General features: G+C 42.6%; 1 protein-coding gene across 2 annotated transcripts; it reads left to right on the forward strand.

The window, feature by feature from the left end:
- The first annotated feature begins 1,499 nt into the window (after nucleotides 1–1,499).
- LOC118101268 (chemokine-like protein TAFA-5) lies at nucleotides 1,500–139,758 on the forward strand. Of its 2 annotated transcripts, none has more exons than XM_035146866.2 (5): nucleotides 1,500–2,348; nucleotides 88,093–88,242; nucleotides 126,568–126,695; nucleotides 134,852–135,039; nucleotides 139,128–139,758. In XM_035146866.2, exons 1-4 carry the CDS (start codon nucleotides 2,237–2,239, stop codon nucleotides 134,858–134,860), a joined length of 399 nt encoding a protein of 132 aa, XP_035002757.1. In that variant the 5' UTR covers nucleotides 1,500–2,236; the 3' UTR covers nucleotides 134,861–135,039; nucleotides 139,128–139,758. The 2 variants fall into 2 exon arrangements, with proteins under 2 accessions (XP_035002757.1, XP_035002758.1); XM_035146867.2 differs by lacking the exon at nucleotides 1,500–2,348 and adding an exon at nucleotides 46,700–47,890.
- Nucleotides 139,759–288,358: the final 148,600 nt, after the last annotated feature.

The following is a 288,358-nucleotide window of genomic DNA, read 5'->3' on the forward strand; positions in this document are numbered from 1 at the left end:
ACGTATAGTGGTGAGTAGATAATGAGTGAATTTTAATTTTTCTGTGAACTATCCCTTTAAAGATTGAGCGACTGTGACTCTGGAGGTCAGGAGGTAAGGTGGATTATCCATTAACCAGAAGGTCAGGAGTTTGATCCCATGTGTCCCCCATTCTGTGTGTCCTTGGGCAAGATGCTGAACCCCAAATTGTCCCTGGCAGTGTGTTAGTAATGTATGATGGAGAAAGTGCTGCACAAAAAGTTAATTGACTGGACGTGTGGACTATTCAATTCAATTTTATTTGAATAAATAGATGGATATAGAGATAGATAAATGGATAGATAACTTTTATTATCTGTCCCAAGTGACAGAAATAGCGCCATATCACAACATACAATATCTCACTTAAGGTCGAAACCTTACAAAATGATGGAAAACCCAACACTTCCAACAACGGGCAAACACTTTGGCAACTGTGGAGAGAAAAATACTCCCTCATCGAAAAGAAGAAACCTCTGGCAGAACCAGACTCGATGTGGGCGGCCTGCTGCCTCGACAGGTTGGGGTGAGTGGAGAAAATGGGAGAGAGAGGAGAGAGGTGGGTGTAGAAAAAAGGGGGAAGTAAGAGAGAGAGAGGGGGAGAGAGAAGAGAGAGAGTTCAGAAACGGTTGTGTAATTGTCATATTGAAGCTCTGTCAGACTGGTTGTTTCAATAAAAATAACAGCAGCACCAGTTAGTATTATTATTAATATTAATAAGAAGAAGAAAAAATGAGAAAAGTGCAATATAAATACTGACCATTCATGACCATTTAGGCATATAACATAACAGTTAGGTATATACAGTACGTGTTTTCATACAATCTCAATCTACAAAGTGACAAAAGCTTTATCAGATAAAGGTATAGTGTTTTTTTATGTTTCCCTCTGGAGTAGAAACATAGAGTTAATGTGCTTTGTTACACCCGAACACTGTCCTGCAGTGTGATACAGCGTTTTTCCCCCCAGTAGCAACATCATTTACTCTAGTGTAAAACCTCTGTTGCACGAATGAATATATGAGAACATTACAGTGCTCAAAACGGAAATAAACACATCCAGTGACACGTGCAGGATATGTAGCTACATCTTTCCCTCTATATATGTTCACCACTGACATCCATACATCCCTCGATATAGCAGGGATAATATCCAAATTCATTGATCCCATAATTAGTCAAATATAATCAAAAATCACTGTTATTATTGTTAAATGATGTGTGTGTGTGAATCATGACTGTTTCCGAAGGAAGATATTTGGCTCGTGGGGAGATATCACTCAATATCTATTGATCCATAAATCAAACCAACATCAATATCAAGACGCTGTAAATCGTGATTCACAGCGACATTCCCCCTTTGCGAAATGATTCCTCCGCTGTAACAGCACCAAGCTGCTGTGGCATCGCTGAAAACTGCGACCTCGAGTGGCTTATTGCTGACGTAATATCGATTATCTGAACCTTTCACTTTGGACAAAATCACTTGTAGTCGCACGGTGCGCACTTTCCCACTCGCTCCTCTCTCCCACCGTCTCCACGCATCCATTCTCCATCCTCCCTTTTCCCCTCCTGCAGGCACACACTGATCTCCTCGTCTACTTCGTGCCCAAAAACCTAGAAGGGACTTTTCTCCTCCTCCTGCTTTCCTTTTACGACCCGAACCCTCATTCATCCATGCATCCATCCACCCAGGCGGATTTTAATAGGACCTCGTTTATTTTTCCTCCCCGGGTCTTTGGACTATGCCGTCGGGGCTGCTGAGGTTGGAGAGGATCGTGGAAACCTACCACAGGTGAAAGGGAGCTTTTACGACGCTGCGGTATAGATGATTGAACACTTTGAGCATTAACTCAACGCATCTCCAGGCGCCCGGTGCCCCGTGCGTCTTTCCCCCCTCTAAAATATCGGACGTGAATAGAGGTGAACACACTTTGGGACAACTAAAGGAACGTGAACCAACTTGGGTTTCTAAACAGAAAACCACTGGCTTGATTCCCATGCTGGGATTCTAAAGGAAGATGTGACCCTTTTCCTTTACGCACAGGCAAACCGAATGAGCACAGCGCTGCTTTCCTCATCAGTTGCTCGACTCGTCTTTTTGTTGGATTACACGCGGAGGTATGAGCACAGTGAGAGCCCGAGCTGGATTGTGAGATTACCGCCTTTGCTTTTTTATTTGTCGTCTCTTTAAAGAGGAAGCGCTCCGTGTATGTTCAATGGCTCCGGTGTCGAGGTTGGCAAGGCGCAAAGATGCCAGTCACTGGCCGAGGACGTCGTCAACTTTCTGGGCTGTGGTGCTTCTGACAGCGCTGCTCGTTCTCTACTGCGGTAAGTCCGGACGCTTTCTCTCTCGTTGTGTTGGTCACTCATATCAGCATTTGGACGCGTCGGACGCAGATTCCGCTGCGCAGTGGGTGGCCGTGTCATGTGGCGACGCGCAGAGCGCAACATTGTGCCATTGGATATTGGCAATCGCTCTGAGTCTATTGATCCCACTAGTTGTCTACGTGTCAATTTCTCCTTTTTATCAACAGTTATTGGAAAAGACACACACACACACACACACACACACACACACACACACACACACGGGGAGAGAGAAAGAGGCATGAGCAGATGAGCAGAACAAATGTATTTTTATTAGCTGGTGAAAAACACTTTCTTTGAATTGTGGGATCAACATTAGTGTGCCAGAGGCCTAATTAAGTCTCTCACGTGACTCTTTTTCTCTCAGGTACACACACACACACACACACACACACCTCCTGAGGGCTGTGTTACTGTCAGACTGACTTACTGAGGTCAGACAGTCATGCATCTGTCATATTGTCTCTGCACTTAACACTGGTTTAAGATGCTGGAATATATATATATATATATCGAAAGAATATACATGAAACACAAGTATAGCCTGAGGATAACCTTAACACACAAAATCTCTCTTTTCCTCTCTCTTAACTCTTCTTCTCTCCTGGCCGAGTGTGTCTTGCCATTCTTTGTATCAATCGCTCTCTCACACCTTCCCTCCCTCGCCCCCAATTCCCGTCTGAGTCACTTATAAGGAGAAATCCAGCTGGCACGCGGCGCTCCAGTCTGCTACGTGTGACAAAAAAGAAAGGTTATGTGGAATGGCAATGATAAACCCATTAAAAAAGAAAAAAAAAAGAAGACTGGGCTATGTCATTAGCTGCCGAGCTAATGATTAATGTAATAATCTTGTCTTCGAGCACATTAGCGATGCCGCTGTTGTAGGGAAAAAACGGACCGATTTCATTACACGATCATTTTCTGGGGTTTTTCCTCATGTAGCGTCCACACTGGACAGTAGCCTCATTCTCTCTCTTTCTTTTTCATTCTACAATGGACCGCAGATTGAGTTTTCTCTGTAATCACACAGGCCCCAGGTTAATCAATGGATGGGGTTTGGTTTATAAGGGTGAAAGCTTCTGGACAGGGTGGTCTTTTTCTCCTTTGACGGTGCCTTCGGCCATGTCGATTGATCTCCTGCTTGTGTCCAATCAATGGTGCTTGGATGTTTGTTTCAGTCAGCATTCTTTGAACAAGCCCCCCAGCCCCCAGCCCCCACCCCCCACTACCAAGTAGCTCGACCCCCTACCCAGCAACAACTCAGCCCCTCTGGTACTTAATAATGTGAGCGATACAGTGACTCTTTGATTTTCGTGTATTTCCTCCTCTGCCCATTTTGCTCAGAATTGTTTGGCGCCATGGCGTGTTTGTAAAAGATAACATGATTTATGCATGTCTTTCTCTAATGTTACCACTATTTGTCTTTTAAACCAAATCCCCCAAGGCCTCCTCTCTGCTATTTCCTCCCTTTCAGCTCTTTCTTCACTTGTAGCCGGTGGTCTCTCATGCTGATAAATCTCCGATCACCAGCGCTCTCTCTTCCTCTTTCAGCTTCTCGTTTCCTCTCATCCATTTCCATTTTGTCTGACCTTCCTCGTCCACGCCCGTCTCAGTTTTGTGCTCTATTCATATTTATCTCGCCCTCTACTTTGTTCTTGTGTTCTTTGATGTCGCGGTCAGCCTTTATCTCCATTTTATGGCCAGTTTCTTCTCATATTTTTTTCTTCTCTCTTTCTTTCTTCGTAGCATTTCTTCTTTAAATCTCCCCCCCAACCTTTCGGTTTTCTTTTGCTTTCAACTTGTCGACCTGTGCAATTTCTCTCCTCTCCTCTTTTCTTTTCTTTTCTTCACTTCTCTCAAAATGATTTTCACATATTTGGAGAACTTTCTCTGGTCCACCCATATTTTAAATAGCTAAACGCTGTAAAATCCTAATATGCTAAGGGCTCTATAATTTAGGGTTAGGCAACTAATGATTTTTTTCATTGATTATTGGTCCATTGATTAACCTCTTGGTCTAGAAACATCAGAAACCAGTCAATTAATACCGGCCACTTATTTGGAGCCCAAGTGCTCATCAAACATGTTTTCTGTTTCCATCAAACCGTCCAAAACACAAAGATTATGAATTTACTTTCATTTAAGCCAAAGAGAAGCAACACAATCTCCCATTTCAGAAAAAATAATCTGTATAATCTTTGTCACGTATTGCTTATACATTGAGTAATAGTGGGTAATTAATTTTCTGTTGATCAACTAATCAGTTAATGGGATTAGTTCCGACACATTTTCTTGTATATTCCTTCACACGACATAAATACATGTGGATTCATATCATTATCTGAACCATTAGTATTGTGAATACTGCACTGTATTCTTCCTTTGCTATCTGTGCATGTTTTTAAGAGACAACATCTACAGATTGTGTGCTAAACTGGCTCTATATAGCAGTACATACATATATGCACATACAGTATTTCCACATGCACGTAGCTTTAGAAAAAATGTTCAGCATTTTGGTGCTTTGACGCAAACCTGAATATCTTGCACGTTTCTTCTGGTCCATGAGGTGTTTATTGAAGTGCATTGGAGTAAAGTGCTTTTCACCTGAACGGCTGAATTGCAGAGGAGAAAAAGTCAAAACTGTACAAGCTGTAGAAAAGCACATGCATGCCGTGCACCCCTTGAACAATCGTTTGTAACCAAGGACAATTTTAACTTTGCACTGCCGCTCCGCTGTGTTGCAGCAGTCAAAGGTGGGGGTGAGGTTTGGGGGTTGAGGGGGGGCTCTGTGATTATGGCTATGACTCATATGGTGCCTGTCGCGTACAATCAAACTTCACACGATCTGCCGTCGTCACTCAGGCCCTTCAGAGGAGGGCAAGATTGAAGGGGAGAGAGACGGACAGGGAAATGTTGCGGAGAGAGGGAGGGAGAGAGGAGGAGGAGGAGGTGTAGAAAGGAGGTGGCTTGATATCGCTTACTAATGCGCTGAGAAGCAGAGGAAGAGGGGGGAATGGATGGAGGGGAGAGGAGGAGAAAGGCAAAGAGGGAGAGAGGAGGCGGAGTCGAGAGGGAGAAGGAGGTAAACGTGGAGAGAGAAACTGAAAAGAATCAGAACAGAGAAGAACATCGAGTAGAGAGAGAGAGAGAGAGAGAGAGAGAGAATAAGATAACTGACAACAGCTCAACAATGTAACTGCTCCGACCTCAAGCTGCTGCAGGAATCACAGCAGAATGTTCCAGTGTCCTCTGATTAGATCACAAACAAGACATAAATAAACTAATATAAAAAAAATCCATCTGTGCACCAGCTCCCTCCTCTGGAAGCTCTCGGCCGTGCATTTGTTTGCTCACAGTGCTTTTATGTATTCATGAGGCTGTGGCTCCGCATGTGAGCTCGAAAGAAGGCAAAGATGGATCCTACAAGGCTAGCTAATCAGTATGCTAATCTTAGCTTTGGATAGTGGAGGAGCGTGGCTCGGCTGTGGTCTGGGGTTGAACTGCAAACAGAGACCAAAAAGAAGGAGAGATGAGGGGAGAAAGACGAGTAAGGGGGAGAAAAAGCAAAAGGGGGAGTTAAAGAGGTGATGGAGGAAAAAGAAAAACAAGAGAAGGGATCACTTACGATTCCTTTTGTGTCGGAAATGTTGCTTTTGAAATGCTGCTTCAGTCCGGCCTTCAGACTGATATAAACGCTCAGGGGCAAACACGAGAGATATGAATGAACGTAACATCAAAGCAGGCACATAGGTTGCACTCGTGCACACACACGTGCACAGCCGCATCAAAGCCGTTATTCAGGGTCACACAGAAAAATGCAAACAGCCGTGACCTACTTGCACATACATGGATGCCACCCTGAGAGGACACAGATTTACAGAATGCAGAAAGGTCGGACACACACACATTCTCACACACGCGCATGCATGAACGCACACACATTCCTCTGCTGTTAGATGGCCAAGGCTTTCCACAGCTGCTTGAAACCGCCCCCATCAGATCACAATGTCCCTCAGCGTGGTCCCCTGTGTTTCCCTCCGCCTGGTTGTTTATGAGTCGCTGTTGTTCTGCGGCTGCAATCGATGGATTCTTGACTGTTACTGAGAACTGCGGCTCGGGGGCATCCGCGGAGAAAAAGGATGGTGCGACCCGCCCAGGCGTCTCACCTCATCGCCCTAAGAGCTCGGATCACTTAGTCTCGCATAGGAAGTGACACGAGGAGGCTTATACACACTCGCGTGCGTGCACACATACGTACATTTCTGCCGGGGATGTCTGAGAACCTTTGCGAGGCTGATCTGATTTACCAGCCAAGAGAAGAAGACAAAAAAGGGGGGGACTCGGCTGACCTCGAAAAATGCAAGAACTTGTAGGTGAACACATGCACATATTTGAATATCTTATCCTATTTTCAGCATAGCCCGGAGCGTCTTCCTCTGCAGGGAGGGAGACATAGAGAAGAGCCACTGTCAGGAAGCAACAGAAATGGCTGCCGATGGCCTGGGGACGCAAATTCATAAAGGGAGTCAACTTGTTGAGTTTTCCACTGAGGGAGCCAAGAGCCACATTATGGACCCCCGGAAATGGGGCCAGAGACTGCATGCATATTTGAACAGCTTTTTAGAAGGCGGCTTTGTAAAAATTAAACACCATGATGAGTACCATTCGAAGCGAAGGAGTGGGGAGTGGGGAGTGGGGGTGCACGCCACAGATGGAAATCGTCAACTTTGGTAAGGCAAGGGGGGAATATTAAGAATTTTGCGACGTACCGCATGAAATATTAAGCAGCGATGGGATCATTTTCAGTGAGCGCAGGCACCCATTGACATTAAATGGGAGATGGCGGTGTGGCCACAGGCGGTGTGTTTTTCCGTGCAGCCTGCGCTCCTGTGTCAACCCCCCCCCCACTGCTGCATGGTTTTGTCTGGCAAATAGAACATTTTACAATTAAGAGAACGTTTGTTGATTGGGATTTCCAGGCATGTGGTTCTCCGCGAGGCAATAGGCATCCATCATCCTATAAGTTTCAAAAAATGTGTTGATGTTTGCACACTCTGAGCTGTGGAAAGGCAATTACACCAAACCAGGGACCCTTTTCCCCAGGTGACATATAGTGCTACATTTGACAAGTAGATTGCTTAGTTTCCAAACAACATTTCCCCATTTTTTTCATAAAGGACATCTGTTATACTGCAGAAGGACTTTGCTGTTTCACCTTGAATTCTCCCAAACTTGTTACAAGTTAGCAGCATCAGTCTGTTAGTTCGTCCATTGCGCCATTTCAAATAACATAGACTGCTACCTTAGGCGACCCCTTCTTCATTTGCTCTATCACCACCAGTATCCTGGCACATTTAGATTTTTCAGATATTCTTTCCATTCTTTCCGTCTCATCTCATGCCCCCATCATCAAGTGAATGTATTCATTTGGTTTGTGCTTTGTTTCCTGATGCAATAGCTGCTAAACTAATGACATTTTCATCAGCCAGAGCTGCACTTTGTGTTTGGTGCTAATTAGTAAAGGTGGAAATCACAAGTCTCTTTGTCTCTGAGTCTTTTGCAGTGTTTTAATAAGCTGTTAAAGCGGGGAGCGGGGGGTGTGCTGTGATCATGGCTGGGCTGATGAAAGTTTAACATTTTAAGTTTAAAGATGTATTGGTACATATAGTTGCCAGTACGTGTGACTAACAGGCTAAACAGAAGATCATCGGTGTACCTGCTAAACGTCAGCATGTTAGCATTTAGCTCAAAGCACTGCTGCAGCTATCAAAACCATAGAAATCAAATCACAGACTGTAAATAAAGATGGACGAACATGACAGCTGAAGCCAAACTGTCTCAATCGCCACCTGGTGGCTGGCTACAGTGAAGGTCATACATTTTTTTTCCACTAAGTATGGTTTTATTTTGCTATTTGATGCTATAAGAATGGGGTGAAACGTCATGATTGACAGCTGAGACTGACTCATGATTGGCCGAACTCGCTTTCACGGCTTCATCCTCCGCAGACTCTTGCCTCTTATCACTTCATTAGTTAGGTAGGCTGGTTTCACAAGACTGTACACCCCCCTAGTAAATGGTCTGTGGCCTTTACTTATTATTTTTCTTAAGGCTCCGTGACTTTCCCGAGCACACTTCGGCAGACTGGAAGAGCTGGGGATCGAACTACTATCCCTCTGGATAGTGGAAGACCCATTCTACCTCCTGCCGCTCCAAAAAGTGTGTCTGCTTCTTGCTCAAGCTATTATTATAGAGAAACTCCTAAGGAAAAACTGCTGCAGGATGTGTAATGAGTTGTGGCAAAGAGCATGTCCACATAAAGTTTGTGCACACACGTACTGAGGAATCAAACACAATCTGTCCTGGCAAAGAGGCAGTCGAACTAGTTTTCCTTTTTCTTCCTTTTCTTTGTGTTTTCACTCTATCAGGTCAGCATTGTGTGTTTTCCTTCACAGCTGGATCTGCAGTGAACCAGCACACTGCCTGTTTCCCCACAGCTGCTTCATGCCCTCAACTGCTACGCCACAACAGTTGGTGCACTTGTTTATGCTAAGACGCAGTAACAGTTGCATTAAAAGCAGCTTCTCTGTCTCGGTGATTTCACTTTTTCCGTCATTCCATCCCGACATGTCGCCTCCTCTGTCTTCGTGTCTCCCTCTGATCCTCAGTCGTCTCCCGCTGCACCTTCTGTAGCCAGACCCTGCTGAGCGAGAAACACGGATGCTGTAATAGCATGCTAATATGCTGTGACATTTACTTAATGTGAAAACAAATTGTGAAGCGTTTGGAGTTTGCAGTTAGGCAAAGTATCTTTGTATCCGCCACCATGGCTAATTGCACCTTAAACGCTCCGTGTCTGGTCGTGAATTAATTTGGTGTCAATGGGACTTTAATTACCATTAAAAGTGCATCTATAATATTTACATATCATATTGTAAGTGGTGTTTGGCTGTGGCGCTCAACGGGTCACAGTCAAAGAAAAGGGCTGTTTGTGTATAATTGCCTGGCTGCCATTGGGGCATGCAAATATCTGTGTGTCCAGCTCTACACTGGCAACATAGTTTAGGTTTTTCTCATTAAAATAGAAGTAGTGGGACATAACTTGGGACTTTGACAAAGAAAAAGTGATTAATGGTACGTTTTTTTTTAAGACCAATCCTGTAAATTTGTGTGAGGCGGCCTAATTGGGTCAGAATCTGGACAGAGGCTCGCGGTGTGCTCCTGCCTCGAGAGGATTCACGGATGTACACTTGTGCTTATTTTGCCTAGGGCCAAGAAGCTCATTCACAGAGACATGCTAAAGCTACTCCCCCCTTTATTACTGCAAGAAAGCAATTGCTTGGAAGAAAATGCCAGAATGGTGCTTTGAATTCCTGGAGGGGCCCATCACTGAGACGCAGCCCACGGAGCTGAGACAGCTAGCATCTGGAGCAAAGACACGGCGGTAAAGTGGAGTGGGGGGGGGCGGCGGAGAGAGGGAAAGAAGGAGTGGGACGGCAGAGAGGGAACGAGAGAGTGGGAGAGGGAGGAGAGACAGACGGAGTGCACGAGGGAGGCAGAGAGATGGCGAGTGCGAGACAGACAGAGGAAAGGGCTGATGAGGGAGCAGTAGAAAGAACTTGGGAGAGGAAGACAAGAAGAAAAAAAAGGATGGCGCAGGCAATGAGACAAAAGACAGACAGACGAGAACACTCAGCCGGTCCACCAATTGACAGCCAGTTTGGGAATAAAGTCGGCTAACACAATGAAGCAGTCGGCAGACAGACTCGGCGCGGAGTAGCCGAGAGGCTCTCAGAAGTAGAAACAAATATTACATTAGAAGAGACAGAAGCCATTTGTCACAGTGGGAGGCCTGAGAGGTAGTTAAGCTGCAGAATATAGGGACCCGTGGCCTGGTTGATACATGTCGCCACAGGGAGGAAATTGTGCTGAAGTCAAGTCCGCTCAATCAATCGTCTGGTGTCCTTCAATGACTCCCGCACTTAACAAGATAATGGCGGCACAAAGTTTCACCGGCTCAACTCTCGAGAACTTGTTATGGGGCCTTGAGGGCCTCCCCTCATTCCCTCTCTCAGTCCTTTTCCTCCCTTCTCTCATCCTCCCATCCCCTCCCTCTCTGCCAGCTTGTCAGCCACACCACCTCCGCATCAAGGCCCGGTTGAAATGCATGCTGACAACCGCGATTCAATGTTAATGTTTCTGGAAGATGAATGGGCTGGGCATTTATGGCCAAAGTGACAGCTGCACTCTGTCTGCACCCACATGTTAGAGAGGGCTGGGATTCAGGCACCATTTCAAGTATTGTTAGAGAGAGACAGAAAGATTGACAGACAGAGGGTCCGTCTGCTTTTGGCTCTGTGCCACAAGGTGCATTACTCGCCCCTCAATTTGAATTGGCTTGGTTAAATAACATGTTCATACAAAAGCATATCTCCTTGTTTCTATTTCCTTTCCATCCCTCTCTCTCTCTCTCTCTTCGTCTTAACCTGCTGACACGAGCCATGATTGATATGGAAATTGCAAATTTGCAAGCCCTCATTTATCTTCGGCTGTTGCTTGCTGCTGCTCCAACAACCATTTTGGGATGAAGAAATGATGAGCTGCTGGTGTCGAGAGCAGGAGGGATCTACAGTAAAGATGTTATTTGAGACCGCGCGCAGCCCAGAGGACGACGGCAAAGTCCCGTTTTAACGGGAAAAAAACAACCAAGACGAACGAGCCAGTAAACTCAATACTTCCAGAAGAGCCTCCTCTACAGAGTCACTAATCGAATGACTCGAAATGTATCACTGAATACATACATACATAATATGGATCAGCTGAATAATTTAAATATATGTATGTATGATTTGAAACCGCCCCATTTACCTTCCATTCACCCGTGACAATGAATCGCTACATTGCGTCTCCTCATGTAATCTTAATCTCAATCTTGCAACCTGTCCACACTAATTACACTAATGATTTAAATGAGTCAAACTGAGATTTGAAGAAGTGAAGATTTTCAGAGTGGGTGTATCCGTGTCTACATTTGAAAATGATAACCTTGCAGTTTACTTTAAGCTCAATGCGGCTTTGTGTACCGAGCAATAATTGGATAAACTCACAACTTCTCTGGTATTTTATGGATCCTTGATGTAGATTTTATCGCCACCTACTGGCCCGGCACTCTTGTTTGAGTGTTAATAGTTGTGTTTGTGTTCTCGTCTGGACACGAGGGTGGACATCGCCACCATTTATCCACTACTTCTGCCTAATTAACAAAACAATTTAGGGACTAGCCACTTTAGCTAAGATCCATTAGGCTACTTGCTATTTATTCATGAATTTCTGTTGTCCTGGCCATTAGCTAACTATTTCATGAATTCATCGACTTCTCAGCTAACCACTCAAGCTATTTATCTACTAGTAAATCACTCTTCTTCACATAACATTGCCATTTCTAATTTTCTAATCTTTTCTACTGCACACAAACCTACAGAAACACCCCCTGCAGAATAAGAACCCCTATTTGGGAATCACTTACATGTATGTTAGCATTTTAGATTCATAGAATTATTTGTCCAAGTTTGTTTGTGCTCACAAACCACAGCTAAATAAATAAATTGAGCAGAAAGCTGTAGGCTGCAGCTAAGCTCATAACGCCTACCCTTATCACTCATAACACTCGACTTCATCCAAATTTATACAAACTATCCACAGTCCACATAATAACTATGGAAACACATGATTGCAAATTAGTTAAATATTCCAATATATAACACAAATGCAAAAAGCCAAACTCAATATCACAACAAAATAATCAAATCCTAATTCATCAAGTGTTTAATATTTGTCTATGACTCTATTTTTATTTTATTTTATGACTCCTCTGGAGAGGCCACACGTCAAAAAGTTTTTTTTACAGCCATTTGTACATAGTCATTCTCTGCTTTTGATAAATGTGGTTAAAGTTGTGAGAAATTTGCTCTGTAGACGGTAGATAGTATAATTAGCAACAAGTTCAGCGTGGCATCAAGGCTTAAAACCCCAGTTAAGGTCGCTCGTGGACGTTTCTCTTTGAAATGAGGGTGTTTCAGGGAGGAAGTTGAGATTAAAAATCCTTGAACTGGATAAGCCATGAGCTCACACTTCAGCAGCAGAGAAGCAGAGAGAGAGAGAACACTGGAGGAGGAAGAGATGAGGAAGTCAGATGAAGGAAGTAGCTGGAGCTGATCTGCTGCAGCTTTGGCTTTTTCTCACAGCTTTAACAAAGTCTCACCACAAGATTTGATCTAGATTTGATGGATGAAGTTTGTTTATTTTTCTTAAAGTCGAGTGCGTTGCATGTAAATGTAACAGTACCACTGTGTGTATTAGGAGTTTAAGTCCTCAGTTCATGGCAGTTTGCTGTAAACCAGGCCTACAGAGACAATAAGTGGACACCACCAGCACCAGGCGCCCCAAGAGTAACCAAACACCAGTTCTTAGTCTGACCTGGTCTGGAAACCTCCACTGCTTCAGCTTTGAGTTCTCACCATCTTCCACCTACTCTGCTTTTTATTGTAGCAAACTAACAACCAGTGATTGAGATGGAAGCATCACATCCTCTAAACTCTAAGCACAGTGTGAAAACGACCTCCTCAAACTAAAATGTTTATTTCTACACCTCTGACGCAGAGGCATGAAATAAAGATAATCGGAGACCTTAAATCTTTGGCTTCTATTGCGAAGAGTTGGCTCTGTATTGGAAACTGGATCTGACTCAACACACACAGTTATTTAACATTTTCAGTTTCAATTTTTGAATGTTGTAAAAATATAGTTTACAGTGAGGACTCACAGGTGTTTGTTATAATGAAATAAAAGCTTTAGTGACACGTTTCACCTCCTCTGTCTCTGCCTCTGGTTTGAAGTGACTCTGTAAGCCAAGATGTGTTATATTAATTTACTTTATATAGATGGCAAGATTATTCATATAGACCCTGTAGTTTCAGATATACTCTCTATTCATTTTGAGCTTTTTAGGGGTTTAAAAAACCTTATTGCATTGTAGAGCTGTGCACAGGCCATTGATTTGCTCAGCCCCTTCTTGTCACACACACACATTGACAAGGGATCTATCTGTCATAGTCAGATTGGCTAAATCAACCTCATTGGGTCTTTGTGAACAGAAATTACATGTATGTTTGTTTTCATATGGTGCAGAGACTTTAGATCCAATCGAGACACACGTGAAGACACATTCGTATGCACGGTGTGAACTGACGTACTTTGAGCTGTCCACCAGTGATCTGATCACTGGAGACGAATGTTAATACCAGGTCTGGAGAGGGGCCTTTGGGCGTTTTGTCAGCCGTCAACTCTCTAACACAGTCTGAGGGCGAGAAGAGCAGCATGCAGGCATAGAGGAGTAGATGCAGGAGAGAAATCCTGAAGAAGAATAGTGTGAGAAAGCAGAGGGGTGGGACTGAAGGTTAGCGCCGCTGCAGGGGACACAGTAAGAAATGTCGCCTGAAAGAGCTCAGCGAGCTGCAGCAGTGTAATTCCAGCTGATACTCCTCCACACAGTGAAACATGCCCCGGTTCTGCATGCGTGGCAGGCTGGAGGACATTTTCCTTATTTCTTTCATGCTCTCTTGCTATCTCAGTTTCTCTTTTGTACACAGTATTTTCTTCCCACCGCAATCTCCCCGGCGCTCTCCCCTTTCAATCTCTCTCCCTCCCCGAGCCCCTGGCGGTGATAAACCCCTCCACTGTCACTGTGACAGCACAACATGTGAGTTATGCCTGCCTCTTCAGGGTTGAAGTGCTCATTACTGCTCCTCAGCAGGGGCCCTATAGGCAACAATATGTGATGTGCATATGACACAATCAGGGAAATTCATGCAAATGCACTGTGTTGTGAATGAAACCGTTGGATAATACCCTCCGTGTGATGTAAACCACGATTCCAGGCAAACCCCCATATTTCGTGCGGAGACCTGCATTTACACATCACCGGGAGTCGTTTCCAGATTAAAAAAAGCAGATAATCACTTCTTTTGATTCCATCCTTTTCTACCCATGCAGGATATCGCCTTGTAATGTCTCCAAATTGTATAAGTGGCTGCTTACGGGAGCATGGTGTCATTTGTGAAAATGACACATTCTCCCTCTGATAATATGATCCGATATTGGAATGCAGATCTTTGAAGAGGATACTATCCCGCCTCAGGCAACAAGCCGGAGCACCATCTGTAATTATTGTCTGAAAAAGATACAAATCTACATAATTTCAGTAGCATCTCTTACAAAATCAACTGTGTGAATATGTCAGTGGAAATATATGCGGTAAGTCAATGATGCTCCGCCACTCATTTATCTTCAATAGCACTTTTTTTCTCAGCAGACACATAAATCTGCTTTGTCACATCACTTGAATTCTAAAAAAACAAATATGTTTTTTAACCTACCCTGTGGAATCAAGCCATGGAGATAGTTTGGTTGAAAGTTGAGATTTCTTCTAGTCCTGCATAAGAAACATTCCCTTTTGACAGCATGGTTTAGTTATTGTCTAGAGGAGAATCTCTGGCCTCTAAGCCATGTACGAGAGATGTGCACGAGTCCGATTGCCCGAGTGACAGGTTTCCATCACTGCTGATCGGAGTCGGCTGCAGCATCATGTGGCCCAGGAGTAAATGAGGATTTTATCTGTTCCCATTGCAGACAGATGTTAGTGAGTCCTCGAACCGGTGGTAAAGTGGCTAAACATGATCTTCAGGGTGGTTCCTGCTGACTGTACGTCTGTCAGATCATGGTCAGAGCGGAGGAAACGTCGCGTCACCCGATACTCGTCATTGCTAACGAGCAACATGGCCACTGTAAAGAAAACTAAAGTAAATATAAACTGTTGCACGCTCCAAGAGAAATTAACAATGTATTTAGTTTTTTAGAAGTCAAAGGAAATTCAGATTGAGTAGTTTGCAGGAATGTGGGCACGGTGATGAAAAGGCCCATCTCAAGTGCAGCTAAACTGAAGGACAAACTCATTTGGATAAAGATACAATTTTTGGACAGAATGTGGATGCCTAACAAGCAGCTCCCACAAGCCAGCTTTCTTGATGTAGGCAAGTTTTGTGCTAAGGGATCTAATAGCTAGGAAGCCGAGAAACCTCACAAGGAGTGTTGGGTTGCGATCGGACAAAGTGAAACTGTTCCAAACTGACAGTTTATGTGGAAGAAACGTCAGAGTGGATTATTTACATGGCACAGGACAGTGAAATAACACCTCGGGGACAAGAAATCACAAGAAAATGTTCCGTTTTTTTCTGACCTGCGATGGAACAGACATAACAAATATTGCCCGACCAGCCATTTTTGTGTGTGGCATCATTACCTAGTTTGATAGAAGGGCAGAATTACTGTCTTTGCAAGCCATGCATGGTATGAACAAAGGTGAGGATGTGGAACCCCTTCCTATCATTAGAGAGATTAGTGGTATACACTGTATGTAGTGTACAATTGGCGTATGGCCATTGAAGAATGTTACAAAAATTGAAATGGCTCTTAATAGGAAAAACGTTTCCCTTGCCTGGTCCAACCGCTGCTCGGTTACTGAAAGAGAAAAGTTTATTTTTGTAAAGCATCTTCTTTTTAATCCTTTGAGCGCAGCAAACAAAATTCCATTTGCCTCCATTCTGTCGGGGTGAAGGCAGAAATCTTCGAGGGAGACGTCTCAATACCCTGTGTGAATTAACTCCAAATTTCCTGCATGGCTACATATCGCCAGGCAACCCTGTCTCTTTGAAATTACATTTCTGCTGGGATGGTCGGCATGCAACACACTGTGAAACTGGGGATCGTGTCCCGCACACGTGCAAATTTACTTTCACAATGCTGAGTCCCAGACGTGATGAGGTTGAGTCCACGGAAAAAAAAAAATTCTGGTTACATTTCAGAGGGTGATGTCGTACTTTTCATTCTGCTATGTTTTTTTGTTTAGGTGCAAATAGTTTCTGTTTCCAGCAGATAAAACAAATGAAAGGCACTGGCATAGACTTGCAGACTTGTTCAATATGAACATTTAGTGAATTTCATTTGAATGTATTCTTAATTATGATCAGTTTAGTGCAGAACACCGAATGTGTTTGCTCTGGCGTATCAGCAGAAAAGGTTGCATTAGGGATTAATGAGCAAATTAGTTTTTTTTTTTATAATTTGGGTGAATTGATTTTTTGAAACAGTTGCACTGCGGAGCATTTCATCAACTTGTAATTATCTGCATGCACAGTTAAAATATCATCGATGAGGTGTTTTTTTACTTTATATCATGCTGCACACATGCTACTGAACAAACTACATTTCTCTTGTGTCTCTCAGATTAAAGACTTATTGTCAGAGATATAGTTCAACCTTGTACAATCAGCAGTTCTCGGCTGCACTGGCTCCGGCACATAATATTGAGGATGTGATTTCATTTTGTTATCAGGAGGATGACGCATGTGTCGCCAGCTCCCCAATTAAATCAGAAGCCCTCCGAAGCGAGTGTCGCTTGATGAATCAATCCTATACACTCACATAAATGTAATTACTTCATTTGTCAACGTCTGGCGAGACCGCATCCAGCCCCGTGCACCTACAGCTTCTAGCAGAGGAATGAATATAGAGAAACAACGCTTCTCTCTTCATCTCCTGCAGGGTTTGTCTCGTACGACTTAATCACGTCTGTAATCGTTCCGTAAGAGCAAAAGTTATCATTTCATCAATTCCCATTGGCTCTTGGAGGACCTAACGAGAGGGATATGAGTTTCACATCAAAGTGGATATAGGCCCCCTGTCACACCCACCTACACGCACATACACACAAATCATCGCCGTACAGTCCCCTCCCGGAGAAGGACATGAATTATTCAACAACATGCTAACATCAATTAAACAAGGATCGCATAAAGAAATTACTTCTTTTTTTCTTTTCTTCCTCTGAGCAATGTGGGTGGAGGTAGAGTTGACATCTGTTGTTACGGGTGCTGTTGCGGTGGTGATCAGACGATGGGCGTTATTTTTTTTGTGTGTATCCTAATCCCATCATGCATTGAGAGGACAGATGTCGGCGAGCTAATTAACAAATCCTCGGGCGACGTCGTACTTCATATTTGCATTCAGAGGCTCCGGGAGGGGAGGGAGACGTTTTGCGGGATCATACACAGTCAGCATCTCAATACACAGACACACACACACACACACACACACACACACACACACACACACACACACACACACACACACACACACACACACAATTACTTCCTTACCCCTCTGCTGTTGGAGTGCAGCACAGTCTCTCAAAGCGGTCCGTGTGATATCTTCCGAAAAAAGTTATGCACAATATTTTTCGTGTGAGTGACACATGATTCTGAGTGGAACCCAAGTGAGAGACACAAAGCGGAGGGGGGGGGGTGTAGGTGGGAGCGACTGGTTTTCCATTTCCTGTTGACACACTGTGGCATCAGCAGCCATCAGCTGTTGCTGTTTCGTATGCGACGAGACAGAGGCATCACATTGTTGCTTTGATACATCAGATAAAAGTAAATACTGAATATTTCAACGTTTTTGCATCAGAGGGGTGTGTCATAATTCTGAATTGGTTTTCTCAGCAGTTGTACTTCAATACCTTTTGATTGGAATATAATTACCAAGTAAGGATTTTTTGTTAATTGCTAGGCTGGTCTGCTCAAGTTTTACAGAGGGGACTGCAAATTGCTTTAAAATTTAGCACCTTGTTTATGTCTCTTAGGTTTTATTCATTCATATTTTTGTACGTGTTCAGATTTTATTAATTTTTTCGGTGAGAATATTTGTGACAGAACCAGGTAAATTCTCATCTTTTAGTTTGGTTCATGTCCCATCTGCAAACAATACGGAGGCTGGCTTCATGACCTACACTGCAGGCAGCCACTAGGGGGCAATCGAGATGATTTGGCTTCACTTTTTGGGGGGCTGTCAGGTCGTCCATCTTTATATGCAGTCTATGTTCAGAATTTATGAGCAGACCTACGTTTATGAGGCATTGATTTGTTTTTTTTCCCCCTTTTGAGCTTCCTATCTCGTTGCTGTTTGTTCCTTTAGTGGCTCTTTAACATTTCTTTTGCAGTTGTTTCATTGCATCTTTAAAAATTCATCCAGGGAATCCATTTTATTAGCACTGTCCAAAAGCTGATATTGAATATTACAGCATATGAGCTTTTATACAGTCAAACGTACAGATTAGAAGGTATTCATTTTCCTTTATAGTTAATGTTAACCCATGTTTATCAATCAGCATGAAGTTGTGCTACAGACTTTAATGTGCTGTATGTTCATGAATAGTTAACTTCCGACAACTATTTTAATAATAAATTATTTGTCTCTTAAAATGTTAAAATGTTTACGCTCCAACTTTCTCTCTCTCTGGAGTCTCTCTTGAACACCCACACGGTAAAAACAAACACACACACATACACACATATACAGTATATATACACAGGTTCATCAGACGCATTTTCCGACACCCACTTGTTTTTCCGTTTTCTCATTTTCTCCATCTCACATGTCAGCTTGCCTCTTCTTTTAAGGTCATTGTTTTATATCACATATACGTTTTCTGGAGATTTACCTTAACCTGAACCTGAACTCCACATTTAACCCCAGCTACAGGCTTAGTCTTAGTCCCCACAGGAATAGCTTAACCAGAGATTCACACACATACTCATCCATATATGCAGAGTTTGCAAATTCATAAGATAGTTGAGACAGGGTAGCAAATAATGAATCCTCTTCTTACTATTTCAGGGAGATGAATGGCCGGGAATGTGGAACTAGAATTTCTTGATTTCGTAACCCTGTTCTTTTGTTGTATTGTCGTCCGCCGTAACGAGGTCACCTCAGATGGCTCCTCGCGCGCTGGAAGTCAGGGAACAGGAGCACGTTAAAAAGGAAACGAGGGGAGAGACTGAGGCGGAGGGCCCTCGAGGGCCAATCTTTAAGTGTCTGGATTTAGTCGTGAATGTGTCGACGCCTTTGAAAAGATGAATTCTAACCTGTGGCATTGTGCGAGGGAGTGAATTGTGCTCCTCGCTGGTGAGCATGTGAATGAATTTTGTGACTGAATTGAATTATTAGAGGCTTACGAGTAGCTGCGCCTAAGAATACACACACTCTCCCTTCTTCAATCTTTTTCTCCGTCCCATTTACACACACACATCTCCTCCCCCCTGCACCTACAGCCATGGGAAGGGCCGCTAAGTTCTCGCCCCTCGGGAGCGACCACCACAGATTAACGTGGAGTATTTCTCTCTCCGCGGTGGTTCACTTCTGTAGTGTTGCTAATCTAATGCACACATTATTCAGCGGGGCCCCTGCATCTATTAATGGAGAGCACAGCCAGATTTATCGCCCAGCTTTAACTGTATGGTAAAATAGCACATTAAGCAGATGATATCATGGTGTATATGAAGTCATTATGCTGGCTCCTGGATAGAAGAAAAAAACAGGCTGAGGGGATCTGCTTAATTAAATGCAAGGTCCACCGGTATACATCACTGTTGGTGCACAGGCCACCTAATGTAAACTGTTTGGAAGGGAGCCTTTTTGTCCTCTTTTAATAGTAAAGAGCAGCTCTTCAGTGTTTTATCCCTCCTCCTCCTCCTCCTCCTCATTTTACTCCTCTTTCTCTTTTTTCCCTTTTTATTTGGGGAAAAGCAGCGTAACAGGCGAGACATGAGGAGACAGAATTAATATAAGAAGAAACACAGGATATAATATGTGTGTGTGTGTGTGTGTATCTGTGTGTTTAGAGTTAAGTCAAAAGAAACCCCAAATTAATTGTCAAATGGGGGAGGAAATGAAGACGTTTTCTCTCTTTTCTTCCTTTTCCCCGCTCCCCTTTCTTCTTTTTCCTTCCCCCTCTTCCCCGTTTTGCTTTCCCACCCTGTCCTCTATCCTGGCAGAGGGTCCTCGAAGTGTCCCAGTCTCTCTTGTTATATCTTTTTCGTTTATCTTGTTTGTTTGTGTGTTAGTTGTTTTTTAACTTTCTGCTGCATCCTCTTTAAAAGCCTAAATTACAACCAAAAATTGTCCTCCTGCTCGCCAGATTTCCACAAAGGAGATGCCAGTTGGCGTCACTCTGCGGCTCATGCCCACTGCGTCTGTAATCCCCTCCTTTCCGCCGCGCAACATTATTCCTTAATTCAATCAAACGTCCTGAAATCTGATCTGTTTGAAATCAACAGATTGTGCTCAGACTAAAACTTTGAATTGAACGCTCATCGGGAGTGAAGGGAGATCTCAGTGGGAAGATGTGACCTTTGCACAAGGACACTCACTCCTCCAGCCCCTGCTCCACTTCAGACGGTTACTGTCCCCACTGTAGCACCAGCGATATAGGCCTCGCAAATCAACCAGACATCCCAACAACACCGGATATTAAACTTAACAATGTAACCGTGCTCCCCTGTAAAGCGCAGCTCCCTCGTGGGCATGCAAAATTTAGGTCCTGTTTGTTGAAAGACGGATCTGAGCGTGATGCAGCGGCCTTTAAATAAGCCATAGATTCTCTTCTTTTATCAGGGTAAGCGCACAAACCCTGGCGTAATTCAGGCAGAATTGAATGCTCACTCTATTTTCTTCTCTCTCTCTCTCTCTCTACTGCTCCTCTGAGCTCCCCGAAGCTTCTTTATTGAATAGCCCTAGATGTTGTAAAGAGGAAAAGTGGGATGGGACCACCAGTGCTGCCAAAAATGCAACGCTGGCTCCAGGGTGAAGCAGTCAAAGAGCCACTGTCTGATAGTGCGTGCTAACTGTAAGTGCGAGAGTGTATATATTATATGTATTGTATGTGCGGCACATGTGCATTGTGCGTGTGTTTGTGAAGGCAGAGGCAGCTGGTAAACCTGGTGTACGTTCATCTGGTTGTTTGCACGAAAACCGGCCATGTTGTGTGTCCCTAGCATCAAATTATTATTAAACTCTACTACTTGCTGTCGTTATGACAATGACAGGTTGAGGGGAATTCACCGGCATGTAAATGCAAAGAGCTTCAGAAAGCCGTTGTCGGTGATACGACCGAAATACCTGTCACATTTTTTTAATGGTTGCATCATTTAAAAGAAGCAACAAAAAAAAAGAGAGGCCGATCTAAAGTCGACACCCAAGCTGTGAAGAGCCCTTTGAGGGAGCAGGAGACCTTGTGTTTACTCGCTGTGTTGGTGCCAGGCTGCCCCTTGTGAGTGCTTAGCTGGTCTTTAACTCTCACACACACACACACGTGTATCAGGTTACCTTGACTGACAGCGACTGGGCATACAGCCACGCGGCCAGGGAAGGCAGATCCATCCTCTACTGAGCTCTATACATGCGGCTGAGGAAAATGGAAGCACTTGCAGGGAAGATGCACGCACGGACAAGATGCAACCCCCTCAACGCAAACACTTCCTCTGTGCATACACACCCACGAGCTCCCACAGCAGTTTACGTGCGCTCTTTCTTCCCTTCAAGTAGACGCACACATGCACACGTACACTCACATGCAACACGCCTCATGGTATTAAATAAAAAAAAAAAGGAATATAAGTGGGTCCCTTGGGAGAGCGTAGGTGGAATGTATAGGGGTCTTTCCAGAGCCTGAGGCCCGCGAAGTCGCTGCTCTCGGAGACAACAGGCTGCCAACAGGCTTTACCCGAGCTCAGCAGGAGCGAGGTCAGGATGAAAAACCAATCACAGCACCCAAGATATTTTTGGCATGGGAATAAACTGGCGGACTTTGTGAAATAAACACTGTAGTTTCAGGTGCTTGGTTTACGTGGACGTAAATAACACGGTGTGACTGTTTTTGCTGCAGGCGATACCTTTTGATACGGGTGGTTACTTTTCATTCATTTTATCGGTGCCTGTGTTTTTCCATCCCTCCACCATCTCATCCCTCATACCGCAGGTTTCCTTTTTGCCATTTTCTCTCTCACGAAAGCTTCTGCCAATCTTCAATTTCCTGCTTTCCACTTCCTTTCCTTTCAGTATGTGTCATTTTCTCCCCCTGCTGCTTAACAGGCACCATCAGCAGCCGCAAAGCCACAAAGTGCTGCATTTTACGGTAGACACCTCTTTTTGTCCGGTCACGCACTTTCAAATCTTGTGTCTCAATTACTGTCCAAAACATCAGTTGCTGTCACAGGCAGTGATCTGGATGCAATTTAAATTGAGAGAAAATTAGTGCAAAGGCCAATTAAGGCTGTTTTTAGCTACCAACCTATGATTTCAATATTCATCCCTTCTTCCAGATCGGTGAAGAGGAGTGGAGGAGAAAGCCAACGTGAGGATGAGATAAGAAGAGCGTAGACTAGGATCTAGGGAGCATGTGCTAATAGGAGCATGGGTGAAAGTTGAAAAGGAATGAAAAGAAAGAAACAAAAAGATGATGGATTAAAGTAAAATATAGTACTGAGGAGGAAAGAACATGAGGAGAGTTCAGTCCAGGACTTTACAGCAAAGGGTGATTTGGGTGTTTTATTGTGTTTCCCAGTCGTAAGCTCTATATCAAAAAAGCTCTGCACTGTAAATATGCTTGGAAAGATCGGGCAGAGTGTTTTCAAGAACTGCACCTTATTCTGCACCTTATTATCTGATGCACTTCTGAGTTGGAAGCAACGTTCTTCCCATCTTGGCCAACAAGTTGCTTTATTTGGATTGGTCGTTTATGGCTCGCTGCATTTCTTTTCCATCGACTACTTATTTGAGCAAAGTTTCCAATATTGAATCTTGTGGTAAAAATAACACTGCGTTAGTCGAGTGTCATGAACCATCTGGTAAAAAGAAACAGTAAAGATATTTCGGATTAACCGCACTGAAGGTTTGGATATCGAACTTTATAGAACCTCCATGTTTTATACCGAAACATATCTAGTTACATCTTAGTGAATCTGACTTCTGTTTCCTTGGTGACTGCAGCTCCTGGTTGCACTGGACAAACACCGGTTATAAGCTAAGCTCTGGGGATGCAGGACATCGATATGTGTATTGACGTGTGTGACTTTTTGACTGTGAAGAAAACAAAAGTCAACAAAGCATCTGAAGTCTTCATCAGGAACACGCATTTCTCCCCGATCCATCACCGTCAAATGTCTGGTGCATGGCTGCATGGTCTCAAACAGCTGGATACACCCAGATCCTAAATAACCTTCCCTTTCGAAAGTCCGCCCCTCTGCACAGAATATATCTGTCCTCCAACCCTGACCTCACAGAGTGGGCCTTGATTCTGGCTTGAGATTCTTTATTTTCCACTATTTTCAGTATTTCCACATTTTGCAGGAATGAACAGCCAGTGAAAAAATGTGGAAACGTGCAAGGAGTGCAAAAGTTTCAGTCCATGTTGGATTTTCCTCAGTGCAGACACTGGTTCATCATATACTGTATATATATATATAGACAGGCTATATAGACTGGCTCCTCTCTTACAGATGCAGCTACTCCCACAGGTCACAGTCATTAAGATGCTGAACAAATGCTTAAAGATCACATTTAGAGCCATTCCAAATCAGTAATATGGACAAATGGGTTGTTTTTCAGATCTGCTCAGAATGTACTATTTGCTTATAATTCAAACTGATCTGTTAATATCCATATAAGGAAGTTATTGTTTCAAGTTTAGCTTTCTAGAAGTTATATTCAAAGCTGTTAAACCACTGACAATAAATGAATTAGGGCAGTCTTTTAATACTGCCGTCACCTGAGCCACTCACAGCCCCTCACTTTCCAGTGCCATTAAGTGATGGGAACCTTAATTCATTAACCCTGCTGCCGCAAAGGATATCCTCTACGTGAGGTACCCTGGCACAGACTCAAAACTCTAAGGCGATGCAAAATAAAACCTAGGCTTTAACATCCTGGTTGCCTTCAAGTGGTCCAGTCGAACAAAAGCCTGCCAAGAACGGAGCGGCTGGAGCGGCGGAGGACAAGGGAAAATAGAAAAGGCTTCATTTGATGGTTTTTGCCTTGAGAGTGTCCTTGTGCTCTTTGCATATTTATGACGGTGCCGGGACAGGTAGGAAGTCAGAGACAGGATTTAGAATAATTCCCAATTGACCCCCGTGGCAGCGAAATTGTAATAATCCAGAAGCCATCTGATATTGAAAGGTATATTAACTTAGTGGGCTCACCGTCTCTTTTCTCTACGACTTGATTATCTGGCTGAATAACTGAGCATGTGTGATTGCGGCGGTGCATAACTTTGGCTTGAAGTGGCGGGATTGAAATTTTTCATTTTTATTTCATATTATTTTGATTTTAGCCGGTTTCCGCTTCCCGATAACACGCTCGCTGCTCTCTCCACCACACCTCCAGCTCCGAGCCCTTACATGACATTACTGGGTCATACTATTAATAAACACTGTGTGGGGCTTCATTGCATCTGGCTACATTTTGAACACGAGTACAGTGCCCGTTCTAAACCTGCCTGTTTGGAACGGGCTGTTAGCTTGACCTGTGTTAAAGCTCTGGAGCCACTTCAGAATTGTCCCCTGTCATAAGTGAGTCCTCCTCAAACAGTTACTCTTCGTGTGTGGAACCTTTTATAAACAGTCTTTGTTGCAGAGTAAAGTGAGAAAACTGTGTGCTCATCGTACCTGGTTTATCTGCAGTAAAGATTTTATAGTAACTGTTTTTCAGAAAATTAAACCGACTTTATTACTGTTCACAAGTGGGGTTTATATGCCAGTTTGAATACTTGGCTCAGCTGCTTTTATCTTTAAGCAACCAACACAATCTTCAGACTCAAGTTCACAACTATCAAAATAAAAGCTTGATTTAAAGCAACAAAACGATCGTTGTGCTTTCACTTTGAAGACAACTTGATCAAGAGGAATTGATTCTATGAATATTGCTGCCATGATGGAGATCAGCCCCTGCGACACCTTTAAGCGTTTGTCACTTCGACATGGTGAAATAAAAAATGCGAGAACAGCAAAATGATCTGGCAGTGAGTTTGACCTATGGTTTGACCCAGTTGCCGAGCACGACTGTGTTTTACCCAAGGACGGAGAACAACCTTCTTAAATCGGCCCACAGGCTCTCTCCAAAGCCCCGCCCCCACTGACTGCAAGGGGATGTTAGCCTGTTTATTTAAATGTTCTAAATGTGGAACGTATCATGTGTCTAAATTACATCAAGCTCCACACTACGCTTCCTCGGGCCATTAACAATACACTTTCCAAGTGTAAAGCCAATAAGGCGAAGCGTGAGTGAGATATACGTTACACATGCAGACAGACATTTGTGGAATTAGGACGTAGATTACTGTTATACCATGAATGCTATTTTTGGTTAAAGTTGTTTTTCAGTGTCCAAAAATTTAAATAGACTCATTTATGTTTGACTGAGAATGTCAGGTTTTTACATACAGTCCTCAAGAGCTACAATCCTCGGATTCTGAAGTTTAAACATCAAAGAGATATTCAGTCATTATTAAAAAGCTGACACATTAACGCCACATCAACATCACATCATTCCCCGGCCTCATCAACCAGCCCTTCAAACTAAGTTCCTCAGCAGGAACCTGTCAGACAAACCACTGTGAAGTACAAAGTGCATTGAAAAACCTCTCCCCCAGTACGGATCAATTTTCTTTGTGATCAGCCGGGCTTGATGAGATAAAAGTGTTTCAAAGCGTTTTTGAAAAGGCAAAGCTGTTTCCCTCTCCGTCTCCCCCGTCAGCCACTTTGAATACTCGGGGCCTTTTTTTTCTTCTTTCCTGCCCTCTTTATTCCGTCTCTTTTGTTGATTACACTGAGGGTGTTGAAGTGGGCTCCTCATTTTGTGAGCACAGTGGGAAACAGCGAGAGGCCACCATGCAAAATATCACGGTGCACAGTCGCTGTGTCTCTGTATCAGGCTCAGAAATTGATGCAATATCTGATATTTGCATCGCAACAATGAAACCCGCTCTGTAATTTGTTTACAAGGTTCAGGTTTCAAATCAGAGCAATGCAAATTCACAGGAGGCTTGTTTGTGGCATCACAGTGTGGTTCAGAATTTTAACCTGCATGGGTGGCGGCGGGTCTGTGCAGGCGCCAGGCTGTGGTGTTAACCGCTGGCCCTGCCAAGCCGGGCCCCGCCACATAAACAGGATTTCCCCTTGCCAGCCAGGCTGGCATAACCCGGGCCCCGACGGCTCTTTGAAGTGACAGGCCCCCTGAGTCCCCTGGGGGGAGGCTTGGGATCTGATCCTTCTGCTCACATGCACATTGCCAGCAGATGAAAACACACATATTCAGGTATTCACATTTGTGCAGGCACATCCGCTCGCACACACACAAATAATCTGCTCTCGTTTAATCAAGCACCCAAAAATAAGAGAGGAAAAAAAATAAAGATTCACCCCGCGTCCAGCACACAAGCTGCAGCAGCAACACACACCACACTTACTACTCTGTCGCCAGGTGCTGATAAAGGGGGAAGCAGGAAGATCCCAGAGTGCACCTGGCTCTGTGTTGATAAAGGAGCAGGTCGCAGATCTCAGCGTGCGTCCACGGATGAGCCAAGAAAAGAAGGTTGAGGGTGACTGACGAAGGAGGGGGGGGATTAGAGGGAGAACAGATAAAAAACACACAGCTCTATCTTATTCATTATGTGTTCTTCTTACTATTTTAAAATCACTTCTATTATCTGGCTGTACTACATACTGTATCAATCACGACCGTGTTCTACATTTAGAGTTGCATTTAAGTTCTCAAAAAAGGTATTTCTCCCGTCATGGGGTTCTTACTTGTAAGGTGGGTTTAATTTGGTCTTGGAATAAACCCTGTAAATGGATAGAGGGGAAAATTACTTTACTAAGTATTGTTGCATGTCCTACAGCAGCCTTATGTTTGAAAAAAATGTAAAATAGCACCTGTGTCATGTTTTTACATCCTCATAAAATATTAGAATTGCTAAATGTTCATTGTCACTTTGTCTCTGTGATGAACATAGAAGTCTGAATCATCTAAAAACGTGATGATAATGCAGCTGCCTGTTTACAATGGGCTGTTTGCTTATCCTGCGTCCGGCTGCAGCTCTCTTTATGAAACTGTAACAGTGACCTGCAGTAATTGAGCCAGTTGACCACAGGATTCTGAAGCTGCTGCTGCTGCTGCACAAACAGCTGTTCATCTGTTTATTCAAAGTTTGGTGAAGCTGGACTGAGTTCCTGCTGCTGTTGGTAAAGAACACTGGTCGCCTGTTTATTCAAAGTTGATTAAATATTTAAATGTATTGCACTTCCCACTCGCACTGATTTGATACTGGGCCTTTACTGGTGGCTAGATGAATGGTTCTGGAGATATGCGAGCCACATACAGACATATAGAGATTTCTGGAATTAGAAGATTGTTATATTAATCCTACCTTGCATCACCTATTACCAAATACATTGTTTCATTATTAAATATACTGGGTAATGTGTGTGTTTAGGTGTCTTATTTACAATTCCAATGTTGTTTGTTTCTACCTCCCTGGTGTTTACGACGGGGGCAATTAAAAGGTGGTGTTGAACATGTGCGGTTTAAAATTGGTGACCCTGTAACCCACGTTCCCGTTTTCTGACTCGTACAACTTCCCTGTTTTGGTTGGCCCTCCATCAGCTTTGTCTCCAGCTGCAGCAGACAGATGTTCTGAGCTCGTATCAGTGACAGTGCGATACCTGCTCAAACACACAAATCTGGCAACTAGCTGATGGAGCAATTCGCAGCCGAAGAGCCAAACAACCACCTCCTCCCCGTGACCTCTGTTCATTTAACTGTTCCTGGCTGAGACAAAAAAAAAAGAAGAAAAAGACAGCAATGACTTTGATTCAAAAACGCTTTTGGTGAAACCATTGAGCAGCGTATGAATGGCCTGCGGAGGCTCACCCACATGTATCCTTCGCTCACAGGCTCCCGGCACCACACACAAACCGTCTTTCAACTAAACTGTGGCAAACAAGTTGTTGAAATACTTTAATTAATTTGCTCTCTCTCTCTCTCTCTCTCTTTCCGTCGAGTGTTTTCCTACACGAGTTAAATACTTCTCAGCGTCGGGAATTTGCAAATTGACAATTATAATTATTGGATTTTGCCTGGAGGGGGAGAAAGCTAATGATTTGAGCTCATTTTATTGGGATTAATTTCATTCATATTTTTGAAGATTGCATGTACTAATTGATTAGCTTTAATCTATCTAAATGTGGGAGTCACTTTGCCCATGGCACAGCGGATTATGTCGCGCCGCAGAGGCTTTGGTCGGGTTATTAGGTGACACACTTCATCCAAATGTGCGGCATTACTCACCCTGCCGGCAAACTGACAGGTGTTTGTTGTACACATCAATGGTGGACACTGAGATTTATTACACCGCGAATGGTTGAAAAGATTAAGAGAGCGGGGGGAAGACAGAGACATAAATAAAGACAGAGCTTGGTGGGGAACACAATTGAAAAGTGCAAGAGAATTAAAGGGAAAGATAAAGGGAAAGAGATGGAGAGAGAGAGGCCAGAAATCAAGAGAGAATCAATGCAGAGAAAGAGAGAGAGAGAGAGAGAGGCTATCAAAAGCTTTCAACTTAGCACCAAGCTTTGAAAGGGACTTCATCAAAATTGGTTTCCTCACCCCCTCCATCCTCCCATCACGCTCCCACCGCCGCTCCTCCTCCTCCTCCTGTTGGCCACGGCGCGCTCCATCAGCCAGCGGCTTGGCAGCCACGATGGTAATATTGCAGTGGTTGCCTATTATCGATTACCTCATGGCAGCGCTCCTTCATCCTATCTGTCAGTGTTATCCCAGTGAGTGGGGGGACACTGGGAGAGGGGGAGTGTGAGGGAGGATGCAGGGTTTGGAGACATCTGCAGAGAGAAGAGAAATGATGTGGAGAAGAAGGTGATGTAATCCTATTTTACAACAAACGTAGTAGCGGTTGTGCGCAGGTCTGCGAACTCATTTCCCATCGCCAGGAGAGGAGATTGCCTTTCTTTTGTTTTCCCCTAGTGCGTCATGTTCAACGTCATTAACGTGTCGGACACTGAGACGCTCTCTCTCCTCGCTGTCTTGCAAAAATTAGCATGTTCACGCAAGATTAGAGGCGGAGCCAGAGTCATTTGACCAGCGAGTGTCTGACGGTTGTATCCGTTCTCATTGCAGACAAAAGCCCGATGTTTTTTGATCGATGGAAAAGGGACTTTTGTCATTGTGATACAATTTTTCCCTTCCCGAGTCCGATATACCAGGACTTTGCATATCTGCCGAGAACAGATCTGATCCCAGCGCATTTAAAAAATATAACTTATAAAATGTATTTTAACAGCTGTTTGCTACTAGCTCTGTATGGAAGTGATGATTGCTATCATTGTTGAATGTCCTGGCCCCGGGTGAAACCCTTTGAAACACAAATACATGCAGAGAATAAATGTCATACAGAACTTCTTTCATTATCTAGTTTCACAGTGAAAAAAGAAACACAAAGAAATACATCTATCACATTTAACATTTAACTCGACAAGTTTGTTGGTTATCTCTCTTGCTCTGGAGCTGTCTTTGTTGAGTTTATCTTGTCGTTTGAATGCAGTTTTAAAAGTTTGCTGCTGCAGTTTGCCCTTTTTTCCCTTTTGGTTTGGTGGTGAACTGATTCTTCAACTGTTTTCTAAGAATGCTGCTGTTGCAATTGACAACACTAGTGCTTCCCGCTCACAACTGAATTCTTGCAGAGTACACGTCACCGTTTCACTTGTGGGACTTTCGCCACATTGCTGACATTTTAGCTAGCTCTGGCTAATGCTACGCTACCGGAAATCACTTATTCTTTGCCGCTCTAAAAAAACAGTACTAGCCAGTGGCAGTACAGCGCAACTGCTGTTTTGGACCAGCAAAGAAGTGATTACCGGGAAAAGAAAGTTTCAATTTTTACGTGGGTGAATAATATACTTAAAAGACGTGGTATTGGATCGGTACATAGATTTGCGTACTCGCATTTCCGATGCAGATATTTGAACATTTCTAGAACTTAAGCATGCAGGAGGATTAGAACGTTAAATCAGATGTATCCTATACGAGGGACTGGGTGTGGGGTCCCAAAGACAAACCAACACGTCTTCTCTTCCTCTAACTTCTCCAGGCACAGAAGGTGGGATGATATAGGGTTGACAGATCAGACGTAGCAAGAACTGCTGAGGACTCACAAATCCTTGCATTTTTGTTTTTATATCCCACCTCCACCATTAACCAGATGTAAAAAGTGGTGTCTTGTAAGCAGTCCAGGTGACAGGCAGCAGATGTTTACCCCAGGGCTCAGTAAATCACAGGTTAGTTACTCTGATTATGGACCCTCGCCGATCCCTGGGAGGAAACGGCTTCGACAGGCTTTAAGGTGAACTCCCGGCGTGAATTATAAATAGCAGTCAAGACACGGTGGCTGATCTTCAACGGCCTTTGGCGTTTGTTTTAAGAAATTGACTTTACGTTGAAGTTGTGGCGGATATATTTGTTTTCTCAGTCATTTACTAACTCGCGGCCTCCACAGTTGGGACGGATGGGTGGAGGTGAAAAGCAGAAGACTTTGACATGGAAAATGTGTTTTTTGGTCTCAAAGGACGTTTTAATTATGCTGCTAAATTAATTCTGAAGGATTTGTCAATTAGCCAATATGAATCAGCTGACCTTTAAGAGACATATTGGTATCAGCTATGTTTGCTAATATGAAAACTTTTATTTTACCGGAGAGATATTTTAGAAAAAGATGTGCATCTGTGTGTGCACTTCTTTTCAGCCCAGAAATAAATATAGTTGCTTATATAACTTTATAATATAATTTAAATAAATATAATATCTGATAGCGATATCGGCCGATATATTTGTATTAGAATTTATTTTCTCCCCAATATCCATGTCAACATCAGTTGGGCTCAACTACTGAAGATTCTTAGGTTGAAGAATTATTGTCTTTGGTCAAATATTGAAAAAGTCACTTCATCCCGTCTTTTGCTTTTCATGAGCACTGACTTTTTCAGTTGTTTGTTTGGCCACCAGGAGGCCACAACTTCTCCAATATTAAATCAAACCACTATGTAGTGCCTGAGGTTGCTTAAACCAAATATACAACACTACTGAGGTGAACGCTTTGTGTTGACATCATTATGGGCCTTGAATTAAATAAAGAATGCGTGCTTTTGTTGTCACTGTCACAGCATCTGCTCCACAAAGTGTTTGTGCACTTTTGTTGCATATAAATGTAATTTTTAAGAAACAAACATGGTGAAATGCAGCATATACATAGTTATTTTTTTTCCTGTATATTTTTCAAACCTTTTATCACAAATAACCTTTCTGCATTTAACATGACACACTTAAAGCAGGGAGTGTCCCCCCTCACAGGAGCTTTCCACTCAATAGGGGATATCACAGGAAAGCCAGAAGCTGCCCGTTGTGTGTGATGTGTGTGTATGTGTGTGTTTGTGTGTGTGCCTCAGTGTGCTCATGTGCGTGGCAGCCAAGCAGGCAGTCAGGCATCATGCGGCCACAACAACAGGCAGGGGATGCCAGGCACACTTCCGCCCCTCACATGAAAGCAGGCGGCATGGAACATGGTTGTGGTTTGAGGGGAGAAAGAGGAGGCGGGGGGCAGAAAATCAGGGAGCAAAGGTGGTGGTGGGGGTTGGTCGGGTTGGACGGCTGAGCGGCCCGACGCAGGCTGCCAGGCGCCCAACTTCCCTGCACAGATGGAGCCTCCTCCTCCTTTTCCACCTTCTTTTCCCACCACAGCGCAGAAATATGTGTGAAAGATGTATGTGGGAATTGTTTAAGGTGCGTGCTCGTTTAAAAGCGCTTATGTGAATATTGGATTTTTAGCTCTGAGCATCCCACTGTGTTTCTGTGTGTGTGTGTGTGTGTGTGTGTGTGTGTGTGTCACTGAGATTCAGGGAGGGATATTTGCACAGTACAGTGGGACATAGCGGGTAGAGAGTGGCGGGGGCGCTTGAATGAGAAAAGCCCATCCAAAATAGAAAACTCAGGCCTCAGCTCATTTTTATGCTTTTTGTTTTTTACGCTTACCGAGTGCGCTCAAATCAATCAATAAATAAGGCAAACGTGGGAGAGAGGGGCGAAAAAACGAAGAAAAAAACGTGCATTTGTGGGCTGAAATTTGTCGGCGGATAAATATGTAAATGCTCAGTGCTACTGTGAAACATTGCCATCGCCCTCCGAGCGTTTTGGGGCCTGCTTTAGATGCAAACACATGAGTGATCAGAGTCGCCGCCTTTGCTTGATAGCGCTCCTCTCGAGGAAGCTTTTATGCCACAAACTCTTTCTTCTTCCTCTCCCTCTCTCTTCTTAATCAGTTCGCCCCTCTCACTTTCAATTAATCAATCTTCTTTCTCTTTCCCTCCTCTTCTCTCTCTCTCTCTCTCTCTCTCTCTCTCTCTCTCCATCAATCTGTTTATGTCTTTAATACGTTCAATTAGCAAACCACTTTTTGTTTTTGGGGCCTGCAGATTCCACTCACATTAATAGCATGTTGCTGTCGTCACTCCAGGTTCAAGTAAAAGCTCCAGAGTGTGTGTGTGTGTGTGTGTGTGTGTGTGTGTGTGTGTGTGTGTGTGTGTGTGTGTGTGTGTGTGTGTGTGTGTGTGTGTGTGTGTGTGTGTGTGTGTGTGTGTGTGTGTGTGTGTGTGTGTGTGTGTGTGTGCACGTATCAGCATATCAAAGGAAGCATTTGACTCCGTTTTGACTTCACCTCGACTCCTTCATGGATCAGCCCCTGCAGAGAAAGCAAGAACAGACATTTGTGTCCTTGGCGGCTACAAAGGTAGATGATTATCAGGGATTGGGCTGACGTGTTCTGTGTGTGTGTGTGTGTCTACGTTTGTGTGTGTGTTTCATACATATGCATGTGTGTGTGTGTGTGTGTGTGTGTGTGGGAGAGATGTGATGATGAATATGTTACAGGCTGCCTTTGACTCGTGCAGGATGCAACCTTGTGTGCCGCTGCGCCTCTACATCTGGGCGAGAGCACTGATCTATAAATTCTCGCGTGTGATAATTCCTCCTTTTTTCTACACACACACACACAGAGAGAGAGAGAGGGAGAGATACAGGTTGCAGTGGCGGCAGGGTGGGCGAGCAAACATGTGGCTCTCACCAACACCCCACAAAACTAATCTCATATCTACTTTTGCTGCCACGAGATTGTTTGCGCGACGGCCCTGAGGAGAGCCGAGACGACAGAGAGGGGTTAAAATCAAATCTAGCTCTTGTCACCGACTCCATCTTCGGAGTGATCTGTGTCCGCGTGTGTGCAAAGGCGACATAAAGTGCACGTGGGAGCGAACACGCAGTGGTGTGTAATCCCATCACATTACTCCTGAGAAAATGGAGTTCAAGGTTTTCATTGGTATGCCAAAGTTGCAGAAGCTTGTGAGTTCGGCGGCAGCCCGGAGTGAATGGCATCCGTCCGCCATTCTTCTTCTATTTGCCCCTCAACTAAAGAGCCTCTCGAGCCTATGAGAAAAGGTGGGAGCTTTTTTACAAGGCTGTAGCTTGGATATACAGTTCAGGTGGCGGCGTACCTTGTGAGCTGTGGAATAAGAGATGAAGATGGAGTCCTCACATCTCTACAGCCGACAATAATGGGATTCCAGGCCATATTTTCTCGGTGTAAAGAGACAAAGCCTGGTTGGAATCAGGATTGATCCCCTGGATTGATTCTAGTGCTGTCAGCGGGAGTCTGAGCTCTCGAGAGGCCGGTGGATGGTGCTCGATCTGCACAGTGTTTGTCCTTATTCTCATATATTTCTCACTTTTTCGGTTATTTCTTTCATTCTCGCTCTCTCAGTCCACTTATATCTGTCTCTCTGTTTCTCCCCTCCTCTCACCACACGCTGTCACAGACCTTTTCTCCTCGTTAGACAATGTTTTAAGCTCGACTGCTCAATGAATTGAGCAAAAAGTCTTGGTCCACAAGTGGAAAATGGAATCTATCAAGAGTAAAGGAACAAATTGGTGTGTTTGGCAATTTCTGCTCCTTACACTAAATCAAAAATCATGTATAATTTAAATGTTCGCTGTTCATTTTGCTATTCATGCAGATTTGCGTCAACAGGCAGCAGCAGACACTTGCTGTTGGAGGGATAAATAAAGCAGTATCAAATTGAATTTAATTATATTGGATGGTTTAAAATACCCATTTCAATTTTTAAAACACAACAGCACTGTTTTCAAAATAGCTAAATGCGATGTAAAGTGTGTGTGATTTGTGGAAAACAGGCTGAAACAACAGTTAGTGTGCGCTCTATTATTATATTTGGCTCAAAGCTGCAGTAATGATTATAATAATGGATCAAATGACGTTGTGTTAGAAAATACTTTATCTGTAAAAGATACACAAATAACTTGATCACAGAACAAGTCACTTAAACAGAAACAAAAACCAAACAAGGGAAGACAACGACAAACTAGAAAACAATAGCACATACAAAACTGATCTCATTAGATTCAGCCGTACAGTCTATGAAACATGCAGTTACAGTTTCTAAAACAATGTCTGATGTTTCATTTTCCAAGAAAAGAAATGACTGTGTAATATGAAAGGTCTCACTTCCACCTTAATGGAGCATTGTTGCGTCTTTCAGCTAATTGTTTTGGTTTTATTGCTCATAGCTTAAATGCTCTGGATCAGCTCTTGATTCCAGATGCAGTCGTCGGCTCTGATAAAGCCTCTGTACACGACCTGCCCAGCAACAAGCAGCAGAGAGTCAGTGAGTACAGCTGCTGAACAGCGACAGAGCAAGATGTATCCCTCAAGTGCAGGTGGAGACCAAACCAGAGCTCACAGGGGAATGGAAACTACACTTAGAACAACAGGTTGACAACAAGATGATGACTCTGCAGTTCCAACTGTGCCGGATGTTCAAGTATGTGAATAAGTTATGTTCACCATATGGACTGTATAATGTATCAATGTGTGCATGTGAAGGTGTGTGAAATGTACATAGTTCCATTCTTGTTGACCATTTTCAAAACCTGATGTTCTCTGTGAACCAATACACGACTCAGGCATGTTTCCAGAGTCGGCTAAATAGTCCGGAAATGAGTGAAAAGGTCGGGGGGGGAAAAATCAATTCCAATCAGTAGGAGATTATTTCCCTTTCAAATGAAAGGAGATGAAATGTGCTAAAACGTTGTATTTGGCTGTAATTGTTCGCGCTCCGTTGAAAATGCACAAACTACACATTTAAATGATCGCTGCTCTGCGGAGGCTCATTTTTTAAAGTGTCGTTCCATCAGGAAACCGTGTGTGACGTGCACAAAGGAAAGCATAAACACAAGCTTATTAGTTTTCTTGTCACAACGAGCTTCCGCCGTGTGTTTGCTTTCATCCCGGAACAATCCCTCTGACTGTTAACACTGAAGGCCATGTGTCTGTGGCGAGGACCCGCAGCTGAGCACAGAGGTGACACAGGGATTGGATAATGTGTGTCCGTCCAGCAGCCTGTGGTGACGGACAGACTGTGTGAGCGTCTGAAGCCCCTGCCCAAGTGTTGCTGCAGGAATTGTGAATCATTTCGCCGTCCGTGTCACTCGGAGCGCTTTATTCGCCGTGTCCCTTCTGCCCCCGAAAAACAAAAATGAGTTTTTCTATGTCCGACCCCCCCCCCTTGTCATCCCCCACCCTTCGTCTTTTTCTCCTCCTCATGTTCCACTCTGCCTCCTTTTCTTCTCCGTTTCTCTCTACATGCCCTCATCTAATAATCACATTTCTTTTCAATTGCCTTTTCTCTTTTTTTCTCTCCCAGATGAATGCAGGCATGGCCGGGTGATTCAAGGTTACAGCAATCTAGAGCGGAGACTGCTGTTTTTTTTATTTATTTCATTTTCCCCATTTTTTTCTACCTCGTGCCAGACAATGCTGCGACCAAATATTATCATCATCTACTCGATTTTCACAATTGAATTTGGTTTTGGCCATGGAGGCCACAGACGCCGATGCTTTAAAGCTATTGCTGCTTTCCAATTTCCTCTATGCTGCTTTTTATGCCGTTGCAGGTACATTACGCAGAACACGCCGTGCATTATTTATTTAAGGGGGCTCAACAGATACGGCGAAATATACAGAGTGTGCAGCAAGCGACTCACAAGGCACGAAAAACACAACACATGTTCGACATATGTGCTGGAAGGTGCTGATTTCACCTGTGAAAATATAAACTAAGTGTCATTTAAACTTGAACATGATTAATATGCATTTACTATTGAATACATGCAGTTGTTATATATTGCAACTTACAAAATAACTTACCTTGTCAATTCATCATATGTAGTAAAATCATGAGGGAGGCACTGATTGCAAGGGGACAATTTTTTTTGTTGTTTTACATTTTCTGGACAAATGGGTGGATCCAGGTTTTAACATTAATATTTAAATAAATAGATATTTAGAAATGCTGTTCTCGTATACATATTATATTAACTATTGTTTTAATGTAGTTAATATCAGAATACTGGGGTTGATGTACACATAGAGTTTGGGACATAGGGTGTTTTCTAATATTTTCACTGGCTTCCACGGGAATAATTCATGGACACTGGTGAAAGAATCCGACATATTTAGGGTAATGATATCTATGTGTGTGTGTGCAACTTGATTGAATTAAAGGAGACTGTCGGCCCTTTTGGGGAAACACTCACGAGCCTTCTTGTCGAGAATGTGTTAAGAATATTCATACCACTCTGTTCACTAAATATGAAGGGAGAGCCAGCAGCCAGTTAGCTTAGCTTAGCACAATGACTGGAAACGAGGGGACACAGCTAGCCTTGCTCTCAACAAAGGTAACAAAACCTGCTGACTGTAGCCTCCAAGGCGTATTAACAAGTCAACGCAGCAAGAGAAAGTGTCGGGGTAACACAGAGACTCCAAGAGGCACCAGACTGTCATGTCATGTGACACTGAGCTGAACGGTTCACCACTGTGTTGTGTCCTGACCTATTTTTGTGCCTTTCATTAGACATGTATCAGTGCTTCACCTCTTTTTTCCCCCCCTCTTTTCTCTCCATCTCCTCTCGTTTCTCTTCCCAACACATGCGTATCGCTGCGGGCTGTGTGCGCAGGTGGTCACCTGTATGTTTGGAGACAGCACAGAAGGCCACACGTTCCTCCTCAGAGCTTTTCTCCTCTGTGTCTCTCGCTCACAGTCGTTCCACTCCTCTGTCAGACTCACTGATCTGTTCCTGAATGTGCCCGGCCGCAGACTTCGACCACATCTACCGGCAGCAGGGCGGACTGTGATGAAAAGTGAGACCCCGAGTCAATTAACGCACTTTCAGCCAATCGGGAGCCAAACAGAAAGTGTGCCTCGTTTCGTGTTGATTGGATATAGATTTTCAATTACTCCTTAACAGATTGAATATGACATCCTCGTTAAAAAAAAGTTGATCAATATTTAAATAATGGAGTCAGCCATCCTCCCCAATTGCCTGTATGGAAAGTGATGGGAGAGACGTCCATGTTGACACTGATGTGACATGTTTTTTTCTGGACTCTATAATCGAGCGCGGCTCATCACTGACGACAGTTTGTTGGCAGGTCAGACTGGTCTTTAAAAGGGAAACAAGAGAAAAAGCCCTAATAGCAATGTGGCTCGACGCTGATTAGATAAACACTGTGATTTCATTGATATTTAAGGCATCATTAACAAATGCTGTACCACATTTTAATATAGTTCCTTTTATTATAAAGATATTTATGCGACGTTGTCAGTCAAGGGAAATGACATCCTATACTCCCCATACACAGTATCAGTAGGTTGACACTATTTGAGGTTTACAGGCTTTACAGCTGATTTCCCAACCAGTACAGGTGAAGGAGCCGATGCTAGATATATGTAAATATGTACAATTAGAGGGAACAGCAAGAATAAATAACTAGTGATTAAATAATTATTAATCCAATAAATAATCAATAATTCAGTTGCTTACTGCCTGTTTCATTGTACGTTCTCTGACAGATTTAAGTGTTTTTCATTTTGTTTTCTTCGTACATCTTTCTTGTCGTGTGTTATAACTTATTTTACCACGTTTAAATGATACCGAGTCCTCTGGGTATCTTTGCCAATAACTGTCCCAGGAGACAACGGAGACACTTGGTAGACAGACTGGTGTTTGCTGTTGTTGAGACCCTCTTGTTAAATATTTAACTGTCAGCGCCGTTGCTTTTGTTTGTCTTTCGTCCGCCGAGATTGAGGAGATAAACACGCAGCAAAGAGGAAGCTGCACAGCAAGAGATGATTTATTTTATTAGTCGTTCATTTATGTCCCTGGTTTTATATGTTTCTGCTTTTTGTTTTGTCTCCTATATGAAGCGTGATTCTTCACAAAGCTGTGATGCAAGGTGCACACTGTAGAAATAGAGCTGACGTGTCGAGTCTAGTCTGCTCTCTAATGTGCTGCAGCACCTGATCTCCGCAGCTTGTGTTGTGTAAGCAACAGTCACATCTGGACTGGGCCTGGTGCTGGCAAGTGGGACATCAAAGTCTCCAGAACCTGGTACTGGAAATGTTTCGGGAGGAATTGATGTGTTATAATTGTTTTAATTTTGAGACATCTGTGACGTAGCATAACGATGTGTAGCTGTCAAATTGGAAAGCAGAGCCCTTTCTGGAGTATTTTCTGGAATTGAATTATATATATTATGCCTTGTTACAAGTCTCATAATCCTCATTCATGCAGGTTAAAACTGAAGAATTCAAATTTAACTAATCTCAAACTCACCATTGAGTTAATGATAAAAGATGAGTTTGAACAATTCAATGTTTGCGGTGCACTGCTGCACTTCCTCAGGGTGCCATAGGTGAGAGAGTTAAAAGTGAAGGAGAACTTTTTAGAGCATGGTTATTCCCTGACAACAACAACCTGTTTTGTTGAATCATTAAAAATTGTAAGTTGTAAGAGGCTGGTTACTCTGAGGGAAGATTCGAGCTTGGTTCGTTGGCAACGCCTTAATTTTTCTTTTATTGCTGTGAATAATCTGTTGTCTCCAGCATCGGGGGAATCGCCTCCTCAACAAAGCAGTTGTATCCGTTCTCTATGTGATACTTGCCTGGTGAAAGCGGATGAAAAGAATATGAATAATTAATCGAGTACATCACCGATCATTTGTCATCGCACTGTAGCGTTTAAGGGATCGGGCCAGGTGAGGCATCAGCGCCGAGGGATGATGGATGAACCAAGATCGGGAATGTGGACACTAAACAGAGAGGAAGCTCCCGCGTGTTTGTTTGTTTGTGCTGCGACTACAGGAAATGTAAGAAGCTTAGTGGGCGCCTCGGGAGGATGAGTCTATCTGTGGTGTTTGCCAGTTCAGTATATTGCATTTCCTATAATAAGACTTGATTAAATGTGCGTCGTGCATGTGTACAGTTAATAATGAGCAGCACAATAACTTTGCAGCTTAAGTCAGTGTGAGTGACACTGCTTCAATTAAAAAGAGCAGCAATGTATAAACATTTAACATGTTTAGATTAGAAATAACAATACAGCGTTTGTGGGGCCATATATCTCCTCAGTGAATTGTGGTGAAGAGACGGAGGGAAATCTTATTATGCTGGAATGGATTTCAGTAGAGTGCCTCCACCAAGGCCCACCAGTCGCCTCATGAAACCACATTTAAATTTACTGGATCCAGATTTTGATTTGGATCTGCACCAAATCACACACACTCATAAACATCAGTCCCCTAAACGTCACTCATTTCTCATCATGATCAATACTCACCAAAAATGATTTAGATCTGGATCCACAACAACATTTTATGGGTTCTTGCTTGGTTCATGACTCACCCCCCCAAAACATTTCAAGGAAATCAGATGAGTCAATTTTGTGTAATCCTGCTAATTTACAAATAAACGCAGACGAAAGCAGAGTGTCACTTAGTAAAGTGTTTTCCTCTGCCGAAGCCCAACAGTTCCCCTTTAATTTCATCAAGCTGCACCAAATTACACTCAGTCATAGATATCAGTCCTCTGAGAATGTTAGATTTTTTTCTAGAAAAGTTCCTTCCTATCTCGCGATGTTAAAGGAAGGGAAAAAAGATTTCTGGATCCTCCCCATTAGTCGGATCCACTCCAAAAGTTTATGTTTATCTTGGTTCACACCCCGACCCCTCCGCCAAGTTTCAATAAAATCGGTTCTCTAGTTTTTGCGTAATCCTGCTAACAAACACCACTGAGAACATAATCCCCTTAGTGGAGGTAACTGCTGTGTAACATTTACCCCCTGAATTTTTCCACACAGATTCTGGACAAAGTGTCTTTGTCAAGGCTGCTGATGAAATGAAATTCTTGGAGATGCAACATAAAGGCCGCAAATATGCAGCTGAATACCAAAAATCCCTGACCTGTCACTCATTTGTTCACCGGAATGGAAAACTAGGCTGAAGACCTAAAACGTAACCTTCAAAAATGTGCACACTCTGGAAACTTTTGAGCCATTTTTTATAAAGGCTGTTATGTTAATGGTTGTCTTTTCTCTTGGGCTAATAATAAGCCCCTCATATGAAATAAATGGGCTATAAAGGACACTGGTGTGTTCTTTATAGCTCATGTATTTCTATCTTTAGATTTCTTCGTGTAATTTTGCATTTTGTGTTAAGTCAGACATTTTCTCTGACAGCACACAAATGGACGGTTGTCCCAACTTAAAAACATGTTCCCTAAGTACAAAGATATCACTGAAATGGATGTTGAATTCAGATTTTTGATATATTATTTACAGGCAGATACTTTATTTATTCCATGTGGCTGTCGGGTTTAATTTGCAAATAAGGGGGTCATGATTAAATACAAAAATTTTAGAATACCTAAATAGAGCTTTGTATTGATGGACTCGTAACGTCTATGGTGAAGTTGTGTATGAGGCTGAGGAGCGACAGTGGCAGCAAAAGGCCTTTTCTGACTAAGATGGATCCATTGTGTCTCCAAGCATGGGAGCTTTGTGCAGATAGTGCTGGAGATGATGTAAAGCAGAAGAAAATTTGATTTTTGTCATGTCTTTTCATCTCAGCCACAGAGATGAATCAGCCTGTGGCAATTTTTCTTGGACAGTTGCATTAAACTAAATGCATCTTTCCCTTATTTTGGATGTTTTCACATTTCCACCTGTAACGCCACATGGACACAAGTGGCACAATTCAAAAGCCTCCTGTCTCCTCACTGCTTCATGAATCTATTGTAGATTTCTCAAAGCTGAAAACACATGCCCAAAGTTTTGAGGAAGCCACACTGTGTATTATGACACCACCACACCCACAGCAGATATCAGCCTACAAATCCAATTTACTTCCGATAGCTTTCTTTGGTGTTGCAGCAGAAGCTTGATGTGTCAATTATGAAACATTTAAGGAGAGCACTAATGTTTGAGCAGCTAGGCCACCATCAATATTTTAAATAAAAACAACAGCTCAAATGACATAAGTGTTACATCAGTGGGATCGCTCCTGGTGAACCTGGATTATGAGGAACTCCTCGGCGTGAAACAGCCGAGAGACAAAGTCAACAACTAACTAGTGAACATGGCAACAAAATTAAGATCTAAAGACCTTAGATATCTCCCTCAGGGGTTGTTGGATACCAAAAATGGAGCTAGAAGAGAGTTGGGCATTTCAAGTGGCCAGAAACAGAAACTCCAAACAATTACTACCTTTGCTTCATAAAAGCACATTTTGGCACCGCAATAATCCACCTATTATACATTTTCTTCACGGTTCCCATATGTATTGGTTATTTCTTAACTAGGGCTTGGTTTGATATCATGTGATTTCGATTCAGCTCAGGATATTTTCCGTGTACGATACAAATTTTCGCTTGATGCAGCTGCTCGAGGGTGCGACCAAGGAATATGTTTAGTCGCACTTCACAGATTTTAATGGATGCACTCTAGAGCCCTGCAAATGAAGAGTTATGATAGGCTTAATAAAGTTAAATACGTGCTCGGGGAAATCTTACTTTCTGTAATTGTGTATATTAACAACCAAATGGGTTTCCAACAAAAATACTGATTAAAACATTACTAGCTTATTCCACCGCAAATGTTGTTCATCAATGTTCCAATGTGTGTTCATGGAAAAATAGACATATTCTACCTGATACATGAATAAATGCTTGATTGTTCAATTGCCTAAACGTTGGTGCGATGTGTCTTCACGTTGTGACACATGAGTGAGGTGGATACGAGTTGTGGTGATGCTCCCAGACGCAGTTCGATAGTTGTATGAAACTCAGGCAAAAATGTTGGACCATCCAGTTGTGCTGTGAAACAAACTTTGGATTTTTCACTGGTGAAATAATGGATTGTGAAGCATTTGTTCAATTATCTGTCTCTTAGTGTTTTTTTAAGTACTTTATTTAGAGTCAACCTTGTCTCAAGGGGTCTAAGGCGGCCATTGTTTCACGACAGCCAGCACCAAACTGTCCAAACAATAATAGCTCCAACTGTCAGAAGACAAAGTGGGTCACAAGGAAAAGCCGTATCGGTGGCGGCTACCTCAACTTTTATCTCTGATTAAACTGTAAGAATCTTTGTGTTGGACACCCTACTGGACATAGGCCATATGTTCTAGCTTTTCCCTCTGATTAAGCCCTTCTCCAGATTTATTGACCATGGGAAATAATGGGAAACACAGCGAATGTAGAAGTTTTAGCCCATTACTCATGGCTTTTATTGGCATGGGCTCTGTCTGGCTCACAGCCAGTGACCTGCACAGAGGACAAAGCAAGTAACGCCTCTCCTGGCTCCTGGCAAGGAAAAGCATAGCGGAGAGTGGGTGGCGGCATAGAGGAGGAGATGGCAAGAGAGGAGACGTGGCAGCAGCAGTGAAGGTGGGTGGTGTTAGAATAGAGGGGAAGGAAATATTTCAATAATTCATTAAAAAAAAGAGGAAGAAAAGAAACCAAATTCCACAGTGCTCCAAAACACATCTCAAAACATTTTTGATGTCCCCTTTCGATACAAGGCAAGAAAATCTCTAAGGAGGATTCATAATGGTGTCTAGACAGAGTTGTTGGTCCCAAAGGAAACAGGTTTGATATCAAATACTAAAAATACATATATTTATGCCTGGTAAATATAAATATCGCTAAAATAACATGTTCATTTCAATTGATTAGTTAAAGTAAAACCCGCAGATTGATCACGCTCTTTGATGCCACTTGGCTGCTGACAGTTCTGGATGGGATCTACTTGTGTCTGTGAGAACACCCCTTTGCTCCTTTGGGGACACTTAATACATTTTTCAAAACAAAACATCCTTGTCGCCTTCCTGCGCCACAACGGTCCCAAAAGTCAGCTGCCCAATGGGTTCATTAGAGCTTTATGGCTGAAGACGTGTACCTGTTGTGAACCACAACAGTCGAGTTGTGGGCCGTTAGAACCGACTCAGTGAGCTGAGAAATGCTTAAATGCTCTACAAAGCTGAGTGGAACTGCAGAGACTGCTGATAATTCCCTGCAGGTTCAAATGCTTTCACATCACACAGTCATTTCATCCTTTGAAAGGCTGAAATTGTGGCAAAAATATTGATTACAGCCGCTCCAAATTGACTAATTAAATTAAAAAGCGGGACAGAGCTTAGAATGTCCTCCATGTTGCTTCACACACAACAACAGAAATCCATGCTTGTCTGTTTGTTGAGTTCTATTTTTGATAATTTTTACACTTTACCTAAAAAAAAGCATAGATTCTAAAGATCCAGAGTGTGAAAGGGGCTGAAATCCAACAACATTCACCGTCTTACTGGAAGAAAGGTGCCAATTGTTATCCACACCTTCTTCTTTATAAATAACTCAACATAAAAGCATAATTATAGAATAAATATTGTGCCATTTTCCAAAAGTGAAAACCTGACATGTACTGACATGGACTGTACAGTGGTTTAGGAGCAAATGCCCTTCCCTCCAGGAACCTGACTTTTTCTCAGACGATCGATTTCGGAGTTTCACATCAGAGCAACGCTGCCAAAAAATCATGTAATTCGCAAACTCATCAATGTGTGGGCGCGTCTCTGAAAAGTACGTGTTGTTAACTCAACTCTGACTCCAACAGAAGTCTGCAAACTTTCAAAATAAAGATTCACCCTTCAAAACGCAATTTTCAAGGGTTCAGATGTTTTTTTTTTTAATAACCATTTACAAGGTTTCAAAACTGGAAAGCAAACCAGACCGGGGGCTAAATCAGAAACTCCGAAAATGGGTGGAATTTTGTTTTCAGCCAATGAAAACATTATGCAAGGCTCCAAAACTTAGCTTCAATCATGCAAAACCTATTAAATAAAAATGTAAGCTTTCAGAGTTTCAACTTTTCAACACCTTTTTTCTTTTTGGAATGTGGAACGATATTTATCTCATAGCTAATTACTTATAAGTTTAGTGGTAACAACATATTTTTCATGTGCTAAATATTTCCTCACAGTTGCACAAATTGCTGTTGCCACCTTAAATTGGTGATTCAAAATGGTTTGGGTGCTTTGGGACTATTTTATTTTACAGATAAGATGCAGCCTTGTGAATAGTTGTAACTGCTTCCTCTAGAAACACAAAGTGTGCCGTTCCTTCTCTGCGATTCCGAGTGTTTATTACATTAGGATGCATGCACATGCACAAGGTTATATTTAGTTTGCCACTCTTCCGCTGAGTATAGAGCGGTATAGGCACGGCAGATGATATTGTTAGACAAGCGCACACACCCACACGGTCACAGGCACACATAGAGTCTTCCACCCTAAATCCTTGTCAAGGTCAAGTCTTTGTTAATTGCTTTCTTTGCAGTGGATGGATGGATCACAGCATTAGAGAGGAGGCGGGGAGGTGTCAGTAGAAAAGGCCTCTAATACACACACAAACAGTAACATGCAAACAGAGGAATAAACATTCAAAGCAGACACACATGCGCACACACATTCTGGCTCACATGCCAACCAACAGAGACTGTTATCAGCTAATTAGTGCGAGTAGCTGCAGGGGCCAACCTTATTGACACCGCAATGACAGTTTTCTGGTTTGAGTGGCACTGCCAGTCGTCCGACAGTGTCATTCTGATTCAATTATAAACACACAGACGCGGGGATAAAACTCACAAGCACCCCCAAGGAGGAAATCCATCCGCTCGAGCGGACCATATGTGTTATTGTGTGCAAACTGACCATCCGCTTCCAAATGACTGATGGACGAACCGAGCGAACAATCGCGCGTCATGTGAGATTTAAGCAGCATGCAAATATACATAAAACTGGAACAAAGGCGGTGTTGGCACTCATGGAGGCAGGGTACGTGTGTGTGTGGGGGGGGATTACACGAGCTATTGTTTTTCCATTTCTGTGTTGGGCCTCCTCCAGCCGGATTGTTTTCGCTCCTGACGTCCTTTTTAAAGATCACTCTGTACTCAGAGCCAGGCTATATGTAGTGTAATCACTTTCAGGGGTGTTGAATATTCTTGGTAAATGAGCCTCGGGCTGGGCTACCCGAAGCCTATTGCTTTTCTTAGTAAATGGGAGGCTTGGTTAATGTATGCACAATTTCTTCGTTACAGTTTTCTTGTTTAGGGAGATGATGATTATGTGTCAATTCAGGGGCTGCATCCTTCAGAGGACACAATCTACACGGCACACGAAGGAGGCAGTCTTTATGGGCCAGGTAGACCGCGAGGGCCAAACCGAAATGAGCTGGTCTGGTCAGGAGAGGCTTTCCATGATTGGTGTCCCCAGCTTGTCCCGCCATTATTGCTGTCGCCCCTGCAGCTACTCGCACTAATTAGCTGAACGAAGAAGTTTTAACGCCCCTTGGTTGGACATCTCCTCGCTTGCCGGTGGCGTTTGCTTTTTGAAAACTGGTTCGTCACCGAAGGAAAAGGTTGAGCTGGGAGGGATCCACCCATTGGAGCCTTTGTTTGATGAAGGACGCATTTGCCGGCTGCATCTAAAGAAACTTTCCAAATGGGACAGTCGTCTTCAAATGCAGGCCCTGAACTGAGACACAGCTACAGAAATCCCCCCCCCCCCCCCAAAAAATGCATTGTTTTCACTTTCTTTAGCCAGAAACAGTCAACAGTCAACATAATCTTAATTAACTCCTGAAATACTCTTTCTAAGTTTGGCTTAATTCGTTTTTGCCATCTGATCATCACTGTCCGCCCACGGTTGGCTCACTTTTATTTATCAGTGGAAACATCCTATTATAGCAGCACTGTCTGCAGGCTCTGTAGCTGGAGGAGATTATTTGGGGGAGTTGTGACGTAACCTGGAGCTACGCAGAGGGGGCAGTCGAGTTGGTATGAGGCGCGCACACACTCACACACACAGGGATGGTGAGTTGTGCCGTGCAACTGTTTTGATCTACAAGGATTATCTAATGGGAGGACCGACTAAACAGAATAACCTGCTACTGCAGCCAAGTCTTTTCTCCATGATTTTGTTTTATTCGCCTTCAGAGAAAATCCAGGGCGAATTTGTCAACCGCTGAGCCTCTGATTTTTTTTTGTGGGGGGGAAATGTTTCCGAGATGTGCGGCGCGCAGTTGATGCATAGTTTATGAAACTGCCTGTTCTCGTGCGTAAATGGCAAGAGTTGCATTGGAGTGAATCAGGGGAGAAAGAGGGAAGCAGACAGAGGGAGGGAGAGAGGGTGGAGAAGTAGAGAGAGGGAAAGCAGCCCCAGAGAGAGAGAGAGAGTGCAAGTGACGGAGCAATATAGTGGAGAACTGGGGTGGAGAGAGAGAGAGAGAGAGAGAGAGAGAGATGGGGGGGAGAGAGAGAGAGTGAGAGAGGGAGGGAAAACGAGAGCTGCGAGGCGACTTGCTTGGCAGTGTTTGCCTCTGCCTCTCCGGCAATGGGAGCGATGTGCGTAACATGCAGCGGGGAGCGGTGATCATCTTCTGCGCGCCGCATCGCCGTGGAACCGCGCCGTGCGCACTCGAAGACGGAGCCGCACCGAGGAGGCGCAGCGCCGCTCCCGCCGAACCTGCCGCGAGTGGCCGTGTGCTGAGAGACTCCTGACGGGGAGGAGAAGAAGGAGGAGAAGAAGAGGGGAGAAGTGGTTGCGAGGGAAGGATGGCAGCCCTTCAGTCGGTGATCGGGGGTTAATCGCCTCCCCCTGTGTTTGGAGCCACTCTGACGCACCGGCAGGCGAAGCAGGAGCGCATACATTTGTGTTGTTGTTTCACAGATCCCAGCCCTCTTCTTCTTTTCTTTTTTTTTTTTTATTTGAACCACATCAGAACCGGACTATCAAAGTGAGGATTTGCGCACGAATAACGGGGACGAATGCGTGACTCCACAGTGGACAGAATATGAGCCAGTGCGTGTCTGTGAGCTGAGGTGGAGCGGTCTCTCTCCCTCTCCCGCCTGCACGGCTCCCTCGGTCCGCCGCGAAGCCTCCCACGCCAGGATGCAGCTTCTCCGAGTTGCGTGGGCACTGACCGGAGCGGCGATCTGCTGCTTTCTCCTCCTCCTCCTCCACTCCCGCCTGCTCAAAGAAGGTAACTCCGCCGATCTGACGCTTCACTTTTATGCTGCTCCAATGCGCCACCACATTTCCTTTAAGTTTTGCGCACCAATAATACGCACACGCGGAGCTCGTCCAGCTGCTCTCGGCGCAACCGCAGTCAAATAATCGACTTCCCTCCTTTTGGTAGCTGTTAAATAAAAAAATCCGTTCTAAAACCACACGGAAGCAGAGTCATTTGTATGAAGCACACGTTGTCTTGCTCTGCTCTGATTATCCAAACCATGCGTCTTTTTCTCTCCCCCCCTCACCAACAAGTCCTCCAGCTGTGGATAATCGACCGATCAATTTTGGATAATCAAAGATATAAGTTGAAGCAGTGCAGTGGGGGGGAGAAAGCAGCGTTCAAATAATCAGCTCCCTGTTTGTGTGGAGAGCTGATTCGTTGTAAACGTTCTCAATAGATGGCACTAGAGTCTAGCTTAAGGGTAATGTTGAGGTCAAGCGGTTCTAATGTCGCTCCGTTTACCTTCTATTGTGTTCTCTGCCCCCTTTTCATGCTCAATCCGGATAAATCATCATCCGATCCTCAGTCACACACCTCCAGGGGAGGCTCAATCATCCAGCACACTGTCCACAATGTGGCTGTCAGCACCGCCATGCTGTGTGGGGTGCTCAGCCTCATGTGGACACGGCTGCACTGTAGTGGTGGGTTTTTGGTAAAGGTGGAGTTTCACTTGCTCACATGCAGCTGGATACATGTCTGTCACATCCATCAGGAGTCAACTGACATGTTTCATCCCTCGTCATTAATTCCACCTACAGTCTAACATGATAAAGACAAATTGTACCTGTGCTGCTGGGAGATCTTCATGCAGGGGGTGAGCACACTTACTGCTTAAACTCCTTATGAAAGTCAAATGGTGCCACCCAGGGAATTACTGTACTGCATGAACCTGCCACAGAAAACAGCACTTAATATCCCTTTTAATACATGTATGCCCCGGGGCGGGCAGAGCCGGTTTTGGCCCTTAGGAATGGACGTGGGTTCTCCATTGTGCTGGTTTTCAAGAAGTGTGGCTTGGAATGACCAGCCACCCCCTCTCTCCCTGCCTCCGGCCCTGGGCAAATATTCAGGTCAAGCAGTGGCATACACTCTCTTCGCTGAGGCAAGTCCATGGCCACTTTGTGGTAGGAGAATGTCCAGGCTTAGTGAAAGGCGGGGAGAGAGGGAAAGGGAAAAAAAGTTGTCCGTCAGCCAAAATGGGAGACAAAGGGGAGTTCAGGATTCTGTACTGGCACATGTCCCGAAGCCTTCCTTTTGGATTTTTAATTTGCTGTGGCATGCTAGCCTTTTCCGCAGAGGTCACAAAGAGGATTGTGTGGCCACCTAACGGTACGCTAAAATGCTGCTCATGGCTGTGTTAATGCGAGGGACTCTCTTTAGATTCAGGCTGTCAGCACAGTCGAGCCTGTTGACTGGCAAGGCAATATTTTTGACCTTCACCGCCGCGTTGTTTGTCTGTATCATGTTGTGCTTTTACACCGAGGTATTTTTTCCCCTAAGCCTGCATTTTCTTTGCTTTCGGACCTGACACCCTATAGCCTTTAACTTTGGGGGGGAAACTGCTCTGTGGCGAGAAGACACACTTTTGAGTTCAAAGGGGTTTATATGGTCGTTATTGGAATCCAGTAGAGAGAGCTGCAGGGGAGAGAGGCACCCAAAGGAGGGGCAGTGAGAATGTGCTCACTTTAGTCTACGAGAATGACCAAGGTCAAAGCCAGCGGTAGGGGCTAATAGCACAAACTGATGAAATGAATTCAAAGGACTGCGTTAGTGACTGTCTTTTGGGGTGAGGATAATGAAAGGCATGCACAAGAGGCCTGACAAAGAATAGACCCCTTTTAACCCAATTAATCTTCCCTCACATGTTCCTTAATAAGAATCAGTGTTGTGCAACACAACCCGCTCCAATATGAATCAGAACAAAGGAAAAGGAAGACAAGTAAATGTATTTTCACAGACTGATCACCGTTTCTGTCCTTACCTTCTCGTGGGTTTGTGCTGTTGGTGCAGATGTGTATGCAGGTGGTACGTTATATGAAGATAGCCTGTCAGCACAAATCCTGAGTAATGATCATACTGGTAAAGGTGGGAAGGCTAGCTATAGCTAGAGATCTAGGATTGGGATTTTTTTGTCAGCGCTCATGAAGAAAACTAAATGTCACCCCTGTGCCAGCCCGTTCGTTAGCCGAATAACGCCAAGCGAGTGTATTTTAGGGGGGTTGTACACCTGATTGCGTCAGCTCGACTTACATACTGTGACATGGGATCTCGTGCGCTGAGAAATGAGGATGCGTTGAGGGGGCATTGGGAATGAAAACGTATTAAAACATAATGCATAGGGAATCTGGATGAATTTTGCGCCATAAATTTCTCACACTGTCCACTTCAATAATTCAGGCAATGGAGCAAATCCCATTTTGCTCTTCATTGGCCGAGATATTTGTCACATGGCAATTGAGAGCCTGACAGGTTCATGGAATAGTTTTTTTTGGGGGGGGTGCATGAATCCGCTGATGGAACCTAGGGCAATCTAGGTAAAAAATAATGAAGAGATAACCACATATTACTCACTGTTATAAAATTAATTTGTCACATGAAATCGAGGCACCCCGTGGGTTGCAATTAAAGTAATGAAGAGCAGCTACTTGCCTGTAGTCCTTTCGTACTATAGCAATAAAGTTGGAGAGTTGTGTGAAGATTAGCACCAGGGAAGACATTGGAGACTTATTGTTAAAGATTTTGAAATGTTTAAACATTTGCCCCTTGGTAAAGTAGCTTATTTATGGAAAATTATATCATTAAGTTATGTTTATCATGAGAAAGAAAGGCCCACAGCTCTGGAAGAGATTAATCAAATAGTCTTGAATGATTGATCAGCATATACAGCATATGAGCATTTTGTTGGAAATCTGTTAGTGCTTTGGTATAAATGCTTTGACGTCAAGTCGATTTCAAATCTACCAGCTCTTAGAGGCATGTGGTGTCCTAAAGAGAATCCCTGGTAAATCCCTTCACTAAATTCATCTTTTACTTGTACCCGTTTTGCTAGAAGACAATGTTCCTCTTCCACACTTCAGAGAGGCGAATCCCCTAAAAGGCCTCTGTGACAATGACAAGTTGAACTGGAGTAGCGTTGCACATTCTCTTTTTTTATTCATTCATATACCTAACATCTGCAGGCCCCAGTGGCCTCTCATCACCCTCGACCACCAGTCTGCCCGACGACTGCAGTTATTGATCCTCAGGTGAAACCACAGGGTGAGCCGCAGCGGGCCAAAGTGACAGAGATGCGTGTTTTCATTTACCAGAGACAGACACCCAGTCAAAGTGATCCTCTTAGAAGAAGAAAAAGAAATGGATTAGAATGACAGTTTGTGGCGTGGCAGCCCTTCTCCGAGGAGCCTCAGGCAGATTTGGGTCAAGCTGTGGCAAATGCTTGGTGCCATGGACGTAGGTTGCTCACGGATAAAGGGAAGCCCTGCCATGTCTTAAGACCTGACTTTCAAAAGAGAGGCTCCTCATGTCTGTGCTCCCAATTAGTTCCTGTTTAGCTCCAGAAGAACAGGTGGAGAAAAGCAACGAGTTATAATTCTGTAGTCATAGTTTTTCGTCATTTCACAGAGCAGCTTGTTTATGAACAGCAATGCAGCTCGTGGGTAGTCAGACACCGGAGAGGTCATCAGGTGCATGCTTATTTTAAGAGGTCCTTGTGGAACAATGTCTAATCAGGTCACCTTTACAAGCTTGTGACCCTGCGAGACAAAGGCCACTGCACTGCAATGTCTCAGATGCGACATGGCCTTTGTTTGCAGCCTTCAAGACGTGATCCCGTTGCCTGCAAGTGACCAGTAGCCGCATCACGTCTTTTACAGGACTGGGAACAGATCTATCACTGTGGATTTGTTGGATGCACCAGATATAGCAAACAATGGATGGTTATGTAAGGAGGGCTGCTGAGCTGCTGTTTATATTGACAGCCCTCTGTGTTGTCCTCTTGATGCTGTATCATTTTGTCTTCCTGTTTTTTTTTGCTGCAGAGATTTCTGTCCCGCTATATCATGTCGCTGGGCCATCTGTGACTGCCGCGTTTTCATTTTTTTTCCATCAGAACATTAATTCAGTTTGTGCTTGAGAAGCAGAATGCTGAATGCACTCACGGCACAGTCGTTAAGAGGCGTAGCTGTCTGCCAGCCATCACCTGCATCTAAAAGATGTAGATTGTTTAATTACAGCGAAGGCCAGAGTGAACTGCGGCAGGAGCTCGGGCTTGAATATGACTCAGAGATACAGCGGCAGGAGTGTAGTCATTAAGTATTTCTTCCTTCTTAAGCATCTATTATTAATCTGGAGAAAGGAAGGATTTTAGGGAACTCAGCCCCGAAGCACAGCTTTAGGCTCAAGTGACATAAAGATAATATGCGTGTATTTAATGCCGCAGTAATACTCCTTTAGCATACACAAGCAATGTCACGATCACCGTGTTTTACTTGGCAAATCCTCAGCGATGTCAAATCCCTCACAGCAGTGGTACACACAGGTAAGCCGAGCATTCCTCTGCATGTAATCTGCTGTGAAGCGATTTAAATTGAGCACAGGTTATCTTTAATGGTCAGTATAACCCAGAGGGGTAATGCACATAAATCAATTGCCTAATTGATTCATTAGTTAAAGGGTTTGTTAATTAATTCACTTCAATGAATCAATCACAGTTGGAGCAGGAACCTGTGGTGGTTTTTCAAGGTAATCTAAGTCGGCTCCAAACGACCCCCTTGTGTCCTGTGTCCAGAGGCACTTTTAATCTGGTTGTGTGTGTGTGTGGGTGAGAATCTTCAATATTTACTCATGGCACTGTTTTTCACAGTTCTTATCGATTGTGGGTCAGTAAAAAAGTGTGCACTATTGCACCCAGTTTTCTTAAAGTCCTATTGATTGCATTTTGGCAGTGCTTTGGGACAATAAAAAAAAAGGCAGTGTGTTGGAGTTGGACTCTAATGAAAATCTGGCTGTGAGGATCCTCTCTGGGCTCCAGTTTTTACTGAAGAGACCCACTGGCCTTTGGAAATAGTGATGTCAGAAAGACATCAACCTAACACACTTCATTCCTGCCCTTCCACCCGTGAAGTGCCATCTAAAACTCCCTGAGGCCCCACCAATCCGAGCCTGAAGACATAGAAATGAGCTACTCTGTAAAACCTTGAATCACCAAGGACATGCAACGCTACGTCTTACAAAGTCGGACCCATTAACGTAATACAGATGCTGGTGATAAAGTGTGTTACACGTGCAGTAAATGGTGGCACAGACCAGCAAGTAAACCCAGATTGCTAGATTGTGCTCATCCCGGATGAAAGATGTGGGACTGAGTGATTTTAATAACTGCAGCTGTATCTTTAATTAAAACCTCATGCAGAAGTCGGGGAACGTGTTCTGGTCACTGCGATCTGCTGTATGAATTAGTCATGTCAGTGCTTGTGCACACACACACACAATATGGGATGAAGGAAGAGGAGTGTTTGGGGGAAGACACACACACACACACACACACACACACACACACACACACATGAAAGGAGGAGTAGTACAAGAAGGAGGGGCCAGTAGTTTGAGAGGTTAGAGAGTAGCAGGGCCATTTGTCTATCAACTTGTCAGCTGGCGGGAGAGAGATCCTCTCAGATCAGCGTTTTCCTCCAAGGAAGGGCGGATTCCTCTGGGCCCATTCTTGCAAGACTGGCAAGATGTCCATCATGACCATCTCTCAAAGAGAAGATGGTCCCTCCCCTCGGCCGAGCCAACCCAGGCCTTTAGTGTATTCATTTAGATGTACCAGTTCAAAGAGTTGCTGATACAAGGAGAACTGAGCCGGAACCTCTGTCCATCTTATTCATAAACAAACTCGCCAGACTATTGATCCCATGACCACTGGGGTGCTTGAGTGTGATACATCCACACGTTCTCAAGGAAATGACGGGTGAGAAGTGTGCTTACCCTTCTGCGGTTTCAATTTGTGCCTTCCTGCCGTGTCAAAGGCAGAGATGAGGTCATTCCTCCGTTCGATCAAGCGCCGCGTCTCTGTTCATCTAGCTGATCAATAGCTACTTAAGAAGTTTGATCCTCCTCGTGCATGGGATCACAGTCATCTGAATGGATTTGGATACAAGCTTTTTTTCTGTCTTCAGAAAGGTTTGGCCCCTGAGGCTATTGTGACACAAATGTGGTGTCTGTGATAACAGGCTTGGTCATGCTTTATGGATCTGCTGCGTTCGAAGCGTCTTTCCATTTCCATCTGACAGAAATGTAGGTTTAATCCGACATTAGGTTGGCTATAGTGCATTAGCTTTTCGTGTCAGAGGGGCAGAATATTACCGATGCTATGCTGCTCCACCGAAAACAAATTGCATGTTACTCTTTAGAAAAATAATGGAGGCTTCATCGATTCGAACACGGCAAGCCACTTGCTTTGTCTCGCCTGTCAGATTGTGTCTAAAGTAATTTCATAAAGATCATTATTTTCGTTCTCGGGATGTCTTGCGGCCAAACGAGATCCTCATTCGCTCGTTCCTGCCTTTTGTACCGCTTACGGCACCGGCTCTTATGGTCCAATTGAAAATGAATTAGAATAGAATGACACATAATGAAAATCACTAAAAAACATTGGCATGTCACATCCCCTTAGCTCGTTGCACCCTTGAATAGATTGCTTTTGGGGTTTTAGTTCCTGTTCTCGATCCAGCGCCGCGAGAGAAAATGGGCTTAGCTCACTGTAAAGGGCAAGCCATAACATTATGGGTCATAACAAGCATCATTTATCTCATAATGCCATTACAGTGTGCGGAGGCCAAGGTGCTGACATGGATGTTAGTCATGCAACAAGGCGAGATAGCTCAACACGTGTTGTGCACTTGGGGTGATCGTCGCTGACATTGATAGCCGGCAGATCTCACAAATTGGGATTCAACAGGTTGCCGGAATGATTGCGTGTATTTTCTTTGATCGATGAGTCTTGTGATGGACGAACTAACTTTTTTAAAGCTTTGAAAGTTTGTGGATACACAAACCGGGCAAAAAGTTTCAATTATGCTCAGTTGAGACAAACTGGAGACGCGGATTTGTACATCTTAATTTTTCTTTCTTTGAAATTCAATGCCATTGTTCTTGCATCCGCCCCAGTTGCTGAACAACTCGAGTAGAGTCCCCTCTGTTGCGGCACCAGGATTACCTTCTCTGCCTGTGCAACTGTTAATAGCTCGTTTTTTTTACAGTTACATGGCTGCTACATATAATTTTATGCGTATGTTTACAGCTCTGTCGATACAACAGCAGGGCGGGGGTGAAAAAAGAAAGGAAGAAAAACAGCCGGCAATTCTGCTTCATCATAATCATCACGGTCCATTCCACATGGGGGAGAGAAACTTCATTATTGTACCTGCAGGGACTGTTAAAACCAAACTCATGAATACAGAAAGCTTTCTTCCGTGGTGTGTTGCTTCTTTACAGTGCTGCTGTGAGGTTGTTTTTTTTTTAAAAGCCACATTTTTCACTTAAAAGTAATACACATGTACAGGAAATGCACTGAGCGCACAATCATTTACAAGTCATGCTGTGCATTTACAGCCATGGGTGCTAAAGCAGTCAGCTGTCTGAGCACAAATAGATTCATATATCAATGGGGCAGGTGGGTCACTGCTTTTTCCAACCTTGTGTCTCAACATCTGAGGATTAAATGCACGTCTTTCTGTTTGGTATGCATTGATGTCTGGCGCACATCTTTCCCCCCCCTGTCACAGCACTGACTCGACTGGCCTCTTCTTTTCACACACCGAGCAGCCAATATTCCATATTTCAGAGGTTATTATCACCAAGAAATTCACTGTAAAGGCCTGAATCAGACGTAGCCTAGATAGCATTTTACCGCACAGTGTGAAACACATACAAAAAAAAACAAAAATCACATTTTTTATAATGATATGTATTCAGCAAATGAAATGTGCCAGGCTTGCATATTTGCCTTGCTGAACAGACAATAAATTATACCTTGCGCACCGGCACCTAAGCTCAAGGATAATACCACTTCCAATGAGTTGAAGGTAAATGGGGCTTACGGGATGAAGGAAACAGAAGGCCCTGGCTCAAATCAAATGGCAGGGAGAGGAAACATTGACATGAAGGTCTTGTTTGGTGCGATTCACCTCCTGCATGTTTGTGCCTTGGAACACATATGTACAATGAGGTTGGCATGTAAACACGCGGCCTAGCTTTTTATGCTGATAACCCCATGACTGCAAACGTCTCGGCACGTGGAGTTAACGTGTAGGGGTGCAGAGACAATTTGTATGTGCACACACACACACACATGCATGCACACATTCTTGCAAATATACATGGGAGCTTGATGGAATGTACGCGCTATCTCGTGTTTGCTTTGGTACATTGTAAAGCAAATTCCTGTAGCTCCAAGTCTAATTTATCAACTGTGAGTGTGTTAGTGTGTCTCTGTGTGTGTATTTGTGTGTGTGTGTGTGTGTTTTTGTGTGTGTCATGCATTCTGAACACACATTCACCTTCAAGATGTTGAATAAATGCCACAAGCCAGTGTAGGCGTGCACACTGGCACAGAAGGAGCGATGTATACATACACATCCGATGTAGGGTCACTTGCCCACACACACACACACACACAAACACACATAAACACAATGTGCGGCAGGTTCTTATGGGACTCTGGAGAGGATGAAATATTACTGCAGAGGCCACACACATGCACACAGTCTACATTGAAACACACACACACACACACACACACACACACACGCATTAGGGGATCACATCTTGTCAAAGATGGAGATGTGTGTGGACAGAAGAAGCATCTGCTATGTCTTCTACATGTCAGCAGCTTGATAACCTGACACATAACATGCACACACACACACACACACACACACCCACAGTACATCCAGAAAATGTTAGCGTCATCTGTCATTTGGTAGCTACACATTGACAGATACAGTACATTCCAGTTATCGTCTGAAGACCTGACATAAACTCTCTCCGTCTCTCACACACACACACACACGCACACACACACACACACACACACACACACACACACACACACACACACACACACACACACACACACACAGTACCACAATACACAACCCATGTGACGTGTAGGCAGACGCAAAGGCAGAGCTGACACTCAGGAGGCACAGCAGACGTAAAACCAGTGACATCTCAGCCTTAATAGTGTCTGAAAGGTAAACAGAGCATAGCCACCCACCTGCCTTTGGTCCAGGTGGACCCACTTGAGCAAATTGCCTATTTAATTGATGGACTTGAACTGGTAACTGTGTGTGTGTGCGTTTGTGTGTGTGCACGTGTGTGTTACTGCTGGGGTTTCTGCCGGTGCCTGTGGCTAGGGGAGCAGTAATAGCGGAAAGAGAAATCTGTCAGCCGGTAATGAAATAATTGGCACAAACGGTTACACATGCGGGCGCCGGAGTACACACGCACGCAAACATACACACACACACACACATGCACACACAGTTGCACTTTCCTGAATCACGTAAACACACAAACACACACACACGTACACAGACTTCCCATAGGTTTGCACTTTGTTGTATGTGCACTTGTACACAAACACACACACACACACACAGCTCCAGCCATGAGTACAGATAACAGCCCAGTGAAGGAGCCTGATGCACCATTTGCTCCGGTTGTAGCTACAAATGAACTAAACCCAGTGGGTGAATATGGACAGACTGTGACAGCAAATGAGGCGGAAAGAAACAGACGGATCAAATTCGGCAATGGAGAAAGATGAGGGAAATAAGGAAAGGACATATGTATGTATTTTTATACATAGTGCATGGAGATATATACCTCACACCCATGCAGGGGTGGAAAGTGCACGAAAGAACAGGATGTGTAAAAGAGTGGTACGGAGGAGAAAGAGTTGAGAAAGAACGAGACAGACAGAGAGGGAAAAAGAGAGAGAGAGAGAGAGTCACAGGTTGTTGCCGATGGGTTGCTTCCTGAAATAAATTCTTTTTGGGGAGGGTTACCATGGCAACTCAGGTAACGGCAGACAGGGATTGGTTGTGCTAGTAACCTGCACCAGCACATGCATAGAGAAAGAGAGAGAAAGAGAGATAGAGAAAGAGTTTCTATCCTTGTCAGGTTTAGTCCAGCCGCGCTCTTCGGGATTATCCAGTCGGATCTACAAGGACTAAGATCATTTGTCAGATTTCTGTCATTTTCTTCTCAGATAACGGCGAAGCTAACAGCTAATCACGTGTTTAAGACGCTCGTGGCTGTCAGACGTCGTGGAGTGACACGGCAGAGGTCAGAGGTCGCGTCTATTTATGACGCTAATGACGCTAATGTCCCCTCGTGACGTTTGAGAGAGTCAAACTCTGTCACCCAGAATAAACTTCAGCTGGAGCCTTTGACTGAAAATAGAAATTTTCCCTTTTTTTTTTCCCATTAAACTGTGTTTATATAATTATTCTGATAGTAGAGGAATGCTGCAATATAAATCTACTCCATTATAAGAAGGAGTTTTGCATTGAAACTTTCATTTTAATTTAAGAATGGATACCACTTTCTATAACCATTAACCATTTATAAAGTAAATAATATCTTTTTAAATGTAGAAATCATGAGTCGTCCTGCAGTGGCCGTGTTTTAGTTTCTGATCCGGCCCCTTTTGCTGCATGTCTCCCACTCGCTCTCTTTCCATTTGGTGCTGTCAGCAAAAGAAAGCCTGAAATATATCTCTTGAGAAAATAAATCATTTTAATAATCAGAGATTTATAGTTTGGTTGTAAGCCATTAATAAAAACAACTGTGGGGTTTTGTAAATCATCCACATTGGAAACGTCTGGACCAAAATCCATAATCAAAATGCTTATTAACACAATGAGATTTACTAACTCATACATGGAGTTTGACTAGTAATTGATACACATAGAACTCCACGTTTTAATGAAGACTCAGTGTGCGCTAATGAAATCTAATGATTTGGTAATAACATGGCTTATTAAATAAAAGAAATTTATTCGGTCACAATTCAGCTTTGAATGTGGTTCTTCATTAATAAGCACCATCAGGGCTGCAGTTCTAAATGCTAGTGTTGCTTTAGCAAAGGGTCTTCTCCAGATCTAATTAGCCACTGACAAAGGCAGGAAAGACAAGTGGGCAGCTGTGGCTCAGGAGGGCGAGCGGGTCGTCCACTACCCAGGATGCTGGTGCTCCTCCATCCTGCATTATATGGATGTGTGTGTGTGTGGATGGCTGTAAAGCGCTTTGAGTCGTCATCAAGACTAGAAAACACACTAACAATAACTATGTCTAAAACAGTGACTTTATGCATATTAATTACATATTCATCTTTGTGTAACTGTATAAGGAAAGTTCTATGTAGAGGGACAATTTAATGTGTTTTCTTTCATGTTGAGTTTCTTTGAATACATGAAATAAAAGAGTGATTTAGTTAAATAGAGACACAGGGAAATACATTAAATATAATTTATTTAATCAAATCCCTCTCAAGTTATTTAATGTATTCACACTTACTCAACATGATAGAAAACCCTTCATTAAACATGGCCCTGTTATTTATTGAACTAATATAATAAAGTTACATGGACATTTTATTCAATTGCTATTCTTTTTCATTTCATGAATACAGACCATTTACCATTCACTTAAACCATTAATAAATGATGCATTAATCATGAAACACATTTTAAAACATTGATACGGGTTTTCTTTCTGTTAGGAATACATTTGTATTTCTACCTCTGCATCATTTTTTCAATTACAAACCCTTGGAAATCAGCCTAATGTAGTTACCCAGACAAAAACACAATATTGCCTTATTACGACATTTAGTTTCAAAATATAATATCTAATCCTGAAGTTCCTAAATTTATCAGCATGAATCTGGACTGGTTTCTTGCATTTATCTCTGTTGAGCACAGAAATCCCAGTCAGACGTAACATCAGTTGTTTATTTGCATTGGACTGTTGCACCGTCCTCAGCTCCCACTAATCCTGTCCCACTGGGGTCAAAGGTGAAGTGTGGTAATGATGCATCGCTCCGGGGGCCTGTCTGCATTTCCAGAGTCTGCCTCGTTATCTGAAAACTTAATCAAAGAAAAGTTCGATTTAATTTGAACAATAGCACTGAGTTGAAAGCCCCTGTGATGTTTTTGTGTTTTTATGATTATTAGTATAAAACTGTATTCTTTTTTCTATAAACCCTCCTCTCTCCTCGCTGTGTTCCTGGTCACTGACAAAGCCTCTCGTCCTTGTTCTGTTTGAAAAGCTAAAATATAAATCATTGCCTATTTTCGGTCTCGTCCAAGCTCCCTGTCACATTTTATGTTGCGTGAGGACGCTGCGGTTTTAGTCGAAAGCCAGTCCCGTTCGCTGGGCGTCCTGGAAATAGTCCCCAGAATGGTGCAGCGCGAGTACATGTGTCTTGTAGTGTAGCCCTCTGCAACGGAGAGGAGCCAGAAGAGAGGACACAGTGTGTTTTTAATAAGTGTGGTGGATGCAGATGTGGGGAAGCTGCAACAGTACAAGTCTCCGCAGGGGGCTGTGGAAGGTTGTGTAATGTGTGTGTGTGTGTGTGTGCAGGCAGGTGTTCCTGTACGCTTCACTTTGTATACATGTGCACCTGCCTATATGCAGTTGTCAGTATAGACTGCAGTCCTAATGTGTGTGTGAGTGAGTGTGTGTGTGCGCACGCTGCAACACACAACACAGCCAGTCAATAATTAGCACAGACAGCAGGGGGAATACGATGAGAGAAAACAAGCGGGAAAACAAGACCAAAAAAAAAGAAGAAAGAAAAATAGAAAATAATAAGAGCAGCGAGCGCAGCTGAGTCCCCCCTCCCCCACCCACCCAACCCACCCATCCTCTGGTTCACGTTGAAATCCAGATAAGGATGTTTCCTCTCTTATTCTGCTAACAAGCCTCTGCATTGGCTCTGACAGAGCTTGAATACCAATTACGCTGCCCTGGCACCTCCTCCGCCGAAAGATAGAGACAGAAATAGGGGTTGTGGGAGCGAGAAAGAGCAACGGTGTTAGGGGGGATAAGGGGGTGGCGTGGCGGGACAGAGAGGGACACACAGAGAGGGACGAGCGGGGAGAGATGAATGCAGGGACGGGGAGGGACGCGGAGCGGATACAGCTGACCACATAAAATGACGACGAGTGGGAGTGGATGGAGGCGGGAGGAGGAAACAGCATGTGTCTGGGAACGAGCGGGGAGAGAGGGATAAAAATCGGGGTAAACAGGGTGAATGTGAGAGCTCGGGGAGCTGTAAACAAGTGGCTCCCTTTGTCCACAACTTTTCATCCTCCGAGGTGATCGGAGGAGCGTAACAAGGTGTCCTTTACTGTCAGAGGCCATTTCCCACCAAGTCAAAGCTTCTTTTCCTTTTTTTTCCTTCCTCCCTTTGCGTCTTCAAGTGACGGCTGCCCATCGGCTGGTAATAATAGCGGAGGCCCGATGATAGCTCTAGTGTTGAAGTCGCTGAATAATTTATCATTTATGCTGCGCCGCAGTGAGCACATAGTCTCCATTAAAGCACATTGACTGTCTGGGCTCCAGCTCTTGCCCCTGGCTTTAGTAGTAATGCACAAACACACACACACACACACACACACACACACACACACGCACCCACACACACATGGACATACTGTACATACATGCAGACACATTTGAATGCATTAACAAATGGAGAACTGCCTCCCCGTACTTGACATGCTCCCGTCGCCCCTTGTTTTTTCCCGCTTCCCCCATTCCCTCCTCTTTTGTTATGCAAAATGCTGTCGCTACAGTAGGCAGTGCTGTTTCCTGTGTAGGAGCAGGCCGAGGTGCCAAAAGCCGAGTGTGGGATAAGAATTCAGGTTTTAAATAATGAAAAAACTGGACGTGAACATGCTGAGAGGAGCCACAAAGAAGGAGGCAGGTCACTCTAACTCCCAAGGCATTAACATCGTGTCACCACTCGCTGTGATATACAAAACTATCTTTTACTCATTCTCCTGTCTTCTATTTCTCTCCCCGTCTCTCGCTTCCTTCTTTCAGTGCTCGCGGCGGTTTATTTATATATTTATTTGTTTTATTGCAGGAGTCAATTGCCAGGCGCTACCTTTGTGACGGGCACAAAGACGAGTGTTTGCTTTGAGCAGCAGCGGCCGTGTTGCTCCATCACCTCCTGCTCATCCGGTTATTGTGTGTACAGGGCGCGTAACGTTGTATTCGACGTCTACACATTGTTGCTGTGGTGAATGAAATGATGTGTGTTTCTGCAGCGGGCAGGTCGACGTGGGGGATTAGGTTGAGCAGTGTGTTTCTGTTGAGCCAAACGATTTCACCATCACTCTGGACTATTTAAACTTTCATACGGAGTTTCAAAATCTACTTATCTGCGGCTGTAGAAACTACTGCGGTCATTAATTTGTTATGGAATGTTCATCGCGCACACTTAAGCCAATCATACTAATTTCCTTTTGACAGTCAGTAACATATGTCCACTTCCCAGGCATTATCCTCGTTGAAAACATATTAAAAAGTTTATATCTGGTTGGGATTTAGTTGAGACTTAAGATCAAGTCAGGACAGAAGCTGCGGGGAGCTGAAGCTGAGTTGAGACCAGGGCTGGGCCTTAAGTCTCCATCATACTATACACTGACACACAAAATGAACATTATGGGCTTTTCAAAAATATGATTCATTAATAGTATGCATTAATAACAATAATGATAGAATGTATTCACGAAACAAAGATGTGCTTAAAGCTACTTGACAATACATGTGCTCTCCATATTAATGGTAGTTTACAGAAATAGAAGAAATACTATGTTAACCTCTTAAATACAATAATAATACACATTGAGTTGTACTGTCTTGTCTTTAACTGATGTTTAATTCAATCATCTGCTCGGACAATGCTGACTGTCAATATATATATATATTTATTACATCATAAACCATCTTATTTAGCCTTGAGTAGGTGTCTGCAGGTACTCTACTGAGACTGCACACTACCAAACTATGTTCACTTGTAAGATCGAGCCCGGAAACCTTCCCTGCACCACTTGCTGCTGCTCGTGAAGCTCAGTGATTTGTGCTCACACTAATAAATGAAGGCAACTCGGATGATGACCAGATTGACAGAACAGATAGGCTTTCAGCACAGGCTTGCTTTTACTTTTGCTATACGTGCATAAACGTACTGTAGCTCGAAGTGTATGATCCTGAAGGTGCCTACAATGATTGTGTATTTGGTCCAGAGCACTGCCAAAATATGGGTGAGCTACTTTTCAGGATGTTTGGCCAGTGTGGATGGAAGTAGTGTCACATATTCCTGATTAAAGAGCCGTGAATTTGAGGTGCCTCCGAATTATTCCACAATATCAATGCAAATTCTAATGTGGTGTAGCTCAGACAATCGGACATGTAGACTGTAAACAAAGATGAACGACACGTCTATGCTTCCTCTCACTATCCAGAAATGAAGCCCAAATATCCTGAATACGAACCAATGACATCATTTGGAACCAGATCCCGCCCATACACCAGCTCGACTAATCATAAGTCAGTCTCGGGTGTCAATCATGATGTTTCACCCTGTTCTTATAGCATCAAATAACCAAAAAAGCACTTGAACATAATCAGTGTGATAAGAATGACTTGACAGAAATGACAGAAACCAACTTTGAGCCATGTCCCACCTTTTAACGTGGAGGAGGCTTATGGGTTCATGACCTACAAGAATCCACCAGCTCTTGGGTGAGGGGTGAGTTTCAAACAGGCACAGGAGCGGACACAGTTATTCCTAGATGTACTTCCACGAGCAGTTATTTTACACTGCTGCCACGTTTGATCGGCACTCTTTAAAACCGATTGGGGGTTTTTGAAAGTCACCCTTTAATTCCCCTGACATTTTTAGACGGGCGAGGGCTCACGTCAGCTGCCTCTAACAAGGTTGCATAAGCTAAGTAAAATAATTTCACAGTGACTCACATGCATGAGAAATGAAGTAGCAGCGTTTTTTTCTTTTCTTTTTTCCTAGTGGGAGTTTAATTAGCTCTGTCACATATTTTGCAGTGTTTTATTGCAGCCCTATGGAGTATATCCAAATGTATAACCTTAATATGTAGCATGCTGGAAATTTAATATTAAGGTTAATATTAAGCATATATATCACAGTTTATTATCGCCAAGGAATCCGTGCACAAATACTTTTTAATTAGCATTTTGTTTATTTCAGAGTGACCTCCTCCATTCAGTTAATGCATTGACTATATTGTATTTGCCAGAGACTGCAGCACTTTGGCTATTCCAAGGGAAATTTGAATCGAACACAACAAAACTGAAATTGTGTCCTGGAGGCTGCAGCATGCCGTCCATGCCAATCGCCCCCTCCCGCAGGGAATATTCCAAACCATTTCACAGTTTTTTTTTCCTCTATATGTTTTTCCATCTTCTTCTTCTTTCCCGGCTTTCCTTCACCCGAGGCACGAGTTTGTGATATCTCTGCAACCACGGGACGGGTAGTAAGGTGTGTTATCACTGCTGGCACACTTTAAGAGGCACCACACATGCACAAATGACAAATGACACACACACACACACACATACAGGTGCTGCAATGCACAGATAAAAAAAATTGATTGTGACAGTGTCCTTCTCGGTGGACCTCAGGAGAAGAGGAGAAACAAACCAGACAGTCACGTACAGTGGGCGATCTTCCCAATAAAATCATTTCAAGATCAGTTGCTGTGAGCGGCCGCAAATCCTGAACAAGTCCTCAGTCCCCTGTTTCCATCGTTTCCCGATTTTATCGTATTTTCTCGATTGTTCTAATGCATTGGTCGATGATGAAGTGTGACTGTTTCAGGATCTAGTGAAATACAGATGAGTTGGGTTGTATTGAGCGGCGTGTTCCCTCAGATAATTCCTTTTAAGGCGGTTGAATATATTTCTCCAGAGGTGCTGATCATTGTCCGACAAAGTTTGTGACAAATATCTAACACTTCTGACTCCCAGCACTTTGAACACAATGCTGCGAAAGAGGGTATACATTACATTGGGGTCAGGACTTTCACCAGAGTTTGCCTAGGGTCATACTAAATATTAATAATTAGTGTCAACACTGATGCACAAAATTGAAAAAAATTGAAAAGGTTTTATGCCTATAAAAAATGAAACAGACTGTTATATAATCGGTTTGTGCCTGAACGCCACGTAACATTGGTGGTACAGCAGCAACCCTGGACGCAAAACAACCATCTAGTCGGCATTCATTCTGTTGGTATGTCAATGTTGCATGGATCTACATTATCGGTGAACACCAATTATACATGTCATTAAATCTCAATTTTTTGGAGTAGTCGATTATGGACGTAATCTCCCTCTACAGTCAGACCCGGGAAATAGTGTGAATTTAACATTAAACCCGGACAAATACCTTCAGTATTAGTAGTTAGTTGTGTTGACGTCCTTTCTTATGCACGTTGTCCCTTCTGTTTCCTTATGTGCGTTCTCTTCATCATAGCGGTGGCCAGGTTATCTCCTCCTTTATCATTATCTCGCGCACTAGCTCATAAATCTGTGCGCTGATAGCCCTGCTCCAGCGTCTTAATGCATATTCATAATGCCTCCACCTAAATATTCATGAGCAAATGTCTGGCCAAACAGCTTCCCCCGCCAGAACAGTGAAATATAAGACACAGTTTGCCTTTTTATGTGCTTGTTTTCACTGCTGTTTGTGGCGATGGGTGGGGCGTTTTGGGGGGCGGGTGATAGAGTTGCATGTCTAAAGGAGAATTATGGGCACCCAAGTTTCCCTCCGACTATGCAGATGACTTCTACGAGGTAGTTCCCATTTGAGTGTTTTTTTTTCAAAAATTGTCCACGGCCGGCAGTTGAAGGTGAAAAATGAGACGGGTAACAACGTTGGAGAGGTTTATTTGCCGGGGATGGGGCACATACATCACGGCCACAACAGTAAATGACATATTACAATGCAAATTAGAGATGCATCACTTGCACTTTTTTACAATCAAAACAAAACAGTAAACTTAATGTATTTTATCAGGCAAAGGAGCTTTTATTGGACAGTGTTGTGTTGCTGTAAGTTTATTCCACCTTCCTCACTGTAGATCCAACCAGCCTCTAAAGCCGCTCTTGTGTATTTGCATTGCAACGGCAAACATCTCTACACTACATCTAGTTTTTACATGTATATACTTTGGCAATCAGAAATACTTTCCTCTGATTCTTATGTCATTTTACCTTATGTCTTCGTTTAGTTTGTCAGTCTGTTAGTTAGCAGGGTTACACAACTTCTCATGTGGGAGAGAAAACTGCATTGTAAGCAGCTTCAACTGGGATCTGACTGTCTGCATGGACGCTAACAACTTTATGGATGATGGTGCAAGCCAGCGCGTGGCAAATAGCGTTTCATCCAGCTTCACAAAGCAGCAATCGATCAACACACCAAGTTAGAGACAGGTGAGAAAAGTTAAAAAACTTTTGGTCGTTAGGGTTATTAAACTGTGATAGGACAAATTAGAAGATAGCAGGCAGCCGGAGTCGAGATCATTAATGGGAAATGCTGCTTTGATATGGTGAGATAGGGCATTAGCCTGAGTGGAGGTTCTAGCTCTCAGAGCACCCTTCTAGTTTCTTTGAAATTCACTTCAGGGCTCCACGGCATTAATAGCTTGATAGAAGCTTGTTTGCAGACATGGAGAATGGGAGGTGGAGTGCAATGCGGTCGTGTACAGTGAGTGGTCGTCAGAATCTACCAAGTAGGGCATACTACTTATGTCACACAGCGAGGACGTATAACACATAATTGATCTACCTCAGAATTTTGAAATGTTTTTTCTGTTTATTCACATTATTTAAAAGTAAAAGAAAAAGTAATTTAATTGTGATAATTATCAAGAATCTTTTGGCCATCTCCTCCAGCCCTGGGGTTACAAGTGCTTGCCACAGTGTAGCTAAATATCACAAAGTCAGTCATAGCACACAGACATTATAATGACATTTAAATATGAAACCCACTATGACATTTAAAATCTTACTTTGAGCAACCCTCCTCTTTTTCAACTTTATCTCCATCCTGACTTTAGCGTAACGAGTACTGATCAGTACAATGTGTCATGTTTGGTCGGCATAAGAACACAATAATGACCGACTGGCCAAAGAGACTTTGTATTAACATGCGATCACAAGTCTGCTCTGAGGATACGTCTGAACACACCCACGTCTGAGCAGGGCCTCGGTCAAAGAGGCTGAGACGTTTATATCCTAAAACATTGATAAATAAGCATCTTTTATAAAACCAGATGATTCAAGCTTAACTGAACAAAATGGCTTGGCTTATTAAAATTGGGGTAACTGCAAAGCAACCCTATCATACACACCGTCATGCAAAAGAGGCCTCAGGGGAATTCCTCCAATAATGTCCTCTTTTATACTCATGTTTCACGTGCTGTGAGCTTTCTATTGCTCACACTTTCATTTACACTCTGTATAATATACTGGATACATTTACATTTCTTCATGGTCATTTCCCATGTTAATGATTTGTATTGTTACATTAGGATGTAGCTCATTTTAAGAGAAACAACTTACTTGAGGCTTTTACAGAGGGGATGTGACGTCCAGCTTGAGAAACTGCGTCACAGCCACGTGTGTGTGTGTGTGTGTGTGTGTGTGTGTGTGTGTGTGTGAGGCTTGCAGGCTGTTGATTCCATAGTAAGCACTTTGCAGCAGCGTTGGTCGGTGACATGTCACACATTAAAACTCCTGGCTGCGAGCGTCCGGTCCTCCAAGTTTCTGTTTGAGCATCACAATAACCCCGGAGCCCCTGGACCCTGTCACAAGTGCTCATCATCTGAGTTGAGTTAATGTAAGCATATGCCCAGTTTAAAGACCCCCCTCCACTCAAAACTGTGTGTTTTTTTGTGTAACTTCACTTGGATGTTGCAGTGTAGCATAACGTGTGTGTGACACGACAGGTGTTTTATCTGCAGAGGCTTCCAATACTTGTGTGTACGAGCAGGACTTTTTGGGGGCCAGTCAGTTCCAGTCTTGTACCCAGCAATTAAAGAGTTGACATTAATGTTTGCAGTAATGGCCAAGGACGTGCCTGTAGGGGATCTGTACAACCTTATCTGTATGGAGAACATATGTACAAACAGTGGATCTACATCTGGTTGAGTGCAATGGAAATTTGCGCGGTTGACTGATGTCCCCTGACTGTGCTCCTGCTTCCCCCGACGGCGTAATGGAAGAGTGCGAAAGTGATTAAACAATTTATTGTTCTTGAGGAGTTATACATGCAGTAATTATTTGGGTTATTCGGTTTTTATATTTTAAGCAAAAACTCGCTCAGCTCCATTTAGCATGGCTTATAAAAACATGCACGTCCCTTTACATTTTGAGCTTTCCACTGCAGTATATTTCATTTAAAAACACTTAATAAGCACATGTTAAGCAACACTGCTTTTGATTATGGATTGTTCTGCTGCACCAGTTTTGACTGCGCTTGGCCTTGTTTGGTATTAATGATGTTTATTCTTATTTTAGCTGAAGCTCAAATCGAGAGAATCCTCCAGATTATAATCAGCGCTCAGATGTGAGATGCGAACCCAGTGAAGGAGGAAGAACTCAGACATTTATCTTACAAGTACAAATGGATAGACAAAAAATGTACTCAAGTAAAAGTACCACATTAACGTTTCTACTTGACTAAATCTAACAAAGTACTTGCTTTTAGATATATCCAAAGTATTAAAAGTAAAAGTACTTGCTAATTCCTTAAGGCGATGCTGTAATAAATCATTAACTGTGCCTGCCGTACATTCTATTTAATACAACAATAATACAGAAATATACTGAACACACTTGCATTTACATATTAATCAATGGCCTAATGTTGCCTGCTCCTTCTGATTGGATCAATGGTTGAATTTCTTAATCTCTTTATTGAGTATAAAGAACATATATTTGCTGATAAACGTAGTGGAGTAAAAGTGAAAAGTACCCAAATTTAAATCTACTTAAGTCAAGTACATACAATACATGAAAAACACACTTAGTAATAAAGTAAATGTACTTTGTTACATCCCACCACATAGTGCAATTTAGGTCAGAATAGATGCAGGTCCTCTTCTGATGTTCGGATACAAGACTGCTGTGGGACTCTGACAAAATGACAGTGGCTGACAGCATGTCCCTGCATCTGACAGCCGAACGTTCCTCGAGTCCCGTTCCTCCGCAGCAGGACACCACATGTTCGTCTGTGAAACATTTCAATCGAAGAGCAAAAAAAAAAAAAAAGAAAGCAGAGGAACAAGCTTCTTTCTTTCCTCCCTTTCACATATTTTCAAACAGGTTGCACTCCTGAGCGCGGGTATTTCCGTTTCCAACGAGCCGAAAACCTGTCGCAGGCAGTGACACGCGGCGGCTCTGAGCGAGCGCTAGTGTGTGTGTGTGTGTGTGTGTGTCTGCGCACATGAATGAAAAGCCACCGTTAACAATGGTCCGACATGAGATGAGCTGGGTGCTTTTTGCTCTGCGTAGTTGTCTCATTGTCAGTCAGTCAGCTGTCAGCAGCATTATTGTGATGATTAGGGGAAGGCCTTTTGTTTCCGACCAGAGAGTCATGTCTTTTCAGCTCATTCAGAGGAGAGGAGAGGAAGAGGAGTGGAAGAAGAGAAGAAAGGAGATGAGGAGGGAGATGAAGAGGAGAGAGGAGGAAAAGGAGGAGGAGGAAGATGATGGAAGAGGGAGAGGAGGTGAGGAGAGAGAAAGTGAGAAGAGGACAGAAGGAGGGAGAGGAGAGGAAATAGAAGATGGAGAGGGGAGGAGGAGGAAGGAAAGGGGGAAAGGAGAGGAATGAGAGGAGGAAGAGGAGAAGGAAAATGAGAGGGAGAGGAAGAGGAAGCACAGAGGTGAGAGAAGGGAAACATGGAGGAAGAGCAGAGGAAAAATGGAGAAAACATAAATCCTACTGAATATCTTAGGTCACGGCACAGACCACTCTGTTATTTTTACTGGTTTTCTCTCTTTTGTCTTTTTTGCTCAATTTCTCCCTCATTTCTGCCACATCTCCCCCTCTCTCTCTCTCTCTCTCTCTCTCTCTCTCTCTCTCTCTCTCTCTCTGTCCATCATCTCTCCGTCTCTCCGCCTCTCGCTCCCAGACGCTGTGACATCCACACACAGAAAAAAATAAATTGCAAACTTTGAAGTCTCAATGAACTGTCAGCCGCACGCTTCCTCACTTGTCTGCTCTGCTTTTTATTGGCGCCCCCAGAACGTTGTGCGATGGTAATTGAGTGAGCTGCTAATCAGGCACAGCGTAGAGGGTTTTTTTCTTCTTTTCTTCTGGTGCTATGACAGTTCTCCAGCACGAAAAAGCTGAAGGCATATGGTAAATGGCCGTGTGCTAAACCCCACTCCCCTTAGTTTCTGTTTCTCATGCAGAACATGTGCAGTTTACAATGATAACGGTGGCAGATGAATCCTGAAACGGCCGGTCCTCGATTTCCGAGGTGAACAAAAGCAGGCGTCTCGTTTCCGACAGGAACCGTCAGTTTTGAGATGATGCTGTGGTCGGCAGCTTTTTGCCTTTGTTAGCCAGTTGATTGAGGTAAACTCAATAGAGCTGCTATCAGACATGCACTGAACCCCGGATAATATCCTGAGATTATCCAGACAGGCTGTATGTGAGAATGCAAATGTTCGAGTGAAAGGCTATACGGAGTTTCGCCTGCTACCCCCTCGTACAAACTCCAGATAATGTCCGAGTGAGTCAATGAGAGAATGCAGCGGGAGATTTGCAAGGATTCACCATGAGCGAGTGGGTTGATGATGTTTTTGACCCGCGAAAGACGTGAAATATAAAAACAACAACAAATATCTAAGGATAAAATAGCGGTGACATAAATTTAGAAAACACGGAAGAAGGTGTTGTGGTAGCTTCGGGTGATACAGGGCCAACGCTGGTGTTGATGTCCTGTAAACAAAAATACCTCTTGATCGCTGAGCCACCTCTTGCCTGAACATTCTGGAGATGTCTGTGTTGTTGTGAAGGCGTCTCAGCGGAGAATCTCCTGCTGCGTCGCTCATATGTGAAAGGCAAACTCCAGAGAAAGTCCAGACTCCATTGCGCCAGACATCCTCCGGAGTTTAAAAACAGCTTAGGTTGAACGCACAGTCTCTGGCTGATGTTTTACTGTTTCTAGCTAAGTTGCTTTAAAAGGACGATTTATACGTTTTTCTACACACAAGAGTCTGTGCTAAAAGACTAAGGCTAAAGCTATAGGCGCAACTTCAACATCTAAAATAGCTGAATATCTGAATTATTATTATTATTATTATTATTATTATTATTATTATCATCACTTTTGAGATTGCTTCCCTAAACTGGCTCCCTGTTAAAGTCTATTGCTCACTTTCTAAGCCTTTACTGGCCAAAAAGACCTTTCATGTTTATTGACCTGGTTTGTGGAGCCCTGTTAGTTATTCCCAGTCTCAACTCATGAATTTTGATTCAGCTTCTTTTAAATCGCTTCTAAAAACTTTTTCTTTTTTCTCATTGAAGCTTTGACAAAATGATTGACACTGGCTCTTATATACACAGCCTATTTATTCAGTATCTATTTTCTATTTCTATTTTATCTGGTAGTGTTCCATCATTTTATTGTCATTGTCTCTTCCTTGTCCAGCCCTTTCTATTTGTATTATTGTACTTGCACTACAGTGTAGAGCTATAGTCTGTCCTAAAAGTGTGATCAGAAACGACGACTTTGTTTACACGATACGCTGCTTATTTTTACAGCATTTTTCAGTTTTAACAAAACAAGAGAGTGTGTGTTTTGGATGAGAATCACAAAGCTTAGTGCTACATCAGGTTGTTAACATGGTGTGTCTCAGATTGGGACAGAGCTGCTAACATGTTAGCCTAAACCCTGGTAGCATTAATGACGATGTCCCACAGAGTTACTTCAGAGTGGACGTGAATTTTTGATGCATCCCAAAAACTAATGTGCAGTGATGTGCCCCTTTTGATTTAATGCAAAGTTACTACTGTAAGTAGTAAGACAGACATGCTAATGGTTACAACTGATGTTAGGAGAGATGAATACTTAAGATCACCTATACAACAGCCTCAGGCCTGGTCTGATATGCTGTGCTTCATACACAATCTGCAGACTGGCGACACAGTTTATGCAAAGCACTTCAAATCATCTTCTTGGCTTATGGACACAGGCCGAGTCCTGGAACGGTCCTCTTGATAAGCTCCCAAAAGTCGAGACCTATCAGCGAGAGTGGCGGCCCTGATGGGTTGCATCCCTCTAGATTTATCTCCTGTGTCCCAAGTTGGGCTCGCAGACTTTTTATTTTCCTGCGGGATACAGAAATATTAACTTTGAGCGCGGTGCGGCTGCCAACGTCCTGTGCCAAACAGTCCATTCTGTCCATCAGAGGGGCTGCTTCAGATTGGCGTCTCTGGGCTTCTGGCAGCATTAGCCAAAGCAAGGAGCTGATCCAACAGTGTTTTTTGGAGGTCAGTCACCTAATAGACTATTTAAAATGTGCTACACTGATCCTGTAGAGTGTTCCAGTTTTTTTTTTGTCACAATGCAGCAGGGGCGTGGCTGAAGCGCTATAGCGGGGCTAAAACTGTAGAGCTAACAGTAAACAAGGAATGACGTAAATGTGCGACTTATGAAAACAGGAATTTTGCATTGGTGTTGGACCTATAATTGTTGCCCCCTTCATTGCCTCCGATGTAGACAAAATCCTAGATCCGCCACTGCAACACTTGTTTTTTCGAGGGGAAGGGCAGGATCCGCTCTTGCATTCAATATGTTATTGCTCTCTAATGTCGTCATCTATTCTTCCTCTCACTCTGAGCCTGCAGTTCTGGAACATTAAAGAGGTCCGTGCATTCACTGTGCCTACCGGATCAATTTTGTTGGCTACAAGTACAGGGTGCCTCTTCCTATATTGACTGTCCACTTTTAAATAATTAAACGCTCAAGGACCATTATCCTTTCCTTCTGCTTGCTTGGGCCACCATCTTCAGCAAAGTCTATTTTCACAAGCATCGTCATGCTGGGACCTGTTGAACCATTTTTCTTCACTTTGACAATGGCCTTATCCTTTCCTACAAAAGCTGAGAATGTGACTATTGTGCATGAAAAGAGCCTCCTCGTATACATTTTTCCATTTTTGAGCTGCACTTTGTTAGCTGTGTCACCTCAAGCAGAAATATACAAACACAACAGAATAAGGCTCCAGCATTTTCTTTTTCGCTGTTATAATCTCACTGCAGTGAATTGGGTTCAAAAGTTAATGGGATTTGCCAACTTGCATGTACAAAACAGCAAAACAAATAAAGGGTTACCAACAGATCAGCAGAAATTAAATGGTGGAGAGAGAAGCTGCAGATACAGAAAAAAAAAACATTTTACTTCCTCTGCCCCTTCGAAAAATACAAGGACAGAAGCGATAAAAACACACAAAAAAATGTTTTTTATTGCTGCAGGTGTTTTCTGTTGATTTCAATTCCTTTTCTTGTATTTAAAAGTGATTGTGAACACTCTTATCTTACCTTGCTCATGTCATCCCAAGAAAGTTATGCTGCCTTCATGTACAAAAAGAGATATGTCCTCCTCAAACAATTTAACCGTCACTGCCCACATACGTCCATGCGTCCTTTACGTTGGCTTGTTTGTTAAGCAATACAACCACTAGAGGGCAGCGCAGTATCGAGAGTTTCTGACAACAACAAACATGCAGACGATGGAGGACGTGAGAAAGAGGCAAAAGCAGGTGTTTGTCCATGTAACTAGATGAAGTAACATCGTAGTAGTTTCTTACCACTTTGCAAAGTCGCTCCTTAAAAAAGTGTCGCTTGAACTATTGGCTACACTGCCCCCTAAGATTTCTCGTGGAACTGCTCTTTTTCATCAGTTTCGTCCGTCGAAATTAACGCAGTGTAGTGTTATTATGAATTTGTACTGAAATGAAAGAGGGGCACTTGGAATTAACCAGACAAATCTCTCTACCAATTAAGAACGGCCATCTGTAATATGGTCAGCCCTTCAGTCAACTTCATATCTGACTCCCACCCTGCTTCAATCCCTAAATTGAACCCCTGTTACCTCTGTCCAGCCATGCGATCCGCCAAGGACATGTCAGTCAATCTGAGTAATCCGCCGTGCCAGTCATATAACTGTTTTATCAGGTCAGAAGCAGTTCGTTTAGAAGAGCTGCATCCCTTGTTTCGTGTCCTGTCCTAAATGGAGGTTTTATGGTATGGAGATTGGGTAGAGGTCAACCTGCAGGTCATAGAGCTTGCTTTCCCCATCCTGGCTCAGTGAGTATGTCTGCTACAGCACAGTACAGACAGAAGGCTCTGTCCCTTTTCCGTATTTAACATTGAGCATAAATGAGCCTTAAAGCAGAACCTGCTACTGAACCATAGACACTGTTCAGGATGAGGAGTTCATTTTAAAAGTGATGAGATTTCAGGAGCGTGGATGCAGCAGTAACATGATCACAAAATCCTATAAAAGACTGCTTTATTGCTAAAGATAACTGTAACTACAACCCAGCCCCCAACACCACCACTGATCTTATTATATGCCGTCTGCAATACTCCCCTTTGGCTATTAGAAATAAAATGAATCATACGCTCAAATTGGCATTGACATGCAGTAAAGCTACATATCTTGAAGGTAAACTCCATCATTGCACTAAGGACACCTGCCCGTGCAGCTCACATTATCTGTAGATAGGCAAACTGTCTATTTTCTCGTATATTTGGGTTTATTTCTAAAGCTTTTTAAGACAGACAGGAGACAGAGGACAAACAAGGTTGAAAAGAAGGAACAGCCAGTTGGAGATGGAGCAATGGGGACACACCCCGACTGAAAGACGGACAGATCAGAAGACAGATAGGACTGGGGGAGAGGCTGGCAGACGAAGCTGTGTGTGTGTGTGTGTGTGTGTGTGTGTGTGTGTGTGTGTGTGTGTGTGTGTGTGTGTGTGTGTGTGTGTGTGTGTGTGTGTGTGTGTGTGTGTGTGTGTGTGTGTGTGTGTGTGTGTGTGTGTGTGTGTGTGTGTGTGTGTGTGTGTGTGTGTGTGTGTGTGTCCCAGCTGAGGTTCGGCAGAGCACCAGCACAGAGGCCAAGTTAAATGGGAAGGGGGAGATTAAAGGCAGTGCCGGGGCCTGCAGCCTCTGTATTCAATCACCACTCTCCCCCTCACACCTCAGCCTGCATGCTGATGGAGCCGCGGTGAAAGGAGCCATGCACCCTGCCACTCCCAGACACAAGTTCAAAGACCATGCACTTATCACATTTTTATCATATCATTGTCCAAAAAAAACCCGGGTTATGATAAGATCGTAAAATCCTGTTGATATAAAAGCCGCTGTCATTAAAATAAGATGATTCATCTTTAACAGCCACCGTGAAAAGCAGATCTCTGGTGTGAAGGCAACGGAATCTGAACGCAGCATTCAATTACGCACAGTTACGCTTCTCTTCAGAGTCCTCGTGAAACATCCTTTTGAAAAAGATGTTTTAAATCTCCTCAATACTCAACCTTTTTCTCAGCTTCGAATGAGAGAGATCATTAAGTCCAATACAGTAGGTGGAGGGGTGAGTGGAGCCGCGCTGGACGGGGGGGGGGCATCTGCACCGGTGCGTTGAGTGCGTATGTGACCAGCCTGGTTAATGTCACAGTTACTTACAGGAGACTTACAACTTCAGCCGGATTTATGCATCTCTGCGGAGGTGTCCTTGCGGTGGAGGCGGCGGCAGATGCTCGCCGCGTAGGAGCAGATTCATAGTTCAGTGTAAAATTTCACCTGTTGATTGTCGCAGTAGTGCGACGGCAACACGAGATGGATTATTCATGCGGGAATGAAGGTTTCGCCTGATTGAAGTGGCAACTTCCTGGGAATATATCTTGACATTTTGTCCTGGGATTTTCACCTCAAATATAAGGTTTGATTTAAAAAACAGAATCGCAGTTAATTAATATTTCAGAATTCTCATGTTTGCATTCGTATTTTTGCAGTGTTTTTTAAAGAACAGTTCTAGTTTAAAGTTACACTACCTGTGCTGGAAGGAAACATTTCTAACCTTCCAGTATCATTAGATCCGTCTTGTATTTGCATTGTTATGCGGGAGAGTCTGACTCGTTGTTGTGCTGCAGCAATTTACAGGAATTTGGTTCTGTAGAAGTGTTAACAAGGTGTAAAGAAGGTATATTTTAGTGGATACAATCGTTTACAATATATGTAGACAGAGGCTCATAGACGCATCTGGCCACAATTCTCTCTCCGAACCAGACACAGTCAGAGTGAAGTTTCTCCCGGCGCCCGATCCAGACCTGACAGGAATTCAGTTTTTTGTGTCCAAACCCGATGTTTTCCCTGATAACAGACACGTACCTTCACCACCAACCATCTCTCCCAGCATGAGAACTATATAAGAGCAAATACAAGTAGCTCCAGATGACCAGTCTCCGTGTTGTACCTACGCAGCCCCGAGCTGCAGTTATATTTTTGAAGAGTTGCACTTCAGCTCTGACAGCACCTTCCGCGGAGCCACGGAGCTTCTGTGACACCCCGATGCAGAAAACATAAATCCATTACTCTTCCATGTTGGCGACTGCGACTTTGACTTAAGAGGTTAGCTGTGGTTTCCTCCCGGGCCATTGGCGCGGCTTCGCATTTTCCTTCCCCGTCACGTTCGAAAACATGTCTTTACAGGAGCCGAAATACCCCCCCCCCCTCGCAACAATGAGTGGATCTTTTTTGAGGTGGGGATAAAGAATTTCCTTTTTAAAAAAGCCTTTGTGTAAGTGATATTTTGTTGTCAAAGAGCTGGAGAAGGTTGTAAATTTGTGAATGTCCCACCCCCTGCTGAGTGCCGGGTGTCAGCGAGAGAATAAATGGAGGAAAGAGAGGAAGGGAAAATAAAGCGCAACAATACAAAGAAAAGGCAAGATTTAAAAGAAAAACACAACTGCAGCTCAGGTAGCAATATGAAAGAATCCATGCATACACTCAACACGAGTAACGTCGCACACACTTGCAGATGCTTTGTTATTGATTTTTTCACACACAGGAGCCCATCGGGCCCTGATCAGGAGCCTCACACCGTCCGACATCCCTTGCTTCTGTCCCCCAAGGGGGCAGGAAGAGAGGAATGATTGGACTTCCGCACATCCACCCAGGGGTCTTTAGTGTGCGAAATCATAGCAACATTTAAGGGACTTCACCTTATCATCATTGCCCTGCAGTGATGTATCCTCCGGGGGTGGAGAATGTGCTTAATTGCGGTGGTGAAGTGGCGCCGGTATGTGTGTACGCACATACGCTTTTCCTGTGTTACCAAGGGTTACAGGGGTCATTTGTTTTCCCTTTTCTCCCACCGTTTTAATTGATGATCAGTCATTGTTTCATGCCAGAACCCTGTTATTAAGCAGGGTTCATTATTCTAAAACACTAACGCTGGGGAAATGAGGGCGTCTCCTGGGAAAACACCATTCTTCACGTGCTTTACACAAGGTCACAGCAGGAAGAAGGAGGCCCAGGCTTCATTATGAAAACCCTGTTGAGCCACAAAGGGACCCGCTTGAATGTATTTAATCGCAAGTCAATACAACATAGAAAAAAATACATGCATTACGTTGATAATGTGTCTCAAAGCCTCTGTAGTCTGGAGGGAGGTATTAGCATCCGTGCATCCACAAGTCCTTCATCTCAGGCTGCTGTTATCAGTTATCCTCTTAATTATATTTGTTATGAAGTGATTGATTATTTAGTCTGTATAATGTTTCAAAAAATGTTTATTTATGAGATGGAGTCCTCAAATTGCTTGTTTTGTCCAAATAGCAGTCAAAACCCTGCCAGAGTGATATAAGCATTTATCACTAAGCCTGCAACCATCAAAGACTTTATTTATTAAATTATTAAATAACCTGGTAATTTTTTTATTTTTTCAATTAATTGATTTATCTTTTGGTCGGTACAAGTTCATTAAATGTCTTGTTTTTGCCAACCAACAGTACAAAACCCCAAATTAATTTTATTATGACATTTTTGTCATTTTTCTATTAAGAATTATTGATTATCTCTGCTAATTGAAAAATGCTTATTGATGTACAGTCGACTAATCAATTCATCAACTAACCATCGCAGCTCTCATCCACACGGTGCAGACGCCCGAACCACCAAACTCACATTTTTGCTTAATAAAGTATTCAAATGATTAATCTAATTAAACTGTTCATAATAATTGGGGGAAAAATCTCCCAAATGTCCTCCCTTATATTAAATGATAACTCTCTCCATGCAAACACGTACACCAGCTACATCTGTTGAATTGGGATTTAATTTTTTAAATCACAGTAATTAGATTTCAACTATGCAAAGCTAAGGGTGGCCTCATTGGGCCAATTTCAAGTCTTATTCAGCCCTACAGACAATTACAAGGACTTTGCCCATTTGAGGTTGATCTGAACAGATTATTTGGCCAAATTATCCAGTAGTTCGAGGGGTGTAAAGACCTGAATGAACTGGGGAGGCTCCAACCCAGTGGTGAAGTCACGAGTTTCTGTTAATTCCCAAATCTCTGGGATCGCCACACAAAAACCATTTGTTGAAATGCATCTCTAGTGGAATGTCTGGCGTTGTGTTCTCACGATTAATATTAATGTTTATAAAGTCAGTAAAGATTTAAAAATCCTTTAGTGTGCAGTAGGCACACGACTCCTGCCTTGTTACCTCTGTACTAAGCAGAAGGAAGTGTCCTTCATAAGTTTACCTGTAGGTGCATTACAACATTCACATTTGAGTGTGTTTGTGCTGTCTTGCGGTTATATATTTTTTGCTATATTTTTGCTTGCATGTGTTTGTGTTCTACTGTGTATCAGTGTTTCTGTGCGCCTGCTGCTTGCCCAAGCATTTCTCTAAAGAAAGGGCAGAAAAGGAAAATCAAATCACTGTTCAGAGTGGCTCCACAGCAAGCGAGGGGCTCAGACAAGCTTGTTTCACCCAAAATAGATCAGCCAGACCACAGTTCTCTCTCCCTGGTTGTGATGAGAGAGTGCTCCCAATGAGAATTGTCTCCAGAACTTTCTCTTCTGACTCATGGAGGCATACGGGGGTATTAATAATTTCAAGGCCAGCTGTATGATGAGTTTTCGGTCACTCTATCAGTGTTAAGGCAAGAAAATGGATGTCTACTGCGAGTCGAGGCGAACTGAGGGAGGTCAGTTCGTTCTACTGCTTTTTACGAGATCGTGGAAACAAAATTTGGTTTAATTTTGGGTGTTCTTGTACTCAAAATTAGGGTCATTGGTAGCAGGCAATTAGCTTAGCTTAGCTTAAAGAATTTAACAAAATCCAACCTCTACCACCTCTAAGTCGCAATAACTAACAACTTATATGTATTTCTTAAATGTTTTTTTCCCACAGACTGAGACTAGATATTTAGTGGCGGCTAAGCTAAGCAGCTACTATTTTCTCATCAAACCAGTCTTAGCTTATCTTAATGACGGGAAACTGGGAAAACTCCAAGCTCGACTCTGTTGGAAGATTACAAAAGCTACTTTCTACCTTTCTTTCCCTTTTACAAATCACCGAGCTACCTTCTAAACAATACAACAGGATGTTGCAAGAAACATTTGACCCCACTGCCGTCCATTTGGATCATGAAACCACTGCGCTCACTGATTTCTAGTCATGCGAATACATGGCACTGAAATGGAACATGAAAGGTCCAGACACCATATGAATTAAAGTCCGAGTAAATGGCCACCTCCATTGTTTCTGTACCTCGTTCTCCTCCTGCTCTAGTGCATGTCGTTTCAGAGATTTCATTTCGGGCCCTACATCATCTGACTGCTCTTTTCCCTAAAGCTGTAATTTTGTCCACTCCGCTCTCCTTCCCTTTACACCACATGGTGTTCAGTTGGCTTGTCCAGCTTCTGATTAGGCTTGTTAAAAGGATTCATTTAAAAACTAGCCCACCGGGCCTCAGGGTAGAGGGATGACATCAAGGTTCGACTAATGCAACGTTTGGATCCGAAATGGGATTTCAGACTTGTAGTCTTGGCGCCAGACTCCTCTCTCGTTTCGAGCAGCTGTAGCGTGCTGGAGTGATATAGCATTTTAGTCTGGCGATGTCTAACATGTAGGTACACACATACACACTCTGTCCTCTCCAGCAGAGCAGATGTGATGCTGCTCTCCAGCTACATCAAGCTGCTCTGTAGTGTTTCTGGGTTAAGTGGAGAATATAGAGTAGAAAATGTCCTTTTGTTAGAAAGGCTTTAGCCATTGCACACATTGTTTTAATGTGAACAAGAGTGCATGTTTGTGTGTTGTAGATCACATTGCCTCACTGACTCAGAGGACATTACATTGACTTACATTAATTTCCTGCAGACTCTAGCCTTAAACATACTGTAACTACTATGAGCCTAACCCTAACCTTTCCCTAACCTTAAAACACGTCTTCACCTTCAAATTTAACGACTAAAATAATGAGGACTTGCTTTTTGTACACCATAAGGAATCAAAATCGGCATAATCCGACTTTGCTAACAGATTTAGGTCCCCACAACATAAGTAAAACCTACACAAACTCACACACAGGCACACAAAAGTCACCCGGGTCCTCCGAGACGCCATGACAACAGTGTTTGCTTAATACACAAATCAATATGTTATATTTCAGCACTTAAGGCTTCTAACCTTACACAGCATATTTTTAGCCCCGCTAGCGAGATCGCAGTGCTCTGAGGATTCCAAAGTCAGTCCCTCGAATAGCTCAAACCACAACGGTCCAGCTGAGTGCAAGAAGCAGTGTGTGGACTCGGGGCTGCTTTTTTAGACTGTTCTTTTGCCACTAGCCACACATTTGTCCACAGTGAGACCAATTAAGCCTTTCCAATTACACGCTCACCTCCATTTCTACACTTTCATCAGTACCTTATCATTAGAGGTATTAATAAATACAGATAGGAACCAATGATGTTCCCTGATATGAAAAGCATCCACATTTTTGCAGTTATATCCATCAACCCTCACTCAACTGATCAACCACAATTTGCCACATCACTACTTCTCAGTGTCAGCGTTGCCACACTGGATGGGTTTCTCCTCAACAGGGCAACTTTTTCTTTAATAGGGCCGGTTAAGCTTTAATTCTGGCAGGTTGTCATGAAATGTGCAACTTTTTGTGCCATTAGTGTGATTTATCTCTACCAAAAGTTAGGCTATAATCATTGCTACCCCATTGCTGCAATTTGTGTCAAAATGTGCAGTCACAACTCAGTCATCTAGATAAGATCCACATATGTTAGATTAAATGTGACTCATTCTTTCTGAGGATACCATTGTCTCCACTGTTCACTGCAAATGAACGCCCATACACCTACATGGAAAACATAGAAACACGTGCTCCTTGTCACTCGTTTTCTATCGTATCAAAGTAAATAATAGATTAAGTAAATACCTGCTGATAAATTAGCTTTACCTCATTTTCCAAAATGCTAATGAATACAGACTAAAAATATGGAGCTCAACTTGTAGCCTATGAAACCGTAGTTCCTGTTCTGTCAGTAATCATATAAAATAGGAAATCCTTATAATTTATGCTCAAAAGGATAATCCTCCTAGATTCATAGCTTTGGCTCTGTATCAAACTAATCCAGGTGATAGCTGTCGATATGCTGCTGACAGGAAATGTTTGCATTATGCCTTCGTTTTGCTGAAACGTGACGGATACAATAAGCTAAAGTTAGGGAACATCTAAAAAGTGATTTTAATCAACAGTGTTATAAATCTCATTATGTGTAGGAAATATCAGAGGAAACCAATTTAATATGAAATGAAGCTGCATAGTTGAGTCTGATAAGAATCTGAATACAAATATTTAGGTGAAATTAACTGATTCAGATGAAGATAGTAGTTTTGTGTTACACCCCTGTTCATTATATAATGTAATGGCATGGTAATTGCATCGCAGTATCAACTGAAAGCGAGTACATCGCACTTCACATTTAATGTACTGCTGAGGGTCTTCGAGATGTGGTCTTGAATTACCATTAGCAAACATTTCTCTGCATTTTATTTTGGATGGGAGCCCTCATCCTTCACCAGCACACTGCTACACGTTTTACTGTAAATTCAGAACTAATTAAAAAGTCATTCTGTCGAATTGCGCGTCTGTATCTTGAGTAAATTTCATGGAAGACTGAAGTTTTGTGTCAGATTTAGGACACTTAGGCGAAAAAAGGCGATTTCCTGTGAAGCACAGTGTGCAATCCCAGCTTGACACCAGCAAGCTGCAGCTTTTCAAAGGACAAGAAAAAACTACTATACCTACTCCTCTCACCAAGCATACACCACACATTTCATACATATCTAAGCATGCAAATCTGCAGATTGAGTCTCTAAGAAGCAAGTTAAGTTGTTTTTTCATCTCTTGAGCAGCAAAAACAAGAACCCTTTTTAAAAAATAATGAAAAGAGCCTCTTGAAATGCTCTCAGACATCTGGGCAAGATACGAGGAGAAGAAGTGGGTAAAATGTCATGTTTCCCTTCGTTGTAGCCGCGCTGGACATTTGTCAAATGGTCGTGTATGCCAGAGCAGCTGTAATGTGCTAAGGAGCGGGAGGAGAAATAATAAAGAAAAGGAGCACGTCAATAACATTACATTGTATTAAGCCACACACTCGGCCACATAAATCCATCTTCTGCCACAGTCAGAGCTTTCATTTCACTCTAGGGTGCCCACACATACATTTTAATCAGCCATTTGGCCGACCAAGCTGACAACTGCTCGACAACAGAAGCTGATAAGGGGGATGATAAATCATAGCACGACTGCTACAATCTTTGGGTTAGTTTCTGAGAGCACCTGCCAGTTTTAGATTTTTTCCCACTATTCATGAGTCGATTCCAGGAAACAAGATTAGTGTTTCCTCTCTTCGCCGTCCAATTTCTTCACGGGATGACTATGATGAGGCCCGGGCTGCGTCTTGCATCTTTGCATGTGCACAAATTGTTAATGAAAAACACTAGGCACAAGTGCAGAGGTGGTTTTCTGGCCCCTGAAAAAGTGCCCTGTTGGAGCTGTGTAATCCTGATACTCTCTAACCTTTTCTGCAGATCGCTCCAGGGCAGTAAAAGAGGAATATGTTTTGTATTAGAGCAGAAGGAATGAAATCAACTCACTTTATTGGAGGACTGACACCAGCTTGTCCTCAAGTTCTTTCACACAATATCTGGCAAGACTGCAGACAGCTCGAAACGCTCGCAGCTGAAACCAAGTTGTTCAAAACGAATTCTCTTTTGCAATTCTCTACAGACTGATGTCTACATCATCTCATATAATTGATATTCACCTCAAATACTAGGCATAGGTAGTTAGCAGAATATGCTGTGAACTTGAATATAAAGACAAGACAGATGAATTCCTCTGTGTTATGATACCTATGCATAGTCTGTTTAGTGCTAGCTTTTGATCTCAGGATGATGTCGCTTTGGGAATGGTAATGTCAGGCGGTTGGTCAGTCCACCACTTTGCTCCAGATTGAAACAGAAAAGTCTATCGCGTTAAAAGCTTGTCCAGACATTCATAGGTTGAACCTTAATGACATTGATGATGAGCATTTTCCGTCTACTACTCCGTCAACCACGAGGATGTAATTCTGCTTTTAGAAACATCTTTACAACTGTTGGATGGATTGCCATGAAATCGGGCGCATTGGGTCCATCTTCAGGAGACATTCATGGTCCCCTGATGATGCCCTGACACCGTTTTCCCTTCTCCATTGAAATAGCTAAATGTTTACTGGATATTTGTCCCCCAACTTCCAATATTCCTGGTATCTAGAGGGAGAACGCTGATTACTTTGATGATCCTATGACTTTTCCTCTATAAATGAAACTATTTCAGGGATTAGCATTAGCATGGGATTAGCATTTGTTCTTGTATATTCGTGTTCCCCTCAGGATACATTTTAATAACTCTCACAGTCTCTCAACATTTCTTTCACTTTCAAAAATGACTCATTCAATATATGTGTTATACGCCTCGGCTGTGCACTCTGTTTCGTGCTACTCAGCTAACATTAGTATGCTAACACACTTAATTAAGATGCTGTACATGGTAAACATTATGCCCCAGAAACATCAGCATTTTAGCATTGTTATTATAAACACGTTAGCATGCTCAAATTAGCATTTAGCTCCGAGCACATCGATCCTTAAGCCGCACAGGGCTGCAGACGTTGAGTGTTGTGGAATATTCATGACTTGGACCAAAAACCGTATTTTTGCTCAAGCACAAACTTCACTTAATATGTTTGTAGCTTAAAACTGAAACTGGGATGATTTCAACCTTCCACTGCAAGTACATGTATATGAATTAAACACCATTTAAATATTGTTAAACTTGAATCTGGCAAAATGGATTTACTCCACCAGACCATACCACTTTGAAGATAGAGTCATTAATAGCAAAGATAGAATCCATAATAAGCGACTTGGTCCTTAATGACATGGATACTCTCTGCTGTAACATAAGAAGAATTGGGACACAATTTTTCTATACGATTCTTAATATTGACCTATATACACTATGCCAGGAAATCCTGTGCAACTGAGCGCAACTGTTTTATTTATACACCGGGTTTAAAATTAGAGGATTCTTTATCACCTTCATGAAGTCAGTGTAGCTGTATAGAAGACAATATACAATGCAAGAAAACAACATGAAAACAATTCTGTTTTCCCAGCAGCTACAGCTGTGACAGTAAAAACAAGGCGGCTGTTTGATGAAATGCCGGCAATTAATGAGCTCCATCGACTCGCGAATCGCGCCGTCAAATCAGCCACCGTCTTTGAGCTCGTCGACTTCACACATGCTACCTCGGCGCCACAACCATCCGCGCGATTACCTCAGACATCCAAACAGTCGTTTCTGCTTCCCGCGGTGGAGGAGCTCCAAAGGAGAAGGAACTGACAGAGAGAGGAGGCAGGCGCGAAGAGTGGAAGATCTGCAGAGATGGTGGGTGGGTGGGTGGGCGGGTGGGGTAGGAGGCAGGAAGTAAACACGCACACATGCACAGATTCAGAAAACACACACACACACACAGGGGCTTACATGACAAGTCATTATCCAGCATCACCTGCAGAAGACAGAGGAGATGGAGGGAGTAAAGTGGGAAGGCATGGAGGAGAGAAAAGAGGAAATAAAGGAAAAGTGGTGGTGATTGTGTCTCGATCTCTCAAAAATACACAGATGGGATTTCACTGGGATGCAGTTTTGAAGATAGTCTCCCAGTGATGAAGGACAAGTTGGATTTAGTTGGATCTATTAGCAGAAATTGAATATGATATTCACAATTATGTTTTCATTAGGGTGTAATAACCTGAAACTAAGAATCATTGTCTTTTCATTATGTTAGAATGAGCCCTTCATTATATAGGGAGTGAGTCCTCCTCCACAGAATCCGCCATGTTTCGATAGTAAACCTCGATGGACAAACCGAACCCTGACTCTAGAGAAGGTCTTTCATGCGTCTTTCAGATCCCAGATTGACCTTCAGGTCATCTTGAGGCAAACATCTTCATTATAGATTTGTATTTATTGATACATACAAACTGTGTATTGTTTATGTGAAGCAATAGATTACGGTAGAGGCAGATAATTCACAAACTATTTTTACGACCACGCACCTTTGCGCAATACAATGTCGTCACACGAGGCAGGCAATTACAGGACAGCTGCAAGGAGATATTATAAGAAAAAAATTATCTCATATTCTATTAATCTTTTTTTGTAGATAAACTGAAGAGGTACGTGATTCTTTTTGGGATTAAAAAATTATCCTACATCTAAAGCTTAATAAACCATTTAAAAACCAATTTGATAATCTGAAAATTGATAATGAGCTCATTTTCTTGGCTCATTAATAGTTGACATTTTAGAGCTGCATGGTTTTCACAGGCCAGCTGTTTTGTGGTTGGTGTTCTAATGATATGCGTGCATCTTTTGCTTAAGTGTGTGTGTGTGTGTGCGTGTGGCGATAAGTCAGTGTGTGGGACAGCAGAATAAAGAAGAATAATGTTATTGTTCTTCAAGCCAAAGTCTACTTGTTTACTTACTGACAATATTCCAGCTGCAGAATGAGTCAGTACTGGCAAATAACAGGAAGTCTAAGATATGTGAATATATATGGTGCATCATTTGAAACATGGGTGTTTTTAATAAGGTTGCAGAGATTTTTGTCTGCCAAGAAGGTAATGTTATTGAATGAAAATATGAATATGTCTGTACATGGCAGCATTTTGACATGAAAGACCTGCACCTGCGTAAAACATTAACAACATTGTGATGTCATTGGTCCATTGGTAGCCTATAGATGAGACCATTAATATTCTTTCAATGTTAAGAACCGTTTATGGGTACAAATACATAGACGTGGCATTAAAATAGTGACATTACTGTATAGGAGTATTTTCTCCGTGTATTGCCACGGCCACCACAGGTCCCAGTGTGTGGATGAATCCTGATAGATCCCCATTACCCCAGGTGTGACCCCTCGCTGCTCAGTTCATTAAGCCAGCCACCCGAGTGCCCGGGACTCGAGTCCAGATTGAATCACAACTTCCATCCTCTTGCCAATCACAATTAGATCCTGATAAGCCTCTCAACGATGGCACCCGAGGGCCCCCGCACGGAGACAAAGGTTAATTTGCAAGCAGCAAGGGCCCCGGCTACAGGGCCAGAGGTCACCCTATTGAATACATGGAGGATGTGTGTGTAAGACGGGGAGGCTTGGCAGCAATTACAAAGTTCATCAGTATTCATGCGTTTCATTCGTGGCTAATGGGAACATTACCTTCAAAGAGGTGGGCTGATAGGATGTGGCCCTTAATGGGAATTAGCTCGTGGGCAGTCTTTAGGTAGCTGAAATGTAAAGTTATTTTGTCACCGTTGTCTTTTAAAGTCCCTCCACACCTGCAGTCCCGTCTGTGAGCCGCCGCTCCTGAGTGTCGGCTCCTGAGCAGCTGCACTGGAGATGTTCAGGGTTCAAGTCCAAGTCATTAAAGTCACACTATCTAACTTTTTAGACAAGAAATAAAACATATGCCACTTAGATAATAACAGCTCATTGTTCATTTTGTAAAGCAGCTTCAGTTTGTCTGTTGACCAACTTTACTAAGTCGTTAAGAGCCAATATGAGCTTACTACAGATATATTGGTGTTGGTCGCCTGATAATTACTAAGAAATTGCTGTCCTGAAATGCTCTGAAAAGCAAAGTTGAGAACTGGGAATTCTCTTTTTTACATAGTGAAAAATCCAGTGTCTTGATCAGAACAGTTTGAAAATCCTTGTGGATCCATATCGAGATAGTTTCTTTTCATCACGCCCACTAAGGAGGTGATGTTTTCACCCCTGTCCATTTGTTTGGAAGCAAAATAAGACAAGAAACAACTTAATGGATTTCCACGTTGCACAAAATGCTGTGGATCTGGATCGGGGGGGGCAGATCCAGGATTTTTGGTTTTGAACATACCGAGATAGATCATTTTCACAATTATCCATGGGAAATATCTGTTAATATCTTGATGATAAATCAGGCACATTTAAGAAACAGATATTGTATTGATGTGTGAGATTTGGTTTACCTTGACTATATTTAAGGGTATTCGCTCCATCGAGTGTCATTCTAGTACGATTATACTCATCCCTGAAATATCAAATCGGGCTGTAACACTGAGAACATGCATTTTCCTTTTCATAGAAAGTCTGACTGTGGATAATCACATGCACAAACACCATATGCATTTGTGTCAGGCTCTGCAGTGAGACAAGGCTTTCAACATGGAGATTTGACTGCTGTGTTCTGCCAACTGACCTACAAAGCATTTTAAAAAGAAAAAAAACCGAACCACCCTGCTTACACACTACACATGTAACAGAAGAGACAGACTAGTTTATTCTGCCCTGTTTATGATTTCATCTCTCTGACCTCGCTTCCTGTGGTGCAATGTCATTTCCAGGCCAGCTGGCAGCCGGGACATGTGAGATTGTGACGCTGGACAGGGACAGCAGCCAACCACGGCGGACCATCGCCAGGCAGACGGCCCGCTGCGCCTGTAAGAAGGGCCAGATCGCTGGAACTACAAGAGCCCGGCCCGCCTGTGTGGACGGTAAGGGACATCCTGGCTTATGGCTTATGGCCTTTACTCCAACATGAGCATGTTTTTCTGAAGGCTTTTCACATTGAACCATGTTGCTATTGAGGTGATGTGAGGAAAATTAAGTGAATTCTGCCATTGTCCAATGCCAGATCACGTCATTCCTCTGAGGGCGGTTAGGGTTTGGCTGTTTTTAGGTGGACAGCCCTGCAAAGTGCCACACAGGGCAGTTTTTGAAACGCTCATAAAACCAAACCAATTTACAGTTTTATTCATTTTAAAAAGTGGCTGCAGGTCGAGATTTAAGTCAGCTACTAACAGATGGGCTAATATTTCATGGAAAAGTGACACTATTTGGCAATTTTAATGGCAGAAAATTGTCTAGAACTAGACTGACCATTGATTAAGTATTTTTTATACCCGAAACCCAGGAAAACCAGTTGCAAAGTTAGAAATAAGTCTCGTATTCTCTAATGTAAAATGTAAATAGGATAAATAAGCCCCCGCACACTGTCAGTAGTTAATTATAATACATTTAAATAACTGAAATGAAATTTGGATTCAGTAGGAGGTAATAGCTGAAATGTAGCTACTATGCAAATTTACTGTAAGTGTATTTTTGTTACCCACTTCCCTAAATACTCACAAAGATCAGTTTTCCTGTATACAATCTAAATACTGTCATTGTCCTGTGAAAACCTGTTTATTTGCTAAATGTCCGGTTGCTTATCACTTCTAAGTTATGGGCTTTTAAATTATTTTATGGTGTCAAACCCATAAAGGAAAATTATTATCTGAGAGACAGTGGGGAATTAGTTGTTGCCATGACATTTTTACCTACATCCACTGTATGTAATGGGAAGGAGTTTTTTATCTTGAGCCTTTGGAATTTTTCCCTGGTCATCATCCAACCTTGTGACGGCTCTGAGGATGTATAGAAATCTAAACCTTCAGATGCGACTGAATGGTCGTGTGACTCTGGGATTCCCCACATCTTTTTTTCCTGACATCTTCATCGCGAGCCCACTGCCTCACGGGGAGGTCGTGTTCACATGACTCGTCAATGAACAACTCTGTTTGTAATGTCAGACGTGGATGTCCTGTGTGGCTGGTTGTACCTGCTGAACATCTGGCAGGGAAAGTATTACGTGTGAGTGGACAGAGGGTTTACGCCATTCGGTTCAACATGAGACTCTCTGTATTCATTGTCCTCCTTTAACCAAACTGCGTCACACTGAGACTTGTGTGCTCTGTCTACGTCCTGCAGAGAAAGATCCGATCTTGTAGACGCACCAGTCAGGTTGCTGTCCCCACTCATGCCTCTTTTTCCTGGTGAATAAGTCGCACAGATATTGCATAAAACCCCAGTATTCAGATATTATCGGGAGGCATTTGTCACCACAGGGGTTTGCGGAGCACTGTGGCATTTTGTTCAGGCTAGATACTCCTCGTTTTTCTGAAGAGAGCTTATAGGCTTATCAGCTGGATTGTACAGACCTGCACAGGTGGATGGCAGTCGCAGAGGTTCGCGCTAACAATCGTCTACTGAGAGAAAAAAAAGAATCCCTGAAAATTACATTCATTCACATACTGTTGATATGTCACCGGGGACATTGTGATACAGCAGAATAGAGACTATGAAAAGTGATGCTGTCACGAGCTGACGGCGAGGAAAGGCTCTTTTTGCGTGGAGCACATTTCAAATGCATAAGCAATTTAAAGTGGTTGACACATTGTATTAAAATATGCGAGTGCAAGTTGGATACTGATGGACAACGTAAAAGCTTCTTACGTTCACAGGTTGTCAGAGTTGTACATGTTGGTCCTGTAGGGGGTTGAGTAATCTATTGACAAACAATAGATTACATGCATTTTAATTTAATGGCTTTTTGTTTTTACCTTTCAAATTTGATTTGACACAATTTTTATTTTCATTTAAAATACTTTAAAGGAATTAGTGCAAGCAACTATCTTGATGAGTTTGCATGCTTGCAATCATTATCAGTCCCAATAATAACACTTAAGAAAATGGATGCGTGTGTGTGTGTGTGTGTGTGTGCGTGTGTGTGTGTGTGTGTGTGTGTGTGTGTGTGTGTGTGTGTGTGTGTGTGTTTAAAAAAAAACTCAAGGCCAAATAATGTTATAAACAGGGTGTTTATTTCGCAATGTGTGTGTGGGTGGAGATTGTTTTAATTTTGTGTTTAATATATTCACATATTTTACATGCATGTGAACAGAGGCACATCTGTGTGTGCATATTTTCTATGTCATATTGCAATTTACTGTTTCCTTTCCATATGGTCTCACACACATACACACACACACACACACACACACACACACACACAAACACACACACTCCTTTTATTGCAGTTTATATTACAAAATCCCACAGCTTGATATTATTGCAATGCAAATCTGAATATGAGATACTTGTCTTCACAAATGCAATGTGTTTTTCTTGTTTATTCAGAGAGAGAGAGAGAGAGAGAGAGAGAGAGAGAGAGCTGACATAAAAGACCCCAAACGCCACAAATGGGTTTTCAATCAATTTTAATCTACTTGAGTCCTTGAGGTCTGCTCTCTGTTGTAATATGCCTTTTGCCTTGGCTGACACGATCCGTGTCCTTCATGCCTCAGTCTCTGTTCACATCGGTCATCCCGTGCATGCAGGATAATCCATCGCTCCATCAACGCTCTCACCCGGCATCCAGGGCGGCGTGCGGTAATGAAAACAGAGCGGGCCGCTGTGGCGCCGCTGATCCCGCCGAGCCGCCCTTTGTTTTCCCGTCTTCCGGTGTCTTCTCTGTGCATTTTGCTGTTTTGAGGAGGTGAAAAATGGAAGATAAGCCGGCGACATGATAAGCCTGCCGCGGCCGCACTGTTTGACGCGCGGGTCCATGAAGAGACTGGCTCGGAAGAGAGGAAACTACATTTTTAAAAGGATGACATCCTGGCAGCGTGAAATGATCTCTGACCCTTTCATTTTCTCCATCACTTATTTTTTCTTCTCTACTGCTGCTCTTTGCCTTTCCTCCCTTCACTCTCTCTCTCTCTCTCTCTCACATGCACACTGTCTCTCACTCTCTCTTTCCCTCATGTCTTTGATGGCTCAAACCCATTTGAGGCCCATATCGCAGCCGAGTATCGCATAAGTACACCCTCTCCCATCTGCAATTTCATGCTCTCGAGCCTTTTTACCTCTGTGCTTGATGACTTTTAAGAGCGCTGATATTGATTCTTATTAGGAGGGTGAGAGAGCGAGAGATTAGAGAGAAGGAGAGAGTGGCCTCCTCTCGCCCCGGCAGCAGGAAGGAGTGACGGAGCCGCAGACAGAGCTGGGCCGAGCTCCAGAGACTTAGAGGAGCTTGTTGAGGGCGACTGTGGTTGCGGTGGCAGCTCAGTGGGGGTTGTCGCCGCCTGAGGTGAATGTGTTTGTGTTTGGTCTTTTTCTTTTTTTCCCCGCTCGGAGGCTGGTATTGATGAAAGCCCCGCAGGTGACCAGTTTGCCGAGGCCGAGGCCCGCAGGCGATACTTTGATGGTGGGGAAATCCGTGTGGATTCTTGTTTGTGTGTGGAAAAGGGAAGGAATGGTGCTGGAACACACGGTGGTGGAATGCACACTGACTTAGATCAAATAAATATAATTACATTTTCTAGTCAACTTCTACTTCACTACATTTGAAAGTTAAACTCTACTTTTTGCTCCATTACCTTTATTTGGTAACGTTAGGGACTCATGACTCTGTAGTGTAAGATTTGTTTTCATGCAAAATAGATGAACTGCTTTTAAATTATTATCCTAGGCTCAGTACACATAATCTCCGTATTAAACCCTGAGATCCCCTGAGAGCTAGGGGAACTAAAACTGTGAAGTTTTGTCCTGTAAAACCGAATCAATAACCTGAATGCTGCAAGTGATGATTCTCTGTAGGTTCTTTACTAGGAGCCATCAATATATCAATACAATATAAATTAGTCTATTTAAAATGTTATTGTCTTTATTTGATCAATATTCCCTATTTAATTTACGATGCAGTTTGATGTATTTTCTGAAACAGCAACTCGTCCCATTCTTTTCTTTGTTTCAAGCTACAGATACAACAACTGCACGATTTCAAGATTTTTCCAAACAATTCATTTAAAAGTAAAAACTGATTTATGTCTTAATTTAACAATTTAGTACATTTAATGTAAAAGTTATTAACACACTGCATCACTATCAAATAAACGTATATTCTACTTCTAATTAGTAGAAACTACTTTCATTTGATCAGTAATGCTATCAAGTGTAAATAATATAAATACATTCTGCAGGTTATTCCATAAACTAATAATAAATATCCTTTTTAGAGCAAATACAACAACTACTTATCAGCTACAACAGCAAAATGCTCTTCTTCACATTTCTGCATTAGTAATAATAAGCAATAAATAAATATAACAGTCTTGTAGTATGTGTAAAACTACACTACAGAAGGATGACTTTTACTTTTACAACTTTTACTGTCAGTACTTTTACGCTTTTGAATACAGGACATTTATTTGTAATGTCAAATTTTTTGTCATATCTATAAAGCGGTTTTGCAAGCGACAACAAATGACTCCCATCCCACCGGATTGCACATCCCATGGGTAGATTGCATATGAGGAATAGTTCCAGTGAATCAGGCAGTGATGAGACAACAGTCAGCATCAGATTCAGTCTCTGGGTGATTAAACTGTACCAGAGCTCCCATCATACAGCATCAGCCCACTGGTTTGATTTGATCCATGGAGGGAAGGAAGAAAGGAGGGGGCCGTGGTCCGTCGGGGGAAACAAGTCATGTCAGCTCCAGCAGCCAGTTAGCAAGTTAGCCGCTACCGCAGCAGCGTCCAGGGGGAGCGGGACTGGAAAAGCTGGCACGGTGGTGAATCTGTAATGCGGCTCCTTCTCTCTATTCTCTTGTTTCACATACACACACACACATGTAGACCGAACACTGATGACCGGGGGCTGTGGCCTTGTCAAAACGAGCGGAGGAGGAGAGGGCAGGCGGATGGGGGACGCAGCCTGAGGTGGGGGACGCAGCCTGAGGTGGGGGACGCAGCCTGAGGTGGGATGCTTCTCCTCGGGGGTGCTGGTTTGGAGGATGCAGCCTCTAAACTGGAGCGAGGCACAAATCACGCTGCACTTTTTTTCTATGCCACAGAGGACGTGCGACTCTCCCTGTCAATTTTTGCATCCCGTCTTTTTCTTATTCACATTGGTGATGGTGACAAAATACCCTTTTTTTCCCCCATCCTAGTAATCTCCAATTTCTAATTCAGTATTGTTTTTATAATGATTGATTTCTCAGCTGCGGTGTGATTGCTTTCCCTTGCTTTAAAATGCACGATCCCGTTCCTTATAATCTCAGTTTCACATGGATGACGGCTTTGCTGTGAAATCATTGTTCTGTTTGTTTCCTCTCCCACATCAGAAGTCATTATGTAAAATACAACTGTGTCCAGATTGTGGAGTTTTTCAGTTTTGCATTTCAGTGTTTGTCTGAGCTTCCTGTGTTTTTGGGGGGGAAATGCTTTTGCCAAGAGACCTCTTTTGAAATGACTGCTGCTATTTGGTAGAGGAGACAATGGAAACAACAGGAGAACATAGGATGTATCCCCAAAAATAAAATCACATAATTTCAGGGGACTACTCCAGGAACTACACAGTGCCAGACCCGGCCTGTTTGATGGCCATGTCTGGCCCATGTACTTTAAAAACACTAGAACATCATGGAGACAACAGAATTCAAACGTCTTCCTGAATTTCAAACGTTATAGTTTGTGCGCTGATGATGGAACACAGCGATGGGAAAGGTTATAAATAAAAAGAGGCTCTGGAAGGAAGAAGTCTATTTTATATTCCCTTGGCGAGTTAGCCCTGATAACACAGAGCTGCAGTGAGATGGAGAAAGGTCCGTTCTAGCTTCCAGGCAGTGATAAAGATTTAATTGTTACTTTGAGGTTTTTAGTTTAGGAGCATCGTTGGAAACCCTCAATTTGTTTAACTTTTACAATCATCAGCTACTTTCGTAAGGACCAGTTTTCTGGCCATTTGCAGTGGCAGACACTTTATTTTGAAAAGGTAAAAAGGTAGAATTGGGATTACGCAATTTTCAGACAGTTTTTGGTGGAAAGCAGCATGGATATTTCTTTTGACATTAGTGTACATGTAAATAATTTGTCTACCTTCACAATTCAGAGCTAAAAATGTCGAGCGTGAGTTAGAAAGAGCAGCTTTCCCCGTCGTCGTGTGTCAGAACTTGAACATTATTGAGGCAGCTTGCTCCAACTGTCAAGCCATTGCTTTCAAAGGGTGCGATAGAGAATGAGAACCCAAACTCCCAAATGAGGAGTGTCTGTGTCTTTTCTTTCATTATTTCTCCTCTCATCCTCTCTCCCCCTCCTTTCTCTCTTTTGCTTTTCTTGGGCACTGTGAATTTTTTGGGAAAATATGAATGCGGTGCTCACCCTCCAAAGCGGCTGGTATCAAAACAGTTTCTTTGTGGGTTTACACGCTCAGGAAAACAGAGAGCGGGTTTGTGTTTTGCAGTGTGACAAGCGGAAACACAATACAAAGAATGCTTGTATTTTCCCTGCAGGGGAAAACGAAACTGACGAGCGACGCGCATTAGCATAAAAATAATGCAAAGTGTCATGCTCTGGCTATGGCAGAGTTACAGGAGGTTTTCTATCCATTAACCTTGCATTATGTTGCTTTTTTGGCCTCCTCCCTGCTGGATTCCTCAATAAGCAAAATCCATTTCCACGGACACAGAGGTTGCGTTGAATTTGAAATTCCCTTTACACATATATACAGTATCAACACAGACTAAGGTTATGTAATCTTTAATATCAATTTCCCTGCTAAATGCTTGATAACTGAGCTCAAGAGTGAGATTGCTGTTTGGGGAAAAAGCATCCATTTCTTTTTTCCCCAAATGATGGATGTTAACGTAGCCAGAGATGACTTAGTTCTTAGTGTGTGTGTGTGTGTGTGTGTGTGTGTGTGTGTGTGTGTGTGTGTTGCAGGAGTAATCCCATATGCATACATTGACTGTAAATATTTAATATCCCGGATCATATAGCTCATACAGATGCCATAATGCATTCAGGCAAGCCGTGATGCTCTCCCTTAATGAAGCTGCATTATCCACACGTCCCTCCTGCCCAGAATCCATTGCACACCAGCGTTCATAAATCCACAGGCTCGAGGTGATGAAGTGGACCCAGGTGTTCCAGGGTTCTGAGATGTTGATAACGTCAGAGGTTATTGATGCGCCATTGTTGTGCAACTTGCTCACTGTGTTTTATGATAATTAATCCGGGGTTGAGTGAGAAAGAGGCCACTGAAGTTCTCCGGAGAAGTGCTCGATAAGCACACATATGCGGACGCAATGAAAAGCAGACGCGTTTAAAACGCTACCTGCGTTCGCCTGAAGTGTTCGGCTGTTTCGAGTCATTCTGCAGCAGGAAGTTAATTTTGTTCAGGAGGGCTGAATAGAAATCATTTTTTTGGTGTAATTCTGTGCTGGTTCAATGCCAAATCGTTCAGCTGGAGATCAACTCCGCGCTAAGTGTTCGAGAAGAGGGGCGCTCGCTCGGGAGAGTAACTCCAATGCGCCGCATCTGGCTTTCAAATGAGCCATCAGACCCTCGTGTTGAAGTATCGCAGAGGCTCTTGGCGGAGCGGGATTGTTAGCAAGGCCAGCGCACCAATCACTTGGTATAAGCCCCACCAGTCATCCCTACCATCTCGCCCCCTTATAAATCTTCAAGAGCTCATACTGTATGTGTCAGCTCAGCCGTCACTCACTCCCCATCTTTTACATCCTCTGGGAGTCTGGACACAGGGTGCGGGGGGGGGAAGAAAAGTAAGTGCTCATGTAGATTGAGACATTACATAATACAGTATGCACTTACACATAAAAGCACACAGTTGAATTAAATCATAAACACAGAAGCTTCTTCCCCCTTTTCCTCTCATTTTCCTAAGTCTTTTATAAATCTTCATGTCTTTCAACACCCTGGTTGGTGGATGTGGACGCGCGTCCTTTGCGTTTCCCATGAGCCTCTCCATGGACGACGGTCCCCTCTCTCCACCTCCCTGGTCTGACCGTAAGATAGAACTGGCTCCTGCTGGGAACGTACATCCGAGGGGCTGTGTCTGTTTGCGAGGCTACAAGCTCCAAACAATTAATGAATAATTACTGCTCACTGCTAATTACTGCCTCAGGGCCGGTGCTGCAAATCACAGCAGGACGAGGGCACCGCGTCAGTCTGTGATTGGTTACGTCCTTTTTCTGTTTCTTCCTGGTGACCAGGCTTCGTGTCTGTTGACCCAACACTGTGACGTGTGTTTTCTTCGACTTTCAAATTAGTCTGGGTTTGTTTAGGTGTGACTCATCTCATGTGTCGTGGTGGCTGTTGTTGCTAACGACATAGTACATCATGGTTTTCTAACAGCAATGGATTTATGAATAAAAAATAAACATAGCCAGCTGGAGAAAAAAAAATACATAAATGAATATTAATAACAAGTATTGACTTTGAAATGTATAACGACGTATAGAAATAAAAATGAAAATACATTCATGTGTACAACAAAAAAGGATGAAATTATAAAAATGTTATATTATACGACTTAATATTTCTATCAAGTATTGACTATCAAATATATAAAGAAATACAGCTATAAAATACATTGATTTTTAAAAACTGTACTGATGAATGTATGAGGGTTTTACCACTCTATCATTTATGACTATGCCTTAAACCAATTTGAATAGTTTTCCCAGTCAAATATCTTGATTTTCACATTTACAATAAATTTCATGAATACCAACAAAAAGATTGCAATGTACCACCAGATACATGAAGTAAAAATATTTATATTCTTCTTTTCCCAGCTTTTGAGACATAATTAACCAACAGAAACTCGGCCGCCTCTGCTCTTTATACACAGCTTCTACAGTGACGTCTTTACATTGTGCACTGGACAGTATGAATCTCTATTGTGTCACATCAACCGACAACAAACACACATCACATTATATTGGGGGGGGGGAGAGCAGATTACTTCAACAGCGTAAGAAATCCAATCATTCACAGCGGTTCGATACTGCAATATAACAGTGAAAACAATTAATATGCAAGAATCTCTTAACACTTAGCAGTGATACATGTTGGCTGACGAGCCTGTTTACCTGATTATTAAGTGGCTGTAAATATTCAGTCCAATCTGTGGCCTGTCATCAATTATGTTCACTGCCGTTTATATATGACTTGTTATTTTCACTGTGACAACCAGGTCTGATTAAAGCTGCAGCACATTGAGTGATCAAAGTTATTTTCTGTAAAAACTTATTTTAACGTAAAAGTAAAGTATCGTCTTGTGAGACTGCTGAATAAAATATGTTGTGATATGCTTTTATATGTAGTAATACTAGTAAGACTACGACGACTACCAACTCTACTACCACTACTACTACTAATAATAATAATAATAATAATTATATTAAATCAATGGTTAAATTACAGCACAAACATAAAAGATACACAAAAACAATACAAATTCTTTCCATTTGATGTGTTTTCATACTTTCAAGTGTCTAAAATACTGTGTTTATTCAGTACGCTGCCTTTTTCTGATCACGTCCTTGAAATCACCTCCGCAAAAAAAATGAAATCCTGTGTTTGAGACGTCCTCGAAAAAATCCACAATCATTCACCCCCCCCCCTCCTGACAAACACCAAGACGTGATATGTAAAACAACTGCTTGTTCTGCAGTGATTCCCCGTATTTGTCTAAATGTCAGCCTGTGCGGTGAACTTGGCGAAACGTGTCGGGTGGCGAAGCGGCCTTTTCATTGCCGGTGCTTGATGGGAGCTCGGATGAGAGGTGGGCCAATCATCTCTGGAGTGCCCGTGCCATTTGATTTCGGCTGTCATCGGGAGGGGAGTGGGGGTTGCAGGGAAGAGTAGAAAGTGTGCACTCGCTCACTACTCACTCACTCTCTCCGCTGCGACCCAACACACACGAGTCCATCTGGCACTGGGAGAGGAGGCGCTTTCCTTCTTAACCCCCATTACTCACAAGGTGCTGATTCCATATGATGGGTGTCAGGGCCCTGCAGTGTACATCTCCTCCACTGCCCGGCACCCACTTATCTTCCTTTCATCGCTTCCTTGTGATTAAACTTCTCTCCTTTTTTTTTGGTAAGAGCCCAAGGGAATGGTTAGGGCCCCAGTTTTTTGTTGGATGGATGGATGGATGGAAGGAGGGAGAGATGGGTGGATGGATGTATAGATGGAAATAGGGAGAGATGGGTGGATGGATGGATGATGAAGGGAGGGATGAATGAAGGAAGGAAGGAAGGAGGGGATGGATGGACGGAGGGATGGATAGTGTTAGGGTTAGGGATGGATGAAAGGATGGGCGTATGGATGAATGGATGATGAAGGAAGGGATGGATGGACAGATGAAGGAAAGGATGATTACATGTATGGACAGACAGTTGAGGAGATGGAGGGAGGAATGGATGGATGATGGATAGGTTTAGGGATGATGAGTGGATGGTTGGATGATTGGATGGAGGGATGGTTGGATGTGAAGAGGGAACGGAGGTGGAGATCTGCAACATTTTTGGCTTTTGCAATGTACGGCTGAGCAATAAAACAAGATTAATAATTAATGCAACATCATTTGAATCAATAACAATATTTCAAAAGTCAAATATATGTTAGTACAATGCTTAATACATTGTGTGAGCGCAGTGAGGAAGTATAACAAATAATTAATTGACCTCAAATTTGTAAAATGTTTTGCTGTTTATCAAGTGTTTGTCATTCTCTGATTCTAAAGTTTAAAGTTTAAACCACAACCTTCTCTTTGTAGCAAAAAACAGTCTTTACACTTTGAAACAATGATCTGACATTTCTCATTAGAATTGTTAATATTGACTCAATTTGAGAATATCGTGATATTATTTTTGTGACCACATCTCCCAGCCCTACTCTAGCATCAAAACACAAAGCAACACAACAGCACAGTGAAACCAAATACCCGTCGCTTTCCAAACTGTTGAGCTCTCGCCGACAGACAAAGGCAAAGCAACAACATTATTGTTTTTGCCATCTCTTGAAAACGAGGGGACAGTGAGTACGTGGCCCCTCGCGCGATCGGGACGTGCCGTGCGTACGCTGCCGCGCTACGAAGTAATTTGGTGGTCGGTGGATGTAAATGTAACACGGCCGTGATCATCTTCCTCATTAAAGCGGCGGAGGAACAGCTGCACGAGCACACAGGGCAACTAAAGAAGGGAGGCACTCTATTGTGACTGAAATGATAAAATGCATAATTAGGTAGTCAATGTTGTGTTCCGTCTCTCTCTCTCTCTCTCTCTCCTCTCCTTCTCTACCCCTCGCTCTGTCTTGTGCTGATAGGTGCAACTCCGTGTTTCCTCTCCATTTTCAGAAATGATGTTGTTCATTAATGCAACGCAATTTCGGGCAGGGCCGTCGCTCTTCCCCCGCCGCCGCGTTTTGTCTTTGGTAATTTACCTTTATTGGCTGGCTTAGCAATTTCATCGGAACACGGCTTCATTTAATAATGTATGCGTCTCGTTGCTGTGCGCGGCTCCAAACCCCACCTGTAATTGCCGTGCAGCTGGGTGAACTTGGCTGGATGGATGCAACAGCTGAGCGTGGGGACCGTGGGTGGAGGCGGCAGGGGAATGATGAAGAGAAAATGAAACCAGGAGAAGGAATGGTTCTTGAAAAGAAATCGTGCTTGGTTGTTGATCTGAAGGTGTCGGCATTATATCAGAATTAAATGGATATATTTGAGTTATTGTTGTCATAGAGTGTGTATTTAGTCAAAAAGTGATGTCGATTATTGCTGGATATTTCACTTGAATTGTGAATGCTTGAATACAGGATGTATATCGGATGCAGTTTTGGTACCAAGCTATTTGCTCACTCTTAGCATTTGTATTGCAGTTGAATTTAGCAGTTGTATGAACCAGAGGGACAGACTGAAAAAAGACTCCATTGTGTTTGTTAATCAGTGCTGGTACTCACATCAGTATAATCACAGCGTTAGCCTGGCTGTGTCAAAAGCCTAAAAAACATCTCTACTGGCAACTTGAAACCTGATTCTTGATCTTGTTTGTTCAATTCTTAGAATGAAACCAAAGTATGACCATTTTATTTTATTGTAAGATAGAAACAATTCCTTGCTCAGGAACAGTAACTTCCTCGAGTCTGACTTTGTTTTTGTGTTGGAACGTAGATATTAGAAGTATAAGATATAAGAATATAATAATAATATATAAGGAGGGAGCCTTTGAATCGGGACAGTCTAGCTCCATCGCTTTGACGTAATCAGTCTTCGAATGCAGCCCCTGAATTGAGCAGCCCCTGAATTGAGACACAGCCTTTGTTGCGTTTGGACAAAGCAATGCTAGCTGTTTTTGTTCTTTATGCTAAACTAACCTAGAATTAAGTCAATAAACACTTTTCCCAAAATGCCGAACTATTTCTGAAATACAGGTTTTTGCATCGTGTCTCTAATTCTATGCTGACGACACACTCCTGTGTCCTTATTTGTGCTGTGTTTGTCTGCATGTGTGTGTGTGTGTGTGTGCTGTCCTGAAACACAACTGCAGTCACCCTCCGCTCTCATCTAATTGTTCTGCAGAGCCCCGCGAGGAGGATTGTGGTCACAGTTGTCTTTGTCCTTGGGTTGGAGCACCACTGGCTCACCTTGCCAGTAATAAAAGAAAAAAAAAGGCTAGGCCTTCTGTTAAGTGCGCACAGACAAAAAACTGTGTGTGTGTGTGTGTGTGTGTGAGAGAGTGTGTCCCTCAGAAGGAGGACAGACATCATTATCCCCACCCTTCACACCATCCTGTCCAGGGGAACCTTTTAATCTCCCTGTGAGAAAAAATAGAACAAAATCAGATGAAGTGAAATAGAGCCCCCCCCCCCCGCTCGCCGTGCATCATCCTCTGCTGTCGCGTGGGGGCAATTTTATAAGAGCCAGTTAGGGGACATCACATGGCCAAAATAATATTAGTATGGTGGTGACAGGCATGTGAAGGCAAGATGAATCTAGGATAAAAATAAAGGCAAATGAATACAAATAGTGTCTCCTTCACCTAGAGGGGGGAATAAATCATATGTGGACTAATGTGGTGTGTTCCTTCTCCCTCTCTCTCTCCTTCTCTCTCTCTCTCTCTCTCTCTCTCTCTCTCTCTCTCTCTCTCTCTCTCTCTCGCTTTTTTCGCCATCACACAGACACTCTCCCGTTCTCTCTCTCTTTCCCTTTTCCGTTGCTTTTCCTTCTCCGACTCACTTCATCTGATTAGGTTAGCTACAGGGTCCTTCTGTATTCATAATCCGCTCAGAGAGGTGAGGTGGAAAGCAGAGGAATTTGCTCCATGTAGGTGTCAGAGCGACGGTGTGCGGAAATGCAGCAGACTTTTTGAAATCTCCGTTACATAAGATGTCTGTGCCCAATGTGAACTCTCTGCTCGTTTTTGTGTGTGTGTGTGTGTGTGTGTGTACCTTTGTGTTTACTCGTGTGGTTCACTTGGCCATGAACACACCGTACAGACAAACCTCTCAGATCAACAGTGTCCACTGCTCGGTAGCTGCGGTAGTACACATGGTCCGTTTAAACTCAAGTTAATGAAAAAGGACGACCATCTTGACTGACTGCATGTTGTCCTTTGGCTCTCGCAGCTTGTACCTTTGGGGCTGTTGTGATAATACAATTTGCTGCGCTTGTGTAATTACCGTTCTCCGCCCCTTGTAGAATAGTATTTACAACCCAACTTTGCTCCACAGGTTAGCATGCTGGCATATGGAGGCTGGCTTGACGGTCCCCTTTAGGCACTACTAATCCACGCAGTAATCCACAGGATTCCCCATGTCCATCTGCATGCGTTTGATTAATTCCATTAATTCCATAAACTCCACTCCGTTGTCCATCTTGCTGTTAGTGTGAATTAAAACTCTCCCGACACCTCTTCCAACATGCAAACATGGAGCTGAGCCCAACCCGTGCAAACTGCAGAGCAAACAGACTGGACATTGACAGGTAGTGGAGAGGCGACTATTACTATGAAGAAGAGGTGGAGGGATGTGATATGGGTCAGGGAAGGAGGCTTTGTATTTTGGGTTTAGATCCGGGAGTGGATCCAGGATTTTTTATCAATTTCTTCAACTATTTTTCTTCTTTGTTTCCTCAAGAAATAATTCAAGGATCTTGATTTAAAAAATCTGACACAAGTGGAATGTTGAGCCTTGGTGAAGATATGCGCTCTACTAAGTGCTTCTCTACTTTCTTTCTTTTATTGTAAAAGATTATATCCAACTTTCTGCAGCAGTGAGAGAATAGTTCTGTCATGTTGTAACGTCTATTGGCATTTTAAAGCTTTCAACATTTCAAAAAACGTTAAGCCGTCTGCTCGCAGTCTGAGCATCTAACTATTCCTCCATCGTCTGTGTCGCTGGAGCCAATCCCAGCTGACATTGTTCGAGAAGTGGGGTACACCCTTGACGGGTCGCCAGCGTTTTGCACGGCCAACATACACAGACAAACAACCATTCACACTCACATTCACACCAATGGACAATTTAGAGTCTCCAATTAACCTGACCCCAATCTGCATGTCTTTGGACTGTGGGAGAAAGCCAGAGTACCCAGAGAAAACCCACATAGACACGTGGAGTATATGCAAAGAAAGGCCCCAGGCCAAACTGGGATTAGAACCTTCTTACCATGAGGCGACAGTGCTAACCATTGCACCACCGAGCTGCCGACAGTCAGAGCAAAAGTCTGAATCTTAAATGCACATTTAGGCCTTTTGTGATGCACGAAATTAACCATTTCAGGCCCTATGTTAAAATCTGCTACAGCTGCAATCGTCCCATATGTTCCTTACATGGGTCGACGCTCCAAAGTCCTGGAAATATAATTGTATACAACCCTCATAGAGAGAAGAGGTGACCATGATGGATAAACCATTGCTCGTGCAATTATACTGTGAAAGTATTTATCATATCCGGGGTTTCAGATTGTGAAGACAAAGTTTGGCAACATTTCTTCACCGAACACATACAACTGCTACAACTGCTACCTTTTCCCCCTTCCCTGAAAAATGGACAAACTGTGAGGTAATGGGACCGGGCAAGACTGATTTGACGGTGCACAGGGCACGTCCCGATTGAGGGATGGAGGAGAGGGAGGTAAAGCCTCACGTCGGGTGATTGTGTGTTGCATGTACGCACCGCGGGCAAAGCAAACCTTGCTCTCCGCAAATATCTGAGTCTAAAGTGAGGCCAGAGGTTTGGTCCCGAGGGGAACAACACTTTGTATGAACACTTACTGTGGATGAAGCACTTTGAAAGGCCACAACTGTTGAAATGTGTTGTGCACAAACATTTTCTTTTGTGAAATACTTAGATTTGACGTATCACTGTTGAGAAAATAAACTTTATGTTCCCACTGAAAGCCGAATCTATGTCTATGGATTTGTCATATTTCAGTTTAATTCATGGACAAAGACCAGAGTTTCAGGTGATCAATGCATTGATTGTGTGGCCTCAGTCCTCTAATGCCAATGCAATGCGTTTTTTAAATTTGATTCACCCAAGAGAACTGATATATCATCTTTTTCTCTTTAATTGCAGCCATTCTGAAATATCTTTTTTTAAAATCCTTTGTGGGTGTTTAGAAAAAAAAACAAGACAATCTGCAGAAGAGCAGTCATCCAAAATTGCAGGCCCCAGGACACAGCCACGTCCTGCTGCTTTTAATTCTAGCCCTTCTATCAGGGATTGTTTTACACCTGGGATGTCAGGTGAATGCAATTAGCCATTACACGCTCGAAAATCAGCAGCGCTCCGAGTCCTCGAGGCCACGACTGAAAGCCATAATTGCCACAAAGTGATAAGATTCCCCTTGAAACGTCAGCTCGTGTCACTAAATGTAAAAAAAAAAATACGGCATAAAGAGAGGCTGACAGTTTTCTTGGAAGCGGTCTTTGTAATTATTGTAGTTGGTAACATTTTTGATGTGGTAAATGATTTATGGATTTGGGCCACTAAAACTAAGGGTTAACATAACCAATCATTGCAGAAAATGAATTCCAAGACACATTCTGATCAAGGCATGAGGTGTTTTGTTGCTGCTGTGAGTTGGGGAAATATGCCAAGGTGACAATTAACTTTCTGGTCGTTGAAAAAATGCTTTTGTGTGGTTTTACTTCGCATGACGGAAGAGCAACAGCAGCATTCCAATAGGAGGGTGGGGTGCAGTCTCAATAGGTCTCCAGTGTGTTAATTGGTGGGAAAGTGAGTCTTGCTCTGCAAATCAGTTTTCAACTTCAACAGCTCCGAGACAAAGTGTTAACTGAGAGCTGTGCAATTAGGGGATGGATCAATAAGGCTGGCATCCCCAAAATGGCCTCCCACTCCACCACTACAAGTAGAATACAGAGAATGATATATCCACACACAAACCATCGCCTGCTGACCCTGCTGTATTTTCTTGTGCCTCTATTCCTTAAAGCAGTGGTTTCCAAACTAGGGCTTGGGGGGGTCGCAAGATGATTTCCAGAAATCAAATACAGTTTAATTTAGCAATTTGAAATTTCGAGTGATAGAGCTTAATTTAGAATTATTTAAGGATTTTAAACGTTATGGCTAACGTTGTAGCTTTTTGTCATTTCTATACCAAAATTCGATTGAAACTGCTGCTAATCGTCATTCAATTTAGTAATAACTGTTTAATTCACAGCAGCAAACGTAACAGCGAAGTTGTCCATCACCTCAAGAGGAAACATTACTCACAAGGATATAAGTTGCACCCAAACACAAACGGTGTGCATCAGTAAACACGTCTTCTGCTATTATACGTTGTCCAACTGTGCAGGATGGAGCTAATGAGTGTGCACAGTGGCCCCGCCCCCTCATCATCGACACTAATTACCTGCATTGATATTAACGAGCTAATCTGCATGACAACAGAATGTCTGCTCTTTATGTGCATGTGTCCCTGAAGAGGAGAGGAGAAGCTGTGTTCATTCACAATGCATTCACACACAAGACCCACCCCTGTGGTTTTGTTTCATGAAATAATCTAATTGTGTTCGTTATACATTGTGTTTTCCTCTTTAATATATTGTTATTGACTAATTCTAGTGTAAGTTAAGTTGTGACACTTGTATATAAAAAGTAGAAAACACATATACAGAGCAGTGTAGTGGATTACTGAGGGCAGGAAAAACACAATTACTTTAAAAAAGAAAAGGTAGTAATACATTTTTTGTCTGTAATTGTTGTAGTACAATATTAATTAGTAACCGTATTATCTACATTGTACCATTTACTTTCCACTGCTGAAGTAAAAACTGTTAGAGGTAAACTGCATTCACGACTGAATCCTGGATTGGTCACTGACTCAGAGAGAAGAACTGAACACTTCCCAGCATCCAGTGCACAAACACACGTTTACCTTTAATTACATTTTCCCTGTTTTATGTCAGGGCGACTGTGACGTACAAACACTGGGTCTTTTACAGCACACTGGGAGCTGGTAGGGTCTTGAATCTACCAGGAGTTTACTGCGCCCTTAGTGCACATATGAGTGTGTGTGTGTGTGTGTGGCTGTGTGTGTGTTTTATGTGGTATGTGCATTGAAAAGTGGTATTCCTGTGGGAGACAAGATCATCTCCTGAGACAGGAAAAAGTCAATATGGGGAGTTACACAGAGCCCACAGGGAGCAAGCCACCAGAGGCTGGACTTATACCGACGGATAAAGACAGAGAGGGATAGAGAAGACATTTTACCACGTGTGTGTGCGGGTGTGGGTGGGTGTGTGCGTGCGTGCGTGTTAGAGAGCAAGGGCAAGTGAGAGAGGAGAAATTGTTTTCGTGACTATATATCCGGTGCAGCAGTTGCTTTGCATAAAACCAACACACACACACACACACACACAGCACACACACACACACACACACACACACACACATAGGTAAGGAAGTGATAAATTCTACTTTGGTGTGGACTTGTCATGTATTTAATCAAACGTTTGAATCATCGTTCTTTTTTTTCTTTTTTTTACAAAAACCTCTGCCACCCGTTGGGAACTGACTTATTGGAAAGATATCATTACATTATGTGTGTCTGTGTGTGTTTGTGTGTGTGTGTGTGTGTGTGTGTGTGTGTGTGTGTGTGTGTGTGTGTGTGTGTGTGTGTGTGTGTGTGTGTGTGTGTGTGTGCGGTCTGATAAAGAAGAGAAGCAGGAGGGGAAATGCTAACCTCTTTTTAATGGACTTTAGGAAATACTGACAACAGAAACGCCAGTTGTCTGTAATTTTCACCCTTAGAACTACAAGTTTAATAAACCGCAGATTTGGTTCTACAAAAATAACATTCAGAAAGAAAAAACTAAACTACAAACTATTTAAAAATCCGGCTTTTATATAAAAAGTTTTATTTTAATCATTCATCTCATGATTCACATTAAATCAACCTCTGCAGCTTATTAAGGACAGAGTAGAAGTAGAAGAGCAGCACTAACCCAGTTATGTGACTATTAAATAGTGCTAATAGAAATAATAGTCATAATTTTGAATACCGGATCCTTTATTTTTAACTGCATCATCTTTTTGGAACACCAGATGCATTGTAATTGTACTAAAATTAACAGTGCAATTTCAATATGTGCTTAAAATGCAGTTCATAAATGTTATGTTAAAATGTTATAGTTTGACAACATTAAATAACATAGGTCGGTAATAAGTGATTCTAACTCTTCTGATGTGTGTGACTGTCAGTGAGTTGTGCGATTTTCATAAAGACTCTGAAAGCCTCTTGTTTAGGTGACTCTCCCTGAGTGGCTCATTATCTGTAATTAATCTACAGTGTTTAAATAAACTTTATTTGCTCTCCTACAATTTACATTTTTATTGAGAGTTTGCATATTTCAGAAACGGAGGTCACATTAATCAACACGCAGAGCAGGCAGTCAAGTTTCCTTAAGTCGGATAGTTTGTAATTCATAGCGGACATTTGGTTGGTTACGGGCTGAATATATATCTGTGACTGTTAGAGCTGTAATATGCTTCTTCCGGGTAAATCAAGCTGCTACATATATGAGACTCAAACAGCAAACCACTCCGTACCTCACACCTACAGCCTTGTGTTCGCTGTCTCGGCTGAAGCAGGAGCCTGACCTGTGAGTCAGTCGTAGCGACGCCTTCCTGCAGCTATGCTCTGACTCAGCGGATGTACCGACGTTAGCGCTGATTTCAGGTAGAATTCTCCTCCTGTTCTGCTTCCGACCCGTGACCTTTTAAAATCCTGTTTGTTAAAGGAAAAAACAACCTCGGAGATAGAGCCATACATGCTGAAAATGACAGGGTTGTGATGAAGATCTGGATCCAATATGTCTTTTACTGTTTATCTTTTAGTGGCGTTACCTTTTGCCGAGCAGTACCGGTGCTCACCTCCCCCCGGGCGGTTGCTCTCCCCTCCGACGCTACTTTGCAGGGGCACCGTTGCTGCATCCTTGGCTTGGTGTCACCTTAGAAGACGATTGTGACTGATTTAAACGAATACAAACAAGCCCCTACAGCTGAGTGAGAACGGGTACAGCCAGTCCTGATACAGCACAGTCACATATTGATTGACAGCTGTGTGCTCCCACGTCTGACTTTGGCCTTCTCTGATTGGTTAAAAGGGCAAAGCTCGCTGTGAAACCCTGCCAGGGAACGTCTCTCTACTGCTGCTCGGCTGTAGCTAAAATGTGTGTTCGGATATTATCAGAAATTCCTTGTTAAAAAGCTAAAACACTGTTTGTATTCATTGACTGAGCCAAATCAGTGTTGCAGCATTAACAGGTTTTTTAAAGTTGTTATCCTCCAGAGTTCAGTCCCGGTTGATTTGATGTAACGCTGCAGCCAGCGCTCCGTGAACAGGTGCTTTGTTTGGAATACCACACCAAGAGCAACTGGTGGGTCTGTTTACAGTGCGACACTCGTTTTAATAAAGAAATCAATCAATAATAATTGCAACAGTAAATAGTGAGGCCGATATTGGCAGTTTGAATCCCAGGTGGGGACGCGCGGGGGCTCCCGACGCTAATTGCTGGAGGTAATTCCAGAGCGTAAACACATTTAATGGCTATTGCAGAGAAAATGTCAACCATATACAAGACGAGCAATACGGGTTTGAGGGTTTGAAGAAAACAGAAGTGATAAAGCTTTAACAGCAAAGCCCTTTTGTTAAATATTCTAAAATATTCTCAAGTTAAAGATTCACAGAAACACTTATAATAAAAAAAATAATAACAGTCATCTCACTATACAGTGCATATTCTGAGTTTCTGAGTGTCTGCGCTTGTTCAACAATTGACGCGCAGCACTCGTTGAGTCTGAAGAGCACTGAAAGTGTTCCGGCTCATCTTTGCTCGTCGCTATCGCGTTCATCCGCTGCTACTTGATCTCGGCCCCCACACGCTCTCATGTCGACAGCCGAGCCGAAGCTTGTTTAGTTTTACAAGCTAAGCAGAGGTGAATGTTTTTGTACGGAGAAATTCGTGGAATGTTTAGCTTAGTTTGTGTGTGAACGTGTGGGGGTGCGAGGAAAAACGTAGAAAGAGAATGAGAGAGGAAGTGCACCCACGGCAGCAGAACCTGTGGTAAAACGTGCAGGGCCTCAGGAAGAAAAAAGAAAAGAAAGAGGGAGGAGAAAGAGCTGGTGAGCTTCCCTTGTACCCACATGCTCCCAGGGTGCCTGGATGTTGGGCTGCCTTTAAATTTGTCCAGGGACAAAGCGGCACAAGGTATAATCCACCTGCCAGTCCCGTTCAGCATCAGCAGCACTCTGGCAGGAACATTCTGCTCCCCACTTAAACACAAAATACCATCAGTGCGAAACAGTAGAACCTATTCTCCTCTCCGCTCCTCCTCCTCCTCCTCCTTCGCCTCCTCTTCTCGGGATTACTGTGCGCCACAGGAAAGTGACGCGGGAGCTGTGGTAGAAATACGGGAGAGAGAGACAAACTCGGAGAGGGAGAAGGGACAGGAGGATGTTTTAGAGGCAGAGCAGGTATTAGCGAGAGTGGGAAAGAGATGAGCAAATAAAGCAGATAAGACGCAGGGAAAAGAAATGAGCGAGAGAAGGGAGACGGGAGCGCCTCTTCCGCTCCCTCCCCGCCCCGCTCGCCGGCGAGGAGGCCCCAGGAGAGGGCAGAGATTGATCGGTTCATTTGGATTGGAAAAGTGGATCTCTTCCCCCCAAAAAACTTGTTTCCTTCCAAACCAAATGACAAATGAGCTATCGATTTGTTGTTTACAATCCGGGGCACACAATGCCCCCACAGTGCGCATGATGGACCTCATAATGGTCGGGTCTCCCAAGGTTTGCCACCGCCACTCGCCGCTAACTGACAGCACTCAGGGCCGCGGAACGCCCACAGCAGCACAGCATGTGCAGCAGCCCCCCCCCCCATTGTTAAATCAAGAGCTCGTATGTTTTTCTCTGCTCCACGTCAAAACGATTCGGGCCTTTCTGATAGGAACGCCACTCGTGCTCGGATAAAAAGAAAAACACTTGAGTTAACTGAACAAAAAAATGCCCTTTTCCTCTTTCTCCAGTTTACATTGACATGAATATGAAGGCTTTTCTCAGTGTCAGTCTATGGCGGCCAAACATCACAACGTCCTCGATCGACAAACGTGGAGACTAAACTGCGAAGGGTTCAGACGGTCGACAGCTCAGCCACGGACACACTTTTTGTTTCCGAGCGCCACAACAAGCTGGTGGTTACTGTTTCCCTGACCTTTGCTTTTGATCCTCGCTGGTCCTTGGGAAATGTAACGTTTAAAAACCCCACCAGCCTCAAACACGCTTAGAACACACTGTACCCACAAACACGTGCAACGAACACACACACACACACATGCAGCTGAAACAAGAGGGAGATTTTTTTTGACCTAATTTCATTGTGAAATATAATTATAAGACGACATTACTGTGTGCCAAGTATGTCTAATTATAGTCACTGGTGTTTTTTGTGATGTCTGCGGATGGGAAATAATGCAGGAGCCTTGTAATCATCAGTCTATTCTTCTGTCTCGATAACGCTGTTCATTACCATCAATGGGCTTTTTGCAAAGGGGATTACATCATAGACCAGTTTGCACAAGAAGAGTTAAACAGTCTTGTTTTATTCCTTCTATAAACACAGACACACACACACACACACACACACATCTGTGGTGTTCTGTGCTATTTAGCATTGCTAAAAGGCACTGAGTCAATAGTGGAGAAAAGAAGTCAAGGTTACTTTCGGAGTTAGTGTACATTTTAAACGAATCTACACTAAATCTGCAAAGGTAAATGTGTGTTTTTATCTGATATTCTCACATGAGCACGAGGAACTTCCGTGGTTTGAATGTGCAAATTGAAAGTGTGAATACAAGCAGGGGATTGTGTGTTTAAGGGTCATGGCTTAAAAATGTAGGGAACAAATGGTGTAGTGTTTAACAATACACTGTATTTTATAAATGTATTGCATTGACTTTTAATGACAAATCTCAATGAGAAAAGTAACCAGAAATTCTAACTGTCGGAAAAATTTACTGGGAAAAAATAATAATAAACACTTTTTTTCTCCTTATGAAATGTCGTAAGTAGCCGGAAATGTAAAGTGCAAATCCATCTCAATCATACGTAAGTACAGTACTTCTGTATTTCCATTACTGCAATTATGTCACTTTCCACTGTGGCCATGTGAGTTGAAAATGCATTAAATATTGGACTTGGAAGGATTGTGGAATTAATCTTATCTTGGCAGCTTGATATAGAAAAGAGGGAAAAAAAAGGGAAAGAAGAAAAGATAGAATCAAGAGTAGAGGCAGATTGGCCAGATTTTGATCTGTAACTCAGCACTTTTCTGGCAAGGAGTGAGGGTGAGTTGCGGGGGCGGAGGAATTGTCTAGGAGCGAGAATTAGATTGCTTCCTGATTCAGCCGCCACGCCGGCTTGGGAGGAAATGACATCAGGCAAAAAAAAGAAAGGGGGAAGGAAGAGAGGAGCGAGAGGGGGCACGAGGGGACGGAGGTGGAGGGTGGATACGCAGCTCAGCCGTGCACTACTCTAAATACATAACTAATGTTCCTCGCAGTGAAACTCGAGTCCCGGCTCATTTATTGTCTCAATAAAGCTCGTCTGACGGCCTCTGCATCGGTTATCAGTCACAGAACCGTCTTAACTGGGTCAAGACCGCTGGGGTGGGGGTGGAGGTGGGGGGGGAGGAATCAGTTCAGCCACGCTCGCTCTCCTCCTCCTCCTGCTCGCTCTGTCTTTGGAGCAGCGGTGGTGGCAGAAAGCACAGCTGGGCCCCTGTTATCACTCACACTTAATGGAGAGAGGTCTTGGAAATTCCGAGTTCCAGGACAGATATATTTGGAGCGTTTATCCTTTGAAAGGCACACACACACACACACACACACGCACACACACACACACACACACACACACACACACACGCACGCACGCGGCCGAGTGAAGGACACCTGGTGCACACTGGACGCGCTCCAGTCGATACCTTGCGTTCGAGGTCATTGCATTTAATGGACCTCCAAAAGTTCTACCTGGGTTTAGTATGAATTCAAAGCGACCGGTTAAAAGTGGGTTTAATTGTATTGCAACGTGATGACGCCCCTGACAAGTCCTGAGCGGCTGCTGTTTCTCAGATCCCCCTTTTTCTGTGTGCTCTTCAAAGACAAACTCGCTTTCTTTTTCTCCAGGCTTTTTTTTTCCCTGCTAACATCTGTCAAAGGAAATTATTAATGCAGACTGATACTTGGAGTGAACAGCTCCTCTAAGAAGAGGGAAAAGAGGTGCAATTTAGAAATTAGGCTGGATAATCAAGCTTGATTAATGTTATTACAAGGAAGAAAAGTGCCTTGAAAAATAAAAACACATGAATCATCAGGGGGAAAAAAAGGAAATATGTTGCTGAAGTGGAGGCGGCATTAAGCGCAATGAGAAAAAGAAAAAAGAAAAGTTATTCGTCTTATGCACGGGGAGTTTGGGAAAATAGAAGTTTTCTTTTTTGAAAATACAAAAGCGACTTTGTGATGTGGCACTGAACCAGTGGCTATAAATCAGAAAGGTATTGTTTCATTGCAGGCCCGTCACTAGCATAGAAAGAGTCGCCTCGCTCGTGTCTGTTGGATTGTGTTTTGGTGGACTGTGCAAAAACTACTAAACCAATTTCCACCTAATTTATAAAAAATAGGACCTTGGAAGAACCGATAAAATGTTGGTGCGGAGGCAGATTAAAGGGGCAATCCAGACTTTTTTTTTAAAGAAAATAAATAATTCAGGTGATCAGACTATACCTCCTTTTTTTCTTGTATATTTCTACAATAAGAAGTAGACATTTATGTGTAGGATGGTTCATCCTTGGTGGAGATTTGTGCTCAACTGTGTGTGCCACGATTCTGCCCCAGTTAAAAGACTTTGTTTGGACTTCTTCAAAGGACGTTGGATTTGTCCGGTCAAAGAATCCCCTTGTGTTTGCAATTGTTTGCACTTTACGTTCGTTGTTTCCTGTGTTATTTTGAAACCTCTTTCCGAGTGTGTCTCTCTTGCTTAACTTCCTGTCTTAGCCGTTGTGTCTATATCGTTTCTGTAATTTATTTGTATGGGGAATGTTGGGTATTTTATAATTAGGCTACTTCAATATTCTTCTTAAGCGATTTCCTGTTTTGCAATGAAAGCTTTCACATACATATTTAAGCAGTGCCACTGCTCCGTGCATTCAAAACAATATATTTCAGCAGAAGAAATTGAATTTTCCAAACACTGGCTTGTGATGTAAAAATCACTTCAACTTAATAAAAAAAGTTTAAGATTGGAAAAACTAATATTGGTACAGCAGCAGAAAACGTTTTGTTCCCAAACTTTTGTATAACTCACTTTATTACTTGTTGCATGATGAGCTTCTGTTCACTCATCCTCATATTTCCCAGATAACATTCAGATTCAATCCTGTTTCTGTTATTTCCCTAATTCAAAGCTAAAGATTATTATGTTCCCGACGCTTCATAAGCTTCTTCTTCTTTGTTTGTGTGAAGGTAATTATCTGAAGTGAGTTTGGACTAAAAAACATCAAATATTCCATTATTATTTCATTTTGTTTTCTTGCTCTAATTATTTAATTATCAGACACTGTAGCATCCGAATACTCGATGAGATCCTAGCTGCTGGCAAAAAAAAAACAACAACCTGAAGGCGGAGAACTTAACTGTGCAGCACTTCCCTTCTCTCAGCCTGCAGCCAGAATGACAACGACACCACAGGCGGCAGTGAAGGTTTATAATTTTGTTTAAATACCATGTGCTATAAATATTTTATACGTCATTTTGGGGCGTTCAGCTAAAACTTTAAATCAGGACAATCTGCAGTGAGTGAACATTTCTGGTCAAAGATGGATTTTCTGCAGATTGACGTAGTGGCGGAGGAATGATTCAGAAGTTGTATCCCTCAAGGGACAGGAGAGAAGAGGTGGATCCATGGGAGAATCATGGACAGTGTTTTTTCTTCTAGCTGAAGGGAGAGTCATCTGACGACTTTCAGAGAGCAAAGGAAAGTCCATTTTGATTTAAAATGAATGTTTCAGCCTCCCCCTGTGTGATTGATGGATAATATGATTAAGTAGAAGCAATGACATGAACAGTAGGTCATTAGGATGAGCGTTATCACATGCAGAAGAAACAGAACACTTCTGACTCAGATTTTCACACATTGTCAGCAATACCAATATTTCAATCATATTAATACATTCAGATCTTTATCCTGTATTAGTGCTGCATCAAGAGTGGCTCCCTCCTTCACTTAAAGGAGACATATTAGAGTTTTTCTTTCCTCTATGTGTTTTTTTGTTAGTGAAAGATCTGCAAAGTTAAAAAGCCCAAAGTCCATCTGATACTTCTGCATTACATTTGCATAACACATGCCTAGCAGCTAGTGTGGCACGCCCCCTCACCTATTCACGTGAAGCCAGAGCGGAGGCAAACATTTCCTAAATGTGGTAGAAGTGGTTGACCAATCACAACAGTCTGGGCCAACTGGCCAATCAGAGCAGACTGGGCTTTATCAGGAAGGGGGGGGCTTAAAGAGACACAAGCAATAACCAAGAGTTTCACACAGAGGCTGAAAAGAGGAGCTGCAGCAGTGTGAAGTGTTTTTAGAGCATGTAAACCTTTTCGACCAACCCAAATTAAAATTATGAACCTGAATATGAGCATAATATGTCTCCTTCAAGTGAGCTTCTACAAAGAAATGTAATCAAAGACAAAACTTTTTGAATTTGAATTTTGTCATATTTTAAATTTAACTCTGTAGTTCCCACTCTATCTCCTGAATAGCATCAAGTGTTTCTGCTAGAAACAAAGATAAGCTCTATGTTTTAGTTTTTACATATTTTCGATTAAATTTAGGTATTGAACTATTTTTAACCCATGACCCACTGTTTAATTACACACACTGAAAATGTATTATATTCTATGAACAGCTCTGACATGTAAAATCTCAATCTACAAAGTGAATAGTAACTGTGGCAGTGAGATTAACGTAGTAAAGTAAAAAGCTCCCGACCAAACAGAACAGTAAAATGTTCCAATATGTTCCAATATGTCCACTTGCACAAAATACATTCACACATGCACATGTAGGCATGAACAGGGAGAACACACACACGCACACTGCTAAGTACACAGAAAGACCAAATGACCTGAAAATAATGAGCACTAACCAGATTCAAGGGAAACCAAAGAGTCTTTTATAAGCTGCCTTACACATAACAGCAATGATTATGCTCTTATCTGCTTTGGGGACTGTACAGAGCTGAATTATCATTCATGCTGTATTGCTGTTTTGCTTAATTGGAATTTGTTTAGCGGGCTTTGTAAGGGAGCAAACAGGGAATAAACAGATTTATGGGGAGCTCTGCCAAGTAAAAGGTTATGCATAATTTAAGGCGGATTAGTTTGGATGTAGAGGTCAATAAGGCTAAAAAGACAAGAATCATCAACATCCAGGAAGGAGAAGGGTCTGGCCCTGCACCGGCTCCCCAGACTCTTTATTAACACACGCTCACAGACGTGCTCACATGCATCCAGGAGCGTGCGCTTGGGCACGTTAACACACTCCGTGCACACACCTCGCTCATACGTCGGCACCCATATGCGCAGCGGACAGAAGGAATAGCGTAAGTGCGCAAACTAATTATATCTTAGTTTATTTCCGTTAGCAGCCTCAAGGCATTGTTCTACTTTAGTTTAAGTGTGTCACTGTGTCATTTATCATCAAACTCAACGTAGGTACCTTCATTAGTGTCGTCCACATCATGATCACGGCTGTCATCATGACCCATCATCCCGGCGCTGCCGTGCGTGTCCATTCGTCACATTCCCTTGCTCTTTGCATTGCTTACGTCTTGTTCACTCAAGCTGCTGATAATGGCAGTGTAGGCAAACAGCTTCCCCCCCCCCCCACACTTATTATTAGTTGCCTCTGCCGAACAGCAGTTCAGTCTGGGCACATCACGCAAAGTGAGCGAGGACAGTGCCTACAGCTTTCTGGAGGCTGACATAAATTTCGCGAGTTTATTTTGCATTTAGTGCAGTGTGTTAAAATGTAATGTCACAACATTGAAATTGCAATTTAACATTCCATTGTAGCTTGAACGCACTTCCAACATAAATTAAAAAATGCATTCAAACTAAGATTCATGTCACACGTTTCCCCAGCTTTTTCTGGCAGCAAGATTCATAGAACTGTAGTTACACACGTAACTGATGAACAGAATTGCTAGATTTTTTCTAAGAAAAATGAAAACACTGGCAGTGGCAGTATCAGAGCCTATTAGGTTTATCTGAGCTGTGATAATGGCAAGTTACATTTTTTATTTTTATTAATTAAATAAATTATTGGGGTTACCCAGGGTGCTCCGGTTCTTCCATTTTTTGTCTTAAAAAACGTTATAAAATAGGACTTAAAAAATAGGACTGGGATCAGTTGACCCACATATAATTTCAGTGACCTATTGTGGGTTTCTGATCTTTAATATAGCCACACATAATAAATTCTGACATTTTATTATTTTTCTGTTTAAGCTATTAATCACTAAACCAGAATTACATGTAAAACATACGTTTTTACATAGCAGCTGCCTCCAGGTGTATATGTCAGGCGTTACCGTTCACAGTTGATTTACTGGTGTCTCTGTAGACACTGGTGTTAAATGATCTCTTTCCCACAGACTCCTGGTCGCACTGACATTTCCTCCTCTGGCTCACGGTGCCTTTGGGCTCTCCTTCGTTGTACATGTGTGTCTGGTGGACGCACGTGCGTGTGGTGTGCGTGTGTGTGTGTGTGTGTGTGTGTGTGTGTGTGTGTGTGTGTGTGTGTGTGTGTGTGTGTGTACATCCACAAACGTGGGATTGCTGTTGGCGTTGAGCTGTGAGGAAATGTCAGAGCACATCTGCGAAAGAACGATATCAGCAGTACCTGGTGGCCAATACGCACGCACACACACACACATGCACATACACACACATTCATACATAATAAAGACAAAAAAACAAGCTCAGAGCAATGGTACACCATACAACCTGCCAGTTATGCACCACAATAGCGCCGAGCATAAATAGCATGCAGGGAGAGGAGGGTGTAGCTGGAAGCAGTAGCGTGGCAACTGGACTTCAGAGGAAACAGGATGAAAGGTAGTTTAACTCCATCTGCCGTGGTTCTCAGGTTCCTCACAAACAAATGATGACATGAATATATATATATATATAGCATACTGGAAGATAACCAAACCATTTCAAGAAAACATAAAGTCCAAAAATAGTATCATATGATAAACTTGCCAAAGTGACGGAGAGCAGAAAGCAAGGAAACTGCAACAGATAGACAGAAACGGATAAAAAGCAATAAAGGCAAAAAAAAGGTATGTCGTACCCTGAAAGGCAGGATGACAGGGGACTCATCAGACGTTTGAGTCACAGTAAAATGGTTGCCACCCACTGTAGACTCCACTTTCAAATATTTTGGATACAGGCGCCGCCATCTTGTACTTTTTATGAAATTTGGACCCGGAGTCTGTGCTGTAGTGATCGTGTTGTGGAGCCGTGGTATCGAGGTCTCAACGATACACGCGCTCAACCAATCACGATTGAGTTTCAATTATCGATAAGGACATTTCGCCCTGTTTTTATAGCATCAACTCGCCAGCCACCAGGGGGCAAACAAGATGAATCGACTCCATGTTTGCAGAGATCCAGTCCATGCTAGAAACACAGCTACTGGCTCATTGATATATTCTGACATGAGGACTAGACACACTAAAATCACTACCGACCCACCAGTTTATTCACCTCCTATCATTTTATACACATCTAAGTCTTTTATACATTTATAATCCTCCGGCTCCTCCACATCTTTCAGGCCCAGTCATTAGACACATTCTGCAACTGTTTAAAATAGGAGATGAAAGATCATACAGTTATATGTTATATGCGTAGGTGACACTCTCTTATGCACGCACGACTCGAGACACCCACATAAGCATGCACATACACACACTTACACACACACACAGCACTGAGGTCTGGAAATGTCAGTCAGCATGCTATCTCATTATTTCTGCCTCTTGAAGTTTCATGAGTGTAGAGGAGCTATTTGGGACACAAATTCACTTCACCAAAAAACCTTAAGCTTTTTAAAAAAGGGGGGCTTGACAGCTTTTAGTGCACAGATACTCATCAGGGCCGCCAAACGGGTGGAATAATCTTATGAAAATCAGGCGAGGCAATAGACTGGAAAGGAACAAGCATGGGAAGGAAAAAAGGAGGGGAAGAGAGGCAGAAAAGACAGAAGAGGGGAGATGAGATGAAGAGAGAGCCGAAATAGAGGGCAGACATAAAAGCACAGTGGGAGAAAACAGTGTGTGTGTGAGGGAGGGAGGGAGAGACGAGGGGAAAACAAGACAAGAGAAAATTAGCCGAGAGGAGATGAGCTGCGAGCGGAGAAGAAGGGATGGGGAGCTGGTGGCTAATTACAAAGCGCAGGGTTTTATTTCTTTGCATTGGGTTTTTCTCCCACATTCCACTGAGCTTCCTCTTAATTCCTGCAAGGCTGGAGTCAGGTTTAGGGAGCGTCTGCCTACCGCGGCAGGTCAGATAATGCAGTTAATTATCCGGATAGTAGATCCACTGTAAAAGGAGACATGGGAGGGGATTTCCAGGATGAAAGCAAATCTCGGAGTCTTAATGGCACTCGTTTGGGCTTTCTCAAGCCGTCTTTTGTTTGATTTTGTGGCCGTACATGTTAGTTCAGAGATTATGCACAAATGCTGATTTCACATTCGTGTGCATGTATGTGTGTTGTAGCTTTTGCAGTGCTTAGCTGACATCCGTACTCCCACTAACACAACTTAACTACAATGCAGAGTGATCTTTCAATAGCACATAAGTTTATGCTTTCATGTGCTGCAGGGAAACGTGACGACTGTTACAGGCAGATTCAAAGCACTCCTTTTCAAAATTAGGGGAGTTTATACACCTTCCTTGTTTGGTCAGGACCAAGTGTGAATGGTGCCTCTGACCATGGTCCAGACCCACAGTCTAAAAGTTAGTCTGACCCAGAGAGGTGGTCTTGGTTCGGATCAAACTAACGTGGATCAGCTCGGGTTTTTCCTGAATCATTTGGACATTTGGACCAAATTCAGGAAAGTTGAGACAGAATTAAACAATAGAAGAGAAAAAGATGGCTCAATCTTCGCCTCTGAAGATATAACGATTGAAAGAAGTGAGCTGGTGGATTCATTTTCTCCCTTCGAACTGAAAGACTGCTCTTTTTCTATGCACTTTATTCAAAAAAGTCAGCGAATACAATTGTTGAACTGACAACACGCCAAAGTCAGAGGTACGCCCGTCTACAAACCAATCAATACCAAGTATAAGCAGGGATCTATAAGGTCTATTTGACTCACCATTCTGGTCGTGGGGGAGCCTGAGCATGCATAAGAGAGCCGAGGCAGTGGATTGACCAGAAAAGCAGGGAATATATGTGAATGCTTGTGTTTGAGGTTGTTGTGTGTCTGTGGGGGAGCTCAGTAAAAAGCTCACTGTTGTGAATCAGCGGTGATGCCGATGTACTCGTGTCACGCACCACAACGCTAACTAACGTGAAAGTGTGACAGAAACCCTGAAATAAACAAGCATGAGAACAACAGGATTTGTTCTTTTCGCTAAATGCACTTAGCGCCAAATTAGCTGTGCAATTGCTCAGTAGTTTTTATATGTTTGTAGTGGTGCGGATACTGGAACTAAGTACACGGGGAGAAAACTTGGATTTAAAAAGTTTGCTTTTATCTGCAATTTCCAAATGTTATTGGCATACTAAGTGGTTACTGCTGTTAGATGAATAAAATGCTAATGCTGGGGACCTGTGGTGAACTTTGAAGCAGTCGACGTTCCAGAAAAAGTAAAGTCGGGAAACCAAAAGATAAAAGAAAGTTTTGGGAAAGAGGCTGTTGACAAATTTCTGGAGAACATATAACTTCGCACCACTGATTTAAAATAGTTTGATGTGTCTAGTTCGTTAGGATTTTAGCTTAAAATGAAGCAGCATTTCCTTCATTTTCAGAAATGGCTGCTAGTGGCCCTATCTTAGCACAAAGCAGTGCGGCGATGCTTGTGTCTTTGCTAGTTCCAGACCAATACAGTTGTCCTTTTCCCATCCATTGAACACCTTGTTGAAATAGCTCATGCACTTGTGCCCATATGAGCACCCATGGGTGAGTTGGTCTTAAATGAGGTGTGGTCTTGCACACAGTGGGTGCATTGCTATCTTGAGGCAGTGCCGTGTTTGCGCATTCGACCAAATCAACTTAGTCTGAAGTCAATGGCGCAGTAATTCACTGTTATCGTGTGGATGCATTATCAAGGTAGTAATATGTGTGTACCTGGGTGGGTGCACAATGTGTTTATACTGGCAGAACCATTATATCTGTGTTCTCTCTTACTACCTGGAAAGTCTGTCCTTATAGTAGCAATCGGCTAAGGTGCACTTGGCGTTTAAAGGGAACTGGAGATGGCACTCTAATTGCTTTTTATTGAACTGTATAACAAAAAGGCACCCATGATAAATTCAGGGACCAAGTCCAACTCTTTTTAACCGTGCACCTGGTGCAGTGACTTTTTTTTTCAGCCGTTAAACTAACAAAATTGGATTTGCACGCGTCCTAAATACACTTGCCCCTTGTGCTTCAGACCATGCACTCAGATCATTAAAATGGAGTCTTGAGAGTGGATCAGCTGCAGGTCTATCATTACCCCTTGTACTGTTAGAAGGTCATAAGGTAACATTCCTCTGGTAACAGCTTTTAAAATAACATCACTGTGTTGTGTTTTGATCAGTTTTTACTGGAAACTAATTAACTAAACTCCTTAAAACACATTCAAAGAATTGTGTTCAGTTACCTTTTATCATGAAATACAGTAATAACTGTGTCAGTGTAGGGACTAGAGGAAGATCTAATAAATGAAAAAACTGTGATAGTCTTTATCGAATGTTCTTTGAAACACATTCAATACAGACTTTGATTTAATTATCTTCATAACCACAGATACATGACTTCACTCGGTGAACCAGATATTTGAGTCGACATTATAATGATGCATTAAAAGTGGAAATGGGTCCACGGAGGCTGCACATTTCTGTGCTTCGCCAGTGGGTACGAGAAATGTACGTGAATCGTTTTATTCGTGCCTTGAAATTTTTTGAAAATGTTGCTTTTGTTTTAAATAAATGCAGTTCCTATTTATATCTGGTGTCCGGCAGCAGCAGCAGCTGATTCTGCCACCTGCTCAGGCCATATCTGATGTGTACAGTTTGCAATTATCTTTGCACATCGTCTTATCTTAGCAACATCTCCTGGAGAGTGCTGCGCTGCATTTATTACACCAGATCTGATCTGGGGTTGGAGATACTTTCTTTCTTTCCTGTCGGTTTTCTTTCTATCTTTCTTGCTTTCTTTCTCCCCTGGGCACTCTCTCTCTCTCTCTCAAACACACACACACACAAGCCTATAAGCCCATCTTTCTCCTGCCATGTCAGGCTTGGCGTGGCATTAGACAGAATTTATTAGGCCAAGATGCTGGTTGTTGACATGAGTGTGATCTACCATTTGGTGGGGAGATAAGTGTCCCATGGAGGGTGTAATAATCTTCTCCCCCTCTCTCCACCTTATCTCCTGCTGATGAAAGCATGGCTGATACCTTCCCTTACACATAGCATCAAACCCTGTGTGTGTGTGTGTGTGTGTGTGCGCGTGCGCGTGCGTGAGTGTGAGTGTGAGTGATTTTTAAAGGATATTTCTATTTTATATCACCCTTGAGTCGTACAAGTTTCAACACGAGCCACAACCATCCCACCAGCACAGCCGTGCTACAGTCAGGTGGTAATAGAACCTGTCACTATGTTTGACACCTGCCAAGATGTTTAGTTTACTTGGTGACGTGGATCCGAACTTGACAGATAAGGCTCTTATCTTACAGTTTTGGGATCACATGTTGGCAAAGTCCACATTTCTTTTCCGTCCGTATAATTTCTTTTTAAAACTTTAGATTTAACATTCACGCAGCTTCATTTTCAATCACACTATCCTGCCACAGCACCAACGTAATATAAAGAAGCCATATCATTAGAAAATAGGTTGAGAATCAAGCATTATTTTTACTGTAGAAATGCAACAAACTGTGACTTTATCATCTATTTACACTTCTTCTGAAAGGGTCCCAACTCCTACTTTTTTTTGTATAGTATTGTATTTCAGTGTGATTCAAGGTTTGTTATGGCAGAATGTTAAGGCCACAAACTAAACAATAGCACGACAAGTTGAGGAAATAAGCTAATTAAATCTTTGCTGAGGGTCAAATGTGATCAGGAACGTTCTCATTTCTGTTCATTGGAAGTGGAGCTGGAGCCAGGAGGTGATTAGCCAAGCTGAGCATAAAGACTGTGAGCTGAAAGGACCAATCTGTCATCCAGCACTAGACAAGGCAGTAACAAATTGCATATTTCTAAAATTATTTCAAACGCTGTGAAATTGGGTGAAAGCTTGTAATTATTAAGTCAAACTAACTGCAGTCGAGCTGATAATATCCACAAAGGAGCGAGCTTCAAACACGGAGAGCATCTTGTAAAACCTACATTTGATGAGTCGTTGAGAGTAAAAATATTGGTTTAAGATGGAAACTCCCTTTAAAATCAGTGTTGTGTTTTACAGCGACAAGATCATATGACTAGAATTAGAATACTTAATTTGAACCAACATTTTTTTAATAAGCAAACATTCACATTTTATCCGCCAGTAAAGTTGTATTATTAAATCATGTTTCATCACTGGTTTATCTGTACATCTGTAACCCTCACACAGAGAAGACCAGTTCTTTACATGCATTCATTCTCTCATTACTGTTATCTACCAGATGGTGCTATACATCTTCATCAGCTGAGGGTCATCCCACAGGGTGCTAATTCAGAAGTAAAAGAAAGCCTCTCAGTGAATTATATAAGTGACCTTACTCACAGTTTTAATTAGAGAAAATCATAGTAGTGGACTAAATAAATAAATATATAAATCTTTAACCCTGTCAGCCTTTGGGTTATTGCATCTGACAAGGTTTTACTTTTCTCCTCAGTGAATGGTGTGTTTTCATTATGTCAGTACGTTTCTCTTCAGCTCTCTTGCTTCCCTTTTCCATTTACAAACACTGGTTCAAATCCTTGTCCACACACTCCACTGAATGCTGCCAAGGTAGTGCTGGTAGAGAAAGTTTCGGGAACTCTTTCTTACTTGATGGAATAAGAGAAACACTGGGTATTATGGAGCTTAGAGCAGCCAATTAAGGACAGACAAGTGCTTGGCCTTTCTGTATGTCCAGGAATGGCCACCCAGCAATTGGCATAACGGGTAAACTGTATGGAGTCAATAACAAATATGATCCGTCAGGAACTGGCAGGTGGATGGAGTTACGTACACTTAGTGCTGTGCCCCAACTTGTGTAGCACAACTGCTCTATGAGAAGAAGCCATTGCTGACAAGATACGATTTTTGAGCTATTTGAATTGACATTGTTCCCCATTTGTCCCTGAAGGGGAAATATCTCAGTCACACGTACAGTATTTTAGATCATGTGTGTGCAGCCTTGAGGCAAACTACAGCAGTGCAAGGTTATTCAACCTCACGTAGCATGTCAGCAAAATGCTCTCAACAATAACAATTCATAACAATGATGTCAATTCCCAGTTCACGCTTGACTGTGCTGACACAGTGTTCATGGAACTTTCATTATTCTGTCATTCAGTGCTTGGAAAGGGGCACACACAGTATTTAATGGATTGATTTGATATATAGATGTTGTTTATGTTGAACATATTTTTTGCATTTGCTACAGCTTGCTGCTAATTGACATGCACTTTGAGGCAGCTACTGAAGGTGCCTGTAAAGCAAATTTATAGATAAATATAAAGAGACTTTTCACACATTTTACAAGAGAGCCTGTACGCTGTCGCTGCCATTTGAAAGTATAAAAGCTATATATGCCTAATAACTCATTCTTAATTTCATTTTTATCCAATAAAGAATTATATTTTCCGTCCACAAAAGCATGAGCCCAAAATTAATATATCCCTCTTCATTTATCTTGTACTCATCTTGCACTGGTCAATGTTATCTAGATACACTTATTCTCTACTTTGTCTTCATCCCCTGTCCTTCCATCTGAATGAATCTCTTCGTCTTTTCTGTCACTGATTAACAGATTAATGAGGTTTTTGGTTTTTATTCAGAATCTTTGCTTTATTCGGTGTCAGACATATTACGGTTTGAGCCGACCTGACACACAAAGGCACTGAAAAGCAGAACATTACACCAAGTAGATAATGATCCTTAAATCCACCTTATTTATGCCCCCAAACTGGCAAGAGCCAGAGCCCGAGGCCTTATGTTTTCAGGTTGTCCATCTGTCTGTCCCACTCTTGTCATTGTGATACCTCAGGAAAGGACGTTTCTTTAAAGTTGCTACAAAGGTTCACTTGGACTCGAGATGAACTGATCAGATTTTCTCGGTCAAAGGGGAAAGATCAAGGATGCTGTGATTTAACCAAACATGAAGGTGATATCTCTGTAATGCCTTGAGGACATTTTTTTTAAGATTTGGCAGAAACGTTCACTCGGATTAAAGGATGTGCTGCTTAGAGTCTGGTCATAGGTCACTGTGACCTCAGATCACACGTTTTTGGCCATAACTCAACATCTATCATGACAAAATACACTTCATGCCTTTCCTATTATATTCTATCCCTATGGCCGTTCTTTTCATAAACCCCCGTTGAGCTTTCTTAGAGCAAAATAATATTTGTTCACAAAAAAAATGTCTTTTTACGGTCAAACTTTCTCAGGATATCGACCATCTTGGAAGTGGCAACAGAAATGTAGAAAGTTTGGGACTTGCTCCTTTCCTCTGGCTGTTATCATATATTCTTGGTGCTGCGTTATTGTTGCAGAACTGTTTCAAAAGCCCAGGTATAATGTAAATTTCTGATCCTTTGACGTCTTTGTTCAAGCGCTCATTGATGATTCATTCTGCCTCACTTCCTTTCCCAGAAATAGCTAACTGCTTATATCACGCCTGACCCTCTATCACCAGCTGACTGCTGTTCCATTGGAGGCGGCTGAAACTACTGTTGATATTTTACTCGGGCTGTAGGAAGGTGGCAATGGTCTATTGGAGTGGATTCAAATATTACTTTCTTCTCTGTTTAACTTACCCCACAACCCTGTCAGATGAGCTATGAATACAGAGTACAGCCAAAGTCCTTATAGGCAAGTCTCACCAGTTGGCAGCCATCTTGGCAGTTATTCTGGGCTAACAAGACCAGGCCCCAGTCCAACGAGAGAGCCCCGGAGAGAGCTGCACTTTCAAGAAACTGCATGCACAGAGCCTGTCACATCTGATTTAAATATACATTTGTGTGTTTGGAAAAACTGAAGTTGATCTTCTGTGCCTATTTGAAGTCCTGCTACCACATAAGTTGAAACTGTTTGACTTGATGTGTTTTCCAGTTTGGGCCTCATGCAAGAACTGTTCCTACGGACAGATGTGTTCAGTTGTGCGTACGAGTGATTTGGGAGAACCAATTTTTCTCCTACTTTGAGGTTTTCGTACTTGTACAAACAGAATGTACGAGTGGTCCAGAGTTGTTGCAGATGTCCTGTGTAATTCTTCTACTGTTTTCCAAATCTCTTAAGTCCACTGCTGATGCTGCTCAAAAGTCTAGACTTTCCTCCCTGCGTTAATTATGCACATCTGCTCGTCCTCATTTGTTGAATCTGATGTAACAAGTTAATGACACTTACAAAAAGAGGTGCAGGAAAGATTGCATTGCAGCATCACTCTCTCCATGCCCCGATTTCATTGTCACTATATGTATCGTTGGTATCATTGTGGCTCGGTGTTTAAGTAAAGCCTACAGTGCAAATGAATGTAATAGGCTGTAGCCTGAGGCTTTTCTGGGAAATGTAGAATCTCTGAAACTGAAATGTGGAACTTAAATGGAGCGCAGCAGGCTGAGAGGAAGTGCGTGCTCGCGAACAGCACAAATTACAGAATGTTGTTATGGCGACGTCTTGTATGTGAAGTGCATTAAATGTCACAGATTGTTAAAAAGTCCGTACGACATTTTTTCCCGTTGCTGGTGGTAGCTCATGCATGGGGCTCAAAAAAGTGTTCCATCATTTTTTGAAATCTTGCCGAATGCAGGAGCGGCTGTAAACCCGCTAAATATCGTTTGCGATGTTTTTTTATTTCTTCTACCTGACTGGTCACATCTCTCTCCATCTGTCTGATTCTCTCCATCTTCCCCTCATCTCTCACTGTCATCCCCTGCTCACTTGTCTCTTTACTTCATTGCTCTTCATCTACTTGCATTTCACAATCTTTTCCTGTATGTGTATCCCTCCATATTTTGTCACACCTGCCCTTTTTCCATCATTTTCCCAATGTGTTATATCTTTGCCCATATCTGTCTTTCTCCATCTCTCACCCCCTAACCCACTCACTCTATTTGAATCTTTCTCTCTCTATCATTTCTCTTCACCTGCTGTTTTCTCACCTTTTCTAATGATTCCGTCTTTCTGTCTCTTGCAGCTGGCATTGTTCGGAAAAAGCAGTGGTGTGAGATGGTGCCATGTTTGGAGGACGAAGGCTGTGACCTGTTAGTCAATAAATCTGGCTGGACTTGTACACAGCCCGGAGGCCGAGTCAAAACCACCACGGTGAGTTCAGGATCTCTTTTAGCCCCGCAGGTAACACAATCCACTCACAGTAAACCAGTAGATGTGAGGAAACTGTGTACCCACTGTCCCCGTGGCACTGAGCGCAACATGAGTGTCAGAGCGGAGCATGAAGCATCTGCACAGAAAATATTTTTTGCGGTGAAATCTAGTCTAATGTTACTTTAAATTCAATTTTTGATCATAAAACTTATGACTAAACAGTATTAAATAACATTGTTGTGTGTTGGCTCCATAAACTATATAAAGATGGACGGCATGACAGCTCCCCAAAAGTGAAGCCGAAGCATCTCCTTCGCCACCTGGTGGCTGGCAGGAGCACAGGTCATAAACCCCGCCCTCTCCATGTTAGCAGATGGGACATGGAGCAAAATAAAAAGTCAAATCAAACTGATTGTATTATTTGATGCTATATGGGGGTGAAACGTCATGATTGACAGCAAAGACTAGCTCACGATTTGTCGAGTGCGGACAGGGCTTCGCTACTTTGGCTCCATCCCTCTATAGCTACACTATGTAGTAATTATATCCAACGTATTCTGGCTTCATTTCTGGATAGTGGGAGGATTTTGAGACGCGTCGTCCATCTTTATTTACAGTCTATGATTGTTTCCTATTAACAGGCATTAACAGCATGGACGCCAGATTTAAAACAGTTTGGTTCATTTCAGTCCAATACATATAAACTCCACAATGCAGGCTCATGCTCCTTCTGAAACACAAATAAATTGGTAAAATGAAATGCACTTTTTTTTATATTCCACACACATGGTGATTAACAAGAGTTTTAAACGTAATGTGCAAATGAATTGCTCACATAAAGAGCCCCAGTGTGTAAAGACCTCCAGTCATTTGATTCAATAATAATATGAAGTGCGAAAATAGCGCAGGTTTTAAACGGCTTAATCAGGAAAATCTTGGGTCCTGCACGAAAATTGAACGCACCCAAATTGCTACTTGTAGCTCCTGTGGTTGCTGTTCAACAAAAGTTATGGAATCTTGTTTTATTGAATTACACTGTGCTGAAATACATCAAATCTACTCGGCCATTCAGGCTCATCATTGCTCCTTTAAGCACTCCAACTGCTGCCGTATCAGCGTACTGTGGGCCAGCGTGCACACCGTCGGCCACAAGCAGCTCCCGGTTTAACATTCGCTTCACAATCGGCTGAAAATGTTTCCCTCCTTGTCTCCAGCTCGTCTCTACAAACTGTAGACAAACTGTTTGTCGACTTCCTCGTCGCCGGCAATTACCTTGAATTAGGGACGCTCTTAATGTTAATGATGGCAGCAGATGGGGAGCCGCTGCCGCTTGCATTTGCAGAAGACGACGCCCATTCATTCGCCCGCTTGTCCTTTCCAGCCCTCCTCCTCTCCACTTCACCCCCAACTCCAAAACACACACACACACACACCTTCCTACCTCCTTACACCCACCCATAATCCCCCGCAGGCTGTTAGAAAACACGTAAACACTGTTGCCCTCCTGCCCGTATGCACAGTCTATACTGTAGCAATTAGAGTGGTCGGAGTCGATAAACATGTTACACAACTCGCGCACACACACAACACGGCTGCCCTATCTTTGAATGTCAATGGGTGAGCACTGAGGACCGGTGGGGCATCATTAATGCATCTGTCATGGTTTAGTCATCAGCTGACTAACTTGTTTATGCCTGCCCGCTGAAAGACAAACACACATATGTAGTGCGATACACACACACACTGATGATACGGCCGCGGCCCCTGTGCTCTTCTGACGTGTTGCGAGTCGCGTGTGTCTGTCACGCCACCCCGACGCCACCCTAAATATACCTGGAGAGGGAGGTGACAGCTTTTACATGTTCCACCTACAGTGTAATTTGTTATCTGGGCAGGCAGACATGGCTCCATTTATTATATTTGACAGATATAAAAGCAAGTGTGTGTCGGAGGGGGTTGAGAATGCAAATGTCGCTGTGTGTGTTCGTAGGCTAATAGACGTAACGCGGGTTCATTCTGGGCTGCATGTTAACACACGCTCTCACCGGTGTCTCTCGCCGTGTGTTTTCAGCCGCTTGCATATTCATAAATCCGTGTCCGCGCTTGGCCTACATGTGCTCTTCATATCCTTCTCTGGTTGTCAGTCAGGGAGCCTCTCATCAGCTTATGCCGACAATATGCAGGATGTGACAGGTATTCCTCGCTTGCTTCATTGGCTACTTTAAGCTCGGTGACAGCAAGTCAAATGGCTGGACAGCTATGTGCACTCATCTGTGCCAGTGTGTGTGTGTGTGTGTGTGTGTGTGTGTGTGTGTGTGTGTGTGTGTGTGTAAGCAGCTTTCACTGTCAAGAATTCTAATAACTGGCAACAAGCAGACTCGGGTCATTGTTTAAAAGTCTTCTAAAAATATTCTCCTGTGTGTGTGTGTGTGTGTGTGTGTGATGGATGGACCGGCCTGACCTGACCGCTCCCGTTAATATCAACATGAGGCAAGTCGGGATGATTTGGGACATTACTTCACGAGCGTGCACGTAACCTAAAAATTGCCTAAAATGCATTAAAGGTTAAGGATGATTCTCCCAAAACAGAAATTGCGTAAGCATCTTGTTATCTGCAGACCCGAGGGAGAATCGGGGTGGGGGGGGGAACAAACAAACGATTTACTCCTCATCCTCCCTCTGGTTAATTCTGAACAAATGGCCTCTTCCCTAAGGCGTTTCAAGGTTAAAGCCAGAACTGCAGCCGCCCCGATATTGCTCAGGGATGACTGTCGGCCGTGCACAGTCCAGTGAGCATGTCTGACCTGTCTGTCAGGTGTTTGTGCGAAACACATCAATGCAGACAAACAGACATTTCCCTCGGGGGCATTTGACTAAGCCAAGTCAATCTGACTCAGCCCCATAGCCCCCATAAAGGGCTATTTTGGACAAATGTCAAGAGGTGGTTTGCGTGTGTTGGTCAAATGCTTGGGAGTTTGTGTTTCCTCTGTCAAACAGAAAGGAGGTTGTTGTTCAGGGGCGACACCGCTGACCTCTCCTCCACCTGTAGTCAGCAGCCCGGCTCAGTTTGAGTTTCTAGGCGGATTAGATGTGCGCTGCGTGTCCTCCCTCAACCCACAGGATGTCACTCAGCTCAGCAGTTTGATGTGCTTCTATTTTTTTTAAATAACATGCTTGTTTTTCCTCTTTTCACTTTCCTCTTTTTTTCCTCTCTGTCTCTCTCTCTCTCTCTCCATACATTCATCTTTGTGTGACCCTGCTTTGAAGAGATTGCATGTTCCAGTCAATAAGAAAATAACAGAATATAGATTTTTCTAAGGCCGGCGCCAGAAGAAACATATGAAGATTGATATGTACATTGCTCATTGTTGACAGTGACATTTTGAGTGAGGCTGCTTTTATCACCAGCGCACAGAAAGGACACATATCAAACAGAGGTGCACTTGTAAATATTTGTGTCAGTATCAAGAGCCTTGGCGATACACTGACACATTTCTCCTCTAAAGAACTGACCCAACAGAAAGTAAAATGAATCATATCAACGTTTTACACTGTAAATGCTCTCGTTGGGTTCATTTAAGTGTATTATACAGTATATTGGGTTTACATTGTATATTTTATTTTCCATTTCCTTGTCTTTAATTGTTGTAAAAATGTTCTTATTACCGCCGCCACCCCCAAAAACAATCTCATCTTGCACTCTGTACATGTATGTGTATGTTCACTGTGTATTTATCTGCTCTAACATAGTTACCAGTGTTAGCACGCCCACCCAACTGGCTTACCAACAGCCTATAGTGTTATCGTATTCAGTTATCGGCCACACAGGACGTTCTATAGCCAGCGCTGCAGGAGGACGGCACAGCGGCTCCTCTCTGACCCCGTCAGACCTTTTACACTCCGGCCATCTGGCAGGCGGTTCAGGAGCATCCGCACCAGCAGGTTCAGAGACAGATTTACCCACGAGCCATCAGGCTACTGAACTGCTGACATTTACACTTCAACACACACACACACACACACACCATATACACGTATGGTAACACCATGGCAAACGTGGACCCTGAGGAGAAACTACTGTTTACATTGCTTACACTAGTAGCTTCAACTCCCATCATTATTATATACTATTATACTACACCCACTCTTTTCACTTACTGTGCTGTTTTTTACTTTTATGTGAAGTATAGTTTAATTACTGTAAATATTTGCAGTTTTATCAAGTACATGGTAATAAACTATAATTATTTCCAAATGCGAAGGTTTTCTTTTAGCAAACTGTCATTTATTGTTACAAGTTATGTTAACCAAAAATAGTAATAGAGCAACAATACCAATACCAGTCCTCCTCCAAAATACAATTTCTCAAGTAAAATTAAGTATATATGTGTATATGCTGTGTTGCTTGCCCATGTTTTTCGAGAGTAAACTTTCAAACATATAATAACAACAAATTTCAATTACATTTTATGTCTAATACTACACTGTAATACAGCTGTGGCCTCAGTGATATGATTATATATCACTGTATGTCATCATTGTATTCATATTGAAGGATCTTTTACAAGAGTGTCATAAAAAAAAAAAACTACGCCATTGGAAATATGAGGGACACACGCTAAAAACAGACTCTGCAAGTGCAATGCATGATGATACATTGTTTGTAAAGTAACCATCGGCTGTACACTATAGTGCACATCGTATGGAATATACTTTTACTGTGCACTGTGGGTACTCGGTTGTAGCATTAACCTATTCTAGCTTATTACATCTGACAAAATCTGACACTAACAGAATTATCAACCCAAAGATTTAGGGCCATCATACACAATTAAGGTGGCCTTTGATTTACATGATTGGTAAACTAATGCATGCTGTAGTCAGATGCTACGTTACTATAGAAACACTATTATCAGGGTTAATTTCTTACTCCAAAAATACTTTCCTCTCTCCATGATGCTAATTGATATGAATATACATTTAATCACACAGTGGCTGCCTCAAGTGCTGCCTTTCCAAAGCGCTCCCTTTCGGAGAGCGATACGTAGTCTCAGCAGTCATCTCCCATATACCTCCTTCTCTCAGTGAAAGGCTCACTGCTGTCTCTCTCCAGAGGGGAGGATGCTCCGCGTCGTGCCCTCCACCATTTTAGACTGGCAGATGAAACGGAGCTATTTCTCCCTGCATGCGCCGACGCGGGGAGCTTGGTTAGACAGAGGCAGAGTGAGCACGCCATTAGAGGAGGGAAGCGAAATCACCTCGGGTTATCTCGCAGCTTTTGTGACAGCCCGATAAGACGAACAATTCAAAACATGGACAGAGAAGCGGGTGCGAGGGAAGAAAAGAGCGATGTGAGTGAAAGACAGGGAAGGGGATTTGAGCCAGTCAGAAATGTGAAACATTAAGTCACTTTCAGTTGGTGGCCGTGAGGCTGTGGCTGATGTTGTGAGCCCTTCAGTATCTGTTTTTGCCCTTTTTCTGACGGCTGCCATACTGTTTGCATAGCACCCTAAAGAGCACACATGCTTTAGCCAGTTTTCAAGAGATTATAACTCAGCAAGTCTCCATCAGAGAGCGTTCATCATCCTGATATCCAGCCAAATGCATCTTCTCGTCATTGTTGAGCACTGCAGTTGTCGTTTGTAATGACACAACACAGCGTCAGTTTCAGACTTTGCAGGGAACGGAAGCGGTGCACTCACGACACAACTGAATTGACAACAAAAATTAGAAAAAAGGGACTTAATCACACGGTAGGCCGGTCCTCATTGGTGTATTTAGGCCGTGAAAAGAGTACTATGAGCAGAAGTGTCACCTACTGAGAGAAAGAGTGTGATTACCCTAATCAAGACTTTTTCACTGAGGAGAGGAGATTAGATTAGATTGAGGGAAAAAAGACGATACAGCAAGATGGTTGAAAAAGGAGACTTTAAGTTGAGGATAGAAGAAGAACGGTCCATGGGCCTACTGGAGTCTCTGCAAGTGTAGAACGACATGTTGGAGTAGAGCCTTTGGTTACATGAGCTCGGACATATTTTATTGGCTTTATAGGTAGTCTACATCTGCCTGAGGGTATGAGTCTTTAGCCTGTATGTCTGTTCGCATGTACACATGGAGCTAAAGGCTGTTTTCATCCTCACACCAACAGCCTTTTTGTCTTCCAAGGGTGTAGTTTACACAAGACGATCCCCAGGCCGGCCCGTGTCTTCCTGTAAGCTTCCGGAGTATTTACGCATTCATACAACTGCCAGTGACAGCATGTGTTCGGCCGAGTATGAAAAAGCTCTTTCGACTGGGGTTTGTTAGCAAGTGCTGAGGGCCGCCCCCCCACCCCTCCCCTACCATGCATCCATCCGTCCTCACCCCCCTCCATCCCGTCCTCTCCGTATCTCTGTGGAGCCAGCTCAGCCTGGGCCTGATGGGACCCGTTCCCACTTCCCCACCACCACCACCACCACCAACCTCATCCCCGATCCCACCCCCTCTGTGGTTGTGGGTCGGTACCGGCCCTGGTAATTGATCCCTCTGGGCCCTCCAGGCACATCCAACAGTAGGTTGAACAGAATCACCACTAAGGAGACAGCTGCTTGGCCACACCAGACAGGCCGAGAGAATGGGAGAAAAGAGAAAGAGACCCTGTTTCTGCTAACCATTAGCTCTGTCTGCCAGCCTTCCTTAGTGGAAGCCAAGTCAGCACATCTCGTCGGCTTGGGAGATACCAAGTCCTCCATTTTGGGAAGCTGGGGATTCTTTTGAGACAAGGAAGAGGGGGAATGAGAGAGCCTGTCCTTTTAGATTCAACAGTGGATGAGACTGTGGGATTCATTTGTGAAGTGAACAGTGTTGCTTAAACACAAGTGTCGTCACTGCCCAATTCTTAATTTAAGGCCATTTTCATGTGAACAAAACGGGTAATTTGTTCCATAAAGTGGGAAGTCGTTGCTAGCTGGCCTGTGCACACTCATTACGTATCTGACATTTAGACGAGTTGAACGTTTATTCCTAGAAGGAAGCAACATATATCAATACTTAAGTATAACACACCCTGTCAAAAATGTATCTCCAAAATTGGTTTACTGTATATTTTCCGTGTACTCCAAAGGGATATATGGAAACTAGTTTATTGACCTCAGTGAATAAATACATTCATTTAATTTATGTAAGCCTTAAGTATTAACTGGAAAACGTCAAATCACCAAATTTGCAGATATGACTGTAGAGATATTCTTGATTGATTGCATTGCCTGATACAATCTATTAGCAGATACCCAAGGACCTGGATCGGTAATGGGGCCAAAATAAAGCTTGATTTGCACATTCCAAGGAGACAGCAGTGCTAATTAACTAAGAACTGAGCGTCTTGCAGCTCTGTGAGGTTTTATTGGGTGTTGTTCAGCACAGTTGTTAGCATCATAAAACGTTTGCAACAACAATGCTAAAAATGTCTAACAGGTATAATGTTTACCTCCTTAGTTTAGTTGCTTGGCATGCTTACATTTGCTAATAAGCATTAACACAAAGCACAGTTCTCACACTCACATTACTCTTGAAGGCATTTGGTCATAAACCAAGGTATTAGACAGATTACATTTTTGACCTGATGATGAGACGAGAGAAAAAAGTGAATGGGTCACCCTCTGGGGATTATGGATTTCAAGTAAACCCATCCGAGTCCTTGGACCAGGTCCCTCACATGGCCTCAAACCATTATAAGGCGTGAAACCTGTATGAGACATACTTTGAGTTATTATGGTTGAGTATAAGTGACATTGAAATAATGATTTAATTAATGCTGTCTTTTATAGCCATTTCATTGCTTGACAATTCAATGTTGGTGGAAAAACACAAGGCCTCTTTGTATTTTGCTTTCATGTGCACTATTGTTATGCAGAATAAGTCCCAGTTTCTCTCTCACACTTCTATATTTAACACAAGAGCACATTTTACACAGAGCACGTCTTTTACACGGGCACGTTTTCGAGACACTTCATGCAGACAAATCGATAACGGTGGTGGTGTTGATGTTGTTGGTGTGACTGTGTCTAAATATGGAAGAGCAAAAAAGCTCAAAATACAGGACTGCATCCTGGTGTTGAGCTTGATAACCATTCCGCCTCCCCTCCCTCTCCTCTTCCCCGCTGCCTCTCTCCCCTCAGGCTCTATGACGCGACAAGAGTCCCCCACGACACTCTTGCACTATGGAGAGCATTGATGACCCCTTGACAGACAGCCAAATGCCATCTACCACCAACACCACCGACAACACAACAACTCAACCCAAACCCTGGTCCCGCAAAGGCAGGAAGCGACACAAGACCACCGGGGGCCTCATGGAGGCAGCAAGGTACCGAGGAGCCCCAGACACTCAATACGTTGTTTGATTTGTGACTGTGACACTTATTGTGATTCTATTTTTCTGCATAGGGCAAAATATATTATTTCTGTTCTGGAGCTATCTGTCTGAGAATTATGATTTTGGACTTTTTTTTAAAACAGCATTTGCATGGTCATCTTGATGAGGTGTAGATACCGTAATACTCCTAATATGTGTGTATTTTTACCTCAACCAATGAGGTTGTTTGTGTGTTTCTCTGTGATTTAGCAGCTTTACATAAAAACCACTGAACGTATTACCACAAAACTAAGAATGTGTTATGGGTCAGAGAAGAACCGATGTTGGTGTGGATCTGGATCAGGTGACGGATCCAGGATTATTTTCTTTCTGCTTTCTTTTCATTGAAAGGGCTTTTTTTTTACATTTTCGCCGATTTTTTCCCCTCAAAATTCCTGAATGTTGATGAAGAACAATCTGGCATATTTGGGAGATTCATATCTTTGAGTGTGTTTAATTTGGTGCGGCTTAATATAATTTAAGGGGACTGCTGGGCCTTGGCAGAGGTGTCGGCTCTCTGAGTGCCATTCCAGTTTATTAGTCTTTTTTCAGAATCTGATTAAAATCATTACAACCAATAGTATGTCTTTTATGAGTCCACAAAAAAACATCGGAGCATGATATGCAAACAACGTCAAGCAGGGACACGAATACGAGCGCACACACATAAATCCAGATACAATTTAAACAACCGTCTGCTTGTTTGATATCTTTATTTGACTTACACATTTTTCCATGAGCTCACAAATTCCCTGGCGTGTGTTTAACCACAGAAAATCCATGTGTTCAGTAATACTAGTAAAACCCGTCGGGTTTATTTGCAGCTTGTTTTTTTGCTCCGTTGTATTGGCATGCCTTAATATTGTCTTTAAAGTATCGTGTCGGATGGAGTCTGTCCGCTCCCATAAAAACGAGGCGCCAGACCGTGCCTGATATTAATGCATGTGATTGGGAAGTAGAGAGTGGCCATGCTGTAAATTTACCGTACAGCGCAATAAAAGGGATGAGGCCAAAGTCGTAAAAATGCCCAGTCTCATAGTCCCATAGAGTTTATGAAAACCAGGCTTTTCTGCTGGTCAATATTGTTAGCATTCATGGCCCATTTTATGATTCGGTTTTCAGATAAATATCTGATCCTGGTGCTTCTCAGTCCAGACAGCAAGTCTTCAGTGGACATAAAAACTAGAAGACAGGGTGGAATGCATGCAGTGGACTCTTGACAGTGCATCGCACAGAAGATTATTGTCCATTCACTCGCAGAGGAAGCTATAAGATAAGATGACAGTTCCATATCACCTGCAGCACGGTAGCTCACGATGCATGAGGGGATGTAATCTATACATTACAGTCTATTAGGGCCGACACTTCAGGCGTCTTCATGTTTGTATCTTAACAAATAAGTGACATTTTGTTATTTGTCCCCGATCTCGCTGTGGTTGAATGTGTTCTAATGTTTCCTCTCAGGCATTCAACTTCTGATCATATTGAAGAACGCAGATGGTAAAGAGTGTTTGCTTTGATGTTCAGAAGAAACGTGGTATGAGAGGATTGATAATGACATAACACTGCGGGTAGCTTTGAACTTTCTCTTAATGTGGAATGGGGCCTAGTGTCTGGAGGCCTGCGCATACACGTTTGTGTATTTTGATCTCAGTATCTGCTTCAGGCATTATCCAACTTCACAGCGTGTAATGAGCGATTTCCCTTCCCTTATTAACCTGTGGATCATTCCTAACCGATGAGCATGAATATTCATGGCGCAGGCTTTTGTGTAGCCGGCGTGCTCCGATCCGAAAAGGGAAGCGTGCTCGACTGCACAAGACTCAACGTTAAACAGCGACGCCATTAATACAAGTTTAGTCACTTGATGCGAAAAGCAGGAGCACTTTAGAATGACAGATTAGCAGAAAGGGCTTTCGTCCATTAGCTGATGTTTTGGCACCAACTTTGCTTCTCCGGAGAAAAGCTTCCAGACCAACTAGATAGAAGTAATGATTCAATCGCACGTTAATTAATCAACCGCAAACCCCTGAGAATTACGCATTTGTTACATCTGTCTGTGTCTGGATAAAGAGATCGGAGGGGCAAAGTAGATCAATTTTCCTCCGTGCGTGCTCGTTCACACGTTCGCCATGCACGCTGTCCACACTGTGACATTTTGATGGGAGTCAGCAAGAGTTCACTCACAGAGGAAATGTCAAGCCGGGGCCATATGCTTGGGTGCGTTCGCTTTCAATCGGCTAACTCCCCAGCTGGAGAGTGAGTCCATATGTATTGTGAACGCAGTTTTCTTTAGCTCCGGCAGATGTGGCTCCATGCACCTTCACTTGAATGCACAATGCAAAATGCATACGTGAAGCAAGCACAAGTGCACGCTCATTTATACATGGGAGTGTTCCAGCTTTGCCCGGAGACAGGAAGCTTCAGATCTCATCAACATCCATGAAATCAAATGTTTTCCCTTGTACTCGATCGAAAGCTGCCGGGCACATATTGATATGTATTGACTGGATTGCTTGCACCATAAAAAGAGAAGGCTGCACAGAATAGACAGTCACTCTGTGTTCCTCAGACACCTCCTGCAGGTATCAGCCTCACTCCAAAGTCCAATTCTCTCTTTCTGGTCTTGTTCAAACAGCCAGAGCCGCTGCACTCAAAGTTCATGCATGTGTTCAATTGCTGGACCACCGCCGCATCACATCTGCCTCAGCTCTGCACTCCCCCAGCTCGGGAATGTAAAAATATTCCGGCGCCGTTATAAGATATGAAATCGAGTAATATGGTCGTTTTCCTGATAAAACCCGAAGTAATAATCACCTAGGGCCTGTGAATTTTATTCATAGGGTAAATTCAGCTAATATTCACCCAACATTCCTTCCTTTAATAGAAGGCCTTCCATTTACATGAGAGGAGATTTGTGTGTGAGATTTATGGTGGGGCCATTTGCCACAGTGCGGGTGTGAGAAGAAGATAGAGGAATATGGAGAAAGCATTTGGGAATTGTCACGGTGGACCCGGACTGTGTGCTGGATTTCACATATTACAACGCCTGGCATCTATTTAAATCCATTTCCAATCAATTTCTCTCGAGATTTCTACAACAGTGTTTGTCCTCCTTCGTTTATCAGTGGCAGCCCGAGCGTTCAGTGGCGCTGTAATGTCAGCGTGTCCACTAGGAGGCATTGAGGGGGGGAAGCTGTGCTCACAGCGGGATTAAACACCTGTTTGGCCAGCAGTCACAGTCAGGCAGTTCGCACAGTCATGCCCCTGCTTTTACGCTGTTATACCTCTGGGTCATTTCATGCCCGGCTCCAACAAAACCATGACATTATCTCTATTAAACCCCGAGCTCGTGGCGATGTTTATTATTCCCACTGCGTCAGACACTGTCACAGTGTGAAGCATGCTAGTACTCCATCCAACACCTGCCCCTTTCATGGCAATTTGCACCCTGTGAAATCATCAAGAGTTCATTACTATGAATTAATGCAGCAGTCTTGGAAAGCTTCGACGCCTCTGTCAAGTTGGCTGTGTGACTGGCGGGGGCCAGATGGCGAAGAGGCTTCCAGATACGTCTTTCCGCGGTGGATTAATTGTTTCTCGGTCTCTGCACTGTGAGACTGGCTTTGTTATTGCGTGGCACCCGATGAATAATTCTAAATATTTGTGTCGCAAAACACTTGATTTGACAGAGGAAGCTGTTGAATGTTTTTATTTGACACTGCTACAATAGTCATGCAATTAACACCTCCTGAGTAGCAATGGGACTACAGAGCTCTTACAACAATGTTTTCATTGATTCTCCTTGTGTTTTGTTTTCAAAGGAGACAAATAATGGTTATGTTTGGGTTCAGAATATGAATTTATGTTGTTACTTGAAAAGGTTTACATGCTCTAATATTCAGATATTAGAGCATTCAATCTTAGAATGATGTCAATCTTACAATTCACAAACACCACACAGACTACAGCTAGTAGCCAGTTTCTTTTCATTGCTGAAACAATCCTCTCATATTTGCTCTGTTCTTGTTGATCCACAGGTGTCTTAACACAGCCAGAGACTGGGAAACCAGGGAGTGACTGTTTGAGGGAACAGCCTCTCCCCCTGGACAAAGTACTCACTGTAAAACAGTTCCTATTTCCTGTGACTGGCTCCTCCGGGTTTGTGACTGCTCCCTTCTGCTATCTGTCGTTGGGTCAACATGTTGCAACCACCTCCTCTCCGCTCTATCTGCCGGCTCTGTTGAAATTGGCAGCGCCTGCTCGTGCCACGGAGGATCGGGACACCACAAATAAATCCCACGAATGGTTTTTTTGCCTCATTGGAACTCCTCCTATTTGGAGCAACTGCTTTGAATCAAAGGATTTCCCACATCTGTCTCCTCGCTTCTCTAGAACAGGAGTTCCAGAGCATAGACGGGATCATCACAGACTAGACCCTGTTGCTTCTTACGAGGCTGTGAAAAAAAACAAACCCAAACTGAGCGCTCTCTGCTGTGAATAGGCCTTCTGCTGGAGTAAACCTCTCATATTTTTATAGACCAAAGAGTAAAAACAACAAGTATGATCATATTAACAGAGCGGACCCTCCGGCAAAGACACACAGAGACTTTGTGAACTCGCTGCTTGTGTCCCTGCCGACCAATGACTGCCCCCTCCCCTCACAGAGACACGGTGCACAAGAGGACAAGCCCTGCATCCAGCGGCCCGTGCAAAAACAAAGGAGTACTTTAAAAACTCCAAGACTTTTTTTTTTTTTTTTTTCTCAGACTAAGCCCACCACTGTATTTTGGAACTGGAGATATAGGTACTACATACGTATAACTGTGTATCAAAAAAGAAAAAAAAAAACGAAAAATCTGAGTTGCATTTTTCAGTAGCTACGGTTGGGACAGCTTGCGGGAAGGATTGTCGGGTTGGTTGCGGACAAGGCGCGAAAAATCATATCAGAGAAATGATGAATATCTACAGAGAGTATAAACGCTGTTGAGTCTGAAAAGGAGTGAAGAAATGTCATTATATGTATTTTGAAAGGCCCTAAAAAGTTATATATTTAACAGTTTTATATGTTGTACCTTTGTAGAGAAGCTTATTGGACTTAAAATGTGGTCACAATGGCAGTTTAGTAGGATGTGAACAAATGCTGTTGTTCTCATTACTGCTGGCTCGTAGTCCCAGGTTTTCTGTTCACACCTCAGTAGCCGCTTTCTTTTCATGGTCATCAACAAGTCTCTGTCTATCAGAACCACTCATGGAGAAAAAAAAAAAAAGCGACACAATTTATTGAGGACTGATCTGCAGCCAACAGAACGTTGTAAATCTATGGTAGTCAGTGGAAGCCATTGAAATCTGCTAATTTGCTATGATATTGTATTGTACACGGTGTGGAATACTGACTCATTTCCTCTCTATGGGTTTTGATCTCTTAATTTATTTTTGTGCTTGTGTTTGTTCGCACAAATCCGGCCTCTCTCTCCAACGCCGAGGAACACAACCAGGAGAGAGAGGGAGAGAGAGCGAGAGAGACAGAGGAAGCAGAGGAAGCGTTGCAGAAGTGTTAGAGTCATTTACATACATTTTTTATCATGAAATATTTTAAGAATAAATTAAATACATGAAAAGAAAATGTCCCCTGCAAATGTAGATGCTGCCTGGTGTTCAAGGTCATCAGAGGGAATTGCCGTTTACCTCATTCTGGAGTGTGTGTGTGTGTGTGTGTGTGTGTGTGTGTGTGTTCTGTCCCGTCCCGAAAGCAGTGACGATAAAATGGAAGTTTCCTTTTTCTCTCCCAGGTGATCTGCTGGGTTTACGACCAGTGGGGAAAATATATGAGGGGGCAGGCGACGAGGCCCTTCAATCATTCCTGAGACCCATTTAATCAAGGTTATCCTTTAGCCGTTCCACTGTCAAACAGGTGATTGTCCTGGGAGGATGCCAGGTGTCAGTAAGTGCGTAACTTGCTGGAGAAGAATAACACATCGATCCATTTTTTTAAAAAAAACTTTACTTTTTATTTCTTGCATTTTTGTTGTTGTTCTTTAAGCCTCAACAGCTGATTTTGGTGCATTTAGTTAAAATCGGGAACCTGCACCGAATGGTTGAGATGCCAATGTAAAGTAAAACTGCAGTTTTGCACTTACCTGCAGACACCAGTCCAGAGAAATGATATGCACTTTTTTTTTTGATCATCCATTTGAAAGTCTAAAGAGAATGTCTAAACCCCAAATATTCTATTTGCAAACAACAAAAAGTTTTTTGTGCAGTGCAATCATCTTCGTGATATTCTGCGAAGTTACAAACACATCGTAACTATTACCTGTTTACTTAAATCTGGACTCATTCTTGGGGCTAAGGTTGAAGCAGCCCCAGTGGTTCCACAACTGTCACTGTGCTTAATGTTTAGATTTTGCCTCTATTCTTTTTTGGATCAACATCACCATCATCAGCAATATCCCTCTCTACTGTCATTAAAGACAACCTACATTTTTTTATTTTACGGACTTAAACATAGGACATTTCTGGTTGTAAGATGACTTTCAAATGTCGTTTTTTTTAAAAAAAGACTGGTTGAAGACAGGAGTTACTTGACACTCGAGGTCTTCACTCAAGTCTTCTCTCGTGTGTAAGTGAAACATGAAATGCGTTAATACGTAAAACCTCACATTTATGCATCTTGTCTGCCAGTCGCACACCACACAATCTCCCCTCAGACCTTTACAGGCTGTCGAAATCGCTTTCACCTTCAGTTGCATTTTTCTTCATTTCTTTTTTTTTATTTCATCATCATTGACGGATGTAAGTTTTGGCTGTTTGGCTGTTTTACTCTCTGGTTCAGCAGCGAAACACGCTACACCAAAAACTACTGCGAGTTCAACTGGGCTAACTGAACACTAAGTGCTGGATCTGAAAGATACACTTCAAACTAACTGGAAATCACTTGCTAACCGTGCAACATTATAGCTACAAACAGCCCATAATTTAGAACACTCTCCATAATCTTCATCTTCAAAATATATTGTGGTATATTCCGAACAATACAGCAACAATGTCAACATGTGTACAGCGCAATAAGATTGTATCTACAGTATTTACAACTGAAAATGTTAAATATTACGGTAATAATCCCTGCTGCTAATAATTACCAGTATCATCTTAATATTAACTGACATCTCAACCAGTTGGTAAATCATTTTTAATAAAATTGTTATACATTAATCAGTTTTTTATTTTTTTCTTTATCTGGAATTAAACGTCATCAAAAATATGATTAGCTGTTAATAATGTCATCATAAACATTTTTAAGTAACTCTGGGAGTCATCTGATAAGATCTCGTTCTGAGAACAGCAGTCCACCCTGCAAATGTTCCCCAGGCATTACATGCATTCAGCTGGAGTTGGCTCTCAATTAGATTAAATACATAACAATATCACAACTCAATATCCTCATGCTCAACAAAATGGAAAAGGACATTATAGGGTTTAACCACCTCTGCTGTTGTGCGTCATTTGTGGGCGTTTGGGCCAATCGCAGCACACGTTTCACACAAAACAACAAAAAGTTCCTTGCAAGGGGTCAAGAAAATAAAACATGCAACGTCAAATCAAGTAAAATGTCGAAATGACTCATCGTGATTAACGAAAAACAGAGGTTTCAGAAGCAGTGCAAGAAAAATGGCAATTTAAAGAAACAGCTGTGAGGAAAAATTGGAAAAGCCACATGGAGAGGAAATTCAAAAAGGGATCAAGCTGCAACAGATATTGTAATATACACATTCAAGCAGCTGCATTCAGGGCTTAAACAATGAGCTCTCACTCCCTCTGATGGGGTTGAGATGTGTTCTGGGCAATAACATAATATGAGAGGAAAATGTCCGTCGGAGGCATTAATCCGTAAAAGTGTGCAATTATGCTTTCCACGAGGATCCTTTGTACAATGATGAATGCTGTCATGTGGTTTTCCAATACTGTTCTCAAGGGCTATTGAGTTCAATTCACTGGGTGCCACTCGAAATCCTAATTAGTGTATAACTGTAGGCTCCATGGCCAAGTATGGTTGAACGTTGCTTTGTATAGTGTAGCATTAAAACAGCAATTTCACATGATACACATCCAGTGAACAATACACGTGTTTACTTGATCGAACCTAACAAGATTTAATGGTCAAACGTGGTTGAGGTTAAAATGGTATTTGTCAGTGTATCTATATTTATGATGATGCATAGTTTTCACTCGACTGTCACAAATACAAATCTGATCGTATATAAGAAAAAGTAAAGGTATGAAACATGAGCAAATGCAGATAACTCAACATCTGGTGCAGCAAATAGGAAAAGAGGTTCAACATTTACACAGAGCACATTTTACAGTACTGGTAAAATATTCACTCAGCCCTATTCAAAAATACGTTTTGCCACTTTACTTGTGTTGAAGCTTCACTGTGTGTGAGAAAGACTGTTTTTACTTTCTTTTCTGTGGCATCACGGGTAGCGTGTAATCAAAGCTGTGGCTACACTTGTGGACGACAGGCTATCACAAACAAATCAACATCCAGAGAAGAAGGAAAGTGGGATGATATGATAATATGACGATCTCCAGGCCCGTTTCAGAATGACACATAGTTTACATTTACAGTAAATTGAACCCTCTAAAAACACTGAAAATACAATTAACTTGATAAAAAAAGCTTCTATTTTTGTCAAGTCACTTGGAAAGCAGTAGATAATAGATTAATTAATTTGCCAGTTCACAAAGTGTGTGTTCTCTGCATTTAAATTATACTGAAATCAACTTATAAATCTAAAAGTCATTTATTACTGAAACGCTTTTTAAGAGATTTAGTTTAAAACAATTAGATTTAATTGAATTGAACCAACAATTATGATCTTAATTAAGTTAACAGTGTAGTTGTATGCTTTCTGACCGAGTGTAATGTCGATACAGTCATTGCATTTTGCCTGTTACCTGTTCTAAGAGTGCCAAGGTACGTGTATGCACAATATCTTATAATTGAATACAATACAATACAACTTTTTTTTATCTCAGTGACAATTTGGTTTATCGGGCAATTCAAAGGTACGGACATGTTGAGCTAAACGTGCAATTTCTCTACATTATATAAATACTACATTTCTTAAAAAATATAACATTAACATCAACAATATAACAATACTTCACATGGCAGAGAAAGTGTGTTTTTCATGTGCCAATCTCTTGTTGAACAGACACTGGGTATCTGTGGTTGTTTAGACATACACACACGGCACACTGTCAACAATTTTTTGACTTTAGGCACTTCCAGGTATGAGCCAAGTATTTGGTGAAAGCATTTGTTATATTTTACATCGCACCTTGGGGAATATGCGTGAACCTCCTCAAACAAGTCGCAGAAATCCACCGAAATCCCCTCTGACATCGAGCAGGGAACTCGGCCGTTTGATCCCGAGATAAACACAGAGAAGCAGAGGTCTGAACCCTGGTTTCTGCTTCTCTCACGGAATCCTGGTTTGAACCATTATGCTCACCCATACTTCTACTCCAAGCGCTGACACACCCGGTGCACCCCCCCAATGACTCTGTGTACTGAGGTATATCTGGAGCTGGAAATGAGACCTGAAAATAGACCTCACTTCTTCTTCTTTTTCTCCCCTCTCTCCATGAAAGAATGGTTGTCGGGCGGAGGGGATGGAGTTAATTACATCATCGGAATTGAATTCCAATAAACTGCTCCATATCCTTAAGGTTTCTCTGACACTGTTTGGAGTCGCACACGTTTTTAATTTGATTAGCACAATGTGGGGTTTTCCTGGAGCGACGACTCTAAGCAGGTACAGTCAGAAAAGGAGCCCCGCAGAGAACCACGACACAATTGGGGCAACGTGTTGTTAGAGCGAGTACACTGGTGCCTTCGGTGGATAAGCTTCAAAGATCCACGCATCTGCAATTTTTCCCTCTCTTTTCAAGGGAGGGATGGGAGCGCACGCCTGCCTGTTTGCATTCCTGCGTGTTCCTGTGTGTTTGTCGGCCACTGTTTCTGTCACTGAGCGATGCCTGCAGAGCGGAGACAAGGAGGGGGAGAGCACACAGGCCGCATGTGTCGCTCCGCAGCCCGCAGGACGACCCCGGGGGGGGGTGAAGATTCTCCCTCCACTTGCAGCCCGGATAAATCTCTCCAAATACCAATACCGCATCAGGCTGCACAAAATATTATTATTTGCTTTGATGGATAACACTTACCTGCTAATTCAGATTTCATACTGCGAGTCTTTGTTTACAATATAAATCTAATTAAGTGCTGCCATCGGGGGGGTCGATATGCAATATGACCGGCTCAGCTTCTTACCTCACAAGGAGGCCGCTCCCTGCCAATATTCTCAACCTATAAAAATGGAGCGGGGTTTTCTCACTGTGGCCAATAATCTGTCAAGGTTAGGCAACGAGAGACAAAACATTACCTCAGCGGGTGACACGCCGGCGAGACCGTGCGTGGTATCCATCATCGCTCCTGCTTTAATAGCAGCTAATGGAGGTTTCATCTTTTTTTTCTTATTTTCAGTATTGAGAATTAATATAACTAACCATAACATTAAGAATATGACATATTTTACAGCTGCTAAAATCAATACCGTTATACTATTACTACTATTAGTCTCTTGTTGTGATGATGTCACCCCTCTCTGCAACTCCTGACAGCTATATGATGTGTTTTAGCTTCTTTCAGCTCATTGTTTTGGTTTCCTGACCCACAACCTGAATAACCACTGTTGCGGCTCACGCTCACAGCTCATATATCATCATTTGTGGCCCCATCAGATGAGTGTTTTTTAGAAGAAATAAAAAAGCACTGATGCTACCGGCCCAGTAATAAACTGCGAGCTGAAAACCATAATATGTCTCAAGTGGAGGGTGGAGACCAAGAACAGAGCTAAAATGAGAGTGGATATCAGAATTGTATTGTGTTAGTGTAAACACAATAGTCTGGTTTGATCAGAGATGTTTGTGTTAACAGTAAAAAAAAAAGATGCAATAGTGCAAGATTGCAGAATACAAATAGTGCTGTAAAACTGCTCAATAGCTTATGTAGGTTTTATAAACAGGAGTCTGGTGCTTGTGTACAGTATAAATAGGTTTACAGTCATAAACACAACTGCAAATCGATGCAAATGCTTTTCTGTATCTGCAGGATGCAGCTGCCGTATCAACTCAAAATGAGATATGTCAGTGTTGTGATGAGCTTTGCCCCCAAGTTGCCAAGGAAAATCTATTTTTGCATCTTTAACTAATTAATCTGTATTTTTTAACATCCAATTATAAGACGTGTGTGTGTGTTTCTATATGTGCATGCTCACACTCGTGATTTCATGACCTTGGTATTATACAGTTTAATCTGTGATCTGGTGGTTCTGATATGTGGAGATTCAAAGTTTTCACTTCATAAATAGCAAATAAGAGGCACCCTGAAGGTTACTCTAAAGACGTGATCGAATTTACAATGGACTTCTAAAGAGGACAAAGTATATATGAATACATTTAGATAGACTCTTTCCATATTAACTGGTTATTAATGCATAAAACTAAATAAACCTGCAACAAAATGTTATGAATAATAAGTACAAAGTTCGATAAAGTCTTAGTTTAGGTCACAATTTCTTTGGATGTCCTTCTACTGCAGGATCATCACTATGGTGCAAATGCAGAATATATCATAAAATCTTTTATTAAAAACAGAATAAATGTAGGCTGTTTTCAGTTTACTAACAAGAACACACAAAACTGAGCCTGACACACATCAGAACACTAATTAGTGTGTATATCAGCGGCAGTGCTGACCTCACCTCCTGCTCCATCGAGCGCCTTGCCGCTGCGAGGAGTTTGACGCATGAAGTCTCAGGTTAAACTCCTGAGCTGCAGGCCTGAGCTCCGTCTCCACTCCCCACGATCAACCTCACCGCGGTAGACGGTTCATTGTCAGCTGGGTGTTCAAGCTCCATTTAACTCCAACTAACCGCCTTTAGTCATTATCGCTGCTCATTAATGCTGCACTGGTGCTGCTGAGCTGAGCCGACCCGAGAGCATCTGGGTGGGGGGGACTGCACCGCGTACAACCGCTAAGACCGCGTGCAGGAGTGGATTTGCTTCTCATAGTTTTATTGTAACACAGTTAATGGCGTAAACATAATCCTAATAGCGTGTTATACGGAGGTTATTTGCTAACATAAACCTTCATTTAAAATCCGACACCTGTAATCGTCTTAAGAGCTGATGTTTATTTCCCTCTGAATAGGAGAGGAACAAATCTCTGCAGCTTCACAACAAATACACTGCATTGATAAAAGTCCTGTTTGCCAGTGCATCCTAACAAGGGTCCCTTGTTCCCGAGGGCTTCCCAGTGTATACATGCAAAGGCCAGTTAGTTAATTTATCCAGCAACCCTAACTGAAAGTGGAAGTTATAGTTAAAATATACTGTATATACACACACATCTGTGTTAAGATGGAGAGTATACACACAATGAAGATCCCTTATAAACACATTACTACTGGCAAATGGGCAGATGAGTAAATTGTAAAACATATAATTAAACGTAATAGATGAACAGTCAAAATATATAAGGTAATAATTACAAATTTAAATATAATTACAAATGTAGCATTGTTCGCAGCTAAAATAACTAGAAAGTTGAAATGGTTAAGATAGTAGCTTTAAAATGAACGGATAAATAGATGACATATTAAGTAAAGAGAGTAGCAGATAAACAGTTGAAGCTGTTAAACTAAAGTTAAAAATATGTTAATGAAATAGTGAAAAGAAAGTAATATAATATAACTTATAAGTTAATATAACTATAACATGTATTTTTATATAGTTCACAGTGTTAAACAGCCTCTAGTTAATAATCAATTCTAAGGATTGGTGTGTATTTTGAGACATTATATAAAAGAGGTTGGAAACCAATAAGCTGCTTTCTGCTCAACGGAGAAGAAGGAGACAGACGCTAAATCATGAACGGCTGCAGAAAAAGACATAACGAATGTGGAATGCATCCTCCAGCCTGGACGACATTTGTAATCAGGGTCTGCTACTGTACGCTGAGCGCCTCTCCGTACCTGCGGAAAGGCGGGGATGTAGTGTGACAGCTGGGGACCTCGCAAATACACCGGTCCACTAAATGAGAAAAATGACCAGCTTTCACCAGCTCTTTTAAAAGCTAATTTACATGCTGTCAGATTCCATTATGGCCGGGGACCAGCACCGGAGCTGCAGGACAGGGCCGAGCCTGAGTGCACTGACCGTGCCGGCCAACTCCTATCGGCCTGACCCGGCTCACCGGTCCAGTAGACAGCTGATTCTCCTGTGTCAAGGTTTTTTTGGCTTCTCTCCTTCTCTTTTTCTCCGCACCTCCATTTCCCACACTACTGTCGGTGTGCTCTTGGCAAAGAGCAGGTGATTATCAAAGTGCCTGAAACCCTACTTTTACTCTTTTATACAATTACTGTACTGTACGAGCGCCTAAAAGCATCAGCAGAGAGGATTAGGCCTGCTAAACGCTGAGCCTTGAATAAATTATATGCTGGGGGGTTGGCATTAAAAGAAAGTAGGAGAAGAGGAAGGGTGGGAAGGAGGGAAAGTGAAAAGCAAGTGGATTCATCTTCTCGGGAATAAAATGACTGTACATTAAAATTACACTTCGATCAAACCTTTGTGCTTTATTAATATCATTCATATTCATCTCTGCTTTCATCATCAAGGTGTGTGTCTTTATATATACAGTATGTATGTGGGGGTGTGTATAATAAGATTTTCTTATATATATATATATATTCACTACAGTCATCATCCCTGAGTGCTGGTATATGTGCTTCAGAGGCTGAATTGTCAGGGACCAGAAGTCATTTCTGTTTTGTTTGGATTGCAGCATGAGTGTGAAGAGAGAGAGAGAATAACACAACCTGCAACTCACATGGGACAGTTTTTCACATCCGTCATGTGTCAACTTGAATCAGCGCCTCACTGCCAGAGGAAGAAAATGTTTGTGATGAAATATAAATCAAGATCCTCCAAACTGGGGCCGTATATGAACAATTAATAAGTTGACTTGTTGTGTCACACAGCATATCCGGAGGAAATTGTGTAAATTTTGTATGAAAATCAAACATTTAGATCCGTTGTTTTTAGATATTGACACTCAGCTTTATTCGTGACCTTTTAAAAACTGCTCAAAGCTGCTGCGGAGCTTTGAGTGGCTTCACATATTCATATCGCCTCTCAAATTCAATATTAGATTCAGTTCAATCTCAATATTTAAGCCAGTGTGAACAAAAATTCATTTGAGGCCTTCAAAAAAAATCTTTGTAAACCTTCACTTTAATGAGAGCAGAGAGAATTTTGCCAATATTATAATATAGATTTAGAAAATAATAAAAATAAGGTGCTTGAGCAAATTCACACAGTAATTGACACGAGGGCCGTGTTGAATCAGCAGTTATGATAAATTAGAACTGGTTGCTGGTTTGAAACCACTCTGCCATAACCCTTAAATGAAGGCAGAATTAAATAAAATGCGATCATTAATATTTTAAAATGATATTGACAATATAGTACATAGTATAGTATACTATATATACTACATGGTATATATATACTATATATTATATGTACTATATATTATAGTATATATACTGTATAGTACATAGTTTCATGTTAATGAGCCGAGGTGCATGCTGCTGCTCTTTTGAAAAAAGCTGATTTACTTACACCACATACACCATGTTCATTATTCGTCACAATGCCCGTTCATAATATAATTGTTTGGGCCATTTGCTTGACCTGTATTATTGCTTGGCACAGTTTTCTTGAACAACAAAAGTGACCTGGAGTAATTGAGTAAATGAAGACTGGCTGAGGACTTTGTGAGGACATGCCAGGCTGAGGGCTCCGTCGTAAATGTGAAGCGTATAATCGAGGTCAGAGTTCCCCAAAGTTGAAATCCATGCAAAGCTGTGCTGCCATTTGCTTTACCACAGGAAGCAAATGTTTTATTTTCCCCGTCGCTCGCACAATTTGGAAGTGAAGTGACGACAAAGGGTCGCCACTAATTCATTTGCATATAGTGTGACTGAGCCCTCAGTCCGCAGAAGCCCTCCACTTCCACATCCCTGTCCACATTGCACCAGGTTAGCCACTCTTCTTCCTTCGGACCCCAGCAACACACATGCCAAGTTTGAAGTCGAGGGGACGAACTGTTTTTGAGAAAGGGGACCTTCATACATTCCTCGCTGTACAGAGATGTGTGTATATTCAAAATGCATACAAGGCAGCTTGTCAGTTTGAAGTAAGTAATTCAAAAGAATACAGCTACTCTAACATTGCAAAAGAACAAGAGCCCTAACAGCGGTTAAACACACACACTGTGGTCACGCACCTTCCACTTACGTGACTCGTTCAAACTCGGATCCTGTGATCTGATGCACATACATCAAAGGCACGAAGAGGACCTCAGCACACACCAGGAGCTCCATCAATCCCCTCCGGCCCACAGAAGCTGCCTTCTCCTACACAGTCGGCCATCAAGGGTGACATCCTTGAGGAGGCGAATCAAACAGCGTCTAATGAATTTTTAACGACGAGCGTTGTGAGTGGCAAAGAGTAGGAGAGTGGGAAACAAGAGACGGCGACAGACCCCCGCTGAATGCATTACAGTGATTTGTGGGCTCACCTTTGAGCAGGAGTGAGCGGCCTCCCGCCTCAGATCATCAGGGTGTTATGTGCGCGCGGCGGGGGAGCCTCTCGGCGCCACATCACGGGCCAAATGATGTTTGAAATGTTTTAATCAAATCCTGTCTGTTCATTAGACTAACAATAGGCTTCATGGGGCGAGCTCACAGCGGTTCAGCTTCTAACTGCCCCCAGGGGAAGCCTCCTGATAGAGTAAGTTCCCTAACCTTCCAACGTCAACTTTCAACATGATGCCCCTCCATACATTTAAATGGGCCTTTATCAGTGGTAGCAGCTTATCATGCAGTGTGATTTATACAAAGAAAATCCGTCTCGGCTTCCATTCTCAATCTTTCTCACCGAGTGGCACTTACATCTATGTGAAATTACGCGTCAAACTAATGTCATCTGGAATATATATGTAGAATTGATCGTGGAACGACAGACAGCCTGTTACTAATGGCAGCAGATGGGGAAATCTCTGGTTTTCTGTCACAGAGGAAAAGCCTTTGTTGGCTGTGACACTTAGAGATACTGTTGGTGGGATTGTGTGGGATTAAGCCAGAATATCAGTTTAAATTTTAAACCTCAAAGCCTTTTGACTTTCATCCAGTGTCGCTGCTCAAATCCAATGTGCTTCAAGGAGGTTTAAATAACAAGGTTGCAAGTAGATTTAAAGCTGCAACACGTAGCGCCTTTGTGTAACCTAAATGTCATGGGTTGAATTAATGTTGTTGCATTGAGTTGGCTTTAAATAAAAAGGTTGAGGGTGAATAGACCAAACACTTTTAATTAATAATTTTTCTTTAAACACTTAACGTAAAATGTAAAGGCAATCAGTTTCCTGATATTTCCCTCATAATGCGAAGGCTTAGACTTTTAAGATTGCCATTATCACCCCTTTAATTGCTAATTTAGGTGAGGTGTTTAATGCTCGTTACCTGACAGATTCCTGCACATAAGTTTCCCCAAGGCAACTTGTACGAAATGAAAACACGGTGGCATTAATCAACACGAATACAAAATAATAAATTACAATGGAGAAAATAAAAGTCTCACACAGATTAATGCATTAGCATTGTCCCTTTAAAAATGACCCTCCGAGTCACATTTGTAATGTAAATGTACCATGTAGCGAGACATGATGGAACACCTGCTCTGTAAATGTGTTTACAGTCAACTGCTCACGACAAATGAGGAAACATTACTGCAAAAATGAAATAGTGCTGGATCCCATTATCCCTCCATCTTCACTGTGTCATGTTTTTTCTTTGCAGGACTTCAAATGTGGTTAATTACTTGGCAAATTTTGTAGCTTTAACTAAAACTCCTACTGATTTACATTTACTTCAAAAAAAAATACATGTTCTCAACTTAATATAATGGCAGTAAAATCAAAGTGTTGGGGTATAAAAATAAATTAGTTCAACAATAACGTTTTATTCATAACACACTGCATTTTTCAAGGGATGACTATCAGGAAAATGTGGTTTTATCCAGGATGCCTTGGATAGCACAGTGTGTTGTACTCCTCCTCTCAGGAGCACAAAACACCTTCAGTCTTTAATCTGAAGTATGAAATGTCCCCGCAGCGCTAGACCACTAAATCTACTTTATTGTGTTATTTCAACCTGTCAGCCCTATCGATCAGTGGATTAAGACAAAGATGATGTTTTAAAGCTTTGACTGAGGGTTTCATAGCTGTCCTGGAATCCAATACCAATAGGGGTTCATAGATCCCGGCCAGGATTTAGTGCCGTGGGCAGGATTGATGACACGCGGCCCAGACATAATAGTGCAGGTGCATGAGCCCCATCCTTTAACATAACTCAAGATAACAGTCTGCTTTTTATTTGGTTATTAGTGTCATTCAGTGGTCCGGTTATTTAAAAACATCCAGCAGGGCACAGCGCAGGGTGTCTCTGTCAGGAATTACACTGTAAAATGTCACAAGTGGACTTTAGTTGCTAGAAAGACAACAAAAATTCTGGAAAACAATATCCTCCAAATTCTTCAAATAACGTTGTAATTTTAGGTTACCAAAGCTTAAATTATATTTCAGTAAGCTTGCGGCTCGATATCTCTTTATTTTGTTAACTGTTAAATTGCAATTCTTTGGGCTCCTGAAGCCAGTCCGACTCTTACTTCCATGCCACATCCTTCCACCAAATTTCGTGGCATTCGGGATTTGATTGGTTGGAGGACTACCACTCTACCATTTGTTTTGTTGTTAACAGGATAACATAAAAACTAAAGTGAACTGATTTCCATGGAAAGATGGAACGTGGGCCAAGGAGGAATCTGTTGTATCTGAGCAGATGTAGGTTTTTTTTTCCAGTAACATTGCAAGAAAACAGGGATAACTATTTATGAATGTGTGCAATTTGGTGGATTTAAATGTAGTTTCATAGGGGGAAGGATTTTTGTTCAGATACTGTATAGTGACACATTTCGGTGTGGATCCAGACAAAGCAGTGGATCCAGGAGCTTTTTATCTGGTGGCATTCTTATCTTACCAGAAAGTTGTCTTGTTTAATTGGAACACAGTGAAGTCAGCAAAGTAAGTGGACATTAGTAGAGGTCACTTTTTATTTTATGCAAGTTGATCAATCACATTTTATAGTGTACATTGTGGTGTCGGCTCATCTTGTGCTGAGAATGGATTTGTCCTAAAACTTCCAATATTCGGTTGCATTACTGATCGCTGCAAAACTGCAGCCGCGACTGTGCGAGCTCTATTACTCAAAACCAATGACATAATCAAATTTGGATTGTTTTATAGGCTCTAGACAACATTTGTCAGTGGCACCAGCTCAGGATTTATCACCAATTTATACCCAGCAAAGCCAGCTACAGCTTTTCAATAAACACAATATTACATTTCAGGACGAGCGCGGCTTCATGCGTTGGGTCTTTCAACTGTAATTATTTGTCAGTGTAACATATACTGATGCAGATTAGAAATGCAACGTTCTCTTTCGGCGAAAGTCAGCACACAAACTACTGCAGGGCCTCATCCAGTAAATACAGACAACGCAAAGGAATGCCGGGAGAAGAAAATAGAAAAATAAATAATAGGCCTGATGAGTCGTCTGTATAAAGAGCAATGACATTTTGAGGGCTGCGCTCCAATGTGGATGACCATAAAAACGCACCGGTCACGCTCCACGCAGGTCACACAGCCAGATTGACCCTGGGACAGTTGAACTGTGAAGCACTTTGAACGGATAATAGAGCAGAAACCGGCTGTGAGCGTTTATTTGAACCCAAAGCAGCACTGCTGACTACACACGCTGTTAGTGTAGATAACATCTAAATGGTCTGAGTTGTGACTTTAGCCACTATTATACACAATTTCAATTTCCTTTATTTGCCAAATATGGACATTTATTACGCATCAGTCACGACAGTAAAGAGCCTGACTCAGCCGTAGCCAAGGTGACCACTGAGCTGTAGTTGGCCACTAAATCACAACCATTGGCTCCCAGGGTTAAAAAGCAATACAGGTGAAGTACGGGTTAATTCCCCAGAGCTATGAGTGTCTATAATAACAATAAATTATAAAGTAATGCAGTAGCAACACTATAGGGTACGTCTCTTTAAAGGGATCGTTCACCGAAAAAAGACTGATCAACATGCTGACGCTGCTGTCAGGAGGAAGAGGAGGAGGAACCTTTGGCGCGGCCTCCAGGAGCGAGGACTCCATTCTTACTGTAAGTGAACGCAGCTCCAGCTCCATTCAGGCCTCCAACAGGGTTTTTTTATTTGTGTTTTCATTTTCTATGTGAGCCCACGATAGTACAATCGGTGTCTGTGGTTACTGTTTCATTCTGACTGTGTTTTGAAATAACTGTTGTTGCTTAATTCCACTTTGTACCTGAGTACATTTATTATCTGTCAGGGTAAAGACTGATCTCTGACATCAGTGGCTTTCAGTTGTCTCGATTTAACAACCTACTGCAGTTTAATTTAGTTTTGCCTCAGAGATGTTATCCTGTATTTATTATCATTGTGTTTGGGTAAGAAACTGACTCACAATGCAACAGAAGGTGAATTAATTCATTGCATTTTTGTTTAATTTATAATTCATTTTCATATAAATGTCCTTTGTCAGTGCAGTTAATAACTAGGATTTAAAGCTGAGTTATTTCTTCACAGCATCACAAGCTTTAACACAACTATTTATTCAGTTACAAGTTAATTTCATGCCATCGTAAACGAGTAATGGTTGTTGTATTACAGGGAATGGTTGGGAAATACGAACCCAGTGCTTAGGATCTCATGGTGATTGAGCTCTACACAGGATATATAAGATGTTGAGATCAGTATGTCATAATATCCGATATTCAAGGTTTGGTGGTGGTTACAATCGTGTTTTTTTTGTCCGTAAGTAGGATCACAAGAGGTTTGTCCGCAATACAACATTCTATTCAGTTATAACCTTCAGGGTCCTTCTCTCTCATTTTGTACATTAAATCTGTTTACTAGTGTTTGGTAGTAATACCACATGTGAAAAGAGTTGCATCGGGTACTTTGTGGTACTTTCGGTTATTTGTTTATACAATATATCGAGGGGTGTGTTGTTAAAGAAGTGAGTTAACAACCGAGCTACTCTTCTCTGATGGAGGCCGGGAGTTCAAGGCCACTTAGCTATTACTACCAGAACACACACAAGCATTTTATAAACTGTTGTTGTTGCTTTGTGGGTAAAAGCAGGCCCCAGATTCTGACAAGGAAGACAGACACATGGAATTAAAACAGCTTCTATTTTCTCTCTGTAAATGAACCAGAGTGATCAAGACTAACACATTTGTCACTGAGACTCTCAATCAAATCACTGCTTAACAATCCTGCCGCCAAATGATAACACACAGTTACTTTCATAGTGACCTGATTAGGTTTTGTTCTCACCAGATCTCATTAGGTGACAACCTCTCATGAATTGCATTAGCTCGCTGATGCACAACCTCATTGAGAACACAACAACACTCTCGCATTTATTTCGCTTTAGTTTCTGTGTAAAGTGGAATTCTGGTGAAGGTGAGATGTTCAGATGTGAAGACACACGGAGGATCACACACACGGCAGCGACACGTCTGTGCTCGTACACAAATGCGGAACCACACTCATTTTTATGACCTAATCGAACTGAATCACGTGTCACTTTACACAAGAAGGCAACATGAGTGTGAAAATGGAAAGAGCCGCTCGATGAAAGCGGACCTGGAGCTATGACGTGAGCTCTTTGCTTCAATTGAAGTGTGTAAATTTCAGCTTACGCTGCTGTCGATAGTCGCCGTGAGCAAGGGCAACGCATTTTAAATCACACTGTCAACCCTCGGTGTTTCAAAAGGGATTAAAGTTTGTTAAGAAACGTGAAGCCATAATGGGGTCAGGAGCCTGACAGCTCTATTTCAGAATTGTCAAGCCACCATAATTACTTCAAAAGCGCATCCTCGCATCACCTCGTCGTTTCCGAGCCATCGTGGAAGTCTCGTGTCAGCAAAGTGAATCTGTATTTCGTCTGGCAAGGCTTTTTGTCGTCTGACAGGCAGCCCGTGCCCCTCTTTGCCCCCAGTAATCTTAGTAATTCCATATACGTTCCTCCGCCCTCTTGTTTCCATGCAGGAAATTTTATATCAGAATTTAATGAACTCAGTTGTCACGACTGTCTGTCTGCGAGAGGCCACAAGCTCTCCACCGCCTTCCGGACATTTGATAGTTAACATCTCATTCAGTGAGATGCATTTTTTCCAGCTTGATTTGATAGCAGCGTCTAGACATTGTCCTATAAACAGACGACAAATATTGTAAATCTATCTCCTTTAACATCATGTAGAAAGCCAACCGCTGCCACACTCTCCATCCCAATGAGACCGAGCAAAAAAAACGATTCTTCTTATCAAAATTAAATCTTGTTTATATTCACAGCGTGGACGATTCAGCGGCTTGGCATATTTGTGTTGTGGCAGTGGCGACCCCTGCGTGCCTTCCCGCTGCCCCTCATCAACTTCTTCAAACTGTTCCCAGAAGACCAGGTGAGAAGTGCGGAGCTGCACTCACTGCAGGCCCGCTGCACTTTGATAATGGAGCAGGGCCGAAGCTATTAGCACACTAACAGCTTCACACAAGTTGGAGGGGGGGGGGTGCTCTCCAAGGGAGGACGACGGGAGACAGAGAGGCCGAGAGACTGAAAAGCGGAGGGCGTGACCCCCCACTAAACTGACACAATTCGCAGCATGACTGCCGGTGGTGCCAGGGCCCCCCCGCTGCTCTTGAAGGACTCCCTGCCCTCGAACTGGAGGTGAAGGTGCAACGTACATCTGAACCTTTTCTGTGACAACAGTGGGGTCCGCTTTAATCAGCTGCATCCAAGAAGCTGCTATTTGCATTTGCCGGACCAATGCCCGCTACGCTTTGAAAGGGCCGGAGAGATGAAATAAAAACACAGGGGTGTTGTGTTTAATCATTATCTCCGTAGTGTGTCACATTAGTCATTTCATACCTTTTTTAATGGCCATGTCAATCACAGCGAGGCGCGGGGACAGTGTCTCTGCAAATGAGGAGAAAATAACATCGCTAACCAGGAGTTGTAAAGTGGCATGGCAGTTATTTATAGCACCATAAATTCAGCTAATGTGGCTTTTTAATTCCACTCATGTTTTCAATGTAGTTTATAAAACAAGCACAAGGGAAATGAAAAGTCAATTTCACAGTCCTATTATTTTCTTTGTTGTCTTTTTATTCTCTAAAAAACGAATAAAGTTTTCGAATAAACTAAATTCTAAATTCTTTATCCTTGGCTCTTACTCGCCTCCTCCGTCCCTTCCTCATGCATGTTGCTCCGCAGGCAGGTCTCCGTGTGAATCTTCTAAATCCTCATTGTTGTTTTCATCCAAGTAACTGCTGCTTCAGTTTCGCTTACCTTGCTCCGTTCGTCAGCCATCGTCTGAACAACAACTTTTAAAAACTCTTCTGGGGGATAAAACTGCCAAAAAGCAAACATTTCCCACAGTGCAGTTCAAAGTCCAGATGAAGATTTAAGGGAATCCCAATGCATTTGATTGGTCACATGAGGACGAGTACACAGACATCACACGGGGAGATTGACACATGTGTGTTGCATGTGTTCTTAATGGGTTAGGTTTGATTATTTACCCTCGTATTCAATTAGACAACTCTTTTTGCAACCGTCATGCATTTGCTGCCAAAAATGAAACTGGAAAAAGTGCTGCATAACTTCAAATCTCCAAGTCGGACAAGATGATAGCAGCTTCTCAGTGGTGACAATCTATTTGGAGACAGGAATACAAAGGCTGGATGATGATTCAGGATGTTTATTCGTCCAACCGCTTATACATTATAAATGAGTGAAATACTTTTGCAGGGAAGCTCTATTGTCAAAAAAAAAGGTGGTGAAACATGTTATATTTTGTTGACTTGTGTTCTCACTTTATCCAAAATGTTTTCAACAATGTTCCAATCCAGAAAAATCCCCAATTTTATTTATGGTAATGTGACATACTGGTGCAAACAAAGTATAAGGAAAGTTGGGTGTTTTTTCATTCCACTGTTTGTATTGGTCAATGATAATTACTCAAAATGAATCATTGCGGTTTGCAACATACAACACAAACATGAATCAAATTTAATTACATTATCACCTAGATTTTCATCTGCAATGGTTGTGAAGACCATGGTTCCATGTTGTTCCACTCCTGATTACCTGCAATTCAAAATTTGAAGACATGAGGACGTTTGATATATAAATATACATACTTTAAAACCTCAATTTAAAAATGCACATGCACCCATGAAACCTTCAGACAATGATGGTGATGATTAAAATGAAACTGCCTTCGTACAGCCAACACATTTGTGGATAAAAGCATTAGTAATATTTATACAGTACCTATATCTGTTTTATAATCAAATATTACTTTCTACAATACGGGACCGATATGCAAAGCCATGACAGTGAAGCCCACTAACTGTATTTGAACAGCTTCAGGCAGAAAGGAAACTTTTCAATGAAAATCTGTTAACTTTACTTTTGCTCTGCTTCTGATGACCTCCAAGGGTAGATACAAAAATGTATGCGCAGCATCTCCTCCTGTAGACACTCACTTTCCTCTGTGTATTTACCTTTTTATATATATATATATATATATATATATATGACCCTGGTAAAATATTATACTGAAAAAATATAAAGTTCTCTCCAGAGTGTGAGAAAATGCAAAAGTTAACAGAAATGTTGAGTGTGGTCCAGCAGTGGTATCGGTGTTAGGAAGTGTGCCACAGCTCATAACCTCATTCTTTGACTGAAACAGCTGGATGTAGCCTTTGATTAGCCACATGTCTTTGATCCCGCGAGACCCTGCTGACAGAAATCACCATAGCCGAGCTCAAAGGTGGCTAACCTCTGAGACGGCAACACTGTTAGCTAGCTCTTAATGTACCAGGCTAACGTCCAGTCACGTCTCATGTCTGATGTTTGATGACAGAATGAAAACAAATTAGACTCAGCTTTGACTACACCTTTTTCTTTTTTTGTGTAACTTCATGTAAGGTGGTAAAGAAATGTCTATGTGGAGGTTATACTGTACAAATGATAAATGTACCTTGATGGATGGAATCAAGGTAGAGCACATTTGTATTGTGTACTGATGTGCTGATAATATTAATATATTAATATATATTAAAAATAGGTGGATGCTAAGCCTACTGCTATGCTTCTTGAAAAATGTATCGATGTATTGCCTTGGTGTTCCAGTCTCAACGTTACCGAACCCAACTCAAACCCGAATATTGTTTCAAAATATTTGTCAGAACCCGGCCCGAATTATGTGGGTTGGGTTTGGTGCCAACACTCTATCTCACATAAAGACTAATGATTTGTTACATTGCTAAAAAAAACATTTTTACGTTTTATTTTTTTTTTTCAAACCTTCCTCGAAATCTTCCTCACCTCATTCGACAATTTGGACTCATGGTGGCACAACTAACTGGTAAAAGCATGCAAACCCTTTACAAGGTTTTTTTTTTTTTTATAACTCAGCATGTTGATCAGATTAAAAGCTTAAAATGATGACACACGCTGGGCGCTAATACCAGCAGACTAAGAGCCCCATACATGAGTCATTCATACATTTTACACGGGACATTTCTGGACACTCACTACGTTTCCTTCAGAGACCTTATTTCCAATCGTTGCCACATTCCCATACTCTCTCCCTCTTCTTCATACTGACTCTGCTCCGGTTAGCCATGAATAATTAATAATCCAACGAGATCTCGGGCCTTAAGAGTTTGAGTGCTGTGTATCTGTCTCATAATGATTAGTGAGCGGGTCACACTGCTCAAGCCCTTTGGTCACCAGCATCCGCCCTTAATCCTCCTTAATCCCCAAAACAATGGGCTCCTCCATGCAGGGGACTGTGACAGATTTTTATCATCCGGCTCAGAGGGATCAGTGTGCGCCTTCACACTGCCAACACAACAATGATAGCACTTTCAAACCGCCTGCCGTCACAAGTGCCAAGTTCAGCCTCACACATGACACAAACCATATAAAGGGTGTAGGTAATGAGGTGTGTTATAGGGATATTGCTCTCCCTCGTCATTGTTGAGTTTCAGGGTTAACATGTTTACCCCATCCAACCTCTATATTGGCAGCTACCTTACATCCTGTTTCATATGGAAGGATCAAGGCTGGCTTGTTGTCTATACAGCCAGAAGGGCTGGCTTTGGTCTTGGCTTTGGATTACGACAAAGGAGCCCCGGTGATTCAGACACAGGCAGGAAACCAGAAATGCAACACAGCAGGTATATCAGCAAAATACAGCCACTGATATACAGAATAAAAAGAAGTGCAGCATGAGGGTACCGACAGAAAATAGCACTTGTCAGGGTGATGAGGTGCAATCAGCCAAATATGGTACTTCAAGATAAAGTCATGTTTGATGCCAAGAACAAAACTGGTTTAGTTAGTGCTAGCTAATCCCAAAATGCAACCCGCAAAACACTTCTGTCACTTAGAATATAGATTAGTCTGTGCACACTAGAAGCAATTTTTGTGTGATTAATGTCATAATTTTAAGCACTCTACCCACAGTCAAACAATCTGAATCTGAATGATATAAAAAGTCTCTTTGTAGTTCTTATTTAGGTTTTATTCAAAACGAATTAGGCTCCACAATGAAGACAACGCCTCTGCTGCATGGTCATCTGTGTCACAGTTAAAATGAATGACCACACACACAAAATTAAACATCAGTGGTAACTTAAATTATTACACAAGTTTGTTTCTTCTTAACTCTAACCCACAGGAGTGTTTCCTGAATTACTGCCCAAACTATGGCAGGAGATGCGACACTATTAAAAATACCGTTTTTATGATGTGACAATGCTTTAGTAAAGTTTTTGTTTGGTTGAGGCCAAAAAGGTTTAAAGGAATAAAAGTGTGTGATCTCTTCTGCATAATTAATGTCATGGGACAATGATGGTCATGGTTGAAAGAAACAAAACAGACTGTCTCCTGTGTTAAAGTCCTGTGTTATTGTTATGGCAACCAATTCATCCACTGCGTGGAGTCTTAGTCTGTGTGAAGCACAAACAGACAGAAAAAGTTGTGTTTTCAAAGTTGAACTGGCTTAATGGAGACATCGTTGAAGCACACTGTGTTATACATGGGGACATTGGACATGGTGCAGTGTTTTGGCATCAGATGAGTCTTCAAATAAACAGGTATTTTACTAAAAGTGATCTTTCTGGACTTTATTTCAATGTCTCACACTTTGTGTTCATTCTGAACGCCCACTAATGTTGCAACTGGCCCACAACTAAAAGATCAGATCAACTAGATAAATATTAAACCTGTGCACAAAACATTGATGTCCAGCATTCACAGTTATTATGCTTCATGACTTGATTCCCTAAAGCTGGAGGTCCTCAGACGTGCTAGCGGATGCATTCATGCAGAGTTTGGAAAGTCATTACGATTGCTTCCCACATGCCTAAATTATACAGCACCTTTTGCCAGGCCTTTGACCCACCTGAAGACATCCTGTGAATACACTAACACACTATTTCACATTCAGCGCAGCTTCCGGCCTTGAGCGTTATAATAATCTCTCCAACCAGCCATATCACTGAAAATGGTCCATCACACACGCACCCCAAAAATAAAAGATCACCCATTATACGTCTGTATCCGAAGGTGCACATGCATGCACACGCACACACCGAGCTGTGAATGCATCCGAGAGGAAACTGCAGCATCGAGTTGTAAAATAGCGACCGTTATTACTTGGCATTTGGCAGTGACATCAATCAGAGCCAGCCATTCTAAGCTTTGTGATGGTACATAAGTGCTCAGCCTGAGAGCTGATTTAATAGAGCATGGTCTGATAAAGTCCCAGCAGAGATCACTTCATGGCCAATAGGTTGCGCAGGCGGCTAATTGGTCAAAAAATAAAACCTCTCCCAGGAGTTGGATCCAATGTTATCACGGTGAGTCTGGCACACTATTAATGAGTTGCATCGGCTCCCTCCAGCCCCCTAACTACATTTCTGCTCGGGGTGTGCATGGGGACTTGTACTTGGGCATAATTATGGTGATGATGACCAAATGTTTACCTTATAAGCAGCGCACGTACACAGGAGGATTGCAGCCGACGCGGTACAGTTGTAATAACGGCAAGGGTAACAAGGCAGCCACACAGTCGCAGCGGCTCGATTATTTCACCAGCACCTTCATCGATCCACGTGCACCTATACCCACAGAGATGATACAAAAATATAGAGGAGGGGTGTTTCTCATCCTGCAGGTTTTTGGTCCATAGAGTAGCCTGATGTTTAGTGTTCGCTTGACATCATGTTGCTAAAGGGATTCAAAGCCCCTAATGTGCCTTCATATTAAGTTTTATTACTTTGATATGTAGGTACGGTTGTTTTTTTTTGTACGAATGTATATATACATGTATATTTGTTAGTGTTTTCATGAAATATTTTTAAGTTTGGGATGTTTTTTCTTATTTTTACTATACTCAACTTGACATACCCCTGTGACAAACGTTTGCGAAGATAATGTCTATTGTAGGAAAATTAAAAAAATGCACATCGTGGCAACGACGCAGGGATAACGCTAAAAATACTACCACTGAGAGGCTGATGCCAGTAACCAATTTAGACACTGATAGAACAGCGGTGGTAAACAAGAGGCAGGCAGGTTCTCCTCTTTATCACCCTCCGAGGCCAGGTACCCGCTCTCAAAACTAGGCTATTAATTTGCACAGCCATGCAGCTCACATGCACACTGGATGTTAACCAGGAATCCTCGGAGGGTAACTTACAGTCCTACCTCAGCAAGCCACTGAATCGGTAACTGACTGCCTTGGATTGTCAGTAGTGGCCCAGACTTGTCGCTCACGTTCCTTGGCTACTGTCACTCACATGCATGGTCTATTTAAAGTGCATTTATATTTAGGGTAAAGTACGCTGCTTAAATGTTCCGGGGTTCGTCATCACAAGTTGAAATGAAGCTAAGCACAAGTTCAGTCACTTTCTCTAAGTCTCATATCTTCACATTTCTCCTTCACCTCCTAATCATCTGATGTTTACTGGGATCCGATCCGTTTTTGCCTTCGTCTTAATCATCACGTCGTTGCTGTCAAACTTTAAAACCGCTCTCCTCTCTGTCGCTGTCGTTTCAGTGATTCACTGCGACCCTCCTCCTCCTCCTCCCGTCACCATATGCAGGGTCCTGGTCGGGTCCACTCATCTCATCTGATCCTCAACGTTCTCTAGATCCGGTGGGTTTCCTACACAATGCAGCCACGCGCTTTTTCACATCACTAGGGGTCTTAGTGGCAAATTATTATTGGATTTATTATTGTGAACGTTGTTGTTCTTTCTCAAACTAGTCTCTCCTGATTGAAATTCACTAATTAACAGTCACTAAACCCAGTTACATTCCATTAACTCCGCGTTGTGCTGGTCGATTTGATGTCTTCCTGGTAGTTTGACGGATGGTATTTTAACCATGATTTGTGTTATGGAACGAAAATGTTATAGTCCTCCTGTGAGTGGAGTGAGATCAGATCAGGCACTGCACAAACCACTTATTTTAACTGATTAGTTTAAAAGATTTATTTAAAAATTTATAAATACACATTGTCTGTCCTTTGTCTGTACTGGTATATTCTGTCTGTATGAGGACAGTATGGATTGCAATCAATATTTTTTTCATCAAATATTGTCACTAAGAACCATGTGGGGAAAATTGTGATCTCACCTTTGAGTGGGAAAAAAACTCATTTCGACTGGATTCACGCTGCCCTGCTGCTGGAACAATAAATCTGAGGATATTACTTTTGGCCTGGAGGATACTGTATTTGAAAATAACCGAGGTGGACTGAGAAATGTTGTGTATTCATCTCTATATATCCTCCCATTCAACCAGCCGCAGAACATAATACAATATATTCCTTTTTAATAATTTTTGGGATATGATTGAGAATCCGTCAATGCCCCGTCCGCTGATCAGCGGCAGCAGTGAATGTCTGACATTTCACCAGAAGTATCAAATCCTTATCTGGCTCTCCCCTCTCCCTCCTCTCTCCTTCACGTCTCCGTCCTCAGCTCCTCCTCCTCTGTCGGCTCGTCCCGTCTTCCCTCTCCCCGTGCCCACCGCGGCGTGACAGGTGACTGACGACGCTAACAATAGTGGGTGCGGCCGCCCCTGCTCAGCGGAGCATGGGCTGCATGATAAATTACCCTCATCAGATTGTTTTGCCAGCAGCCCACACAGGTCACCACCAAGGCCGGTCGTGACATTTCGTTGCGTACTGTATATGCAAATACCTGCCAATCAATTAGCACGCTGCTCCCCCTCCGCTTTCCATTGTGATTAAAATAAATTGATTGTGGGCTAAAATCAACACCGCCAGTCTGCCAGGAGACCAGGGGTCAATGGGACGCAGCAGAGGAAACGGGACTTGAAGAAATATTGTTTCTCCACTCCTCCTTCATTTCCCTCCACACGGTTCTTTATCGCCACCTCATAACTGCAGGAATAAAACAGTGAAATTTGCTGAAAATGAGAAAACTGCAGTGTAAACAGACTGAGTAATAAATTTGCGGCGCTGCTGTCAGGGCTCTCTGATGATCGAGTTGATATGTGATGAAAAAGCAATGGTGGCAGTAATATTTCCGGGCAGCCCGAAGCCCGTGGGTTATCTAAGCAGACTCATGCAAGTGTGTGTGTGTGTGTGTGTGTGTGTGTGTTCTGACAACGTGTATTGCAGCTAGAGAGGAGGGCTCACATGCTCAGGGTTGTTAGTAAGCAAAGGCATGACTATTGGACAAAGAGCAAGCGCTTGCAAGAGTCACAAGGAAGAAAAAAAAATAAAAATACAACCAGCGTTTGATTTAGTATCAAGGGCTTAACAGGCGGGGTAAACAACTCGCTGATGGTTTACGGAGAGACTGATTAAAGGAAGCACTTATCATTCAAAACCATGCCCGCTTATATAAACAATGTTTGCACAGGAAAAATCGAGAGCGGGGTAATGGAGGGTGCAATCCTAAAATGACAGCTCTCTTTAAAGCCGCTATTTTATGGGTATTTAGAGCGAATTTCAACATTTTCTCTCATTTTCATACAGCTCTGTTACAGCTGTATCAAAAAAAAGAAAAAAAGAAAGAAGGAAATTCAAGAAACGATGTGCTCGGCTCTTTTTTATGCTTTTATAGATACTGGGCTTTATACTCACATTTGTACCATCTCTGTCAAAGTGTACCCATCAAATCTAAACTTGTACTAGTGACCTGGTCAGCTGTCACCATCTTTCAAGCAATACTTTGTAACAGTAAAGGCTGCAGGCTTCAAAACCAAAACAAGGAGCTGAAAGAGGCTACAATGATCTGGGAATACAGTCAATCTCTGTAGGTAAAACCCTTTGAGTGACTATTTAAATATACACATACTTTATAATAAAAACACCATATTTTAGTTTCATGACCTGCTTGTACTTTAAATGCAGAAAGTTTCCATGTGTACCACACAGCTCCACTTGTAACTACACCAGACCACAGGGGTTTTTTTTTTTGTAACATAGTAGCCAGAGCATCACCAGAGCACACATTTGGCTCGGAGCTCTGCTGAAAACCGTCTTTTCTCCAGCCTCCCCTGCACATCTTGGCTTCCCTGTGATCTCCATTGACAACTCCAGCAGCAGTGCATTATGCAGGTCAGGCACAGCAACCTTCTGTATCACTGCAACTTCTAAGGGGCAACTATACCACCAGGAGGGCTGAGTGCAACAAAAAAAAATCAGCACTTGTTTTTGCTTCTTGTCATTTTCACTTTTTATCTTCATATAGCTGCAACGCGATCATGAGGCTCATTAGTTTTGCGCGATTAATTTAGCAGAAGCTTAGGTGCAGCCATTAGCGATTGGGCCAGTGTGCACAGTGACTGCAGTTTTCTGTATTCTCTTGATTTGACTGCAGATAATCCTCATCCCCAATTTATTCCCTCATTTACTGAAAAGCATAAGTATAAACACTGCTCATCGTGGTTTTTGGGATGTGCCCGCGCTGGGTTAGGATTTGGGTATACCCACGACATTTGAGGTCACCACAGTTTCCATACATGCCATATTTGACGTCTGATAATCCCCTACTCCTATTAACCTGAGAGGTTTATATGTTAATCCAGGTATTTATGTACCGTTTTTAGGATTTATTAAGCTTAGTTGCTCAAGTGGGGATTATGGTTTATTGGGGAATGTTTAATGAAAGAGGTCACTCATTTAAATGATCAGTCCGATCTCCTTAAGGGACAAACACGTCTTTTTATTGTTGTTCTCAACCACTTTCTCCCTCATTTATTATTTTAATTGTATAACTCCATCACAGTTATGGCTGTTGTTGCCTTTGCTTTGGATTTTACTAATAGTATTTATTGCTGCCTCTGTCATGTCGACCATCTGCTGTGGAGATTTAAATGCCATTAACATTAACAGATCTCCAGCCACAGCAAATCTCCGAACATTCGCTCGCGGCGCTGCACTCGGTCGGCCCTGCCTTTTGAGATTCTCTTAAAAAACTTAACTGTAGCACTTAAAAGTTCAGGCAGGGCTTTAGTTGCAGTTAAACAAAACAAAAGTTGTAATGGGTATTAAATGAAAAGCAAATAGGAATCATTTACGATCCTGCTCTTTTTAATCCAACCTACACATTAATCCTTTCTTTGTTGAAATTATGCTTTTACAAACTTTTTTTTAACACATTCTCTGATGTGTAATGAGATTCTCAAGCAGCCAAGTACAAGGTATAATTCTCTGCTGATACCTGAACTAGGAAACAAATCTCTGTTATCAATGATTTGATTTCTTACCTGTTAAGGTTAATAGTCTAGTCACACTATCTAACTTCTATATGTATATTTTACTGTCTTTATTGTAATTTAATATCTATCTACTAATTACAGAAATCTCTGTCTGTATGTGGAACGCATATCAAGAACCGTTCATCTTATCGACTTCATACTTGGCGTGTTTATTGTTCAGGGTTAGGGTTAGAGTTGAATTTGGATGCGATTAGGACATGCGTTACGTTTAATATTACTAATGCTACTACTACAGTGCCTTGCATGCTAACAGTCAAGTTAAACATGTCTTCTTCTATGTGCTCAGACAACCTCTAGCAGTGGTTGGCAACTGGCGACCAGGTCAAAATTACAGCCAGATCATTTTGAAGATTTGATAAATCTGATAAAAAAGCTGAATCTGATTATGGAAGCACAACAGCTTCATTGCAGATCAACCATTTAGGATCAATTAAATTTGATCTGTGAAAGATTGGGTTTGAAACTATAGAGTAAACTTGCACCAGTGAGGATGGTGCAGTCTGTGCTCCTGGTGACACCACGTCTGTGGATTCTACCTGACTCAATGAAGGATGAGGGTTTACATCAGTGCAGGAAGTGAAGGAAGAGCAGGAGCTCCCGGTATGACAGAGCAGCTCGTGCCCCACACATGAAGAGCCAGAGAGAGTGAGCCAGCTACCGCTTTTCATTTCAGGGCTGAAACTCGCCTCCATGTGTGTGTTTGTGCACCAATGTGTTTTGCTAATTTGAATGTTTATGCATTCAATGCTCCGTGGGTGTGAGGATGAACAGGGTATATTGGGGAGGGGGGGCTGCACGCCGTACCACGGTGCATAGCCCATGCATAATTCATGGCTCTGCATCGAGCCATAATCTTTGCTTCGTGCACTAATGAAACTTGCAGCGCTGCATTTTTACTGCATGTAAGTCGGGCTGACTTGATAATGTGGCAGAGGAAGAGAACATCGCATCATGACTGGGTACACTGACTTCCCACTCCTGCTGCTGCTGCTGCTGCTGCTATTTCCTCCCTCCAGACTTCTGCAGCCACTTTCATCCAACAGTCCATCAAATGTCACTGGAGGCTGACGATACCACACCAGCCTTTTACGCTTTTCAAAGCCAGAGGAGGCAGCAGACAATTCAGGATTGTGTGGCCCAGGAGGGGAGTGTAGTAATGCAGTGGTCGGGGGTGCTGTTTTAATGAAGGAGCTCCGGCAGGGAGAAGGAGCTCCACATGACAGCCAGCCGACAGCAACACTTTTCACATTTCTCAGCCGCGCCTGTGAATTGGCCGTCAAAGCAAACCCCCCCCCCCTTTTTCTATTTCAAAGAATCTTGATGTTTATGTGATGGAATAATGTGCATTAGAGAGAGCGGCACATCATTCGCTCTCCTCTCCTCTCACCTCCTCTCTCCTATTTCCCTCCCATTGCCCATCAATTCCATCAATTCCATGGCTTTGGCTCATTGAGCGCAGTGGAGCGAGACGGATGCGCATGGTCGCGCTCAATAGCACCACGCTGCTCAGCATGGAAATATTAGTGTACTCTGCCAGACGGTTTGGATACAGTCCTCTGACCTCACTTGTAAAGAATCAGTTTTCTATCTGTCAGCCCCCTGCGCACGTTTTTCCTGTCCCGTGTCCAGAGGTGTCCAGGCGGGGTGCAGCTAGCGGCTGCGAGCGGCTGATAAACGCTGACCGCGGCAAAGACGGCGAAATCATTTGAGTTGAGAGAAAAAAAATGACAATGATTTAACATTTCCATAGGATGACTGATGTTGTAAACATAAGATAGAGGAAATGAGCTCGGGCCGTGGCAGCTTCTTCTGTGAAACACATTCTCTGAACTGTCTGTTCTGGCATCACTTCATGATTTCAATTTTCTATTGACAGGGAAAGCAATGGGGCATTGTTGTCTTTAAGAATTTCTGGGATGATTGTCAGTAAAAGCGATCAGCAGTTCCTTCCCTCAGGAGACTGGATTTGAATCTGTGGGAACGGCTGAAGGCAGACATGACAACTGTGAGTCTCAGAGACAAACCGGTGCTTCCACACTCCAGGCTTGAAAACTAGAAAGGTAGCCATGTGTTATGCGGCATCGAAAATACCAGCGTTATTGATTTCTTGCAGAGCAACCCAGCAACAATTTCGGCCTTCATTTCAAATCCAAAAGAAATTATTTTCTGCGTCTGAATTTTGGTCCAAGCTTCTTTGTCTGTGGGAGATGGCCTCATTATTACAGGCGATGACTTTAAAGTCTCGACTAACACCTCTCCACCTGAGGTTCCCTCTTGGGTGGTGCATGTCAATCTCCTCGCCGTCTATAAGGCAGGCAGACTTCTGAGGCTGGAGCCTCCTGTCCGTCGCCCACGATGAGCTCATGCATTATTCTGAGGCAAATTCCCTTTCCATTTGAAGAGGCGGGAGGAGGCCTCGAAACATGAAGAAGACAGCTCGTGGACGGAGTCTGCTGGACTTGAAATGCAGCGAGAGACGGCCGACTCTTTCCACTTCTCTCCAACACTGTATTTCGCTTTGTTTCCTGTATTCCTCCCAGTGAATGTTGTTTTTTTTTGTGTTTCTGTCTCAGCTTGACTTATGCCATCCTGTTTGAAAAGCTGGAACACACAACGCTCCCTTTTCAGCTAATCATGTGTTCATCTGAACTTATGTCGCGCCACGCTGCATTGACATCGGGACTTGCAAATAAAAAGGGAGCTTAAAATCTACGAAAAAGCTTTAAGAAGCTGTCAAAATGCTGGAGCTTGGCTTGTGATTCAGTAACAACCTCCCTTCCAAGAATATCTCAGAGGAGAATAAAGACTGGAGTACATGCTGCGGAGTCTTAACCTAAAAGCAGAGCAGAGCTTTCTTTTCTTGTTTTACTTTGTAAATATTTTGAAAGTCGATGAAGGTTTTTAGAAGCACATCTGTCTGTGTTGCCACATCCCCACGAGCCAAATTACTTCTAACTTGCAGCAATATCCCATAAATCATTGCTAATTACCATCATTTTAAAGCTGAATCACTGTATAGTGAAAAAACACAACATTTGGCTTCAAGGAGGAGTAAGACATATGTGGAAATATAGTTATTACTTAGCTTGTGCTTTGTTAAGAGTTAGGTCCTAGTCCTAGCCGTAAAGCAGTAAATAGTTAGCTTAGTCTAAGACTGGATGAGGGGGAAATGGTTAGCCTGACTTGATCCAAAAACAGCTCACTAAAGCTAAATCTGATAAATAACATTTTTTTATATTTTGAACCCACTGTTAAAAAATTATCATTTGTAAATAATTTGCTTTGCTGAGAAAACATACCTGTCAGTTCAATATGAAGCTCACCAGGACATGTTAAAATCTGCATAGAGGGGGAAACTAGCTTTGTTTAAAAATTAATAATATAAACTTAAACTCAACAAAACACAATTTTGAATTCTTACACTTTGGTTTTTATTGGTCGAGTGTGTTTTTTTCAGCAGGACCTGGACATCATCAGCATTAGTATCTGTGATGTCTGGTCTGTCGCTGCATCTCGAACGGACAGATACGAATTCTTAGCGACAAAGCCAACAAAAACACTATAGCTATTCTTCAGTTGTCAGTTTCAAATGTAGAAAATAGTCACTAATCGTTATATGGATTTATTTAAGATGAAGATGCAGAAGCCGAGCACTGACTATAAGTTCTTTTGCTCCGATTCTCCCTTCCTCCGGCTTCCACCGGCCATTTTGAGACGGGTATTTTGAGCTGCACACAGAGAGAGAACCTGACCTGATCACACTGACCCACCGGCTCCTCTGCTCCTGCAGCGCTTCATGGGATACTCAGTCCCTGCAGCAGCTGTGTTCCAATTAGAGAGCCCTGACTTATGTGGCCTGTATTAGCATTTCATTTAGGCTCCCCTGCTCCTCACCTGGCCCCCGCGGTGTGGCGGCCCACCACAAACTGTCACTGGCTCGGACCGCTTGGCCGAGACTGCCCACCAATCCCACTAATTGACTTCTGATCTTCCCATAGCGCACAGGTGAGACCATACCGCATTAGCTGCAAATTAATGCACAATATGGAGCGGAATATCATCTTAACTTCTCACGTCCTCCCCCTCTGTTAGTGGGATATTAAAGGAGCAGACGCCTGGTAAATTAAAGTGACACCAAAGAGAGCGTAGCTGTTTGTGAAGTTAACCTGCAGAGATTTTGATTATCATTCTTTGTTCTTTTGACTCCGCAGACGTGGGGTATTAATGGCAATATGCTTCTCATAATACTTTTAAAACAGCAGAGGAATGGCTCAAAATGTTATTTTAACGTAAGATAGGCAAGATACAATCACCCACCACTGGTCTTTTGTGCCTTGGTATGAAGTTTACGGGTGTCGTGCTGCCTGGCTGTGACTGCAAAGGGGTGCCCTGCAGAGAATAAGAGATTCCTCTGATCAGCGTTTGGCTCGGGTGAAGGCTGCAGAGGGCCAGCAGCCGCAGCCTTATCTCTAGGAAACATGCCACAGTGTGTGACATACACGCATGAGCACACACACACAAGTACAAACATGCACATGTGAATCCTGTAGGATGCACACATACATGGAGAACAGTGAGTGTAGTCCCTCAGCAGCTGAGATATTCAAAGAGCGGCAGATATATACAGGCAACGGATTTATCTCAAGTATTCATATAATATCATATGCTGCCCTTTTTTTTTTATAAAAAGTGAATCCCTGGGATTTGGTTGTAGAGAGGGGTTTGAAAGAAGTGATTCGTAAGTTTATTTCCCAGGCTGCTGCAGGATATCAAAAAGATTCAAAAAAAGATCTTACGGAAATAATATATACTTCAATAATAAGGCAGGACTTGCGCTTCATTCCAGTTTACATAAGATATTGAAAATTACAAATAAATAACAAAGGGTTCACAGCATCAAGCCACTGGGTATCAAGGCAGGGACTGTTTTCTTCTCTCATTTAATTAGTGCGGTTTCAATGGACGGAACAATCAACTGTCATTTGACAAAGCAGTTGATTTATTTTTCATAATTACATAACACCTGGTGGAATTGGTGATGCTCTGTCAATATCAGATGCAGGATGAAAAAATAAACCGCCTCATGAATTGTGGGGGAAAAAAGAAGCCAACTAGTGGTTTTGTGTATTCGAACCCACCCACTGCACTGTAGTTATTTTCCTGCTGGTATATTGGGTAGATTTCAACCTCTTCCCCACATGAACTGACTTTTAAAATTATTATTTCCACACAAGAAATAATAAGGCAGGTTTCTGTAATACAATGGAGGAAATAAATTAAATTTGATATTGGAAGAAGCTCATTTGGGTGTATTTCATGGAAATAGGACCTGACAACAACAGGCAAGACTGACTTAATAAGAAGGTTTTTTAAGGTTACAAATCCCATCCATGTTAAATCCCTTTTACAATTTTGCAAAACGTGTAGCTGTGTTTCAGATACATGTGCATATTTATCATTCGTCCGTGAAGCAACGATTTAACATTTTGTTTTGTACGATGTTGAAGTCAACTGCCGGCTGGTTCTTGAGTTGTTAGTCCATTGCAGTAATTTCCAAGGCTGTATTCATATTTGTCTTATTTGTTTTATTATCTGCATGGAAATCCAGCAAGTTTTGAGTCTGCTAATACATTTTATGAACAATATTATTGTCAACTCCATGTGTTTTCAATCTGATGTCTGTCGTGAGTTAGGGGTTAGTCATAATAGGTAATATTAGTTTGTACATTTGTGCCTCTATATAAATGAAATTTACAGTAGACCAATGCGAAGTAATCATTCCTGAGACTCCTGACTTTAATAGCCAATTAGCAAGTTGAGAAATCAAAGATATGAAAACGAATGAACTAAAAATGACAATACTTTTCGATTTAATGAGGCTAAAACTCACAAAAACAGTCCAAATATCCTTTCATAATAATAATTTAATGATACATTTTATTTGTATATGGCAGATAAAGACAAACACACATCATAATCACACGTTGAAAAATATGTAACCCCTAATCAAACATTGAAAGTTTTAGCTGCCATATTTTGCACAGTAACATAATGTTAATCAAGTTCGATTAAATGTCAAAATCCGATCTAGAACATTCATTGAATGACATCAGATGTTGACTAGAGTCATCAGACCGTAATCCAAAGTGTCGAAAGCAGTGATGCTGCAAAATTGTGTGTGGCTCAGGTTCCTCAGCTCCCAAAACAACACTGCATATTTTATCTGTCTTACAACGCTCCCCCAAAGCCGTGGCTGTCCAAGTTTTTGTTCCATCCGCGAGAAACCCCTGACAAGAAATGGATTGTGGTGCTTTCCCGCCTCAGTAAACAGGCTTCCTGCTTGTGAAGGTATAGATGGGTTTTGATATAGGATGCTGTTTAACCCAGAAACGACGCCATGGCCCCCGGGACGGCCCATTCCTCACACTGCACATCCATCATGCGGGGCAATCGAATGAATGGGATACAGGGCTTTCCCCCGAGGGACGGTGGAGGGGGAAAACGAGAGAGGAGATGTAGAGGAGTGAGAAGCGAACCGGGTGTCAGATTTCACCCATGCATGTGGGTGGAGGTAACAATAGGTCCGCCTACCACATTTTCCCACTTAGGGTGTTCAATTTTTAACGGGCCTCTTTTGTCAGGCTCCATCATGTTCTGACTGTTAAACAGGAGAGAGACGATCCGTGGGGAAGCCAGGTGGAACGCTGGGGAAATCTTCTGTTTAGGCTTGAAACACAGGATCTAGATTGGTGTAGTCGTGCCGGATTGGCAGTGGCTGCGAGGAATCTTCTGTGTTTACCCGCTCATTTTGATGTGCCAGACCTTGTAACGGCTTTTAGGTGCCTCAAACCCCACCGGAACTCTATCAGAAAAAGACACACAACAGCGCTTTCCCCATCACAGCGTGACAGCCGTATACTTATCAAGCCAGAGCCTGAGAATAATTAAGAAGTCACCACTATGTTCATTCAATGTTTTTTAATAATGACACCAGTGTCACAGTTCTAACACGTGCACGTAGGGGGTCGACTTAGCTGCTACTTTTTGCTTTTAGTCCCATTATTAATCTGAGCATCACTTACATCACTCTATGACGGATTCATATCACAGAATAACGTACAGAGTGCTGACGTTACAGAACGAGACCTCTCAGTCGGGTGATTTGTCTTCACCCAAGTGGACCCATGAAGGAGAGAGACAGCTAATGCTGCTAGGACCCCTCTTATCAGGAGAGGAGGATGACCACTGAGAGAGAAAGGGCTGACGCTGACTCAGCAGGTGTTGGAATAGCATCAGCCGAAAGTACATCTAGAGGTGATCAGTGCTAACATTGGCAAGCGAGGCTAACCAGTCTCCACTTTCCATAGAAAACATGGTGAAGGCAAACTCTTGCTTTTCCAATAGCCTAACTGCTTTCCGAGTGGAGGCTATTCATCCTGCTTTTAGACTGGAGAGAAATGAATTCTCATATTCAGCCTCAGTATTTAATTTGTGTTATAACTTTCCATAATGTTCAGTAAACACATCACTTTCCTCATCCTGCCCATTGCGGCAGCTCCTCTTTTCAGCCTCTGTCTCAAACACTTGGTTTTTGCGCCTGTCTCTGATTGGTCTATTGGACCACTCTGTTCTGATTGGTCAAACATTCATCTGCGCTTGCTTTACTTGGATTTGATGCAAATGTGAAATCACATCACAAGGGTGCGTAATATCATCTGGAACACGGACAAGGTCACGAGACGAGCTCCCTTTTCTTTGGACTTTGTGGATCCTTTACATTCACACTAGAGGAAAGAAAAACTGAAATAGTTCAATATGTCTCATCTGATGTAACTTCCTAGCATTTCTGAGGAAAATCAACATACATCATAGCACTGTTTGTCCTCCCAAATGTGTGAGTTTCAAAATGAAACAGGTTTTGGCTGCGGATTCATACAAACATACATAACCAGCGGGATGTGACTGTGGAAAACATTCTTAGCTTATGCAGGACTGTGATGTGCTCCAGTTCGGGAATACACCAGGGAAAGGGACTGCGTGTTTTTCCCACTGCCATGGAGAATGCCAATACAGACGCCGGCAGCTGAGACAGTTTCCACAAATATGTCCAGACATTGACACATTTATGAAAATGGAAAACCTGCACAATAGTTGTTGTGTTATTTCAGTCAGAGTTTCATGACTCAGAAAAGTGAGGAGAATTCTTTTGTTTTTTGGGGATTTTCCTTCCTAACTACTTTACAGGAATTATATTACAGTTCAATCATTCCAGTGACTCAAACACATCATCTCCTAATTTCATATTTTTCACCCATCAGAAAGAATATTAAACACTTATTTTATTGGACGGGTGACATCTCACTCCACGAGGGCGAGGGGAAGGGGGGGTGAATGTTATAGCACATCTGATTGGCTGAGACATTAATTATGCACTTGACCGTCTCTGTGTCCCCCTCGGTCCCGACTCTCCGCTGAGTGCTCATTAGTGGAATGGATTACTAATGGATTATTAATCTAAGAGGAGGGAGTCCACGGCGACCCAGCTCTGAACACCTGGAAAGCAAACAGTAAAGAGCAGTTTACACAAACAAGCACACACACAGGAACAAAGATACAGTACACACACACTCATCAGCATATTCACACACACACATGCTTGCACACTTGCTGGGCATTAGTTACAAGTCTTTTATCGGACAAAAATAGCTTGATTTATTGTTGGCCCAGTAAATATAACGCATACATCTAATTAGCCGTAATTAATTGTTGCACCATCTTGTTGTTCTCCAGGTTTTGGCCTCCAAATGTACGGCCTCTGCTATGTCCTTTCCTCCCATCCTTACCACCGGCAAACAAATGGCGCCGCTCGCTGAACCACACACACACGACATAACATATATCTTTTTTCTGTAGCCGAGGCACCACTACGTTTGCTTTTTGTCACCTAATTATTCCTCAGGAGAGGCAATTAGCCACCACGCAGCAGCTCGGGGTGCATGATTTGAAAGATGCTACACACGTGCGCACATGCACACACATGCATGCATGCATACACAGGTACACACAGACACAGTGTGAGTGCACACAAGATATGATAACGCACACATTCTGTACATGAGGTTCACACATGTTACAGAGCAACGCACACATGCACACACCAGGCGTAATCACTCAGGAGCTTAGGTCCAGGGAGAGCACGCAGCACTTCACAGATAAAAGAATATCCCAAACAAACCGACGAGTACATATTTAGAAAGTTAATTTAATCAGATAAATGTATTTTTTATATGCAGAGCAAACCATAAATATAAATCTATGTACATGTTCTCCATATCAAAGACAGACTTCAAAGGAAAAGAAGCCTTAGCATGTCCATTTGGGGTTTGTTCTTTTTAAAAATATCACTGCCCTAAGCAGATAGTATCACAAAGAAGAGAGAAAGTGCCTCATTGTGTAAAAGATGCCGAGTTCACATTACGGGAAGTTTGCGGTGCGCTTTACGAGACAATGGACCAAACGATCAACGGCACCCTGTTTGTATTTTGCCCCGAATGTGTCGTGTAGTTGTCACAGTTGAATCACAACTGGCCTACGTCACACAAACCCTCGGAGACGATTAAATCTCTCAGCTACTTGGTGCTAGTCACTTTAAATGTCACGTTACAAACGGGACAGGAACTGATTCGTCTAAGAGTTGAAGTTTGACTGTGTTCTTCATTAAAAATAAAGTAAACTCTGACAAGCTCGTTAGCAATAACCGTTAAAAACACCTCTGAGGACTCTGCTCTCCGAGACTGGGTTAGTCCCAAATGACATTGCTTGTCCCACTTAAGCAATTCCTTAATTATTTAATCAGAAATTGTGCTCACATGACACACATGACATTTATTTTCTAAGTGGTCTTATTACGGAGAAATGGCTCAATCTTCCGCTTCTTCTTCTCTGATTGTTGCTGTCTTGGGAGCTGATTAATTCAGTTTGCGTTCTCCGTGTCTCTAAAACTTTAGACAGAAATGCGGGCGGCCTACAGCTCTCCATTTTCCCTGATTGTTTATAAATGTCTTACCTCTCGCTGCCGATATCCTGGCCAAGATACGAAGCCAAGATAATTTGGCACTCGCAACACTGCCGCTTACGAGCACGTAGCCGTACACGCTGATACAGAATGATGGTACATGCCGGCAGCCTCCTGGTGCACTTAATTTGGCTTAACCCACACGCAAGAGCATACAACCCCCCCACACACACACACACACACACACACTCCACACACCACGCTGATTATTAGGACTCAGTGTTTTACGGATGCAGGGGAGAGCAGATAAAGAATTTGAATTCCTGGCAGGGCTATCAGTAAAGGTTATTAAGCCGTTGTTGATGCATCCATTTGTTGTGGCTGAATCCAGCAGTGTGACATTTATCAAGTATGTCCAGCTAAATGTCACAGAGAGAGGTAGCTCGCTGTCCTGTACCTAATTAGGACCCTGAAAGTCACACTGAAAGTCCCTCTCATCCACTCCTCCACTTCCTCGGGACAACATTGATCTCTCTCTTTCTCGTTTCCCTTTCTCGCTCCCGCCTGAATTTCCTGCTCCTACACCTCCACCCCCCCATCTTTTCTCTTATTTTTTCTTCCTTTCCTCCGGTATAACAGGGAGTGCATGTTAAGCAAACTTTGGGGTTTTAACAATTGATTCCGAGATGGGGATAAAGCGCAGACAAATGGGGAGGGATGTAGGCCATCCGTCACGGACACAGGACTCATTGTTTGCAGATTTTAACCTATGGGAGAGCTAGCTTCTTCCCCAGTGGGCTCCACAAATCATAAGCAGGCAGGGGAGTGCAGCGCAGTAGGCAGGCCCGGCCTGGGAATAGCCCGAAAGCAGGACGGAGACTCAGCTGTAGTGAACAAAATGCCGAGCTCGGACTACTCGCTCTCGCTCCCTCTCCTCTCCAGGCTCACTAGCCCCAGTTTTACCAGCCAGACGCAGAAATTGATTTAAGGGTGAGGGTTGCGAAAACAATAAAGAATAGTAGGAGGAAGACAGAAGGGGAATTCAGCAGCTTTCATTTGCAACATCACAGGTTTTAATACAACAATGATGAAGCAACACATTCTGATTCTAATGTGTGTAGTCGTATACTTCTGTTGGTGTTAAGTTTACTCTAGGTACTGAATTTAATTTAGTTCGTAAAGATGTATAAATTCAACCATACATAATGTAACAAAAGTTGCAGTTAATGAATGTCACTGACTGCAAGCATCATAATAGTTGCATAAACAGTTAATGCATAATCTATAAGACAGTATACAATAGCTGCAGTCAGATTTAATAATACATGTGAACCACACACATGAACAAATCCCTGCAGTGTGCTATTATTTATTAACTGTTTATATAGAGTACACGTATTAAATCAACCGTAAGATGTTAAGGTTCAAAGTTATAATCTTTTTTCTTTCCAGAGCTTTAAGCTGTGTGTCATGTACAGTACGTCCTCTAACAGCAGAAAAGGATAAAGAAAAACACATCTAGTACATTCATTATCAACCATTTATTATTTTCCATTGGTTAAACAATCCTGAGAAAGTCCAGTTCCAATAATGCGGACAAACTCTGGTGTGCATGTCTGAAAACAGCTTTAATAAGGAGAAATCTCTATCAACGTGTAGAAAATAACTATTTAGTGCGTAAATAACTCAAAAAAGACAAAAGACTTACTTGCTTTTATTAGAAAGTGAAGTGGTGTGATGTAATATCCTGGCTTGACTTTCCCTCCAGGCCACCATAGCTCGCCTCTGACATTGTGTGGCTCAGAGCAGATTGCGATTGCTCCTGCAATGACAATGAAAATGAAATCTGTGATGAAACAGTAAATCAACTTTCTTCGGTGCACACAGGCTGAAATTAAGTTTCTGTCAACCAACAATAGCCTTTATAGAGAAACAGCACAAAGTAATTCTGTGGTTAAGAAACTGTGAAAATCAATTTTGCTGTAGAAAAAGAATGTAAACTAGTTAATGATGTAGTTTGCTGTAAAATCACAACTTAGTCTCTGAAGATTTGTGCTGAGATAAATCCTCCATTCGGCTCCTACTGTCAATCTTTGGCTACATTATTCTACATTGGAAGATAAAAACTATATTTATGATACGCTTCAGGCTAATAACATGACAAATACTGTAAGATAAGATAAGATAAGATAAAACACTATTGATCCACACACAGGGGAAATCCAGTTGTTACAGCAGCAGGCAGGTCAGACTGAGGCAGGCAAGAGAATACAAATATTAAAAAAGGCAATAGAATAAAACAAAACAAATATTCATAAAAAATGCTGAGTATGTATATTATACACCTTTCACTCTAGTGGTTTGTATAGATATGTTATAAAGTGCAGTGGCACAGGATGTTTCCACGAGAGTAGAAAACAGTTTGTACAGAAACACAAATGTGCAAAAAGTAATTTTCTGTTACAAATAGATAGATAAATAGAAAAGACAGATAGAATAAATAACTACGTAACAATTCTCTTGCAGCTCAGGTATAATGCCACTTAAGTGAGTCAGAAGTTGTCGGAACAGAAAAGTTTCTCATTGTTCTTCAGTATTCGAGGGAAAGTGCAGCGGGCCTGGTCTGGGAATAGTCTCCTGAAAGCAGGACGAAGCCTCAGCTGTGGAGAACAAAGTGCCAGGCTTGTACTACACCCTTTACTAGTCAGCGGCCCCATTTCCTCTGGACCCTGTTTTACTCTCAAGGTGATGAAGAGGGGGGGGAGGGGGGATCACAGTTGTGCAGTGAACAGGAGAGCAGCCTTTGAATTGAGTGTTCTGGGGGTTCAGGTGTTCCGCCTGGGGAAAGCACCTGGCCGGCTGGAGCCTTCACCTGTTCTGTGACCTTCCTGCGGCGGCCGGGCGGTAAAGACACAGTCTCCCAGCGTTAATTAAGCTGTGTGCGTTTAAACATTTCTTTAGTTTAATTTAGAAACATTAAAGAAAGCTCCGTTCCCTTTTGACGTGTCTTCTCATTACTGAACAGCAGCTCTATAAAAAGTCAATTTCCCCCTTATGACAAGTCAGAGGGGGAAATGAATATATATATGAATTTAAATCACTGGTTATATTTTCGCTCGTATCACTCATTAGAGGAAGTAAAAGTTACTTTGATTTCCGTCTCGCTCTTGGCTCAGTAGAGAATGACAGCAGAACACAGAGGGAACGTCCTGAGATGAAACACAGGCAGAGTGATAAGGTGCTGCTGAAACGGCTCTGTGTTTATAACAGGTAATAAGATCATTTAAGATGTTGCGTTTAATGTTTAAAAATAGAAATAGTGGGGCTTTAGCATTAAAGACCAACTTATTAACAAAACAAACGAGGCCACAGAACTGTGGCAAGTTTAAAGCTGTATTAGTCACACAAGTCATGTTGAACAATCTGCTTAAAATTTGTTACATATCTGTAGTTTGTGTGCAATCAAATTAGATTTCACTCAATGCTTTGTACTTCATTTTGTAAATTATACATGTAAATGTTAATAAGAAATGTAAAACTAAAACGACAGTATTAAATGTGTCTGGAATAACTCAGTTGTGGAATTGTTATTGATTAAGTAGAAATATCAATATTCAAAAGTACATTGTAAAAATTCAAAATTGTAGTAGTTTTATTTGTAAAGTACAATTTTGATAAGATAAATACATTCACTAAAACTTCACTATGTTTCAAATACACCTTGTGTATCTGACATGCTATTAAATGATATCTTAACAGATTCCAACAGGAATTAAAAACAATAAGGATTTAAGATTAAAACAATAAAATACAATAAAATTACTTGATCAATATTATTGATGCAATGAAATGTAAGATAATTTGAATGGTGCTGGTTGAGGTGGAACTAATTTAAAATATCTACAAGATATATAGATATAGTGTATGTAGAATATAGTAATATTCTGGTTTGGTGAACATGTACTAACAGATATGGGTACTAATATATCTGACTACAACTACAACTTGAGAAGAACTAGTGGAAAACAACTCTGGGGTCTTTTATTCTGGAGTATCAGATTTTAAAGTTCATCATATGTTCTGTGTATTAAATAATGGTATCGCAATAAGTAACAATAACTTAAGTAATTTAGTCAAAAGTTCATTATTTCTGAAATGCAATAGAAGTATAAAGTAGCTTAGTCACCTTGAAATTGTACTTATAAGTACTTTTCACCGTAGCTTTCACTCATACAGTTTGTTGTTAATTCCCAAGTCTCATTAGCATGAATGTTTTTAATATCAGTCTGTGTTCATATTACTTTGTGTTGTGGACAGACTTGTGCGTAATGAATCTGCGGATGTGACAAGTCGCTCATTTGCCGCTTGATGAACTTGGCAAGGAGTCAATTTTTAAATTGTTTTTTTTTTTTCTCCCCTTTTCTTTTGCTACATTTAATTACTCAAAATTAATTTGGCAAGATATAGACTTCAATGTGTGTCTCATTCGAATGTCATTTCATGCCCTGATTTCATTCGTAACAACGTTGAACACCTTGTTTTTGAGTTTTGTTTTTTTCTTTTTGAGAGAGGGGCTTTTAAAATCACGTTTATTTTAATTTTTCTTTGGTAGTAGGGCCCCACGACACACACGCGCACACGCACACACACACACACACACACACACACATACACACGCACACAACAACAACATCAATTTAAATTCTTGTTGTTTGTTTTGGTGTGAGAGCCTTGAAGAGAGGCCAGCGGTGTAAAACCCCTGCACAGAGAGGAAAAGAAACCCCTCGATAAAATCCCACAGGGATATCGAGTGTGGTCCTAGAACATGGAATTTGCTTGTACGGGCTTCTGAGTCGGTCCACATTTAGATGAAAACACATCACAGTCACAAACAATACATCTGATGTCCTATTAAAAAAAAAAAGAGAAGGAAATGGCCAGAACTCTGATTCACCGCCAGTCTTGTATTTGCACCTCTACGAGCACAGATTGGATTTTATAGAAGGACTCTGTGGTGCTGTAGAGAAGGAACAGAGGCGCGTATAGTATGGGGGTGTTGCATTAATATGTAGTGAACTAACCCAGTGGTGAGTATCTGGAGACCTCCTACCTGCATAGAGACAGAGCCAAAAACAGAGCCACGGACCCGAGGGGGGAATGGCTCTGAAGTCTGAGATTGATGATAGCTGGGGTGTGGGTGTGCATGTGCGCGTGCATGAGTGTGTGTGTGTGGATTACAACTTATTATATGTATTCTTAGATATGCACTTATGTGTATAAGGTGTGTATGTTTACAACAAATGTGCGTGAATCGGTGATGAGGGTCTTGTAAATGTGTATTGCTTTGTGAATTTGTGTGTGTGTGTGTGGGTGATATCGGTGGAAAATGCAGGAACATACACACATACGACTTATCCAAGTTTGAAGTTGTGCACAATCCCCCTGATGTTACACCTCCTCTCAGTTTTTTGTCATTTAATTTCCCCTCCCTCGTTACCTCGGGACTCCCCCCCCACACACACCATCTCCCAGGTTCCTCGACTGGCCCCTGGCCCCCGAGTTCCCTAACTGAATCCCGTGTTGTTGGGTCTAGGAGCCGTCTGGGGGCCTCGCCGGCTGTAACGTAAATAATTCATTGAATTCCTGTGCTGTGGCAGAAAGGTGATAATGCCTTTCTGGGTCTGTCTCATCCCTCAGGAGCGACGCAGCCCAGCGCAGAGAGTATCAAGCAATGGCAGCGTGTGAGGGAAGTACGCATAACCTCGAGATAAGCACATGCACGCAGTTAACACACATGCACAGATGCACGGTGTGTGTGCGCTCTACCTGCGCGTCTCCGCAGCACACACACACACACACACACACTATTAACATGTCATGAATCTGGTGTCAGAAATGTGAGTGTCACTGTAGAGGCACTATATTGATGGCAAAGAAAAACACAGGGGTAGAATTGCCTATTCCAGTCACAAAAAATACATTAATTACTCACATACGACAAAGAATATAGATGCTGAGACAATGGTTTGTTAAAAGTAAAAATATATATATCTTTAAAAGCCATTGTATGCCTGATGATTTCAGAAGTTATTAGAAGTAATTTTGTAGATGTCAAGTCAAAATTCTGACCAGCTGGTGGCGCTAAATAAAGTTAGGGCAACTATCAAAGATGTTAGGATTCCTCCTCTGGTCACCTTGGATATTTGTACTGCATTTCACTGCAGTCCAATATTAAGATATTTGACACTTCCTTCACTAAAGCCCGGCCACTCAGGCTACATCCAAATGACTATGTTTTAGTTTTGAAATCAACTCTGCTACCGATATGCCTGGCGTCCACACTTCTCTAGAGTTTTCGTACTGTTGCCCTTGTTTTAGTTTTAAATCTCCCGCGCTGCATTTTAGTCTGGACGGGTAGAAACGGAGATGTTTGAAAACAATGACACTCTCACAACCACTTGCTGATTGGGGCTTTTCGGTCATGACGTAGCCGTCGCTGATTCGTCAGGCTCCTATCACATGACCCCCCCTAACTGGAAGAAAACAACAGGCTCTAACCCCGGCTACTAGTGTAGAACACAACATGGATAATTAATTACAAGCGTCACTGACCCTGTTGTCTTTTCTAACAGCTCTTGTGCAGTTAAATTCCACATTTTACAATGATACACCTGTTAACATGCGTAGGAGACCAGCTGCTATCAAGCAATCTGGGAGAATTCTGCGATAACAATCAAATGCTTTCTGTGTGGGACGAGCAAGCCCAGTGTATGTGTATGTTTTCAGTCATGTTAGTATGGACAGAGATTAAAACTGATACTGAGTCAAAACACTTGTCTGGAAAGAGAGTTGCTGTTATTATTTCTAACTGATTTATTAGGTAGTCTATATTCAAGATTGCTGTGGCCTTGGTTTATGTTTGCCAACGCTTAATATAATATATAATCGTGCATTTTCACATCAATTTTTTGTGAGATTGTTCTTTTGGGATCCCAGTTATAATAGGAAGTCAGAGGTTCAGGAGAAAATGCTCCTGTTACTGCAGAGGGAACCAATTCAGTGGATTTCTCTGCACCTGAAAGATGCAGATGTATGTGTAACAATGACACCAAAAAAAAATGTAGCGTCTGCAGATTTGTGCCCGTTTAAAGGCCATGTAAATTCTACAAAGTATTCACCTAAACCTACTGCTGACTTCACATCCTATTTTGATGATGTGGCAACAAACTTCACACTGAGGCCTTATAACAATCTAAACGAGCATTCAATTTAAAGGAGACTTTTTTTTTTAACTGTTTGCTCTGGGCTGTGGTTAATGTGATACTCTGCATTCTGAGAGTTTGGAGCCTTTCAAAAACAAGGAACACACGAGCAGCAGAGGAGAGAGAAGTCCTAGTATCTCTACTAATCCTTATTATGTCTGGCTAACATGCGTATTACCCCCATTACTGGAAGTTACTTCCAAGGCTAGGGAAAACAAAAACAGTGAGCTTACATTGGTTTGTATTAAATATTTCAAAAGCCCCATTCCCAGTTAGCACATCCACTAGCCAGTATTTCATTAATGTGGATGCTATTTGAGTTTAGGCTAACATTAGTGACTGACCTGCTCCGTACTGGATTTGGGGAAGTTTCTTTTTGAGCTACCCTTAGACGAAAAAAGTCTGCTTTCTGCAATTCCACTAAAAAGCTGTATCTTTATTTTTATGTCTTTATGGATTGGCATCTGAAAATGCTTCCATTGCGACATCATGCATGTAGACTTCATATTTATTTAATATTTAACCATCCTTTTAGATGGTACCCCTCTATTTGTTTTATTACTGAATCAATATCTTTGTTACTTTCCAGAGTAATATTGATACATTGTTAGTATAGTAAAATAGCAGCATATTGTTATAGTTCTCTTTTACTGGAAAGTCTTGTCTTATTTGTTTTTATTTTTATCATCCATATTTTTTCAACTTTATTTCGGCCTTTTTTGTTGAAGGTCTTTGGATTTATAATAATACCCTATTATTTTATATTTGTCATGTATCTTTGCTTATTATCTCGTAGCACATTCAGTCAATGCGTGTCATTTGAAATGCACTGTATAAATAAACTTGACTTGACCAAATGGTCGGCTAGGTTCTGCAGTTAATGGTTATGTTTTAAAGACAATGTTTCTTTAGGTATTTATATCGAGACACAAGACAGTGGAAAGAGCAACAGGTCCAAGATCAAACAAACTTTTTTTTTCGGTCTGCCGTAGAGTTGATGATCACTTCTACAAAGCAGAACAAATGTCCTCTATTCTCGTCCCTGCTCACATTAAAAGCTTTTCTGCATGTAAGCCAAGACTGTACCTCCTTTGTGGTACATGCAGGGAATAAATATGCACAGGCCTACATGGATGTGCACACACACACACACACACACACACACACACACACACTGTCTTCATCAGTATGCTCAGATGAATAAGGCATGGTATCAAAGATGGAAGAAGGTATCGCCCTACAAAGGAATTTTTTTTTCGTATTTTAACCTAATCAATGGTTTCAGAGTGTTTGATCCTGAAAGCTTGTGTGTGTGTGTGTGTGTGTGTGTGTGTGTGTGTTTGTGTGTGTGTGTGTGTGTGTGTGTGTTTTTTCCATTCAGACATGAGGCTCCACAGGGAGCCAGTGTTAACAGAGCAAGAGAAAGAGACAGCAAGGGAGAAGGGGAGATGGAGACAAAGACTGGTGTAGATATGAGGGAACAAGATGGAATTCAACCCAAATAGCACTGATCAATCAGCTCCTAGAGTGATGCATGCTGGGAACATGGCGGTGAGCTTGCCTGAGCCACAGCCATCCTTTACCAAGGTACAATGGGCGCCTATCACTTCATCTTACTTTTCCTTCTCTCGATTACTTTAGTCTTTTCCTCTTTGTCTCTCTTTCCTCCTCCTCCCGTACACTAGAGGCTCCCTAATACTCTCTTTGTAAATTTGCCCGGCAGTATTTTCATTAGTTATTAAAAGCTGTCAGGCCAAGGTTGGTCTTCACTCCGTTATCCCCAGGAGTTTGGTGCAATCCTGATGAGAGCAAGCATTACACACACCATCCATTAAGCACCAAGTATGTGGGGGAATTCTGCCGAACATTCACTTGGATCCTTTTCTTTTATAAATTATCATATTACTAAAGAGGCACATTTGCTATGTATGGTTTGTTGCCTGGGAGCTCATTCTAATGTCCTCTATAAAGCAGGAGGGGGGCTTTAGACTGTGATGTATGCCGGCCAGAGCCCACTGTCAGCGGTGGGCCTGGCCATCATTTATCAGATTTTTTTTAAGAGATCTCCAGATGGGGTGTATTAACAAGCATATTTGGCAGAGCTAAAGTCCATAAGAATCTTAGCGCCGTACTTTGCTGACACTACGCGGAGAGGAGGGGCGGCCGGGCCGTGAGTCGGAGGCTGTGAGTCGGGGATTGGTATTCAAGAAGTTGAGTGGATGAATGGAGAGAATATCCACACAATATGCCTCAGTCAATTAGCGTGTGCCATGTAGCCGCGCTGCATTCATACATCATCTGAGAGGGCTTAAATCGAAAAACTGACGTTGCCAAAGTGATGACATTTTCAAGCAGCTGAAAATGCATTCCCATTTACAATGTTCCTCCGAATAAATCCTCCGCATTGTCAAGATATAAAGCAACTCCATTAATGCATTACCCCGAGAAATGCTTATTTGTTGTTGTTTTGCTTTTCACGATGGTTATTTATGGTGAGTGCTACAGTGTATTAAGCCACATACACATTAACAGCAATCTTGTACCATAATTTTATGGCTAACTGCTGCGTGCGCTGTGTAACACACCCTCAGGCCTGTTATACCACAAACTCACAGCATTGTGTCGATTTTTAGTGGAAAAAAACTGTCACAGAATACAAATTACATCGAAGGCATCGTTAGACCATAAAGTACGATTTTAGATATTATAGCTCTTTCAAACAGTTTCTGAGGCAAAGGTACACTATACTTTAACAAACCCGTATTTTGCTGTAGAAAGAGCTTGACGTTATGTGACAGGCACTTTAAACATCTCGTCAACATTACACTTGGCTCTGGGGACAACACGCTCTGTTTGAAAACCTTGAAAAGGGAGGAACGCAACAAACTTCATGAGGCATCTGGCGACACATGGGACACATTTGAAAGCAGAGGGATGTTCCGTGTTTGACTGCCTGCGTGACCCCATGCTGAGCACGTCAGCCCTGCTGATGGGGACACATTTGATGACCAGTATTTGGAGTATTGTACTGTAGGAAGCACTGGAACTGTTGGTGTCAGTGTTACATTATTGTAGCTGGCTTTGGATTTATTTATTATGTGATTGTTATGTAGAAGAGTTTTGTAGTTGTTTATATTAAGTATACTTTAAGTAAACTGTCCAGATTTAGTATGTTAAATATCAACTTCCAATTTGCCTTATAGCAAAGCTTTTTAAAAAGAAAAATGTTCGGTTCTTGTACCGTTTTAAAAGTATCCATTTATCTCTGGTATCAGAAAAACTCAAATAATAATGGGGATATTCAACACTATTGGAATATTATAAGAATATTACTGGCAAAATACACACTTGAATAGGAAAAAGTGCTGTATGACAGTAATGTTTCACAGCTGGAATAAAACAATCACAATAGTATATTTTACCTTTTTTTTTCTTTTCATGACTACATTTTAGGCAAGCACCACTTTGAACCATGCAACAAAATGGTCGCCTCAACTCCTGTACATCAACATGCAGCCTGGAAATGCAATACTAGCAACAATAGGCGGGAGCTATTTGAAAGTTTATGAATTGCTTTGCTCCAGCTTCTTTTCATTTCATTCACACAAGGTCATTTTCAAAATGCCGTGTCCGGTCCTGTTCAGGTGTGGGGCCCAGTGCCATTGAACACAAATGTTTGGCGAGCCGGAGTCTGCTCAGACAACAATGGGCTCAGCTCACATTAAAGAGCGAACGCTAGTGAGGCTACGTGTCACGGTCGCTGCGGCTCCCACAACTGCAGGAATCTGTTCTGGATTTATTGGTTTCAATTTCACACCTCTTCTCTTTTAATGCCCGCTGTTTCGCTCCGCTCCTCCTCTCCTCGGCGCGTTCCTCTCAGCTTCTCCTCCCGCAACCTGCTGCTGAGCTCCACTCCTTCCAAACTCCTCTCCAATTCCTGCTGGTTTTTGCCTGATTTGCTTCTTCTCAAGTCCTCCGCTCGCAGTTACCTCTTTCAGCTGACTGCTGCTTCTTCTATATTTTCTCCTCTTTAACTAACAGCCATGGTTTTCTTTCTTCTCGTCTGTCTCCAGCTCTTTTCCTTTTTGTTATTCTCATCAGTGACCAAGGCTTTCATGTCGTATATAACAAAATCTTGCAGCCTTGATTTGTGTTGTTAGAATAAACAAGCGGCACCACAACAACTTTGGTGATGGTTAGGGGGTGTGCGAAAATAGGCCCGTATCAAGGGTTTTTGGGGGCCCCAGGCAATAGGGACCTGGGGGGCCCCCAACGTGGTACCAAAAACCCTCCCCCCAATACTGATCATACACATATATATAAGTTAAGTAGAAAAGTTTAAGTTGCCCACCTTGTTTCAACGCCCCTGTATGAAAATTAAGGAGGGAGGATAATGGAGGAAAAGGGGGAGGGTTACATATGATCTTGTTTAGATGATTGCAGGTTAATGTGATTTTTGTGTTTATGCAGGGGAGGATCCTTTGATAATTTTTCCCATCTCAACTTGCCTTGTGAGATTTATTTTGTAAAAAATCATAGCAGTTACAGCCCCGTCTCTGCATCAGGGCTTTTCCTTTCTCATCACAACCAGCAATTAGAACCAAAATGTCAGAGTAGTGGTGGGTCTTTGGTAATAAGAGCTTTCATATTTATGGTGCAATGTTTTTTCAACAGCTCTTCATCCATAATTAGTGAGTAGCTGAGGTGTTTTACCAGTTTGTTTGCTATAAATATATTATTTAAAGGTAATTAGTTCGGTATCTTAGTCCAATGAAAATATTCATGCTGGGGAAGGATTAAAAAAAAAACAAAAGCAAGTTAAGCCCCAACTTTGTTCTTATAGTCCCATTAGTGAAGACTATTAATTCAAGGTAAGTGTGAGGTTTTATTTTTTCAATGTCAAGGGGAAAGTAACAAAAGCAGTAACAATGCTGGGGCCAAACTTGCTTTTATATTAGATAAATGTACGATTCAGCCCCGACACCCACACAAATCATTCTTATTAGGTCCCACAGACATCAACAATTAATTTAAGGTTAGAATAAGCTTTTTATCAAGGTTAAACAAAAAGTGAAACTATTTCCTTCAAATGCACGTTTCTCTCACAATTCCAATCGTTCTCATATGATGCAAACTGAATCTGGGTCGTCCAAATTAATACAAATGCACCCACTCCCATTTACTCTCCACTTCATTATTTCAATGTCAAACTACCACCTGTTTCAGCCATGTGACTCACCTTCTGTTTCACTTAACATGCAGAGTTTGTGCGCGTTCTTTCTTTCTTTTCTTTTTTTTTTTTCAACCCTAATTAAGAATTTCAGGCTGCACATTTTCTTTTTTCCGTGTTGCCGTTTGCGTTCGCTCTTCCTCCTCCTCCATCCCCTCTCATCACTGGGGCATTTAGCCGCCCTTCCTCCTCGGCGGTGTCTGTCGTTCCCACCGCAGAGGCAGAAGGACCCGCAGGCTGTGAATTTAAACAAGTCTGAGAACTGGGCAGGCCTGGGCTGCACCCGGCCATATGGCTCCGTCTGTGATAGAGGGATGAGGGGGTTGTTGGAGGGAAGATGAAGGGGTACGGGACAGAACATGGGAGAGGACGAGGAAAGCTTACATGGCAGAACGGGAAAAGAACAAAAGGTGGGGAGTAAACGCGGCTCTCTCACCTGGAAGACTGAGGAGGAGGGACACAAAGGTGCATCGCAAATTACCTGGCATTAATCTGGAGCTAACGGCCAGAGGGAGGACAGAGGGGAGGGGAGGGGAGGGGAGGGTGGTCACAGGTGCGGACAAGGCACCGGCTCACCTGGCAGGAAGGCCGGGCTCAAACCAAAAGAGCAGAGCGAGAGAGAGCGATCGATGCCAGCACTCCGAGTTAGAAAATGAACAGAGTGACAGAGGAAAGAGAAAGTTCTTGATCGACATCTGGCAACAATATGGACACGAAGCTAGTTTCACCTTGACTCAGACTTTCAAGTTGAAAAGAAGTTGAATCGATGCAATAAAATGGGCTTTTTCACAGCTGAAGGTTTGAACCAGGCTTCATGTGTTTGTTACATAGTTTAAATCTGATCCTGTTAGTTTGGGTTTTGTAATTTATGGAGCACAATAAAGACTTTTGTACGACGTCCTGCCGTCCCTCATGTCTGCATCTTGGAGGCTGAGAGCAATTTCTGCACTTCGGCTTCTTTTTCTTCTTTGAGTTTTTGCTAATAGAGCCACACTACCTCTCTCGCTTCTTTTAAATCTCGTCTAAAGCTTTTGGGAATGTTTGATTTGCATTTATTTATACAGTTTTATTTTTGTTTTAGTCATTTTTACTGCTTTATCTCATATGTGGCCAAATGTCCTTTTAGTCAACTGCCTCATCTAGTTTCTATTTTGTTTGTGTAACATTGTTAAGAAAAGAGCAATATAAATAAAGTTCATTATTATTATCACTATTATTATTACTGTTTAATGCCGTCTCAACTTCCTGTAATTGGTCAGAAAATCCCCCAAAAATAAGTTTTCATGTTACCAACAGAACTATATTTCAGTTTGATGCGGACAAAGACCTCTTTTGGACGGACTTAATTTAAAGTCAGAAGGTCTGAACCAAACAAATGGATGTGAAAGCAACATAAGAAAAACTCAACCTTATGGATTAAACTGACTCCCACATGTATTTATACCACTGATACTAAGGGAGATATTAAGTACTAAGTACCATAGAAGAGCCATATTTTGCGTCGCAGTCATTTTCCATCTTCTCCCGGTATTTACAGACACTAACGACGTGGCTTGATTTACAGAAAGTGCAGCTAAGTGCGATCTGATGACAAACTGTTTTGACACATGTCTGGAGAGAAATGGAACGTGAAAGAAAAGTGTCTCCAGCAGCTGAATTTAAATGCAACACTTTCTGGGAAATCCACTTGTGCATTCACTCCCACAAGAGGAGGCCTCTGAGGAAGCATTAGGTAAATAGCCTGATGTTGCAGCCTAAATAACAAGATCAGTGATTGAGTGAGTCATTAAATGTGATTTAGTTTTAGTTCAAACTTTCAAACTCCTTTCATGAGATTGTTCCTGTAAAAATAGGTTAAAAAACTGCGGACTTAATAACCACCTCTCGCTGAAATCCTAATGTGGTGCTGTGAAGCTGCTGAGCCATTCAAATAGTTCCAACCTATCATTCTGTTTTAAGCCTTGGACACATAGTCAACACCTAACAACAATAGAACAGTGATAAATGGTAAATAGCCTGTATGTATATAGAGTTTTTCTATTCTTGACAACTCAAAGCATTTTACAGCACAGTTTTATTTTTAAATCACACACACACACACACACACACACACAGATGCGATTTGGGGTTTGGGTAATTCAGAGTTGTGCATCTTGCCCAAGGACACTTCGGTGGATGGAAAGGGGAAAAGAAGGATTGAACCACCAACCTTCTGGTTAGTGGACGACCCTCTCTCCTGAGCCTCAACCAGAAAAAACATAAACCACAAAAATACCATTAACAATTCAAGCATGCAGTACAATATGTATTGATACAAGGTAATCATTTTAGGCTGACTAATATTTTTTTATTATTTGTCCTCCACCATGGACATAATTGTATATAAATAAGTAATAACCCTTTGATGGTCAAAGTAAATTTGAAGTTAAATATGTAAGACTGCCAAATATATGGTTTTTAGTATTAAATGACCAAAAAATACACTAAAGGAATAAGAAGTTTGCTTTACTCATTGGACAGAGGGGAAAAGAGAGGAACAGTGAAAAGACAGAAGACTTGATGGAGGTTCAAATCACAGAGGTAAAGAGGGAAGAATGGACAAAGAGGAGAAAAAAAGAGAAAACACAGTTAATGGAAGAATAAGCAAAAAGAAAGTGAAAGATGAAATGGCAGGTGTTAGATTAGAGAGGACAAGATGGAGGCAGGATGGGAAGATGTAAGACTCAGCGGCCCGGTGCAGGGCCGGCTGTGGAGCCCGGCCGTCGGGATGGACGGTCTCTTGCGGGGCTGAGGGTGCAGACGGACAAAAGGAAGGAGAAACGAGGAGATCTACTCTGTCAGAACTGGGTTCATACCCCCGGGGCCGCAGAACTGGGCTGGCCCGGGGAGAGGAGAGAGTGGGGCGGGTGAGAGAGAGCAGTGCTGCTATTTATATCGCTTTATTCTGGACTTAAATGTTACACAGAGAGAGATAAGGGGGGGAAGATACACTGAACGCAAGCAGGGGATGCAGATATGTGAACATCTGTGCATATGGAAGGACCGCATGTGCATATTTACACTCATAAATCAGTCAATAAAGGCCTGTCGCCTCTGGAAGGACACACGCGGAGGAGAGTTGGGCATCCTTTTGTCATTGAGGGGGGGTGAGCGGAGGCGAGACGGGGACAAAAGACGCAGAGAAAGAGAAAGAGTGGGGTACAGCCCTGCGTTGTCCCCCAGCACCGGGGGAAATCTCCCAACTCCAAGGTTAATTAAGCACTGGAAATGAGATCAAGAAGCTTTTCCTTTCCGACTCATTAACCAATTACAACGCTTCTTCAAAACAGTTCAGCACTCATCTCGGAGCGCGGAGTAATCGGCAGTCGAAGCAGATCAAACATCGCACCACGTGACGTACAGCTGAAGTAGCCACAGCCACAGGCGCGTGGTGGTGTCCGGACAACAAGCACAAAACACTGCAGAGGACGCAACATTTTCATTTGTACAGTGTTATTTAGGATGTGGGTTTATTTCACAATAGAGGTAATTTTAGTTGCAGATAAGATCAGTGAGTTTTTTTTCTTTTTCAGCTTCTTCAGGTCAAATTAAATATCTGAACTGGAAATTGCACAAACTCCTCCGAGAAGAAGGGACACAGAAAATAATTAGGAGAGAAACTTTTTGTACATCTCCTCTGAAAGTTCTTTAATCTGTTTTCCTTTCTTTCACAAATGACTACAGAGTCACAAGGGCCATTATTTAACGTTCAATTTCATATAATAAATAGAATGAATGAGGCCCCCAGTTTGAATCTGTGGAGTCCAGGGACACGCTGGATGTCCCCACGGTAATTTAAGGCCCGTTGTCGGCAGCTTTTATGCCCAGATCGGTGGTTCTATCGCAGCCACCGGGTTTCTGAAGGTCAGGACAAGGTCACTGAATGAGATTCTTCCCACAGATCAAGGCCTCAAAGTCTTGAACATCACTGCCCCGTACCTGCATGTTACACATGCTGAACACAGCACACCGTGGAAGGGATTAAAAAGATGAGAGGATTGGTTAGACATGAAATTGGCACTTAATCATGATTAGTGTTACGCGGTAAAAAGACTTGCTGCAGGATATTTCTGGGCAAATGAATCGCTCTGATCTATTCCTACTACTTTTAACCACTTCAATCATTTCTGCACAACTACTTCTTGCTATTTATTTCAAAATCTGAATCCACAGTTTATCCCATCTGTTCTGGCTTTTAAGCTTTTCCGTTTAAAGAAAAGACAGCTGACAGGACAGGGGCCAATCAGATTTTAGCCGGGGCCAGTGCCCCCCGGGCTCTGCCCCTGGATCCGACCCTGCTGCCAAGGAGATTATGATTTCGTCTGCATCTGTTTGTTTTTAGCAGCATTTCACTGAAACTGCTGGACAGATTACCACAAAACTTGGTGAAAGGATGCGGAATAGGTCCATTTTATTTTGTTGCTGATCTGGATCACCGTGCGGATCCAGGATACATTTTTTTCCATTTTCTTCCGCATTACAAGTTGAGGGCATTTTTCCAACATTTCAGTTGATTTCTCAGAGAATGATTCATGGATCTTGATGAAAAAATACAAAGCATGTTTGGGGGCTGATATTTATGAGTGTGTGCAATCCAAATGAAAATCCAGATGTAAGTGAATTTCAATGTGTTTATTTATCATGTGTTTCATAAGGCGACTATTGGGCCTTGGCGGAGGTACTTCTCATTCTAGTTAGATAACTGTCTAGACACCTCTGCTCTCTCTCTGTTTGTTATGCACTCTCGATCACAAAATGTCACAGAGCTCGCCTGTGACGACTGACTCGCTTAATCAAATAATCCTTTTAATTCTATCGTATTAGTTGAGCTACACGACAATATTTCCATGTCAACTCAACGGAAAAGTACCGAAACGTGACTTCTGGTTGAAAGACTCATAACACGTCCTAATTAATGACAATTACTAATATGATTCTCTTGATATTCAGGGCAACATCAGCTTCTCTTCTGTTGCAGTGGGTGGATTCCTCATTTCTAACCAAACTGCTGAGCTACTGCACCAATTTAGCTCCATCCACATGAGTCAGTGTTAGGGGAAGAAGCAAAAATCAATGTCTGCACTTTATCACACTGTCAGAAATCACAAGGAACGGCATCGTAACCACTTGAGTAACAGACACTGAATTTTTTTGTGCTCGAACAAACTATTTTTGTTTGCATTGGATAATAGTTAAGAAAGAATCCCCAGTGGCATAAAGTGTGTGACACGCAGAACAAATGGAAGAAGCCGGAAATTCACAAGGACTTCTATTGTGTAACCTCTTTTAACAATGAGCTTTGCCGTACATGATTTATAGATTGTAAATGTATGAGGAGGGAGACGGGACGTGAGCTGCTCCATATTGTTATCCGGACCCCAAAAAAGCAATGAACGAGTGAAACAGGATGTGGATTTGAATAAAAAGAAGAGAGGAGAGAAAAATGTGTGAAGTTAAAGGGCAAAAGATGGACTAGATAAATTCACTGTCATCTCTCCTACACTTCTCCATGCTATTGTTCATTTGTCTTAATTAGCGAGCGACCATTCAGGTTGTACAGTCTGTAAATTGATCCCACGCAGCCATTTATTTGCTTTACCTTGTCTTTTTTTCCCTCTCTCTACCTCTTTATTTATTTATCTATCCATATTGGACTTGTTTGTAGTTTTTATTACAGTGTGCTGATGTCGGTATCGTTTGAGAAAGAACTACAACACATGGAAACATTACAAACTATCCAGAAATCCTGTTTCACTGTATATATCATGTCTATTCTATTTATATCGCATGTTTACTTACTTATTATTTTAACTGATGTATAGTCTTTGACTGTCCTCTTTGCTGCTGCAACAAATTCCAGCATCGTGGAACAAATCATTTTAAGTTTAAGAACATTTTTTAAAGTCTGATAGAAGGAGTGATAAATGAACGTTAACCTAATTGAGACTTGCATACATGTTTATAGCTAGTACATAATATGTTACCTTATTTATGTCTTTTCAAGTCCCACAATTCAGATTATTGAATTTTAGATTTTGGTCTGGACTTTTTAAGACCCTGCAGAAACCCTAAATTCTGTTTTACATCTTTAAAGTTGTGTCTTACATTGCCTGACAACAATCACTGCGATAATCACAATAATGACACTGAGCCAAATACTAGAAAGGTCAGAAAGTCCCCTCACATTCAATCAAGCCTTACCGCTTAGTTGTTTTTTGGGTAAACCTTCTGACAAACAAACAAACAGACAAACCAACGGTTGAAAACACAACGTCCTTGGTGGAGTTGTATCAGAATGAAAGTCAAAACCTCCACTTAAAACGGGGCAGACTTGTGGAGGGTAGACTCTCAGATATCAACAGTGTTTCAGTGATGGTACCGTGGGAGCTGGCACTCTGCCACATCCAGCTGCTAAAATAAGAATCACCTTAATCTCCAGGTACAATAACTGCAGGAATCTGACCTGGTGACATTGATGCAGGAACATATTGACACGTTCCCCCACGAATGGACTCGCAGGGAAGCCGCGCGCCGAGCCCCCGCATAAAGGGCAGAGGGGACACAGCGTTTAATGTTCCGCTGATATTTGCGTTTCATTGTGAATTGTAATTGTAAAAAGTAATGTTGGTATCTGAGTGGCGCCGCACACGGAACGACTGCAGCTGTGGCGCCGGGAGCGGCCATTAAACCAATAAACGAGTGACTCTGCTGAATAGGAGGCAGATCTCTGTTGATTTTATATTTCATAGGATCTGTCATGGGTCTGTCGGTGATGGTTTAAAATCGCGTGTCCGGGCAAACGTAGAAAAATGTCCGGCTGCTCGTCCGCCTCCCTCTTTCCCTTTTTCTCTGTAATGAAAAACAGAAGCAGCAGCAGCTGGGTGGTCAACTATTGACCTTCACGTCCCAGTGACCAGCTCACACTGATCACTGTCATTACTTTATCAGGGCTAGTGCACACACACACACACACAGACACACACAGACACACACACGGGCTAACAATCAGTAAACTGGCATATACAGGGAGTGGACACAGCTGAAACAAAAGCAATATCTACAATATAACAGCACTAACAGGCTATGGTGGGAAATACAATAACACCTATAACACTACATGAGTATTTACTGCCTTATATAAAACGCATGACATTTTACATCCTCTGTGCATAACCCATACAATGTCATCACATTTCTGGTGTCCGAGCCTTGCCCTCACATCAACATCCCTGTTACAAGAGAGGAACATTGAATATTGGATTATTGTGTATCGGTTTAATGATGATATTATTTTTGGATGCCGCATTTTCTCATTATAACAAGGTTAGATTTTTTTTTAAGTGGAGCATTTTAATGTCATATTTGTTAATGTCAAGCTCCGGTGTTTTTAAAATTCTGCTACAGTCGCTGAAGAGGGTTTTTGAATTAGGAGGAAAATGTCTAGATGTTTAACTTTGCCCAATAAACATAAAGTTGAGAGTTTTACACTGACAATGGATTAAATGATGTAATGTCGATGAGTTGCTTGTTGTGACAGACCTTTGAAACTGAAGTCTTGTATACAGTTCATGCCACCGTTGCACTTGTGGGACTTTACAGTGTAAAATGTTGCCAAATTGCTGATATTTTAGCCAGAAATCACTTCTCCTTTGTCTTTGTAAAAACAGAACTTGTCATTGGTGGAACAGCGCAACTGCTTTTCTGTATCTGGGTGAATCTAATAGTATCAGAACAGATTTGTGGTGTTGCTGATGCCCGATCCGGCATTTTTGGCAGAATCAGAGGCATTTCTGATGCTGGCGTCGTAACATGTCTAGTTTCAGAGTGTTGATGATGTGGTGTTATCCCTAGCTTTCAGTTGTTGTCACCACCAAAGCTCTTTTTTTGGAAAAAGAAAGAAGATGCTACTCTACTATGGTGGACTGAATCAGAGAAGAGTTAAAAACAGAAATGGTTATTAAAAACAGGGTGAAGCTGGTGGGGTTCAGGTTCCGGTCGTACTTTAAAGCATATTTTGGCAGGTTGGCTCTCACAACGGGTCGGGTGGGTGCAGATGATAGAAAGAACTTCATTTTAAGTGGTTTCCACAGGTGTCACCACATTTCATTTTTCCATGATATAACTGTAAATGAGGCAAACAGAACTGTCCCAGCAGGCCCACAGTGAAGTTGAATGTCTCCATTAGTGTCCTATGGGGAAGGGAGTTTGTTTATGTATACCGGGGATGCTCCCCCCCGCAGATTGTTCACATTTGTCTTACCCCACCCCTCCCCTCTACACACCGTACCACTGTCGTCCCTCCAGCAAAGACCAATTCATTGTTTGTGTGTGTAAAGTGCGTTATTGGTCATTAATATTTCATGCTCTCTGTCTGGGTGGTCCTCCACGGGGAAGGGTTCAGCGTTTGTTGTGTGTAAGCGATGACTTGGTCGGTTCTAACACCGTTTGAGGTTCAACCTGACCTTTCATGTCCCCCATTGGATGAAGCCCTCTGGGGATTCACCAATCAGAGAGACCACCCGCTAAACAGGGATTAAATCAGCCTCCATGAGCTGCCAAGTGATCAGAGGAAACATACATACACTCGCACCCACACAACCTATCATATGTATTTTTGTACGTGTGTGTGTGTGTGTGTGTTGCACTTGCATGCTGTGGCCTTTTCCTGAATTCATTTATACTGTTTATATCTTCTCTCTCTTCTCATGTTTGCTCTTCACTCTCGCTCGACAGAAATTGCTGAGTCGTACTTATCCCAGAAAACACTTGGGCTCTGCATAACGTCTTAACACACGAGCACTGACCACAATGTGACCGGAGCATTCAGCATTCTTTGATCATTTAGTTCCTTATCTACATGCACATTGAGTCTATGAACATAACATTTGCTATTTCAATCACTAATCAAAAGCTAGAAAGCATTTAGTACTCACTACTGTAAGAAACATGAAATACATTAAAACATTTTAAAGCCCCAACAAGGAGTTTTTAAGTGGTTATGAAATGGTCTTATTTTGATATTGCTTCCTCTTTACGACCTACAACAGCAAATGAGAAAATCAGGGAGAAATTAGGTTTTTTCTATCAACTATTCTCAACTATACCCCAGGAGGTCGGAGCACAGTTTACTGCAGTCAGGTTGGAAACATTCTTAGTGTGTGTCCTGAACTAGCTACAAGTGTAAAGTGTGACACGATACCCGGCCCCACAGGAAACCACAACAGATGACTTTTCTTAGAATGTGTTCAAAATAAACTAAACGGAGAAGCAGCACTTGTTTTATGCCCACTGGTTTGTGTTGATGAAATTAATCGACACACTGTTCCAGGAAATTTCAAAGTCTGCGACAGATAAACAAAAAATAATATTTGTAACTGTACTTTTTGCATTTGCTGTTAAACTGTAGACACGATAAAACTGAGCCCCAGGCAGCCTCCTCTTCTCTGGCTCGTTGCTTTCCCTCTTCCTCTTCCTCTCCCGTCCTCCCTGTTCTAATCCCTGTTATCCGTTTGATTGACCAAACCCTTTAATCACATAGCTATCTCGAGGATGGAAATGGCAGTGCCTAGATAATTAGCTGCTAGATAATGGATGCCTTTTTTTCCCCCAACAGCCACCCTCTCCTCCCTCGTTCACTGGTCATTCCTGGAACAAGTTTATAGTTAATTGACTATTCATCAGGAGCCATCTGATGCTTGGCGAGAGTTGCCTTCGCCAACATCCTGCACTTTTACCTCACTGCATACAGATCCGCAATCACACAAAGGTGGGAATGAGCTCTGCACACACAAATACATGACTGGGAGCGAGCACGAGCACAGAGAGCGACGTGCACGTGCGCTCACATATGCAGTCCACTATGGTTCCAGCTCATCTACATTCACACTGAAGGTAGCTTCTCATTTAGTCGCTTCGGAGTTTGATTATGTGGTAAACAAAGTGAAATGAATCCAAAACAAGGCAATCGCCACAGAGCACGCGTAAAGGTGTGGGACCTTTGACAAATATACAAAGCACTGATTGGGTGACCTTTAACAAAGGCACAGAGTAAACTCGGGAAACATACAGATGCAGAGGTGTGGGTTTGTCTACATGCCTTTTGTATGCGAGCTAATTGGTAAAGAGCATTCTGTTGATTTGTAATCCTCACTACGTTTATGATAAATACGTCTTCCAGGTATGCTGCCCTGCTATCATTTACCATTCTGAATTTGTTCTTGTTATTCAGGTGTATTCAGTGTATTCATATATTTCCCATTAAAGGGTATTTTAGAGTTGGATTGTGTTGCTACAACTGGTTTTGTGTTAGCTGTGAAGTAGCTTAGGGTTAATTTGTGTTGATATAATTTGTTTACTGTTTGCATAGTTGATTTTGGGGTAGTTGATGATACTTGTTATTTTTTACTTGGATGCAGATAAAACTACCAAGAATAATAACACAATACAAACTTTCCCTTTTTGGTCCTCATGGAGAAGGAAGAGGGTGACATGGCAGATTTTAAAATCATGTACTTAGGTTTTTAGTTTAAAAAAGCGTGAGTTTTTATCAGGCCACAGTGACGCAGAGTTGCTGTTTCTCCATATAAGGAAAAACTTGGTGCAGAACTCCTCCTACAATCCTGGAGGGGAAAGGTCACATTTTTGCAGCATAGCAGTATCCGTTGGGTGATAGCACATGCATTTATCACATTTGTGGAGTGATTCTAGGGTCTATATTATGTTCTTGCATTATAAATTAGTCCGATAAGGGGAAATCAATTATTTAGGAACGTACTATGCATTTCTCTCTGGTAAAGCCACTTAAAGTATTTCTGGCGCTGCCACTGGGTTGCTTGGGAGGGTTTTCTTCCCTCATCATGGGGCCAAAGTTTTTCCCAGGTATCCATCATTGAGAACCTGTGCTTTCTGCAGTCAGGTAAAACTGAATGATATTCACATTTTTCTCCCAATTAAAGTGTGGGACCCTGAGGAAAGCTACAGGATAAATTGCCTCCTAATCGGGCAGGTGGGCTGCGAGAACTCCAGATGATCTAGAAGACTTTATATCACTCCATTTATTACCAAATTGATTTAATCAGCACTGCCCACTGATTTGATGAATTGCTCTAATAAGCCTCTTGGTGAATTGTTAACCTTTGGGGCAAGACGGTGTTAAAAAGAAGTCTTTTAACTCTGCCAACGCAGATAAATAAGCGTGGTTATCAAATGTGAAATCAGCATAATAAAATGCAGCGAAACAAGTTTCATTATGCAAGACAGGAAAGATATGAATATGTAAAGAAATGAAATGGGAGGGGGTAGAATTAGGAAGTTGACCTTCTGGTAAAAAAATTCTTCAGAGTGAAGAAGCCTCTTGAATGAGAAGTGTAACGTCTTCAAGTATCTACAACCAAGTGAACCCTCCCTCGATCCATCTTTTCTCAGACAACCATGACCTGGATGACAGACTTTCACTCTGAAATTTAAGTTGCACAACATGTGGAAACAGGAGTTAAAGTAGTTATTCCGCACCATTTGAACGTGGAAGTGATGAATACGCTGCTCCATCATCATATCTCAAAAGCTCTTTGTATGTGGTCGGATCGTGTCGGTTTCAAAAGTGGTTGCGACAACCAAAACTGGTAAAAGCTGGTAAAAAATGGTGGTTCAGATCAAATGGGAAACGCAGACACAACATGTGCGCACTGATGGGATTTAAACACGAGTGAGGCTGGTGTGACCAAAAATCAGGAGAGCAGCTCGTTAACTTCACTTCATCATCCAATTTATTCCCACAGAACACAGCAGAGGACGGGATGTCCAAGGTTTTATGCTCCAGATCCTCTTTTTTCATGCCTAATTTACACATACTGATGATTAATGAAACAGTGGTTGTAGTCACATGAGCTCCTGTGTGTGTGTGTGTGTGTGTGTGTGTGTGTGTGTGTGTGTGTGTGTGTGTGTGTGTGTGTGTGTGTGTGTGTGAGTGTGTGAGTGTGATGCTCTGGCACTAATACAACCTACAGACTGTGGTGAGAAGTCATGCAGAGAGAAAATAATGTGGGGTGGTGGAGGTCTGTCCCATCTGTCTCCCTCTGGAGTGCGAGCACACACATACACACACACACACACACACACACACACACACACACACACAGAGTCCCCTCCAACACAGTAATACAGCAGACACTGTTGTGGTTTGACCACATTTGAGTTTCAGATTTCCGATATTTGTACTTATTTTTCTTGTTGTTTGATACAAAACCTCAGAAGTCTCCAAGCATCTCCTACTGTATGTGAACACAGCCATTCTGTATTAAGAAATGGGAACATGCAACTATGATCTGTGTTTTAATGTGTTTAAATGTCAAATAGGTCTCAGAGTGTGGATACCCAATGCAAACCGGGCTGGTTTCAGAGCAAAGAATAATATTCGGGTTGAGGTCGGATCGGTAACATTAGCGTTGTGTAACATTGTGTACCATCAGCGAAAATAAGCCATAACCATGGGTGTCAAGGACAGGGTGACACAAAATGTTAACTGTATCTGGCTCGGGTCGGGTTACCTTCATGCAGGTGCAATCTTGCATCAAAATGCTTGACGTCTGTCTCCAAGTTTCGCTTTAAATTAGACAGTTAGACACAACGGTTTTAGAGTATGTTCATTTTTTGCAGCCTGTAAAGGAAACAGGATTTACTCATTGTGTGAAAATATTAGTTTAATGATGGTGATTACGATAAATTGAACACGTATTAGATCCTCAGAGAGAGAGAGAAAACATGTTGTATTATCTAAAGTTTAATTTAGAGTGGGATTACCAAGTCAATTTGATTGTTATCGCCCGTATATGAACTGCAGAAACAGTCACCTGCAGTCTTGTATAACTTGCATTCAAGGACAATCCATTCCTTATTTTAATTGGGCTTCTACATCAACAGCGGCTGCTTGTAAATGCTGGAAAATAAACTGCCGACTCACCCAGTATTTCACAGTGCACTGCACATGCTCCTGTTTTTTAATCACTCCAGCGGCTGCTGCCTGGTTCGTTTGCATCTATACACCGTACAGTTGTGTCACTGTGGAAATGAATGTGTCTTTGCTTCAGTTGTGCGTGAAGGTGACTTTGCTGTAAAATGCCATATAAAGATAACTGGCGTAAACAGCATGGTATATCTATATTATTTAAGTGACAGCATGGGAAACGAGAGGGAGCTGAACAGCCCCAAATGACTGCGATGACTGCTATGACTGCGTGAATGCAAATGCTCCGCCGCCGCCGCTGCAGATAATACGTTATGTGTAACTGATTCTGTCTTTGTTCTTCAACGGCGGCGGCACAATCGAGAAAAAAAAGAAATTACATTCATTATCCGGCCTCATTAATAATGAACGTCACACGGATTTACACTGAGAAATGGGTTTGATTCCCTCTCATGTTGACGTCCTCGTCACACGACTGAAAAAGTCTTCGTCCAAGGGGGACAATGAACAATATGTGAAAACCAATAAATACTACAGTTTAATATCAAAATACTACGAAGGCTAATATTAGACATTTTGTATTAAACTGCAAGTTATTGGACTTATTTGTCAAAAATATACAAGAATTATAAAATCAAATGGATATGGATTTTGTGTTGCTAATCATATCATTACATAGAAAAGTGGCCCTGATGGTAAACGTCATTGTAACTGCTTCTGAATTGATTCTGTTGACGGCTGTCTCCCTTCTGAAAGCTAAGCTATGATAGATGGTAAATGCTATAACATTTCTAATGTGATCTTAAAGAACCCTTAGTGATAACCTTAGTGTTACTATTATTTGCTAAGAGCTGGCATTAGCTTTTGGTCATAAACTGTATATAAAGGTCGACAAGAGGGCGACACAAGTGAAGCCAAATCGTCTGGTTGCCCCCTGGTGGCTGGCTTCAGTATAGATCATAAAGCTAAAATACTAAAATATCAAAGTATGTTATTAAACTTTTGCCAAAGATGGTTTCTGTCATTTTAGGTAGCTCTTATAACAGTTGTATATGTTCAACTGTTCATGTTTCTAGTAGGTTTGGACTTATTTGATGCTGTAAGAAAACAGAATGAATCCACACATTTTTATTTCGAATTTAAACAGTACAGATTGTTTTTTTAATTCGAAACAGATCAATGGCAGAGTGAAAAAATATCTAAAGGCATAAAATCTAAAATCTAAACACCAGAAGCCTGCGGAAAAATGTGATTGCGTCCTTGATTTTACGGGGGTCAGCTAGGTTGCAGTTACGGGACATTTTATGTTTAAACGGGGGCACTGGCACCGCTCCGGAGCGAACCATGTGTGAGATGAACAATGTAGTCATAAGTCTATAAAATACATGGCTTTTACGCTGACGGTGCCGTGACCCTGCGGAATAAATAAGCTGCTTGGTGAATGTAAATGCGGATGTGTGACCTTGTCTCCGAGACGTGAGGAGACAGCCACTTCCTGTTTGAAGTGCATGGACCCAATGCACTGGAGTGATAATGTCACAGATGCTGCTGACCTTTCTTGCCTACCCAGAACACCCTCCCTCTCCCTCTCTCTCTCTCACATGTCCACAGGCTCATGTGGAATCACACCCTCACATGTACATGTAAACAACTCACATGTGGGCCCTCACCCTGCTGTTTCATTGGCTTTCTCTCCCTCTCCCTCTCTCTCTCTCTCTCTCCCTCTCTCTGTTGCAGTACACCTCAAGGCTCGATGTGGCCCCGATCTCCCCACAGCCTCTGAGTGACACTGGACACAGGCAGACACACACCTTCAGGTACTTGGACACACTCCCACAGTGTGAAGTGACCTGGGTCACACAGGGAAAGGCAGCGACTGACATCAGAGGGGTCGTGATGTGGTTGGGGGTAGGGGTTCTTGTCATAGAGCCTATTCTCACATCTGTCTTGTTTTGACCTCTTTCTATGCTCTGAACTCTCCACGGCCAAACACACACACTCACGCCACGCTGCTAGCTGGCAACTGAACCTATGACTGGACATGTCAGGACCAGTGCGACGCATCCATGCACGCTGGCACACACACACACACACACACACACACACACACACACACACAACCATATCCAGTTGTAGTTCAGAACCAGAGGAGAAACCCTGCCAGCTAATGATGTGGAGCTGGGGGAAGGGGTCGCTGGTGACTTTGGTCAAGACTCGCCTAACATTCTTTTTCTCTTCCCCTTTTATTTAAATGCGGAATGAAGGTTTGCATTCATGCCTAATTGACTCAGCTCTTCCCGATGGCTGTGTCCTGTCCACTGTCATATTATGTGTAACGCACATTACGAACAGACAAGCCTTTTGTTTCACCAGTGGTCTGCCATCCAGTTTGGCTCATTATGCTGAAAACAAGTAAAACGCTTTCTTAGAAAAGCGAAGACATAATGCTAATCCCTTAATAAAAACATCTAATTCATCTTCAGAGGATCCTACATATCCTATGATATTCACGACTGGATTAAATTGGCTAGTTTGGCCTATTAACTGGTAGTCGCTCTCGACACTGCTGGCGACAGGAATAAGGTCCAGGTACATCATTATGGCGCCACAGACATGACAGCCGCCCTGGAAATTAAACTTAGTGCAGATAAAACTGGCACGACATCTGCAGGCCTTAATTAGGCTCGTGTCGTGTACTGTGTGTCTGTAAGAGAACAGTCAGGGACATTACACCCGAGACACCTGTGTCCATTGTCTAACCATTTAAAGCAAATTGTTTCACAGTCGTTCGCTTTCAGTCCGTTCGTTTGGCAGCAGAGGCTCGGCTCTTTGAAGGAGAGCTCAAAGGGATGAGAAATCTGCTGGGAGACGCTTGAAAGACAAATGGATTCACTTCATTTTTAGTTAAGTCAACAATGACAGAGAAATTGAGCTCTAGCTGGAGGTTCGCAGAAAACATCAGTGGAATGACATTGTGAGGTGTTAGGTTGTACTGGCCAAACTGAACAGGTATCCAGTATACATGACTGGATACCTGGGAGCCAACGTTGCTAATGAGCCAATGCCGGTGAAGGATGAATGAAGCGGCTCATTCCACAGTCATGCTTCAAACACGGCTCCATAGCAGGTGTTAATTAAGTCTTTTAAAAAGGTTTTGGCCTTCAACTGCACAGACGTGTTTGGGCAGGCAGCGAAAAAAGAAAAGGTCAGTTGTCGTGATTACTATTATCAGCTGTCATATTTTTACAATCCTGCGCTCACACGTCCACACAATGTACAAAATTTGTAGGTATGACAATGTATTTCGACAATTATTAGTTTGGCATGAAATTTATTTTGGACATGCGTGGTCCCAAGAGGAGTTTGGTGACTCCCTGACTTTTCATCTCATGGTTTTGCGTGTCTAGGCAACAGTTGGATGGATCAGCGTACAATTTGTTAGACATTTACGCCCCATGGTATCAATTTGGTTCCAATCGGCTGTGTGCATGCATTGCAAGACATTCACGCCCCCGTCTGGACGAACTGTGAATGTGAAAGATTACCTCCACTAGCGTCCTGTTGTAAGCATGTTAGCATGCTGCTGTTGACTCTCAGCTCAAACCTCAACCTCACAGACAGTCAGGACGGCTACAGACTCTTAAGCTGCTTTTGGACGTGCACCTAAGTCTGGACATTTCCCTGAAATTTCCTGGAGGGGCTGAGTGTGAGAACGCAAATGTCTTAGTTGGTCGCTCGAGACGTTTTCCAGAACTCCTCCTGCCAGCCTCCTGGTAAAATGACCAAACAATGTCTACATGAGCCTACGTGAGAATACAGCAGGAAAACGTCTGGGCATTGTTTCAGCTTGAAATTCAAGAGCTTTTGCTGATGAGGGCCGATGCCGAAAAACCTCAAACAAGTTGCAGGACGGCGAGAGACTCGGACAGAATTTATTTCAGTAATGTCCTGCCCCCTGCATGCTCTACCCAGGCACCACCCCTCACTGAATCTGCACATTTTCCTGTTCCTGTTCGACTCGGACCATCTCCTGCTGTGCTCCTCATATTTTAAAGGCAAACTCTATAAAATGTCTGCACCCCAGCACATGCCTGAAAGAGCTTTTGTCTGGTTCATCTGATGTGGTCTAAAAAAGATAAAATGTTGTTTTCCCATTTTGCTTCACTGCAACAGAGAGTCGCTGGGACGACTCCATTCCCCACTGTACACATTAAGAAATAAATGGTTTAAAAAATTATTCATAATCATTAATTAATAATCTAACAATTACCTAAAATATTTAAACGTCAATGCATCAATTATGAATCTGATGAGGTTATTCGACACAATTATGTTCTAATATGATTGATGCTCCACTGGAGACCAGGCCTGAGGGGAATCACACCAAGGTCCTCCAGCTCAGTACTTTTCAATTACTTCCTGTTTTTTTTTTCAACTTATTGCGATCAACCATGTGTTTATTTGCAGTCTGCGCTTATTTGACAGCACCTGAGAAAATCGCACCGAGCTAAAAAACACTTTTATTAAAAATTTACATACTAATTGAAGCAGCAGAAAAGACACTTGGTGAGGGATTGGAGATAAAGACCACAGGAAGCGAACCGTGAAAACGTCTGCTCCCCTCCTTCTCCTGGGTGAGCACCACGTGGCATCCTTCAAGATGAGCAGCGAGCAGAGGTTAGCGCTTGTTGTGTCACATAACTCACATACCTGCCGCACACAAGACAGAAGCCTCGGCACGCACGCCGAGCGCCTGTAAAGACGATCAGACGAGGACAGGAGACGAGGAGCCCGGAGGAGGAGGAGAGAAAGGATGGCCGCTCAACATGTGGCGAGCTGCGAAATGAAGGAGTGAGCCGCACGACAGCGTGAACCCAGCAGAAGTTATGGCAGCGGCAGGCGGATCATTGGCTTTCCCCCCGTGGCAGATTACACAGAATACACACAATGAGAGACAGGAATATGGCATCGGCTCACTTTTTCTCCCACTAATTATCAGACGCCATATTGGCTCTCTTCAGGACGATAGGAGGTAATTTTGTTTCTGAGTCCTTTTGGGAAATTAATTCATTTTACTAAAGTGACTCGGTAATTACAGTGACATCAAGGTTAATTGCCAAATCTGTATTGCTTTGGTGCCGTCAACGTCAAAGAAATCTGTTCTCTAAACACTCTCCAGTAGACAACAGACCGCAGGAGTGCACACACATGCACACACGCACACACACACACACATGCCCCTTTTGGCTTTTTCTTTTCCTAAAGAAAAGCCTGCAAACACACACAAACACAAAAGTAACGTGTTATGAAGGCTTTAAAGAAGCCTCTCGACTGCAAGGAAACAGTAAACAAAGCAAAAGGTCAGAACGAATACCACAGCAGAAGAAATAGGGGGGGGAAAATCTGCAAAACACAACCCATTTTTTATACTTCAGTACACATGTGACGGGCCACGTGTGCGATCGGACTCACAGAAGTATTTATTCCCGTAATGGAGCCAATGACAGTCTGATGAGCTGTGCTGAGGTCGGCCATAAATAAAAAGTTTATTAACAACACAAAGCAAAGTCATCAGGGTGAAACTTTGGTAATCATTATTACGAAACGGAATTCATTTGTCCTCCGGGGAGCGAATCAACAATAAAAAGACGTCGTCCTCATTAAGGATAAGGTGCCAACCGCGCTTGTTATGAAATATGTTTATTGAAAGTTGTGCTGAAAGTACAGTGCGATCCACAAATACAAGTGCTGATTTGCACTCCTCCTTCTTACCCTTTTATCCTTGAATAATTTGAATTTAATTATTTTGCCTGATGTTGGTGCCCCTGTGCTGCTGCACCCTAATCAACGTAAACTTTGATGTCTTCTTTAATGTGCGGGGGGTTTTTTTCTGGTCGAACTTCTTCCTCTAGACAATATGACATCAGTGTGTGATTCAGGAAGGCAACAGAAGTAAAAAAAAGTGCTTTTATCCGTGAGCTTTTTTTCCCCCTCTCTCTATTTGAACCAAACACTGCAACGTGACTTACTTTCATGTCTGGAAAAACATCTGTACACTTAGAAATGCCAAAAACATCAAGTACAGTTAACGGTAATTTCCCAATAGCTGACAACTTCACAAACTAAATGTCTCCTGCTATGGCGTGAGTTTTTAAAGTTTTCAAACTATAACTTACATACACTAATAGGTTTTAGCTGAAGCGTCTTTCCGTAGAAAAAGCCACGAGAGCTCATCAGTTTTCCGATGGCGAGACAACCAGGGCTAAACTGTGTCTAATGAGCGTGGTGGTCGGTTGTCACAGGCAGTGGTCTCACCAAGCGGCCCAAATGGTATGGTGTGTGAGAGAGGGAGAGATAGCACAGTGGCAGAAGAGCAGGAGGGGGGTTTCTGATCTGTAGACGATGTGGTGGTTTAGGGGTTTGGTTTTAGCAGATCCAGAATCCCACTCACAAGCAGTCGCAGGTGTTACCTTTTTAAATCGATATAATTGTAATGACATAGTGACATCCCAAATGGTTGGCTGTCCGTAAGCATTGATGGTTTGAAACACTCGGTGACTTTATTAACAATGTTCAACCCATAAATGTATATTTTTTATAAAATTGCTAATGAATGCTTGAATGTATTTCATCAAAGAAGAGTCATAGTGTAGTTTACAGCTCAAAAAACGCACACCAAAGAGATAGTTTACCGAAAAACTGAAAGTTCCCTCATTATCTACTCAGTGCTATGCAGATGGAGAACTGCAGTTACAGCAGCAGTAACTAGGAAGAGGATATCAAAGGGACTTTTAAGCTATAAACATGGTGTAAATGACGCCGTTTCCAGTCAAATCTAAATGTCGGGGCTTATGGACACTTGGATGACACCACAGGAGCAGTACGGAGGCATTTTAGGTTGTTTGTCTGTTGTTTTTTCACATTTGAAGACGTGGTCCTCAGTTACTTCAATTGTATTTGATTTGGCTTCAACGCTGTTTACCCTTGAGAATCCAAAAGTGTTTTGTGGACTCAAACATTTCACCCACCCCTCCATCTGCATAGTGGTGGGTAGATAATGAGTGACTCCTCATTTTTGGGTGAACTATCCCTATAAGTGTGCAGTATCACTTTAAGGCCTCCTCACAGAGCCTGGAGCTCGCAGAGTGCACTGAGGGGGCCAGGAAGTAACTCAAATGTTCTGAATTTATTGGAGACCTGGTGCATCCAAATATGAATTCCCTCAGCCAGCCTCCGTCCCACGCTGCCGCGGCTCGTGTTCGTGCCTCTGCCCTTTCCACCCTGACAACTAGTGCTGCATCAGCCAGACAGGATGTTCCTGGATGTTGTGGGAATCCCTCAGGCCTCCAGTCTCCCGTCGCCCCGGTGCAGCTGCCAACGAGCATATGTGCAAAACAAGATTTTGACCAGACAATGACACACACGATTCTCCCGAGTTTATTTGTAGAAAAAGTCAGCGGTGCCAGGTATTATCAAAGAAGCAGGAGCCTGGGAAGTTGTTACACAGTTATTTTGACAATGTCTGTCTGTTTGTTTGAACATGTGGATCAAGCTTCAGGGTTTGACGTACGACACTGAGGGTTTTATACCAGAAACACAAAGAATAAATATCATCTGTGTTGACGCTTTAACTCCCTTTGTTCCAACTCTCATGCTACAATAACTTTGTTGAGTAGCTTCCACCCACACACACAAACACACACACTAATAGATGTTAAGTTGGGAAAAATGTTGCAGCTTGTGAAAAACTAATAATTTCTCCCCCACACACTTAGTTGTCTATTATTATAATTTAATATGTGGGAGATGTACAGCAAAGTTTGTCATACAATTAATGTACAATGACAACAAAGGCATTCTATTCTATAATTTTCTATTCTATTCTATATTTACAGCCATGGAGAGAAGCGTCATGTTTTCAGGTTCACTGTCAGCGTTGAGGTTATTTCTTAAAATCCAGCATAATTGTTCATTTGGATTTGAGATTGAAAAGATATTTAAACATAAATCAAGTGGTTATTTGCTAATTGGGACACGATGTCAGACAGAGGTCAAAGTGCATCCTCACTGTGACATCATTATGTTCAGCAAAAAACTTTTTCTGGCCATTATACGATGCCATAACTCAATTATTCCAGTGTAACCTACTGAAAGCTTATTTGAGGACACATTTTATACATATATATATATATATATATGTATATATATATATATCTTTTGCAATGACCAGTTTTTTTGACAGATGTGCACACACCTAAATTTTATCGTTGGATTTCAATGCGACCACTTTCACCCGACCCACACTCCCAGTGTTTGTGCAGCTCTTAACCAATCAGGGAACAGCTTAAGGCCGGTTGATCCCTGATCAATGATGGGTCTTGATTCGCTCATTAGGCCCAGATGTGGGGTCTAATTATGCTCACCAGTCTCAATTGGTTTTGTATCAAAACCCACAAGCGCACACACACACCAACCCCCAATCCCCTCACCGCTTATTCGACCACCCCCGGACAGCCCGGGCTTCCTGAGTGATCAATGTCTCTGTCATCCGGGGCTCCGTCCGGGGCACCGGGCGGGGCCAGTGAGGCGCTGCGGCCAGGCTCCGAGCTGACATTAGCGGACGCGGGGTGAGTGATGTCAGCCGGCTACTCCCGGGGGGGGGGGCAGAGGAGGCAGGGGATCTGGCTCAGCCCAAAGCAGTGAGCTCGGAGAAAGGTCACTGCTCAGCCTGGTGTGATTAATAAGACAAGAAGCTGAGTGTCCCCAATGCCATTATCAATATCCGTGGCCACCGGCCGGCCGAACTGCATATGCAGTAGGAGTCTCACACGTGTACACAGAGGAAACAAACACAGATGCAATGACTGGGACACACACACACCCAGAGTATTTAAACATTCCTGGCTTCGTGGTAGTGGTTTGGGCCCATTTGCTCATTAATGTGAGAGGTCAGCTATCAATTAGATCATATTTATTCACAACAGCAGCTCTGACTCAACCTGATTCTGGTAATGACTCACAGCGCGCGCAGATCCGAGGTGGAAGTCTGGGACTAAAATGTCAGCACAGCCTCGGCGACAAACATGACATTTAAACAGACATCTGTTTCGCTGTTCTGTTTCCCCACCAACCAAAAATATTTATCCAAACCACAGTTATCCCATGTAAATCAGGGGAAGAGGGAAAAAAAGAGAAATCAGAAAAGACTGCAAGCCATTAAATTAGCTCTGAATCCTTATTTCCATGCACCGTGTCTCCCAAAGTCGAAATAAACAGATTTGGACATCAAAGCGTGCGGGGGAAAATTCAAAGTTTACAAAGACAAAAAGAAACTCTCCTCCGAAGCTTGAGCGTTTCATCCCTATCCACCACCCCCCCGCCCCCCCGCCCTCCATCCTCCTATATTAGCTTTTAGTTAAACCCATCAGCACCAACAAGCAAATCTTGCTTCCTTAAATCAATTAGCCTCTGCGTGTTGAGTGTAACTAATAGCCCTGCTGAATCCTAGATTAAATATGCTAGATACAAGCCGACTATGAAGCGGGATAGTTAAGATAATTAAGAGTGATAAATCCTTGAGAGGGGGAGGGAAGACGAGGAGGTGGTGGTGTTTGAAATCCCAGAGTGTGAGCGAGAATTGGAAACGCAGCTTGAGAAAGACACAGGAGGTCGAGACGGGATGAGAGGCAAAAAAAAAGAAAAAGAGAGGACGAGGAAAATAAGAGTGATGTATGAATGTGAGCTGGGGAGCCAGAGACAGAGCGGGAGTTGTTTTCAGCTTCGCCTCGAGCTGCCCAGATGGCAAGGGCTCGTCTTCGTCTCGCCCTCGGTGCATTTGGCAGCAGTTACTCTTCACTGCCAGCGACTGTACATCCCTCGCTCTCGTCTCTTGTCGGAGAGCAGCATTAGCGCGGGCCGTGAACGATCACCGCCACATTTTCACACTCCACAACGTCTTCCGTCGTGTGCAACCTCTGTCTCACATCGCCTTTGCATCCAGATGTGAAGCACGGCACGGTGCGCGGGTTATGTCTTCCTCGGCGCGTTGCAGTCCACTGTGATGCAAATCGACCTTTGTATTCATAGATACGTGCACGCACTCACAGAAAGCATTTTCTTTTATCAAACTAGGCAGCCGAAGCCCCGAGACAACAATATGCTGAATGTTTAACATACTCATAGAAGTGTTATCAGGTTTTACAGCTTCAATTTTTAAAGACGGTGATATAAAAAATGTATTTCCAACCTCTTCTTCTGTGTCCCTGTGTTAAAAGTTCTGCTGTCTGTCACAGGAAGTTGTAGGGAAAAAAAGCCTTTGTGATCTGTATGTCAGGACCTCTGTTTATTCCCCATAAAACATTACAATATTTGTGATAAATCATCACCAAAAAAGTATAATATCAGCACCTATTATAGCTCCAATCAATACAGTGTTTAAGTGGTTTATGTAAATGAAGTTAATTCCAATTAAATGAAAGTCTAGACCGTCATTTATTTGTATGCAGCAGGATAATTAAACATCACGACTGTGCAACGTGTCTGCATGCAAAGATTTCATTTAACATATTTTCTTTGTTGAGCAGAAATTAAAAATGAAACAGTTCTTGGGGTTGGCTAAACATTGATACAACCCACATTTGGATGTAAATGGAGACCAACAAAATATGGATTTAGATGCTTCACGCTATAAAAGCAGAGATACATGACGAATTAAGTATCCAACTAGAACGCCCTTGCATCCATATAATAAAGCCGTGGAGGGCAGGAGTGGACGAACCCGGTTAAAGAGTAGCCGCACGCACGGGACGCTCTGAAGTAAAACAAACGCACCCGCAACGAGGCAGGGATCATGAAAAATCCAAGAGCAGAGGAGAAATCTGAGAGCAGACGATTCACAAGCGCACAGAGAGCAGCCCGGGTGCGGAAAAGGGCTGAAGCTGGAGCGCAGGAAATCCATGCGAGCATCAATATATCCGAGTGCAAGCAAACAGTTTGAGCAGAAGCAGAGTGCAGACAGGGGCTATTTGAGTGCAAGGGCAGGGTTTTGATGAAAAGTATCTGAACATAAATTCAACAAGTCATGCTGTCAAACTGAAAGTCCACGCTCTTGAACAAAGATAAGAAAAAAGCTCCATAGTGTTCATTCATAAATATCCGCAATTCAGAAGCTACATATGCATTTAACTGCCATTTCAATGGGACTCTAATGTGATGAGTTCAAAGCCGTCTGTAACTTTTATTTAAAAACGGGTGTCTATTTTCAAACAGACATATCAGTGTATGAAATCATCCTTTACTGAAATTTTAATCACTGTTAATAATTATTCGTCTGAAGCAGTTAATTAAAAACTTAGAAATAGAGAGTGCCAGACACAGATTGAGTTACTGCTTCATGCACAGTTGGATTCATGCACCAGGACCTGATGAGGGCCGTCTTCTCTGCTAAGCTAATAAAAGCCTCGGGAGCTCTCCATCACTGTGAGAGGCGCTTTATATTTCCCTCTGTCCCCCCCCCCCCCCGCGACAGAAGCAGGCCGCTGATTTAGGGTGGGCTGCACAACAATGACTTTTATTAGGGAGGTAAATATTAGTGTTGGGAGAGCGAGATTCACAGCTGGGGCCGAGACGGGCTGCGTTGACTGTGTGGAGACAGTATCGTCTGAGGGACGTTGAATTCCAGAGTTTTGTCACTTCCCAGAGTCCAATCAATTGTGCTCATCGATAGCTTTGTTCCTGTGGACAGTGTCCTCATTACAATGAGAGAAGAGACATGACAGCCTCTAAAAGTGAAGCCAAATCATCTTGATCGCCACCTTGTGGCCGGCTGTGGCGTAGGTGATAAACCCCACCTCCTCCATGTTAGCATTTGGCACATGGACCGAACTAGAAAGCCAAAGTGCACGTTGAATACATTTTTCTCAAAGATGGTTTCAGTTATTTTAGTTAGTTCTTATCACATTAATGTTTGTTAAAGTTCCCTTTTACGTTAGTTTGGTTTTAATTAGTTATTTGATGCTGTAAAAACAGGGTGAACATCATGATTGACAGCTCAGACTGACTTTGGGTTTGTGTATGGGTGGAACGTTGCTACCATGGTTACACGCTACAATCAGATTCTGGCTCTAATCCTGTCATTGGCACAAGAGGGCAGCGTTTGGGGATGTGGGAAGTTTTTGCTTCCTTTTTTGTAAAAACTTAAACTCCTCCTCCAGTTCCACACAGCTTTTTGAACATTGAAAGCGTTCTCACCTCTTCCATGATAGTTTGGATTGGCAACTTTAACCGTTAATCACGTAAAAAAACTATCTGTTGAATCACTGTACCACAAATGATCCGTCCCATTCTGCTCATTACCTATTTGAACGGTTACCCTCAAGGAGGCGCTACAGATCCTTATCAACCAAATCATCCCATTTCAAAAAAATTCCGTTCCACAGCTATAAGCATTTTGAACTCTCCTCAACAGTCATGATGTACATGCACTTTAAACACTGTGCACCACAATGTTACACTATGTGCAACTTTTTCATTTCATCGTACTGAAACAGAATTCCAGCGACTTTTCTACGATTCCTGAAAGAAGCAACAATGTCAATGTTCCGCTTTGAGGTTGCAGAAGGTGGTGGATCCACTGGAAGCAGCTCAGCGGTGCTTCTGCATCAGCGCAGCAGGACACGAGAGTGACTCTGTGGCTGAGCATCGCACCATATTTCATGAGCCGTCTCCTCTCCTCCCTTGGGTTTCCCCGGCTCATGCCGCTGACATCAGTTGTCAGCCGGAGAGCCCGACAGCCAGACCACAACATGACGAGCAAAGCCAGACAGTGCTTCAACAAACTGAGGAGGAGGGAAACGTCTTGAGGCCTTCAGAGGCGCGATTTAACACGACATGTAGGCAAGGCGCTTTATTTCTTTGCAGGAAAGTGAAGGGTGGGAAGGGATTACCATTGATACCTGGTATCTACACCATGTTAATCACACCTTGTCACCAACCGCCATCCACGCCTCAACAACTCCGTGTCTTCAAGGTGAGGGGTTCTCCGGAATGACATCCTCAGGAGTAACCTCCCACTCCTTCCCCCTGTCCCTCCTCAACAGCCGCGTCAAACGGAGCATCATCTCCCTTTGTAATGGCTGCCGTGACTGCTTTTGAGATGAGCCACGATAAAATCTAAAGAGCGGCGGCTTTACTACATGGCTCATTGGCGTGGCAGATGACAGTTATTACATGCTGTGGGTTAAGGGGAGATATTCAAACAAGAAAGCGAGAGAGAGACGGCGAAGGCAGATGGATGATAATGAGGGAGCACATGTTTTCTTTTTTTTACAAAAGGGTGAATAACAAACATTTGCTTTTCGAGCAGATTTCTGAACAGATTTTTGAATAAAGGAGAAGAATAAAGAGGAAGATTTAAAAAAAAAGTGCAATGTCTGTTATCTCCCAATGTTAAGATTAGTTTTTTCTATCTACTGCTCATATTGTTTTCTTTCTTTTTATGATGCTAGTGCCTGTTCTAAACCTCCCTGTTTGGAACGGGCTGTTTTCTTGGCCCGTGTTAATGCTCTGGAGCTTCTTCAGAATTATTCCATGTCATTAGTGAGTCCTCCTCAATCAGTTCTACAATATCCTGTCACTTTTTTATTGTTTGTGTGCAGAGCTTTTTCTAAACAGTCTGTATGGTGCAGAGTGAAGTTAGAAAACTTTGTGTTCAACCCGGTTCAACTCACTGTTCGCACTCTGCCCCGGCTCCACTGACTGCTACAAAGCAGTGGTCGCTTATTTATTCATGTTTTATGAATATTAATAATAAGATACCAAACTCAGCACTGCACTTCCCTGGGCCGTTAACGATACACAAGTTAAGTGTGAAGCCGAGAAGTTCAACGATTTGCCAGATTCGTGTTCTAAATCAGAATAAGGGTTTGTAGCCAAGTAGGTTTACACAGACAAGGAATTGGCAGTGGTTTGTTTATGCAAATGTAAAAAAATTGAAAATAGGAAAAAACTAATTGTATAAAATATCATAAACACCAGAGAATGCATTCTGCAATGTGTTTTAAACTCAAGAAAAGGATTGCGCAGACAGATATACAGAGAGACACACAGACGTTTGTAGAATTAGCAGATTAATCTGAGAGGATATTTCGGTTAAGTAAAACACCTCTCTGCATAAAAGTGACAATTACTGCTGCGACAACTCATGCATTCGAAATGTGTTCTTTGAAATGGATGCTTTGGTTTCACCTACAGCGCACTGGAGCAGATCCAAACTCACAGCCTGAGGGACATTGTGAAATAACTGATTAGGTGAATCACTGGACACATTTCTGTCAGTCAGGGTTAACAGAGTGTGGAGCCACACTGTGGAGTCCGAGTGGGATACAGAGGTTTTTGTTTGGGTACCGTGGCCGTCCAGCTTTTGTAAGCACCCAACCCCTCGGCCTCTTTCCCAGTCAGCCGCTCTGAATGTGCTCCCCCACAATGTGTGCGTCTTTATGTCGAACAGCTGGAGATAGATAAGCAGCTGTGGTCAAGGCTACTGAAAGAAAATGAAGACTTTTAAGCCCTCGCTGACTCTGCTCGGTCAACCGGCTTAAAGACGTGTTCCTCCTGGTTTTCTCTGAAAGACCGTGTTGGCAATACAGCAGCTACTGCGTCGGAAATTCATGGATTTTGTAACCAACTCCACTGTGACTGCAGCTGTGGTGCCCCATTAAGGCCAGAGAGCAGAAAACAACTTGGACAATGTTGTTAAACAATGAGGAAGACGATCAGGAATTATAGCGTGGGCTTTCAGTTTGAGAGCAGGACTTATTGATTTAACGCTCCCATTTTGTAATGCTTTCACTCAAAACCCTGCGCTTGCACTCAATTACACCCTGCTTGCGCTTAGATTTCCTGCGCTCCAGCTTCAGCTCTTCTACTCGCACTCATGCTGCTTCTGTGTGCATCTGAAGCGTCTGCTCTCAGATTTCTTAGTGCAACAAGTCTCACCCTTGTTGTGGGTGAGACTTTCTCACCCACAACTAAAAAAACTAGTTACCAGCTTCTGACCTATAAAAAACACCTCACTTGTAGTTATGACTGAGACAAGTATTGGTTTATTTGTACATTTGTGGACATTGCACCTTTATTTGACAGGAGAGAGTTAAGTGTGAAAGGGGGAGAGAGAGCTGGCAAGGCATGCAGCAACAGGCCAGGTCGGAATCGAACCTGCTGTCACCACAGGAAACCAGAAGCCTCCGCACGAACAACTCTGCGGTAAAACTATTCAAATTGCTGCAAATTACAGCAAAAAGTCTCTGCCCGACGTTTTTTGAAGAAATGTTGCTGACGTCTGTGTCTTTCTGTTTTGCTTTGTAAGATGAAGACAGCTGGAATCTCCAGTAATGAGAAGCGTCTTCTGTTGTCTGAACTAAGTCATGAACACGGGAAACTTTCTCATGATGCAAACATCAGCACAATAATAGGAAATCGCTTCAACCCTCACATGGTACTAGATCACAAGACCTAGTTTTGAAGACGTCCTCCATAAATTCTTGGAAAAACTTACATTAGGTATATTTGTTCCCCCTCAATAACTCACAGTTGTGATGTAATATTATTTTGTATTTGTTGGGTTTATATTTATAAAACAAAAAATCTGCTATGATATGTAGATTCTGTGTTGCTGATACATCATGTGATTTGTTCAAAATGGATTGTGGGTTTTTTAGATGGCAATTAATTATTTATCAGAAGTCTGAGGAAGAGCCTTTTATGATGTGTTGTTGATCCAGCACCCGTCAAAAGATTATTTTTACTGGGTTCGCGTGTTCTTCCCATTCTTTTAGGTTTACATTTGAGGGAATATGTCATTTTGGAAAATGCATTAATTTGCTTTCTTGCTGAGAGTTGGACAAGAGCGTCAAACACATGCATGTGCGTACACTAGATATTTATTTGCAAATAATAAGTTGCAAAACAACTAAAGAAATATAAAAAACTATTGAACAATATGGAACAGATTCAAAATGTGAGAAATTGCCAACCCCACCCACAAAGCCATATCAGACATTGTATAGCTATATACAAAAAGTACAAAAAACATCATGTTTACATTTTCTGTTCAGTACATTTATAGTTATGTAGTTTACAAAGCAAAAACACTGCATTATCTTGACCTTGAAATATGAGCAGACTCCTCAAAACAATGAATCTCAAGTGTATTAATCAAATATAAAGTTGTTTTCGGCTCAATCTAACGCCTCGGCTCAGATTTCCAGAAGGCACTTTTTAACAAACCACCATGTCGGGTTTCCTCTTCGTTTCCCAGCTTATTCTGAAAAGTAATTGTGGATAATGAGCTGTGATCTATTTAAAGCCTGCGCACACATGTACTTGCATTGTCTCTCGACAGGTATTAAACAGGTCTGCACCCTTCGCTCTCTTCTGCACAGAGATTCTACAGATGCCAGAAAATGCAGAGTGACGTGCCGCTTCTGTGGAGGGTGCTCGGAATGAAAGAGACAACAGGAGTTCTTTTAAATTATTTTGTTGCCAAACATAGCCCGAGCAGGTTGTTACGCCGCAGCTCAAACTCACTTACACAGTGTACACTTTCCTGATACATTGGCCCGGTGTGTCTCCCCATCACCCCCTGCAAAGTGCCGCAAAGCTGCAAGTCTGCTCCTTCAATGCAACAATCAGAAATGACCTTAATGTTGACAACAAGGACACCAGCAATGGATTACTTGTCAATTTGACTGCATAACAGAATCATGGAGTTGGAAGATGAATTACCCTGCAAACCAGGCAAGACAAGTGGTGTGTGTGTTCATTTAAACCCGATTTATGTATTTAACGGCTTACGACGGGGTGTACGTGACAGAGTGCCACCAGCCGCTTAATTCAGATGTATTACAGCTAACGCGGAGCACTTCTGACTGACAGGCAAAACATAACGCTTGGAAACAATTATTCATGAGCTCTGCAGAAATTCCCGCGCCGGGCCGACCACTCGGTTTAATGATGAATGCTCCGCTTTTTAGCCCGAAATTAATTTTCTCCATCAGCATCCATGAACGTCTGCGTGCGGGCGTGTGCAGCGGTGTTAAGCTGCGCCCCGTCCTCTCCTCAGATAAGCGCCCTCAGTGTTATCATCGTTGTCGTCAACAATGCTGCCGCCGCTGCTGATTTAATCACGGGCTGTCAATGTGCCCGCACCGCTGGAAGCTTTGTGTTCCACGTTGATCATTAAGTGTTGCAGGCCGTCCGCACAAAAGGAAGGCCACTCTTGATCAATATGTCAGCAGCGATGACAGCCGTGTCCCTGAGAAACATACACACACCGTTTGGCCACATTTATGCATATGAGACAATCTCCTTTACATATCCCTTACCTTTGTGAATGTGTATACTGTGTAGGTATGAGAAAAGCCAGAGTGGAGGCCGAGGGTAGCTCTGCATTATAGTCAAACTGATGAAAACGGCTCCAAATAGACGCAAAATGACCACAAAGTGATACTAATGAACTATAAAGAGATGCAAAATGACCACAAAATTCCATGAAGCTGCCACGACAGAAAACGACCAGAGAGATGAAGAATCAGCACCGAGAGAAACAAAACACACAAAAGGACCACAAAGAAATGCTAAATGGCTACAAAGAGATGGAAAATGACCACAAAATGTTATAAAACTACCAAAGCGGCAGAGAACAACCACAGAGAGATGACAATTTATCAACAACAGGCAGAAAATGACCACAAAGAAACACACAGCGACCTCACAACACAACCACGGAGAGGCGGAAAATAACAAAAACCATAAACAGAAGAGAAGCATCCACAGAGACTCATAAAAGAACTACAAAGAACTCAAAATCGACCATAAAGAAATACTACACAACCACCGATAGGCATAAAGTGACAACAAAAAAACACAAAACGACAAAAGTGACACAAAACCACAGAGACGCAAACAATTTACAGAAAGAAATACACAACAATGAAAAAGTGACTCTAAAGACATAAAAACAACCGAAGAGAGACAAAAAAATGATCACAGAGGTGGAAATGAATGACACGAAAAAGGAACACATGCCACAAAGAGACACACAACTACAGATGAGAATGAACAACAAAGACATGAAATAATTGAAAAAACATCAAACCGACCGGACGGAGAAACAATAATTACAAAAAGGTGACACACAACAAGCATAAACAGATAAAAAAACAGCCACAAAGACACAAAGGAAGTTCTTAAACTACACAAAACACACAATGACACAAAACAACCACAGTGACAAAAAAATGTCTACAAACAGCTGGGTGTGAGACATGTCTGTGTCCAAGGCTGTTGCCGATATGAAGATGCATTAAGAAGCTCTTTATTGATTTTTGATTATTGATATTAATTATTGGATTTGAAAACACTTTAAATGCTTCACGTGTATGTAAATGTGTCTGCACGTCCCCTCACTCTCTTCCACAAGGCCACTCATCAGTTTAATCCGTCACCGCTTTGATTCTGTCACTGTGCTCCACCCCCCCGCGCCTCCAACGCCACCTTGTCATCTGATATCTCTCTTCCTCTCCTCCGTCTGATCTTCTGGAGCCTTCATCAAGCGAGAGGAGAGAGAAAAAAGAAGAAACGCACAGACAAAACAACATAAAATTCTTTCTTATTCATTTGAGCGTTTCAGGCTCTACGCATCACATCTATTTAGCGGAGGCAAATTGATTCAATTTGCCGTGTTTGCATCGCGCTTAACTCAGCGGCCTCTCTCTGTGAGCTGTAAAACACGCGTCGTCAGGGAGATGGTTTCATTTGGACCTTTTTTCTCTTTGCACTTTTGCACTGCAGATGTGTGTCTCGCACAATCGGGAGAGATCTCATTTATTCATGTAAGTGGGCAGACGAAGGCAGGAAAAAAAAGCAGCAACAATTAGTCTCATCGCGAAAAGATGCAGATTCGACTGTCAGGCATGTAGCTCCAGCGCAGATTTATCTGATTCTGTGATGGGTTAGGATCAACAGCATCAGATTGCATCTCTGCCAGAAACTGTTTTTGAGAAAATATAATAAAGAAACAATATTTTACCTCATTTAACAGCTAAACACAGGCAGGAGACCGATTAGACAAACAGAATACAGTGCAACAACTGACTATATTCACACTATAAGTTGTTTTTCGGCAGGATTACACAAAAAACACTTTAAAACTGTTACAGATCTTGGTGGAAGGATGAGAGTGGGCCAAGAAATTACTACGTTGTGGACAAAGGAGTGGAAATCACTTTCTTCAACAATGCAGGAGGGTTTTTTATTACATTTTTCATAGATGCTGATGAGAATATAAGAAATGTTTATGAGACTGAAATCTCCAGCCGTTTGCCGACATGAGCTACGGAGAACAGACAACAACACAGACACTTCCAGAGGGTTCAGGTTAGGGCTGCTGCAGCATGTTGAGGTTGTGTCATGAGATCACAGCCCTGATCACTAAAAGCTCTCTTGAAACATTCGTCGGTGTCTTCTATGTGTATCGCTCAACTTAAATGTTTCAATTTAAAATAAAAAGTCACAGCCGTCGTCTGTACAGCAGCGAGCTGGAATGGATTTTGTTGGCTCTCCTGTGCACAAGGTAATTTTATTCAGGAGCGGTTCTGAACCTGAGGAAGGGGGGAGTTGTAGCCGTCAAATAATTTGGTTTCGTGTGAGGTTCTGCTCCTAGTGCGACATCTAGAGGCAGTAAATGTCGTTCATATACCTTTTAACTTATATATTCCAAAATACCAGAAGCTTGGTTCACCCCTGTGTTCACTCTCAGGCTGCTGGATCTGCCACAGCACCGACAGCGAAGCTAAATCAATAGCATGTACAGGTTAACAGCCGTCTTGTTTTCGTAAGCCGGCACATCAAATATTAATTAGCTGGTGATTAGCGTCAACTGGAAAAGAATGATTCACAGCCCGAGGACCCTATTGTCCTCTGCACAGGATGAATCCGCCATCTCTCATCTCATCTCACTCTCAACGTGTGTCCACGTGTCCTTTTTGAGGAGGAACAATGACAGCAGCACAAAAGAGGACAGAAGTTACCACTGAGAGCCAAACACAGACAGTGTGTGTGTGTGTGTGACCCGACGGAAACGTGTGCTCGATGTTGCTTAACTTCTAAAAGACTTTTCTCTTTCAAAGACAACTTGAGATTTTTTCGGGAAAATGGTGAAAATGTTCCCAATATTAAAGAAACCGATAACGCATCCTACCACAAGGTTTCATGGTTAACCGTCCAAAAGTTTTTGTTAATCCAGCAACAAAAACGAAAAACACAACCTCCTTGGTGGAGATAATAAAAAAAAAGGTTGATATTTGCTTAATGTTTGAGTCTAATTCTAATCCAGTCTAATCCAGTGACCCGGCCACTAACTCGCACCACGATGCTGCCGTCTCATTCCCTCCCCCTCTCTCCTGTCACTCCCCTGAAGCTCAGATACTTTGCAGAAAACAAATTGTTTTTTCATTTTTTTATCTGAGAGATTTTTCTTTTTCACTCTCTGGCATTTGTGTTTCGACAAAGGATAATTGGAATGCACACATCCATATTCAAAATCCAAAGTGGGGGAATAACAACGAGGATATTGGATTGCAATTCAAGTGTTTATAGTTTCTGCCTCGGTGTTGTTCAGTGTTTGCGATGATTGCGGAGGGTTTTGGTGCACTGCAAGTGTGCAATAACAAAATTTGTATTATTCGTTTTGAGGGGAAATGTTTGTGGATGTTCATTTTATTGACAGAATTTTTGTGTGTATAGTGTGGAGTGTATAGATTAAGAATGAAAGCTCCAGACTGAAAAGAAATGTATCAATAACGCTGTCTTTTAAATCACCCCCTCCCCGAGGGTCCAAAGTCAAAAACAAACGTCTCCCCCACATAAACATCATCACAAAGACCGCTCAGACATGAAAGCAGATGAAAAGAGGACATGTGTCAAATAGGAATCGTGTTTCCAGCTTTGCGACGCGGCGTGCGGTGTAAATGGATCAGGGACCCCTCAAAAGCAATTACAGCTCCGATTCCCACAGTGAAAAACAGGTGTCAAAAGATCCAAGTCTCTCAGGTCAGATTTCATATTCTGTCTGTTGTTGTGTGTGTGAGATGAAGCATCTCTCAAATACATAAACGGTGATGATGGGGGAGATGTTTCTTTTTCTGTTTGGTTTCGCAAGTTGACGTTTGCGTGACTTAAACAGTTTGACTCTGAGTTCAAATAGAGCTGCTGAGTTTCAACACAGTGATACGACGCCGCCGTATCCCAGAGATCAACATGCAGGCTGTTGTGTTGCTGAGTAGAATTTCACTGAATCTACGATTTGAAATAAGACAAGCTTCACCTCTCATTTAACCCCGTGCCTGTTTTTTCTCTCTCGCAAAAGTTGAAATCCAACAAATTTAAAAGTTTTTTTGTTCTGTATCATAAATTGATAAAATGATGGTGGACGTAGAGCAAATATTGGACTAAAAAGCCTGAACTTGGATGTCAGTCCTTCAGCCACAGAATCTCTTAGATTGCTCCTTCCTGATTATTGTGTTATTAACGCTGGATGTATCACACACACTTGATTTATCAGTAATATCAGGGCACAGTCACCAAAAGGCGAATGTACTCCTGTTCACTTCCAACGTGTGTGAGCGAGGAGGGGAATAAAACATTTAACTTTGGTGAACTTTGACCCTGAATCCCAAAGGTTCCTGGGTAAAACTATCTCCTGAAACTTTCTCTGCTGGAACTATGTGGGGGAACATATTCCTAAAAAGGTTTTCGTCCCCGAGGGAAGTTCCTATGGCAGAAACCCACCTTCAGTAAGTTTATCAAGTCAAACTTACCTAGGTAACAAGGAAGAAAGTTTTCTATGCCACTGCTTTCCTGTGAAACCATGTAATTCAATATTTATTTATTTGTATATATTTATTTCTCCTATGTTTAAAGAGTAGTTCCGATTCTGAATAAAAAATGACAGCTGATATAATACAGATGAGGAAAAAAACAAAAAACTATTTAAAGCTTTTTAGGTGATTTAATAGGAGAATTATTCAAACCCCTGAAGGATCATTTAGTCCCACGGTTTATCTGGTTTCTGTGGTTCAATTGAATATTTAATGAAGCGGCCTCATGTGAACGGCCATGAACCTGATGGTTGCTTCAAGGAAATTGAGGGATCTCAGGGGGCCTCAGGGGGCCTAGCCGGCTGGTTTTAGCCGGCCCTGTCTTTCGGAGGTCTCTCAGCTCGTTGTGAATATGCACCGTTAAACAAATCACGTTAGAGGTATATTGCATACATCTGATGCATCAGTATAAATCTAATGCCCAACATGACAGGGTTTTTTTTTACCATTGGACAGATGAGATGGGTTTACACCTCTGATGGATGTGAGATCCGCAGCTTGGTTATAGGGGCGGCCGTAATGACCAAACAGTCAGCGTGCGCCGTTCCAGGCCACAGCTTTTGATTCCCCTTGTACGATCCCACAGCGACATTACGCCCGGGACCGCGCGCTGAAGTTGTATCAAGGTCGTTTCCAATCACCCCCGTCCTCCATCAAAGCGACAAGTTCAAACCTGATGCATCCCCGCGCCGGAGAAGACCACATAAATAAGCTCGGGCGGATGAGTGAATATAAAGCTTCTGAGTGGTTAGGAGGGGTCGGGGGTGGGGGGTGGGAAATGAAAATATTTTTTCACCCCTTAATGGAGCCGTCAACGATCACTTCTCAGCAGAGAGACGGAGTCGCAAGGCGGACGGCGGCTCTGTGGTCGGAGGCAGAGGGGAAGCATCATTACCATAGAAAACATTACAGCCAACGACAGACATCCCGGCCATCAAAGATGATCATCTCATAAATTCCATGCACTGTATAATAGGCCTGTCACTCCTGAAGGCTGAAGGGAAAATAATGCCCGCGGCCGATTTTTCTTTTTTTTTTAATCCTCCACAGTGCTTCTGCTGATTATCGCTAAATAGGCCTCGGCTTGTTCGGCTAATAGACACCATAGATGCCAAAAAACCCCAATGCGGTGGCCAGCGTTTGATGGCCGCTATCCGAATCCATATGTCCCTTTCAATCTCGCATGTCTTACCATCAAGCCGATAATTTGATGAGCAATTAAGGTGAGGCCGCTGTAAACAACCACTCAGCCCAGCTTGATGTGTGACACGTCCAAGTGGGAGAGACCGCGGCCCCGCAACCGCCCGCTTAAAAATGCCAGCGGTGGGTAATCAGCCGTCAGCGGAGACCTTGGATGGGTGATCGTGACAGAGGATGATATGCGAGACAAGCGCGCTTACACACACCGTGGACGTTTTAATGGCGTCAAAAGCTCACATATGCGTGCACACATACAGGCACATGCGCCGCATAGCAATAAGACGTTTGTTTAGAACAAGGCCCCGGCCGGGAAAAAAAAAAGACTAATGCCTTAGGTAGCCGGACCTCTCCTTGTCTTAAAGGTCACGAATGATGTCTTTGTCTCGGAAAACACAGATGTTTCCGATGGTGTTTTGAGCGAGAGGGCGGCGTTGAGACAGAACCCCCGTTACTCGTTAATTACATGATTAAGCTCGGTGAAGGTTTAAGACCAATTCTAAGCCCTGGAGACAAGCGATGCCACTGTCTGGACTTCAGGATTCCCTCGTATTCTCCACAAACACACACACACACACACGCCAACAAATTTGATAGGCTCAAGTCCTCATTTTGTGTCCTCAAGTCTGTGAGTGTGTGACACCCTGGTGTGGCACCAAATAAGCATTAAGCTGATGCATTTACTCAGCGGTGGGATCATCTAGCAGAGTTTTTTAAGCAACAGATACGATGAAGTCTCTTGCAGGGAGCGCACAAACTCAAGAGAGAATTTCAGAAATAAACACACAGCGTGTGTTGAGGGAAAATCCCTTTGACATTTGTAACTGTGGGAGTTGTTGTCTCAATATTTATGTTTTGTTTTTTTTTGCGCCGACCTTTAATGAAGAGCATTTTCCCATAAACCGCAGACAGTTGCACGCTACACAGGGTCACATCTGGCTCAAAAATGTCTGCAGGAACAGCAGGAGGGGACTGAATAAACCAACGACTACACAGAGAGAAAGGGCTGAGAAATGACTTTAAAATAAGAGCGCTGGTGAGTTTTATATAGTTGTGATGTTGTAAGGGCTGGCAGTGCCGCAACGGGAGTTTTGTCACGGGAGTTGAAGCTTTTTGTGTATTCACAAGGTAGCCTGAATAACGTTAAAATCACAGGCTTTAAACTTTTATAGCGGCTGCTGCAGTGGCTGCTGCTTCAGCTCAGACACTGGAATGATGTCTCAGAGAATGCGTCATTATTTCAGAAATATCAAGTAAAGAAAGGCTGCCCCTGCTGGATGGATGGATGAGGGATTGTTTCGAGTGACCAGACGCAAGTCCAGACCACAGACTGTATGTAAAGATGGTCGACATGCCAGCTCCCCGAAAGTTAAGCCAAAGTGCCTTGATCACCCCCTGGTGGTTGGCTACAGTGAAGGTCATAAACCTTGCCTCCTCCATGTTAATAGACGGAACATGGGCCAAACTAAAAAGACAAATGTACATGTCAAATACATTTTTGTCATCGAGGGTTTCTTTCTATTTAGGTCGTTCTTAGCACATCGACGTATTTTTAAGTGTTAATTTTTTTAATTAAGTTTCGTTTTAATTAATTATTTGAAATCATAAAAACCACGCAACCAACATCATGATTGGCAACTGAGCCTGACTCGTGATGGACATCAGTGCTGTGGCTCCATCACCCGATCGCCAGTGCACGGACTCTGGCTCCAAGAAACGTCGAAAGCAAAAGAGAGCAGCGTTGATATCCGGGACAATTATGGTTCATATTTGGATAGTGGGAGGAAGTGGGGACCTGTCATCCATCTTTACATACAGCCTGATTTCATGACCTTTCTATTATACTATTATAATATTATTATTGTATTAAAATACAATTCAGACAATTAAACTCGATATCTTTTGTTCAACCTTCCCATATTATCAGGGTTATTTTCTCTCCACAAGTAAAGCAGTATTCCTCATGATGAGTAAACTGACCTTTACTTGTAAAACTGGTGGAGTGCTCATTTAAACTTATTGCTTGTTCCAGCTCATAATTGAAAACAACTGATATGAAGCAGTGAGAGACTGTATTTCATATTTCGATATAAGAGAACGTGGGAGCGCTGGGTGTGAATGTACGGTTAAAAAGTGCGGCTTAATGAGGTGTCATCTTACTCACACATATACAAGCTTCTTCTCTGTGAACGGTGAATATTCCACATCTCTCTCTGTGCAGACCTTTCATAAAAAAAAAAGGAATTACAGCGCCTGATATTGTTCAAACGGCCACTTTTAAATGTTTTCTAGTATTTATTTCTCTTCTTTTATGGCGTCTTCCAACTCTAAACATCTGTCGACTCTTCTCGGCACTCGCTAAAGGTCCTTGCTTGTGCCATAGAGCGATCCATAAATTTCAAACATGGATGTATGGCCCGGGTGAGTGGGCGTACAACACGAGAGCCGGAGCTGCCCGGACTCTCCCAGGACTGAGCTGTAATGGGCGGCGTTGAAAAGCCCATGCGGCCGGGCCCGAGCGAGCAGCGCGGCCTGGAGACCCTCTGCAGCATTGCGGCAACTCAACTTCTTCATTAAAAAAGAGAAAAAAAAGAAAACGAGTAATGAAAGAAAATCACGAGAGTTGTCAGTTACTGGATAACGAACACATGAGCGACCGCCTCCTCCTCCTCCTCCTCCCCGCCCTCGCCCCCTCCATGGTTCCCCCTCTGCTGCTTCGCTTGAGTCCTCGACAGAGACAAATAAACTTAGCTCCTGTAAATGGAGCAGAAAGCATAGAGAGGGGGAAGACGAATAGGGCGCACGCTCGCACAGTTTGGGAATCCACTTTTATCCCTCGCTATATAGAAATAGCCTCTCTCTCTCTCTCTCTCTCTCTCTTCTCCGCTCTCTATCCCTCTCGCATTCCCTCTCTCGGGCGAACGGAGGGATGGTGATCTTTTCAAAAGGTCATTTGAACCATTTGTCTTATCTCAGAGTTTCTTCACTGAGATGGCAAGCTCAACAGACAAAGTTTGCCTGGAGCTCTGGCTTTGTTCATTTCGTAACTCCTCTCAGAAACCACGTCTTAATTCCTCCGTTATTAACTAACAACACTGAATGTGGCGTTTGTTTCTCCCTCAATGCGCAATCGACCAGGGAAGGGCTGTAAAGGAAACTGTAAAATAACTTATGAATAATAAATGCAGATCCCTGATGGTTGACTTTTCCTCTCGTGTACTTTAGCCCGAGTGTGAATCAAGGTTTTTGCTCTTGCTCTCACGACTTGCCCTTTTCATTCCTGCTGCTGCGTCTGTAAACACTAACAAGCGTCAGAGAGCGACCACAACGCCTGTTCGCCTCATGAAAAAAAAAAGAAAGTGAAAAATTACAGCGGACCGTTCCCGCTGCCAGCGTCCTACTGCGAGGACGACTGCGTCTGTGCGCCAGTATTTACCTGCTATTATGACAAACGAGGGCTGATTATTACCCAGGGTGCACTGGGGACAGTCATTACAGAAACTTCCTGTTTCTGCTGCAGTTAGCCGGCCGTCCTCTGTGTTATTCACAAAAAAATACAAAATAAAACACCTGCACCAGACGCCTCGGGCTTTGGCAAAGAAAGATAAGGAAATGAATATTTATAAAGAGAAACGGCCTCATGATAATCAGCAGAACAGACTGAGCTGCATGTGGTAACAATATGGAGGACACAAAAATATGAGTCATTAATGTTCCAGAGTAAAGTAGAGTGTTGTCAATATTCTGTCTTTACATTATTATATTATATATTAAATTCTTCTGAATTTTTCGTTACATTGGGAAATATATGATCAGTATAATAAGAGTAATAAATAAAAACTAAATAATTATAATATTAGTTATCCTGGCAGCTCTATGGATTTCAGTCTCCCATTCTGAACCTCTGTCATTAGTAATTTCCTGAATCAATAACGGGCTCACACACATTTGCCCTTCTAGTTATTTGCTCAGAATCCAAATGACTTTTGTATTTGTTGTTTGTTGTTCTGTGCAATTGTATTTTCTATTCATGTTTGCATTTTAGAGAAATGTAGATTTGATAGTTCCGGCTGAAAAATATTGTTTGCATTTGGAGATATATTCAGTGTGTTTTATATGACAGATCTCAAAGCTGAAAAAGTATTATTTAAAACAATATTCTTCAGATAATATCTTGTGTGTCATATTTAAACCATCAGCAGCTTGACGATTTGAAGTCCCATACAATACAATAATTATTTTGTATATATTATATACATTTTTTATATGGTATTGCACGAGCAAAAATGTAAATGGAAGTATGTTGATGTCCCTCTAGCTGTGTCATAGGACCCACTGCACTATATATAGAGGTTTTGGAGAAACCGTCCTCTTTCAGCATATGATTATAAACACTCTGCACTCAGGACAGTGAAGGTCAAACATCCAACTGAACTAATTTTAAATTAACGATTAATTGAGTAATTTAATTCATGAGCTAAAAGTTTCAGCTCTAGTATGCATAGGCAAAGAAATTATATTTATAGGTAAATTTTTTTATTGCTTCTTATACATTGTACTTTACCCTCATGATGATAATGAATGCTTATGTCCTGGTTATTATCAAACAACAGCATGAAGGTTAGAATAGGGGCGGGGGCGCTGCTGTATCCAATCAGATGTCAGGACTGGTCAAGGCGGACAAAGATGACAAGACGTCTTCAATTAACCTGCTGAGCTGCGGCCAATGACATTTAGGCCCCGTCGCGACCTGAATCACAAACGAGCTTTCCCCTCTGGCCTCGGTAAGTGTTCCACTTCTAACGGCCCTCTTACCAGGGACCAGAGCGTGAAGTGAAAAGGATCACTGACACAGGCAGCACGATGCATTCGCTGCGTGTGTGTGTGTGTGTGTGTGTGTGTGTGTGTGTGTGTGTGTGCCTGATTTTCCTGCACAGGGTCTCTCTCCCCACAACTCACCCCACATGAAGTTGCCCACACTGTTTCCTGGCAGAGCGGACTGCTCTCACAGCAGCCCCAAAACTGAAATATTCATCTTCAGTAAGAGCTTTACAGCACATGATTTATTTTGATAGTCCTGTGCCTGCTGTTGAGAATATTCATGGCTCGTGCTATATTATGGAAACTGAATATTCCTACAGCTCTATCTGTTCCACCCAGATACAGCCCCCCCTTCTGTTTCCTCTCAGTGATTTTGGCTGCTAGTGCCACCAAGTGGCTGGACTCTCTGGGTTTACAGAGGAGTAGCAATTCTGCAGGCGCCCTCTCTCTCTTTTTCAACCTCGGCTCGGTCTATACGCTGGACTCATGCACAACAAAAGGAGTCGATAGGCCCTTTTTAAACGCTCGCCAGCAGCTCAGTGGCTGTCATGTGCGGTTCATCTATATCAAGGGCCGGGGATACACGTGTATGTGTGTCAGTCGGTTTCAAAATTACTTTTTCGGCCCGGTGATAGATGTGTCGCTGATTGTTGAGTAGCTGCTAGATTGCAGAGCGGCCCCCCCGCATCACCTGCACTCGTCCCTGCAGCTCTCTCAGGCCTCCGTCTCTTGGGATGGAGAGGTGGTGGGAGCGCTGTGAGTGATATATGAGCCGGCCGGAGAGGGATGAGAAGGACCTGCCATTCCCTGTCAAGAGGGGACGCTGCGAGGCGAGAGGTTACGCACATTGAAATGCCATTTCCTGCAGTTCACTTCTTCTCTCTGGCTGCTAACTCGGAGCGCGGGATGAGAAATGAAAAATGGCTCCCATTACAGGCTCGACCTCTGCTGATCTTTGCCGTTGACCCCCACATCTTATGAGCGTGACACCGCTGCGGTGTCTCAACCTTTTCACCCAACGCACACATGCAGGCTCGCATTTAGAAACACTCGCATCAGCCCACTCTCTCCCCTCCCGTGGGTGCCTTTAGATTAGTAATGACCCCCTCGCCAGCTGCCAATAAGACCACAGTGAATATCTACAGCTAGCCCCTTCCTCCAAATTAGTGTAAATGGATCTGCTTCAGACCAAAGGACAAGGAATGAATCTCAAACTAATCACTAACAAGGGTTACTATAGGAGATACGGTACTTTGGCTATAACTGGATCTGTGCTGATGAATTAGTGAAACATTAACACTGGTACTGCGCGTTTACCAGTGTTGGGGGTAGTTTCAGTTAAAAGTCATTAGTAAAGGTAATTTAGTTTGCTTCAGTACCTTTTTTGCACAAGTTAAAAGTAACTAATGAGTTACGTGGTGTAAGAGTTTGACCCTTGAGTGTTGTTATTGTTTTACAGCCAATCCAATCCCATTTAAAAGCTTCACATCATCATCATCAAGAACATCACAAATGCCAAAGGTGGCATTTTAGTTTTATTTCTTTATTTTATTTTTATGCATTCAAAAGCAAAACAAGGTTTTTGTTTATCTGTGCACATTTCAAATAAACCTGTATTTTTTACAAATGTTTTCCACTTTCTGTCAAACGCCTTTTATGAAGTATTCATTCAAGAATTTAGAGCGTGTAAATATCCAATCCAACACTTTGCGTAGAATCTGAACACTCATGTGGGATTTTTACTATTTACTTCCTTGTTGAATGTCAGTGAAAGACAAAGACAAGTGAAAAACAATCCATTTAATTACCTTTTACAAAATCAGATCTGTCTGCAGAGGGAGAGCCTCAGTGTTTCCATCACCACTTGTGGGATGAAATCTAAATAAAGGTTTTGCAATTACAGAGCAATTGTTGCCACTCATCCCAGCTAAATTAATTTCAGTTCGATTTTGTCATCAACATGGGTGTTTGAACATTTATACAGGGTTCTATTTGAAATCGACAGAATTAAAGAAAACGTTTCACTGAGTGTCTCCATAATTATCAGTGAACTGTTTTTGATCATGTCCTGACCTTGTGGCCATTCTCCTGCCTGCACTGTATACTGAGTGTGAGCTTTTTGCCATAAGCCCTTTAGATTGCCTGCCCACTGAACAAGGTCATTTTCTTGCTTACTCAAATTACGAATACAATTGCCCTGATTGTGTGACAATTAAATGTTCCCTTCTCCTACAGCACATATGCAATTTAAGCTGACATTAAGAACAACACATTAACGTACACATAAAAAAAACCTGGCAAATCAACCACTCAAAGCGTTTAGCTTTTTCTCACCACTTGAATATATGGGGGGAAAAAACTATATTGTTGTTATATTGCTTTGTAAAGCTGCAGTCAATATGAGATGGAAGATCACAGTAATTATTCCAACATAACCCAGTTTTTTTTTTTATTTTCTCTTTTAATGTTGCACATGTTTTTATAACGTGGACTAACCAACAATTTAGGTAAACAAAGCACTGTCTCTGGTAACATGACAACTACTATTCATCAGCAGAAGGGCTTATAATATAATGTAGCATGTTTAAATACATACTCCTTAGCTTTGAAGTAAGTTAACATAGACAGGATATAAAAATAACCCATAAATGCAGCCAAACTATTTATGATAAGAACGCTACCATCTTGCAAAGAAGACATCATTTGGAGTCTGTTACGATCAAGGGATGGAGCTGCAGTAGGAAGGTCTCGCTGATCATATCATAAATAATTAGTAATTGAATCCTAACGTGTGGAATAAATGTGCACGAGAACTATCATGAATGGCAAAAACATCTTTGAGAATAATTTATGTGACATGTGTTTTTGCTTCTTAGTTTGACCCATGCCCCATCCACTAACATGGAGGAGGCGCAGCTTATGAATGATAATGCGGCCAGCCACCAGGCAGCAATCAAGATGCTTTGGCTTCACTTTTGTGGAGCCGTGATGTCATCCATCTTTATACACACTCTGTGGTAGAATTAAGGCTATAGTTAAGCGGCCATGCTAATAATTGCGACTTATGTTAAAGCTGGTAATACTACTATTTAATCTATTTCCTACGCTTCTGCTCATTGCATTCTAAAATCGCGAAGGCTACGAATCGCTCTTTCCTTCTTGGCCCCATCCACGCCACTTCAGCCGGGGGAGAAATCCAGAGCTTGAGAGATGTGCCATGCCTAGATAGTACTGCTGAGCTGTGATTGGACGATCACTAGTGGTTCAGCAACAATAACCACAGTAGCATTACTTTATAGACTGTGTACAGTGACTATGCAGTCAGTTCTAAACACCCTTGATTCATCTTTGTCAGATGTTTTGATCGTTAATGAGCGACTTTATTAGAGGATATGCAGACAGAGCTCACACTGAGAAATCAAGGATGCAGCAATGTTGTTACGCATTTATGCAAAAGAGATCTGATCGAAACTAACCTCCAGGCAGAGATACAAAAGAGAATGTGTTGTGGTGAGAAGAAGAGGAAATGTCTGCGTGTTATGCTTCTCATCTGCACTGCAGCCTGGCAACAGCTTCCACCTGTCAAATCTATTCAGATATTTGAGTCCAGTAGGCCGTCCTGTTCGGCCAGAAATAGATGATAGATGTCATCATCGCTGTGAAGTGGTGTAACAGTGCTGAGGAGGCTAAAGAAATATTCTCACAATTTGATTACAGTTAGACTGATGTACGTTGCGGGGCTAATAAAACAACACCATCTATTTGCTCAACAGTTTATTAGCAAATATGAAAACACATTAAACAGTGGGAAGCTGTTCAAATGTGTTTTTCTGAAAGATTGCAGCATAAACACTGATAAATCATGTGCTAGTGTGGAGGAAACACATCGGCTGATAGAGTTACTGCTCTAATCCATAATCTTGAATTTAAATAACACAGTTTTATGACAATTTGGCCATTTTCTCCACCGTCAAACAATATTTCGAGTGAGAACGGCTGAATCATCCAACCCAACTTTTTCCTAAAATAATTTAAACTCATTAGATTTTCCAATGAAATCGTGATTAAAATTACCTTTTGCAATTCAAATCAACGATTTGGAACCCTAGAGAGATAATTTCATCATCTCCATATTCATCCACAGCACTGTCAACAACACTGTTCTCCCCCATGGGTGTTATTAAATACATTTCCTCCCCATGCCAATCCAAAGAGCAAAGCTCCGGCAAAACCCCTAAAACTCACTAATAACAAGAGGCTGCTGCCATATTTCTCTGTATTCTATCACTTGTTGAGGAATACATTTCATTTTAGCCGTGCTGTTGTATTAAAAGAATCAGAAATGGTCAGGATGACCCAGGTTCACAAATAAGATAGAAATTAAAATGATCCATTTGACGCAGATTCACAATTTCTGATGAAAACACTTTCATTAAACACATATTTAAAAGTAATTTGTTATCATTTCCCTCCGTAAAACCAGTTAAGGAATATAATTTGTATATCATTTCTGTGTACAAACCCCCGGTAAGGAAGGTTTTTACAAGTAAGAATCTTGTGCTTCAAGCGACTGTCAGATCATCTCTTGAGAAGCCGATCAAAGGCCTGTGATGAGGAAAGGAATTGTCTTTTTAAACCGGGCAGAAAACAATCACCTTTTAAAGGGATTGATTTTCTTTCTTTTTCTTTTTAGTCTCCGTTTGAAGTCTCATCTCACAAAATCTGCATGAAAGATCTTCTTTTAACACTCACTGCCATTGCTGGCCAGTAACACATAATTAGTGATGTGTAGGCTAATTAGTGTAATGTATGGGTGACAGCTTGTCAGCTGGGTGGACATGTTTGGTCTCTTCTTCGTTGAGTCGGTTGATTGGTCCCCAGTGTGTTTGCCTGGAGCCGGGATTGGAAAGAAAACTGACTCCAGGTAACCCCAAAGTTATTTTGTATCGAAGTTTTGTGTTCTATATTAGCTGGCTTGTTCTTCGTTAGCCGTCAAGGAATCGTAAGCCGACATTCCAGAACTTCGGGAGTGCTACGTGGAGTCACTAACGCTAAGTTTACATTTGCAAGTTGACCAGTACCGTGGCTAACGTTCAGCTAGGTCTTAACGAGCAGTACATACAGACTTGAGGGTGTAAACACTGGAGTAAAAGCTACTTTTGCTTTTGAGTAATCAGCAAAAACAACATAATCGCTTCTTCTATGAGAAACAGTTTACATGTTTTCCAATAAATGACTCAGCGCTGCTCATGTTATCATTCAACAATCATTCGGTAGGAGAAATATAAACATTCTCAACAAACCGCAGGCTCACTTGAACCCCTGAACATCATCAAACGTTGATATCTTACAGCAGTATCAAAGGCTGGGTTTTCTTTCCCCCTTTGCACACAACTTGATTAAAATGGCCCTCTTTATTCCCCTGCCTCCAGGCTCCTCGACCTGCCACTAACACCCCTCTTGTCTCTTGCTGTTCCATCGTTATCACAGCCAGCTTGCCTGTCCCGAATGCCCTTCCTCCATTTCATGTGGGGTTTTTTTTTTCCATACACCACCTGCCTTCAAATGCCCACCTTGCATCTCATAACAACTTCAGCAAACACTTCACCTCCAGCCTCCTCTACGGGGTTTAAATCTCTTATTTAGGGGGATTTAGTCGATTCGCTTGGTGGCTGTAACATGAGAACAAGCAGCTTAGATTATTGAAATAAGAAGCAAACATTAGTAATACACGTGTGGGTTGGGACCTACAGTGTTCATGTTGCCACAGACGGGGAATATGAGAGGGCTGTATTATCGGAAATGAGAAGAGAGGACATATAAAACAAATGTAATCATTTGTGTATACATTAAGTAGATATCTTGTAACCAAGTGTATCCTGTTCCTGTGAACCTAAACAAGTCTATACAAAAGATGTGGAAATTATTTTTGTGGCTCATTCACTTAATAAGTTATCCCAGTGCTGTTTTACATTAGTACAATTCTTGCTCTGGCAGCTGCTTTGGTAGCTTCTGATATTTTCTATCTGTAGTGATCATTAACACTGAAATTTAAAGGCGCCATGTGGAGTTTCCGACCACTCATCATCATCTGCTAATCTTGGTGAATGTTTAACTGTTATTTATTTGACACACTTAATGTCATAAAAAAAACTGTTTTAAATCAAAAGCTGATATTTCTATTACCTCACTTCTTCACTTGCTCCTTTCCTTGTTGCAAAAAACTACAACTGATTTAAATTGTTTTGTGACCAATACTTAAAATAAATATATCTTTTATATATATTTACTCTCATATATGAGATGAGAAAGGCAACAAAGCTTCCCATAAAAGGCTGAAATCTGAAAATTGCTGAATTGCTTCACTAACTGATTCAGACACCTTTAAATACAAACCAATTTGTTATAATTTTAAATTTAATTTTAAACATAAAATGTTTGAAAGAACAAACTGCTGCTGCTGCTGTGCGTTCTTCTCCAGTTCCCCCTGAAATGCAAAGACTCTTAGAAGGTAATTCTTCTCTTATTCTAGGTCATTGTCAACAGGTGGTCAAGAGAGACATGAAGTCCCTCTCCTCATCCATCCCCTGGCCTTGAGGTGCATCACACCGTATATATCTTCTTCCTCCGCTACCCCACATTTTTCTTCATTTCAGTAACACCTGTCCGCAGTGCAAACACGGGGGGGGTCAGGGGTCAGCGCTAAGACGTTGCAATGGTTTCATTGAAGTTTAATATGAAGAGCGAGGGATTCCACTTCATTTTTTTCACCCTTTCCTCTGTTTTGCCAACTCAAATTAAGTCCTGATTATTAAACCCCCCAAAAAACACGAGCGGCCCCATTTTGAACATCCTTCCCTTGACGTCCCCATTGTCTGAGTGGGACGAGACTCTGACAGCACTTCTGACAACTTAATCCAGTATCTAGAGGAAGGCCTGTAAATATAAAGTCTAAATTTGGAGATATTCTAAATTTGTTTTTTCCCCAAGTATTTTTCCTTAAGAGAAAAGTCTTTCCGTCTCCTTCCCTAATAATCTCTTCTTGTGCATTCATTACTGATTCTCGCACAAACAAACGTCTCCTCTCTGGCAGATTTGCGACTGTGATCCGGGGCGTAATCTGCGAACGGCTTTGTCAACATCGCCGGCTGCCTATTCTGGTTATCGTTACGTTCCAGGAAGACATGAGAGCGGAGAGGAAGTGGGAACAGAGATGGAGGTGAGAGGGAAGGAAAGATTGAACAGTAAATGAAAGGGGGAGAGAGAGAGAAAGAGAGAGAGAGAAAATCGGGTAGAGCGGCGCGGAGAGGAGGGAATCACTCAATCGTTTCTGCGGAAGAAAGGAGGTATGAATATTCCAATTTTACCCTGCTCATTAGAGATGGCTGCCTCTTCCTTTGGGGGAAGGTGCCGCTCGTGTTTGTTTCCAGGCTGATTATTTGCATGATGTATTCCACAGTTTTAGAAATCAGTGATGGGAGATGGATGACGTTCTGGCAGGCTGGCAATGAGGCCTAGGGGGCGCCGAGGCAGGCACAGTCAGCTTTATTCAATGCAAAGATCAAAAGGCCACGCTTCTTTACCCCAAATTAGTCACCAGTTCACAGTCAGTAAAGCTCCAACCTCTACACTGACATGCACTGCCTCCTAAACAAAGAAGGAAATTTGAAAACATACAGTTGACATCTCTGTTTTGGCAAATCTGGAGCTTGTATGTACAGTATGGCCAAGAAACAGAATGTGATTTCATTTTGGATAATGCAAGAAAGTCCTTGCTTGGTGTTTTGGTGTGTGAGGAGAGGATGGCTGCAAATACATTGTGTTGTTAAAATCATCATCACTGTTGTATATGAGTTAAAATGGAGTCAGCCTTTTATCAACCAGCAGGACAATAATTAAGATTTTGCTGCTGAGGTGTGATTCCTGAAGTGCACAAACCAACATGAATATTGCTGTTATACGTTATTATTACTTCCAGTAACTGCAAGTTAAACGTTATTCAGATTTTTTCACGAGTCTTAAATTGCCACACACAGAGACCAGTACAAAAAACAGTGGTTAATGTCCTCTGTTACAGACCAGTTCATACTCAGCTACTGTGTTGACTGTGACAATAATGAAGACTATGTTGATGCCGGCTCTGTTGCTGTTATATTGTGCAAAGGAAAAAGAACAACATTTATTATTTCAAGAAAAAATTTCTTAACTTTTACTCTTAAGTTTGTCAGTTCTCTGTAACCACTAGTTAGTTTTAGACTAAATCTGGTGGAATAATTTAAAGTTAAGAAATAACCAGTTAAAAAGTCCAGTTAAGAGCAAGAACTTTGTAGCAATAATGTCCAAGATTTAAAAGGCTCATTATATATTTTGTAAAAAGTAGGTAATAATGTAAATTTGTCTACATGCATGGTCTCTTACAGTTTAGTTGAATTATATAATCCTCTGATGTTGCTTAGAGTGGAAACAATCAATTAATAAATGAATAAAATTCAACTGACAGAAAAATATAATTAGCAACTTTCTTGTTCATTGAATCCTTAAAGTTTAAATATTTTTTTTATTGCAAAACAAATTGAGTATTCTCAAGTTGTATCTTCTCCAGTGTAACGATTTTCTGTGATCCTGGTGAACAAGAAAACAAGACATTTCAAGACGTGATATTTGACTTTAAATCAAGAATCTGAATAATCAAATCATGAATATAAACATTAATGCAGCCCAGAACTTTGGCCATGAACTGAACTGTTTCAATGATGTCACCTGATCATAGTTGTATTCACATCTTCTTCAAAAAACCCATTGTCCGTTCCTGGTGGATTTTATCTCTACAAAAGCTTAAAATGTTGCTCATGTTCCTTTTTACCGTGTACACTTATCTGTTCATATAAACGGATTCAACTTTCGATCTGTGCTGACATCCCGCCGACACCCTCACACCTTCACTGATAGAGATGGAGACATGAGGGGACGCTCCGCCTCCCTTTGCGACAGTTGTTGCTGATGTCTGTGCTTCCACACTCAGATAACGTGATGCAAACACTTCCAGGAGCCACCAGGACACCTCCTAGCACCGCTCCATCAACTCCACTGGGTGCCTTTAATGTTCTGCATAATGAAATGCAGCAACGAGTGTGCAACAGCTTTTAATTTTAGATAAATACAAAATACACAGGAACGCAGCACCGGCGCATCATAGTGAAGCAGATTGTGCCTGATTAGGCTTCGCACATGACTGTGATGCCTTCCCAGCATGACATCCACCTTCCCTCGCCTACTCCGCTCGCCACTCTCTCTTTTTTCACGCCTCTTCTCTCTCTGCTCGACTCCCCCCTTCTCCCTGCCTCCCTCACTTTGCAGAAGTGCCTGCAGTCACATTAGCTCAGAGCAGTGGCGCGCAACTGAGACACCCCCGCCGTGCGACAGCTAACTATAGATTTTAGCAGCTCCACAAACTATCTGTTTGTCTCTGTTCCTGAGAAGGAGGCAAGGTATGTTTTTCCGCACATATCCCCTCGCCAATAGATGTAACGGTGAGGTCTCATCGTGCGGATCGATGGTAATTTGCTCTATAGGTGACAGGCTACGAGTCAGGGGAGTGAGAGGAGAGTGAGCGGAGCATGAAGAAGAAGTAAAGGTTAAGAGATGGGAAAGCCGTGCAGGTGAGAGGGAGACTCAAGGACCAGACAAACATTGAGAGAAACAGAAACAACAGAAAGTGTGACAGGCGAGGTGTTAGAAAACAACAACAATGCTCACCATATGTTTGAGGTGAGAGAAGATTAATGAACAATAAAGAATCACTTCACAAGTTTCACACGTCAGGACAAAAGCCAAACCAGGAAACTCTCCACAATAACATCGTGGTGACGAGTTGGAGGAAAGATATAAACCATCTTCGAGTCCTGAATGCAGAACAAGTTTTGAACCACCAGGAATCTTCCTGAAAGTAGGAAGGAATGAGTGTGAGGCAAATTAGAAGTGCAAAAGTGCAATATTACTTTTATCAGTACATTTACTATTTCATGTGCAACATCACTTCCATTATTATCATATATATATATATATATATACGGGTAAATCATTTTGTGATCTTTGAATGGTATAAAATGAATTGTAACTTAGGACCTAATAGAATTAAGTCCTAAGTTTGGTGATCTCCTGATTTCACTTTGATTCATAACCAAATAGCTACAAAACAGAGGTAGAGCGGGTTGTTCAATAACCAGAAAGTCTGCTGATCGATCCCCGTCTCCCCCATTCCGCGTGCCGAAGTGTCCTTGGGCAAGATACTAAACCCCAAATTGACCCTGATGGCTGTGACCTGTGATAGACAAAGATGCACTGTATGAATGTGTTTGTGAATGGGTCAAAGAACTTTGAGTTATCATCAAGTCTATAAAAGTGCCATCTAAATACAGACGTTTACTTTTTTCTAATACAGAAATACAACGTTACCGTAACTTACAGTCTGTGGGATGCTAAAGGGAACCTGACCCTGTGCTTTTCACAAAAGGTTCAACATGTAGTCCAGGTAGCAAAGGTGGTAATGATCCATTAATTGAGCATTGCCTCGTAAGTCCTGGTTGCTACTCGCTGCAGAGTCTCTAAAGATTGGATAGCAGCATTGCAGCTTAATTCCTAAAGTATGTTCTCGTGAGTGTGTGTGGTGAGGCGACCACCATTCTAGTCAATGATGAACATTAAGTGCATCTGAAACACTGCTGTCAGACTCTCCATTATCCCAAACACACACACACACACACACACACACACACACACACACACACACACACACACAGAGAGAGAGAGAAGGCCTGGTGAACTCACCTGATCTAAGTCACTCTCTCACATCTCTCCCTCAGTGTCTCTCTCCGATCCTGTCACTTACACTCTTGGGGATCAGGGACACACACACACACACACACACACACACACACACACACACACACACACACACACACCTGCGGCTGCAAATGGCCTCTGTAAACAGGTTATTAGGATGCATTCAGGGACGATAGGGACAGCTTGTAATGCCTCTATAATCACACGGGCAGAGCTTAGGTCCAACACATTGTCTGGGATGACTGCATCTGAACTTCACCTGAATCCAAATTTAAAATTACTGGTGTGATTTTTTTATTTAAAAAATTGAGGAACATTTGTTGCTTTGAATGAGAATCTCCATCTACTCTGATTGTTTCACTTTCAGTGAGACTGAGCCCCCTCTTTTTGGCGTTGCATTGTTGGGGGGGAGAAAAAAAAAAACCCAGTTATCAGCTCAGTGAAATGCTGCATTAGCTGAGAATGACATGTACAAGACAGCGACGTCTCGATCCAGGGGGCTTCTGCAGAGTTTAACTGGGCACGGCGGACGACATGCCTAAAGACTCCGAAGAGTTACAGCCGCGAAACCACACAGCCCTCGAAGTATCAGATCCAAAATTGAATTTTCTGCTCTGTCGCATGTTGCTTGTTGAGATGGAGACAGGGCGAGCAGGGAGGGGAGGGGAGGGGTGGACGAGGGGAGGGCAGCGTTCTTTGAATCTCTTAACCTTTACGGCTTGTTGCGGTATCAAGCCCTGCGGACAAGATCGGACGCTGACACGTTTGTCGAGGGATGACAAATTAGCTGTCCTTCCAGATGCCTGATTGCCTGACCTTTATTCACTAAGTGGTGGTGGTGATGAGGGGAGGGAGGGCGGAGGGGAAGGGGGTGTGACAGCAGTAAATGGTGCCCGTGTCAATGAGGGACCCGAGAAGGAAATGCACATTTCACCCCGTCTATTAGCAATTCTGAACGAGCGTGATGGATGCACAACCAAGAGCGATGCATCTTATCCATATTTTCCTCAGTGCATGATGCGTGGACAACAGAACGGGAAATATATCACGGTTTAACCAGGAAATTAATTGTCAATAACTTGTCAATACCTCGTCAATAACCGATCAATTATGCCTGTTACAACAATGTTGCTGACTTGAAATTTCTGTCAGGAGTCCTTGTGCTTTGTCGTTGCCGATTCAGCATCGTGTACAATATGCCAACTCACATATCACTGACCATACCATTTTCTTTTTGTTTAAATACTTTGAACATTGATACATCTCTCCATTAATGTTAGACGTGAATGTTGTAAGTATTGTTATTTTATTGACGTTCCCTGCTACACGCGACACATATCGTCGTCCTGGGAGAGGGATCCCTCACATGTGACTCACTGCTTCAACTAATGTGTATTTACTCAGTATTTTAGAAACATGAAATATTTGAGATATTTGCACCTTTCTGTTGGAGGATACCAGAGGAAAATCAGTTCAACATTAAAGGGGTTCAAAGTTGAAATTCAGATGCATTTCTTTATGGGTTGCAGTGATCTAATCAAAAGAATGTCTGTGAATGTGCTTCCCTGTCAATTCCCCCCAGCGTGCAAAACAGATACAACCCTAACCTTGACTTTTCTCTGTCCTTTGCTTGTTTGAGTCTAAAGGTTTCACCGCGTGCTTGTGAAGCAGTTCCATGCACAGTAAACTTTACCCAAGTGCATCTTCTCATACCTAATTGAGTTAGAGGATGCCATCTCCTTTGAGAACAGGACATTAAGCTTCCCTCTCAGGGAATGGCAGGGAAAGTAAATCACTTTTAATTAGAATAAACCTAAAGATTAGATCTGGCCTTTCCCTCCCAGTCATTTGCATACAGCTCCTCTCAATACGATGCAGCCGCCGGTGGCTGATAAGTGGGATTTGGTGATGGGGGGGTGTTTGTGCTGGAATTAGAGCCAAAAGTGCTCAACAGGTAATATATATAGAAAATGCCTGAGGGTAATACCTTTTATTTATTCATGTATTTTGGTTGGGATGGATTTTGTTTGGTTTGTCAAATTCAACACAAATAGAGCAAATTCCTATTGACAGGTTAAAGGCACAGAGGGATTTAACCAAACAGGCTTAATATTGAGTTCAGGGCTTATTTTAGGCTTAAAGTTTCAAGTTATTAATGTAAATGTACTTGAAATATTGATTTTCTTTTTTGTATTTAAAGTATTTTTGTGGAAATGGATAGACAAGCCAAATAAATGAAATTTGATAATATATATATCTGATATAAAAGGAAATCTAAAGACAATCCTCACATTAACAGAAGATGGAGGCATCTAATATTTAGCAAGTTTTCTAGGTTTGATAAACTCCCCAAAATACTCTTGTTTGAATATTTTTTTATATGGGTTCGCCCAAAAAATATAAACTTTTGGCATCAATTATTGAAAAACAATTACTAGATTAACCTTCAGTCATTAAATGACAACACAAATTGCTATAGCTCAGATCCCACTGAAAGATATTTAAGGACATAATCAAATTATAATAATTAGCATTTTAGGCCCTAACGAATTAACATTTTCTAAAAGCGCTCCACCTCCTCACCCTCATCGCGAACCGGAGAATAATACGTCTGCAAAACATTTGTGATGTTACAAAATTATCTCAAAGTCAAAGATAAACTTTCCTCGTTCAGTGGATTCATATGAAATCCTTACGTTCCTCATTCTGCACATTTCAACTTTTAAATGAGGGAACAAACACCTTTTCGAGCAGAGGGGGATTTGATCCTGAGACTTGAACACAGCACCAGTCACACAGGTTTGCTCCTCACACTGACCACGACATAAACACTGGCTTCATCATGAGCCAGCCCACACTCTTAAGCTCTATCACTCACACACCTCTCCAGTGACAGACAGAGGACTCGCTGCTTGACCAGCACAAACGAACGCCGCCTCATTCGCTTTCTTAATGAAATTAAAGTTATTTTTAGTCGAGAGTGTTCTCTCTGTGACTTTATGTGTTTGATCTTCAGGAACATCTCTAAATAGGCTCGGAGGTTCGGTGTCTGTAAATAACTTGGCAGCTGCAGAGATTTTAACCCGCACCCTGACTGTTACAGCGATGGAGTCTCTGACTATGAGGCTGAAGGGAGGACATGGTTAAAAGGAGGAATGAGAGCAGAGCAGGAGAAAGAGAAAGGAAGGACAGAGGAGGCGACACGTACAGAGCTGGAGACAGTTAGAGAGCGAACCCCACTGAGGGAGATGTGAGAGGACGTGTCCCAATCTCTCCTCATTCAGAGGTGACAGTCCATCTGTCACCACCGTGGAAGTCCGCAGGGGGATCAATGTCTGCTGAGGTGGCCAAACCAAAAGCTATCTGCATCCCCATTAGTATTCCTCCGCAGTGGGGCCCGGCCGTATCCCATCGGCCTCCTAGCGCCACCAGCAGCGCAGGTGCCACGTCGATAGATTGATAAGACAAGCCAGACGTAGCCCTGGGAAGCCGGCAACTGTACGAGCGATTCAACCCCCTCTGGGATGAAGTTTCAAAGTCTCAGGCGAGCACTTTCACACGTGCGTAACACATGCACATGAAGCACGGGGACACACACGAGTAGGCAAAACACACATGCGGCCAGCAGATATGGACATCTTACAAGGATGAATGGCCGGCCCGCGAAGGACGACAGGACAGCATAATAAAAGCAAGATGAGGCATTAATCCTCCTTGTGGGGTTCGCTGATGTTTGCAGCATTATGGCAGGCCACTAACATCTTTCACATCTCCGCCGTGAGAGAGGGGCCGGGAATTAGAGGGCCAACGGTAAGCGTGACACTAAATCACAGTGTTGTGCTTGGCATGTTGTGTCATCATTAAAGAACTGTAGGTCTAGTAGGTGGGTAGCGGTGTTTGTTCCAGTATAACACAGGTGAAGCAGTCGCAGCCCATTTGTTTGGAGGAATAATCAACATTTCCCTCCAATATCAGTTTATTAAATATGAAGTTACGAGATTGCTAGCTTAGCTTAGCATAGAGACTCAGGTTATCAGCTAGATTGCTATTGTCCAAATGTGACATAATGGCTTTGTCCGAAAGTTTGTCATTTGTAGTGCTTTCTGAATATTAAGTGAAAGTAACCTAAACCTATATAATTGACTCGTTGTATCTCATGGTGCGCCATGAAAAGTGGTGTCCACCAACCAAGCAATATATACCATGATGCATTGCGCTCCTGTTAAGTATAGAATAAATATCTGAAATTTATTGTGCACGTCATAATCCAGCGACAATGACATAATCACTTTTTTTTCTTTTGCCGATGAGCTTGTAGCGGGTTTGACGCAGCTTATTGACATGTGGTCAGCAGTCAGATATTACCTACTATATGTAAGTCACTACATAGTGAGTAGGGCTGGGTGAATAAGTGGTGGATTTTGTACACAACCAATATCACCAAATACCTACCAAAAAGTAGTGAATTGTCATTTTACATTTCTGTTGTTGCAAGGATCAAAGAAATGCGAGAGAATGTGTTAAATAATGGGCTTAGGAGATGCTAGTAGGTGGATTTTGCCAGATTATTAAAGCAAAAAGAGACGAGAGACCCTCTTACCGCCAGAGCAACATGGTTGTGAGGTGTAGTCAGGCGTGTTGTTGACACGTTGCTACATTGTGGCATTGGAAAGCAAACAAAAACCTGGTCTTATGTCAACGTCACAATATTTTACTTTAAGGGCTCGTTATCAAGATAGTAATATGTGCTAAGGTAGGCCGGTGCACAACGGGCGTACAGTGTTTGTTACACACAAATAATCTTCAAGTCTTTCTTTTTTAATTTGCTTAGAAGCAGAAGTGTCCTCTCCTGCAGACTGGCAAATCTGTCATCATATTAGCAATTTGCACCTGGCTTTAAAAAGAGGAATGGGATATGCCACTCTGATTGTTTTCTTATGCACAAATCACACCAATGGTTAATAAACCGATAAAGTACAACCCTTTTGAACCCTGCACCGGGCACAGCCACCTTTATTTATGCTGTTAAACTAACAAAAGTGGATTTGGATACGCCATAATTCCACTTCAGACCATTCGCTTAGATTGTTAACACAGAGCCCAAGGAGAGTAACTAAAAACTAACCTTTGTGACTTCCCTTTTTTTTTTACAAAAACGGGGCCACGGGCTACAATACCTCCATACGATTATTTATTTGATTTTCAGGGCCAAGTCTGTCAGGTCCAGTTAATAAAAAAAATAAAAAAAGAAACAAGTGAGCTCTCCATTTTATGAGTGGAGATGACCTTTACAGAGCTCCGGCTACACTGAGGGGATTTCAAGCCACCAATTAGCACTCCCGTTTCTGCACTAGTGTGATCTCGAGTCTCGGGGAGACTTGCATCCCATCAACAACATCAGCATATAAAGCAGGAGGCAGATCGCACATGCACGCAATTTGCTCCAAAACAAATGAATACAAAAGGGGGATCTTCACGTGGAGGTCACGCGGCATCATACTGTGACAGAGAAGGGCTTTGCATCAAAATGGTTTTGAACACTCTACAGTATTATATTGATACTATAGTAAAACAATAATAATAATATACCTATTTGTGATTTTAAGAACTAATAAAAAGGACATGTATAAAGGTTGTGTAACTTGACAATATATGTCCTCTATTACTATTTTTAAGAAATTATTTTCCCAGGACATTTTCCAGTTTTTCTCTCACAGCATATTTTGTTAACTTGTGCTTCTGCACAGCATGGCTGCAGTCAGGGAACTTGCATAGAGGAAACACAAATACATGTAGAGGGGAGTGAACATGACAAAGAGTGAGGTGATTCCAAACACAAGGACTCTGACCAGCTAAAGATAAAAAATGTATACAGCCAGTTCCTAGGAGAAGAGCTATTTCTGTTGCATGGTGGTTTGGGCTATGAAAAGTCTGTCGTGGACCAGAAAAAACACTACTATGCCACAGACCTGTCCCCACAACAGACTCCAAACAACACTAACCTCTTTTACCACCCACGCATGAATCATGTCAAACAGTGCGGAGCCGGGAAAGTACAGTCGAGTGCTCAAAACAAACCCCAAACTCCGGCGCCGCAACAAGGTTCTGCCCACAGCGCGACATATGGCGAAGAATCAGGAAGATGGAAGGAGATAACGGCCGCTGTTGCAACTTAACATCTGCGAAAAAACGTGGCCCCAATTTACACGGTGATATGTTATCTGGATATGAAACGCCCTGTTTTAAAGGTGGGTCATATCAAATGGTCTGTAGACTGTGCAAAATCAGAGGTTGAGAAGCGGGTCCTCGCTTAAATCTATGAAAAAATGACAAGACCAACAAATGCACGCATGCACTTGGAGGATTGTGCCCCAGTAAGCACACTAACAATGTGGTCAAGGGCAAGCATAATAATGAATTGATTGTCCTCTGAGAGTGTCATAATGAATGTGAATCAGACTATGCAGCGTGCTTTTAACAATCAATAAGCCCATGAATTGCCACCAACGTCCAGGTGATTGATTATATTCATTTCTATTTAAGCATAATGCAGGGTTAGATCAATTATGAATATATTTGATGCATCCATGAATAAAACCAGCATCAGAGCGAAAACAAAAGGTTAAAAAATAGTGTCTCAATTGATTTTTTGGTCTTGGAATTAAATGGAGAAAGAAAGTATATGTATATAAATATATATATATATATGTTGAAATTAATGTCTAAAGAGTTGTCAATATTCCTGAGGTGTGGCACATGCGGTGCCCAGCTATGGCGCTGCATTAAGCTTTCATGAAACTGAAAGTTAATTAGATGTGATGACTGAACTCCCGGGATCGTAATTAGCCAAACTGCGTGACTGCTCTCCTGTAATTAAATGTCATTTTCTCTCAGTTCACTGAGCCTGAAAAAAAGAAGAGGAGACGCAAGAAGAAGAAGAAGAAGAAGAAGAAGAAGAAGAAGAAGAAGAAGAAGAAGAAGAAGAACACCACTGCAGAAAATGTCAGTTACAACAAATTCACCTGTGCCCCGTGGCCTGATCCTGGACACTTCTGGAACACGGGGAAGTTAGGAGAGTGGATTTAAGCTGCTTGTCAGTACTTCACACTGAACTAATGAAATGAGCTTCTTCCGCTTGGTGTGCTCGCGCTGGTCTCGATTAATAATGCTCTCTGACATCAGTATCGTGCGTACGGGGGGGTTGGCGTGTGGACACCGGAGAGCTCGCAGATGAGTGGGAACACTCAAGGTTAAAGTGTGAAGGTGAGAAAGGAGCAGAGGTCATATCTGCAGGTGAGAATGAAATCGGCCCTGTCGCCCTGACAGGTGTCATATGAGGAAAACCCCGGGGATGAGAGGAAGGAGTGAGGAGAGGGAGAGGAGAGGGAGAGGAGAGGGGAGCCGGTCCAACAGAGAACACGGCAGGTCTCTTGTCATGTGTTAGAGGAGAAGAGTCAAAGCTGCAGGAACCAAACTACTGACTGACGCCAGAGGACAGTCACGACAACAACATCTCGCACAACCTCTGCTGGGGAACCCGTCGCTATCGTGTACAAGAAGGAGTCATTTTGAGAGGGTTGCAGTAAACTCTACTGGTTTCAGTCCCATGATCTGATATTTTATCCTGACATAGGAAAATGTTTTGAGAATCACCGAAGATCTACTACTCTGTTTACTCCAAGGTTTGCATGTTTATCGCTTTACTGCCTGATGAGATGTGTGCGTCTCATTCACGTCTTAAAGGTCTTAATAGGTTAGTGTTGTATCTGATCATCAACATCATCTTTATTCTTTTTAGAATAATTTGTAAACATACATATTTAAAGAGAGGAAGCAAAATAAATCTTGACATCTTTCAAGTCATCAGACCCTTCATGTTGTAGTGCATGATTGGATGGTTAGTATAGCATTGCCCAATGATGTGAAGATATTAGTCATCTACTCGTTGAAGCATTAAAGTACAACCATGTATCCAAAAGAACGATTTGTACCAATTAAACATAATATGTAATTATCAGGCTATTGAGAAAATCTATCCACTACATTTTGCTTTCTTTTCTTTTGCACTCTGTCTCCTAAAGCGACCAGTTCCACCAATTGACATGGTTGCTGCTTCTTTCCATTCTTTCCCTGTAGTCACAGTGCTGCCAGATCAACCAATAGGAAGTGACAGCCACTATTCCCACAAAAAGATTATGATCCCTCACTGGCGTCCCCCCCGTGAATATTTCAAACAGAAAGGAATAAGTAGAATAAGTACTGGTTTCCCAACGCACCATTCAAGGTGCTACCTCAGCTAATTTTAGTTCAGACTATGACTTTGTGAATTAAATGATGTTGTACTTTTAGGTACGCACCTCACACTTTCCAGTATAATAATATAATTCCTCTGTACGTCTATTTCTGAGCGTGTCCGCTGGGTCTCTGAGGACGCGTCCATGAACGCATGCATGAATGCATGGATGGTGGATGTCATTGATAGGAGCACCCACAGGCTATGTTCTCTAGAACAATCACTCATTTAACCGTCTCTATATACCGCAATCTCTCCGATGAGATATCATTGACGGCAGCGGAGTGAGCGGTGTGAGTGGGGAACCTAATTACCTCTGCCCGATGGACAGAAAATGATCACTGCGAATGTAATAAGGCTTCAAGATGTTTGCCTGAGAAAACCACTTGGGCTCCCCCGTTGTGTTTTGAATTAGAAAAACGACAGGTTCAAAACCCACCTGTGTCTCTGACTCAATCACTAATGGGGGGGTTACTCTACCCCCTCATCGCTGCTCCATTTTCTACATGTGAAATTATCTGTATCAGTCATGGGCCTAGTTTGAGACCCTTTTAATGTCAAAGACCCCCCCCACCCTGAACACCGGCATCCCTTTAATAAAGTTGTGAACCCGCACATAACTTTTTTGCTGCTGTTGGGCCTTGTTCTGAGAACAGATGCAAAGCTGAGACTTCTAATTATAATGTGTCTTTACATCACTGCACTAATTATTGATGAGAGTTCTAATAAGCACTTTAAATGATTTATGACCAAGGTAAAATCTGAGATAGGATGTAACAAAGTACTTGTTCTACTTCATTACTGTACTTAACTACATTTTTCATGTGTCTGTACCTCAGTTAAGTAAATGATGTTGTACTTTCACTCCACTACATCCATCCGTGCATAATCTATAGCACTTGTCCTGTTTGAGGGTCACGGGGGGAGCTGGAGTGAATCTCAGCTGACATTGGGCGAGAGGCAGGGTACTTCCTTAACAGGCCACCAGTCCATCACAAGGTCAACGTATAGAGACATCTTTACAAAGCATTTTGTAACATGTTGTTTCCTTTAATTCTTAAAACGAGTCAATAATTAGAGGGGAATAAGTCCACTGATCCAATCAGAGCAGGCAGCAAACATTAGATCCCGCCTTCTTCCACTGCAGCGTCACTGGTGAAGAAACTGCCAAGATATGAGCATATATATACTCAAGTAGAAAAGTGTTACTTTTCCCTTTACTTGAGTACATTTTGGTCTATTTTATTATACTTTTACTTCAGTACATTTTTTGAGTACTGCATCTATTTTGAAAACCATCAAAATTACATCAGAGTGACCATGAAGGTAATTTTAAACCAGTTTACATTTATATAGCCTCATGATCACATCAATATAAAGGTTTCTGCATCGAGTGGACGCAGGTGAAAGGGATTCAGTCTTTTTATTATATGAATATTATAGGAAAAAAGCAAGTGAATAAAAAAAGGGCTTTGGATAAATCTGAGATTGTGCATTCTGTGGGACTGTGACCTTGTATATGGTTCCTCTACTTTTTAATAGTTATTTCTAAGACTGACTTTCTAAGCAACGCACAAGGGATTCACAGAGCATGCACTAAGTCGAGCATTAGGTTTCTACATTTATGTCATTGGGATGAGCCTCACTGCTTCCTGTTGCTTCTCATAATGGAATGTCAAAGCTGCATTAACTTATTGCTAATCCAAACCAAGTATTTCCCACTGCTGCAAGTGCATGAAAGCATTCAATTGGCAAAAACATGGCATGGCTTTTATTGTGAAGCAGTCGCAGGTAAGGTAATGTAGTCGTCACTGTGGTCGGCAGTGGTTTATGAAAATTCCATCTAAAAAAAATGAGAAAAACTGTTATTTTGGCCATGGTGGATGAGTTTTATATATTAAAGGGAGAATTTGAACAAGGAGCAGTGACAGTGAATATTTTTGATTAAGTGTTGCAGGCAAAAGGCTGCGAACCGAGCGCAACCAACTCCACTGGGCCATGTTGTTGGGAAAAAAACTTCCTGGCAGGTACAGTATAAAATCAGATAAAATGGTCGTGCACTAAAAACACATAGACCAGTTGCTCCTCTGCTGTATTTAAGATACATGTATTGGTCTAAGAGAGTTTATTGGATCGAACCACCAGTAACCACAGGTTTCAACAACTCAACCGAGAGATACTGCACACTTGAGTGCGTTTTTTGAGCTGTAAACTTAATGACTTGACTGTTCTTTGATGAAATACATTATTGCTGGTTTTAACATCACATTAATGGCCAAATTATAAAATAAATCTGCATTTATTGGTTGAACATGGCTCATCAAACCATCTTGGGCCTTGCAGGGCCGATGCTTGCAGACAGACAACAGTTTGGGAAGTATCTATGTCAAATCTTTGCTGAAACCAAACCCATAACTCCTCAAAACTTCTACCATTCAGAGACGTGCCCCATCCGCTCCCGTCTCGCGCAAACCGTTTGAACTTTTAGCTGAAATAGACGCCTTTGCCTGCGGTTGGAACAGCATGGGATGACTGTGCTCTGAGGCAAGAAGCCTCTCCCTCACACCACACTTCTGTTGAAAAGTGCGTATGCTGCTATTTGACTCGTAGCTCATAGCGAGACAATGTAGATAACTTAGCTTTAGCTAGCTAATTGGTGTCATATCTGTGTGTGTGTCGGGGGGTGGGTGGGTGTAGGCGTTTCCCAGCACTGCGTTCTCGAGGCACTTTTTGAAATTCTTTAAGCGTGAAGTTACACTTTAAAGTCAAAGTCCATTTAGATACTTTTCAATTCTTTTCATTTCAGAGTAGCGTTTCAAGAATAGAGGAGGATGAACTGATCTCAGTGAAAGAGAAGAGGCATGGAGCTATAGAGCATGAGTATTACGGATCCATCATCTGAATATTATTCCTGAGGGAGTCTTTTATGGACGCTTTAAATTGGATGATTTAATGACTGCAGCAGTCTATGTAATATAATCACATTAAACTCCCTTAAAGAGCCTCCTAAATTCTCCTTATGTTCACCTGATCCCGTGTCGCCACAGACCTGAGGTGGAAAACAAACTGCTTTGATTTCGCTGAACAAATCGTTTCCCCCTGTCGTCCTGAAGGCACGACAAACCAAAACAACCGGATGTGGTCTACATCAACTCCTTCTGACCCGACGATCGTCTGTTCTGACCTTTGCTTTTCACCCCCAGCTTTCTATGGCCTCGTCTGTCCTCTAGCTATAACGTAGCTGTACATCCTGGCTGCCTATCTGGCTGCCCCAGGGCACTTAAGGTGTCTACTGCTAATTCCACCTGAGCCCTTAATTACCTCATTAATTTAGGCTGACAGGGTAGGTTAAAACCCCTCTGTGATCCCCAGGCTCCATACACAGACATTAGCCACTGAATGGGAGGCCACAACCCGGCCCCCTTTTTTGAGACCCTTAAGTGTTTAACAAGGTTTATACCTAATCCACAACTTTATCTTTATGGATCTTGGCCTGTTTTTTTTCTTCAAAAGCTGTTTAATTGCTGATTGGCTTCCAGTTGAACCAACATCATCTCGGTGCTTAGCCACCGTGGAAAGTCTTGTCTGAAAGGTGGTTTCAGGGAAATTACACCCAATGTGGCAGCTAAGCTAGGATAGCGCCTCTTATGAAACCATTGGTTGAGGATTTCCACTGTGGCTTTAGCTAAGCCTCCTCCCATCTGGATCCATTCTATAAAGGCGCTCGCTGAAGGACAGTGAGCGAGAGGAATACAATGGCTCGAAGCCTCCTGGAGATGTTATCTAAACAGAGGAGTAATAAGGAGAGGGCTGAGAGGGGGTTTATATTGGTCCTGGCTGGATGGCATAGAGGAGAGAGAAGGGCCATCACACATGTCCAGCCTTGACTGAAGATGGGATTAGGGCGAGAGAGCACAGGGATGGGGAGGATAGACAGACAGTGATAGAGAACAGACACGTAGGAAGCGATAGTGAAGGAGAGCAGGAGAGGGTGAAGGCAGGAATGACAGAGAGGGAGATTGATGGCTGACTCGTCCTCGCTAGGTGATTTTTTTTTTTACGCCCCCATGTCTCTAGACGAAGTCGGCGTCCAGGGGCCTCCACTTCTGCCACGGTAGAGAGAGGGACAGATGGTGACGGAGGAGAAGTGTGCGATAAAAATCACAAAACTATTGAGCAGACAGAAAAAGAAATGGGGAGATGGTTTGCGATAACGGTGAAGATTGTGAGAGGAAATGGTTGAATAGAGTTTGGGGGAAAGGGATCTCTATTGCATAAAATGAAATAATAAGGTTTTCTCGAACATTTACACGTGCATTTCAGAAACTCTGAAAAAACATGGTGCAAGTGAAATCTATTTGTCCCCAGCTGGGGTCCTCTCACCACATGTGCAGGACAGAGCAGCAGCCTGGGCTAAATGGTATGATTCCATCTAATATGGAAAATCGATTAGGTAATTAAACTACAAGAACAAAACCGTCTCTGACAGTTTCAATGTTGCCATTGTTGTCGGGAGGGGGTTTCAATGAAAGCACTGAACACCCAGGGAGTGAAGCTATTAATTGATTAGTTTAGGTGTAATTGTTTAAGCTCTGTGGAACTGACTGAATAGTCTCAGAAGTGTTGTGAAGTGAAAATGCATGATGCGTTTATCAAGAGAATTCAAAGTCAAAATAAAACTGAACTTTAATGTGAAATTGAAACTTGAATTTAAAGTGAAACTGAAATTTGCAGGCGTGGTGGTGCAGTGTCACCTCAAAGCAAAACAGTTTTGGGTTTATCTATATTTTGGCCGCCTTTTGCCCAATGTCAGGATTGGCCCCAGCCCCCCAGTGACCCTTTAAGCTAGGGTTGGTAATCCTGGAGAAGCTACTAAGAGCTGGCTACACAAATGCAACCACTACATCCCAATGAGTCAAGGCGGAATTGCTTGGTAATGAAATGTCCTCAAGTCACAGATGTGACGAACAGCAAAAAAAACAACAGATAACTCTGCTGGTCCACTGCCGGCTTTGCCATTGGAACTGAAGTGACATCATGAACCACCTGCCTGTCTATATAGATATTGGAGCACTCATACTACTCTACCAACATCGTCAATTGTACCAATACAGCAGTACATTTCCTCTTTTTATAAAGTGCACTTTACTTGTAAAAAACAAACAAAAAAGAACACAAGTCAGAAAATGCAACAACCCAAAAGATACTGCTCGTCTCAGTTTGACTTTAGAGATGAGTTTATATTAAATACGCTACTTTGAATATATAGTAAAATACATAGTTCCAGCATATTATGTATATGCACTTTACTTACAGTACATGCAATCTAATGTAATTGTTTCTGCACTGTAAAAGGTTAGAGCTGCATAAATGCACAATAAGGCCGTATCAACAGCTAAAATATGGATCCATTGTACAACGTGACTACATGTACTACGCAGCTCACTCTCTTATTAACTACGAATGCAGTGTTCACGCGTTTCCATGACCCGGGGCTACATCACGCTGCATCACGGATCAGCAGAGTCAACGCACCATAAACCAATCGTGATGTACGATGCGAGTCCTGTATTTTGTTCAGCTCCAGTGTACTTCTGTATAAAAATGAGCGCTACACTTCAAGCACAGCAAAAAGTCGGTTATGGATTTATTCTCTCAATCATGTCAGACCTTTTGACTTTTATGTTCAGAGTTCACTGATTTGGAAGAATACAGATTTGCCCCTTGAGTGACTCTGTCTATTGTTGTTCTTTTCATAGTTCAGGGTATAATGAAAAATATAAAACCCATCGTGTCTTTTTGTAAATATGTTTTGGGCAAATTGAGACAATTTATTAGCACAATTTGGATTTTTTATTAAACCCAAGCTCTGTATTATAAAATGTCACGGAATCAAGGAATGAATACATTTCTGTAAATGCTTGTATTGACTTTATGCCATATTAACAAATGGCAGATACTAAACTTTAATAAAAGATAACAGATTTAATAAAACTCAAGACAAAGCATCGCATTAGCTCCAGTTTAACAGTTACTCTTTAGAATGTGAGCTTGCAGCCTTGTTTTAGATACAAACTCAACACAAACACCTAGAGGTGACAAGAACTGTAATAAATGGAGGGGGAAAAAAAGGTAAGAGATATGAAAACTTTTCCCATATCAACTTTGCAACTAGGCCAAAACTAACACCGAGCAATAAATCACACCAATTCTCAACAAATAACCTGATAATAGTCAAGGCTACTGTATTAAAGTAGAGATGAAGTCCAGTATGTCCTTCCCATACCTGCAGGCTCACTTCCCTCCCTTTAAAAAGCACATTGAATAAACTATACTGGCAATTTACAGGTCCATTAAATCAACTGGGATAGAGGCAGAGAGCAGAGGGGAGAGGTATTACATTTGTGTTATTGGTCAAATCTTGCTGGACTGTGATATAAAAAAGGTGATATCCAGCTCAGGCTGTGCAAATGGAGAAAGAGAGAGAGGGATGGACGGGGAATATGTCACAGCTATGTCCTTTCTGATAAGTGAGTTTTCACTTGCCTTCAACCCCCTCCCCGCAATAATAAGAGTTGACACCTATTTGTGACATATGACTGTATCTCTGATTGCCTGGGGCGCGATAGCATCCCGACACCCCGCTCAGCTGGCGATGGAGGGATAGCGAGAGTGAGCGATGGGAAAATAGAGGGGTTTGTGGCTGAAATGCGCCGGTCACTGCAATGCTATCTGTGGGAGATATGGAGGCCATTTGTGTGGGGGGGTGTTCGTGTGTGTGTGTGTGTGTGTGTGTGTGTGTGTGTGTGTGTGTGGATGGAGGGGTATAGAAAAACTGGAATGTGTTGCCTGCTTTTGGACGTGTTGCTTGACACGGAGGAGTGGATAGGAAATCATTGGGTGCCTCTGGGAATCCATTTATTTACATCTCCATTTGCCGGCTGCTGGTCGTGTACAGTGTCGCAAGGCACATGTGCCTTTGAGGGGGCAAATTTCCACCTACTGGTGTTCCCACGCCAGATTTGAGGTATATCCCCCTGGAACCCTTGGGGTGGGTTCCTTCGCAGGTGGCCTCCAGTGAGATGTGACCAAGAGGGTTGGGTTCTGTCAACATGGAAGATGAATGTCAAAGCTCTACAGTCCTCTTGGATTTCTGACCTCTTTACCCAATTTGACCAATTAAGCTTCGATCCCATGTGGCCCATAGACCTTACATAGGGATGGCAACATCTACATAAAATTTGTTTTTCTAGCCCCTATAGAAAGTGTTGAAATAATAAAATCTTCATTATGTTTTAAAATTCTAAAGAGTGATAAAGGATCTTGTTGGCAGAGGTTTCCTGTTTCCTGTCTCTTTAATAATGGTGGTCTGTGGACTTTGGGATGACCCCATCTCTTCTGGCTGCTGGGGGTTAGGGTGCTGCAGTCACCCAGTAGGTGTGGTCTTGTCATCATTCATGAGGAACACTGGGGCACAGGTTGTCCCAGTAGGCCTATATAAAAGTACACTCCACTTGTCATGGTGGAGTCAGAAATGGAAAACTCAGCACACGCTGCATTTAGTTTAGTTTCTGTTTTTACCATCCAACACATCACTCCATATTTTCATATTCATGCCGACTGGTTCTTCTGGTTCATTGATTCAGCTTCAAGTAGATTTTTGCTTTAACTCCATGTGCCGACTCATTTCAGCTGATTAGACTCTTTTACATGATTATCAGTCCAAATGATTAACAACCACAGTAGAAAATACCACGTCCTTCCATAAAAAGTCAAACGAAGGAAAACGTGTGCACATAAAATTTTAAGGGAGAAGTTTAATTATGGCTCCCAAGGTGCATTTAGGCAGGACACATTCAATCACAGAGCTTACAGTTCTGTTAGGTGAGCTGCAAATAGTACGCAGAGGCTAAAGATTATAGTGCTGAGAAAACCGAATAAACAATCTGCAGCTTAAATCAGTTCACGTTTCAGTTCTGAGTCATCCGGTGTCGACTGGCGGACGACAGAGCAACAGACAAGACGTAACCGTGTCAACGCACTGACCTTGAATTTGCAGGCTAAACAAACCTCAACACCCCAAACCTCACCTTGTACCAAGTTAATGTTATAAACTAGTTGTGACCTTTTGTTACTAAGTCTGAACACTGAGATAAGCCTTTATCACGTCATCACCATGTACCTCTGCCTACGTTTCCAATGGGATGTGAGGTGAGATTGGCTAATAACACTGCTTAAGCACTTCATCCTCCAGTTCAGAGTCCAAGTCACCCAATCCCCTTGCACACAGTAGAAAGTATGCGAGGTGGAAAGTTACTTTTTAAAAGTAGCCTTTAAACCTTTAGGGTTTGCAGTCAACACACATAGTTCACAGAGCAGAACAGGGGCCTGACACAGAGGGTTGACACTGTGGTTTCACAGATCAATGGCCTCCCCTCTGCAGTGTCTCTGGCATGATAAAACACTCTTCACTCTGTATTCTCAGGGTCTGGGCTACAGCTAATGTGCCTTGTAAAAAAAGGGACACCGAGGTTAGATGAAAACGTATGCACCGGTGTGTGTTCCTCGTCAACTTCTCTGGGAGGGAAAGTTAAAAATGTAGAAGTTATATAAAAGATTTAAGCACATTTTCAGTGGATTGTGAAATGGAAAATGGAAAAATGTGTGCCAGTGTGAAATAACAACAATCTTAAATAAAGAATGAGAAGACACATTGGATGCAGTAACAGAACATCTTATCACCTCTTGTCACTCAACACAGTCCGACTCCCAAGATCAGTGATCCTCGTATTGTTTAAGAGTGTGGGGGGGGGGGGATAGCAGGACACTTTCTCTGTTCTCCAAATGTGAAGGTTAAGTGTCACCTGGTAGCTGACTGCAGTATAGTTCTTAAACCCTGACTCCTCTATGTTAGCAGATGGGACATGCACCCAACTAAAAAGTCAAAGTACACATTTTCTGAAAGATGGTTTGGGTAAGTTTAGTTTAAATTAGTTGTTTGATACCGTAAAAGTGGGTGAAACGTCATGTTGGACAACGGAGTCTGAGACGGCAGACACTCCCTATCGTGGCTCCGTCCCCCGATCACTAGAGTCCAGTCTCTGGCTCCAAATGCGCAAGATGGCAGCCTTTGTATCCGCAATACTTTGGCTTCATTACTGGAAAGTGGGAGAAAGTGGATATGCCTCGTTCTTCTTTATTTACAGTCTATGACTCTTAACCTACTGTTTCACCTTTACATTTTTTTACTTGCCAACTGTTTCTTGTTTTACTTTAAGCTAACTGTTTCACCTGTATATTCCTTTACTTTGGCTATGTCAGCTGTTTATCCACTACTTTCAGCTCTGTCCACATTCCCTCACTGATCACTGATCTGGGATACTGTTATTGGTTGTTTCTGTAGAGGTTTGTTTAACTTACAGGGTTCCTAAGAATAAATGAAGTGGACAAGATAAGCACATAAAACCAGTCTATACTGAAGCATGGACAACCATTTGTTAGTCAGTAAAACCTTTTGTGTCTCTATTAAATCTTTAAGGACTTTTTCTAGAATATCTTGAGCTACAGACCCGGCAAAGTCCCCATAACATTTAATAACTTTATGCCATTCCTTTTCATTAACCTCAAACTCTGATAAAGCTCTAAAACTTTCCGCTAATAACCTTTTGCGGCTAATGGTCTACGACTGAATAATGTGAAGTCATCAGACTTGGAAGTCAATGCTGCCTCCTGACCTTACAACCTGCAATGAAATGCGTCTTCAGCCTAATGTGAGAAGGATTGCTGCGATTAAATATGAGGCTTTTATTTGCTTTGAAATATAGTGGAAAGTTCAACTGCAGTATATTCTGTTTCATGGCAGGGAGGTTGGGAAAAAGTCTTGATACTGGTGGAGCACCGGTGGCGTCTGAGGTGTCGGACGCCAACAACTCTTGGCCACGTTGAGGAATTCTTTAACAGCGCTGACCTTTATCCAACATGAGACGGTGCACAGTATATTTTGACTGTGTTGTTAGTCTCCATAAGGGTCTAAAATGTCTTGTGTGTGTCACCCAGGCCATGAAAATGATCCTCTATTCTTCGTCAAAGAACACCACCTCTTTCCAGTCTCACCTTATGTTGGGGTTGTGTGCCTCACTCCACCTTAACACGTTGTTAATAGTGAGTTATTGGATGTTTGCAGGGGAGTGTGAAACCTCTGTGGCGACGTATTACAGCTAACTGCCTCGTGACTGTTGAAACTGTCACAGTTCTGATCGGGATTCATCAAAGGCTTCTCAATTAGGGGACGGCTCCGTTGACACCGGAGAGCTTCCCTCATCTAATGAAGTACCTCACATTATTGCCCTACTGATAAATTATTCAACTAAACTCCTGACGGGGGGGGGCAGGCGGATGGGGAAGACAGACAGAGAAAAAAAATAAATAAAAATGAAAGAACTCTCATCACTTTCAGTTCATCACCTTCCTTCCATACTGCCCTCCAGATCACAGAGAATATTCACCTAATCAGATTCATGATTTATCCCATTTAAATTCAGTCGACTTTCTCGAACGCCGAGAGACGGTGGGTGGAGAACGAGAGACAGACGGAGAGAGAGGGAGGCAATTTATAATCCACAGAAGAAAGACACCTAGTGTGGGTGACCTCTATTTGAATGAATAAAGACTGGCGCTTTATAAGTCCCACTATTGTGCCATTTCTAATAACCATCAATTATTAACAGGCAGTGTTTCAAACTCAAAAATGACAGGGCACCTTCTCCTGATGTGGCCTATTATACTCACAATGTTGAGATTTCTGCATCAGGAATGGTGGCACAGAGGCGGAGCCGTCAAAGATTTATGTCCTAATGCTTTATTCTATCACGGTGTATGATTTTTGTAATTCTTGTGTCGTAAGGACTGGACTGGAGATCAGCGTCAGACAAGCTCAATTTAGATTTTCTCATTTCCTCAATTATTATGTTTCTACAATTCAGTCATCTCTATGCATGATCGGAAACCACTTGGACCAAATTAAAATATATTTGTGATTCGGGGGGGGAAATGATCCTATCAGCAAATTACGTGTAGGACAGATTGTAAGAGCAGCAGAGGGCGCTCCATTTCAACACAGTGCTTCAACCTCAGTTAAGTCACATTCATCAGAACGTCCCAAAATCAATGATAGAATACAAATATTATAATAGAAGTTTAATAAATTGAGGGTTATTTCATGTGCATTACAGTTTTTAAATTGTCGTCTGCAAGGCAATCAATAAAACACGTGTTTATTCATTTTCAAAGATCACACACTGATGTATTTGTTTTAATTACCTTGTTATTTGATGAATAGAACCCATTTATAATTCATTATTTACAGATAGCATAATAATGTTGAACTAACTGAAAGAACGAGTCATCAAAGCATCGCTCACTGGCAAGATCTGAAGAGGTAATTCTTTATATCAAAGGTAATCGGCACATGTTTACTCGTTAGCATCCACAAGATACAAAAAGGGGGCTTGCTCAAAAACACATGAGCCCATAAGGTAAAAAAAATATTTCTACCTGACATGCAGACCACTGCTCAGCCTGTGAGAACAGTTGTATGATGTTTTCTGTGGCTCTAATTATACGGTTATATAACAGGCTGTCAATGAAATGAAGATGTTGACGTGAAAAAATCCTTTACCAGTATTTTATCCAGACAAACCAAAAATACTGTAGTGAATTCAGTTCTCTTTAAAATGTCACAACAAAATGTAGTGTGGAGGTAGCTCTGGCATAAAAAGGTACTGACCCCTGAGAGAGTAGGAGTAACCCCGGTGGGATCCCTTAAATGCCAAAGCATATGATTTCACATTTCATAGGTGGCACAGTCACGTGTAGGATGAGACAAAAAGCAGGAGGTTTAAATGAAATGAGGCCATGAGAGGAGACTCAACATGGATTCAAGCAAAAATATGATTGCCAGGCCTCATTCAAGAAAAACAGTGCAGGGCAAAGCCAGACGGGCACGACAGTCAGACGAGACGCCTGTGGCCGGCGCCGGGGAGACGTAACCCCTTCACACAAAACACCAGTGTGAGTGAGTAGGGATTTTTAGGCACTGTGCACTTAGCAATTCTGAGCTGATACTGCAGGACACACAGCCGAGGGTTGAAGTCTCGGCAGATGGTGTACAACATCCATCCACTCCAGATCCTCTGCCCTGCCCTGTTTGCCGACGTCTCACCGGGTTTCCACATACATGAGTTTGCTTCCCTTCTGTCACACAGATCACAAGCCCGTTGCTTCAGTGCTTTTCCACTGACCCCAAAACGCAAATCCACTCCACATCGCCTCAACCGCACTCGTGTGCCGGCAATTAGCAGTCAATAACCGAAGAACCCGGTTTACTCACCTTCCCATTCGCACGGTGGGCCGCATATTAAAAGTTAAAACACAACATATGTCAAATTAACGTTTGCCACATTTAAAACCTTCATCACTCCCTGGATGCCTTCAATATTTACACTTATTCATAGGATAAGGCCACAGTGTTGTCTGGTATAAATACACAAGCAGGAATAACATGTAACTGGACGACAGCCATTGTGTATCTCTGCAGCACGTCAGTGAGAATATGCCAGAATAACACACCCTGTGTAAAATCATGTTCATCGAGCACTAAAGCTATAAAAAAACCTCTTTTATCTCCGGGGGAGGAAAACGGATATGATCAAAACAGACGTTGGTTTTCATTCTACCTACTGTCGATGTGCCTCATTTTATTTAAAGATATGATGCTGAAATAACAAATAAACACGCACACCTGAACTGTCATTTTATGGATCAGCTATGGATCCACTGCTCTATGATGAAATGGACAAGTGGTAAAAGGGACGCATCCAGGTAACCATCCATTTACCGTGACTCTGATGTTTATTTGACACACAAGAGCGTCTTAAAGGATCTTGACAGCCCAACGAGCCTTTAAAGGAAGATGGTTTGACCCCTGCAGGTTTAATTTTACGGGTCTCAACGTGACCTCTGACCCCATTTCCCTTTGATCAAATTGCCTGGATAGACTGTCAATCTTTGAGGCCTTTGCAAACCAAGCCCATAGTTTTCGTCCAAAATTATTGCACATTTGAAAAAGGGACCTCACCTCGTCAAAAAAATGGACACCAAAACCTTCAGTAAAGTTTTTGGAACAGGTTGGATTTGCTGTGTTTTCCACTCCAGAGAGTTGCTCGAGCTGTTTGTTTTCTTCTTTATAAAATGCCGTCTCTGTGCTGGTAGTGTATCAAGTGTATCAAACTGGACCACTGAAGCAATCAGGATAATTTCGCATTAAACAGGCCCGACGGTTTCTTTTTCTTTTTTCAAGAACCGAGCGGACGGCAAGGTTCTCCTCACTGCTCGAGTCCATTTGATCTCTTGCTGAAAATGTTCTGAACAAACCGAACAATAAATCGTGTCAGACTCAGGGCGTAATGTTTCTGTGCGTCAAGATTTTTATTCAATGACATGCATCAGAAAAATGCATCAGAAAAATACAGACTTGGTTTGCAAAAACCTTTAGTCCTTGTTTTTAGAGATGAAGAAGAAAATATACGTAGTTCAATCATTTAAGACATTTTTTGTAGATAATATTCACAGATTTTAAGCCTCTTCAGAGAAACATACATTGGCCACAGCATTGCTACAGAATAGCATAGAATGATTATTTTCAGAGCCGCGCAGCACGTCAGAAGTCTGTTTTTTTTTCGGTTCTAAATTGGATTAGTGAAATATTCTCCTACTGAGTGTGGAGAGAGGAGCAGGTGTGTGGAGCAAGTTCCCCGCTAACAGGAATCTTCTGGGCGACACAAATCCCGCTGAGAGGCATAGCTGCCTTTATTGTTGACCACCGCGCCTGGATGACAAGACTAAACATAGGTCCACACGCACACACGCACAGACACTAACACACACAGGGCACAGATTCACACACACAAAAGAAACGCAGGGACATATGGGATGTGCACGCGGAGAAAAAGGCGAACACAGACACGGAGATGCTCGCGAGCGTGTATGACAACTTAATATCAAGCGGGAGTGTACACACGCACAGCTGGGATCACTCAAGATGAAAACGGGTGTGAAATGAGTCCAAGATGTGTTGCACCGTGGGAAGGCTTTCAACACATGACTGAACACCGGCGAGCGGTCACGGCCCCTCACTCGGAGCCGGTCAATGCAGCACTCGGGGCCGGCTGAAAACAATTAGCCGCGTCACTCAGAGTTGAATCTCAGTGGATCTCTGAGGTTGATGGGATGTTTGACCTTGAGTCCTACAGGTGGAGCCGTTTCTAGATTCATCACCTACCGCGATCTTTTAGCTCAGGATGCCGTGGCACTCCCTGCGTATCTGGAGTTGGTTCAATGAGAAAATTATTGCAGAAGAAGAGAGAGCAACGAGATGATTAAACAGATGAAAACTTGATGGAAATCTGACATTTATGGTTATTTCAGGAAGAATATAAGCTCCTTGCCCCATGTATCTGTCATCGCCTGTTTGGTGGAGCAGAATTTAGTTTAAGTCCCACGCCTCACATAAATCATTTGTTTGCTCTTTCAATTTCTTTTTATTACGCATACTTTTTATCGATGATATCAACTTTTGTCCTTCAGTCAGGCGGGAAAAACTTTTCTGCAACATAAAATTTTTTTAATAGTTAAGTTAAAAGTTAAGTTTTGTCTTTGCTGTTCTAACTTACACATTCATGAGACACAGACCACACAATCTTATCGTTTATGTCCTCTTGACAAATTCAAGGTTTTTAACCAGACGCTTTTTATTTTGGTGGAAATATATTCTGTCTGGGGTCTGAAAAACCAAAGCCCAGAGCTCAAAACAGATAAAAGCTGCAAATAAAATGGATAATATTCCTAAAAGAAGATTTAATTGGTTCGTGCATATTTTCAGTTTTGCAAGTGGTCACAAAACTTTGTGTAACACAGGTCCTTAGGTTTAAAGTGCGTTTGTTATATATCAATGCATTCTATGGTTTAAGGTGCTAATAAACAAATGTATCTGAAATAGCAGCAAATTTGAGAGTTTAAAAGCGGCAGAGTAAGATGTTATCTTTGGAGACCCTGTGCATGAAGTCCGTGTGAATATCATGTAACTGTTGTATCGCTCCACGTTGGCTAATCAGTGTAATCTGGGAAATGCCAAAATGAAACAATGAGAGTCCTCACCACCTCCACCACCTCCACCCCTCAGCCCCTCAGCCCCTCCAGGCACAGTTTTATTAAAAATCCAGTCTCCGGCATCCGAGCAAATGCGTGTGACATTTAAATGGGCAGCTCGGGCTCCATCCACACTCTCTCCCCTGGTTTCATTGAGGGGGACATTCATAAAGTTGCTATAATCTCATTCCATGTCTTGGTTTATTGCAAGATTGCTTGGATTAATAACTGCTAGATGTCCTTGAGGAATGTTTTTAGCATTTACCTTCGGAAGTGTCTTGAAAATGGTATCATCCACAAACATAATGTAAATGTACATGATGTATGGAAATGTATGCTAAGCTAAACTAACTGGCTGCAATTTATGACAAAGTTGTGTATACTTGTATCATAAACTGTTCATAAAGATGGACGACACGTCTCCACTTGCTCCCTCTATCCAGAAATGAAGCTTGAATATCTCGGACACGCCTTCTTGCACATTGAGAGCGAGAGTCTGCGCGGTCCCGTCGATACACACGCTCGAACCTTCACCAGGGTAGGAATTATCCCACGGCTGTAACTTGTATGAGTCTGAATTAGTCTGAGCTGTGTGTACCTAATAAAATGAAAGCTTAGCCTATATTATAAAACTGTATTTAAAGGCCAGCCTCCTGTGTAGTCATTACAAAGCATGTCATGGCTGCTCAAAAGTGGAATTAAACAGCTTTGTCCTTTTCCTTCCTCTCTCAAATAATTCATCTTAGAAAATGTAAAAATCTGATGAGAATGGATTTCTATCTCCGACCCAATGCCAAAGCTTCACTATTCAAGCCTCGGTTGGCGCTGTACATAGTCACAGTGAGAGGAACATGAATACTGAATTTAAGAAGACATAGTGGAGTAAGAGTGTATGAGAATTACATGAGACAGAGGGTGGAATATACTATGAAATAATACAAAAATCTGGTTTCGGCTAAATTTCTACCAAGGACGGAGCAAATAATGAACGTGTTCATCTGCATGCAGTGCATGTATAATAAGAATGTGATATTTTCTTTATCCCCTCAGGGAAAATAGTTAATGATCCATGCTAGCGCACAAACCACAGATTGCACTCCTGCCAGCATTGATTCTGCACTGATCTTCATTTTCAAAGGGGATGTGGGAAGCGACAAAACAAATGACAATGCTAGTTTACATAATCCTAAAAAGATCTTCTTTGCTCGATAAGAATTTGCTCATTTACACTAAAACTTGTTCACAAATGTATTGTGCGTGTATTAACCCTGTCACTCAAGTCGCATTGGCCAAAAGTACATTCAGTACAGTACGAAATTGCAAAATACTGAAGACGTAAACTATAATTGTAGGAGCGGAGTTGCGGCTCCAGTTTGGGGAAACATGTGCCCTCCTGCAGTGTCTTGCCTTAGGACACTGCAGCAGGAATTAAATATTCCAATTTTAACACAACAACTCAAAAATAATTTTCCAGTCCTCTTATTCTTTTCAATATTACTAAATGTGAATGAATTCAGAGCACTTGCACTTGAATATCCTAAAATATCCTCCCTACTGCTTCAAGTACTGTGACTAGCTGAGTCCATTAAACCTCAGACTGCCTGACAGTGGAGGGCAGGTGGATTGTGTGTGTGTGTGTGTGTGTGTGTGTGTGTGTGTGTGTGTGTGTGTGTGTGTGTGTGTGTGTGTGTGTGTGTTTCTGCGCCCCCACCTCCAGTGATGGTCTTGGGTTTGCAGAAAAAAGAAAGACGGGGTTGGAGGTTAATCTGAGGTTGGTCCAGTTCATCAGATTCCTGAAATGATGTGTGGCAGCAGCAGGCGCAGCCAGGTAGAGCCTGGAGAGCTGGAAATACAGAAGTGCAGCATCGACGACACCGACTAATAGCTGCTGTCCACACTTTGTGAAACAGTACACAAAAAATGGGACATTTCTAACAGTTGTCGACACCATTAATGTTGTACCAGCTACTTTGTTTCCATTTGAAAGAAGCAAAAATAACAAACCAGCCATATTCCTTGTGCTGGTACAAGGCAGAACACAATAATAATGATTTGACAATATCGGCAGAAACTATTCATACGAACGTCTCTGATGAAAGTCTCCAGAATGTGGACTTTGACAATATTCATTGTGTGTTATTTTGGCAATTTCGGAACAGAAATCTCCAGTAAAATATGATGTTTGGTTTCCCATCGACAATCCTACCTTTGGACAAAGAGGAAGAAGAAGAAGAGCATACAAAAGAGTAAAAAGGCAGAAATCCACAGAAGTATTCATTTTGAATACTGGCAGCATCTGTCAGTCTACCACACTGAGACTGAAGGGGGGGGGGGGGTCCCCTGCGTTTACCTCTAAAGCCTCCATGAAAGCTCACGTTGGTGGCTCTTAGTGAAATATCAACAACTACTGAATGTATTCATTTTATTTGCTAATTTTATTCCATCTATGGTGTAGACTTCACTCTATTCTATTATATATTTTAAGTCCCATTTGTTTTGTTTTCTCCTTCTATTTATTTTATGTATATTTTAGTTGTAATTAGAATGTTTAAAATCGTCTGGTTGGTTGATTGGTATGGGAGGTGGGAAGCCTTCTATCAAAAACGTATTATAGTACTTTTTAGCTAATGAAGAAGCTGAATAATAGATATGATTTTGTTTTACAATAATGACGAATGAGACTTTGCAGAGTCTGACAAGAAGAAGTAGACTCAGTAAGTTTGTTTTATAAGGACGATATACTTCTGAGAACAAAAACAATCTTTTTATCATAAAGGTGCGTCTATGAAAAAACACTGTAGCCCATTTACAATGAGATCAATGAAGCGTTCAGATGATTCAGTAAACGTTTGTGAAATGAATAGATGAACAAGTCTTGTATTGGATTAAGATCTTTCTTCATTTGAATGTTTTGTTTACTTTCGGGCAGAGTTGGAGCAATAAGGCGCCGTGCATACAATGCATTTCAGTTTCCAAATGGAGCTCGATATTATTGATCGCATTCTGAATAAAATGAATGGCTCCACACGCCCGTGGTGCTGTTCTCTTTAGGTTGAAAGCAGAAGTGAAATTGGGAATGGGGCACAAGAGGACGTTCAGGCCTGGGGTATCCAATTTGAAGGCCAACTTCTACAGTACCTCAGATTGCTGCAAGTATATATATATAGACTCAAATGATGATTTCTGTCATTATAGATAACTCATGTTTCACTGATGTATGACCTAATTGTTTCAATAGGTACGTTTTTAATTACTTATCTGATGCTATAAATCGGGGCGGAACATCATGATTGACAGCTGAGACTGACTTACAATTGGTCAGGTGTGTGTATTGACAGGACCTAAATACCACGGCTCCTCCCCCTGGAGATTCTTGCAGCGAATGCACAAGATGACAGCGTTTGTATCCGGGCAAATTTTGGCTTCATTTCTGGATAGTGGGAGGAAGTGGCTTGTGTCGTTCATCCTAATATACAGTCAATGCACTTTACATACAAAGTGCACCTCTGATGAGAGGAAATACACTTTGAGGCACCTGGTGAAATTGATATTCATGACAATATGATTCGAAATGCTCGGCAAACGTGGCAGCAAATACAGGAAACTTAGAAAATACAGTCAGATTGTTACTTTGAAAACATTTAAGTTTAAGTTGAAGGCAGTTTATACTTTAGTGCTAAAGGACAATCAACAGCCTACTGCTAGATATGTGTTTGCCTTACTCATTCCCAGCATCTGCGAGGCTCTAAATGAGTAATTCAGTTAGTTCAGGAGCTTTAGGTGTGTAAACAACAAACAAAAAAACTTTTTGAACAGTCCTCCCTCTCAGCTGGGGGTGCCGTCTTCAAAGCGGCGTTAGCATCGGGGCTCCACTCGCCGAGCCAAAAACAGCACCGACATCAAAACGCAGCAAATAAAAAGGCCTGAAATTCTCTGTGAGAGGAGGGCGATCGCTGACAGGCCACAGCATCAGGCGAGGCTGCAGCCACGCCATGTACCTCTGGTAAAAACAGATCCACCGTCTCCTTCTGATCCAGCTCTCTCTACCGAGAAGCTTGTTTTTTCTTTCCTATATTGCTCTTCCTCTCCTCGGTACACACCTCCTCTACACAATCTGCCTCTTTTCTCACGTACGTTCCCTCCTACACGTATCCCTCCTGTTTTTTCCCTTTTTAAAAATCTATCTCCCTCCTCTTCTCTGCCTCGTCTGTTTCTCTCTCCTTCCCCTCCTCGCTGCAGTGTTTTGCCACGGCTCTTACCTTTTCCCCCTGTAGGGTTGTGTGTCTGCTGTAATGAATTGTACTTAATTGCCAACTGGGACCTGCAGCCTTAAATATAACTCTCAGGACACTTAACCTGGGTCACCATGAATGATAAACACACCTTCATAAATTGGCTTGGGCTTGGAGCAGAGAAGAAAACCATTTTTCTCTTTAGGGCCCCACCACAGCACAGGAAGGTGCACAGTATAGTGTAAAAGAAAATAACTTGTATTTCTCCACTGAATTACAAGATCTTGATATATATGTTGAGGGCAGCAACACGACTTTTAGAGGTATATTTCTGTACCATAACACCAGGGTTAAGTAGCTCTATCCTGCAGCTTTTTAAATTACATATTCAAAAAGCTTGTTTTTCACTACTCCTGTCTAAAATCAAAAAACAATTTTTTTTTCAACAATTACCTTGATGTCTGAGTGGTAAATCGACTTCTGTTATCATGGTAACCTGCATTAGAGTAACATTGGAAAAACTTTACAACCATAGCAACCGTAACTAACATAAGGAGCAGAGCTCAGAGTAGTAATTATAAGCAGTCGGGGATTAAAGGTTCCCACAGTCCAGTTCGTTCGGTCGCCATTGTGAAAAGAAAGTCCCTGCTACATTATGTGCTTCTTTTTTCTGTATATCTGACAACCGCCCGCCACCAACCCTTCACCCGACACCCCCTTCAAGCTGTGGGGATGTTTGCCTTGTGTCTAAGGCCAGCAGGTTGACTGTACTGGTTATGACACTCATGCATTATAGAAAAGTGCACCGGGGCCAGAGTAACTGAGAAGTGTGGAGAAGCGGCACAGGGAGCAGTTTGAGTGCCCGGCCAGCAGGACAACCTCCTTTTTTGCTTCCACCTTCTTGCTCTTTCCCTCCCACCCACTCTCTCCCTCCATCTCAAACTGACACATGCTGCAAATGCAAAGCCAGATCAAAGTTTGTGTAGCCCTTATGAATAAAAGAGTACGACCCATCTGTGCTGCAGCAGAAAGAGCGAGGTTCTACAGAGTGTCTCCAAGAAAAAGTACACGTGGGGGGTGGCCGCCGCAGCACCGTGGTCCGCAACTGGCTGTTTTGAGAATACATGACAGAAACCGTATTGACTCGATGAAGTGATAATGACATTTAAAAAAAACAAAAATCACTAAGAGGGCACCTCACCTTACCCTGGATGCCTCACTCCCCCCAGGACCTTCTTCACTTCAGTCTTCTGCTGTGTGAGCAGCTTTCATATCAGTGCATGTCCACATATCAGATGTGAGGATCAATCCTGTTGCTTTCGGCACGTCTCACTTTTTTCTTGCTCTCTTTGTATTTTTTTTTTTTTTTCAAACATCAAAAAACACTTTATTCCAAGAACATAAATGGGTTTTACAGACAAATCCTAAATCGTCCAACGTGGAGGAAGGCGGGGCAACTGATGACTGGTTCGGTTCCCAGGTCCTCTTTGCTAAGCACTCCACCGAAAGGTTGAAAACAGAACGGCTTGTGACGGCCAGGATCGAACCCACAAATCTCACCCCAGGCAAGTCTCCTAAAAAAAGCAGCAACATATCTTGACCCGCCTCAGCTGCATCCGACTTGGCGGGGAATCCTCATGGTTGGCATGAGCATGCTTTAGCATCAAAGATGTATTATCATTATATACCAACTGCTGAGGACACAGCTGTTACATGGCCAGAGAAAGTTGTGGGAAGGAATAACTAATGAGAATAATTCAAGGATTATGAATGGAAACAGGCTTAAAGTTAAAGAACAAGGCCAGAGATGTTCTATATTTCTCTTGCTGTCTACCAGTCCCATATAAAAGACCAAAAACCAACAATGAATTTATCAAACTTGTGCTCAACACCAACACTAGTGCTGTCTGTGCGAGACAAAGCCTGATACATCTTATTCCACTGTGCTGTAGAGCTTTATTGTTGTCCAGAGTATTAAAAACAACATCAGTGAGATACTCTGTTGCAACAGGTGACATGTTCTTTTATTACATGGATGCTGTAGTGCAGGGCTGTCTCTTTTTCCAAGAGTCAAGTTCGAACAAAACTGTCATGACAAGCAATTCGCTCGAACGTATTCACCCAAATCCAAATCCACCCACTTCTAATACACCCCTCCGACACTTGACGTAGCTCCGCTCGTCTGATGCTTCTCCTCTACTGCCTCACCTGAGTGAAAAGCTAACAGGAGAGCCCGCAGATGTGTTCCTGTTGAAAAGAAAGCCAGCTGCTGCTCTATCTTTTTGGTTTCTATGCCTAGAACCCAAAACCAGAACCGGTTCTCAGGTGCTTGGGTGTCGCGATTGTCCGTCAACTTAATATAACTGGCTTGCTTGTGCTTCTAAATTGTAATTTCACTTCCAATATAAACTTTTTACCCTATGTTTGAATGTGTTGATCAAGAGCAAGTGTGTATAAATCCAAGGGTGAAAATAGTCCCTGACAAATGCACTATTTAATCTGATAACAAGTTAAAGTGTAAAAAAATACCATAAAATATTGTCAATAATAAACACACAGTATGTGAATGTACAAATGCAGAGTCTGAAGTGGATAATGTTCCATGTGGTTACCGGGTCAGTAAGTCGGGCATATACACAACAACCAAGGTGGCGTTTGAGAACTCCCTGGAAATGCAGCGTGAACAAAGCCCCATGGCTAATATTTATTTTAATGTCTGGGCTGCAGAGAGGTTCTTCTTCCTGTCGGCCCAAATCATGGATGTTACAGATGGCGGGCGTCCTCACAGGGAGACACATTGTACTCCCCACTCACAGGAGTTCCTCCAACTTGTCCCTCGGGCCTCGAGCTCGTCCATCTTATTGTCCAGTGATCTCACGATGACAGATTGACGGTACACTCTTCCCCATCAGTCTCTGCTGGCTGCACCCAGCTCCCTTCTCTTACAGCTCCGTTCCCTCTCCGCACCCGCTTTGTGTGTGTCCTCCTTCTGATTCCTACGGGGGTGTCCGCCGCTCCGGTCGATAAGACTGGTCGCTGGTGTAAACAGTGCGATTATGGAGTTGATGCGCAACAGTAATGCTGAGTTTCAGGTATAGGAAATTAAGGAGCTCTTTAAAAGTAATATATAACCCTAGATCATTGGAAAGAACCAGTGAGCTCGGGCCTCAATGGGTTAAAGAAGCCTGAGAGTTTTGAATGTTTTTTTTCCCAAGCAACATATAATTTATTTGGTGACATCTAAAAAAATCGAATTACTTAATAATATTGAATTTTACAACAGCTGAGAACATGCTTTGATTCCCACTGGCTCTGTAAACCTGCCAAGACGGAGGGTTCCCTGTGTCACACTGTATTTCAGGTAATCTCACCATGTCCACTGATGACATGAAGCCATGAAATCCATCAAATGTCATGAGTTAGAAGATTTTCACACATCAAAATCAAGCACTTAATGTTGAGATGAGCTCCGGAGCTCTGCCGTGAGACGTCAGTATGGACATGTGGCGTCTTATTTAGCTGGAGATGGGGGATTTCATTTCACTTCAGTCAGACAGTGAGCCTGTTATTTATTATTGGCTGTCTACAGCATGAATGACAGTCATATGCCATTACACATTAATTGTGATCAAACCTTTTCTAACCTCAGAGCACAAACTCGTGTGACATTTTGTCAATTCTCTCAAAATCCCGTCCGTTCGGTGTGAGAACGTAAACAACGACACTCACAGAGCAATTCAGTTTTAAGTGATTGGCCCATTACATTTCCAAGGTGCGTCCGTGCCATCCTCCGATGCGACGGGGTTCACGGCACGCTGCGAACTTCATGATCACAGCCTCCAAATGTAACATACTTACATCTGTACAAACAAAACCATTTGTTCTTGTTTCAATGTTCTGCCAAATGGTGCTTCCCCACATAAACACCATTACCGCAGCTTTATTCTCTTCATCTCACCCTGAGGGAACAAGCCGAGGCAAAGAAATACTCTCCGATGCGATATGCCCGGCACAGATGCGTTTACAGTGTGTTATTAATCACAGGAAGATCATTTGCTCCTCCGAGCCGCCCAGGAGCTTAATTTCATTTGTTCCCATCGATTTAACGGCCATTTCAGAAACAGGGGTGGTGCGGGGGAGCATGGGCTCGATACAAGCTATTGATCAGAAACTAAATGACCTTGTGTACACGGTGACCGTGGAAACCAAGCAAGGGATGCAGAGGAAAATTGCATCATTCAAAAGGTCTCGGTGGGGATAACCATGGCAATGTTGAGCCGAGGCAGATTATACATGGTCAAAAGGTCTGTTGCTTTATACAGTTCACAAGTGCACATGGACCAACGCTAACTAATGCAACAGCATGAGCGACACGCCACGTGTACACCCGCCCACACAGTTATCAACCCTCTTCTGAGCGTAATTAATCTTTCTGTTTCTATTCATGCTCTGCACCCTTTCCCCCCCCCTCGGGTAGCACTGTCATGGCAACACGTTCTGCGGCAGCAAGTTATTTTCCGCGCTCACACGCTTGGCACAGGGAGTCAATTATGAACACCTAGCGACCTTTGGCCCCCTCGCACATGAACTACTATTCCCAGGTAGGCCGCCACATCACAGCTAACTAGAGCCTGGGGGGGGCCTGCGCTCTCTTGGCGCGTAAACAAACACTGTTTACATGAATTACATGCTATAGGAGATGATTAACTACCCAGCTGAACCCAGGCTCCGGTTTGGCAGGCCCCACAACACAATTTATGGGGTTTTTGTGTGTGTGTGTGTGTGTGTGTGTGTGTGTGTGTGTGTGTGTGTGTGTGTGTGTGTGTGTGTGTGTGTGTAGCTGGGGGAGGAGGCGTGGGGGTTAATAGAATAATGAAACTGCAATGCTGTGAAGCCACCAAGTAGGAATTAGTGGCACTAAATGAACTGCTCTTTTGTTTGAGGCCGTTTGATTAGTTGGGTGGCAGGGTGTGATTTCATTCACATTTCTAATCCTAATCTTGTTATTGTACAACCCCACACACTCAGACACACACACATACACACAGTACAGATACACACGCTCGCACGCACACAACCACACTCACAGGTAAGGCTCGTTTGTGTGTCTTAAGTAGGTGAATGATGGATATATCTCGTTGCCTGGCTCACCTTATCAGCAGAGGGGCCAGTATTGGTTTCATCAGCAGCTTGATGAAGCTGGAGATACAGGTGAAGCCAGGCAGCTTTTGAGGAAGGGAACACGCGCACAAAACAAGATTGGCTTGTCTTCACAGCAAAATAAATGGTGTTGCCGGAGCCGAGATAGTCAAAGCAGAAAAAGGGGGAGACTTTTTTTTTTTGAAGGTGCAGCCCACTTGATAAGCGCTGCGCTGTGATTACAAAAAAAAAGTGTGAAAGGAAAACGTGGCGCTTAATGCGGTTCTAACCGATGAAACTGTCAAGAACTTTCTGAAGTCGTGTGCTCGGTAATTGAAAACATGTTAACATGGTTTCCCAGATAATGCAGAAAGCGTTTCAGACATATATTCAGCACTGAAATGATCCGTTGATTCTTCTTTTTAATGACCAGTGGAAAATACATCAGTGGGTTATTTAAAGTCGATAGATCCAACATCTCAACACGCCGCTACTCTGTCTTATATATTTATACTACTGTTGTACGGACATATATGAATCTAGTAACCTTGTGGTTTTGGACTGTTGTTCACACAAAACAATCCGAAAATAATATTATTTGCATGTAAAAAAAAAGAAAGATGCTGTAGTTTGTACATTTTATATAGAGTATATTTAGCTAAGATATAAGCAGAACTCAATTTAGTGCACTACAAATGTGACAAAATCCAGTACCAGTTTCCAGTGCTTTTAGCAGTGTGGGCCGGCTAGCCAACCCCTTTCACCCATTAACACAAATACACAAACACACACCCCATCGACATTTAAGCCATTTTCAGACTTGGACTGCGGAGGATGTCCACACAATTGGCTCCGGACTCTCTCCAGAGTTTGCCTTTCACACATTCACAACTCAGACACGTTCAGCAGGCAGAGGTAGGATGTAACATCACATATTTTGTTTACAGCACATCAACAAAACGCTCCCTTGACATCTTTGTCTGTGTCTCCTACGTTTATGGCTCAGTTTTTTCATTATGAGATATTTGTACTCTTTTTGTTTTTGTCAGTTTCGCGTCTGTCGCATGTTCGAAACGTCATCGACACGAAGAACTTTTCTCCTGTTGCAGCCTGTGTGTCTGCTCGTCTCTCGCTCTTCACACACCGACTGACTATCAGATGAATTTTGTTGTCGATCGATGGTGTCGGATCACGATCCAGATCGCTCGTTTCACCTCAAACCCGATGACCTGGCTGCGTGCGTCACGTCTTGTCTTGTTTTCAATGTGTTAATGCTTGCCTCATAAATTCTGTGTGGCACACACACACACAAACACACACACACACAAACACACACAAAACAAAAGCCTAGAGGACACAGTGGACAGAATAGGAGAATAAAGGTGAGACAAAGAAAGGTGTCCGAGACAGGAAGGAGTGAGGGAGTGAGTTAATGAGTGAGTGAGGGAGAGAAGGAGTGAATGAAACACAAAGACTTTCGCTTTTCAGCTGACACGACATCTCCTCCTCTCCTCACCAGGGTAGAGCGGAGAAACGCCGGATCCAGGCCCACAGTGGCCATCACTGTCACTCATGTCTGGCACAGCAACGCATTCTGGTGACATGAAGAGATCCCCAGAGTCCGAGAAGAGACCAGAGATCCTCTCTTTTCTCCCCCTCCCTCCCTCCCTCCCTCCCTCCCTCCCAGACTGCTTCCAGTCCCCTGGTCTGATCTCCCAGGTCTGTCTGTTTCATCTTTCTCCCAGTTCCAGTCTCCAACATTCGGCCTCTTCTTCTGAGAACATAATCACCTCAGCATTTACCATAAACGGTACATAAAGATGAACAAAGCAGCTCCACCTCTCCCAAAAATTCCGTACCATGATAAAATAAATTTTACAGAATTGCTCTGATTAAGGGATTTATCTGCAGAAGTGAATTTATACTGAGATGTCGCAGTCAAACGCCCTCTGTTGCTGATTGTCTGGATAGCGCTTGTTTATTTCCCATTCAAATAGACAAGTTTGTGTTTTTCCAGGCCAGACACTGAACAGACAGCTGGGGTACTTAACCAACTTGCTCTGTATGATCCCCAGGTCACATATTATTAATTTGAACGTGACATCTTCTAGTCACCTTTCATTTCCTTGCACCTTCATAGGCACAGGTACAACAACATCTTCAATAAAATTGCAAAAGGCATTTCCACAAGATGTTTTAGTAATTTTCACCCTGTTGCTAAAAGGATGTGCTTTGTGTTCAAGGTGAACTCGCACGACTGAACCCTCCTTAAAAACAGATCCGGCTTGAGTTTAAATAATCACAATAATGAATCACGTAACTCTTGATTTATTTCCCCATCAATGTCTCTCCCACCGTTCCCTGGTTTCTCTTCCTCCTCTTCCCTTCCTACCCATTCTCCCACCTGTCTGTCTTCCTCCTTTGTGATTTCCTCTCTGCCAGCCTGATTGCTCTCCTGCCTGTAAGCTCGTGCTACATCCTCCGCGCTGGTGGTTGCAGCTTGATCCGTTAAACTGCAGGCACTGGCATGTCGAACACAACCTCACCGGCTTCTCTCGCTGTGCTCTCATCTCATGCACGTGCGTGTGAATGAATGCACTTGTACGCATGCGGCGGCGGCGGCGCTCCCGCCTCCGTGTGCACTCCGTTAGAGCAGCTGTGACGTTCATTTGGGTCGACCAGTGGCTCTAGGCTTATTAGAGAACCTCTAGATTGAAGGACCGAGACCTGACCCTCGAGAGCAGGAAAAGAGGGGGAGGGGTGTGGGTGTCGGGGGAGTTCAGCCAGAGTAAGACCAGAGTGAGCAGCCACATTATCACATTTCCTGCCGCTATTTTCCAATTAGCTCGCTATCGATCAGCTTGCAAACCTCTTGACGCTCTGAACCTCTCACCGACTGGGCTCGAAGCCACTTTCTGTCCAACTTCTGTCAAGACTTCGCCACACAGCGAGGCAGACAGGCGCGTTTGTCCGGGAAGCCGCCCCCGCGCCGGGCGGGAATCTGGCTCTGGTGTGGATTTCATCTGTTACCTTCTGTCTTTATGGTGAGCGGTGGCCAAACGACCAATTCTTCTCGTAAAGAATCAAACAAGAAAATAATTTGAATTTGAAAGTAAGTTGTTTGGAGGTGGATGGCAAGAACTCCGCTCCAGGTTGATGTGATCATGAGTGAGTGTGACAACTGTTTAAAGACACTGCTCCTTGCATGCTATTCCTGGCATTCACATGATAAACCCGCTTTTATTAATAGCAAAAGAAAATATCACATGCCACACATTTGATTTGATTTTCATCTCCACTCAGGGTAAAAAATAAATCGGCGTACACGAATAATGTTCTACCAATCAAATGTAATTCATCCAACAGCTCCCAACATGCCTCTGAGTGTGATAGTGTGTGTCTGCACCCATCAGTGACAGGGCGAGAGAGAGAGGGAAGGTTAATGATACAAAAGCAAAGGTGGGATAGTGCTGATGACCCCGTCACACTATGAGGATGTCATGAGGATCTCAGCCTCTCATCTCTCTCTCTCTCTCCCTCTCTCTCTCTGTGTGTCTTCTCTTTGCTTTTCTGAATGTCTCTCTTTCATTTGACATTTTCTATCTCCACAACCCGAAGACAGTATGTCTGTGAAGATTCTGGTCATCCAGGTCAAGGTCTCTTCACGTGTTGTCCACAGCTGTGCACAGGCAACAGGAGTTGGTTGAATTTCTTTAAGACGTTTCACATCTCATCCAAGCAGCCTCTTCACAAACTGGGTGAAACAGTTGATGAATAAAAGCAGTGAGCCTGAATTGAAACAGTACATTTGTGAGCCATAAAACCAAAACAACAAGCTGAAAGATGCTAAAATGCCTCGTAGAGCCGAAGACGGCTGCAGGACTCGGGTGATAACTTTCTGTGCTTGTTTCTATTAACAACCCGTTTCACATTCCACAACCAACACCTACACATCTCAGTGCTCGACACTGTGAGTGTATCATTCACATTTGCGACCAAAAATTAGATTAGTTCAAACTCTCAAATGTTTCGTTGAACAGAAATTATCAGAACACAACAACAACACTGACACCACTGTCACTGAACTGAACTTTGTGTCTAAACAGACATAGCAGATGTTGTTTTAACATTTACACACAAATTACATTTTACACACATAAATACACAAACACATGAATATATATATATATATAGGCCAAAAGTCTGCAGGTGAGGCATTAGGGGACATCCAGGGTTACTCTCTCCCCCACACACCTATATGAGTCTTTGTATTTTAGAGCAGCTACAGTACAAATAATCACATTCAAATAAAAACACTTTGACCAAAAAGTCATTTACTTTTTGTATTTAGGAAACAATGAATTGTCAAGACCCTACATCATCGTGATCATGACCCAGTGTCGATATAAAAATATTGAAAGTTTAAAAATAACTGCTTTCAACGAACAAATCAGACTGATCTATTCCAATACCAAAACATCTGTATTACTTCTACAGATACTGTGCACGCACATTTGAAATTTGCCTTTGACTTTATGTGAAATTAGTGAAACTTTTTTCAAGAAAGTGCTCCTTTAAAAAACGTGTCAACGTGTATTTGCATCTGAAAGTGGCCAAACAAGACAACAGCAAACGCTCAGGTGCCTCCATTGTTTTCCCAATATATAAGGAATCAATAGTGTCTGCTCTATTATTGTGATGGACAGACAAACAAAGGCATGAATGGAGCCCAATCGATGGTTCTCCACAACACAAACTCATACACGCTGTTCCATTATGGAGACGACGTTTATCTCACCGCATTTGCACATTTTCTACGCCAGGTATAAATATACAAACGAATCAGATGCTATCTCGCTGTGTGAAGCATTGTACCTTTACCTGCGGCTTTTATTTTGGCGGGGGTGCGGCGGTGTCACCTCGAGCAGTCATGAGCACGGGGGAAACAAAAGCTCCCGTCGGTGGGGATCTGGCTGCGTGTCCTGAACGAGCTGTGCCCTCTTATCTGAGCTCAGCAAAAGTTCCCATCGATCTGCCCGCTGATTGTGTGTCTGTCAGCCCACCTGTCCGGCTCCCCCCCCTCCCGCCTTCTCCTCCCTCGCCTCCCTCCATCCATCCTAACTCTCCCCTCCTCTCCGCCTGAGGCCTCATTGATCAGCCGTGCCCTGGCTCCTGCCCGCTGATCAGTCAGCTTGATGTCTTTTGTGTCTGGGTGAAGTGAATAAACTATTGGGCCAATCGAACGAGAGGCGCGGGGGCCAGGCGGGCCGGCGGTTCGGTCCATTTAAAGTGCGAGGCCGAGAAGGACATCGGGTTGGCAGAGCTAGAGAGGAGGGTATGGAGATGAAACGAGAGGTTTAGGGGAAGGCAAAGAGAAGAGGATGGGGGCAGCGATCGGGTCCAGTTCTCAGCGAGATCAGAGAAGCGGCACACAAAACGAGGGAAAATGAAGAAATGCTGCAATAAGAGATGAAGGGATGGAAGGAGGCACCTTGGCCCAAGTTCACAAAGCCCAGCAGGCCTTTCTCACCGAGGGGAGAGCAGAAGATCCATCTCCGATCCGCACGCTGATGACAAGCTCCTCAGATAAACACTAGAATGGGCGTCCAATCCGGCTTGAGACTGTCAGCGTCCCCGTGCGTCCCCTCGATTGTGGACATAGGGAATAATTGCGTTCATGTGGCTGCATAAATTAGCCGGCGGTTGTGGCAAATCTATAGGCAAGTGGATGAGGCCTGAGCATGCGGATCAGAGCCTCTTCTATTTAGCGAGGAGAGCTTCCAGGTCTCAGATGGGCCAGATTGATGGGAAGAGGCCGGGATAAACCGTCATTTCCATTTCATCCCTGTCAATAAGTGTTTGATATTGGGGGATAGAATGGGTGAGGGGAATTTGTTATTATAATAAGTGCGGCTTTTATGATCATATTTTGTAGCAAGGTGACAGAAGATTGCACTGATGGATGCACAGATAGATGATGCGATTGTGGAATATTAATGACATTTGGTGGAGGGAAATATCGGAGGTTATCAAAATAAAGCTGCAGTAGCACTGCACGGTTCTATTTATATACATCCACGGTTTCAAGAACCTACGACGGCAAAAACAATGTAGAGCAACATTTTCTGTTGCGCCTATATAAAATATTCCTGGAGAAAGTTTTTCAAGGTAATCCGACTTAATGTGGCCCTGCTATGACAGCTGATGCATTTCTAATCACGCTCATAGAAAGTGGAGACGTAAACAAACATTTACCCTGTTTGGAAGTCCCATGGTTTGCTTGGGGATTGGTGCATTTTCTCTCTGTCCTCCATGTTTTTAGTCAATCGGTCCTTAGATAAAAAGAGCTTAGAAAGATTATCCCCCTGGCTTGCATGCCATTATCATTAATCAGTGCGTTATTGACTGCTCTGTCCTTTCCTGTTTCAAGTTCAGGCCTCCCTTAATCCACAGATTTCGCCCAGAAGACACACACTCGACTCCGGGAGGCTCAGTGCAGCTTGAACCATGCACCCCCCGCAGGCACCAATCGATCTGCGGCAAGCCCTCTCCGGCCTACCAATCAAACATTGCGACTGTTGATGTAAATTCCTCTTTCCTGTATCTGGAGACTCATTTTGAAAATCTGCTCCAAAGGCCAAAGGACCTTCATCTATCTTTTTTCTGTTTTAGAAATCTAACATTGTACATGATCTGAAAAAAAACAAAACAAGTGTGGATAGGGTGTGTTATCCAGTTAAGATTCACTAAGCTCTTCTTAATCTACTGTATATATTGCACATGATTAGTGCTTCGTATTTGGGAATTTATCAGTGTTTATTTCAAGCTTTAAAAACAAGTAATAATTAGTTTGTTTATGTTTAAATCAATAACTCAAAAAATAATCCAACACTTTATAAATATAATTTGGAGCACACTCACTTGGAGGGGCTCTGGTGGATAATTAGCAGCTCATCTGCATTCCCTTCACACGTTTCGCTTTACTTTTGTATTAGCAGAAGATCTTCTGAGCTGTGTTGCCAAGAGGCCTGTGTTAACCGGTGGTTCCCAACCTGAGGTACGTGTTCCCCAGGGGGTACGTCTGCGGTTCCCAAGGAAATATGTGGAAAGACTGTGGAGTAGCAGCTCATTTTTATTACCTCCGCCAAAGAGGATTACTGCAAGACGTGGTGGAAGGATGCAGTACGAATCAGGAAAGGACCCATTCAATTTTGGAAGGGATCCAGATCAAGGGGGCGGATCCAGGATTTGAGTTTTTCACAATGTTGTCAATCCAATTTCTCAGGGAATACTTGATGAATCTTGATGAAAAATATCTGGCAAAATAAGATATCTACAGTATGAGTGTGCGATTTGTTGCAGCTTTATTGAATTGAATGGGACTTTTGGACCTTTGCTGTGGTATGAGCTCTTCTGAGTGCTAGTCTATTCATTCATTAGTTTATTTCACACAAATTAAATACAAATAACATACATTAAATTGGGTGTGGTAGAAGCCAGTAATATCTTTTATGAAAACCACTATATACTATATATATATTTGAATATGTATAAATCAAGATTTGATAAATAAAATATAAATACATACAGTATTTGTATTATAGCGAGTGGAAATACAATTTTTTTTTTTTTTATAATAAGCTAAAAGTAGTGGAGACATGTTGAGCTTGATTCACTCAGGAATGTCAAAATTACAAAAACACACAATTCAACAGTGTAAAATAAATATCGTGCTTCTATCCACCTGTATAGGGTTAAAGCAACTTTTACTGAGAAACAGCGCCCTCTGCAGCCACATGTGATGACTGATTCTGTAAAGTGATTAACTTTGCTGTCCCACACACAACTGACCTGTGATTATTACCCATGATCCCCTGCTTCCTGAACCAGAGGAGCCGTAAGAGGACTTCAAGTCTTTAGAACTGATCTTTAGTTCGGCATTGATATTTAATTAGCTGCGTCTCCTTGCAGCAGAAAATGTTTGATCAAAATACGACACAATCCTTTCGGCAAATGAACAAACTCTAAACAGAAACGATATGCAAGTACCAGGAGCCGATCTCACACCCTGGAAACGGATAAGGAGAAAATCATTACCAGCAGACAACTGAAGTGCTCTTGAGTGAGACGTTGAACTCAGCAGCAGCTCGCCCGCTGCACGCTGCTCCGCGGTTCAACCTAAAAATGATAAAAAAAAAAGAAGAAAGAAACAACACAAAAACACACTGATGCAGGCATTCCCAGGCGTTGCTCAGCAATACCATGGGAACTGATGTTGCCAGACGTGTTTGTGCTGCAGTACAAATCACGCTGTCACTTTCGGTGCGCCTGTCAAAGAAGCAAGACATCAACACAGTCAGACGGCGGCGACAGGAAGCACACTGACACAGCATGAGTCGATGGGGAGGCCAGTAGCCTTCAGCGGTGATCGGGGACGCGTGTGTGTCTTTCTGTGTGTATGTGCTCCATGTGCCTTCAACTGTGCACATCACACACACACACACACACACACACATAACGGGGTTGTGTATCCATCTGTAAGTATGAGCTGAGCCTGATCAATAATCTCAAGCAAGGAGAAGCTTAAGGCTTTACCAGCATTAACTCTGCATTGTCAAAGTCTGTCGTCTCCTCTGTGTTCCAGCATGTGTGTGTGTGTGTGTGTGTGTCTGTGTGTGTGTGTGTGTGTGCCCAGATGCTCTGTGTGCACACGCCTACCTCTTTGTTTACAGGTAGGCGTGTCAGCTTTACTGTGCATGTGTGCACTCGGCCGTGCACGTGCCGCTGTTTACGTTGTTTGACACCCGCTGCGTGAGGTCGCGCCCGGTCCGGGGCCTCCGCCCACTTCCTGCTGTTGACTGCAGCTATTTACCGACTTCACTGACACATGCAGCCTGGTCAAATAAATACTGATAATCTATGCAAATGCAACACTGTGTTTCCTCAATCAAACGCTATTTAGCCGCGTGTGTGTCTTCCCGCACGTGTTCATCCAGACAGATCCCAGAGGGCCCCTGCTGGTGCTGGTTTGGTGATATGAGGCTGATTAAAAACATTACACAGTAGATTGTTTAGCTGCGACAACACCAGACGAATCTGTGTTCTTTTAATGTGCGCCCGCAGAATGCAAAATTACAAGAGCGTCGGGGAGCTTGTTTCCTTCATTTTCGCCTCGTAAGACACGAGACGGGTACCTGCAGGAGAAGAGCCTTCCAGGCGCGGAGAAGTCAGGGCTGCTCTGATCAATAGTTTAACATCAACACTAATGCAGGTGAGAACGTGAAAAGTGACGCCCGCAGTGATGAATCCACGGAGAATTACCCCCCCTGACTGCACCCCCCCTCAGAGATGTACATTCCCTCCACTCCACCTCCCAAGCTGGCAGAGCCGTCCTGCTCTTTCACACCAGTGCCCTGTTAACAGTTTAGTGTTAAAATACCAGCAACAAGAAAAGCACAGGAACAGACAGAATCAATAAATAAAACAGAAAAGTCGAACAGTGAACAAGGCGCCGGCCGAAGCTGCTTTCAGACATGCACTCAAGTCCGGACATTTTCCTGAACTTTTTCTTTTCCTAACCCTAACCCTGGAAAATGTCCGAGTGAGCCCACGTGAGAATGGAGCAGGACATTTCACAGCCAGTGAGTGGGCGTGTTGGTGATGACTAATACGTGACCGCCACAAAACTTGAAGACTACAAGTCCAGTGTTTCCCATTAAACATCTAGACAAAATCAACCAATGATTATTATAATATAGTAAAATCAGGGATCTCTAACTCCGTATTTTGCTCCATTATTGTTATTTGCTGCATCTTCCAGAAGTTGTCTTTAACTCTTTGTGCCTGTCTCCCAGAATCATAATTTCTAATCTTTCAAATCTTTCCTTGGTTTTGATAAATCCAAATGCCTCTAGTATTGTTGTCAACTCAAAAATAAAGATTCGTGAGCTTATTCTTCCCGATAAAATAAAAACATGTGATTTCCGCAGTGGAATTTAGATTTTTTCGTAACACTGCAAACGTCTTTCGGGGGAAAAGGAAGAAACTCTGCACTAAAAAGACTTTGGATACTTGGTTGTGCCATAGAGTTACATTCAGTACGTCACTGCACATTTGGTCTGCAAGTATATCAAGAATATCTTCAATGTGTTCTGCGCCAAATACAATCCGACTGCAGTAATTCTGGTTTGCTTGTGTTATATGTCAACCATGTCACATTTTTTAAGCCATCCTTTCCACTTTGAGCGGTTAGCTGTCATTCTAATCCTGGGGGGGCGCGCAGTGATCTGGCAGACGTCTGGTGTCTCTCGGAGGGGCCCCTTGCAGCAGCGTCGGATTCACGCTGGCAATGGAGGAATCCAAATGGTCTCAAATGTGTCTATAAATGCAAGCAGGCCCTGACACGTCCCTCCACACCCACGTATCGTCTTTTCCACCACCATTCCCTCATCCTACTCTCTTTGCATTCCCCCCCTCCTCAGCATAAGGCTGAGCTCAGAGCCAAAAATCTACCTCTCCCGACTCCCCGCACCTCCTCCTCTCTTCTCAACCCCCTCTCTTCCCTCTCCTCTCGCCCTCTCCCGCTACAGACTCCAAACTCTCCTAATTCCTGTCATGCTAATTGGAGCTGACAGACACAGCTAATTATGCACAGATAATCTGCTGCATCTGACTAATTATAATTCCCATTAGCTGCCGATAATGCTCATTAGATTAACTTTCTCCAGGAGAAATTGGAAATAATAGGCCGGGGCCTCGACGCTGCATCTTTTTGGTAATGAAGGAGAGGGGTCCCTTTGGCAGGGTGGGCCGGTGTTTGTTTGGCACAGAGGAGGAGGCAGGCTGGTTGCTGCCGTGGAAGTGGATACACCGTCTGATCCAAGTGGCATCTGATACATCTTGACGGCTGTCGCACAAATTGAGAGCGATGGGGAAGCCAACGATGGGAGAATTACGACATACGGGTCTGTGTCAGGTAAGAAATGAAAAACTCGAGCACATTCCTCCGCCGAGGCCCAACAGTCAGTTTATGAAACCACATTTAAATCTGTCAAATCTGGATTTTTACTTGAATTCGAAACCAAATTGCACACGCTCCTTGATATCAGTCCCCTAAATATTCCTGATCTTCTTCCATGAATTATTTAAATCATATTTAATGGGTTCTTTCTGGGCCCATGTCCCATACTTCCACCAAGTTTCATTGAAATCAGTTTTGCATAATCCTGCTGAGAAACAGAAAAGACAAGAGCAGACAGGGGTGAAAACAAAGGAATGTGGAGTTTGCATGTTCTCCCAGTGTCTGTGTGGGTTTCCCTGAAGTACTCCAGCTTCCTCCCACAGCCCAAAGACATGCAGATAGGGGTTAGGTTATTCGGACACATTAAATTGCCTGTAGGCGTGAAAGTGAGAGTGAACTGTTGTCCGTCTCTAGCTGCTGTCAGACCTGCACAAAACTGCGGATAATAATTCTACGGAAAAAATAAAAAAATAAAAAAGGAAGACAAATTTGTGATTTGTGATCGACTTTCTGTTTGTGATACAACGGAGACCTGTCCAGAGTGCACCCCGCCTCTCCCCCCCAAAGTCAGCGGGGATCGGCTCCAGCACCCACCATGACCCTTACTGGATAAGCGGTACAGATAATGGATGGATGGAAATTAAAGAACATTTATGAACACATACATATGCACTTGAAAGAGACAGTTTGCGTTTCTTGGTGATTTATTAAGCAGCTTCAAGTAAAACGAGGCCTTGCTGGAGGGGCCTGGAATCCGCCACAGGCCCCTCTGGTAATGGGGCTTCTCACTGTAATCATACTCATAACGGCACGTATCTGAAATGAGCGGCGATAGTTCGTGAGGGAAACTGTAGCTGGCGGTAGTCACTAAGCCCACTCTGCGCTGCCATCGCTATAAACCGCCAATCACACTTTGACCTGAGGAGAGAGAGAGAACTATTTATTTGTTGCCCACTCAGTTTACCTGCTCTCGTGTTTGCCGCATGACACGACTATTCTGCAGCTTCGGCTCAACAGCCGCCGACAGTTCCCACCTGCTTAGATGTGCTTTTTATACCTGCTGTGGAGGGGGATGTTATTTACCCTCTGATAGTTGTGCGCCGGCGAGAACATAAAAGCAGGTCTGCACAGCACCGTGCGTTTAAAGTTGTAACGCCGCATCCTTTAAAATCAAAGTGTAAGCTGCCCCGACTGCTGCTAAAGTGCTAAAGAGTAGATAAAATAATGCTGAGCGGGACAGTTTTGCCATGCATGTTGTCAAACTATGAATACACCGGCTCTTACTGTGAGGTCCTTTATACCCCACACAAAGCAAAGTGTTTTTGTAAAGGTTTCCGTCCTTTACGGCTCAGACAGGAGAGTTTGCTCGTTGCCGAATTGATCAAACGCAGCGATAACTATTAAAACCGACGAAGGGAGGTGTTGTTTGCAATAAATTTTAACCAGAGGAAGCCATTGAGTGAGCGTCGATGCCGTTTGACAACAATAAATGGAGAGATGGTCTGCTGCCGCCGTTGCCAAAGCTTGGAGAGCGACTGGATACAGAAACCAAATGTAATTTATCGATGCAGCGTGGTGCTGAGGAGCCCAAAGCCCGGGGAACACACAGGCCCTAAAACCCACAAATGGGATATTGATCGCTTTTTCGGGGGTGGAATGTATATTTAACAATAAAGTGCCTCACTTACGCTTTTCTCTGCCCCCTGTTCTCACCCATAGCCACTGACACATACACTACATTCAACAGCACTTCCACATTCTAAGGTGTGTGTTCCTATAAAAAAACAATCGCCCACTGGGAGCAGGGCTGAGAGCACGTCAGGGGGTTTCAAGGAAAATACGTTGATCTGAACTGTACAATATTCTATAGCGAATTTGTTACACACTATACTGTACGATACTGTACTGTGTGACAGGACACAAATAACCTCTGTGTTCTTTGCTTCAGTCGTGTGGGTATCCAACTCTTTATTCAGCCCCTGGGGCCAAATGTAGTCCACTGTGTGTGTGTGTGTGTGTGTGTGTGTGTGTGTGTCTGTGTGTGTGTGTGTGGTGTGCGTGCGTGCGTGCATGCTCGCCTCTGCACATGCATACTCCCATTTGCAATGTCCTGATTTTGACCATCTTAACCAGCACATCTCGTATAAACAGGAAGCACCAGACAGCGAGATTGGATCCGTGTGAGATGAATCCAGCTACAAAAAAGATATTTTAGCTAATGGCGAGCAAAGGAGCTTTGCTGCAATTTTCACCGGCATGTATTTTAAAACACGAGTCAGGGCTGAAACCATAGCAACGATGCTGTACCGCCGAGCAAAACAAAAGCACAGTTTATTGTCTCGGGGAAAATGTTCCAAGTCCACCTAAACTCTGCCGCCTCCCTGCACATGTCCAGCAAAATGCCTCTAAGTGGTGTTGTCCAAAAAGAAAAAGCAAAACACTGAGAAAACAACAGCGTGATTACAGGAATGCTCACTCGCTGCAAAGACGCACAAAGGGAGTTTGATTTGATTCTGCATTTTATATTTGGGGAGCTTCGGGCTTTCAATTTTCTCTGGTGCAAAATGAAAAAAAGGTCTCATGTGTCTGCGGCGAAGTGGAAAAAGTCAGAGTCAGTCTGCACAAGTTCCGCTCAGAGGGGAGGACAGAGCAAGAGTAACATTCCAACTGTCTTCACCTGAACATGTCATTTAGTCCAAAAAGTATGAATCACTGTTGTTGTACTTACAAAGGATCAAATTACTACGTTTCCACTGAAAAGAACTGCTCGTAATGACAAAGCCACAGAAACATGTCATCACACTCCGCAGCTCTAAAGGAGCCTTTTAATGTCTTTCAGCTCATTGTTTTGGTTTTGTGGGCTACAACTCTTAATGCATTGGCTCAGCTTGACTTTTATTTTCTATCCCCCACAAAAAACTCTTACAAACCAGCTCTACGCTTCCTGCAGGAG

This window comes from Hippoglossus stenolepis, chromosome 22 (genome assembly GCF_022539355.2).
Source record: "Hippoglossus stenolepis isolate QCI-W04-F060 chromosome 22, HSTE1.2, whole genome shotgun sequence".
In the NCBI taxonomy this organism is placed as follows: Eukaryota; Metazoa; Chordata; class Actinopteri; order Pleuronectiformes; family Pleuronectidae; genus Hippoglossus; species Hippoglossus stenolepis.

Coding starts and splice junctions, on each gene's coding strand:
- LOC118101268 (XM_035146866.2), top strand. CDS start 2,237: ATGGCTCCGGTGTCGAGGTTGGCAAGGCGCAAAGATGCCAGTCACTGG. Junction 2,349..88,092: donor GCTGCTCGTTCTCTACTGCG/GTAAGTCCGGAC, acceptor TGTCATTTCCAG/GCCAGCTGGCAGCCGGGACA. Junction 88,243..126,567: donor CCGGCCCGCCTGTGTGGACG/GTAAGGGACATC, acceptor TGTCTCTTGCAG/CTGGCATTGTTCGGAAAAAG.